The 288,358-nt window shown below is 37.6% G+C and overlaps 2 protein-coding genes, 1 long non-coding RNA gene and 2 pseudogenes across 4 annotated transcripts; 1 reads left to right on the top strand and 4 right to left on the bottom strand.

The window, feature by feature from the left end:
- Positions 1-2,015: 2,015 nt before the first annotated feature.
- NECTIN3 (nectin cell adhesion molecule 3) lies at positions 2,016-137,463 on the bottom strand. The gene is made up of 9 exons (XM_058731477.1): positions 137,280-137,463; positions 97,411-97,752; positions 89,744-90,040; positions 86,730-86,847; positions 82,885-83,036; positions 63,484-63,622; positions 61,111-61,195; positions 11,162-11,224; positions 2,016-10,152 (listed from the first exon to the last, which is right to left on the bottom strand). Exons 1-9 carry the CDS (start codon positions 137,437-137,439, stop codon positions 9,973-9,975), a joined length of 1,536 nt encoding a protein of 511 aa, XP_058587460.1. The 5' UTR covers positions 137,440-137,463; the 3' UTR covers positions 2,016-9,972.
- A 59,245-nt stretch (positions 137,464-196,708) lies between these two features.
- LOC131511406 (high mobility group protein B1-like) lies at positions 196,709-197,349 on the bottom strand (annotated as a pseudogene).
- A 111-nt stretch (positions 197,350-197,460) lies between these two features.
- LOC131513163 (putative cytosolic acyl coenzyme A thioester hydrolase-like) lies at positions 197,461-227,085 on the bottom strand (annotated as a pseudogene).
- Positions 205,391-267,695, top strand: LOC131512583 (uncharacterized). 2 transcript variants are annotated; one of them, XM_058731478.1, is made up of 3 exons: positions 205,391-205,533; positions 264,489-265,194; positions 265,424-267,695. In XM_058731478.1, exons 2-3 carry the CDS (start codon positions 264,958-264,960, stop codon positions 265,736-265,738), a joined length of 552 nt encoding a protein of 183 aa, XP_058587461.1. In that variant the 5' UTR covers positions 205,391-205,533; positions 264,489-264,957; the 3' UTR covers positions 265,739-267,695. The 2 variants fall into 2 exon arrangements, with proteins under 2 accessions (XP_058587461.1, XP_058587462.1); XM_058731479.1 differs by lacking the exon at positions 205,391-205,533 and adding an exon at positions 261,519-261,727.
- On the bottom strand, positions 246,528-268,231 carry LOC131512584 (uncharacterized). The gene is made up of 3 exons (XR_009262190.1): positions 268,088-268,231; positions 257,034-257,155; positions 246,528-246,825 (listed from the first exon to the last, which is right to left on the bottom strand). It is a non-coding gene; the product is annotated as an uncharacterized LOC131512584 (long non-coding RNA).
- Between the last annotated feature and the right edge of the window lie 20,127 nt (positions 268,232-288,358).

A 288,358-nucleotide genomic window follows, 5' to 3' on the forward strand; every position in this document is an offset into this window, starting at 1 on the left:
TAGCTTTAGGCAACAGAAGCACAGGAGTTTACAAAAAGTCATAGATTCTTCAAGTCCCTTTGCCCCCACATTTCTACTTAGGAAATATCATATTTGGGTAATCAACAATTGTGAGTTCTAATGAATAGCTCCACCCTTTGCTATACTGAGCAAGATAACATAATGCCCACTGCTGCTTTCCTCTGATTTGAGCTGACAAATATAGGTCAAAAGCACCAATCCCACACTGTAACTTTGGGTTTTACCATCAGTAGGAAAGAAAGTGTTTAGAAAAGGCAAAGGAAGACCCAGGAGATTGTGGACAAGGCTGGGCTATTCTTATACACAGTTCATGAACTGATGTCCATGTGGAAATGTGTTCAAAGCCTATTTAAAGTCTGACATATGAACTAATAAATGTCTGGATGATTCGCCATCTAATTCCTCTAGCTCTTTTTTAAAGTAATTTCAGAGCATTTAGATGGAACTCATTTCCCCTTATATTGTGCTTTTTGTAAAAGGATAAATCTAAAGTTGAGGCTTTTCCCAGAACCTCTGGGAAGAAGAAACATGCAGGGAAAATATCTGATCACAGGAGTTCACAATTGCATATCTAACCACCAAGACAAAGCTTCTCCAAGTTTTTGTCCTACTCCCACATTTGCACTCTTGCACAAACCAGCTATATGTGTGGAATATGTCTGCTCTTTTATTTACCAGGCCATTCCCTGTCTATTCAACAGCATTTTCTGGGAAGACTTCTGGATGGATCAGAATGTGTTCCCCTTTCTTGCTTTGTCGTTTGTTGCACACTGAGGAGTGTACATGTGTATGCACTTATCTGCCTTGTGGAAATGTGGCTGTGATCCCAGAGTAATGAAGGCTGGCATGAAGACTATTTGGGAATCCAGTAACATAATGGGAGGGTAGAAATTCTCCCTCCTATGGGCTGGCTATAGGACTAGGAGTAGGAGACCAATGACAGCTTCGAGTGTCCAGTCAGAAATGGTTTATGTCAGTGATATGTTTGCAGGTGCCAATCCTGCATGTCCCTTTCAAACTTCAGTGATGTTTTGTCAGTAGCTTAAAATTGACCATGATGGGATGTTTACACCGTGGGAATCAGCAAATGTTGTAAACCAAGTTGTTGTTGTTTTAATCCACCCTTTTATCAGCACCCTTACCACTTGTATTCTTTTTAACATTCCACATCTCCTTTTAAGAGGCTCATGCTTTCCTCTACGTTCTTGAACATAAAGAATGTATTCATAATACCTATTTTTATGTGTGTATCTACTAATCCTATCTTCTAGATCAGAAAGATTGGCAAACTATGGGTCAAATCCAGCCTGCAGCCTGTTTCTATATGACCCATGAGCTAAGAATGGTTTCATATTTTTAAAGGGCTGTAGAAAACAGACAACATGAGCCATCAGGGAAATTCAAATAAAAAACACAATGAGGTAGCACTTCACACTGACTAGGAAAACTATAACCAAAAGACAGATAACAAGTGTTGGCAAGGTTGTGGAAAAACCAGAACCTGTACCTATGGTTGATGGGAATGTAAAACACGCAGCAGCTTCGGAAAAGCAGTTTGGCAATTCCTCAAAAGGTTAAGCCATATAACCCAGCAATTCCACTCTTAAGTATATATGTAAGAAAAATAAACACTTGTTAAAAAACTGGTACATGAATGTTCCTAGCAGCATTGTTCATATTTCATAATTCCTTCCTCAAAGTGGCAACAACCCAAATGTCTATCAACCAATGTGGGGCTTGATCCCATAACCCTGGGATCATGACCTGAGCCAAAAACAGAGAGTCAGACACTCAACAGACTGAGCCACTCAGGCGCCCCTTCTGTTGCTATTTTTAAAATCTTTTTTTTTTAAATGGATGCCAGTACAGAAATTCACTATTTCTACAAAAGATGTTCTTCAAATCTTGAATTTTACAGTCATGTAATTAGGTTATCCATTTTTACATGCATTTCAGACATAACTGATTTGCCGATAATAAAGTAAATGAAAAACTTTAGTTGATAAAAACTTTATTCAAAACATGTCAAGAACCATAGAGTTCAAAAATAAAAGATAATTTCTGGTAACTTAAAAATAAAGAGTATCTATAACAACCACATTAACCCTACTACTTATAATACAATCTTGAAAATCAAAGCTAATCTTTGTATTTTGATATTTTGCCACATTTCAGCTAAAATCCTCCTCCTTACATCACTACACTGTTAGGCAACCCTTTTAGTTTTAACACTTAAAAGACAATTTGAGCATTTTCTGGCAAGCAAGTATACTATTGGTTCCTTCCTATACATAGTTCAAACAACTAGAAAACTGATTTTTACTAAAAGTATTTTTTAAAAGAAAAAAAAGGGAAGAAACAGGTTAGTAAAATATTTTATTTGAAAACAATGGGTGGATTAGTATTTTGAATTGAGCTGCACAAGAATACATTTCTACTTGAAGACTCTCCAGATTATTCGCCACACGTTTATATAGCACAGGACATTTGCAAAATGCTTTCCACCATTTATTAGTCAGAATTCACAACACCCAGGTGCCGTGAAATAGAAGAATTAACCTCAGTTTAAGTGGGGAAGCCAAGGCATAAGGTCAAATCTTCTCAGGGCCAGAGTGAGTCTCATTAGCTTCTGATTTCTTGTGTGCAAGGCCAAGTGCTTGTTTATGGAGTAATTTGTTCAGTGATGGGAGGAAGAGTAGGTAGGATTTGCTGTGGGAAAATTAGCTTTGGCTCTATAAGTAAAACGTTCAGAGCACGGATAAGGTAGAGAGGACAATTTCAGTGTGAAAAGGGTTAATGGGAAGAAAGTTAAAACCGGAGTAAAGACTATTCAGACAGAGATCACTTTTCAGAAATAAAAATAGCAAAACAAGAATAGGAAAAGAATTAGAGCTCTAGAGTTTCTCATTTCTAAGCCAAGGGGCTTTTATAAAATCACTTTAAAAGTAGGACCTCTCTTGAAGACAACCCTTAAGCATCTTATTTTTGCCTCCACAAAGCCCCATGAGGTACAGAGTACTAATGTACAGAGTGAGACTGAGTACAGAAGTTAAGAGGTTAAGGCCACGTGGAGACAGAATAGGCCGGAACAGATGTTATGTCTTAAAGCATTGGCTTAGAAATAGAAACAGAAGGTAGAGGATAAACAGGAACTTTTCTGGATGGACAAATGGAATAATCCAGGGATCCAGTAGCAACACCAGCTACTTAACATTTTTTTTACAAAAGACTTGGAACTTCCAGTACACAACGAAACCTAAGAAGACAAATGCTCTTCTGGGTATTGAAATACGCAACGTCTCATAAGACCATGCGAGAAAGCAGAGGCATAAATGAGCCACAGTATGGGGAAGTGCAAACTAATGCGTTTAGGACAAAATACTGCTGCCTCTAGTTAAAATATGATAAACACCGAGCCATCAACATGACTTGTGAGGGGAATTTAATTTTGCCTCATTCAGTGTGTTAGGGTGGATTAAGAAAAAATACTGGTCATTATCGGCAGACCAAAACAGTGGTGCCCATTCGCTTGGAAAAGCATGTGGAACCCTGGGCTTCATAGATCCACTGTGAGTTATTATGGGACATTAGGAATGTTTGAAGTATATTCCTAACCTTTGGAGGAGACACATGAAACATCTCTTCATGGCTGTCAGACAGATTTGTAGCAGAATGGGTCACAGTTCTAAGCCGCTGTAGCAAATCTGATGTTCTGGAAGCCTCCCAGGGAGGCTTTCCCTCTGGGTGTCCCTCTAACCCGCTGTCACAGTCCAATCCCATGTCATGATGATAAATACAACCAGTTTAGGTCATGATACCAAGGATCCTCTGGGCCATAGGGGCCCTGATAGTGAAAACTGGAAATGACAAGTGCTGGAAAAGACCTCAAGAGGGCAACTTTTCGTAAAGAATATAGAATATAGCTAGTTCTTTTTTGTGCAGGGAGGTATGTAACTTGATACATATATATCATGGCCATAGCCCCCAAACACTGATTAGAATATTCTTGGGAAGGGACCGATGGAAGAGATTTATTCCCAAGCATTGGCATGAAGAGTCCTTTTATTTATCGGTGGTGGTTTCCCTCCTCCCTGAGATACAGAAAGAACTTCCACATCAGGGTCTCAGTGGATAATGTATGATAAAAAGATATTGTCATCTGAATTTTTGATATGCTCTTTTATCCTAGTGCACTCAGCTCCAAACTTCCAAAATCAAACTGAAACTTGAGAATAACTTAGTAATGAAAATGCAGTAGAAATCAACCTGATATTTTATGTATTTTGACTGTCAAGGTAAACATGGCCTTTCTTTTCCCACCTCTAACCTTTTTGCAGAGATAATTTTAAAGTAAATATAACCTAGGCTTGAAATAGTGAAATGTTTGCAGACGTGAGGGTTCCTTTTGCATTTGTGAATGGAAAAATTTTTTTCAGCTGCAAATTTTAAGCGGACCCCTCTCCCCTCTGCCCATCTGTCTCTCCAGAATCCGCCCCCCCCACCCCCCTGCAAGAAAGGAAAGATTGCCACTAAGGAGAAATGCCAACAGGTACGATAACGTGAGGAATCCTTAACAAATCCTGTTACACTCTATGTAATTTACATTATTTAGGCATATGTTTATTAGCCTTACTATACACACTAGGAATGGTTAGTTAACATTTGAAGAATTTTACTTGAGGAACAACATCCTCCAAAGGTTTGTCAGCATTTGAAAAACTCCAGTCTCTTCAGAGGCTTCTACCACAAGAGCTTTATCAGTAATTAAACACCAGAGACCTTGTTAATAAGTAATTCTTTTCAATGGTCAAATTAGTAGAGGCCAAATAGTGCAGGGAACTTCACCCAGCCTTTCCATCGGCAGGTGTGAGGCTCCAGCAGCCCACGGACCCTGGATTCCTAGATTACTAACCTGTTCTGTCACTAGCAGTTAAAACAGAATTGGGTCGCCTGACAGTAAATACACTGGAGTATTGCTGGATTTGCTTCTAGTAGAACCTTTGCATCAGATATTGTTGGGTTGCCCAAAAGAACAGAGTTGGGACATTTTCAAGCTTACAGCTTAACAGGCTGACTGGTACAGGATACCTGCTCGCTTATAAACACGAATGAGGCAGACATTGGTCTAAAAGCTGATTCCAGTGTAAAGTATCATCTGGTGAGGTTGGGGGGAGGGTGGGGGAGAAGAGCTACAGGCCTCACCCACCTCTACCTACCGAAGGCTACTAAAACAACCTAACAATTGCAAGTGGCCAAACCAGCCAAGTCCAGTGGCCAACAATTTTCTTTAATGGAGGAGACACAAATACCCTTATAGGTACAGTAAAATTAACCCAGGCACAGTCTATAGTTGAATAGGCTTGTAAATAGCAGCTTCTAGTTTATGAGAAGAACTCGAAGTCCCTGGTCCTCCTCCAAGATCTACAAACAGTACAAGGATGAAGAACCTTGTCAGTTAAGCACAGAGCTGAGTCACTGCCAGCCTACTTGGCATTTCTACTTCATACCCTTCCTCCTCTTCTTCTTCTCCTTCTTTCTTCTTCTTCTTCTTCTTCTTCTTCTTCTTCTTCTTCTTCTTCTTCTTCTTCTTCGCCGTCTTCTTCTTCTTCCTTTTTTTTTTTTTTACCAAAGGTAGCTAGTTTTCCCTCTATCCACTGTAAGAGTGCCACTACTTCCTGGGAGTTCAATAAAGGCGGGACGCATTAAATAGAGCAATCAGTGTATCAGAGAACAAAGTTAAGGAAGAGGTGTTAAAGTTGGTGCCCACTAAAACCGAACCAGCTGGGATGGAGTGGCCTTAACTGTTTGGTTGATTGTTTTTGCAGCTATGGTTAATCTAATGGAGATGAGCCTTTCTGAGCATCTTGAGAAGTTCAGAAACTAAGTAAAAATGAGCATAGTCACTTCCTTTCATCTTAATAAACATTTCGTATATATATTTTCCCCAGTGTATTTCCTTACACGTCTATTAAACAATCAAGAAAATGTATTCCCTAGCATCACTCCCCCAAAGCAGATTTTTAAAGAAGTAACAGCCGGCTGGTGGTTAGCATGACCTGTGGGTGTGCCTCATAGGAGTGTGAGCCTTTCCATCCCCTGGAAGGGGGACAAAACAAGAGTTTGGTCCTCATCCGTGAGGGGATTCATGTAAGATTCTTGTCCGGGAGCCCTGACCGTGCTACAAACTCAATAATGTCACTGTTATGTGTAGTGATCTGTAAACCATGAGCAGCCACCGGTTTTACAGCAACATGCGCTTGCAATTTTAGACAAGGCCTAAAAGGTTAAGGCCCAGATATCAAGCTTTCCATAAGACAAAATAGTTATTATAGTGAAAGAAAGTACAAGTCCCACTTGCACTTGGCTATACTCAAATTGGGTCAAAATGAAATTTGCCTGTTACCACCTGGTTCTCCCCAGTGCTGGTGAGGGCACTAGAAGTTTAGGTTCAACATAGAAGAATAATAGAAGGCGCTTTCAGTTTGAAGGGAGCTTACAGTTTCCTATCTCACATTCCTGAGAGGCTGACAGGGAAGGTATAACCTTTATGGATAGAGCAACTGATGCCCTAGAGAGATTAAGTGGCTTGTCTAAGTTTCCATGGCTAGAAAGGGTGAAGTTGGGAGAATCTGTTCTTTTGGTTCCTGGTGTAATAGTCTGTCCTCTACACCCCAGGGAATAAGAGGCTTGAAGGGGGCTCTGTTATATATAAAGAATAGTACAAGGACACCAGCCCAGTGCAGGGCAAGACTGTACAACAAAAAATAAAAGTCAATTTTCGATGACTATGAAAGAGAATTTAGGAAATCATCCTCAGAAGACAGACAAAGAAACTGTACTCTCCTTATGAGTAAATAAGGCCATAAAAAATTAACGAGGTAACCAGTTCATTTAGTTTCTAGGGCATGTCGCTAGTATCCACTATGTGTGTGTTACAGGGCGGTCTATCACAGGTTAAGAGTTTTGTTACAAGTCCAAAGAGCATAGACTTCTTCAAACTTAGAAAACAGAAGAAGGCCAGGAGAACCCTCATAGAAGAGAATCAATCTAAACTCACATCCCATTACATCAGACCGATCCTAGATGGTACAGATGCTTTACTCTGGAGTGGTGTGCAAAGAACCTGGGGACCCACTCCTGTGGCCACAGTGCACACTCCCGGAGCTGGGCTGCCTACAAAACAGGCGGCAAAGGCTGCGTGTCTGGGATGCAGCACACGCCCCCCCTTGAAATGTTAAGCTGCGGCCCTAAGTGGATAAGCGCTCTGGGGATTTATTTCTGTTTCATTGTGTTTTAGTAAACCAGTTATGGGAAGAGTATCTCCTATCAGCTGTGGATTTTAACACTCACTGACCTTTAAGAGTCTAACTTCCAAATTTAAATGGGGATCAACAAGTAGTCTAAGCTCCAAATTGAGAGATCGACAGACTAATTTTGGATGGCGTTTTTTGGTTGAGGGACTGGCTGATCCAACCCTTTTAAAGCTCCTTTCTGCTGCACTCAGTATTCAGAGAGGACAGACAGGAGACACCAGGACAAGCAATTATACAGCTTATCTGACCCATGGAAAAGGCCAACAGCTATAGAATCTACCAGTTTGTTAAAAACTACTACAGCTGACAGAGAAGCAAAGAGGATACTGAACAAGCTGGCTGTAAGAGGGGTGTCTATACCCTGAAATTTCTTTTCTGGAACTGCACCAAGAATGTTAAAAATTATATAGAGGGTTCTTCTTGGTAGGGACGGCTCTGAAGACAGGCCAAATGGCTCCGAAAACCCAGCTCTTCCATATCTAGTGCAAACAGACACCTTACTTTACTGCCTTCAAGGTTCAATATAAACTTCTGTGATGCTAATTCAACAAGCTGCTTCTCAGCAGGACCTTAGAAACCATCCCTAACGTGGAAGACATTTTTAAAGCTTTTTAAAGGAAGTACATCCCACTGAATCTCCTCCTCTGTAACATCTAGTATTTATAAAAACACTTCACTCGCCAGGAGAACTCTGACCAGACTCATCTTTCTGTTGGAAAACAGTTGCAAGGATTCATGAACCTTCAGCCACACTAATTCACTGATGGGATTCCATGGAAATGAAGTCAAATATGTTTTGTGTCAGCTTGCTACAAAGGGCAGTAAACTCTGAGGTAGGACAGTGATAGAGCAATGCGGTCCTTGGAATTTACCCTTTAATTCCATAGAACTATGGCCTTTTAAATTGCCACAGCATTGAGTTAGAATTTAAGTGTCTTTACTGCCAGAATTGTCGCTCACCAAGACAACAGGGGCAGAATGTGTGACGACGGTAGAATGACCTGGAAAAGTTGTCCGAAAAAGGACAGCAACTAAAAAAAGGAAACCAACATACAAACAAGAACGAGAGCCAGCACAACGTGAATCACAAGGTGTCTTTGGTATCTCATTAGAAATCTGTGTTAATATTCTCCCGTCCTCCTGAAACTTAGGTTGGAAATGTGTACTATTTTATTAGTCCTTATGTCACTCTTTCCTAATATGTGACAAGTCGGTAGTGTTTTTAATATCTGTGACATACCTCTCATCTTCCAGAACACACAGTAAAACAATGCTTTCCTTAAGATGTGAAAAGAGTGATTGACATTTACGCATGTACCTGGGCCCCCCTCCTCTGCTCCCTCCATTCATTATAATTACTACCTTCAATCTCAGTGAGGATACATTGGCAAAGGGAAGTGAGAAAACTCAAGACAGACATTTGCAGGCACCAAAGTGTTGTACCGGTAAGTCTGTCACTATACTATTTGCTTTTTAGCATCTCTTCACCCTTGTTGACTGGGTAAACTTGGGGCTGGGGGAGGACAAATGATAACATGGGGGTTTAGCACATAGGCCATATTGCCCTTTTTTTTTTTTTTTTTTTTTTTTAATTTTCAAATTTTCTACCTGGCTCTTAAGAGCAGGAGTTATTTCACGGTGATTTTGCAGCAGGCTTTTCTGAGGTAGATAAAACATGGATGAGAAGTAGTCTGAAGAAGCAGAGGGTAGCTGAAGCCTGTGTGGAGAGGATTAGCTTGAAAGGAATTTCAGAAGTGAAAGCTGAGCTTGTCATATACAATACTACAGCAAAGAGGGACAGGGCTCAAGGCTGTCTACCATTTAGACGAGGCTTTTAGAATTTAATAGGTGGGAAATAGGCTAATCTGGCTAGGAAAGAACAGAACTGTGGGAACAACAACAGGGCAAGAGAAGAGTCTTAGCACACAGCTAATCGAGACTGGTCAGAGAACGGTGCGAAATAAGTATCCCTCAGGACCTTAGTGATCAAGAAGGAACATATATTCCAATTATCACAAGACTTTAAAAGCAACCAACAGGCTTGAAGCTTTAAACTGCTTTCTGTTGTTGTTTTTTGGGATAAAGAGCCAATTCTGCCTCTTTCCTCAGGCCTCCTGTTTGTACACAGGTATTGTAATTGCATTAAGCACCTCAGGGAAAGCCAAATCCCAGTGAAATAATTAGTGAAATGGATTTTGAACTCCCCCCACCCTTTTTTTTTTTTTTCCTGCTCACTTGAGTTACAGATAAATGGGCTGGCCTTCCTGAAACCCTGCAAGGTTAACACTCCCAGCTGGGGCCTTCCTTTCTGGAGAATCACTGTTGCCATCACAGGCAGATATTCTATGTTTCAATGAACGTGCCACTGTAGGCCAAATGTTAGTAGTTAAACACTATCATCACAGAAACACACAAAGCTAGAGTCAAGTTCACAAACACAGCTGGTGGCTAAGAAACTCTTAATGAAGGAAACCAAGTTGCTATTGGCTGGAAGCCATTCATCATGACTTCTGATACACATAAACTGGGATTGTTTTACACGAGGGAGAATAAGATAAGAACCGCTGTCCTCAGTTTCTCTCCCCAGTCGAAGATCGAACATTTCGTTAGGAGGTCCACTGGGAAAAAAAGAGTGAAATCACACATAATGTTCTCGCGGGTTGATGTACACTCTCTCAGGGTCATTGTTTTGACGATGCTTGCCCGGGCTCCGGTCTTTCTGGCATATCTGATTGTAAAGGGGGCACATCTGCTGGATCCCATCTTCCCCCACAGGATTCTCATCTTCATAGTCCACTCTCCTGCGACTTAGCCCATTCTAAAAATTCAAATATTGCTTATGTTAGCAGAGCAGATATTTGCATCTTTCTAGCACTTTGGTCAAAACAGGCAAGAACTCGATTCATTAGAGTCTGTCTCTGATTCATTATCCCACAGGCTACTGAATGGCAAGGTAAAGTTCAACTTCTTATCATTTTCCAGTCATTTGTTGCTTACGATACCCGGATAAGAGTCACAACATCTGCTAAACAGAAAATTATGACTAACGGGGATGATAGTCAGTTTCAGGTTTCGAGATTTGGAACTGGTATCAGTTAAACTAGGGAAGAACAAGGTTGTAAACTCTTGGGAGTCCCTCAGCAAGGCTCAAGCTTGGAAAGCATGCATGAAATATGCAGAGAATAGGGCGCCTGGGTGGCGCAGTCGGTTAAGCGTCCGACTTCAGCCAGGTCACAATCTCGCGGTCCGTGAGTTCGAGCCCCGCGTCAGGCTCTGGGCTGATGGCTCGGAGCCTGGAGCCTGTTTCCGATTCTGTGCCTCCCTCTCTCTCTGCCCCTCCCCCGTTCATGCTCTGTCTCTCTCTGTCCAAAAATAAATTAAAAAAAAAAAAAATTTTTTAAAAATAAAAAAAAAAGAAATATGCAGAGAATTAAATCAAACAGGCAAAACAAAACCAAATGAAGCCTCAAGATTCAGAGTTGGGGAATTAGGGAAAAGACATAATGAAATGAACTGGTATTTGACCACATGTCCAACATAAGTGAGAGTCAGAAATGCTGTCACAGCTGACACCATAAAATGAACCCCCGTGATGCTCTGTGATGTCTCTGGTACTGACCCCTCCACCCAGTTACTGGTTTCTTAAACTCTGACTACTTCTAAATGGCCAAGCAAGCTCAAGGACTTGACAAGATCATACTATAGATGCTCAGATGGCAGAGAGGTGAATACAATAAACTTTCGTGGAAATCAAATGATATTTCAGTCGGCATGGGAGCCACCAGTTCCACCTGGGCAGACCCCCACGGCAGGACCCCGTTACTTACAGAGTGCTGGAGGCCGCCCACCTCTCTTTCTCGGAACTGAGTCTGCAGAGGCAAGTGTTCGGTCTGGAGGAAGAAGACAGAACAAGACACACACTTTAAAGCTCCAAGCACATGGGTGAAACCCAGACCATGAAGAAGCCTATTTTTAAAAGAGCCAATCATGTCTTGTCACATATGTGCCAGGTAAGCAAATGTTCCTTCGGAGGGGATGAGCAACGACATTTCCTGAGAGCTGTCTCTCTCCTGACTCTAGACTTCTTCTGGAAGGAAGAAAACATACAGAAGATCTGCTGCAAGAGGTCTCATGCAAAGTTACTCATATCTTACCCGAGGGAGGCCTCAGCACAGAAGAATCTGATACTTGGAATCGGCTTTAAAAGTGGTCTGGGGTGGTAAGGAAAGGTTATTTTTTGTCCTTCTCTATAGAGGTATATATACGGCCACCCTTCTGGTCCCTTCTGGTCCTGCCAGCTACTCTCTGCCCCCAACCCTGCCCAGATCATAAAGGGGATTCCTCATTTTCAAAACCCACCCTAGGAAGAATCTCTCTGCTTCCCCTTGGCCTATAAATGCATCCTTACCCTTGGCCTCCAGGTCATATATTACCTCTTCCAGGAAGCCTTGCCCAAAGCGTATATTATTGCCATTATTTGTTTATATTTGCTTGTCTCCTTCACTACATTGAGGGTGCTAGTTGGAGTATTTTACAAACATTATCTCATTTATAATTTCTCGAAAACTTCTATAAAACTGATGCTTTTATTTTACAGGAGACTGAAACGGAGGCTCAGAGTGGTTCAGTAAGGTGTCTCCGGTCACACAGCTGAAAGTGGAGGATTGTGATTCACACGTGGCTCTGTCTGAATCCTAAGCCTATATTCCTATATCCCCTACTTCTAACCCAGTGTCTGGAAAATAGATGTTTCATAAATATAACAGAAGAATGCCTGAAAGTCCCAGCATGTGGGTGTATCTATCAAAATGCTCTCCCTTCACTGCCTTTCCTTATGCTGTCCTTTCGGCATAGAAGGTCTGTCCCTTTGCCTCTGACAGCTGAAATACTACCCATCCATCTTGGCCTGACTGAAGTCACCTTTTTTTCCCTAGGGTCCATCAAAGTTCATTTCTTTGCTCCAATGTTCCTATTGTTCGTGTGTTTCATAGCACAAATCATTGCTCTATCTGATATCTGTACCTTTCAACCCCAGTAAAGAATGAGCCTTCCTGGCCATCCTCTTCCACCTCCACACCCCGGCCTGTGGTTCGGCAACAGTAGGAAGTTAACAGTTAACTGATGAATTTACTAAACTCTAAACTATCTATTCTTGATATCCCATGTTAAGGTTATCTGAATTATAAATCATGTCCACCAAGTATGTTTCTCCTGTCATATTCTGCTCGATTCTAGGGTGCTTCCCACATGCGTGACCATGTGATAATTGACCGCACATCCTGGTAAATATCCAGTTTCATGGATGTGTGACCAGTCACACAGGGCCTTGCGTTCAGGACCCATTTGGGGGCTTAATGCTCTGTGGTTGCCATCTTAAGATTTCTTAATATCTTATTGTGAATCCATGTTTTATAAGCAGTCTAATGAAACAATGGAGCATGACTCAGTGACCTGTGGCCTCAACCCAAGGTTGTCCTCTCCTGATGCTTGTGTTTGATTTGGTTCTCGGCTGCCACTTCCTTACTGTAATGTTCCAGATCCCCCTTGCTTTCCTCTCCCTGTCCCTGTCCAGTGACTCTGCCATTCTCTGATCCGGCAGGGGCCTGAGTGCTGCTCCAGGGAAGGCTGGGGTCAGGAGTGCATGCCCCCTGCTTGTATCACGGTACTTCTGGCATGTGGCTGGAGGATCCGTCTCAGTAAGGGCAAGCCTCTGACCCCCTTGGTTATCACCATCTTGACATTGTATAGTTTTCAACAAGAGGCTCTGCATTTTCACTTTGCACTGTGCCTCATAAATTATGTACCTGGTCCTGGTCCAAGAAAAATAGATTTTTTGGGGAAAAAAAACCTCCTAAAATTAAAACTAGCGTCTTGTTTGTTTGTTGTTTTAGATGATCCCAGTTGCTATTCCCCTTGTATCAATACTGGTAATTGAGGGTGCCTGGGTGGCTCAGTCGGTTAGACACTTCAGCTCAGATCATGATCTCGCACTGCGTGGGTTCGAGCCCCGTGTTGGGCTCTGTGCTGACACCTCAGAGACTGGATGGAGCCTGCTTCAGATTCTGTGTCTCCCTCCTTCTCTGCCCCTCCCCTACTCGTGCTCTGTCTCTCTCTCAAAAATAAAATAAACATCAAAAAACGGTACTGGTCATTGAGAAATTATTCTACATCAGTGCTGTATCTAATTGGAAAGAGACAGGGCAGTTGGAAGCTTCCCTATAGAAGGGGCGAGCGCCTTTCTTCCTGCTGGTGCAGGGTGTAAAAATCAAGGATGCAGTCGATACTGAAGGAGTCCACAATCTAGAAATACAGAGATCAGAGCCTCAAGAGTTCAAGAAAGGTTTGGTTGGAATATGAGCTGTTCCATGTTTATGCTATAAAATTCCAACTGGCGAATTTAGTATGACCAGATAATAAATAATCGTTCACATTTTCCTGAACACTCAGGGTATACTTGTATCTGATCATTGTCGGTGAAACACAGTAACAAACTTTAAGTCCCTGGAAGCCAGTGTTCATGGAGGGCACAATGAACGATGCAGCATCAATAGTAACACTATAACCAGTGTTAATTAATAGTATTAGGGAATTACAGAGGCAAGAAAATCTGTTTTGTTTCAATATAAAGAGATTTCAAAGAGCCATGGCTCGCGTTAGGAGTTATAATAGCACTGTTAACATTTTTTTTTTTAATAGTAGGAGACATAAAATTAGCCAGAAGTGGTACATTTGAAAATAAAAACAAGAGAGTTTCTAGACCTGAACAGGAAGAAATGGTGCCTGGACACTATAAATAATCTTCACTTTTACAGAAGGGATGACAAGCATATGTGTAAGTTCCTTTTTTTCTATCCAGTGCTGTGAACATTCACTACCAAACCACTATCCCTCCTGTGAGCCCATGAATTGTGTAATATGATATTTAACCAAATTCTATGAACAGAAGCCCCACACATCGTAGGGATCAGGGATCAGGGTTGTAGAGAGCCTCTGCATGGTACCGCTGTCCAATTTCTGACAAGAGACATAAAGGATTTAATTTAATCTAATGGTGGGTGGGTACATGCGTTCTATTTCTGCCACTCCCTGAACTACCTGAAATGTTGAAAATCTGACTTTAAAAAAAAAAGGTTAATCACTAGTATATTGAAAACTGTCTGGCACAATACCTTACTTATGTTTGGTGCTTAATATACAGGTATGAATTAACTCATAATATTTTAACTAATGGAATCATAGCATATATCATTCTATTACTCTTCCAGTTTTTCCTAGAAAGCCTTGGGCTACTCTGAATCTCTAACACATATTTTGATTTCTCTACTGGCATGTACTACCTTGTAACAACTTCTATTGAGCTACAATCCACAGGCACCTTCCTCACTTACTAAAGTCATGTAGACTTTCTGGCTCCAATGCTTCTTCCTTATAATGGCAAATGATACATTTTTAGTTCTGCTTCCAGTCATGATGGAGAACTAATACCAGACTAGCCCTTCTGCCACAAGGCACTAGAAAACTGGGCAAAATGTATGAAACAACAGTTTTCAGACTTTGCAGTTTTCAGTTTGCAGACCTGTTTGCAACTGTTTGAAAACAACAGTTTTCAGTTTGCAGACAAGATAACTGTGCTGCACAGGACTGGGAACTCAGATAATAGAAACACACACACACACACACACACACACACACACACACGCGGTGATCCTCTAACAGTCCTGGAGACTATCTGATTTTTCTGCTCATTTGGGAAGAGAAAAACCCAAGAAAAGCACTGCTGAGCTGAGGGAACAGACTTCAGCACTCAGGCAAGCTGAGGTACTGTAATCTGTGGGACAGGGTATTGAAGAGAAGGAGAATCCTCACTGGACATGTGAGACATTCAGTAGAGAACCCAAGGTCATGCTTTAAAAGAAAGGCTAAAATAGCTCTAGGACACAGAGTGTTCCAGAACCACCCTAACAAAACTTAAAAACAAGCTTCCAGAAGATCAAGTTGATCTTAAAGTCAATTAACTGACTGCCAGAAAATAACCCAATTCTTATTAAGGAATGATAGCAAAATTCAAATAATTGATAATATAACATTCACAATGTCCAGCATCCAATTAAAACATACTGAACATGAAAAAAAAAAAAAAGGAGAAAAAATAAGTCAGTAGAAACAAAACCCAATATGACACATATGGATTTAATAGACAATAACTTTTAAACACTTATTATAGATATGTGTAAGGAGGGATGCCTGGGTGACCCAATCGGTTAAGCATCTGACTTGAGCTCAGGTCATGATCTCATGGTTCATGAGTTTAGGCCCTGCATTGGCCATGGGTCCCTGGGTCAAGCTCCACCCTGACAGTGCAGAGCCTGCTTGGGATTCTCTCTCCCATTCTGTCTGCCCCTCCCCTCTTCATGCTTTCTCTCTCTCTCTCTCTCTCTCTCTCTCTCAAAATAAATAAACATAAAAAATAAATATGTATAAGGATATTTAAAAATATGAACATAATATGAGAATCAAAAACTATGAAAAGAACTGAAAAGAACTTCTAGAACTGAAAAAATACAGTATCTAAATTGAAAAAAGTCACTGCATGGCCTTAATAGACATTGCAAAAGAAAAGATTAATGCATTTGAAGATAGAAATTATCCATACAAGGAGATGGGGGAAACAGCTGAAAAAGAACATAGCTTTGGTGGATCTGTGGAATAATATCAAGAAATCTATCATTTGTGTAACTGGAATTACAGAAGGAAGGAAAGACAGGAAAACGGTATTTGAAGAGCTGTTAAAATGTTCTAAATTAGATGAAAAATACATCTATGGTTCTAAGAAGCTCAATGAATTCCAATAAAGGTAAACATAAAGAAAACTACTCTAATACATTTCAAACTCAAATTGCTGAAAACAATGACAAAGAAAATCTAAGATATTGTCGGAGGAAAAAGTAAGAAATAAAAGATAAGAATTATCACTGGCTATTCACCAGAAAAAAGTGAAGGTCAGGAGACATGAAGCTAAAATACTAAAGCACTGAGTAAAAAACCAAACCAAATCAAACAAACAAAGTCAAACTACAATTCCATATCCCACAAAAATATTTTAAAACAAAGATTAAATAAAGAAATTTTCGGACAAGCAAAAGCTAAGAAAAGTTGTTATCAGCAGACTTGTACCATAAATAATGTTATGGGAAAGTACTTTGAGTTGAATAAAACCGATTCCAAAAAAAAAAAAACTTCATCAATTCTTAAATTTTTAAAAAAGATACATTATAGTGTAAACCAAAAATAGTAAGAATATATTGTCAGGTTCGTAACAAATGGAGAAATAAAATATGCAAGAATACGAAGGAAGGGAAGGCGGAAATTGAAGTACAGGTTGTGTTCAAGTTGTTACAGGATACATGAGGTAGCATTTATATTAAGGTAGATAGTGACAGATTAAAAATGCATATGCTGGGGTGTCTGGGTGGCTCAGTCAGTTAAGCATCCAACTATTGCTTAGGTCATGATCTCATGATTCACGGGTTCGAGCCCTGTGTTGGGGTCTGTGCTGACAGCTCAGAGCCTGGAGCCTGCTTCAGATACTGTGTCTCCCTCTCTCTCTCTGCCCCTACCCCACTCATGCGCTCTCTCTCTCTCTCTCTCTCAAAAATAAAAACATTAAAAATTTTTTAAATAAAAAATTTTAAAAAAGGCATATGCCAAAACCCAGAGAGATCACTAAAAAAGTAAAACAAAGAGGTACAGCTAATAATTCAATAGAAGAGATAAAAAAAATGCTAAAAACTCTCAGTTAATTTAAAAGAAGATAGGAAAAGAAAAGAAAAGGAACAAAGAACTGATGGGACAAATAAAAAGCAAATAATAAGGTGGTAAACTTAAGCCCAACTATGGCAATAAATATATTTAATAAGAATAGACTAAACATTGCTATCCAAGTCAGGGATTTTCAGACTAGGTAAAGCAGCAACTCAACTAGATGTTAGCTTTGTGAAATGAATTTTAATTTTGTTTTTATTTATTTTCGAGAGACAGAGACAGAGCACAAGTTGGGGAGGGGCAGAGAGCAAATAAGGCACAGAATCCAACGCAGCCTCCAGGCTCTGAGTGTCAGCACAGAACCTGATGCGGGGCTCGAACTCACAAACCGTGAGATCATCACCTGAGCCGAAGTTGGACCCTTAACTGACTGAGCCACCCAGGTCCCCCTGAAATGCGTTTTAAATATAAAGACATAGTCAGGTTAAAGTAAGAGAATAGAAAAACACATACCATGAAAACATGATTCATTAAAGAAAAGTTTAAACTTCAGTGGCTATAATAATATCAAAGTGACTGCAATACAAAAATACCAAAGACAAAGAAGAATCTTTCATAATGATAACAGCATCAACTTATCAGGACAACATAGTATAACAATCTTAAATGTGTGTATACCCAATAAAAACACATGAATAACAGAACTGAAAGGGGAAACAGACACATCCACAAATATAGTTGGAAATACCACTCCACTCTCAATAACTGATAAAAATGTAAACTGAAAATCATTACATATAAAGAATACTTGAATGACATGACCAGTGTGACTTAATTGACATTTTAAAATACTACACTCAACTACAGTAGAATATGTATTTGTTTTAGTGCACGCGGAACATTCAGTAAGATAGACCATAGCTGTGCAATAAAAGTCTCAAATATTTACAGGTTTTGAAATCCTACACACACACACACACACACACACACACACACATAATATATATATATATATATATATGTTATGTATATATATATATATGATATATATATATATTAAATAACAGAACTTAGTGAGCAATCAGTAACAAAGACATAGTTGGAAAACTCAAAAATATTCAGAAACTAAACAACATGCTTCTAAATAACTCAATGGCCAAAGAAGAAATAGTAAGGGAAGCTAGAAAGTATTTTCAATTGAATGAAAATAAAATTATAACATACCAAACTTCTGGGATTTTGAAAAAAGAATTGGTTAAAGAAAAGTTTATAGCTTTAAATCCTTGTATTAGAAAAGAAGAGAGGTCTTAAATTAATGATCTAAACTTCAAGCAGCTGGATAAAAAAAGAGCAAATTAAATCCAATGGAAGTTGAAAGAAAGAAATAACAAATAGTAAAAAATCAATAAAAAATGGGCAAACATTGAACAAAATTAATGAAACCCAAAAAGCTGGTTCTTTAAAAAGATTAAAAAAATTGGAAAACCCCTAGTAAGAAAAAAAGAGAAAACACAAACCAGTATCAAGATGAAAAAGATAACAGTACAAATGACCTCATATAAGTTAAAAGAATAAAAAAGATGTGTTACGAATAATTTGATGACAATTTCAAAAACCTAGATGAAATGGATAAATGTTTTGAAAGACACAATTAAAATCCTTATCATAGAGAAACTCCAGGCCCAGATGGAATCACTGGTAAATTCTAGCAAACAATTAAAGGCATCTTAAATTCCTTCTACAAATGAGGGGGAAAAACCAAAAACCAAAAAAAACAAAAAAAAAACAAACCCAAAAACAAAAAAAAAAACCCTGCTTTGTAACTCCTTTTATAAGATCAGCATAATCCTGGTGCTGAAACCAAAAATATTGTTTAAAAAAAGAAACTGAAGATTTTTATTCATAAATCCCAAAACCTGAAATGAAAATAGCCCTCGAAAGTTGAGCGAATACCTTATCAGGGAAATACAAATCAAAACCACACTCAGATATCACCTCACGCCAGTCAGAGTGGCCAAAATGAACAAATCAGGAGACTATAGATGCTGGAGAGGATGTGGAGAAACGGGAACCCTCTTGCACTGTTGGTGGGAATGCAAATTGGTGCAGCCGCTCTGGAAAGCAGTGTGGAGGTTCCTCAGAAAATTAAAACTAGACCTACCCTGTGACCCAGCAATAGCACTGCTAGGAATTTATCCAAGGGATACAGGAGTACTGATGCATAGGGGCACTTGTACCCCAATGTTTATAGCAGCACTCTCAACAATAGCCAAATTATGGAAAGAGCCTAAATGTCCATCAACTGATGAATGGATAAAGAAATTGTGGTTTATATACACAATGGAATACTACGTGGCAATGAAAAAAAATGAAATATGGCCTTTTGTAGCAACGTGGATGGAACTGGAGAGTGTGATGCTAAGTGAAATAAGCCATACAGAGAAAGACAGATACCATATGGTTTCACTCTTATGTGGATCCTGAGAAACGTAACAGAAACCCATGGGGGAGGGGAAGGAAAAAAAAAAAAAAAGAGGTTAGAGTGGGAGAGAGCCAAAGCATAAGAGACTGTTAAAAACTGAGAACAAACTGAGGGTTGATGGGGGGTGGGAGGGAGGGCAGGGTGGGTGATGGGTATTGAGGAGGGCACCTTTTGGGATGAGCACTGGGTGTTGTATGGAAACCAATTTGACAGTAAATTTCATATATTAAAAAAAAAAATTAAATTCATTAACATTCATGAATATAGAAATAAAGAGATAGATATAAACCCCCCCCCCCCCCAAAAAAAAGAAAGTTGAGCGAATAAACAAATCAAGGTATATTTATAAAATGGGATACTACACAGCCATGAAAGGAAATTTATACATGCAACAACATGGATCTCAAGAATATTATGCTGAGCAAAAGAAATTGGGCACAGAAGGAGCACACTCTTATTCTCTTTATGTGAAGTTCTTTTTTATTTTTATTTTTTTAAAGCATAACTAACGTACTGTGATAGAAATCACAGTAATGGCTGGGGCGCCTGGGTGGCTCAGTCTGTTAAGCGTCCCACTTCCGCTGAGGTCAGATCTCACCCTTCGTGGGTTCGACCCCGCGTCAGGCTCTATGCTGACAGCTCAGAGCCTGGAGCCTGTTTCAGATTCTGTGTCTCCCTCTCTCTCTACCCCTCCCCTGTTTGCACTCTGTCTCTGTCTCAAGAATAAATAAACATTAAAAAAAAAAAAAAAAAAAAAAAGAAATCACAGTAATGACTGCCTGAGGCAGGAGGCGTTAGGAGGATGGAGGTGGAGGGTGTGTATGACAAATTATTTGGGTCACAGAAATGTTCTTGATTGCGGTAGTGTTTACATGAATGTATACATTTGGCAAAGCATTTCAAACTGTATACTTAAACTGGAGCACAGTATTATATAAGTTATATCTTAGTGAAGTTGAATATTAAAAAAACAAACACTGTACCTTCCATTTTATCATAATTACTCTATTTTGGAGAAATGTGTAGGGAGGTAAAGTAGAATGAGAAGTCATTGACACAATCTGGAATCTGGCATTATACTAGTACCTAGTAAGTGCTCAATAAATACTTCATCACAGATGGCCGCCAATACCAGAGTTTCACGGCTATAATATCCAATTGCTTACTTTGTTCTAGTGACTGAGTCCAATTCCATAGAGAAGATTTCACTATACTAAAGGAGTAACACATGAAGAAATGGCTACCATACATAATTCACCAAATATGGATTTCTTAAGGCATAAAGTATATTACATTCCTATCTATTTAATACCTTTCTGAAAGAAAATTGTAAAATATTACTAGAAGTGTGAACCAAAAGTCGATTTTCCCTTTCCCTTCATTTTTAATAACTCTGAGAGTGCTGACGTGCTACATGAGCAACAACTCTAAAGACTGTGTTGTAATCAAGCAAAATTTACAACATTAATTAGGCACTTGTTTAATGAGATACATAATTGTTACTGTTCTCTGTGATAATTACCCATAAGGGTAAGCTATTCACATGAATGTCTCTTATTACAGTAGACCCTTGGCATTCACAGATTTAACATTGCTGGTTTTAACCATTCATGAGTGAATCTTAAAAGGTTATGATAGGTTGTAAGGTTGTAATTTGTAATTTTGTTGAGACACAAATTTGAATCAAGACCTGGGAGGTTTCTGTGATGGGATAATCATTTAGCTAGTTAATGAGCTTAGCAACCGCTCGATATCCACTTTTCAATGTGTCTTTGTTATTCTCAACTCATATATATGAGTTTTATAAAAGAGGTATTTAAGAATGTAGGATTTTTCAAAAGCCTGTGAAGTATCCTGTGTGAATGTCAATGAGGAGTGCTGTGTTATTAATCCAACTTTTCCTTTTAAATTTAGAAATGTTTCCTCATTTTTTAGTTAATTCTTATTTCTGCTGTATCTACAATCAGTCATGACCAATACAGATTGCCACTACACATTATACAGGTTAAATGTATAAAGTCTGTCTGGATCTTAGTCCCCAAGACATGAGATTTATTTACTTACAACTCCTCTTTTCCAATGTCTGGGAAGTAAGCTTCATCTCTATGTTCTGTCTGAACATGCCATCCTATAAATCCTTTCCTGTTAACCCTGAGAGACAGCGAGGTTTTCACATGGTGCTATCACACAGTAGATGATCAATAAACACTTGTTGATGTATGATCCATGTACAGGACCTGCTGTGACTCCCACTCTTAGTGGTCCCCACAGAGGTCTTGGGTGCTGGCACATGTTGGGAAACCTGTGACAGTTGGGATTGGAAACCCTGGAAACCCTAACTGCAAGGAACAGGGCAGAGTTATATCTGAATTGGTTCGTGAGAAGGGAGTGAACTCCATGGAATTAGGTTCTAGATCCTTTATACTCAGCAATCTATAAAGAAAGATAGAAGGAGAAGGTCTAGAAAGAAGTTGGCTCAATATTGCCAACATGATGAAAAACAGATACCACTCCATTCAGCTTAGACAAAAGAACAATTATAACTTGTAAGGACTGACAAAAGATTCTTCCCCTACTCCCTGCTGCTTACAGGAGGTATTGTACGCGATGCTTTAGAGGTGCTCATATTCTTAGACTACCGCCTTGAAGTAATTCTATCATTGTTCCCGTAATAGAGATGAGGGAGCTGAGGCTTAGAGGGAAGAAGCCATGTTTCCATGTTTGTAGAGCTAAGATTCAAATTCATCTTAATAGAATTCCAAAGTCTGTGTCTGAAACCATTACACAAAATTGCCCATTTTCCTATCTTGGGTATATCACGTTTCTTCCTAACTCAACTGGAGAAAGGGAGACGGAAAAGCAGGAAGACACTGAGCATCTGAAAGGGGAGAGGACATAAACTAGAGGAAAGAGTGGCGGTGCTCAGTACTTGCTAGCTCTGACACCTGCTCTGGGTTATCTTCATCTCGACTGTCGAATAAAAGCTACAGCCTAAGTTACTTCACCTCCTGCTTGGGCTCCGGCCTCAATTAAAGGAAAACAAAGACAAGGCTTTTCTTGAGACTCTCAGAGTTTTTTTTATCTGCTCCAGCCCAGGGCTGAACACAGAACAGTCATTCACTATAGGATAATACTCTTCAAAATTAATTCAGAGGGCATTTTCCCTCCAGTTTTATTGTTTGCCTGTACTCTTCAGTAATATACTTAGCACCTTAAAATGCAACGTCCACTTCGTTAATATCTCAGATTAAAGACTTCAGTGAGGCAGGTACAAGAAGAAATGACTACAGAATGCCCTTACCTCAAATGTCCTTACTCTCCAAATGTATGCTTCAGTCATGAGGTTTATTTATAAGAGGGAAGAATATTAGATAATTTATCTCACAAGGTAACATTGGATTTTGCTCAAGTCACCAGAGAATTATCACAGCCTGGTGGCTGTTGAAAACGTTGTATTGTCCAGAAGGAAGACAGCGTTCCTTCTTATCATTGGCAAATAAATTTCATTACCTCTACTGAGTATACATTCTAGATTCTAATTTTTCAAGGTGAAATTTGATATGACACATTTTAATGAAAAGTCTTATCTTGGCTTTGGTCTCACTTAATCCTTACATTAAAATATACAAGAAAGTGATACTTCACCTAAATTATAATATGGTTGCCCAGCCAAGTGTCTAATTAAAGCAGACAGATGACAAAGGTGAGGGGAAATTATTTGTGGGCAAACTAGGCACCCACGCATAATGCTAACATGTCCCCAATCATAAATCCTATCTATTTCCAGGACACAAATCAAATGATTATGCATTCATGTGCACTACTTTCCATAAGTAAATATTTTAACATCAGAATCCTATGCTGTCCTGATCACAATGAGCATCTTTGCTCTTCAGACCCTTGTCCTCGTGCTGTACCATATTACCCACTCATACCACTTCATTTCCAAATTTTCCCACAAGGTAATCCTTCTTCAATTTAGGGCTATTCGTGTAATTTCATCCACACCCAAATACTCTCAAAGAAGATATTAATTGTTTCTTCTGCATCAAAGTATGCACCCCAAGCCGTTCTGTGCAAAAATATTGTCCATCATCCTGTTATATGCTACCTTGTGAAAACATGTATTCTCAGGGAAAACATGACAAAGAGCATCCCATTAGTTGCTGTGACGGTCAAAATTTTACATGCTAAAATAAAAAACAAACTCTAATTCCTCTCTAGAAACTATTAATATGGCCCTCCCCAAATCTCATATTTAATCCAATATCTAAGTAGAACTGAAAAAAGATAACCGGTAAGATTTTCTTTGTAGTTAATAATTATGCTATTCTTAGCAAAAAAGGATTAAAAAAACCTAACAAGAGTCTCCTAAAATCTTCAATAGTGAACTTATTTTAGATTGTGACACAAAAGGCAACATACTAAATATAGAACATCACTATTCTCTTATCCCTTCCTATTGAAAGGTGAGATAATATAGGAATCATTTCCCTTACCAATAATCTACTTTTGCCATTGAGAGTGTAATTAAAAACTAGAAAATAAAATATGGAAAGGTCTTATCTGTTTGTTTAATGGTTACTATCCCACAAACCATCTAAGGGATCTCTTAAACATATTTAGTTGAAAATTGCATGTATTTTTCTTTGGGGTATTAAATTTCATGGAATGGTATTTTGTACCATTTTCCTGAAAGGAAAATAGAAAATATAGATAGCCTGCCCTATTTCTTCTTCTGAAGGAAGATAACCTAATAACAGTAAAGAAGATGAGACAGAAAGAGAAATCATCTGCTATGGAAAACTAATATTAACCTTCAGGGACAGCAATTTTGTAAATATAAAACCCAGAGTAGGCAGTTTTGTTTGAATTAGAGAAGTAACTGTAATCCCGGCTTGGCATTTCCCTGCACGCAGGCACTAAAGTCTTGAGCGAGATGCACAAAGGCACCTTGGGCTAGAATTCAGCTCATGAATTAAGCACGACCAGAACACATCAGTGACTGGGATGAAGGTTCACAGAGCCAGTGCTGTGAGAAGGAAAGTGAAGCGGGTGATACAGAAGGAGGGGGAATCCTTCCAGTGGAGATACGTTGCTTAGCTAATAAAATGCATCAAGGGTCTTTTTTAGGTCTTCAATTTACCCTACACTTGCAGTACTGAACGTTTACACAGTGATATGCTCTTATTAGATACTACTCTTCTTTGAGGCAAGAAACACTGCTTGTAACAGTGAACAACGGTTAAAGTAACATTTTGCCTTTGTGCACATGTAATTTAAATGGCCAGAGTTTGGATGTTTTCTATTAGCCCACTAGCAACCACAAGTAACAGGTCATCTACTTGGTTACTTGTCTATGGCATTGTGGAATTCATAGATGCCACTGCAAGGTGATGTTCCTTCACTTGAGAGTGAAAGGACTCAGTCACTCCTTTAAGACGTGAACATTTCCATTATTTAAGACTAAGAAATAACTGTGTACTTTTGGAGAAACAATGGAGGGAGTGAAACAAATTTTTAAAATATCGACTCAAAAAATATTGAAATTAACTAAATCTCAACAGTACTTAAGGTGATATAAGTTATCTACTCCTTGCCCAAGCTTGATTGGCCCCAGGCTGTGGATGGCCCTGGCTGGACCCTCTTCCTCAAGAGCCATCGGAAGGTGTCCCCAGCAGCAACAGCTCTTTCCCCAGTCCTGTGCAGTCAGTCAGCTCAGACACAGTGTTTTCAAGGAGTGCCATTGTGTTTGCCATCTGCCCCGCAGTGTGATGGGAATTTTGGTTCCGCTGTTGATGACAACTGAGCTCTACAAAGGTGAACTCCAGCCTTCTCCTAGATGGACTGGAGATAGTCTGTCCTCTGAAATAACCTCGTCATTAGGAATACTCTACTAATAGGGGTGCAAAGCATTTATGGGCCACTGCCCTCCAGGAATTTACAATCTTGCTTCATGCCGCTTGTCTTCCAGGTAAACAACAAACCAAGGCAATTTCAATGCAAGCACCTTAAAAATGCAAAAACCTTTCTTATGCTTTTCCTTTTCCTTTTCCACCACAGGACCCAGTGCATGTAGGTATAAGACCACCTGCTGATCTGATCTGATTTTAATTTCAAATAGCTACTGGTCCACAATTTCTTATCTGAAACTTTTAGGAACAGATATATTTAGGAATTCTGAATTTTTCAGATATTTAGAAAATTGACAGTTATTTATCCCATATTTATAAAACATCTCCACCAGGGCCTGGTACAGAATGCCATAAGCAAGTATATACATATTTTGTAGAGTGGAAATTATGAGTATTCACATTAAGCGAAGAAAGAAATGACTATATTTAATTTCATGAGAGTCAGCAGGCCAGGTCAAATTTGGGTGCAAAATGAAGAAAAACTTTAGATGTTTAGAGATTTTTGGAAATGTAAGATAACGGTCTATACACCTGCAATACACATCACAGGAAAGACATGAGTTAAGAGGCCAGAAATCAAGATAAGCTCTGCAGAGGTGGAGGTTAAACAGCATTAGGGAGGACCCAGACTTTACTGGTGGAGTGGGAGGACTCATGTGACTGGGTCAGGTATGGTGGGTCCGATCACAGGGCACCAGACTGAGAATCCCACGCGCCTGGAGCCAGCCAGATCCTGGGTTACGGAGCAACGTGGTGAAAGCAAGGCCTGAGAAACAGTGACGCGGCTCACGATAATGATTATGATGATGATGGGGAGTGTGGCTGCGTCATTTAGGTTCTTCTTCCGGAGCACAGGAGAGCTTCAAGAGCGCTAGGTTCTTCTAGAGCACAGGAGAATCCAGGATTTGGATACCAAGAGGAGGGAGCAGAGAAGGGCAAAAGAGACGGCAGAGAACACCAACAGGCCTACAGAACTAAGTCAAGTCTGCAGATGCTACAAGCACGTACAGAGACAGAAAATAAGAGGAAAAGAATAAATGTAGGCCATATACTTCATTACAGGTTTATGGGACAGAGGGTGTATTTGTCTGTGAAAAGGATAACTGTGGATAACAGCAGAGATGACTGCCACAGATTGAGTCAAATTGTGAGAATGATCACATTTCATCCAGGAAAACAGAACATACATTTTTCAAAAGCACAGTGAAAGGAGAAAAATACCCGCTGAATTGTAGGACGGAGTATATCATAGGGGCCAGCTATGGGGACTAATGATAGTTTTTGAAGAGAAGACAAAGACTGTCAAATCCCCAGGGAGTGAACAGCTCATGTTACCGACACTGAACCAATTGTGAGGCTGGGGCGGAGGAGAAAGGACGAGGCTGCTGTGAACCCAGAGGGGTGGGTAAGGCTTTATAGGCTCCAGTGAAAGATTAAGGTGAGTCAGAGTTGAATCAAAGGATTCTGATTAAAAGGATCATGCATCATGCATGATTGCAGGGGAAAGATCTAGAAGAGGTGAAAGCCAATCAAGGCCTGAAAGTGACAAGATGCAACAAACGGGAGGGGCTAAATGTTCTCACGTGGAGGAAAACAATGCTGTTCACATGAAGGTGAGGAGCAGATGTGGGTTCAGAAACAGGTCTCCCTCGTTCAGAGATGAAGCGTGTGGTGTTAAGGAAGGGTGGCATGCACTTGGAGGAGGGGTCGTGTTCTTCCAACAGGCCCAGAATGGGTAACACACCAAAGACTGTAAGCACATCTGTGTGTTAAAGGAAAAGGCGTCATGTGTGCTTTTGACTGTAGCCTTTTTTTTTTTTTGAGTTGCATTTTTCTATGCAAGTTGCTTGGAGGAGAGGAGGGAAAGAATATCCTCGTTGGAAATAGCTTCAAAGCTGCACAAATATTTTATCACTTTTCCTCCAAAGCAGCTCACAGTGCTTTGCTAGAATTTCATTTTAGTTCCAAAGGATTTGGGGAAACTCAGAGATGTAGGTAGAAATAGACAAACGTTCTTAGATAGACTTGTGTGAGATTTCACAGTAAGTCTAGGTGCTCTACTGTGTTCACAGAACAAATGAGCCTCCAGCCAGTGTGCATGGTCTGTGACAAATCACAGAAACAGCCAACAGGAAAAATAGCCCTCCGATAAGTTTGTGTGTGGAGAATTCTCTAACAGAAGTCATGGCCCCATTAAGGATGAAAGTTTTACTTCTGTGTTCAATAATTGAACCTAAAGACCAACTTTATTTTTCTCCTGCTAAAATCAAGTTTGAATACCATATCATATATTTAGTATGCTCTGGGGAAATATAAAATTTTTAAAAATACTTACATGAAGAAGCTAGATAGTTGAAAGTTCTTTTCTGTGAAATAGAACCCAGGCTAACTTTAGACCCTTTAAATGTATCAAAGTGGATAGAAAGGATCTTGTTTTTATTTCCATCCTTCCTCTTTTATTTTTCATTTTAAAAATTTTATTTAAATCCAAGTTAGTTAACATATAGTGTAATAATGGGTTCAGGAGTAGAATTAGTGATTCATTGCTTACATGTAACACCCGGTGCTCATCCCAACAGGTGCCCTAATGCCTAGCACCCATTTAGCCCATCCCCTCCAGCAACCCTCAGTTTGTTCTCTGTATTTCAGAGTTAAGAGTCTCTTAAGGTTTGTCTCCCTGTTTTTAACTTATTTTTCCTTTCCTTCTCCTATGTTCATCTGTTTTGTTTCTTAAATTCCACATGAGTGAAATAATTTATCTTTCTCTGACTTATTTCGCTTAACATAATACATTCTAGTTCCATCCACATGTCTGTGGTAGTTCAAGTTCATTATAAATATATATTTTAGCTTAGCATCATTTTGGTTTCTGCACCAAGCAAAAGGGCCCATAAGGACATGTGATGTGTGTACATTCTGAGTGTATGCGTGTCTGGGTGTGGGTGTGGAACATTAGAGAGGCAGGAAAGGAGGGGAAGGGAGGGGAAGGGAGGGGAAAGGAGGGAAGGGAAGAGAAAGGGAGAGGAGGGGGAGGAAGGCGCAAAGAAAGAAGCACTGCCACACACATAGGCAAAAAGAAAAGCACCAAGGCCAGAGGACTTAAAATCTCCATATAGAACTCATGGAGAAAAGTCATAAAGTATGACACGTATCCAAAAGAAAAAGGGGTGCAACAGTACAAAGCCTTCAAGTTATTTATTTTAGAATATCACTGCGGTTGAATCTGCATTCATTTCAAAACAAGAAAAGGCTCAGAATATTTAGATGAGTAATACCAGCGAGATGCCTGTGTTTCCCTATTTTCTGAACCATTAACAAAAAATACCTACCTTAAGTACCTGGCTACAATCTGTGCCACAGACTTTTAACAGAGCAAGCTGGATGACGAAGTGAGGGGTTCTAAGAAAATACATGCATTTCAGCGTCGCTAAACTTTTCTTTTTAACTTAACAGGACATGAGATAAATAAATAAACAAACAAATAAATAATTCATATTTATATTTAATGATATATTATAAATCTATATTTCAATAAATAATATATACATTTATATTATTATATAATATAAAATATCAATATATATATAACTATATATATATATATATATATATATTTCAACTTTTTAATTTAAGATGGTATTTTCCTTATGAAGTTCCACTCATCTATGCAGTGGGGTCATATGATACCTCCTTTTAAATAGCTTTCGAATGGCAATATGCACTGGAGTACAGAGCTCTGTCCCATACAGATGCAGTCACCTGATGCATAGGGAAAGGATGACATATTCAATTGCAGGAGCTGAGCATCTTCTGGGTACAGTCCCAGAGGCTGTGGGATAACCTAGCTACTAAAGTCTGATCGTCCTTAATAAGTGATGAATCAGAAGCAGCAGACTTGCTTGGCCCTTCCCATCTGAGGATTTCTAAAATGTTAGTGCAAGAGCCTCAGGAATTATCCAGAAACAAATGCCCTCCTTTCACATATGAGGGAACAGAGTTCCAAAGAGGTAAAGCTATTTCTGCAAGAATTCACTCCTGGCAGAGACGGGACACAAATCTAGATCCATACTTTTTGACATCCAGGTCGGTGATCTTTCCAGTATCTGTTTGCAATCCAATGTGAACTCTCAAGCTAGACTGCCTGGGTTCTATTCTGGCTCTCATAGCTACACTGGTGAAGTTACTTAATGCTCTGAGCTTCAGTCTGCTCATGTGAAAGAGGAGAATAATCCTTGCATATGTCTCACAAGGTTGTTATGAGTGTACTACATGAGTTCATACATATAAAGACTTAGGGGAGCCTGGGTGGCTTAGCCGGTTAAGTGTCCAACTTTGGCTCAGGTCATGATCTCATGGTTCGTGGGTTCGAGGCCTGCATCAGGCTCTGTGCTGACAGCTCTGAGCCTGGAGCCTGCTTTGGATTCTGTGTCTCCCTCTCTTTCTGGCCCTCCCCTGCTTGCACTCAGGGTCTCTCTCTCTCAAAAAAAAATTTAAAAAAAACGAAAAAATTAAAAAAAAATAAAGCACTTAGGGTAATGCTTTGCATTTAACAAATGCTAAATGAATGTAAGCTCTAGGGGCGCCTGGGTGGCTCAGTCGGTTAAGTGTCTTGACTCTTGGTTTTGGCTCAGGTCAAGATCTCACAGTTCTGTGGGTTCAAGCCCATTGTGTTGGCAGTGTGGAACCTGCTTGGGATCCTCTCTCTCCCTCCCATTCTCTCTTCCCTCCTCCCTCCCACTTGCACTGTCTCTCTCTGAAAATAAACAAATAAACTTAAAGAAAATAAATGTAAACTCTATGTCATGTTAACATATGTTCTCTCAAAATAGCCTAGGAGAGCTCAGGAGTCCATTTAATAAATTTCAGCAACAGTGGGACAGAAAACCTGAGAATAACCACACACAAACAGAAGAACAGCTTTATTTTGCCTGCATCATCCCATCCCCTAGGCCAGCTCTGCTCATTCAGTGCTAGAAAGGAGGGGAACAACCAGCTTTCCCAGGGTTTTGGAGCACCACAGGAAAGATCTGCCTGAATTTCACCCCATCCAGAGACAGACAAAACTGAGAGGCAGAGCCGGCTAGGAACAAGGAAGAGGAAGGAGCAGGGGCTCAAAACGGCCACGCAGTGGGAGCAACCACAGTTTTAGTGACCTGCTCTGTAGAGAACCCCAGCAGCTTTTGTCACTGAAAAAACTAATAGCATATTTGTATTAAGTTGTATACGTTTTTGATATATTTTGGATACTAACCCTTAATCAGATTTGTCATTTCCAAATATTTTTGCCCACTCAATAGGTTGCCTTTTAGTTTTGTTGGTTGTTTCCTTTGCTGTGCAGAAGAAGGTTTTTATTTTTATGTAGTCCCAATAGTTTATTTTTGCTTTAGTTTCCCTTGCCTCAGGAGAAGTATCTAGAAAGATATTGCTATGGCTGATGTCAGAGAAATTACTGCCTGTGATCTCTTCTAGGATTTTTATGGTTCCAGGTCTCACAGTTAGGTCCTTAATCCACGTTGAGTTTATTTTTGTGTTTGGTGTAAGAAAGTGGTCCAGTTTCATTCTCAACACCCAAAAGCCATGTAATACAATTAAAAATGGGCAGAAGAGCCAAGCAGACATTTCTTCAAAGAAAACATACAAACACATGAAAAGATGCTCCATATCACTTCACTAGGGAAATGCAAATCAAAACCATACTGAGATTATCACCTTACATCTGTCATATTGGCTAAAATAAAAAACACAAGAAACAACAAGTGTTGGTGAGGATGTAGAGGAAAAAACCCTCATGCACTGTTGGTGGGAACACAAATTGGTGCAGTCACTGTTAAAAAGTATGAACTTTTTAACAAAAAGTTAAAAACGGAACTATTCTAGGCACCTGGGTGACTCAGTCGGTTAAACATTTGACTCTTGGGGCACCTGAGTGGCTCAGTTGGTTAAGCATCCGACTTTGGCTCAGGTCATGATCTCACAGTTCATGGTTCAAGCCCTGCGTCGGGCTCTGTGCTGACAGCATGGAACCTGCTTGGGATTCTTTCTCTTCCTCTCTCTCTGCCCCTCCCCTACTCTTGCACATGCTCTCTCACAAAATAAATAAATAAACTTTATAAAAAAAAACAGAACTACCCTATGATCTAGTCATTGCACTACAAGTACATAAACACTAGTTCAAAGGGATATGTGCACCCTGATGTTTACTGTAGCATCATGGACAACAGCCAAGAAATGGAAGCAGCTCAAGTATCTATCGATAGATGGATGTATAAAGAGGATGTGGTGTGTGTGTGTGTGTGTGTGTGTGTGTGTGTGTGTATACAATAGAATATTATTCAGTAAAAAAAAAAAAGAAAATCTTTCCATTTGCAACAATATGGATGGAACTAGAGAGTATAATGCTAAGCAAGATAAGTTAGAGAAAAACAAATACCGTATGATCTTGCTCATGTGGAATTTAAGACCCAAAACAAACAAAGGAAAAAAAAAAGACTAACCAAAGAAAAAAAAAAAACAAAAACAAAAACCAGACTCTTAACCATAGACAAGAAACAGATGGTTACCAGATGGGAGGTAGGTAGGGGAATGGATGGGTGAAAGAGGTGATGGGGCTTAAGAGTACACATATCATACAGAACACTGGGTAATGTATAGATTTGTTGAATCACTATATTGTACACTTGCAACTAACATAACATGGCATGTTAACCATACTGAAATTAAAATAAAAATCTAAAAATAAAAACAATGGCCCAAACAGCCACCTGCAGAACCCCTGCAGATGTTACCAGGTACCAAAGTATTTGCATTTGCAGACCACCAGCCCCCTGAGTCCTTCTCCATTCCCTCCCACGCCTGTCCCACTGCAGCCCAGACTCCTCACCAACAGCCAGCCCAGGCCTCTGTGGCTGCATAAGTGTAAGACATCAGTTTCAATCTCTGTGATCGACTCCCATCAATGCACATTTGCTTGGGGCTAGCCCCTCCAGCTGTGCACTTGCAATTTGCCAGCCTATACCCATCACTGGCCTCCACTGTTTCGTGTTTGACTGCGGCAAGATCCCGCAGTCACGGAAGTACATACTGAGAGCCAAAGTCCCCACAGGTGCTTGTAGGCCCAGGTTCAGCTCTATCACTAGTCACTTGCCTGTATCACGGGGCTCACCTGCAGCTAGCTCCTAGCCTCTGCTAAGCACGTGAAACCCCCAACCTGACTCCAATCACTGACCTCCACTGCCATGCACATGCCTGTGGGGATCCCTGCAACCACAGCTATGTAAGATGACAGCCAGGGTCCCTGTGGACACAGGGGCTGAGCCCAGCCTTGTCTCCTGTCCCTGGCCTGTACTACTGGCTCACCTGCAGCTAGCCTCTTTAGCTGTGCACCTGCTCACCCCAGCTTAATCTCCGTCACGATGCCTCCACTGTCACGTACCTGTGGTGAGAGCCAGTGGCCACAGTAGTACCCACTGATGGCCAGGGCCCCCACAACTGCCACAGCACTCACAGTTGGCTCCCAACAGTAAGTGTCTGTCTATAATTGGCTCCTAACCCTACATAGGCACCGCCAGCTGGCCACACAGGCTAGTGAGTACACACTATTGTCTCTGGCCACCACTGCTGCCTGCCCTAGTCCCTGGATATTGGACCTGGCGGTGCCACTGAGTACCTGAACAATCCCTGCAGCCACTGCAGTCCCCCGATAGCACTTGCCAAGGATCACACAGTTGTCAATGCTGTAGACCTGAGTGGCCTGAACCAAAGAGACATCATGCCCTGCCACATGCCCCCACACTTTGCACCCTGCACCAAAATATTCAGGGTACCCATGTTTACACCCATAGCTGAAAACATTCTCTGACCAAAGTCAGTCCATAAAGTATGGAAGAGGTGACTGCTTCTTCAAAGGTGCAGACACCCATGCAAGGCTACAAGGATCACAAAGAATCAGGAAAACATGACTCCACCAAGAAATACATTAAACCTTCAGTAACTCCCCCCAAAATGGAACTCCCTGACAAAGAATTCAAAATAATTTTTTCTAAAGATGCTCAGACAGCTAGAGAGAATACAGATAAACAATTTAACGATGTCAGAAAAACAACACAAGAACAAAGTGAAAAGTTTAATAAAGATATAGAAAACATAAAAAAGAACTAAAGTTTTGGAGCTGAAGACTACAATGACTTAAATGAAGAATTTAACAGAGACCTTTAGCAGACAGGGCCAAGCAGAAGAAAGAATCAATGATCTTGAAGGCAGATCATTTTAAATTATCTACTCAGAGGAGCAAGAAAAGAAATGGAGAAATCTTATAAAACTTATGGGACACCATTAAGAAAAATAATCTGTGCATCATTGGAGTCCCAGAAGGGAAAGAAAGGGAGGAAGAGGAAGAAAGATTACTTAAAGAAATAATGGCTGAGAACATCTAAAATCTAGGTAGAGATTTGGACATCCAAGTTCATGAAGGTGATAGGTCACCCCATGATTTCAATCAAAAACCATTTTCACCAAGGGGTGCCTGGGTGGCTCAGTCAGTTAAGTGGCCAACTCTTGATTTTGGCTCAGGTCGTGAATCACCATTGTGGGATCAAGCCCCACATTGGTCTCTGCACTGAGCATGGAACCTGCTTGGGGTTCTCTCTCTCTCTCTCTCTCTCTCTCTCTCTCTGTCCTGCTCACACGTACACTCTATCAAAATAAATAAACAAAAAAATCCACAATTTTCTCCAAGACACATTATAATAAAACTACCTGGATCCAAAAAGAATTTTAAAAGCAGCAAAAGAAAAGAATTCTCTCATACAAGGGAGTCCCTTAACACAATAAGCAGATTTAAGTTGTCCATCAGAAATGAAGGTGAGACAAAGACTTTCACAAACAAAACTTTGTGTCAATAGAAATACTGCCTGGGGCGCCTGGGTGGCTCAGCCGGTTGAGCATCCGGCTTCGGCTCAGGTCATGATCTCACAGTTTGTGGGTTCAAGGCCCACATCGGGCTCTGTGCTGACAGCTCAGAGCCTGGAGCCTGCTTCGGATTCTGTGTCTCCCTCTCTCTCTGCTCTGCCCCCGCTCATGCTCTCTCTCCTTCAAAAATAAATTAAAAAAAATTTAAAAAAAAATTAAAAAAAATACTGCCTTACAAAAAAGACTGAAAGGAGTTCCTCAAGCCAAAATGAAGGATGCTAACTAGTAAAATGAAGACATGAAAATATACAACACTGGGAATGGTAAGTATATAGTCAGATTCAGAATACTCTGCTACTGAATATAGTGCTGTGTTAACTACTTAACTCCAGTACTAACGTTAAAGGACAAAAATATTAAAAACAGTTGAGCTAGGGACACCTGGGTGGTTCAGTCGGTTAAGTGTCTGACTTCAGCTCAGGTCATGATCTCACGGTTTGTGGGTTTGAGCCCTTCATCAGGCTCTGTGCTGAATACTTGCTCAGAGCCTGGAGCCTGCTTCAGATTCTGTGTCTCCTCTCTCTGCCCCTACTCCACTCATGCTCTGTCTCATTCTGTCTCTCAAAAATAAATAAGTGTAAGTTAAAAAATTAATTAAAAAATAAACACAGTTGAGCTGTAATAATTTCTTTATGGATATATAACCTAAAAAGATGAATATTATGACATCAAAAACATAAAATCTTGTAACATCAGGAACAAGAGTAGGAACCCACTATCACCACTCCTACTGCTGTTATAATAAAGGAATTCAGTAAATTTTCAGAATACAAAACCAATAAATAACAGTAATTTGCATTTCTATACAATAATAATAAACTGAGAAAAAAATAAAACAGTTCCATATATATTCAAAATAATAAATCAATAAATATAATCAAAAATAATAAAATACTTAGGAATAAAATTAACTCAGGAAGTGGAAGATTTATACACTGAAAACTGTAGGATACTGATAAAAGAAACTGAAGAAAACACAAATTAATGGAAAACTATCCCATGTTCACACCTCCCAAATTGATCTACAGTCAATGCAATCCCTATCAAAATTTCAGTGGCATTTTTCACAAAAATAGAAAAGAACAATTCTAAAATGTTTACCAGACTAAAAAGACCCAACGCAATCCTGAGAAACAACAAAGCTGGAGGCATCACACTTCTTGGTTTCACACTATGTTATAAAACTACAGTAATCAAAACACTATGGTGTTGATATAAAAACAGACACATACATCAATGGAATAGAAGCGAGAGCGCAGGCATAAATCCATGAACATATGGCCAATTAATTTTGACAAAGAAGTCAAGAATATGAAACGGGACAAGGACAGTCTCTGCAATAAATGGTTTTGGGAAAACTGGATAATCACCTGCCAAAGAATGAAACTGGACAGCTCTCTTACACCACACACAAAAATCAACTCAAAATGGATTAAGGACTTGAATGGAAGACTTACAATCACAAAATTCCTAGAAGAAAACATAGGGTAGGCTCCTTGACATCATTCCTGGCATTGATTTTTTAGATTTGACACCAAAAGCAAAGGAAAAAAAGCAAAACTCAACAACTAGAGTTTTACAGAAACTCTAGAAAGCTTCTACACCGTAAAGTGTAGAAACCAGAAAGCTTCTACACTGTAAAGGAAACCATCAACAGAATGAAGAGGCAACTCACAGAATGGAGGAAAATAGTGGCAAACGGCGTATCAGCTAAAAGGGAAATATCCAAAATCTACAAGGAATTCATAATTCAATAGCAGAAAACAGGTAATACCTCTTAGGATGGCTACTATGAAAAAGACAAGAGATAGCAGGTGCTGATGAGGATATAGAGAAAAAAGAACTCTTTTTGTCCACTGTTGGGAGGGAATGTAAACTGGCATGGGAAACAGTATGGAGGGTCCTCAAGAAATTGAAAATAAAATGATTAGCATGTGATCCAGCAATCCCATTTCTGGGAAAACTGGATAATCACGTGCAAAAGAATGAAACTGGACTGCTCTCTTACACCACACACAAAAATCAACTCCAAATGGATTAAGGACTTGAATGTAAAGTCATAACAAAGAGAAACGAAGGAAACAAAGTCATCTCAAAGAGATATGTGCATTCCCAGGTTCACTGCAGCATTATTCACAATGCCAAGATACAGAAGCAATATAAGTGTCTGTCAACTGATTAATGGACAAAAGCAAGTGTAGTACATTTATATACAGTGGAACATTATTCAGCCTTAAAAAAGGAAATCTTGCCATTTGTAACACAGATGATGCTAAAGGGCATCATGCTAAGTAAAATAAGCCAGACAGACAAATATTGCATGGTGTCACTTGTATGTGGAATTTAAAAATATGTAATTAAAAAAAAAGTCAAATTCCTAAAAACACCCAGTAGAATGGTAGTGGTTGCCAGAGGCTGGGAAAAATAGAGAGAGGCTGGTAAAAAAGTACAAACTCAGTTAGAAGATCAATAAAATCTAAGGATCTAATGTATAACATGGTGACTATAGTTGGTAATATTGTATTGAAGAGTTCAAGTTTGCTAAAAGACTAGAACCTAATGTTCACACCAAAAAAGAGAAAAGGTAAATATGTGAGGTGATGGATATGTTAATCATCTCAATGGTGGTAACCCTTTCACAACGTATATCAAATCATCATGTTGTATACTTGAAATATACAATAATTTTGTCAATTATAGCTCATAAAGCTTTAAGTACAAATAAATTAAAGCCATGAAAGTAAAAAAAAAAAAAAAGACCACTTAGGAAATTGTACCTGAAGATTAAATATATATTATATACTTATATATATGACATAAAATTACATATACAGACATAAATGTAATTTCACTATCAGAAGAGCTTTTAAAATTATTTTATTTAACACATTTGTCTAGACCTCAGACCATGTAATTTCCCAAATATTGTTCTTAGAAATACAGTATCTAAATCATTACTGAATCATTACTTCATAATTTTAGTCTCTCATTATGAAGCTAATAAGCTTATGAGGTAGTGATGATTGTTCAAAGTAGCTAATTTACTTATTTGTGCAAGTGTTTTTATTTCATGAGCATGTACCAAGCACCCAAATTAGCCCTTTGGGAAAACCAGAATGTCAAAGGGCTTCTTCTTCTCTCTGCCAATAGCTAGTCAGTCAATTCTTCATAATAAATAGGCAGTATGGGACAGTTCCAAACATTTTATCCATTGGATGTTATTCTGGTTCTTTTAGGAAAACAATTCTGAAGAAATCCCTCCCATTCTCTAAGAAGTAGAGATCTATCAAATTATGTGAACAACTCCTTTCAGTCGAAAAACAAAATTGGTAGATAGCACAATATCTATATTGTGGCATTTTTGCCAATGAATAATGATTTAAAAGAATTACATGCTTCCTGATTAAAGTTTTAGTCGTCAAAATTTTTGCCAATAATAGATGAAACAGGTAGGAAATGTCCTGTCATTTAAATATGCCTTTGCCATAACTCCAGTGCAGGAGCTACATGGTATTATAGGTTGAACTGTGTCTTCCAAAAAAGAGATGTTCAAGTCCCGGTCCCTAGTACCTCTGGATGTGACCTTATTTGGGAATAGGGCCTTTGCTGATGTCATCAAGATGAGGACAAATCGTATCAGGATGGACCCTGAATCTAATCGCAGAGAGGGAGAACATCATGTGAAGAAGACAACAAAGACTGCCGGCAACAACAGCAGCCAGAAGTGAGGTATGGGATGGATTGTCTTCAGAGCCTCCGGATACCGTACAGATACCTTGATTTGGTATTACCCAGTTTGTGGTAATTTGTTAGGGCAGCCCTAGGACACTAACATATATACGGTCAGATACTTACACTTCAGTCACAGTATTTGTCAATGTCGGGAATATGGGGTAAAACTCCCTTGGCGGACTGTGCAAAACTCAGGGAAGTACCTGACAGACAACTGCTCAGAAAAATATAGCCAAAGGATTCCACATGGGAGATGGTTTCAAGGCACAGCCTCTCAATGTTTAGTTAACATAACCTTAGTTGTTTAAGTTAAGTATTTAAATTTTACATAAATAATGTCATGGTAACCAGACTTTCAAAATTACAAATGACAAAAAAAAAAATAATCCAATTAAAAATGGTCAGAAGACATGAACAGACATTTCTCCAAAAAAGACATACAGAGAGCCAACAGATACGTGAAAAGATACTCAACATCACTTATCATCAGGGAAATGCAAATCAAAACTGTAATGAGACCTCACCTTACACGTGTCAGAATGGCTAAAATCAAAAAGGCAAGGAATAACAAGTGCTGGTGAGGATATAGAGAAAAAGAAACCCTCATGCACTGTTCAGGGAATATAAACTGGTGCAGCCACTGTGGAAAACAGTATGCAGATTCCTCAAAAAATTAAAAATAGAACTACCCTGTGATCCAGGAATCACACTACTAGGTATTTACCTCAAAAACAAACAAAGGAAAAACAAACCACTAATTGAAAGGTCCATCACACCCAGGGTGTGGAACTCAACATGGGGCTTGAAGTCATAATCCTGAGATACACACACCCCTATTTTTACTGCAGCATTATCTACAACAGCCAAGATATGGAAGCAGCCCAAGTATACATGGACTGATGAATGGGTATATATATACCACATCTTCTTATATATATACACACACACACAGCCCCACACACATATGCATACAATGGAATATTATTCAGCCATAAAAAAGAATGAAATCCTACCATTTGCAACAACATGGATAGAGTTAGAGAGTATAATATAATGCTAAGTGAAATAAGTTAGAGAAAGACATATACCGTATGACCTCACTCATGTGGAATTTAAGAAACAAAACAAACGAGCAAAGGAAAAAAGAGAGAGAGAAAGACAAACCGAGAAACAGCTTGTAACTATAGAGAATAAACTGATGGTTACCAGAAGGGAGGTAGGTTGGGGAATGGGGGAAAAGGGAATGGGGATTAAGGAGTACACTTACCATGATGGAAAAAATAAATAAATAAAATGACTTTAAAAATTATAAATGAATACAAACTTCAGAATTTTAAAAATAGGTAAAAGGGACAACAGATTTTCAGATGCCTTTTTGGAACTACAATACCTTGGTTATCTTCTAATACTCATTCTAGTTAAGTTTGACTAATCTTTGATATCAAGTACAATCACTTCTGAAATATAACTACTTTTAATATTTTATACTTTTGTAATTAACCTTCCTTTTTGTTTTACAGATAGTAATTCTTTATTTTTACTGGACTTTTTTTTTAAAGATAACTGACAGCATTCCTAGCTCTTAATTGTTCCAATCTCTCCCATTGGGCAATCTTTTCCTCATTTTGAATTGTCCATTTACTTTATAGATCCCTTCTACCCATTATGTGAAAGAGAGGCAATCCTCTTTTTCAAAATATTATCCAAGTAACTGATCATGACATAGCACACAGGATTTGAAAAAGTCATTGTGACATGACAATATTCATTAATGAAACGACCACCTATAAAATGAAGTTCCACTCAAACATCTTTCCCTACTTAATTCCTTTTCATCAGAATTAAAATCTTTGCCTTTAGTCTTTCATTGGTCATGAAATGTTGTGACCATGCAAAAGTGTATGGCAAATACAATGCAAATATAATGTAAATAGACTACGGAGTGGTATTACAAGTCTTGCAAAGATTTACTTTCCTATATTGTTATCTACTTGACTTTTAAGTTACTACTCACCTGTTTCAAAAGGCTACGGATACAAGAAAACACATAGAGCACATTTTTATTTTCCAAAAATAGCTGCAACATTATTTCCAATCACACATGCTTTTCCAAAACAAAGCCACACCCCAGTAAGAAGTGGAGTCTGTGTCACCATCTTGTCTTGTATCCCTGAATCTTGAGCTGCCATGTAAGACGTGCTGCCCTGTATTTGCCATGCTGGAGAGCCCACACAGGGAAAGTAAAGGAGAGGAGGAATCTCAGGAGACAGGACTGCAAACTGTTCCAGCCCCCATGAACCAGACAAGTGAATGAGCCTTCAGAGGTCTACAGTTCTAGCCACCACTGACTGAAGCTTTGTGAGAAAACCTGGGCAAGAATCACCTAATGGCACCTCATCAATCCCAGAACATGATAGCAATAAATGACTCCTGCTCATTTAAGCCATTAAGTTTGGGTGAGTTATTATGCAGCAATACAGAACCGATAGATTTTGGTACTTAGAAGTAGGGTGTTGCTATAACAAAATCTGGCATGGCAGTAGCTTTAGGAGCAAGACACAGGCAACTGCTCGCTCTGTAGAGAGCTAATAAGGAAGCTTAATGGCCTTCAAGGCTTTTGGCACACATTTAAAGGAAGCTTAGGAAAATGCTACTGAAGCTGAAGGAAAGGGAATCCTATTATATAGTGGGATAGAGTTTAGCAGCACTGTTGCCTGTGATCATGTGGAAAAAATTATACACATAATGAAATGGTATATTTGCCTAAGGAGATTTCTAGGCAGAAGGCTCTAAGTGTCTAAGAAGTTTTCTTTTAGCTGCATATGACAGAGAGAGAGGTTATTTTTTTAAAAGGAATTGTTTAATATTCTATATCAATGTACCCTAGGATAAACTACAAAGCGTGTCCCCTCCTCCAAATTTCAAGATTTTGCCAGTTTATAGAGACAAAAACCTGCGGAACCTACCTGGAAATAGACCCTAAGGGTTTGGGTCAGGTGGAAGGAATATAAGGAACCAAATAAAATTTGCCTGTACAGGTGTACTGAGTCAAAATTCTCGATTCAATATATTAATTTGAGTGGCCACTAGTAGCTCTAAGAGCTCAGATGACTGAAAACCAAATCCAAAGGTGGACTTACACTAAATGAAGGTGAAATTCTAAAGTTCCTTGAGATACCAAAGAGGAAATAGGATCCAGAGGCTAAAGGAGACCAGTGTCAAAGTAGATTTATCACATAAGGCCTATTTAACCACCCCTCAACTGTACCCTCCAGGAGGGTCCTGAGAATGAATGAATACACACACACACACACACACACACACACACACACACACACACACCCCACTTCATGGGCTTCACACCCAGTGTGGAGCCCAACACAGGGCTTGAACTCATGACCCTGAGATCGAGACCTTGCTGAAATCAAGAGTCAGACACTTAACCGACTGAGCCACCCAGGCGCCCCATGAGAACATTTTCTTGACCAATTTCTGCATGAAATGTATTCAAGAGGGGAGCTCTGGCATCCTTGAAGAGTTCTGTGGTGGCTATTCTCTGCAAGCCAAGAGTGACAGTGGATTTGGCTGCCAGTGAACTGGGCTCTCTGGGTTAAATGGAAGAAATGACATCCAAGTGACAGCACTTCACCACTAGAAAAAAGGTCGATGTGGTTCCAGACCAACAACCCTTGGACACCAATTTGGTTGGAAACTCTAATTACTTCATAAATATAACACATCCTATGTCACCGGATTGTGTTTGAAAAGCTTTAGAATCCATACATATTTTACATTTCTCCCTACTCCACTTTTTACTCCACACCCTTCCAAGGTTACTAGAGATACATGTTCATTCTTTCTCTACCTCTCTTCTCAACAACTGCTCCTCCCTGTAGCCCAATCTAATTTTTTTCTATTAGTTCCAATTTCTTAATTAGAAATAACTTTCATAATATGTGCCCACTATCTGAAAATCTACACAGTGTAAAGTATATAAGGTAAAAATCACACACACACAAAAGCTGATGTGACACATAAGGAAAATAGTAGGAGATTGTCTTCAATTATGGAAACATGGATGTTACAATCACTGACTTTGATAATCCAACTAAGTCTTGACATCTCCTTTTACTTATTTTGAGCCATATCACTTTGACTACCTACTTCTCACATCAGTTCAGGGTATTAAGGAATCCCAATTTCTGAATTTTGACTGTATTCTCAGAGGAGAGGGACCAGGGAGGGAAGACAAACTATATCCTAAAAGGAACAGCTGCAAATACTGGGAAATATTCAAATCGGTTTTAGAAAACAGAGAGAGCAAATCAGAGAACTTTAAATATTGGAAAAGCTATAAAACAATTCCTGGAAGGGCTGTTGTAAACATTTGAGGTACATATGAAAAGCATCTGGATTAAAAGAAATATGTTCTTAATAGATGTAGCTTTAAATGCTGACGAGTTTTAAGAATTATAGAAATCAGAATCAGGACCAATTAAGTTGAAAGGAGGCTAGATTTCTAATTTTCTAGCAATTTTAGCTATCAAAAGTGAACTACTTAGTACCTTGTGAGGTAGTGAATTTGTTAATCAAGTGTTTTAAGTTGAGGCTGGATGACTACCTTCTTAGATATTGTTAAAGGAAATTTTGTCTTGAGTGGGAGTTCCAGCTACGAGACCTCAAATGGTGTTTTCAACTCCAGGGCAATGACTCATAATTGCCTTATGATACCCTGACAACTCTCCTCCTTGGTAACTTAGGTAACGCTTAATGTCACATTCCTCATTTGTGGTTTTGTTTTTTTTTTTAAATTAAGTACCATGTAGATCATAGGCAGTTATGGGGAAAAAAAAAAAAAACTACCTTCAAGAATAGGATTACTCAATTATGGAGAACTTTAAAATAAAAATATATACGTGAATCACTTCTTGTGGAGCTAAGAACCATATCACATATTCATTATAAATCCTTTGCATATAAGAATTTTAATGGGGATGGGGTGACAGAATATGGTCCAAGAACAATTTTGGGGATTTGGACCTTTAATTACATTTAGTACTTTGAGACATAAGAACAGAAAATAGTGAAAATTAACTAGCAAAGCAAAAATGGAAAATAATTTAAGTATAAATTGCTTTTATATAATTAAATATAAAAGACTTATAAAAGTAGGAATTATTAATTATAACGGCAACACTTAGTACAGTCTTTTTAATTTTGGCCAATTTAATGGGAGTATAATGACATTTTACTGTGTTTTAATCTGTATTTCTCTGAGTACTAATGATGCTGAGCATCTTTTCCTATGTTAATTGTCCATTAGCATATCTTTTTGATGAAAAGTCTATACAAATCTTCTGTCCATTTTTTTTTTTTTAAATTGGGTTGTTGTCTTCCTGTTATTGAATTGTGACTTCTTTATTCTGGATACAATTCCTTTGTCTCATATATGTGTCGTAAATATTTTCCCCCAGTCTGTGGTTTTCCTTTGTCTTCTTAATGGTATCTTTAGAAGATCAAACATTTTTAACTTTAATGAGTTTTAACTGATCACTTTTTATTCTTTTATGTTCCATGTTTTTGTGTTCTAGTACCATTCATATGTTTGGTACGTGTGTGTGCACATGCACATATGGTTGATTATACAGTTTTATATGCAGTTCATATCTCAGCAGTATATAACCACAGTAAAATTTTCAACTTTGTAGCTACCTTTCCTTGAATAGAGCCTGCAGTTTCTAACATTCTACTTAAAAGTAAAGCCACTATTTTATATCACTTTTCTAAAGGGATATTTGTGGTTTCCATGGGAACACATACCTCAGTAATAAGGCATTTAAAATGTTTCAAACAAATACATTTACATGGCATTTCTTTTAATAAACAGGATTGATAACCTAAATAATTACTGCCCGCCAAACGTTTGAAACTGAGATTATTACCTTTTGTAAGTGCCAATGAATTTAGAATAGGAATCATTATAAAGCTAAGTATTTCCTTTTAAAGACCTTTAACAATTCTCATTCTTCCAAAGTTACTTATATGCATGAAATATTCTGCAGTTAGCAAGTTTTAGATCTCATCTAATTTTCATTGTAGTTACAGCTGCTGTAGAGATATCATTCAAAGTGTATTTCAAGCTTTAGTATCTATGCGAACAGTTATAATTATAAACCAACCATAAAACAATGTATAATTTGCATTTACAGAAGAAACACGTTTTTCTTCTTTAAAAAACAAAAGGTAAAAGAAACATTTTAAAGTAATTTTTGCTTGTGTCAAACTGCTTTTCACAAAGACTCAATAATATCTGGAAATACCAATAGACCTTGTAATTATACTCGAAAACATGTATAGAAGAGAGTTGGTTACCTCTAACATGTGTGCTTTTAATAACTCATTAGCTAACTAATCAATTATATATTTAAATATTGTACTCAGAATCACATTAAGATACCTATGTAGAACATTGGTCCCAAGGAACAGCAATGTTAGTTTTTAATCTACCACCTGTATTATTTTTTTAGGGGTAAAAAGAGTAAAGAGAAAAGACTAGAAGAGGTGTTAAAATTAAACTTTATTCACAGTGCAGAAATGTATCTTATAACATAACAATAAAAGACAATAGCTGAGTCCTTTAGACAAGGCCAGTTAGGAAATATATATGGCATCTTGAGGTATCAGCCCATTATCAGATAGACCTAATTATTGGAAAGATCTTCTTTACACTGAGTATTCAAATCTATGTTCCTATCACCTTCTGGTCCTAGCTCTGTTTTCTAAAACTACAAAGAGAAATTACACTCCCCAAATCAATTGAACAATAGGAGATAATCATGGAGGTTAGCTCTGTGGAAAAAAAAAAAACAAAACCAGAAAAGCAATATGCAATCATAGAAATGCTAAATGAACTTGGGGCCAAGGGTAGTCTGCCCAAAAATGTGCCATTTTGGATGCAGATTATTTTGAACTGAAAACAATCAAGGCCCAGAAGATGCAGGAAGAAAACTTTACTGTCCTAGTCACTCCCAGCTGCCTGAAAAGAACTGAGATAGAGAACCTACTCCAGGAAGAGAGCTGTCACCATATATTCCTACATTAGAATAGGAACTAGGTGTGGTAGACAGGGAGGAACCTAGCAAGGCCTGTTTGATCCAAGTCCTCTATGTCCCATGGTTTCTGAGTGGCCCAACACACATGTGTTTACCAAACTCTTTTTCATCTTCCTATGAATTGCTTTCCTTCCCTCTTAAGTTCCAAACCCCTCCCTGCTTCTCCTTAGTTGAGAATGACCCATACACCTCATGTTGGCTGACTATCTTTGTAATTTCATGTCGGTATGGATTCCCTGTACATACAAAATTAAATTTGATTTTCTCCTGTGAATCTGTCTCAAGTCAATTTAATTCTTAGTTCAACTAGAAGAATCTTGAAGGTAAGAAAAATTTTCTCTCCTGAACAAACTCAAGCTGGGTCTCAAAACAACAAGTAGACCTAAAAGAATTCATCATAAGGTACGATCCTGTGCTACACATGTATGTGCTAGTAATCAGCACACAAAGATAAGGAAAGTGAGTTGTCTGTAAATATGGAAATGACTTTCATAGGACTAATTATTTAAAAAAAAAATATTTGTAAGGCATCAATGATTCAAACTAAAGTGCCACTCCAGATAAGTTCCCCATCACTTTCCCAACAACAACGAGTCTTATTAATTCCTCAATAATAAAATGCTGCTTAGCCTGAAATAGAAGATTAAACTTTTCATGTGCCCAATGAAACACATGCCACTTTGGGGCTTATTTCTTCTTAGAATTAGATTCTCCAATAGCAGCAAACAATTTATTAAAAAAAAAAAAAAAAAACAAAACATATGAAGTCAACAATAGGCTAATTGCTTGCCTTGCACATATTTCTAATTATGCAAAATCAGTAAAGCAAACAAAGGAAGATTATTGTACATGAAACTGAGGGAACAGATATCTCGGTCGAAAATATGTGCCAAAGAATCAACAAAAAAGAATTAGAATCATGCCACAACCAAACTAAACCAAACCAGTGGTGAAAACGTGTCTCTGGGGAAAGAAAGTGGTAATTCTGTTTATTATAATGCCTGGGAACAGGAAATTTGCACTATGGTAGCTTGTAACTATGGAAAGTTATCTGACAAGTTGCCAAGACAGACTGGGTGAAAGATTCCCATACTCATATATAAGAAAATAGAGTAATTTAGTGGCTGTAGGTCAAATGACTAAAGTTAACTCAATCAAGGATAAACTGTGATCCTGACTACCCAAACTCTTCTGAATGTTTTTCCACCAGGTTTTTTAAAATTTCTTAATTTTTGGCATTTTAAAGACGTCTAAAACAATAAGCATGTTGAACTGAAGTTAGTTTTTCTGATTTCTAGCTTGTTGCATTTAAAAAAAATATATATGGCCTGTGTTTTATCCAGAAGTTCTTTTTTTTTAACCAATCAACTCTTTAGAAACATTTAGTTTGTTGAAACATGCATTCTTCAAATTGAAGAGGTTTCAAACATAAATTTATATTTTAATGAAAATTTTCTTTCTAATTGTATCTAAGATATCTGGCTAGATTCAAAAGCAATCAAAATTATGTTAAATATTCAGTAAACCTGTCATGAAATGAACTGGTTTTAAATGAAGTGATCAATTACTCATTTTTAGTTTTTCCTAAAAATATCTTATGCTGTTTTCTAGCGTAGGGGTGGAGAGGAGGCTGTCCTGAGATGGGCCATTTTGGCATGTGGGTTACTATGAGCTGAAGGCAATCACGACCCCGTGAGCTCATGAGAAACTTTTGCCCCTCCCTTAACTACATAATAAAAGAATCTAAATTGCACAGTTTTTCCAGAATAGGAGTTACTACCAGAGATACATGTTGTATGGTTAACCCATCTATACGGCAGGGCAAATATTTGTTTACCAAACATTAACTCTTTCTCAACTTCCTGTAAATTGCATTTCTTCCCTTTCAAGTCACAGATCCCTATCCCCTTCTCTCCTTAGTTCAGATGATATATATACCTCATTTTGCCTATCTTTGGAATTTCCATGTCTGTGTAGACTCCTCACATGTATGCTATTAAATTTTATTTTCTCCTGTTAATCTGTCTCATGTCAATTTGATTCTTAGTCCAGCTACAAGGACCTTTGAGGGGACAGGAATTCTTGCTCCCTGCATGACACTACTCTACCATTTTATGAAACAGAATAAAAAAATATTAAATAAGTAATTCATAGCAAATCACAAAATTAGAACCTGGGTTACCCTCCATTTCTTAGAGTTCTCCAAATAAGATTACTGTCTCCAATTATACTTTGGAAAGTGACTATCACAATACAAGTACTTTTACTGTAGTTCACATTGGTATATTTTATTCTAAATTAAATATTCTTATTAGCTCAGGAAGAATTTTTAGAGGAGGTTAAGATGTAAAAGCCATTTTGATTATGGGAAGAAAGCACTTTGAATTGTAATGATCAGGAATGGAGAAGAAGGCTATTAAAGAACTGGAGAAAAGGCCGGGAATAACAGAGCTGTCACATGTACTAGGGAAATCTCTCAGACCAACAGCAGCCTCAAAATTGGAACAGGTGCACTTACATACTGACATTAGGGCACATATGTGTGAAATCAAGATCATCCTGGAAATTCTGGTATATACTGCTATGCCAATACATAGTTTTGATAATAATCAATAGGCTGAGAGAGTCTCCCCATAGTTTTTTCATGTCAAATGGGTAGTAACAGATATTAGTAAATTAGCCTCTATTATTAATCTCCATTATTATTCTCTGCTGGGAAGTCAAGAAGGTGGCAGGCATCGAGGCCTCACTGGCATTGCACACATCACAATATGAAGGTAGCTGCCTAAAGCAACTTTCCATTTAAGTCAGCTTAATTTAACCAAGGACTCCCATAATTGAATCTACTTTAAAGGAAGAGTCTAAAAAACAGGAAAAAAAAATCACTCAGTAGTGCTTACCATAATTCACTGAATGAATGAATGAACATTGTAAGCTTAGGCATAGGGGTAACATTTAACTTAAATAATATAGCATTTACATTATTCTCTCCAAAGTCCATATGGAGCTTTTGCCAATTTTTTATGTGCAACGTATCAAAAGTACTTCAAAAAAAAATTGGGCAGCACTAAAATCAAGACTAAGTAGCCAAATTCAAAGTAAAATTAGATTGATAATGTCCATATAAAATTTAATTCACAAGTAATGAAAAAGTCTAGTCTCTGAAAATAACTTAGTTGCTTTGCTCTGAATATTTAAATAACACACTTCTGGGGTGCCTAGAAGGCTCAGCTGGTTGAACAACCACCTCTTGATTTTGGGTCAGGTCATGATCCCAGGGTCATGGGATGAGCCCTACATAGTGCTCGATGCTGAGCACGGAGCCTGCTTGGGATTCTCTCTCCCTCTGCCCCTCTCCCCTGCTCCCTATTAGAAGTGCTTTTTCTTGCTCTCTTTAAAGAAAAAAAAAATGAGTGAATAAAAAACTAAACTAAGCTAAACTGAAATAACTTAGGTCTCTATCCTGACTTCTATATTTAAAAACGAATCACTTCCAATAAAGGAAATCATGAGCTTTTAAATAAAGGTAACTATTAGGTCCTCTAAACTTTGGGAGGAAATTTCACAGTACTCAGATTAATGCATTTAACTTCAACAGTTCTTTTACTTCTACTTAACTCATGAGTCAATCAAGAGTCACCCCTAATTAAGACTTATAGTTCCCTGATGGCAGTATGAATTTAACACAGGTCTCAAATAAACCACTCAAGATTTCATGTTCTGATTATATCTCAAGTACAAATAGTCTAAAGTTAATTCTTTATAAACCAAGAAAAAAAATTAAGTAAATTAATGGTTAGGATAATACCTTTTTGCCTGAGTTCCCAAGTAGCACTGAGCCATTAAGAGTTTTTCCCCCCAAAGTTTAGCATTACATCTGAGTTAATGCTTCAGACTTCAACATGGTTTATTAGGTGCTTTAAAAATATTTTGGTGGTAACATTAAAAAGTTAAAGCTCATTTCTAATTACTATGAATTAATAGTGATACTTTTTTGGAAATGCTAAGATACTACAGATTGGTACCTTGTTACATATTTTGCTCAAAAATAATGATGAACTGGGTATAAAATTTTTAAGCTGTTTAAAATAAATTTTCTAGGTGTTCTACAGGCGAAAGGATGAGGTGACACTGTATATAGATTATGGTATCTTCCCTGTTTCCCCCCAGATTCCTGCAATTGTCCTCAGCTAGCCTGGGAAACTGATTTCATAAACAAGTTCACTATCACAACTCAACAATTACTGAATAGCCCCTGTACAGAGTTTATTAGATCTCAAGAAAGGTTACAAAGACAACAGTAATCATGGTTTTCAATTCTCAAGAGCTTATAATTAGGAAAGTAAAATAATGGGAGAACCACAAATACACGTATTTAAGCACAGATAGTGAGCATATAATTTTTATAAGGAATCAGTTCTTAAAACTCAGCGCTAAGGATTCAAAAGGAAGAAAGAAGATGAGATGTTTATAACATAGAAAGAACCAAGTGGAATTATACTATAAAGTTTTATGAAAAGGTGTGAATTAGATGTTCTCCCCTCCTGGATTGCTCAGAATATCTTAAAAGGCCAACATTTTAATTCTTTTATTTTAACCATCTACTTTTTTTTCCTTTTTTTTTTTTTTTTTTTTTGGTATTGAATATTGGTGACTAGAATGAAGCCAGTTCTTTTTGATCATTTAAACTGCATAAAGTAATTCAGTCTGTATTAGAAATAGCTCTGAGGGTACTACTACATACCTCAGTTTTTTGTTTTTGTTTTCCTTTCTTAAATACAGTCCTAACTCAGGCAGTTCAGCTACAAATCAGAAACAGACAGCAATGAGAATCAAGGTCAGAAGTTTTCAAGTCCTTTCTGAAAAATCGCATAATTAATACACTGATAGCTAGTGATGCCATTAAAAATGCCAAAATGTAATTAAACTCAGAATCTTTATCACTTAGAAATCCTCAATCCAGGTTTTCCAGATCAGTGCCGGTTTACATGTATATAGTAATTCTAAAATAAACAGTATTTCTACAATTTACAGCAAGTCAAAGTAACTGCATCACAACCTTCTTAATTATAATATTGTTAGGTCCCATTTGATTCTACTAAAAATAAGTTAACAGCAAGCATGACTCTCAAGTATTTTTCTTTCATGGACCACTTATGCCCCATTTAAAAATTTTTATCAAGCATCTGTGATAATTACTGTTTAATACAGAGATGAAGAGAATATATAAGACGATAATGGCTACTTAGGTGCTATGGGCCATGAAATACTATTAGAGGAGCCAAGTCTTCCTAGTTTCCACATTCCTGAGATGAGAATTGCATACTATGTATGTATCCTGAAGATACTAGCTACTGAAGGAACTCTAGTGACCAAGGAAAACTACTATCTTTAAATTAATTCAATAAATTTTCTAATTGATGATGAAGTTTATACAGGAAAAATAATGTATCATAAAAATATTTTAACTATCTTAATAACAACTAAAAAAAAAAAGGAAGTATTACCTCCTCTACCCCATTGCAGAGAGAAAGCATGGTATCACATTGTCATTGCATAAATATTGACTTGATCAAAATTAAGAACTTTTATCTTCAAAAATCAGTTAAGAGAATACCAAGCGAGAGAATGGTGGAAAATATTTCCAAATCACATATCTGACAAAAGACTTGTAAAACTGTCTTATGCCACTCAGGCTGCTGTAACAACTTACCATGTTTATTAAGTGGTTTAAAGAACATTTCTTTCACACAGTTCTAGGCTGTGTGAGATTTTAGTTCTTGGTGAAGGCTCTCTTCCTAGTTTGCAGATGACTGTCTTTTATCCTCACATACCAGAGAGCAGAGAAAGAAATAAGCTCTCCTCTTATCTCCTCCTATGAGGCACTAACCCCATCATGAGGGTTCTCATTACCTAAAACCTCCCCAAGGCCGCACCTCCAAATACCATCACACTGGGGGTTAGGGTTTCAACATATGAATTTTAGGGGGACAAAAACATGCAGTCCGTAATACAAAATATAGAAAGAACTCTCAAAATTCAATAAGAAAATGATCCAATAAAAAAATGAGCAAATATTTGAAGAGAGATTTCACCAAAGAAGCTAAATGGATGACAAATCAGCAATTAAAAAAAAAAAAAAAAGTTCCACATACGAATAACTAGGGAGGAAATACAAATTAAAATCATAATGAAATACAACACACACCTATTAGAACATCTAACATTTTTAAAGTCTGATCATAACATATGGTGGTGAGGGTATGGAGGAACTCATACACTGCTTGTGGGAACACAAATGGTAAAACTACTTAGGATGACAATTTGGCATTTTCTTAAATTATACTTTTTAAGCTACAATTACCATATGACCCATCTGTTCCACACCTAGATGTTTACTCAAGAGAAATGAGAACGTGTATTTACACAAAGACTTATACGTAAGTATTCATAGAGGCATTGCTTATAAGAGTCAAAAAATGGAAACAATGCAAATGCCCATCAATAGGTAAACATAAATAAAATGTAGTATGCCTATAAGGTATACCTGTTTAAAAGGAATAAACTACTGATCAACACATGAAGGAACCAGAAATCAAAATCATTGTGGGGAGTGAAAGAAGTGACACCAAACATACAAACAAACATACCATATGATTCTATTACATAAAATTCAAGAACATGTAAATTAATACATAGAGACAGAAAGTAGATGAGTGGTTGGGTCCTTGGGGAGGTGGAAAGGCAACAGGGGAATGACGAGAGGGAAAGATTATAAAGGGGCATCAGGAAACTTTTGAAAATGATGGATAAATCCATTTTCTTGATTGTGGTGACGTTTTCCCAGTCTGTGTATATGTATGCATATTTGTGTACTGTGTTTATGTATTATATGTAAAATGTATCAAACTCACACTTTAAATATATGCAGTCTGTTTTATACCAATTATAAAGCTAATAAATTTTAATAAAGTTCTTTTGAAAAAAGGGAAAAAAGAAGGGTGCCTGGGTGGCTCAGTCAGTTAAGCCTCTGACTTCAGCTCAGGTCATGATCTCGCGATTCTTAAGTTTGAGCCCTGCATGGGGCTCTGTGCTGACAGCTCAGAGCCTGGAACTTGCTTAGGATTCTGCGTCTCCCTTTCTCTGCCTCTCCCCTGCTCACAGTCTGTCTCTACCTCAAAAATAAATAAACATTAAAAAAATGTTTTTTTAATAAATAAATAAGGGAAAAAATACGTCATCATAGGCTTTGTCTATTTGTCACTAAAATATAAGCTCCATAAAGGCAATAATTGTTTCATCTGTCTTATTAACTAGTATTCCCAGTACTGGCACATAAGAAGTACTCAAGAAATACTGGTTTGATAAATGAGTGACAGAGAAAAAATAAAATAGAACTATGAGTCAAAACATATAGACACCATACTTTTTAATTTCACTTTAAGTCTACTAAATTTATAATAAAAGTATAATAATTTCCAAAAGAAAAATATGCTGAATTTTCATGAATCAGGTACTATTAGTTTTATTCTTCTGAAATAATTTCACTGCTTGATCTCTTTAATATTTTTACACTTGATCTTAGCCAAAAGGCTGAGAAGCAATATCTCTTTAATATTTTTATTAAGAATTACAGTTTCCTTCTTTGGGGGCGCCTGGGTGGCTCAGTCAATTAAGTGGCCGACTTCAGCTCAGGTCATGATCTCGTGGCTCATGAGTTCGAGCCCTGCATTAGGCTCTGTGCTGACAGCTCAGAGCCTGGAGCCTGCTTCAGATTCTGTGTCTCCCTCTCTCTCTCTGCCCCTCCCCTACTCCTGCTCTGTCTCTCCCTCTCTCTCAAAATTAAATAAACTTTAAAAAAATTAAAAAAAAAGAATTACATTTTCTTCTTTAATAACAGCAAACACATAGTACTTACTATGTGTCAGGCATGTTCTAAGGTTCTATGGTCTAAGGATGCAGCATATGGTAATTTATTAATCCCCATAAAATCTTAAAAGTAGGTTTATCTTTTTCTCATTTATAAGAGTGATTAGTAAGAGTTTTTAGTAAAAATATCAATCCTTTATACTTCAAATGTTGCACCTATATTTCCTTTGAATATATTATTTCAATATGATTAGTTTATGTCATTATTTCATCTGAGCTTTGTTGATCACAAAACTTTGTGCCTTCACAGACGAGAACACGGCCCTACAATTCTTTGACTACTTGTCTCAATAACTGCCACTATCTATTAACTGGAGGCAATATGCAAGATGTAAACATTTTGCTACCCAAGGGCAAAACAATGCTAGGAAATACTCAGTATTCATTTACTTGAAGCAGTCCACTCCATCATATAGTTTTCTCTAATTTGGATGAAAAATGTTAATTCTTCTGTCATCTTTCTCCCTTCCTTTTCCCTGACTCCAAAGCCTATAGCTATTGGTAGCATCTGAATATATGTTAAAATATTGAGATCCCGGGAGAAAATCAGACCATCGATGATAATTAACAAAAGCAGCTTATTAAAAATTATTATTGCAAAATGGCAGTTATGTATCAGAAAGATGAGTTTTGAAAGGAAGTAATGAAAATGTCTAAAACTATACAGTAGTAGTAGGTGGACAGGTTCAAAAAAGCCTTAAATGAAATATGGCATGATTGGTAGCAATTAAGATACCTGGAGGACATATCCAACTCTAGAACTTGCTAACAAGTAGGACCACCATGTTTCTAAAACCACAGTTTGATAACATTTGCTCTAGTCGGAACAACTTTTCATTTTTATCCCATTTTATAATATAAATCAATGGAAATATAAGATTCATCTTCCTAAACTTTCTGTACCACAAATTTAGATATCAAGAAGCAATGTATATATACTACTCATCCTGGAATTAAAAGAAAAAAGTTTCATATCTACTTACAAAATGTTTAAATGGTCATAATTTTGTTCAATAAGCACACAAAAGAATGAGAGTTTGCAGGAAAAAAATGGCTTTTTTGACACTTGAAAAGATGATAAAACTCACTAATAATGAGAGTGCAAAATTATAATTTTACATGCACACACATTTTTTTACCTATCAGATCACCGATACTCAAGTGGAATACATATGCTGTTGGTAAGGATGTGGAGAAACAGGCACTTTCAAGCATTACTGATTGGAGTACAAAATAGTATAATATTTATAGAGGATAATTTGACAGTATCTATCAAAAGTATAAACACATTTACTATTTGATACAGCAAGACCAATTCTAAAAAATCTATACCGAGGATTATACTTGGGTAGATACAAATATCATATATATAAAGCTATTCATTACAGCATTATTGGTTTATTAAAATATTTTGACACTACAAACTGTGTAATATATGCAAATTAGAATCTTCTGTAGACATAAAAAAGAATGAGAATGCTCTGCAACCCAATAAAAAAGATCTTCAGTATATCTTAGGAGGAATGGCAAAATATTTAACAGTACATACAGCTACCTTTTATACAAGAAAAAAAAAATGTGTGCATGTATGTTTCCCTGTCTATGCTTAAACAAACCTTATTAAGTCAAACAAGAAATGTATAAAAGTGATTTTCTGTAGGAGGTGTAGGGTAAACAGGAATGGGAATGGGAGGGAGACTTTAGAAAATACCCTTTTACATTTTTTTGTATGCATTATGTACTCGAAAAATAAATAGGAACACTCTTTCCTACCAACACTCTGCCATGAGCATTTATAAAAATTTACTAAAGAATGTGATACATCATAGTGAATTATTGGGGGAAAAATCTTAATTTCCCAAGACAGTAAATTCTGCTGAAGTATTACCATAACTGGTTTGACTGATTAACAATATTCCAGGTTAGTAATTCAGGTTTCAACAGATCTCTATTTTTTTATGCTAAAAGGTCACTGACAGAGGGGAGAAAAAGCACTGCAGAAAAATTAGAAACTACAGAAAAGTATAACATAAGACATAATATTCATGGAGAAGTCTAATACATAATCATTGTTAATATTTTAGAATATTGCTATAGAGTCTCTTGTTCCTCTGTTATTTTTCATACATGCTATATTGATATCTGGTACACTGATATTAGATATACTGACATTAAATATACTGGAACATAATTATGTCTCTGGGATAGGGTTATTCTAGAATTTGTAACACAAACATGATCACAGACTGAGAAGAGTATAAAGAGGTGTTTGATTCTTCCATTTATTCATTCAAAAAGATTTTGTTCAGTAACTACAACGTGCCAAACAAGGTGTTATGCACTGGGACTATAGTACTAAGCAAGGGAGACATGATCCCTGCCTTTACATCGCTTAAGGTCTACAGTAGAGGTTCTCAAATTTGGGGCCTCAGGATCCCTCTATACTTTAAAATTTTGAGAACCCAAAGTACTTTCATTTACATGGGTAAGAGCTAACTATATTTATCATCTTAAACATTAAAACTATGAAATTAAAAAAAACATTTTAATGTTTACTTATGTTTGAGAGAGAAAGAGAGAGAGAGACAAAGAATGCATGGGAGGGGCAGAAAGAGAGGGAGACACAGAGTCCAAAGCAGGCTCCAGGCTCCGAGCTATCAGCACAGAGCCTGACACGGAGCTCGAACTCACAAACTGTGAGATCATGACCTGAGCTGAAGTCGGCTGCTTAATCCACTGAGCCACCCAGGTGCCCCAAACTATGAAATTTAAAAAAAAAAAAATTTTTATTAACATTTATTTATTTTTGAGACAGAGAGAGACACAGCATGAATGGGGGAGGGTCAGAGAGAGAGGGAGAGACAGAATCTGAAACAGGCTCCAGGCTCTGAGCTGTCAACACAGAGCCCGACGCGGGGCTCGAACTCACAAACCGCGAGATCATGACCTGAGCCGAATTTGGACGCTCAACCGACTGAGCCACCCAGGGGTCCCCCAAACTATGAAATTTTTAAAAATATTTAATTCATTTAAACAGAATAATAATATGATACAAATAGCATCTTTTACGTGAGCAAATAACCATGTTTTCCAGAACAAAGATAAGCGAGAAGAGTGGCATTTTATTATACTTTTTTACATTTTGCAAATCTTTTTCATATCTGAGTCAAAAGAAGAAAGCTTGATTTTCATATCTGTTATAGCATTTAATCTGTTGCAATAGGTTGTTTGGTTGAAATGCATGAAGAAAAAATGGCCTCACACAGATACACTGCTAGAAAGGGGAGAGACACTTCAATATTTCTTTCAGATAATTGAGAAAATTCTGCTTTGATACTATACCAAAACTCAACAACTAGAAGTTTCTTAAGGTTAGTTGCTAGTTGCTATCTGAAACTTTTCATACTCTCCTATATGAAAATCCATACGTTTATCTTATACTTTGGATATTTTATGCATGCATGATTATAACAGCATACATTGGTCATTTGGAAACTATTAGTTCACTAAGTTACACAGATATTCCAAACATTGGTACTTTTCATTTTTCAGTATAAAAAACAACATTCATTAATTTGCCCACTAATATCAATCCCATGGTTACAGATATAAGTTTTATAAAAATTATAATTTTTACTTGGAACCTCAAATTCTTCATTGGCAACAAATACTGTTAGTTGTTTGCCTTGAGCGACAGGTTCAGTTCATTGATTTGTGAGAAAATATCTGCAAAATTACTCAAGCCTAAATGACCATGGTTTGTTAGCCATTCTTTTAAGTCAAAATGGTGTTCCACAATAAAGGCAGCTAAGTTCAGCCTAAAATTCAGTTACACAAGTACTTATGCATATATACCATTTAATAACACAGAATATTAAGACACTTACACACATATTTATATGTGTATATAAGACGAATTTCTTAAATCATGAAAATTGATCTGTGTATTCCAACACCTGAAATACTGTTCATAAAACATTTTCAAGGTTGCTAAAATTAAAAATTCACCAAAGTAATCTGACAGATGGTTAGTTCTGCCAATGTGGCTATCAAGGGGTAAAAAAAAAATCTCATGATATTTCAAGAGATTAAAAGCTTTCAATAATATGTCAGCATTGTGAAAATAACTTCAAGAGCCACATTTCCTATAATATTCTTGCTTGAATGAAATCCTGTTATGATCTTCAGTAAAGTCAAGTAATAGTATCTATTTCACACAATCTACTAGACCTAACTTTCCAAGAATAAATGTTATTTTAGGCTGAACCACAGAGCATTCTAAAAGATTTACATTTACATCCAGATTTTTTCCATGTCAGAAATCAAACTGTATTAGTTACATATTTCTTCCTGAAAATGATCCCTTGATCATTTTAGTTGGTTTGGGAAATATTTTTTCACATCAGAGTATACAACTCTCCCAAAACAAGGCTAAAATACAGCATTATTCATAGAACACTAAGTGTTGTCCAAAATTCTTTAATACAAAGAAATTTTATATCAGTGTTCAGTGTTTCATGCTGGATTTGAAGCTGAATGAGATAAAGGAGCCCCCTACAACTATAAACAACACTGGCCACTCTGAAAAATACTGGTCTATAATAGAGTGGGAAAGCAATTTCTAGACCACTATGTATTCTATGATCACATTTGTGTTTAAAAAAAAAAAGGCAAAACAAACCTAGCTATAGATGTAAATATGGATGATACACCCATGAAAATAAATTTATGGAAAAAAGTCTGGGAGAATATTTAAATTCGTAACAATGGTGATAGCTGGAGAAGGAAATTATATACTTGGTGATGGAGTAATAAAAAAGAACTTTCACAGCTGACTATAAATTTCTGTAGTATTTGTTTTTGTTGTTCTAAGAACATACTTATGGATTACCTGTATAATGTTCATAAAACATAATGAAAAGGTAAAATATACTTTAAAGCCATTAATTAATATTTCTTTCCCAAATGAAGACTCAACTTCTGCAGGATTATTACCTAATACATGACAAGCTGGTGATATTTCTCAATTCCTCCTTGCCTCAGGCAAGACATTCTTTTTTATTTCCCTCATACTTATGCATGCCTCCATGCATCTTCTCTGCAGTAATGGTTCCCACCCAAGGACACTGCCTCTTCACAATACCAGGCCTCATTCTCCTAACATACATTGAAAGGAAACCTTCCCCAGGATGAGTGGTGGTACTATTACCACAAAAGCAACACAAGGTGTACAAATGTGGGTACCAAGGAGGTGTCTCTTTCTGTGGTTTCCCAAGAGTAGAACACTGATGGGTAGAATAAATGAGACTGTCTTCCTTTAAGCCATGGAGGCATTTGGGAGCCTGGCCTAGGTGACTAGGTCACTAGGCCTGTTTGGGAAGGCTGGGGGCTAATGACTTCAAGCAGGAATTACCTCATCACCTTGAAGCAGACAAGACACCCAGAGAAGTGGAACATTCGCAAGGCATTTAGTATTGCAACATGCTATCACTGTATGAAACTGATCAGATAGTAATTACACACTTACAGATTTCTTGGTAACCAGGACACGGCTCTGTGTATTTTACATTTTGATATCACAGCATTAATTAAAACACAAACAGCCACATAAATTAACATACAGACATTATAATGCGTGAATCATAACAAGTTATCTGATGGATAATGAGTTTAGCCTAAATTATTTTTTTTTAAAGATTTTTGTTTTGTTTTGAGAGAGAGCGCATGCGCATGAGTGGGGTAAGGGCAGAGAGAGAGAGGGAGAATCTTTTAAGCAGGCTCCACCTTAGCTCAGAGCTCGACGCAGGGCTCAGTCTCATGACTGTGAGATCATGACCTACGCCCAAATCAAGAGTCAGATGCTTAATGACTGAGCCACTCAGGTGCCCCAGCCTAAATTATTCTTAAAAGCTTTATAGAATTGGGAGTTATTTCATCTCCAATTCAAGTTCTAACTCTCTTAAGCAAAATTACAGCAACCAGTTCACCCTCGGCAATAGTTTGTAGAATCAGTTTTATAGCTAGAAGACGGAAACAAACAGTCACATTTTTTACCTGCTCAATTTCACAGATGAGGAAAAAGTCACAATGTTACCACATAGTATCCGACTCCCAAAGTCCAATGTTTGTCATTCATTGCAGGTGCTTTCCCATCAATCTTCTTTCTAAACTTCCCATTACTTTTCCACTATAACTTCATTTCCACCTAGGTTTATGCTTTTGAGTATGCAATTTACTACAAATCAAATTATTCTAATCACCAAGTGAGTAATTTCATCACCTGCTTCATAACTTCTACCTCAAAAAGCCAGGAAGCATTCCCTAATTCCAAGGACACTAAAAACTATAGTTTCTAGCACTGTCAACTCAAATCATCCAAGAAAAATCTTCCTTTTGTGTTTATTTGGAAACAACTACAGATATAAAAGTCATATTTTTTAAACTAAAACCCGGGACCCATGATGACCTAAACCCAATATTTTTTTTCCAATTTATAAGCTTTTGTAAATATTTAATTTGAAGATATTAAATAATAACAACTTATATAATCAACTGGTATTACAGACAAAAATTAAATTATGCGTAGTGTTGTCCTAGAAAATTACTAACCATGTTCTTAAAAAATTCCCAAAACTTAATCTGGAAATCTTCTGGTTAATTACTAGGTTTGTGAAGGGAAGAAGACAGCTGCCTTTCTGTAGCAGTTAGCAAGAGCTCTAGCTAAATATTTTGTTGACATTTCACAGTACTTGTCAAGTTCATTTCTTTGCCAAAAGAGATGTGCGCTTACATTCTACATGGAAACAAGAGGTCTGGGAAGATAGCACGTCTTCACCCAAAGACCCCACACTTGTGTGAGACAACAAACCTGGTGCCCACTGGCAATGAGCCAGCACATGCCAGGGAATGCTCCTCCCTGCCCCCATGCTCAGGCAGTAGACTGAACATGTGGTCAACTAAGACACAGAAGATAAGAACATCTTAGTACCTGTGCTGAAGTGAGCACGGAAAGCTGAGAACATCTTAACAGATACATTCCCTTGGAATTTTTCCACCAAATTAAATTAATTGGTGGGCAAACAATTTGCTTTATTCCAGCTGAAGACAAAAACATATTTTAGGGGAAAAATATTATAGAATGTTTCCACAGGGAATAAAACCCCAATATAGGGTCAGGGCCCCAATCGGTTACTTGGATGCCAGATGGAAATAAACAAAACCAGAACAGCTAACAGTAAGAATAAAAATATTCAAATACCCGATGATTTCAACTTTCCCAAGGACAGCCTATTAATCTAGGTAGAGAATATGAGATAGACGCATTTAATTAATACTTTCACATGAATTATTGTAAACTGATCCCAAAAGAAAATTTAAAATGATCATAAACGTAATATGGGGACCAATATTCATATCCAGAACTTTAAACTGGAATATAAACCTTTTGTTGCTAAATAAAGGAATGCTAAAATTTAGATTTTGAGTATACTGAAACAAAAATGAAATACATACTCCAAGGATTAAAAGCTCTTCATCATATCCTAGCAAAGACGTTCGATTTTTCTTTTATTTTATGTAAATATGCATACTTTACAATGAATAGGCATGTCAATAAACTATTAACAATAAATCTTTGGGCATAAGCTTTTAGTAAAAATCTGTACTCCTAATAAAGTGTTGATTTGTCTTATCTACACTGGCTATACCATCGTTTCTTACCAATTTGTAGGCAAAATTTGATGCTTTAAATGTTGTAGAGAAATGATTATGTATTACTATGCTACATTTAACGTATAATGACTAAATAATATCAAATAATATACATTGCTTAGTGTTTTTTATTTCATTTTATTTTAAGTGTAATCAGGAACACATACCTGATATAGAAGGTCTTTTTGAGGCAAAGGGGGAGATCGTTCTTCATACATAAGAGGTGGTTTATGTGTGGGTGGAAGGTCGATCCTGCATTAAAAATGTTAAAACATGTGATTGCAACATTTAGCAAAAACAAAACAAACCAACAAACAAAAACAAGGGAGGGGGAGGAAAAAACCAGGTTTTAAAGGTTCCAATGTTTAAAACTAATCTGATTGATTCGTTTGAAGAAGCAAACTCAAATGGAAGCATTTTTTGAAAATTATTACTAAGCAAGTGACCTAATCCATGACCAATTTACTTAAGTATTGCATGTTTTTCCATCTCACTATATTATTATATTACTACACCTACCATCGTATTAAACATAGTCAAACGTGCAACGGAAGGCAAAATGTCATAAAATTTAAAAAATTATATCTTAAAATGATAATGAAAACACTTTTACATTTTTGAAATACTTTCAAAACTAATTTTTTAAGTGTGTGTCTGTTGGTTGGTTTATTTTAGAGAGAAAGAGAGAAAGGGAGGGGCAGAGAGAATCCCAGGCAGGCTCCACACGGTCAGTGCAGAGCCCAACGTGGGGCTCGAACCTACAAACTGTGAGATCACAATCACAGCCGAAATCAAAAGTTGGTCACTTAACTGACTGAGCCACCAAGGTTCCCCATCAAAACTAATTTTCAAAAGCCATGGTCACTCTTAGAATATTCATCATGTAAATTAGGATTCTGAATCTAAAGACCATTATAAATCTTGTCACCTGAAATAAACCAAGGTGCCATTACATCCCTAGGGAATGTATTTTTGCCAAAATAACCCATTTTTAAAAACCTGTATTTTCATGTATTTAAACACTGTTGTCACAATACAAATAGAATATATCTTGTAGCTCTCTGCATTTTAGGAAATAATTTTTTTTATCTATTCTCATACTTTTAAAGTTCACAGATAACTAATGTACAGTAATTATGATTATTAAATCAAACAAAAATGTTACCTATAGTAAAAAATAAAGAGAATGAAATCTATAGAAGCCAAAGTAATTACAAATTCTCTGTGGTCTAATAGCTTCTCAATGTGGACATGAAATAACATTTTAAATGAACAGAATTCAAACAACAAATAAAGATTATGTTTTGAAATTACACAAAAGCCTGAGATAACTTGGGAGCTAAAATAAAGTTAACCAAATGCTAGTTACTCTTGAAATATTAAAGAACTATAAAAGTTATTGGAACTATAAATTATTATAACTATGAACATTAAAGAACCAGTGATATAGGTGTTGCACTAAAAAGGTACTTTACAGTCCTTTAAAAGTAATTATTTCTTTTCATGTCATGAAAATCACAGCAAAGTCATAGCTCCAAGGAACCATCAACCATTTGGGTGAGAAAACTGAGGCTCATGGAGGTGATGTGACTTGTCCTTGATCATACCACTACTTTAATCATGACAGAGCTGAGACTAACACTCAGATGTCTCTAATCCAAGAAGATCTATGCTATAACTGTGCCAGATTAGAAAGGCACGCACGCACGCACACACACACACACACACACACACGCATGCACACACACACACACACACACACAGCATTTATGAAGACAGAAGAAATATATTCTTTGAGAGACAGACTTATTTCCTAATATAAAAATATTAATAAGCACATCATACTACCACTTATATAAAACTTCATGATTCATAAACATTATTATATTCTACTCATCACAACTATAGGTAAGGAGGAAAAATATGAAAATATTATTCACATTCCATAGATGAAGCAACAAAGCTGTTGATGGAATTAAATGAATTGGGACATTTGTCTTTTGATTCTACAGCAAAGTGTAATATCTGCTTTATAATTCTATCTCAATGATTGGCCCAAAACATTGCTTACTCTTTAAGTGAACAAACTGCACACTTTGTAATTCACCAAAACCAAAATTGTTTAAGAAAAAAAAGCTTTAAAACTCAATGTATTTGATAGCTCTTGGCGGCTGAAGGTTAAGATCTATCCATACATAAGACTGGCATATACAATCTGGAGATGCAATTAAACGTCTAAGATTTTTTTGAATCTCTCTTTCAAGCGCAGTTCTTCAAAGACCTGCATTTTTATTCAGAAGACAGGACAAAATAATTTATCATTGTTATCATTTGGAATGATGTCTAATATATTTGTCTCCAACAGCCTCTTGACACTATACACCAAAACAGTACATTCTGATTAAACCATGGTCAGCTCACAAAGATCTAACAGTATCTTTACTCTCATCCCTCAGACATTTTACATACGAGTAGCAGTAAAGATAGATACAAAGACTGACTCATACTGAATGTTGAACACAAGCAAAAAAGTTACCTACACTTTGTCAAGATAGGATGGTCTCTTTTTTCGAGGAGTCAGCAGCACAGTCACAAAGATAGCAATGATGAAAAGGGCAAGGACGGCTCCAATTACGGCGCCAGCTACGGCTATGGAGGAGGTCTGCTTAAATGGAACATCTGTAAAGTAACAAAAATCAGGCTTTTCAAACAATTTTAAAAAGAGTTCTTGAATTTGCACACCCTAATTTCTATAATGTGCAAAGACTGATTGAACTTTGTTAGAGGACCTCAAATTTGATTCAGTACTTTTTGTAGGATTATGCTAACACCCTCCTTCCTTACGTCACCTTAGCACTCCAGCTTTCCTTTTTTTCAAGTTATGAAAATAATATCCCCAGTCAGATAGCAACGAGTGAATCTATTTTCTATGGTCAAAGAATGTCTGGAGAAGAAACAATAGAGAAAAGGATGAAAGCTCTTTTAAGTTCTTACTCTAAGAGATAAAACATTTTTTCATTATTCTTTGAGTTAACCAACAATATATACATTTACCATTTTTTATTCGAGTAAAATATAAAAGAAGTTCTACTAAAGAAACTAAAACCTTCAAGAAGGGGCAAACCAAAGACACACACACACAAAATCCCAGATCTAACAAATATGGCAAAAAATGACACTGTATAAGTTTTTAAATAGAGGTATTATAAAAACAGCACTTGTTGCAGATAATTTCCCTTAATTCACGAACATTTAATACAAAGTACACTTAAGACAGTGTCTCTACCACAAAATTAGATGGAGAATCTTCCCTATCCCCTGGATATAAACACACTACATAATTTCTAAATACCAATTTCTCTTTCCCAGTCTGCACCATAAATTTTATAAAAAAGGATTTTAAAAACATATTTAGTAATTACCATGTCATACAATACTGAAAAATTAAGTCACCCTATTTTATGAACATCCAAATAAGGGAATGTACTAAAACTATTGCAACTATATATTTTCAAATGTAAGTACTATGGATATGACAAAACAATCCTTATGTGCATTATTTTGACAATTTCAGCAACATTAATTTTGAGTAATTACAAAGTACCTTCAATATACACAATTTTGTCTTATCTTTCTAACCAGTAAGAAAGATGTTTAAGATAAACTTCTATATTGCAGCTCTAAAGTTAAATATTCTGCCCAAGGTCATTCCATCAACTAGTAGTAGAGAACAGAAAGTGAAATAAAGCTAGCTGGGTTAGGCTTGAAGCCCTCATTATGCCCTTGTTGGGAGAAAACGTTGTTATACAACTGCACATCTAACGTAGACTCTCCTTTCGGGTCCCCTATGAAGAACTCTTAGCTTTCACTTAAATAGGCGTTCACATAGAGTTCTAAATAATTGCAATTACCATTGGGACCAGACATGGCAAGTTTAGAAGACATTAAAGCAGTTATCAGTTTTGAAATATGTTTCACGGACTTACCATCATAGTATTCCCATATAAATACATATTTAGAAGTATTTTCCAATTCTGTATCTATTAAAATGTGAGTTGCATGTTGTTTTAGATTGCTAAAAAAATATATTTCCTTCCTTCCCAATTATAAAAATTTCTTTAGCAAACTAACAATTCTTTATTAATGAGTCATTTTATTAGTCTCATTCTAGACTAAAAACTTTACATCAATGAGTAGCAAGTAACTCATTTCAATAACTTTCAAACTTTCAATTAGGATTTAAAAATAGTAAAATATACAATTATTTTAAACAATATAACCAGTTTAGTCATTCAGGATCTTACTCTCATTTGCTAATACACCTAGTTTATCTTCCTATGGTTGCTCATTTCTCTAATCCCTACTACCTCCATTTGAATACGTGCTACGTGAGAGAAAAAGTTTGAAATCCAAGCCAGTCAAATAATACTCTGCTCTTGTCAATGTTTAAAGATTTGGAATGACCTAGGAGTAATTTCTACTCTACACGATCACTTTTCCAACCATATACATTATAGCTTTGTATTCAGTCTTTAAAAGTCCAACTGAAATCTATTAAGATTACATACCCAAGGTTATGTGACCAAGGTCATATATATTTTCAGTGGCATAAATAAAAAATCCTTAAGTGTCAAATACGCTACCTATTCCACTAGTTTTCTAAAGGTTTTTCTTCAAAGGAAATCTTTCTTTTGCTGAGGGATCAAAAGCATCCCTATCAGTTTTGCCCAAGTGTACTGAATTCAAATTTGAGTGTTCTTATCTTGATGGTAAGACAAAGTTAATACCATATTTATAAAAATACTTTTAAATACTTCTGAAATTATTTTTGAAAAACTCAGGTTACTCTTTGAATGTAAGATTTTCAATGTACAGACCATTACATCAAACCTCATCATTCATCAAACCTCACACCTCCAAGAAAACCTCTCATTTAATCTTAATAAAGATATTAAATTTGGTAGTGTTTTGTAATAAGATATAATAATCACAGACTTTTCACATCCTAAGGTAATTTCCAACTCTGTACTATTTTTAATACCCTTAAGTAATTCTCAAGTCCAAATAGACACTATTTTCTGAACATTTAAATTATGGTCTATTTATCCACTTCTGTCCCATTAGTCTTATAAATCCTAGCTCTGGGACTCTTAGTTGACTTTGTATAGACTATGATGACTCTTCCTTCTATCTTAAATTGGGCATATTTATTTCACCCAGTTCCATTCATTCTTTATTCATATTTTTCCTTTCTTTTTCGTACACCTCTTCTTAGTATCAAACCAGGCTAGTAAGTACTGAAAAGAGCAAATCAAAGAAAAACTACATATGAATCCATTTACCAACTGGATATTCTACAGAAGCAAATTGATTATGTTAAATACATAAATGGGATAGGTTTCATGTTTCCTTTTCCAATTCTTCTACTAACTGAGAAAAAACAAAGAAGAATATATTTGCGATATTAACCGGTGATGAACACTAGTATGAAAAGCAAAGAGCAAGCTGAAATTTCTTGTATTCAAGTCAAAGAATTTTAATGAAAATTGAGAATTTAGCTACAACACTGCCTCCTCCACATCTCTGCCCACATAATCTACTCTATATTACAATCAAACTACAAGGAGGAAATAAGTAAGCAAATGTATAAACATTTGGCATTTTTAAACATTCAGCTAATTTACTGAATGACTGACATGACATTACCATCACCTAAGGAGACAGACTACTAAATCTTAACTATCTGCTTACAATCAGCAGAAAACAAAAGTGCTTTCCCCAATACAACAAAAGCTTACTGCCCATAATAGATATCATGCATATGTCTTCTAGGGAAAATGTTCAAAAATCTAACACATCATACCAAAAGAAACTTAATACAGACATAAAAATTTTCATTATTTTTGAAAAAAATATACATATAACTACTAAACTGAATTTAAGTTTGTCTTTATTACTCTGATACATACAAATAAAAAATATGTTGAAGCTATTCAAATATGCTTACCTAATTCACATCTGACAAGATTTGAAAAAAATAAATACTATTCTACACAGCAAAACATAGCAACTTGCTAAAAACCACTTGAAACGGGTGAGTATAGAAATCTACAGGCCCTTTTCACACACGCAAACACCAAGACCTAACAATTAATGGAAATATTTTCCTTTATTACACCAAAACTTCAGTGGTTCTACTACCTGATTCACACATTAATGTGATACCCTACAAATTTATCTTCTCAACTTTTATTTGCTCTTATAATACATATCACTGTATCACCAATTTTTCCCCATAAATATATCTCACTTTTATTTTTCAATAGTCACTTTAAATTTTTTTTTTTTTACATTTATTTATTTTTGAGAGACAGAGAGACAGAGCACAAGTAGGGGAGGGGCGGAGAGAGAAGGAGACACAGAATCTGAAGTAGGCTCCAGGTTCTGAGCTGTCGGCACAGAGCCCGAGTGGGGCTCGAACTCACAAACTTCGAGATCATGACCTGAGCTGAAGTCGGAGGCTTAACCCTCTGAGACACCCAGGTGCCCCTCAATTGCCACTTTTAATGTTTACTTTTCCAATACACCTTCTACTTCATTATATCCATCGAAATATTTATCTCACTACTTTTTAATAAATGTCCTTTCTTTGGGTCGGGATGGTGTTGTCACCTCTCGTTCAACAAATTACCAATAGTAACCTAACGTGTCAGGCACATGCTAAGTGCCAAGAATGTAAGGATGAATTTTACATAGTCCCTATCGTCACAGTAGAGAGCAAAATCCCTGAAGTGGGATCACAGAATCCATAAAAATATTTTTTTCCAATGTAGAAAGAGATTATTATCACTTATCCCCTTTTTTAGGATAAATGATAATTACAAAATAAATGTGGTGCTAGTATATCATACACGGACTGGCACTGGTAGCTTCACTTAGTCCAAACGTCAGGTGTTCACTTGCTACACAAGGAATCTACAAAATCCCATGGATAGTATGGAATGGGATAGTTCCAGAATGAAATCAAACAATTACACATCCACTTTGTTGTCCCCTCTCAGCAGAGCCAGCATCTTGTGACACACTACGGATGTATGAGAGCTCAGCTGAGTGAACTAGTAACTACCCTAGATTTAACGAACAGTCAAGAATTTAAAGGAGGCCGACATGGACACCCCGGGTGACAGAGGAACATGAGAGGATCTGTGCTAATCCATGTTACATACTAGGAAGCATTTATTCTTAATAGGTGTCATTCCTGCAAAGAATTGGCAGAATGAAGAGAACACCAACTATGAAGGCACAAATAATGACAAAATCCCTTAAAACAGCAATGCAATTATCTTACTCTTAATACACAAATTTTATCAGTTACATTATGAAGCAAAACCATGGCCATATAATCAGTGATGAGTCAACCAAAAAACTGAAGCACATTAGGAGACCAAATAAAATAAAGATTTACATTCACTCTTATTAACCATAAACCTCACACTAAACCCATACTGTGCTGAAATAATAGCTAATATGAGGGGTGAAGTTATTGTGATTAGCAAGACATCGAAAAAGCAAACATTCTGAACAGGAGACTAGCTCTAAAAACAGTAGTTGGGATGAAAACTGTTAAGGCTCCCAACAATGTACTTCTTCCATTTAAATCTACTTGTTTTTGAGAAGTTGCATTTTAGCTACCAAATATCAAAATAAAAACCAAGTATCGAAATATCTGAACATGGAATCAAACCTTTGAATCACTGAATCAAAAATACAAAATCATGATTAAAAAAACAAATGAAGCACACTCCCATCACATGGTTTGAGCTGGATCTTGAATGCAGTGAAGTGTAGAAAGGAAATTTCAGGTAAAAGCAGTATGGTCATATGGTCATAATTATTCAGACATCAAAGCACACGGTATGGTAAAAGAAGAGGGTTAATAAACCTAGACATCAAGCAGGTTCCCTGTTAGATCTAGGCTTTGAGCATCTAATGACTGCTAATATCAAAAGAAAAGCAGGTATTATATGCCTTCTGATAGAAGATATCACCACTTAGGAAGTAATTTTGCCCCCCACCTCCAAATTACACCTTAATCTTATCAAGGTTCTAGATCTGACAATTTACAGAAATTACAGAGGTACAACTGGCACAATCCAAACTGGGAAGCTGCAGGACACAAATGAAGCCATTTCTTCAACAAATAAATTGCAAGGGAAAAATCAAGAGAGTGGGGAATGCCTCATGGAGAACACATAGATTAAAAATATTAAAAATATCACAATGTATGGGTCACATTTAGAAACTAATTAAAACTACAAAAAAAGTGATTAGAATTTGAACACTCATTGGATTCTTAATATTAAAGCATTTTTAATTTTTGGTACAAGAAATCTGTGGTTAGTTTTCCTAAATGTTTCTACTCTTAGAGCTGTATGCTGATACATTTACAGATGAACTAAGGGCAGGAGGGATTATGTGAATAGGAATTTAAATGGAACAAGACTGACCATGAATTGATTATAAACAGAAGCAGGTACACTGAGGTTCATTTCATTATGCTGTCCTATTTTCATATAATTTCTCATAAGAAAATGTTTTTTAAAAAGAGAGGCCAGTCTTCTAGATCTAGTTACCTCTGGCTTTTAGACCAAACTGTCCCTTCAAGACTAGGTGTTTCCTGAGATATTTCTCATTAACTGAGACTGAAATTAGTTATCATGTCTATGTAGAAATATCATACATGTAAGGAAATAGGCCTTGAATTATTTTCTCAAGTTTTAAAGATATTTTAAAGTTATCTTATTAAACTCACTTTCACTCTGCTTCACCCACAGTACCTAGCCAGAACAGCAGCAAAAAAGGTAAGTAATCTAGGATAAATCAAAATTGAATCAAGTTTTATCCTCATAAATTGAAATGAAAATGACAAAACAACTATTATCAAGGTTCAAGAAATGACCCCTAAGGATATATACAGCAAAGGCAAACCTATCCCTACTCAACTCAAAGTAGATAGGTACAAAAATCAAAACAAAAATAAAAAAAATAAAACTGCAGCTAACTGGAATAGAGACAACAAATACTAAACAGAAAGCATTTTTAAAAACAGAATAGTTGATACGCTGCGTACACTGTTACAGAGATTCTTTCATGCATAAATTTTCATTAGAATAACAAGAGGGAAACCAAACTTAATCCACACTGTATGCTATTTAAAAATAAAAACAAAACAACTGCTGCTTGCCTTAAATAATTTAAAGTTTAGGAAAACAAGTATTATTTTAAACATAAGAGATATGAAACAGGGAGGTGATTACAATCAGAAACAATGGCATTTACAATGAAAGCAGTAATAAGTGAAAAGCCCTAAATGCCAACTTACAAAACATCTCATGAAATGTTCATTCCAAATAGAAAGCCAGTATGTAAAATTTAATTTATGTTAAAGTTGCAGCAAAAATATTCAAAATTTGTTTTAACTGCTAAGCCTGGAGAAACAGATAATTCGTGATTGTGGAGAATGTTATTCACAATGTGTATAGGAAATAGGAATTAAGTAGTCAATTAAAAATAAATCCTATAATGGCTAACCTACCAACTTAGATGCTCCCTCAAATTTTAATTGTGTCCTTTAACCTTATATAATCTTGTTTGGGAAGAGGAATAAAAATAGGTTTTGAATTCCCACAAAAACTTCATTAGTTAAATATAAGAAATTGGGTTATACACACAACACACACACACACACGCACACACTCTTCAGCAGATAATATAACAAGGAGAAAGGTAATACAGAGATATAGGCTTGTTATAGAAATATGCCTCTAAAGAATTTTTAAAAAACTTTTATTTAAAGATTTGTTGCATGGCTATTAGGGGCTACCACCTGATAAATAACTTGGTAAAAAAAACAAAAACAAAAACAAAAACAAAAAAACCACTGATACAAATCAAATTAAAATTAAATCCAAACTCCATATACCAGAAATTTGAGAAAGGAGCATATTCTTATGGATGATACATTTCCAATTAACAAGCAAACAGAAAAGAACAATTAAATCTGTAAATCATTCCTCTATTTGAATTAAAAATTCAATATGCGTACCATTTCTTCCTTTCTTATATTTTACACAATACTCCCACACATTCACAACTTCTTATTCATATATCTTTAGTATTTACCAAAAGCAATTATCAAACTCAAATCAGATGTTTTCACATATGAAAGTGTTACATTTATCTCAATTTTTGCACTCATACATTGTACTTCCTACAAGCCCTTCTGCTAAACATTTAGCTAGGGTTATCTCTAGAAAACGTTCCTATATATGGCTATCAGAAGTAATACTTACTACTGAAAAACCTTAATGGTTTCTTTAATGTCAGACTTATCAAATAGAAACCTTTTAGGCACATGGTAAAGTACTAAATATTTCAACTATAATGTACTTCTCAAATGTAACTTTTAAAGTTAACCCCTAGCCTATTAAAGTTTTAATATATTTTAATAAAAATGGCAGGACAAAATAAAAGTTGCATTCATCATCCCTGCATTACTGAAATATTTTAACCAGTGTGAAGGAAAACCCTAAAGTGAATACAAAAATGAAAAGCCAGTTCAAAGAATAAAAAAAACAAACATAAACATCGTCAAAATAAAGTAAAACATTCTATCTTTTCCAAAAAAAATAAAAGGATTTTCCTATGTACCTATCAATTAGCTGTGTACATCACTGATATCCAAAAATTAATTTAACAAAAGTTTATTTGATATGACTATTCATGTTCACAAATAAGTCTCTATGTACAGTAAATAAACATAAAGTTCTAATAAACAGCAGTGCAATGCTTCAGAAAGTCTTAACTAGTACCAGCTTCTTAAAATTTTGAAATCTTAGTTTGTCAAATGATTTATATCAAGGATACAGAAGGTATCAAACATTCACTTGCCGTTTTCCATGTCATCCTCTCCCATCATAAAACAAAACAGAAAAAAATAACAACCCTAAACACACAATGGCCACAATATAAAAGGAAGGTCATAATCACTAAGCGGATATTTATATTTTTGTAATACAGTTCTTAAAATATAATATTTCCTTCAGATTATACTCAAGAACCACTGAGATTTATACAGTGATTATTCTGCTCAGATTCATATAGCATTTCAAACCATTGTTCTAAAGATGAAATTGTGAACAAAAAGCCACAAATTCCTATCTTCTATGGCAAGAAATTTTAGATCCATCTTTCTTGTGGCCATATGAGTGCTGGTATTTAAATTAAAAAATAAAGTCCACTTTAATCACAGGGTATTATCAATAAAATTTTGCTTCCAATGACTTGGACCAAAGAGTCTTAATATTTGTATACCAGTGGCTGATTATATTAAAACCACATGTTTTTTAACAAGATATCAGTGAGCTTACCTGTGTCCTCTGCTGATATTACAGTCTTATACTACATGTGTAAGTGGGAAGAGAAATAAAAGAGGTTTCTAATTTCCACAAAATACTGATAGCCAAAAGAGAGGAAATTATGTTACAATTGTTTAGAATAAGGCCTTGACTACTCGCAAAATTCTATGAACATGTTAGAATTTTGTCTTATAAAACATTCCTTTAGATTCGACGAGGATCATCAGGAGTGGAGCGGTTGGGGGATTAAAAAAAAAAAGTACCTACTTTGCCTTTTTATTAACAAAATAATTTATTTATGATTCTCCTACTAACCACTTCGATTCCTGGCAAAATACCTAAGGCAATTCTACACAGTTCTTTTTTTCAAATGAATCATCAACAGAAAACAACATCTTCTTTGGGCTTCAAAATAGTTGTCATCATGACAATTTTATAGGACTCCACCGTAGAAGCAATTTAATTACCTCACAAAGAAGATCCATCCACATTTGAAGATTTAGGTAACATTTCGTTTTCAAAAGATACATGATTTTTGGAAAGAATAGACTTAATGAATTATGCAAAAAACAAAAACAAAACAAAAAACCTTATGATGTTTCCAGTTTTAATTGGAAAAGCAAAAATCTTGAAACAAATACATACATTTAGGAGGAAGAGGGGGATGATTTGCCAATATACATCAGCAAGTGCTAGTGACTGGTTCTATAATTCATATTTTTCTCATTAAACCTCAAATTTACAAGTTTATTCTAATTTTTCTGTATATTTACCCGTCTGAACAACATTCACTAGTAGATAACTAAAACAAGATGGGCTAGAAAATTCTTTGTATGGATTTTTGGCTGACGTATCTCATTTCTAAAAACGGTACTCCAATACTAATTTGCCCACATTTTTCCATATACTGAAATGCCCTTTCTGAACTACATTTAACTGCGTACCATCTTTTCATTATTATTCTTATATTTAGGACATAAAGCATTCAAACAGAACTATGTATGCCACTTAATGTACCCAAATCCATGTTCGTATGACATCATAAGAACTGTCCTCCAGAGATGAAAAAAAAATGTAATAATTACGTTTAAAAGGCATGTTTTTATTATAACTCTTGTATGTATTTTGGACAAAAATACTGACCAGCTAATTAGGCTCTTCCACACAGCATGTTCACTGAGTTTACTACCACAGTTTTAGTGCAACAAAATATCTTTGAAAAGCCACTCTACAGTAATTATGGCAAGGCTCATTAAAATGCAGAGGTAAAGATTCCATTTATATAGAAACTTAGAAAACAATGTTTGAAAAGGAAAGATGTTTTATCAGGCTGAATATTTTGTTTTGTATACTAAAAATATATATAAACATTTCTTGAATTAGTTTTATAGTCAATTTTCATGTAGTATCATTTAGTGGTGATAAATTTTGAGAGGTATATGTTTAACAAACATTATACTTGAGATTATAGTCTTAGGTAAACATTTAATACACAATGCCAAGGTAGTTTCCTTTTTTTTTTCCTTTTTAATTTTTGTACCAAAAAAGTCATACATTTAATGTTGACATTTCTTCTTACCTGTGTGCCTCAGACCAATAAAGTACTCTGCATTAAAATTTAAATCTTGAGACAGTAGTACAGCATTGAAAAAAAATTGTAAAGCAGCTCAGATACATTGAACCCAGATTTTACATTTTCATTTGTCAAATTAGAATATAAAAAGTAAGCTTGAAAATCAAGTTGAAAAAGCTTATTCTTCCTCAAGAAAAAGTATGAACAATCTGAAAATGATCAACTAGTATGAATGAAACATTGTACATAGGTAAGTCACGTTTAGTGGTTGCTAAACATACCACTCCCTCCTGGAAATTACGGAACCATCTACATGTGAAACTAAGTCATCTTCATTGTCGTCATAATGTTCATCGCTGACGAACTTCATTCCCATTTTTAGATCTTCATAATAATCCATTGGTCTTTCAAACCTACTGAGATTTTCTACATTGTTCCACTGCGTTTTTTCAGGCTCTTCTAAATAGTCTTTCCGTATTAGATTGTTCACTGGATTTTTGTTTTCTTTTTTCACACTGTCTGGGTAAGAATCAAGCTCATCTTGTTGGAGAACATCTATTTGTGATTCTTTTTGCATATCTGATGGTGGAATGTAGTTCTTGGCAAAGTAGTCTCCACGAAACGTCCGTCTTCTCCTATAGCAGAATATTCCAGCCAAAACACTCACAAGTACTATGAAGAGAGCCCCACCCACTACACTAGCAATGATTGTGCCAATTGTGTCATCCTTAATTGTTGCCAAAGTTGACAATGGGAAGGGCAATTTTTTTGGTTCTGTTGCTAGATCCTCGATGTCAGCAGTTGAGGGATGCCACTGAATTGTAGGCTGAAGGGTGGTAGTGGTAGGAGGATCTAATGGAAACAGTAAAGATAGACAAGACACAGAAAGGCAAAGAATGTCAATGCAGGCTGATTTGGCAGCAAGTTGAAAAGACAGCACAGTTAATGAATATATATTCATAGTAATAATAGTTTTTCATTCTTAAGATCAGAATGTGGTGGTACTTACATATTTTTAAAAAATAAGGAAACTGGCATTTAGTCAGTTACCAATGAGGTAAAAGGAATATAAAATGGTCTATGATGTAAATCCTGAATTATTCTATTCAAAGCTTTAGCATGATCTTGTACTCCAAGGAATACTTTTTTTTTTTAAATAAAGAATATTACTTAAATGTCCTATATACAGCTGGCTTAAGAATTACGATACCAAAAAATTAAGTAATCCAAATGTACATTTTCTTAGCCAGAAGAACAAAGAAATAAAATGAAAGAATAAAAAAATTAAAGTATGTTTCTTAATATCCATATTGACCTAATTTTACTTTTGTAAGATCTGAACTTATCTTTAAAAGAATGAAAAACTATAGATTCTTGTTAAGTGGCCATAGTATAAGCTGCTGGCTTAATAATTCTCTCAAAAATATTTTCCTTAAGTAAAGAGAACTTTTAATTTTTAGGAAGGACATATGTAGTACATATCATTCTTTAGTAATTTGAAAATAAAAAGCATACATTTAAACTGTGTTAGCCAAATGGGCTATATCATCAAATGAAACTAACAGACAAAAACAAAGTAAAAACATGTTATAAAATGTTATAAAAATGTCATCGCCATGTCTATATCCCATGGGTAAGATATCTGAACATTTAGGAAATTGAAGAATTTCAACCGTATCTGTAAAATTTATTGTCACATCACTTTAGTATGAAGTATCAAAGAGCAGCTAATATTTTAGAGAGAACATTCTAATAATACTTAAATATTAGATGCAAATGATCCTGTGTATTGCCATTAGATTATAGAGTAAATAGCCATTAATATTAAAAAGCAACTAAACATAAATAATAAAAATTAAAGATTGGTTAATTCTCAATTAAGTGGTATTTGTAGGTCATGTTATATAAAACTCTAGAGTTTGAAGAAAGGATGAGTTAAAAAATCTTGAATTTCTTCTTTGATAAAAAACAAATGACCCGAATGATAATCTCCTACAATTAATTTTTAAATGAGTGGTACTGATAGAGCTTTTAAAAAAAATGATTGTTAGAAAAATACTAAATCTACATGGGGTAAGTTATTCTAAAATTACAAGCTAAAGAAAAATACTTACTGAAACAGGTTTCATCACGGAATGCCGTATGTATAGAATGTGGTAAAAATTTAGCAAGTACAATATAAAATTTAACAAGTACAGTATAACTAATTTCCTATGAGTGTAAACCAATATAACAGGCAATCCTGTCAAGTACTTTGAAGTGAGTATTAGTCATCATATTATATGTAAGTGAATCAAGAGGAGTTTTAATTTCTAAGACCATATTATTCACTAGCTGAACAAACTCAATCCTAAAAAAAATTGTGGAATTGTAGAATCATTTGTAGTATAAAAGTAGTAAAAAGTAAAGCCTCCTATCATATAATGCAACCTCACAGAACCAGGATATTAAAAAATTAAGTTAATTAATTAAAAATTAATCATTTGTAAGGCAACTCATGAGAAAAAGAAAAAAGTACAATAAACTGGCATCACCAGGTTTAAACAGAAGTACAAATCACTGAAATAATTATTTGTAATTCACACATTTTTGTGCACACAGATTTTAAGTTTTTGATAGGTCTTAATGAAATGCCACTTTTCTCAGAACAATGCATATACCTGAGCTCTCACCAAGCACAAATATATATAACTCATTATTTTTACTAAGTATCCTTAAAAAAAAAAATCACTGACATTTATTTCTACTTGCAACATTCTTTGTGTAAACACAGATGGATGACTACTACTTCACTCAGATTTAACAAAATACAGCTTTCAGAAAATCTAACTACCAAAAAAAAAAAAAAAAAGTAACAACAACAACAACAACAACCTATTTAAAAATTTTATTTAATTTTGTCAGTGGTTCTAAAAATTTTTTAACCTGCCATCCCCTCCTCAAACACTGCTAAAAATAGCATAGCCTCACTATTATGATTCCATGAAAGAGGGACTGTTGCTAATACTTATTTTGTATTTTAAGCAATGGACATATGACAAGTACCCAAAACATTTATTCATGCTTTCTAATTCTTGCCCTGCTCCAAGATAATTACAATGAGAGTTAGAATTTGCGTAAAGAAACAAAAGGACTATTGTGTAATCACTAACAGCTACTTATTTATCATAATTTAAAATCCCTTCCAACAGCATTCCTTATTTTTTCAAACATTGTTTTTTGATATTATTTGTAGAATGTGTGATAAATGAGCATATAACAAAAGTAATCAACTAGTAGAGACTCAGTTCTCTACAGTCACATGAAGAAATTCGTTTTTCAAATTAATGAGTTCTGCCAAATAGGAAAACAAATTAGTGCAGTAAGGCCTCTGTAGCTACAAAGCATATTTTAGCCTAATAATTACTGTGCTAAAATAATTAGTTGATTTCTTATTTCTTTTACACTTATATGAATTGTTTAAACAAAATCTAGGAATTCTAAAGTTTAAAGATTGCTAGTTAGGTGTGGATTCTTATGCCAGATATTATGCCTAGGTCCTAAAATCAACAGGATTCAAAAGTCAAGATTTGTATACCAATATACTTTGAGTTTATGGCATGGGGGAATGTATGTGATACATAAAAATTTGCTTCTCTAAGTATAGACGCTGGCGAGGATGTGGGGAAACGGGAACCCTCTTGCACTGTTGGTGGGAATGCAAACTGGTGCAGCCGCTCTGGAAAACAGTATGGAGGTTCCTCAAAAAATTAAAAATAGAACTACCCTATGACCCAGTAATAGCACTACTAGTAATTTACCCAAGGGATACAGGAGTGCTGGTGCACAGGTGCACATGTACCCCAATGTTTATAGCAGCACTTTCAAGAATAGCCAAATTATGGAAAGAGCCTAAATGTCTATCAACTGACAAATGGATAAAGAAGATATGGTTTATGTATGCAATGGAATACTACTTGGCAATGAGAAATAATGAAATCTGGCCATTTGCAACAACATGGATGGAACTGGACGGTATTATGCTAAGTGAAATAAGTCACTCAGAGAAAGACAGATACCATACGTTTTCACTCATATGTGGACCTTGAGAAACTTAACAGAAGGCCATGGGGGAGAGGAAAGAGAAAAAAAAGTTACAAACAGAGAGGGAGGCAAACCATTAAGAGACTCTAAAATACAGAGAACAAACTAAGGTTTGATGAGGGGGCAGGTGAGAGGGGAAAGTGGGTGATGGGCATTGAGGAGGACACTTGTTGGGATGAGCACTGGGTGTTGTATGGAAACTAATCTGACAATAAAGTATGTTAAAAAAAAAATTGCTCCTCTAGTCTCAAAGAGAAGTAAGAAGTATCAGGGAAAAACACACACCAAAAACAACTAGAAAAACACAATTTCCAGCAGTCATTTAGTACTGTATAAAGATTCACTGTACCTCCATGAGGAATAACTTAAATTGAATATTGCAATCTTGGATCAATCACATCTTCCAAAATCTTACACTTAGCAATGTGGATGAACTGTATTAGAAAATTACAACTTCCTTCAAACAGAGTGGCTAACTCTACTCTGGTCTGACTAGATCTTTTAGTCTCCAGTCATAAGATATGTTCCTTTTATAAATATTTTAAAAAATCATTTCTGAAATTGTAAAATACCAATTTTAATACTGAGGTAAATATTTTTTTTCCCTAGAGGGAAAAGGATTTATTTATGTAACTTACAATAAAAAAGATCAATAACTTGATTGTTTGCTCTTAGTGAATTACGGCTTTTTATTCTGATAAAAGCCTACTAGGCTTTATTAGTCATTTTGGAAAGGCAGTAGTATATCTAGGATACTTAATATCCTCCAAGAAGTTCTCAGCAAAATTAACTAAACTCAACATAGTATACTGTATTAAATATTAAAGACTCTGGATAGAAAGGCAAAGTCTAATTCTTGATGATAGCTTAAAGAAAAGCATCTTATAATGCTATCTTTCTGAAGTACTTAGCAATAATTAACTGATTTTTCATATTTACCCAATATTCTATTCCCCCTCTTATGAGACTTAGTAGAGGATGATCAAAAAATGTGCACAGTTTATCACCAGTGTTATGTTCTTTACCTTGTCAAAGAAAATAAAGATACATAAAAAGCACATTCTGGAGTTTTAATTTTTTCCTGATGGTTTTCTTCCTGATGTTTCTTCTCAAACAAATATTTTCATACATGCAAGAAAAGTTTACTAAACACCTATCACATGCCAAAAATTATTGCAGATGGTGGGGACATAGTAGTGATTAAAACAGATGAAAGGACTTATGTTCTAATAGAAGTAAAAACAGCATATAAATAAAATATGAACATTTATGTGGCCATAAATACTGTAGAGAAAAATAAGGCAGAGAAGGAGATAGAAAATAGTAAAGGGGTGAGAAAAAAGTTTCAATTTTCAGTTTTAAATATAGTTATGAAGGTGATACTTGAGCAAAGACCTAAAGGAAGTGAGGGAAAGAGGTGTAAGGATATCTAAAAAGCTTTCCAGCAGGAGCAACAGCATGTCAAAGACTCTTGAGGTAGCAATGTGCCTGTTATGGTCAAAGAATAGCAAGGAAGCTAGCAACAAGGCCGAGGGAGCAAGAGATATAATAAAAGATGAAGTCAGAGAGATAATCTAGGACCAGAGCATGTACAGACCCTTATAATAGTCATTGAAAGATTTGGTTTAATTGAGGGTAAAATGAGAAGTCCACAAAAGGTTTGCAGGAGAGAAATGACATGATCTGACATGTCCTTTATAAGGATCACTCTGGCTGCTCTTCTAAGGATAAATTAAAAGTAGAAAGAATAAATGGCTGTTTTAATTGTGAAGTAAGGGTTGGGGCACCTGGGTGGCTCAGTCGGTTAAGTATCTGACTCTTGATTTCAGGTCAGGTCATGATCTCAGGGTTCATGGGAGCAAGCCCTTCATTGGGCTCTATACTGACTGCACAAAGCCTGCTTGGAATTCTCTCTCCCTCTCTCTTCCTCCCCTGCTCCACACACACACATTCTTTCTCTCTCCGTCTCTCTCAAAATAATAAACAAACAAACAAACAAAAAATAGTGAAGTAAGGGTTGCTGATGGTTTGGGTCAGAATACTCACAACAAAAGTGGAGACATAGTAAGGTTCTGCATACAACATAATGGAAGATCTGTTGATGGACTGGGTGAGATATGAGAGAACAACTGAAATCAAGAATAAGCATCAAGGTGCTGGTGAGGATGTGGAGAAACAGGAATCCTCTTGCACTGTTGGGACTGCAAACTGGTGCAGCTGCTCTGGAAAACAGTGTGGAGGTTCCTCAAAATATTAAAAATAAGAGCTACTCTATGGCCCAGCAATAGCACTACTAGGAATTTACCTAAGGAATTTACCGTATGCTGATGCATAGGGGCACATGTACCCCAATGTTTATAGCAGCACTATCAACAATAGTCAAATTATGGAAAGAGGCTAAATGTCCATCAACTGATGAATGCATAAAGAAGATGTGATTTATATATTCAATGGAATACTACTTCGCAATGAAAAAGAATGAAATCATGCCATTTGTGGCAACGCACATGGAACTGGAAGGTATTATGCTGAGTGAAATAAGTCAGTCAGAGAAGGACAGATATTATATGTTTTTACTCATATGTGGATCTTGAGAAACTGAACAGAAGACCATGGGGAAAGGGAAGGGGGAAAAAACAGTTACAAACAGAGAGGGAGGGAGGCAAACCACAGGAGACTCTTAAATACAGAGAACAAAGTAAGGGTGGATGTGGGGCTGGAGGAGAGGGGAAAGTGGGTGATGGGCATTGAGGATGGCACTTGTTGGGATGAGCACTGGCTGTTGTATGTAAGCTAATTTGACAACAAATTCTATTCATAAAAAAAAAGAATAAGCATCAAGGATTAAACTCTGAGTAAATGTAAGGATGGAGTTACCAATGACAGAAGAAAGGAGGGAGACTGTTAGAGGAAGAGGGCAAGGGGCAGAAGATCAGGACCTCAGTTTTGAATGTTAAGCCATAAATGCCTATTATATTTCTTTTTTTTTTTTTTTTTTTTTTTTTTTTTTTTTTTTTTTTATTTATTTTTGGGACAGAGAGACACAGAGCATGAACGGGGGAGGGGCAGAGAGAGAGGGAGACACAGAATTGGAAACAGGCTCCAGGCTCCGAGCTGTCAGCACAGAGCCCGACGCGGGGCTCGAACTCACAGACGCGAGATCGTGACCTGGCTGAAGTCGGCCGCTTAACCGACTGCGCCACCCAGGCGCCCCTACCTATTATATTTCTACAAAGAGTTAGTGATCTTTAATAGGCAGTTGGACACGTAAGTCAAAAGTACTGGGAAATGGACCCACAATGCCAAAAGATATAAATTTAGGATATCATCAACAGAATCAGTATATATAAGAATGCCCAAATTGAGCCTCAGTATTTAAATGATTACATATAATACACTGAGCCTGAGATTTACAAATAATATCCCATACCAAACTATACAACAGAAACACAAACAAAAAGTAAGCCTTCCTCAGGTAACTACGTTTTAAATATACATTCCCTGTGGCATTAAGATCCTTTAAAAAAAACAAAAACAAAAACAAAAACAAAAACAAAAACCTTTAAGGAAAGAAAGGGAGACTAATAAACTAATATTTAATCTCAATCTGATTTCCACCAAAGCACTGCTGCTGGCAGAAAGGGCTAGCAAGGGATGTACACAGCTCTAAGCTTCCTGTGAGATTCATGCAAAAATATATTTGCATCATGCCTATCATGTGCCAGGCACTAAGTGCTGAGTATTCAATGGTAAATGAAGCAAATGCAAAATGCTTAAATGTGAGGATGAATAATAAGTACACAAGTTAAGCATAAAACTAAAAATTGTGGGAAATGCTAAGAGAAAATAATATGAGGGATTGTTTCTAGATTGAGGGATCAAAGATGGAGAATATAACATTGAAGTAAGTTTAAAATTTCTCTAAAAATCGAACTTACTTAGTTTTAGATCAGAACAGAGATAAAAACCTTAGCTATATCCATTACGTAATTACCATACAAACCTGCTTTTCTCAAGGTTCTCTTCCTTTTTCCTTTAATTTTCCATTTTTTAGACATGAAGATTGCTATATTCTTATAGCCAATAAGGAGATGCTCGAAATATTTTATATAATTTTTACAACTGAGCATTCCATTAATAATTTGTTATAGCCACACCCATGAATAAATGTATTTTTAGCTCTAACAGTATTTTGTGAGTATCCAAATTTATATATTCAGTCAAATGAACAGAAATGTTCCTTGTAAAATAAATGGGATGTGAAAAATCTAAGTTCTTAGTTGCTTAAGGCCTGGTAATAAGAAACATCTTAAATTTTATTTCATTAGCACATTTTCAATAGCATTCCTACTTAACCTCTCAGTATTCCAATATGATAGAGTTCCATATTGAGTGACAAAGTATGTTCTTTAATAAGCCAGGTCATCAAAGTCAATATCCCATTTTATTTATGAGACACTTGTGTTGAGTGACAACCAAAAACAAATAAACAAACAAACCCAGTGTAAAGATGTTCTCGGTGTAAAGATGTTCTCGGTGTAAAGATGAGAGAACCTAGAAAGGTACACACTATCTATAAAAGGAATACTTAATACTATGTAACTGAAAAATTAACTATATGCAAAGGTCTTAAAATGTATATAAGCTTATTGCATAGACTCTTTGACATTTCTTTAAGTAATGGCACTTTACATATGTGTTTCAGGCAGGGCTACTTTATTATATCTCTTTTAGATTATTTGGAAAACCTCACACTGAGGAATCTGTACCTTAGCAAATATAAATTGCCAATGAGAACACAGTGTTATTATTACTGCTGTTACAGGAATAATTTCGTTAACTCATTTCACCAGTAGATAGTAACTTACCTGAAATGTAGATGACCTTTTGATCACTCCTTTGACCAAGGGAATTGGTCACTTTACAGACATAAACACCAGAATAATTGAAAGTCAATGGATGGACAAAATGAAGAGTATTGTCTGAAGCCAATAAACCATCAGGCCACTGTCCATCTAACCTAGATTTTAAAAAGCATGAAATTATTTTATGTATCGTCAGACTTTATTCACAGACAGCTATTTAAATAAGATACCACACTTTTGAGATATTAGTAAAAGAACTGGCATTCTTTAGGTAAAATTCACTATGAAATGAAAGCATATAAGATGTGAATTGTCAATAAAAATGAACAGACAAAAATCCACGAAGAATACCCACTCTTTCAGGAAAAAAAAAAAGTAAATAAATAACCATTCTTTCAAAATACTAAATGACAGAGGTGGAAGTAGGCCAACATATTAGAATGGGAAAGAAGGAGAGAAAAAATTATGTGATTTTAAGACTCAAATTCAGAAAATTGGAAAATTAGAAAAATGTATTATTTGAAGACATACAGTATCAAAGGAATTACAAATAATTCTCAGTGAATACATCAATTCATGATATATCTATAAATTCCTTGATGAAAAGTCAACTCATTTAAGTACATAGTAATGTTTTAGCACCTTCTGTAACATATTTAAACAGCATTATTTCATACTGAGCAAATTTATACAATGCCCCATCCAAAGAGGATTAGTTTCTAAAGCATCAAAAAGGGTCTTCTTATAAAATAATCTCAATTTTAAGGTGGGCATCTGGGACAGTAAAAACCAAGACACCATTTTGGCATCAATAAAAACTTTTTAAAAATAGATGTCTATACTAATTTGGCTCTAAGACGTCCTGTTACACATTAGCATAAACCACAATAAGAATAAAATCCCACTGCAACTCTAAAGCCATTCACTGCAATGGAACTAAGTATACTGTTATACATCATATCGCCAAATTTAGGGTACCAAAAAATACACCAATTTATTTTGAAATTATTTCTAAAGTCCATGAGTAATTTTTTTAAGAGGACAAAAAGTCAAGCAAACCCAGGCACTCAAGTATTATGGTTTGAACTAAGATTTTCAAAAAGTCCATTCATTCATTCACTTGGCTATCCATTACTTAGTTACCAGTAGCTTACTACTAATCATACTCTACTCTGTTAGTGTTGCTGAGATTCACAAGTAAATAAGATCAGGTTCTTGCTTTCAATGATCTAAGTATATAGTAGAAGACCAACAACTAATTACAAAGGGAATAAGAATAAAAAAAAAAAACAACAATAAAAAGGTAGAAAGAAACAAAACCAACACTGGACCATAAGAGGAATGATTTTGTTCTTCAAATCCCAGGGTAGTAGATAAAAGAACAATCAAAATCTTTTACAGTGCTGGAACTTCAATTTAGCACTGAAGAAAAAAGATAATATTCTCACATGGCTTAAAAAACAGAAACACCCAGCCTTCTTCTAAGAAGACTTTGAAAAGAACACTAGTACAAGCACACGCTTTCAAAAGGTGAACATTTTCTAGGAGGGTGAGAATGAATATGGAGTGTATAAATCTTACCAATTATCTCTCTGCACTTTGAGGCCCAAATTCTAATCCCTTTAATTCTGAGAAATAGAAAAATGGCTTATAATCCTTTAAAGTTGCTTATTCAAATAAGCCATAGTCATAAAAATCTAAATATCACATTAAACTCACAGCAAATGACATGCTAAGCACTTTCTATGCTATTTCACTTATGCTACTTCGTTTATATTCATTGTCTCTACTCTCACAACTCTATGACACACTTTTATCAGTGAGGAAACAAAATTAGAGAGATTAGGCATCATACTCAAAAAGACATCTAGGAATGGAACTCAGAATTGTATAACTTTTAAAAATAACCTATCACACATCTTAACCAAAGACTGTTTCTCACTTTTAGGAAAATGTAAATGAAAAAAACCTTCTCTACTTTAAAAACTATATCTTTGCTTAAAGACAACAGATGTATCAAATATACTGTTTCCTTGCTCCCACAAAATCCCACCTAAAACAAGGGTAAAGGAATTGAAAGCTATTAAAAACCCACAAAGAAAAACAAAACAGGAGACACAATTCATCAGACAAGATGTTTCAACAAACTTTCAGAAGACGGAAAAGAGATGGCAAAAACAATACATGCTTTAAGCCATTCAATCAAGATTGATTTTTATCTCTAGGGGACAACTGGCATGTCTGGAGACTACAGGGTTGGGGGAGGAGGGGCATAGTTTGAGGCCAGGGATGCTGCTAAACATACTGCAATTCACAGGACTGCCTCCCACAACAAAGATTTATCCAGCCCAAAATGTCAATAGTGCCAAGGCTGAAAAACTCCACTCTGGGCTGAAGAAGTGCTTCCAGAAGGCATATGAATGGGAAGGCAGCCAATGTGCTCCAAAGAACCCAAGATTTGGAGTTTGACTCACTGTACTACAGAAAGCCAGAGTGAAGCAGAGGGCTAAGAATTAATGAGATTAGTTGAAAGTTGAAAAAAAATAATGGACTCCTCTCAACTCTGTACAGATACTAGACACTTTTGATTTAGAAATAAGAATGAATTAAAAAAAAAAAAAGAAAGAAGAATGAATTAATATATACTCAATTAAAAACAAAAAAAAAACTGGCCATGAAAAAAAAGACTTTCACTCTTCCTAAGTGACATCTGAAGCTTCTCCAGGCAAAGAATCCTCTCTACCTGATCACTCTAAATGGAATCTACTAATGAGTAATTCCCACTCTAAAGACAGAGTTTCCATTCAGCATTTTATTTTAATACATCACTGTGAAACGACTGGACAACTGAGAAAATTAAGGAATATCTACAAAATGAAAGACCAAACAAAAAACAAAAGAACTTGAAGCAGAAAAAAACTCTGAGGAAATAATGTTAGTACTGTATTCTTGGGAAAAAACAAAAAGACATTATATCCATAAAATAAGAAAAAAATGCTATGAAAAGAACAGAGAAATAAGAAAATGCTCTTAGAAATTAAATACACCCCCAAAATGTTTTAAATCAGTAAGTCAATTAGGGAAAAAAAAAATCAAGGAAATCTAGGAGAAACAAAAAATTGTTTGAAAAATAAGAAAGGATATTTAGTATACAAAAAATAGGTCTGGTAAACCAAAAAAAAAAAAAGGAGGGAAATGACCAAAAAGATGAGAAAATTATACACAGTTGACAGATACAAGTCTCAAGACTAAAGGGGAGCCCTAAATACTGAGAAAAATGAGTGAAAATCTTAGTATAACAGTTTGAAATTTCACAGATAAAGAGAATTAAGGATATTCTTTGAGGCTACGAATTCTTAGCCTCAAGGAAAACAAAGATCTTAGACAAAAGAAAACAATTCCAGTATACTACTTAGTTCTCAGTAAATAGTATTTACTTGTCATAGGGAGGCAAACACTGACTACAGAGTTTAACTAAAAGTAGCTGAATTTCACTGGGACTCATAAAGGTAGGAATATGTGTATGGGTATGTTTGTGTGTGAAGGGGTAGATATAAAATTAAATTTTCATCTGCCACAATAGTCAATAAATAGTATTAAGAAGTAGCAATTTAAGACCTATGATGGTAACTACCAGAAGGAACTGCTAAAAAGGAGCCTCTGAGAAACAGAACTGCAGGGATAGAAAGGTAGGGGAGAGGTGGGACAAGAGAACACTCAGAAATGCTTAATTTAATTTTCAACTGTTACTATGATCATGTATTACACAGATAAAAAAAATTAATTATGCATTTAAGAATACTTTTCACTTTATATAATTTCTCTTTAGAAGTATCTGACATTATTACCTGCTCCACACAGATTTGAAGGGTGGTGGATTTGCATCAGCATTACACTTGAGATTAACACCTTTTCTTCCTACAAACCAATTCCCATCATAGCCTGTTACTGAAACCTCAGGAGCATCTATAAAATAAATGCATAACAGGACAAATTATCTTTTGTTAGTGATAAATGCAATATATAATGACAAAGCATTAAGATAATAGACTGGAAAACAGTAGTTAATATATTAGTTGACTGAAACTGCACGAATGTACAATGAGTACCCAAACCCTAGGCAGCTGTAAGCATGTACAGTTCTAGTTATTATGGGCACTGAATGTAACAATATTCACAAACCTATAATCACCAAGAACAAAATATAAGAGTTTTATTATAAGAAACACAGATATATAAACAAAGGAAATACATTACACTGCTTACTTGGATGAGACGTGGCATTTAAATACCAAGTCGCCATATAAAACTGTCTTAAAAAATGTTTAATCTGGGGGCGCCTGGGTGGCGCAGTCGGTTAAGCGTCCGACTTCAGCCAGGTCACGATCTCGTGGTCCGTGAGTTCGAGCCCCGCGTCAGGCTCTGGGCCGATGGCTCGGAGCCTGGAGCCTGTTTCCGATTCTGTGTCTCCCTCTCTCTCTGCCCCTCCCCCATTCATGCTCTGTCTCTCTCTGTCCCAAAAATAAATAAAAAACATTGAAAAAAAAAAATTAAAAAAAAAAAATGTTTAATCTGAAAGAAAATATCCCCTAAGAGATACAAAATCAATTACAGAGATTAGACTCTCTGTATTATAATTAATATTCTACGGGTAAGTAGAGATGGAATGTGACATAAACTTTCTAAGGCTAAAATTAAAACTAAAGTAAGTTATCTATGGCCTCAACTGTTCTAAAACATGAAATTTTATCCATTGCACCCAAACATCCTTTGGTATATGTGCAACATAACATAATTAGTTAAATGAGCAATTATCCATACCTACTAGCAATACAAATTTATGCCTTCCAACTACACAATCCAATACTAACCATTCATTCAACCATCATATTGTCTAACTCCTAATAAGTGGCAGGCACTATTGTAGGCATTTGGTATACATACAGACTCTGTATTCATAAAACGTATTTTCTAATAGCTTTTAATAAAGAAGGGAATAATTTAAAAGTATGTGACAAAAACCTATTATGAGAGCCAAGAAAGAAAAGAACAGGATGATACAGAGAAGATAAGAAGGGCTTAATTTAGATTGGGGATGGGGCTGAGGAAGGTCATGAAAGGCTTCCTAAGGCAATGTCACTTTATGCATGGTACAGGGGCCCTGCTGTGAGTTATACAGTAAACTAGATAAATAGTACATGACCAGGTGGGAAGTTACAGAGGGACCAGGTCAGTTTAATTCTGGCAGGGAAGCTTGATCTACTGTCAAGCAAGGTTTACAAAACAGTGGTAAAAAATTAAACTTTTACTAAGGAATAATTAACTACCTCAATAATTTTAAGAAAGAAATGCCTGCCTCATAAATGCAAAAATTAACAATCATTTTTATAACTTAAAATTGGTACCATAAAATGTTACTGAAAGAACAGTACAGATATCTGTGTGTTTACCTTCTTTTACTAAGAGGAAGGAACAAGTACTAAGTAAGGTATTCCCAAAGAATACCTCCAAATTTTGATATGAATTCTGGATATAGGATTTTATCTCTTTAAACTTTGTTCACATGTTTTACAGGTGCCAATTAAAGAAAAAAAAGTCATGAGTATTCTAACATTTAAAGAACAAGTCAATAAATCTAAGCCATAATTATATGTCTTACATTAAAAGAAATATTTTTATATATTTAGGATTGCATTCAAGCAAACACCAACCAAAAAAGAATAACATACATAATACAAATTGAAGAAAATGTCAGTCATTACTAAATACAAGGAAGGACAAAATATATATGAGGAAAATATTAATAGTACTTACAATTGGGATCTGAATTTTACAAGAAAAAGGAAAAAGTTAAGTCTGTGAAAGTAAGGTAGGAAAAGGAAAAAGAGAAATTTTAATTGGATTCTCCAAAGAAGTGAAAAGAAGGTATCTGCACTCCAGAATAAAATGGTAATAACATTCACATAAGATTAAGTTCCCAAGTTCAACCCTATAAATGTTGAAAAAGATTCTCAGAATTAGCTTTAGAAATCATTACACCAAGTGCAATGAATATGTGCAATTTAAAATTCCATGCATGTCATATCAAAAACAAAACACTAGGAATGAAAACTATAACACCACCTATTCATTTTCATTATCCTTGTTATAAGCTAGCTGCATTACCACTTTTTCTTCTCAAAATTTTTAAGTGCTACATAAAGAACATAACAACTGAGAAAATGTACAGGAAAAAGTACACACACATACATATATACATATACAAACTTCACACACAAGGGAGCATCCCTTAACCAAAAAAAAAAAAATATAAGACGGGCCAAGCTTTGAACTTATCTACAATGGTTATGATCCCAATGATATCTTTAAAATACTGTCTTACTCTATAACATGATCAAGAAAATCAGAGGAGAAACAATAATAAAAAACATAGGTTTTCACTCTAATTAAAATGCATCTAGGCAGTGAAAGATTTTTGCTGAAAACATCATGGGTGGTATCAATAAAACTGAGTAACAGCTATATTAATTGGATCAGAGAAGTTTGTCTCAAAGTATTGCACATTTTGAGGTGTAAATATTTCCATAATTTGCTTAAGTCCAGTCTAAAAAGGATAAGATTAAATAATTTTAAGTTGGCGCTCTCCATCTTTACAAACTAAGAAAAAATGTTCTGGTTAAATGAAATTTCCATGAAAATATTTTTAAAAATTAAGAAAGAAAAGGTCAACAAGGAAAAGCTGTAAGAATATCTGAATACTAAATATTCAAATTAAAAAGTCTGACATAGAATTATGTCAAAGGAAGAAAATTAAAATAAAATGCATGATATGTTTCAAAAGCAGATGTTATCATTTACTTACACTGTATATCTAATATGAAAGAATATCGGATGTCCTTTTCCAAGGCTGGATGTTTTACAACACAAGTAATTCGCCTTCCTCTAGCAAATCTGGTTGGAAACAGCTTATACTGACTGACAATTGTTGCCGTTTCATTTGGAAAAGAAGTTGTAGTGGATTCCATTTCACCAAGATCACCTTCCCAGTCAATGTGTGCAACTGGTTTTCCAGTGGCTGCGATACAAATGGCTGCTACCGTTTCATTTCCTCCATCAATTAAAGAATCTGGCCCTTTTATCAGGCTCACAGTGGGTTCAACTGTTTAAATTAAAAAAAAAAAAAGTAGTTACATTTCAATTAAGAATATATTTACATCCTTCCAAGCCATATCTAACCATATTTCATAAACTTAGAAGCAAAGGCCTATAAAATCTACACACACACTTTTAAGTAATACCAACATCAACTGGATTCTTGGAACAAGAGAGGATCATAAGCCAAGGCAAACAAGAAGCTAAGGAAGACTTTATAATCTTGAAGACGGTTCTCCCTAGCAGAGATACGTTTTTCTTTACAGGGACCGATGAGTTCTCCCCAGTTAGTATATGAAAATGTCCTGTAAGTTGGATCATAATTTCCATTATGAGATTGTAAGTACTATCACTCTGCAAGGGGGAAGAATGTAGTTTTTAGACATACAGCTTCATTTTGCAGCAAAAATGTTTACAGAAAATATAAATTAAGTTACCAGTATGGAACCTACATTGTTAAAGTATAATGTCAATAATAGTTATGCTTAGAAGGTAGATGACATTACCTTTTTCTAGTATAAGAAAGCTCCTCAGCAGGTGAAAAGTAACCTTAATGCTTAGGCCCTTTCAATCTACCTTCCATTATACTAACTATCTCTTCACATTTTCCAGCAAATTTTATGTGCTTCTTTCTGTATAAATTCCTCAGTCTCACTTCAGGAATTATTTGGCTCAAGCCTATAGCTTATTCTGTATATTAAATTTTTATCCCAATAACTTTTATTCATTTCCAAAATTTCCAACTAGTTCTTTCAGTGCCATCTGTTCTTGATTTGTATCTATTTTTTTTTGTTTCATAATTACCTCAAGGCGTATTGATATTTTCCTTATGTATTTCCCTATGTATTTTACAAGATGTACTGCTGTAAAATAGCAATGGGAAAAGTACATACAACACATGTAATGAACACTTTATAGTAAACATCTATGTAACCACCATACATCTTAATAAAAAAAAAAAAAAATAGCACCTCCCAAGTTCCTCAACATGCCTCTTCCTGACCTTGACACCTACCGGCCCAAGTATGAATCCATTATTGGAAATATATTTTTGCTTATTTTTCATGATAGGTCTACAAGCAACACATGCAAACCTAAAAACAGTTGCATTTTACCTATTTCTGAACTTTACACAAATAGTATTGGACTATATGCATTTTTGTAACAGTTTTTCTTTGACTCAACTTTGTGTTCCTGAGATTAATTTATTTGAGAACAATTAGCCTTAGTTTATTATTTTGGAATTCATTTTTTTAACTTTTAATTTTTAGATCATTTAAATTTACATGCAATTGTATAAATTATTAATTTTAACCGCTGTACGGTTTATTTACCATTGGACATTGGCGCAGTTTCCTGTTTGGAGTAAACAATTTTATAAGAAACATTCTCATTCATGTACCTTGGCATATTTGTGCAGATGCCTCTCTAGTCTGTCCCTTATAGTGGAATTAGTACTATTTTTATTTTCAATTTTACCAGATAATGCCAAAAAAGCTTTTTAAGGTAACAAATTACTCCCAATATTAGAGCTCCTCTTGGTCCAAAGACTCACAAGTTGATACTGTCTGACTTCCCAATGTTTGTGAATCTTGTATGTATATAATCATATTATCATCGAGACTGTATTTTTAATTTCTTACATTATGAATGAGGTTAAGGATCTTTTCATGTTATAGGCCATTTGGAATTTCTTCTGCAAAATGCCTATTAAAACCAATTGCTTTTACTTACTGATTTGGGAAAAGAGCCCTTTTTTGATGATATATGCTAAAAAAAATACCCTTTACTGGTTTAGGATCTTTTTGCTCTACGATGTGTTTTGGTAAGCAGAAATTTTTAATTCAAATGTACCAAAATTTATCAGTTTTCAGTTACCTTTTATGGTTAACTGCTTTTATATGCTAAAAATTACTTCCCTACTTCTAGGCAAATTATTATGTATTTTTTTAAATAATTTCTTCTCTGCAGAAATTTTATAGACTGACTTATCTCTTCAAATGTTAAGTGATGCTGTTTGATAGTCTGTGTCTGATAACTCCAACATCTTGTATCTTTGCAGGTCTGTTTCTATTGTCTGATTTGTGCTGGCTGCTGCTTGTGGGGTCTTCTTTACTTGTATGCCTGCCTACTCAAGGAAACTATATGCCTGTGTCTGAATAATTAAGAGAGAAATAATCCGGGGTCTAAAATAAGATAGTTTTCTTCCAGACCAGAAAAGATTGGACTTTTCTTCTACCAATCTCCTGAAATCTCTAAGCAGTCTAGGATCTCCTGAACTTATTAAGATCAGACCATTCAGGGGCGCCTGGGTGGCGACCAGTTGAGTGTGGGTTCAAGCCCTGTGTCAGGCTCCATGTTGACAGCTTGGATTCTGTGTGTGTGTGTCTCTCTCTCCCTGCCCTTTCCCCGCTTGCGTGCTCTCTCTTTCAAAAATAAAAACATTAAAAAAAAATTTTTTTTTAAATCAGACCACTCAGGTAATCATAAACCTAGAAGTCTGTAAGAAGGCTGGTTTACTTCTAGTTTACTACTATTCTGAAAAATGTAAGCTTTGGATACCAAGTGAATAAAAGAAGGGTTACTAGACATCCCATCTTGAGCAAAACTACACTTAGAAGTTTGTCTCTGTTTTCTCAAGGCTCTCAAAATCTCAAAATCTCAGGTGTTTCTTCTGAATTCTCAAAAGCCCTCAGGTGGAATGCAGCTTCCAGTACTAGGCTTATTTCTGTTTTTACCTTCTCCTAGATTTTGGTCTAGTTAGATTTCTCACTATATTCTTACCTCTTTGAAGCTTTCAGTGGTATTTTATACTGCATCCCTCCTATGGGAGAGTTGGTCTGAATAACTTATGCCATCATTAATAGAAGCTTTTATCTTTGAGGAGCTTTAAAAAATTATTTTAAAGTCAATTTTAAACTGCTATTTTTGTCTCCTATGAAGGGAATAAATCTCCTAGTTGCAGATTGTATTGGCTTTCTGAAGTTACTTTTCTCATATACCTCAATATTTTAGTTAACTTCTCTGTACCCTTCCCTGTCCAGCACTTTTGCTGTTGCTTCCTCTTAAGATTCTATCAATGCCCTTCTGTACTCTGAATGGGGAGAATATGAAGTTTTCCCAGCCCTGTGTGAACACCAGAATTGTTGGTTAGATCTACTGCTTTCTGCTGGTTCTTTCCTCCACCTCAAAAGTTTCCTCTCACACATACACAGATCAGTACTAAACCAAAAAGACTTGAGAGTGCCCTTCTGTAGATCTCTGAAGCACGCACACTCTCTCTCTCTCTGATGCTCTCTGCTTTCCAGTATTCTCCTCCACAAATTCTAATCACCTGTCCTCCCTGAATTCCAACGTCTCTTTTACTCTCCCTGAAACCATCGTTCTTTGCTTCAAATCCTTGTCAATGAGCTGTAGCCTGGAAACTGCCTAAAGAGGAAGCTAGAACACTGTAGGGACTCGCTTTGTTTTCCTTCTTTCAGGGATCATAATCCTACACTGCCTATTGTCCAATGACTAAGAACTTTCTTATTTGCCTGGTTTCTTGTTCTTAGAGAGAGGGTAAATCCAGTCCCTGTCATTCCATCATGCACAGCAATGGAATTTTTTTTACTGCAGAAGCAATATTTCTAAAAATTGGAAAAACGGGAAAATTATCCACAACTACAATATCCTAATGCAGTCATTTTCACCTTCTTCCACTTCTCTTTATTTCTTTTTCTAGTTTCTATCTGGATATATATTTTTTTGCTTCCCCCCCCCCCCCCCTCAAGCAGCAACACTTTTCTTAACCATAATTCCAACAACTATGTAATATCCCATCAAGACAAGTAATCAACTAGGTACATAGTAATCAACTATGGGACACTTGTTAAATTTTCCCAAAGGTTTTTTGTTATATCACATTCCCTTAATTTGGGTTCTATTACTACCACTGCACTGAGACTCTAAGGTCACCACGTAAACTATAGGCTCAATATTTTTGTATGCCTATTTTCTTTGACTAACTTCACAGAATTTAATATTTTGATGCAGTTCTTCACATTCATTTCCCAAAGAACTAAGTACTAATGCCTTAAAGTATCTGCTGTAAGTAATGAATTACTTTCTGGGCTATGCATTTAGAATGATACTAGCTGTGCACCATCCTTAGGAAAACTGAAAAAAAAAATGGCTATTCAAATCATGTCTGTAGGGCTTAATTCTCCCTGTGGTAAAAGCTGCTAGAGAAATCTTAAAAATTTTATCTTGTCATCATGTAAGTAGTATTACTTTGCCTGAGTTTTTCTCAAAGCTCTCTTTATTTGTTTCTTCTAACCTCTGCCTTAATAAATACTGGGTCCTGGGGGCCTTCAGTTACTTTTTGCATCTGCCTTAATTAAAAACTTTTATCTGATATACACTATTATCCAGATGATCTCTAATTCAATTTTGATACAGGGCTTGACTCCACAGTTTCTAACTACCAACTAGTATTTTTTGCCTATATATCCTCAAACTCAATAAAACAAATGCTGAACTCATTATCTTAGCCTCCCAACCTCAACACCTGGTTTTCATTCAGACACGCCCACTGGAGTTAATAGTAACATAACTTATTCAATCACCAGGGTTCAAAACCTGTTATGCTCAAAGCTCCCTTGTTTCTTATATCCAATCAGTTAGAAAGTCCTGACAGTTATTCCTATATAATAGCTTCCTTCTTTCCTCAAGTGGCAGAAATTAGAAAATTAATTTCAAGTCTTCATGTCCTCATGGCTGAAGGATTATGATTTTGGGACTTCTTCATTTCAATCCATCAAAAACACCAGACCGATCTTCATAAATCACAATTTTCACCACATTACTCCCTAAATCAAGTCTACTATGAATTAAGTATCCCTATAAGCACAGTGAAAGCTGTGCTTCTCAAACTTTACTCTGCATATGAATCATTTAGCTATTCTGCTAAAATGTAGACTTACCATTCATTAAGTCTGGGAGGGGCCTGAAATTCTGTATTTCTAACAAACTCCCAAGTGATACCAATGCTGCTGGTTCAGGAACCATACTTTACACAACAAGAGTCTGAGAGTAGAAAAAGGGAGGCAAACACAGTACCTTACACTAACTTGGCATTTCCAGTAATACAAAGCTCAAATTGCCCATCCTAACCTTCAAGTTACTTTAATGCAGTCCTACTCAACTCTCTAGACTTTAATTCTTGTGCTTTATATAAATCCTATAAGCAATCAACAAATTATTCAGTGGTTCCACTAATGAGGGTTCTCAACAGTTAAGTGATCTCTCCTCTCTTCTCCTCTCCCAGAGGACACCCGGCAATGTCTAGAGACATTCTCAGTTGTCATAACTGAAGGACTGCTACTAGCCATCTGGTGCACAGAGGTCATGGATGCTGCCAAACAGTCTACAATGGACAGGACAGCTCACTACAACAAAGAATTTCAGCCCAAAATGTCACCAATCCTGATACTAAAAAACTCTGCCCAAATGTGTATTGTTTTCTGCCTCCCTACACTGGCTCACTTGTTCTCCCTACACTTATTTCCCTTCTTCTTACCCAAAACCTACCCAAAATTCAAAGCTGACTCAACTATTTTTTTTTCTACACCACCTCTGTAGACTAAAAAGCTCACCAATCCATCCCTATCCTCTACTTAAATAACATTTAAAAGGGCATGACTGCTATATACTAGGAACCCTTGTAGGCTTTAGATAAAGTTAAATTTTAAAGTACATAGCTACAGTCCACCATGTGTTTCTAATGGAGAAAACACACAGTAAGCAGTGTGGAAACTGCTGCAATAGACAAGCTCAAGATACAATGGCAAAAGAGCCAAAAAAGAAAAACATCAAATTGCAAGGGGTTATATATTTCAACAATGGCTTCTAAAAGGATGTGGTCTGACGAATAGCAGTTAAATAGAAGAACGTAGGAGGAGAGAGACAGGAAGAAAAAGGCAATCCAACCAGAAAGAAAAACACAGGTAAAACATAAACAGGTATTACCAGAACTGCAAATAGTTTATCATGATTATTAAATTTGGGTTGTAGGAAAAGTGAAGAAAGGGATGGAACAGAAGAAGCTAGAGATATAGGCATGGGTAAAATCGTGACTAGTCTTGTCCTATAAACAGTCTTGAGTTTTAAACCACTGAATATTGTATTAATTCAGGGGAAATTACTAAAATTTAGAGCAAAAAAAAGTTTATTCACATGAGCTCCCTCTTCCACACATAAACGATTACTTTCTAGATACTGAACTTTTGTTGGGACCTTTTTTACCCTGATGGCCTGCACTTGATTTTTCAGATATTTATGCCTTGCCTCCTAATCAAACATTCCTCAAAAGTATCAATTTCATTAATGTGAGTTACATATCCCCACAGCTGTTAGGGCAGTATTACAAACATATCAAGTCTTCAAGAAGTTAGTTTCATTTCTATTTTTAAATAGTATCTCTAAACATGAAAAAATATCTACCAAAGTTGGACAAAACCAGTTTCCTGCATTTCAGAGACCCTGAAATTATGCCTTTAAATACCAGGGGCTAGTTACTTTTTTTTGTCTCTCTGAAAGCTGGAACTAAGACCAACTAAGGAGTACAAAGAGTTTTTATGAGCATTTAACATCTGGAAGGAAAGTGAAGGAGGAAGGAGGAGGGGAGCTATCAGCAGGTGGGCAAACAGGTAGATGCAGAGAAAAAATCTCCTGTTAAAGGAGTACTATTCTGGGTGGAAATGGCTCAGGTTGCTATTACTCTTTAATCCTTATTCTGTTATTCCAAAAGTATAAACCAGTATTTCCAAACTAGTGTCCTTTCACTGTAAGTGGTTAATAAGCTCATTTTAAATTCCACCATAGATTCTAACAGTTATCAGAAAAAGGCAGAAGATTGTTCATTACAATCAACAGCCCAAGATTCCAACAGCTATGAAATCCACAGGAGCAGAAATAAAATTTGATTTCAGAAACAAACATGAGGTGTATCAATGAGCTCTAAGACAATGGACATTTAAATAAATGGAAAAGCTTATTTAAAGATGGTAATTTAAAGTTTGAAAATTTGAGAACACTGAAAATATCAAAAACACTCAACACTTAGTATCATACATAAAAAATAATCTTTCATGAAGAAAGGAAAATAGCTAAGAACCACACAGAATCACATAAATGGGTAGGGTAGATACAGACAAAATTTTGTTTAAATTGAGAGGCTAGAATTACAGAATTTTAAGACAGAACTTGAAAAATCATATTTGAATTATTTAGAAACTATATATACATATATATTTTTTCAATCATTTTAAATTCTTGAAATATTTTTATTATAATCCTTGCCACTACCACCAAAATATGTAATTCAAGCATACCTACCTAATACAGTTACGGTTGTAGAGGACTGAGCATTTCCAAGCGGGAATGTAACAGCTTTGCATATGTACTTTCCAGAATCAGAGAATCCTATGTTATGTAGAGTAATTGTAGCATCATTAAGTGAATAGTTTTTAAACAAGACTCTTCCCTGATATTCTCCTTGAACAGAGAATCCATACTGAGGATGATGAACTGCAACAGTCTGTGAACTTTTGCCATGGATCTTCTCCCATGAAATTTGTGTTATAGTTTCATTTACTTCAATTAAACACTTCAATGAAACATTCTTTCCCCATACTGCTGTGACATGTGGCTCCACAATAATTGGCCCAGCTAAGGCACCTATGGGGGAAAAAAATAGTTCTTAAAATGGAAATAAGTTATACTACCATCTGATCATTCTCCTCCCACCTCCTTCCTGTTTCCCTCTGTCTCTCCCACTTCCCCTTCTACAGGTGCTCACATGCCCATGAGCACGTGCACGCGCACACACGTGTTTATGAATAAATAACAGGAAAGACTCAAAAGAGGTAGATGTTTTCAGGGCTGAATGTTAAATCCAAAGAGTGACTCTCAAATAAATCAAATACCCGCCAGTATGGCTGTAGTGGAAGGAAAAAGTGCTAGATTGGGCCAAGAATAAGTTTGGAAGATCAGTTCCCAGGCAAGCCTTCGGATGAGATCCCAGCCCTATTTGTTAGTTAGCAATAGATAACTACTACATGCAGGATCTGTTGAACCAAATATAATACCAAAGTGTCTTCCTCTAGAGGGTCCCTCTATCAAAAATATCTATAAAAAACTTAAGGTAAACTACCAGAAAACATTCGTTAAAACAACATTTATATAAATATGAAATCAATTTTTTCCATTTCATGAAGAAAAAAAATTCCACAAGCAAAAGTTAAAAAAAAACACATCAAACTTTTCCCCTATAATGCTGATTTCCTTCCTGAAAGCAATGAACCAAATCTAAATTATTTTAAGAGAAATAAGACTAATATTTATGAAAACGAAACTCAAGCAAGATGCTGCTTGTTGACAAGTATATTTGAACATATATACAAGCCCTTGGAGAGCTTATAACTCACATGTCTCCTGACAAAATAAATATTCAAATTCAGAAGTAAACCAATGTAAACACTCAAACATGGAAACTGGATAAACAATATATTATATAAATAGTATCTTTAAAATGTAGAGCTATGTCCAATTAATATTTTTAAATGAATCTAAAAATGTAGAGGGTATCACCTAAAATATAACCACAAAAAATGTGTTTTAAACATGTTCAAACAGTTCTAAACAACAACAAAAACTTTACACAATATTATTTCCATGAGCCCTTTAAGGGAGGAAAAAAAACCCCATAAATAAATAAGTAAAATATAAGTAAAGAGACAGGCAAGCTGTATCATCCAAACCTAAATGAATAAAAAACAAATAATAAAGAAACAAGAGAGCAAACTGTGTCACCCAAGAGATGACTGAAGGTATTAAAAAAAAGGACTGACATTTCTCAGTGACTATACGTAACAGCTATAGAAGAAAAAGGTTTTATTTAACCACTGCCCCCAAAAAGTATCAAGTCTCCCAAATTTATTGTGCTCTATCATGCTTTCAAGTATAGATAATTTCCAAGCTTTTAAAATTAAGCCAAGACATATAAAGTATTATAATGTATTTCAGCAAGCTATCATTAGCCTAGTACTAAACCAGAGATTATATAAATAAAAGAGCAATTTATGAATATTAAAAATTTCACATAATATTATGAAATAATACCCATCTTTCTATTAAAAAAAAAAGACACAATGACCAAGTAGGATATTCCAAGAATGTAAGGATATTTTAAAACTATTTACAACACTGAAAGCTCACATTGACTTTCTCATTTGATGCTGAAAAGGCATTCGATAAAATTTAACGTTCATTATCTGATTAAAAAAAGAATCTAACAACCAAGAAAAGGATTAATAATAAAATGGATTTTTCTTAAATCAGTGGCCATCATTACACTAAAATAGAAGAAGGCCTGCTACTAAAAAAAGATGAAGACAAAATGGCACAGTATCATTACCACTATTCATTGGAAATCCCAGTGCAATGAGGTAAAAAAAAAAGAAGAAGAAGAAGAAGAAGAAGAAGAAGAAGAAGAAGACCAAATAAAGGGCTAGTAGAATCATATGGGTGCATATAAACACGCAAAATGTATAAAAATTATACAACATGGTATAAGAGGTGATAACCATTACAAATTTATTGTAGAAAATGACAATATTTGCAAACATTAACATTCCAAACACCCATGAATAAAGGTATAAAGAACCTATAAATCTGAGCAAATGATATGAATAAATGTAATATATGTCATCTTCCTATAGGAAAACAATACTACTTGGACATCCTATCTCCCCATACTAACAAACAAATTCAATGCAATTAGTGAAAACTAATAAAAATTCTTGAAACTGGACTAGGGAACAGCTAAGAAGTATTTCAAAAACAACGGCCCAGTAGGAGGGAGGAGAAATACTAAAGTAAAATAATAAAAATACTAAATAAACACTAGATAAAAATACTAAAGTAAAAATAAAAAATACTATTAGTATCTGAAAATAATTTAAAGTACACAAATGCATATACATACCTATACTGAATATATATATATATACACACATATATACATATATACAACTTAAAATACAGAAACTGCATACACACACACACACACACACACACACACACACACACACATATATATATAACGGTATTGGTATATAACCAAGTATTTTCTATGAGTAGATAAAGAATGAGTCAAGATGCTAATAAGAGCTAATTACTAGGAAACAGAACCCTGCTTCACACTAAACACAAACACACATGCACGTGCCACCACACACACACACACACACACACACACACACGGAGTATCTAAATGTAAGAAACAGCTACATATAACTTCATATATACTGACAATAACTGTATATTTTGGCACATGTTAGTTACTCTTAGGAAGTGGGATACTGAGGATTAAGGAAAGAACTATCAGTTTTTACTTTTTGTTCCTCTTTGATGTCAAAATCATGTATAATAAGCAATGCTCATAATAAAAGCAAATTAAAAATAAAAATAAACAGAATTATATCCTCCTGAGGTGAAAGTAAAGAAGAGATAGGGTAAGGGAAATGTTACAGACTGAGTATTTGCACTTTTCAAAGTTTTTATATTACAGTCCTAATCTCTAAAGTGATAATATCTGTAGATGGGGCCCTTGTGTGGTAATCAAGTTTATAGGAGGTCATGAAGGTATAGCTCCTATGGTGACATTAATGTCCTTATAAGAAAAAGAAGAGAGTTCTCTCTCTTTCCACCATGTGAGCACAAATCAAGAAGGTGGCTGTCTACATACAAGTCAGGAAAGAGTCCTCACCAAGAACGGAATCTGCACCTTGGTCTTGTACTTCTCAGCCTCCAAAACTGTGAAAAATAAGTATTTACTGTTTAAGCCACCCAGTCCATAGTGTTTTCTTATAGCAATCTGACCTAAGACATCAAGTATCAGAACAACCTGGGAAGGACAGTGCTAATCATATCTCCTTACAACCTGTAAGAACTATGGCCTAATTGAGCCATCATTACTAAAGGGAGTATTTGGAGACAGGAAAAAGAAAAAATGAATCCACCGAATCAAAAACATATTTTCAATATTTAAGTATATTCTACAATATTTAAATAGGGAAAGCCACTCTCAGAATAAAAGAATGAAAAACCATCTAGAAAAAAGGATGATAGATTTGATCAGAAAAACTAACCCCCTAGGGAACAAAGAGCTTGGTACATTAAACAAAAAACAAAAAACAAACAAAAAAACCCACTACAAATGGCTATTTTAGTAAGTGCTTAATTTTTTTAAGTTTGTTTGTTTGTTTGTTTAGAGAACACCAGCAGGGAAGGGCAGAGAGAGCAAGGCAGGCAGAGGATCCAAAGCAGATTCCGTGCTAACAGCAAAGAGCCTGTTGTGGGGCTTGAACTCATGAACCGTGAGATCATGACCTGAGCTGAAGTCGTCAGATGCTTAACCAACTGAGCCACCCAGGAGCCCACAGTAAGTGTTTAATTTTACTCTAAGTATTAATATAACTACCAGGTTTTTATTTTTCACCTTTTGTTTTAATATCTAGGAGAAAATGACCAATTCTTACTTTCCAATTTTTCTGCAAAATTTTTCTGAGTAGTTTTTGCTTGCTATAAAAAAGTAAACTTTGGCACAGTTTTCTGTTGCTTCAACTCTTAAACCTCTGAGCAAGGCTTTATATTACCCTGTAAGTATTGGTAATTTGGCTCTCCCCTAGATTCCACAAGCTTCTAATGATATATCTCCTTTTTTGTGTTTGAGTTAGCCAGAGTTAGTTTCTATTGCCTGCAAACAAGTATCTAATATATTTCCAATCCTAGACTAAACCCAAAAGTTAAAAACCACTTCTAAGTAAGATTTTCCTCCACAGAATCTTAAAACTGTAGAGAAACAGATTCTCCACTATGGTTCTTATACCAAAGTCACTGAATGCCTCACTTCTCAAGGTCTCCCAAACATTAAACCTCCCTCCTCCCCCACTTTCCCACATGAAGTGGAGTTTGACAAGAAAGCAGAGGTGTGTCCTAGAGATATACAAATGTTGATTTCTAAAGACCTAAATTATTTGAAGTTTTTTAATAAAGTTCTTTATTAAGAGTGATGTAAGTCTGGAATATAAAGAGGCTAAGGAACAGCAAAGAATTGAACCTTTCATATCTGGCAAGACCCTGCCTGACACTGTCGTACGGTGTTCCTGATTACTGCACACTCTAGAGGCCAAAGAAAAACAAAATACCATTTGTAGCATTGACTAATTAATTAAATTGGATTTATTGATCTTTCAGAGAGAAAAAGAGAGAAATCGGTGTTTTCCTCCTACCTGTAGCTCCCATGAAAACACTAGAACCATGAAAATAAAACTGGATTTTTCATGTATATTTGAATAGTCAGTCAAGATTTAGAGTGTAATGAGGATACAAATCATTTGGAAATATTTTTTAAAAAGTCTGTGACAGAAAAAGAAAATATGATTCATGTCCTATAACTTCTATGGGTTATTTAAAAGCAAAAAGTGACTTGATGTTCATATTAGAGATCATATTAAAGTATCTGAAACAGAAATATAAAGTGACCACAGTTCACTTTCCTACCTCTCCCACTCCCAACAATGAACCAAAAAGTAATAGAAGTTATCACAAATCTATCTTTAATACTACCTTTAAAAAATGTTTTTAATTAAGTTTTTATTTTGAGAGAGAGAAAGAGAGAGAACAAGTGGGGGAGGAACACAGAGAGAGAGAGAGAGAGAGAGAGAGAGAGAGAATCCCTCTGTCAGTGCAGTCTGCAGGGCTCAAACTCATGAACCAGAGATCATGACCTAAGCAGAAATCCAGTCAGATGCCTAACTGAGCCACCTAGATGCCCCAATACTACCTTTTTTAATACTGTGATACTATTTTTTGTTATCACATCTCATTTCTCAACCTATGGAAATGGCAGGTATCTTGTCCATTTTAGGTCCCAGGATCTTCTAAATGTTACTTATCATCTACAAAATAGGTATATGCAAATATTCTCTAAATCAATTGTTTATTATACTCTATGTTCAACTACAAACAATACTTCCAAAAAGGTATGGATCCTTTCAGACTCCTCAGAATTTAGAATAATTTTTTTAAAGCAACAACTGAAGTACACATTTTTAAGAAACTAACAGAGGTATTCTCAACAATTTCAGCATACTTAAAGTTTAGATGAATGAGATTTATCACTACTACATTCAATAATTAATCTGAATTGTTTTAAAGTAATAAATGTTTAAGCCACATCAGCCTTGAAAATGTAACAAAAAATTATTTTCTATAAAATACCCAAACAACACTCAAAACAGTAATAAGCATAGAAAAATGAAGTTAATTAAATAATAGAATGTAAAATCTATGAATAACTGCAAATTCTAATACTATTAGAATATGAAAGAATCTCTAGCTTCGTGTCATGTTTTAACTAGAAAGAGTAACTCTGGGGTCATGGGAGGTCCTATATCCTAAGGACAAACCGGATGAGAAAACCCAGGACATGTATTTATCAGTATGAATTAGGTATGTACTTTTGTGCCAGGCACTGTTCTAAGTACTGGAAATAGTAGTGAAGAGATGTCCCTGTCTTTATGAAGTTTAAATTCTAATTGGAGAAAAAGAATTAAAATAAGATATCAGATAATAAGAACCAAGGAGGAAAATAAAGGAAAGTAACAGCGATTACTTTAGGGTACCATCATTGCCTTTTCTTGATGCAGGAGAGAAGATGGGGTTTGAATCAGGATAATCAAAGTGGTAGTGTTAAGCAGAGTTAAGCACAATTCTGGATATACTGTATTGTGAAAGAAAAACAAACAGGATTCCTGGTGAAAAAAAACACTGGGCCTAAGAGAAATAGAAAGGCCAAAAGTAGTCTATAGTTATGGCCTGAGCAAGTGAAATGATAGAGCTGACATTTACCAAAATGAGATTAGCAAGTGTAGCATTTTTAAGGGTCTGAGGTAGAGAGGAGTTCAGAACTGCAGTTTTGGACTTGCCTATTTCACCCATGGTGCATTCAAACACTTAAACGTTTGGAAGTTGAGTAGAATTCAAAAAAGAAGATGACAGAGTGCAGTCAGGGAAGAAGAAAAAGCACCTCGAAGAATCTTGCACCATAAGTAAACCAAGTACCTAGAAAAGGGAGAGTGATCAATTATTCCAAATACTACCAGTCAGCCAAACAAGAAGGACTAGTAAGTAACCAATGAATTTAGCAACTGTCTTAGTGAGTGGGGAGGAGAAAAGCCTGACTGGTATAGATTTATAAGAGCATAGAGACTTCTGCCTATAACCAAGGAAAAGTAAGAAGATTTACCCTCTTGCTTGAAACAACCATTTCGACAATGATCAACAGGCAACAAAGAATATTGATCCTGAGAGACAGTAAACATACAAGGTAAGCCCAATAACTGGTCTCGTTTTACCACCTGGAGTGAATCTCAAGGCCTCAACGCCTTGAGAGAATCTAACAACCAATCTCCCTGAGTTCTATCCAACACTGTACAATCAAGGAAGAAAAAGAAACAAAAGGCATCCAGATTAGAAAAGAATAAAATAAAAATGTATTTGCAGAAAACAATCATCTGTGTGGAAAATTTGATAGATTCTCTACAAGAAAGCTACTATAACAAGGGCATTAAGCAGGGACAGTAGTCCTTACATAGCACTTAATATCAATATACAAAAATCCATTTTATTTCCATGTATTAGCATTGAAAAAATTGGGCATGGGGTGGGGAGGGATTTAAAACACTGCTGTTTAAAATAACATCAAGGGGCGCCTGGGTGGCGCAGTCGGTTGAGCGTCCGACTTCAGCCAGGTCACGATCTCGCGGTCCGTGAGTTCGAGCCCCGCGTCAGGCTCTGGGCTGATGGCTCGGAGCCTGGAGCCTGTTTCCGATTCTGTGTCTCCCTCTCTCTCTGCCCCTCCCCCGTTCATGCTCTGTCTCTCTCTGTCCCAAAAATAAATAAAAAACGTTGAAAAAAAATTTAAAAAAAAAAAAAATAAAATAACATCAAGAAAAAACAAGAAATGGGGATAAATCTGACAGAAGTTATGAAAAACCCACAGTTAAAACTACAGAATTTGCTAAGAGAAATTAAAGACCTAAATAAATGGAAAGATAAACTTTTCTCACAGAAGACTTAATATTCTTATAACATTAATTCTTTCCAAATTGAGCTACAGATTAAACACAATCCCAATCAAAATACAATCAGATTTTTTTAAACTTGACAAGTTCTTTTTCTTAAAATTCACATGGACATGCACATGTAATTTTTGTACTTTAGATTGGCAAATATTTCTCAGGTATGTTACCAAAAGCACAATTAGTGAGTTTCATCAAAAATTTTCTACTCTTCAAAATATACTCTTAAGACAAGCCACTTAATGCAGAAAAAAACTTTGCAAAACATATTTGATAAAGGATTTATATCTGACAAAGAACCTGAATTCAAAACACTTATAAAGACCTCTGAAAACTTCATAAAAAGAAAACAAGCCAATTTAAAAAATGAGGCAAAGGTCTGAAGAGACACATCACCGAACAGCATATGAATAAGTACTCAACATCATTAGGGACATGCAAGTTAAGACCACAGTAAGATACCACTACCCATCCATTAGAGTGGCAAAAATTAAAAAGACTGAGAATGTGGAAGAAGTGGAACCCTCCCTCATTGCTGGTTGAACTGCAAAATGGTACAACCACACTGGAAGACACCAGCAGTTTCTTAAAGTTCAACAGACAAGCACCATATCATCCACCCATTTCACTCCTATGTCTATACTCACTAGATAAAAAACCGTGTCTGTACATAGACTTGTACACAAATGTTCACAGCAACTTCATTCATAAGAGCCAAAAACTGGAACCAACCCAAATGTCCACCAACAAGAGAATGAATAACCAAATTGTGGTATAGTCATATGCATGTATGTATATATTAATAGATATGTATGTACTAACACATATGTATATACTAATACATATGTATTAGTATACACATACTATTCAGCAATAAAAAGAAATACCCACAACTAGGAAGAGAAGGGATCGTCCTCAACTTGATAAAGAACAATTATTTTTAAAAACCCTACAGCTAGGGGCGCCTGAGTGGCTCAGTCGGTTAAGCATGTGACTTCGGCTCAGGTCATAATCTCACAGTCCATGAGTTCGAGCCCCGCGTCGGGCTCTGTGCTGACAGCTCAGAGCCTGGAGCCTGCTTCGGATTCTGTGTCTCCCTTTCTCTAACCCTCCCCTGTTCATGCTCTATCTCTCTCTGTCTCAAAAATAAACATTAAAAAAAGTTAAAGAAAATAAAAAATAAAAATAAAAACCCTACAGCTAATATCATACTTACGTTGAGAAACTAAAAGCTTTCCCAATAAGATCAGGAACAAGGCAAGGATGCCTCTCTGTTGTACCTTTACAACATTATACTAGAAATTCCAGCTAATGTAAGAAGAAAAGGAAATAAACGTATCCTGATTGGGAAAGAAGAAATAAAACTTTGTTCACAGATATGATTTTGTACTGTAGAAAATCAGAACTGACCAAAAACTCTTCAAGAGTAAGTGGTTACAGCAAAGGTGCAGGATACAATCACTTTCCTATATGCCAGCAATGAAAAGTAAAATTTCACATTAAAAACACAGTATCATTTACATTAGCACCCCAAAAATGAAACATTTGGGTATAAATGTTAACAAAATATGTACAAGATCCATGTGAGGAAAATTGCAAAACTAATCAAGGGTATCAAAGAAGAACTACTAAACGTAAACATATTCCATGTTAATGGGTAGGAAGACTCAATATTGTCAAGATGTCAGTTCTTCCCAACATTACCTATAGATTCAACATAATCCCAGGCAAAATCCCAGCAAGTTACTTTGTAGATATTAAACTGATCCTAACACTATATGGAGAAACAAAAGACCCAGAATAGCCAACAAAATATCGAAAAAGAAGAACAAAGTCACAGGACGAACACCACATGACTTCAAGACTTAGTATAAAACTACACTAACCGAGACAGTGTGGCACTGGTGAAAGAATAGACAAATAGATCAACAGAACAGAGACCCCAGAAATAAATTCATATGACTCTAATCAATAGATTCTGACAAATGAGCAAAGGCAATATACCAGAGCAAAGAGAATTATTTTCAACAAATGGTATTGGAACACCTGGACATCCACATGCAAAAATAAGAATCTAGACCAACTTTATACACTTCACAAAAATTAACTCAAAATGGATCACAAACCTAAATGTCAAATGCAAAACTATAAAATTTCTAGAAGATAACACAGGCAAAAACCTAGATTATGTTGGGGATGGTGATGACTTTTTAGACACAACACCAAAGACATGATCCAAGAAAGATAATGGAGACAAGCTAGACATGATCAAAATTAAAATTTCTGCTCTGCAAAAGACACTATCAAGAGAATGAGAAGACAAGCCACAGACTAGAAGAAAGTGTTGGTAAAAGACATTTATACTAAGGGGCCAATATCCAAAACACCCAAAGAACGTTTAAAACTCAATAATAAGAAAAAAAACAACCCAACTGAAAAATGGGAAAAAGACCTTAACAGACATCTTACCAAAGAAGATATACAGATGGCAAAAAAGCATATGAAAAGATGCTCAATATCATGTCATTAAAGAACTGCAAATTAAAACAGTTAGATACCATTACACACCTATTAGAATGGCTAAACTCCAAACACTGGCAATACCAAATGCTCACAAGGATATGGAGCAACAGGAACTACCATTCCTCACTGGTGGAAATGAAAACTGATACAGCCACTATGGAAGACAGTTTGGCAGTTTCTTACAAAACTAGATACACTCTTACATTACAAACCATCAATTGTGTTCCATTGTATTTACCCAAACAAACAGAAAACTTACATCTACACAGAAATCTACACGTGGGTGTTTATGGCAGTTTTATTGAGAATTGCCAAAAACTTGTCAACACAACCACTGTGTCCTTCAGTAGGTGAATGAATCAACTGTGGTACAAACAATGGAGTACCATTCAGTGCTAAAGAGAAATGAGGTATAAGCCATGAAAAGACATGGAGGAACCTTAAATGTATTATTGTCAGGTTGAAAAAGCCAATCTGTAAAAGCTACATACTGAATAATTACAATTATATGATATTTTGGAAAAGGCTAAATTATGGAGACAGTAAAAAGATTAGTGGTTGCCAAGGGTTGGGAGAGGAGGGGGATATGAACAGGTATAATATTGAGAATTTTAAGGGCAGTGAAACTAACTCTGCATAATACTATGATGGTGGATCCATGTCATACATTTGCCAAAACCCACAGAACGTACAATACTAAGAGTGAACCCTAATGAAAACTATGGCCTTTGGGTGATGATGATGCAGTGTCAATGTAGGTTCATCAACTGTAACAAATGTATCACTCTGGTAGAAGATGCTGGTAGGGACTACTGGGGGGAAGGGTGATGAGAGTACACATGGGAACTCTCTGTACAATCCACTCAATTTTGCTATGAACTAAAACTGCTCTAAAAAAGTGAAGTCCCGGGGTGCCTGGGTGGCTCAGTCGGTCAAGCGCCCAACTCTTGATTTCAGTTCAGGTCAGGTCATGATCTCATGGTGCATGGATTCGAGCCCCGCAACAGGCTCTGTGCTGACAGCGTGGAGGCTGCTTGGGATTCTGTGTCTCCCTCTCTCTCTGTTCTTCCCCCACACTCACTCATTCTCTCTCTTAAAAGTAAATAATACATTAAAAATAAATAAAGTCTATTAAAAATTTTATTTTTTAACGTTTATTCATTTTTGAGACAGAATGAGAGCGGGGGAGAGGCAGAGAGAGACAGGGAGAGAGACACAGAATCTGAAGCAGGATCCAGGCTCTGAGCTGTCAGCATAGAGCCTGACATAGGGCTCAAATTCACAAACCGTGAGATTATGACCTGGGCCAAAGTCAGACATTTAACCGACTTAGCACCCAGGTGCCCCTATTAAAAAATTTTAAAAGGAATATTTATATAACCAAATACAATAAAAGGAAATAAACTGATAACATGCAAAACATGGATAAATTTCAAAACAATTATGCTGAAAGAAGATAGAAAAAATACATAAAGTATAATTCCATTTATATAAAACTCTAGAAAATGCAAACTACAGTGACAGAAAGCAGATAGGTGCTGGCTTAGGGGAAGGGGGACAGGAAGAGATGAGATGGATGATTTATAGATGACACAATATAACATTTCACTATCTTCACTGTAGTGACGATTCAACAGGCATACATCTTTGTTAAAACTTACCAAATTGTACACCTCAAGTAGGTGCAGCGTATTATAGGTCACTTATACCCTATGAAGCTGTTTTATATAAAAATGAGAATAGAAGACAAACTGGAGAACATTTAGTATATAAAGAACTCTTGAGATGATTTTTACTATAAAGAGAGACAACAGCTCAAGACAGATTATATATCAGGGAGAGTCTTTTTTAAATGAGAGCTATTATAGCATATATTTATGCTGACTGAAATGACTGAAAAACAAAATCTATGAGACAAAAGAGACCGGTTAAAGTGATATCTTTGAGGAAAAGGGACTGTGGGACAGGACTGAGGGATATCAGTAGGCATCCATCGTGCATCAGTTGTAGCTGCCAGAGTCTACCCTTACAGATTGGTAGGTATGGTGGTTAAAGTTCTTTTCTGACTTCTTACGTTTGTTCTTTAAAAAGAAAGGATTGCATGTGAGGATAAGAGATGATGTCTAGAGACTTAAGAAGATAGAAGTGTGAAAACAGCTATGGGAAAGAGCAGATGGAATGAAGCAAAAGTACTCAAAGTGTGACCCTTGAGAGTCTCCCAAGTCTTTTCCAGGGAGTTAATACAATCAAAACTATGTTCACACTCATTCTATAATGTTATCTTTTTCATTCTATTCTGCCATGAGTATACAATGGATATTCTAGAGGCTACATATGATATTCAGCAGGTTAAATGCAGAAGCAGGTATGAAAATCCAGTTGTTATTAAGATAGATGTTAAAGACATTTGCAAAATAACAAACTATACCACTCTTACCACTAATTTTTTACAGAAAATACTTACTTTTGGGGGTGGCTAAGGGGCTCAGTCAGTTAAAAGTCCAACTCTTGACTTCAGCTCAGGTGATGGTATCAGCTCTGTGCTGACAGCGTGGAGCCTTTTGGGATTCTCTCACTCTTTCTCTCTCAAAATAAATAAATTTTAAAAATACTAATTTTTCATAAAAATATTTGTTGACATGTAGTGACTATTTTTTAAAGTTTTAAAATGTTTGTTTATTTTTGAGAGAGAGAAAGACACAGAATCCGAAGCAGGCTCCAGGCTCTGAGCTGTCAGCACAGAGCCCGACACAAAGCTTGTGTCACAAACCACAAGATGATGACCCGAGCCAGTCGGAGGCTTGAATGACTGAACCACCCAGGCATTCCTGTAATGACTATTTTTGAAGGAATTAAAGCATTTAAAAATTACTCAGTTTTAATATTTAACCAAGTAAGTATTGACAGATAAGATCCACACTAACAAAAGCTTGCGATAGTCATCAATAATTTTTTAAGAGTATAAAAAAGAGGGGCGCCTGGGTGGCTCAGTCGGTTGGGCGTCCGACTTCAGCTCAGGTCACGATCTCACAGTTCGTGAGTTCGAGCCCCGCGTCGGGCTCTGTGCTGACAGCTCAGAGCCTGGAGCCTGCTTCACATTCTGTGTCTCCCTCTCTCTCTGCCCCTTCCCTGCTCATGCTGTGTCTCTCTCTGTCTCAAAAATAAATAAACATTAAAAAAAAAAAAAAAAAGAGAGTATAAAAAAGAACCACTCATTAGGAAAATGTGGTAGTTCCAAGAACTACCTGCAGTTACTACCTTTGAATTATGATGACATTAATCAGCATTCACTTGCCTGAGTAGAGGCATGGAATGGGCAAACTGTAAGATTTAACCCAGGTTGAGAGTTTTACCAGGCTAGCACAAATAAAAGATGAGCAAGGGTTTGATGGCAAAGAAGTGATTTCAATGATAGACTACAGACTTCAGCTGGTCAAGAAGGGAAGAAAAAGAATAGAATGAAAGGATTATAGAAACCAATGTAGCTAAAGAATTACTGGAACTGAAGTACTAAATAAAGTGAGGTGGATAATGTTAGGCAGTGGGGAAGTCAATTTCTCTGACCTCAGTTTTCACATTTATGAAATGTCTCATCCCTTTACAGTTGTATAGTCCTAAAAATTGTCTGTTTTTACATACCATTTTATTGGACTTTTAATTTTATTGCTTCATTTGATCCCCACACTCCATCCCTCCCCCCTAAAAAGCATACTATGAGGTAAGATAGGTAATTTTTGTTTCCATATGACAAATCAAGAATCAAAAGGGTTATTAAAAAAACTTAACCTGGGTCATACAAATAGTAAGAGACAGTGCCATCTGCCATAGCGGAATCAGGGAAAGCTCTGCAATAGGTAGAATTTAAGCTCTGCCTTGAAGACTTAAAGATTTTCATAGGCTGGGAAGACCAATGCAAGCTAATCAAAGATCCAGCATGAGGCCAAAATACAGAACGTAAGACTGGAGGGAAGGTTGAATTCAAAATGAGTAAAGGGCAGTAATCAGAAATGACACAGTAGAGAAATAGAACTAATAATGCTTTGGCACAATGTTTAACAATTCCTAGAATCACACCGTCCCAGCCACTACCCACAAGTGGCTATTTAAATTTAAATTAATTGAAATTAAATAAAAGTTTAAATTCTGGTTTTCATTTACACTAGCCATATTTCAAATGCTCAATTGCCATACATGGCTAGTAACTATGCTACTCAAGAGTACAGCTGAATAACATTTGTTTCACGGCAGAAAAGTCCTAGATAGTGCAGTTCCAGAATGGAAGTTTAATATAAGTTAACTTCTAACTAGTTAGATTACTGTAATAATGATATACACATAATCAAACATAGGGAATAACAGGTGCAAGAGATAGCAAACTTCTACTCTACTATTTCTATATATTAACACTAAATATAAATTTTATCCCACTGTATCATATCATCTTATCTTCACATAGTAACTTCAGCCTTTACAAAATGCTGTAAAATGTTGTTTCCACCATCTATTCTCAATCACTACCTTTAAATTTCAAATAAAGAAAATATCTTGATTTAACCAATCAACATAAATACAGCTTCTCTTTAGTTTATGCTTAAAAGCACAAATTCCTTTGTATTTTGAGAACAGAAGCACAAAATCTTAGATCAGGAAGAAAACGTATAGGAATCTGATCTAATCTCATTTTTATAGAGACATTTGAGGTGATCTGCCCTTAAATAGCTAGTGGCAAAAGACAAACAAGAAGAAAGCTTCTGGCTTCAAAAAGTAATCCTGGCAACTCTACCATGCTGAGGCACATTATAAATAAATTTTAGTATCTATAAGGATATTAGTGAAGACATTCAAAAGCTCAGTGATTTTCAAATTAAAAGGTGGGGGGGCCGGGCCAGGCGCTGGAGTTTTAAGTCAGCACTACTCTGACCAGAAGTGGAGTAGTGGGAGAATGGATTTTCATAACAATTACTAAAAATTTGCTCTTTCAATCCCATTACAACCTGTGAAATTGTGGCAACTTTTAAAAACTAATGAAATTATGAGTTTTAATCCTAATAACATTTATTACCCCAAATACTATAGTAATTATCTTAGGTTTTACTGTTATTCGAGCAGTAAAATCTATAATCAATAACTAGCAATTTTCAAATGAAAGAATTGTTTAACCATACTAATGAATTTATTTCCGATCCTTTAATTTACTTTAAGCTTATTATAAGTGATACACAAAAAACAGAAGCCCTATGAATATGTACTCTCAGATTTTTTCACATTGTAAAAAAACAGGTGCTTCAAAGATAGTGATTATCAATTCTCATAAATGACAGCCTTCTATAATGACCCATGTAAAAATTTATACACATTCATATGACATGCATTAATAATCCAAAAATCTCAAATTTACTGTTGTAAATAAAAGAGGCATCTCTAAACAAGTACATGGAGTTTATGGTTTAGTAGTACACTACTTCTGAGACTTAAGAATGAGACTTAAATTGTGAATGATAACAGGGTGGAATGAAAAAGCAAGAACTTTGGAGTCAGACTAACCTAGATTCAAGACAGGCATCTAAATTTTACCAGTGTGACCCTGAGTACTCAACCTGTTTTAACACCTATAAAATGGGACTATCATCACCTAATTAACAAGGTTTCAGTAATTTTTTTAAAAAAATTCAAACATGGGAGTGTGCACTAACCCCCAAAGGAAGAACGACTAGAATTGTTTGAGGTCCAGTTAGAGCTAACACCTAATTCTATAGCAGCACCAATCTGCATGGTTATATGATTTTTTTTCTCTCCAAGCATCACTAGTAGCTGAAAGGTAAGAATAAAAAATCTCTAGAGCTGTACTTGAATTAGAGTTAAGATTTTACAAGGTGAAAGTTAGGTAAGGGAAAGAAAGGTAAGTGAAAAACACTGCAGCAAAGGATTAGATATTACAAGACAAGTCTAGGTTGAAAAAATGAGTGAGCTAATATGGACCAAAATACAGCAGGTATGGCACATAGTAAGAACTCAAGTATTTACTGAGTTTCATTCACTGAATACTAAGTTCTGGTACTATCATGTATAGCCTGAGATTTCCAAGAGCTGAGAATCTAGAAGAGAAAATAATGCTTCTGAGGCAATGGATGGTACGGGTAGAGTGACCATATAATTTGTTAGCCAAGCCAAAACACATTTTTTTGAGTGAAAAGGAAGTGAAGGAGCATTATTGATAATTATGTCAGAATAACAGTTGCCTAGACATTCTGAGACAAAATGGGATACATCCGCTTTTAAGAGTGCCAAAGTATGTTGACTTGGGAGAAGGAATGAGTAATGTTTGTACAGTGAGAAAACCCCCTCTAAAAAGTAAAATTTTCAGGGCACCTGGGTGGCTCAGTTAGTTGAGCGTCAAATTCTTGATTTTGGCTCAGGTCATGAGCCCAGAGTCATGGGATCAAGTACCAAGATGGGCTACATCATTGAGTGTGGACCTGCTTAAGTTATTCTCATTCTCTCTCCCCCCACCCCCCCATCTACCCCTCTCCCCAACTCTGCTCATGCTCTCTAAAATTAAAAAAAAAAAAGACTGCTAAGTCTGAACTAGTGATTCTGATTTTATTTCTGTAAATTTGTATAGGAGTAATGGAATAAGCTGGATTTTAGGCAAGATAAGTTTTTCCAATCAGAGAAAAAAGCACTACAGAAAAGAGAACAACAGTAAAGAGATTCACAGAAACATAAAATGAAAGGAGAGTTTAGAGAAATCAGAAAAACCCAAGTATTGGTAATTTAGTAACAGAGATGAAGCCAGAAAGGCAAATTCTTAATTCAGTTTCTTTGTACATCCATTTTGTTCACTAACGCTTATTTAACACCTACCTCCATTGATCAGGCTTTATGCTGAGGAAGGACAAGGAGAAACATTCCTTACCCGTCAGGAGCTAAAAGCCAAATCAGGGAAAATATAAACAAGCAGGAGAAAAAAGAAGTAATATTGTAGAGTGAATATTTAGGAAGCCAAAAAATTGTGGGGGAAAAAAACCACAGATACAGAAAGAGCAATTAGGAGTGTAAAGCTGTGATTATGATCTTATTTGGAAAAAGGTACTTTGAAGATATAATTAAAAATCTCAGGATGAGAACATCCTGGATTATCCAAGTGGGCCCTAAATTCAATAACAAGAGTCCTTATAAGTAACAAACAACAAGGGAAAGACAGACTGTGGCAACGGCCATGTAAAAACGGAGGCAGAGTGAGTTATGCAGCCAAGGAATGTCTGTGGCCACCAGAAGCTAGGAGCAGCAAGGAAAAGAATCTGCCCTAGAGAGCTTTCTGGAGGCAATGTTGCACTGTGGACATCTGGATTTTGGACTCAGGTACTCCAGAACTGCAAGAGAATACATTTGTTGTTTTAAGCCACCAAGTTTTTTAATAATTTGTTACAGTGGTCCTAGGAAACTAACAGGAGGTTACTGCAACTAAAGTAAGCATGAGACAATAAACGTCCAGAACCCCAGAACGAAGAGTAGTGACCATACACATGGAAACAGAGATGTTTAGACTTACTGGGGGGGGGGGGGTACAATAAGAATATTTCAAAGGACAGTGCTTAGAATTTCTATCAGAGCAGTTCACTTTTATACATATAAAACTGTTGAAAGGGAAAGAAAATGGAAAAAGGGGGCTGAGTATTCTCAAACTAGATGTCTACAGTCATTTTCAGCACTGTTTGCAATTTGGCCTTTCTTCTGCATTCTGGACAAAAGACGGACAACACTAGACCACCCCCCCAATTTATTTTTTTTTTTTTTAAATTTTTTTTTTCAACGTTTTTTATTTATTTTTGGGACAGAGAGAGACAGAGCATGAACGGGGACGGGGCAGAGAGAGAGGGAGACACACAGAATTGGAAACAGGCTCCAGGCTCCGAGCCATCAGCCCAGAGCCCGACGCGGGGCTCAAACTCACAGACCGCGAGATCGTGACCTGGCTGAAGTCGGACGCTTAACCGACTGCGCCACCCAGGCGCCCCGACCACCCCCCCAATTTATACTATAATCCTATCACCCTACTCTCTTCTATCCTAATTTCCATCAAAATAATCTCAGCTGCAAATACTCACTATCCTTTGAATCTCCAGTTAAGCTCTTTAATTTAGCATTCAATATAGCAAACAATCTCAAAAAAAAAAAAAAAAAAAAAAGCAGGTTTTAGTTACTTTTTTCCACTGTCTCCAAGATGCAGATCTTTTCCATCTCTGAAATTGGCCTGTATATATGCAAACTTGGTTATTATTCCTATTAGCCTGATTGATGACAGGCAACTCTATGACCTATGACCTTTAAGCAATAAGAATTATATGTTCCACTAATTTCTTCTAGTAAGATCAGGATAGCACCAGAATAAAAACTTCTAGAATGGATATTAGAGGCTGGTAAGAAAAATCTCAGAGACAATGGTTTTGTGCAATGAAGAGTTAACACAGTGAGCCTAAACTGCTATCCATAAAAAGGCCTTCATGCAAGGATGACCTTTGGCTAGTGATGAGGAATCACTATTTGGGAAAGTTCCCACCTTAATTGATAATAGCGGCTCACTGTGCCTAAACTGTTTTGTACAAACAGTTGATGAACACCTACTTTCCTTCTAAGAATCTGAAATTTGGGTATATGCTAGGCAAGGAGTGCCAACATGATCAGTCTCCAATAAAAATTCTGTTCATGGAATCCTTAATGAGATTCCATGGTTGGAAACACTTCACCCATGTCATCACAAGTCATTCCTGTTTGACTCCAGTGGGAGAGAGCTCTGGAAGCTTATGCCCAGTTTTCCCCAGACTCTACCTCATGATCTTTGCTTATTGTGGGAGCTTTTACCTTAATAAATCATAGCCTTGAGTACAAATATAGGCTGGGTCCTAAGAGTCTTCTTAGAGAATTACTGAATCTAAGGGTGGTCTTGGAAACTATAATACATCTTTTTTTTTTTTTAATTTAAGTATAATTGACATATAATATTAGTTTCAGTTGTACAACATAGTCATTTGACAATTATATACTACAAAATGTTCATCACAGTAAGTGTTGTTACCAGCTGTAATCGTATAAAGTTATCATAACTATATTAACTATATTCCCTCTGTTATAAAGACGTCTATCTTTTAAGAAAGAAAGCATCAAAGAGCTCTTCCAAGCATTGAGGCAAAAAACAATAAAAGAAGGACCCTGAATACGAGGAAGAAGTAGGAATACCTTAACCATTTTTCCACTTATATTTTGCTTTTCATGGATGCACACAAGTTATGATGATTTTTAAAAATCCATGAATATAATATTGGTAAGTATGAAATAAATGTCCAACAAATATAAAATAAGTCAATACACATAAAGTAAAAATTCTAGGTGATAGGAAAGTACTGTCATAGTTTTTTTCTCTTCCTTAATGGCATATAAAATTATAGTGTATCTCTTAATCAATGACCTCTTATATTTGATGAAATATGGTAACTGTCAAAATTTGATATCCTAGGGGCATCTGGGTGGCTCAGTTGGTTGAGCGTCCAACTTTAGCTCAGGTCATGATCTCAAGGTTCATGAGTTCAAGCCCTGCATAGGGCTCACTGCTATCAGACCAGAGCCTGCTTCAGATCCTCTCGTCCCTCATTCTCTGCCCCAGGCCTGCTTGCTAACGCTCTCTCAAAAATGAATAACCATTAAAAAAAATTTGGTATCCTAAAGCAGTAAATCAGCATTTGCAGAGTATCGCACCTAAGTCAAAAGCTAGTGCAAGCTGTAACATTCAAAAATCAGACTAGTAAAAATTTAAAAAGAATTACACGTAATGTTTCTACATTCCATATACTTTCTAAATATTTAAATTAAAATGTTTTATTTATGTGAATCTATAGTTCTCAAAGTTTCTAGAAAAGCATTAATATAGACATGTTTCATTTCATTTGGCTTAAGAGATACAAAAAACATATAATACTTAGCTTCTAATCTTATGTACCTTTAAAGTACCTTTACAGTATGGAGATGCATGTGTGATCAACTTATTGACAGTCAACTCCAAATGTACCACCATTTTCCTCTCTGAAAAATGGAATTCCTTTAAGTACTTCTCCTTTCATATAAATATGGCATTAAGCTTTCTCAGAAGATGGCACTATAAGAATTCTGCAGGAGGAAGAGACTCTCTTGCCATGTCCAATGCAGACTAGGAGTCAGCAGCATGGGTATGAGAATACTGGGTAGAGCCAGTCCCAGCCATGTGTCCAGAACTCAGTCCCCCTACAACCTTGAAGCGTCAGCCAGGCAATAACTCTCCCTCTGTTCTCATAACACAGAAACCAGAGACTCCATGCTGCCCAAAGGTTCTCAAAAGTCTACTTCCCCACCAGCACCAGAACTCCCACTACACACTCACACCACCACCTGCACTCCCAGAAAATAGCTTATTCCTTGTAATAACTCCAAACCAGCTCCAGCCTTCTCTACTATCAGGTGGCCTGAACCATATACCTTCTCAAAGTCTGAACCTCTTCCAACTCTGTCCTTCTTTGGGTATACTCCCTCACAGAACCAGTGGTTCACACTCCTGGGGTGGCTGGCCCACAGAGATCTGTGGTAAGGGGTAAGACAGAGTCAGTATCTACCTTTCACATTCACAGCCAAAGACTGGCTTCTCAGAAGGGCCTACACATCTTTCTGTACAATCGTGTGCACAGATTAGAAGCTAGTAAGTGTTCATTCTAATGTGCTGCAGCCCTGAGTACAGATCAGGACAGAATTTTTCACCACAGGGGAACTGCCCCACAAGTTTTTGGTGGAATGGTTTGGGCACAAGAAAAGAGCTGCTTTTCCTAAAACTAATAGAGACCATGTAGGAAATGGCAGAATTCAAAATTCTAAGGAAACATTTTGACCTTGGATTTGAACAATAAGTCTGCCTTTGTTTCTAAGAGTGGGGACAAAAGAATAAAATACAAAATCTGGGTCACCAGGACTTTAAGCTTCCAGAAATGCTGCCAAACACCTGCCCAAACTCCCCACAGCACATAGCTCCTTTCCTAATTCCTGGTTCTCACCTAATTCCAGGTGTGATGCTCACCTTCCTGGGACTGTGTTATTCTTTTGCCCTTCTGGTTCCTACTTTTGATGCTATTACTTACTTCTCTTTTCTTCTTCCAAGACATAAAATTCAGGTCACTCCCAGACAAACCTAGCCCCCGTCACCCACAACTGACCCATCAACCAAACTACACAACATCTACAGATCTGGAGTGGCCTGTGCTGCTAGTAAGAATATTTAACAGTATAGCCACGTTGCAAAACAAACCGGCAATTCCTCAAAAGGTTACGGTTACACTGGTTCCACTCCAAGCTAAATACTCAAGTGAAATAAAAATATATGTCCACACAAAAAGTCATACATGAATGTATAAAGCAACATTACTCATAATAGCCAAAGAGTGGTAATAATGCAAATGTTCATCAACTGATGGAAGAAATAAAATGTGATATAGCCACACAATAGATACGATTTGGCAATAAAAAAGAATGAAGTTCCAATATATACAAAATATGGATGAACCTTATAATCATTATGCTAAATGAAATATATCAGACATAGAACACACATTGTATAACATTTATATGAAATGTACAGAATAGGTAAATCAATAAAAACATAAATTATATTAATGATTGCCTAGTACTGGGAGAGGTGAGGGAAAATGGGAGAATGATTGCTTTTAGGGGAGCAGAGAGTGATGAAAATGTTCTAATATTGACTGTGGTTATGGTTGCACAACTCTGAATATACTATAAACCGTGAATTATTGCACTTTCAGGGGCACCTAGATGGCTCAGTTGGTTAAGTGGCCAACTTTGGTTCGGGTCATGATCCTGCAGTTCATGAGTTCGAGCCCAACGTTGGGTTCGGTGCTGACAGCTTGGAGCCTTGGAGTCTGCTTTGGATTCTGTGTTTCTCTCTCTCTCTGTCCCTCCCCCTGCTCATGCTCCGCCTCTCTCTCTCTCAAAAATAAATATTTAAAAAAAAATTTTTAATTATGCGCTTTAAGTCAGTAAAGCATATGATATGTGAATTACATCAGTAAAGCTGTTATATATTTATATAAAGAAATTTCAGGCAAAATAAATTAGCAGATTCACACTAAAGAAAACACAGGGATGTTTTTCAGGCAGAAGTTAAGAGAATTCCAGATGGAAACTACAAGATGCAGAAAGAAAGAACTATAGAAAGAGTAAGCATATTGGAAAAACTAAATAAACGATTGTTGTATGGGATACACATACACAGACACTAGCACTAACAGCAAAATAAGGATAGAGTTAAAGAGTTTGATGGTCCCTGTATTGTCTAAAAAGGAGTAATATTCATAGTAATTTATACTGCACTTTAATAAAGTCAAGGATGTATTTTGTAATATCTAAAGTAGCCACTGAAATTTAGCAAGGGGGGAAAAGGAATGAAAAATAACTAGTACAAAGGAAAGCAATGAATATATGAATAAAACAAAAAACATATGCACAAGTAGAAAACCAAGATGTAACATAGATTTACGCCCAAATATATAAGGGACTAATTAATCAGAGATAAATAGATATGTCAAATAAAAGACAAAGCTTAGCAGACTGGATTTAAAAATTACATGCTGCTTACAAGGGGCACACTTAAATTTAAGAGTACAAAAAGGATGAAAGTAAAAGTTGGGGAAAAGATACAATGCAAACACTAACCAAAATAAACGTAATGTGGCCATACTAAAAATCAGAAAAAGTAGACTTTAAAAGGACTATTTAATAATGATAAAAGAGTCAAGTGCCAGAGATAGAAAAATTCCAATTTAACTGTACCTCATAACTCAGCCTCAAACCATATAGCACAAAACTTCACAGAATTAAAAAAAAAAAAGACAAATCCACATCATGGAATATGATTTTAATACCCCTCACAGTAATTAACTGAAAAAGCAGGGAAAAAAATTAGAAAGGATAAAGACTTATTACTTGTACAATGCAACCAACTTGACCTACTTGATATATACAAGGTAAGAAAACAATTACCCAACAAAAGCAATATACATTCTGTGTAAGTATACATGGAATTATCAACATTGACCTAATGCTATTTCCAAAGACTGAAATCAGACACAAGTTCTTTAACACAATGTAATTATGCTAAAAATCAAAAACTAAGGTAACTAAAATATCTTCATGTATCTAGTTAAGTAATAATTTTCAAAATAATCCAAGACTCAAAAAAAAAACATGGAAATTTTTTAATGTTTTAAACATTTATTTGCATACAATGCAGATAAAGTCATAATTAAAGGGAAAAATAGGCTCAAATGCATATATAAGAAAAAGAGAAAGGCTGCAAATCAATAATCTAACTATTCATCTCAAGAAATAGAAAAGAGATACGAAATAAACTCTCCAAAAAAAGTCAAAGGAAATATGGACCAGGAAAATAATGAAATAGAAAACGAACATAAAATAGAGAGGATCAACAATGAATCAAAGGTGGGTTCTTTGGTAAGTCCTTATAATAAAACTGATAAACTCCTGGCAAGACTGATCCAGAAACCAAGACAACACAAATTACAAAAAAAAGAAATGAAAAGGGGGGGGAGGCGGCATTGCTACAGATCCTTCAGGTATTAAAAAAAGAAAAAATAAAGGTAGTAAGAGGACATTAAGAAAAACTTCATGTCATTAGAATTGAAAGCAAGAAACTGACAAATCCCTAGAAAAACAGAATGAGTCAAAAGTGACACAGAAGATAGAAAATCTAAGTACCATAATTATTAAAAAACGGAATCTACAAATAAAAATCCTTCCCACAAAAAAATATTCCAGGCCCAGATGGCTTTACCTATGAATTCTACCCAACACTTAAAGAGAAAAATAATACCAATCTTAAACTCATACACAGGACAATAAAGGTGTAATACTTCTCAGTTTTTTTGAACACACCATAACTTTGATACCAAAGTTTGGCAAGATCATATGAAAGGAATATTCCAGGACAACTGATAAATATTGATGAAGAAAAAAAAATAAAGAAAATAATAGTCAATTGAATCCAGTGATATAATAAGATATATAATTCATCAAAACTAAACCGTGATTATTCCAGAAACACAAAGATGGTTTAACATTTTTTAAATGTAATTCACCATATTAAAAAAAGGAAAAAAAATCCTCTAATCATCTCAAAATTAAGATATAGTATTTGATAAAAGTAAACACCATTTATGACAAAAATTCTTAGCAAACTAGGAATAGAAACTTTCCTAATCTGATAAAGATTCTATTAAAAAAAAAAAAACTACAAGAATCATACTTAATTTTGAAATGTTGAACACTGTTTTACCTCTGAGATTAGGAACCAGACAATGATGCCTGCAATCACCACTTTAATTTAACATCATAGTGGAGCTATGATGCTCCAGAACATATAAGCAAAGGAAAAGAAAAAAAAAAAAAGTGTAAGGAATGAAAAAAAACAGGCTTTCACTTTTTACAGATGGCATGACTCTGTAGATGGAAGATCCAAAAGTTTGACTAAGTATTAGAAATAAATGAAGTTAGCACAGTCTCTGGATGTAAGATCACGATACCTAAACTAAAGCATTAGATTTTATATGCCTGCAATTAGTAATATTTTAAAATATCATTTATAGTAATATCAAAAAACAAGTAACTTGAATCTTTGAGTAGATTAAATGTAATAAAAAATTTATAGTGATGCAAGACCTCGACACAGAAAAAAAACAGAAAGTTTTATGGGAAATGTAGAGAAAACCTAGGTAAATAGCGAGATAAACCAGATTCACAGGTTGAAAGATTCAGTATAAAGACGTCTATTTAGCCCTACATTAATTCATACAGATTTAATGTACTCACAATAAAAAATCCCTATAGGTTTTTTGTGGCAATTGATAAGCTGCTACTAAAATTTATACAGAAAAGAAATGGACCAAGACTAGCCACATTAAACTTGAATAAATAGGTGGACTTACTCTACCCAACATCAAGATGATCTCACAGCTTGTGGGTTCAAGCCTTGCATCAGGGTCTGTGCTGACAGCTCAGAGCCTGGAGCCTGCTTCGGATTCTGTGTCCCTCCCTCCCTCTCTCTGCACCTCCCCCCGCTCCTACTCTATCTCGCTCTTTCTCTCAAAAATAAATAAATGTTAAATTCAAATAAATAAACAAATAATAAAGCTATAATGAGATATTATGACTTTTTTTTAAATTTTTTTTTTAACGTTTATTTATTTTTGAGACAGAGAGAGACAGAGCATGAACGGGGGAGGGTCAGAGAGAGGGAGACACAGAATCTGAAACAGGCTCCAGGCTCTGAGCTGTCAGCACAGAGCCCGACGCGGGGCTCGAACTCACGGACCGCGAGATCATGACCTAAGCCCAAGTCAGCCGCTTAACCCACTGAGCCACCCAGGCGTCCCAAGATATTATGACATTTGTGCCAAGATAGCAAAGTGGACAAATGGAATGAAGAAGAGAGCCCCAAAATAAACGCTGGCATGGACAGCTGCTTGATTTATTATAAAGGCAGCACTGCACAATAGTTTCTTTCCAAAAACCGTGATGGTCAACTGGATAGTAAATGAAGAAAAAATATGGATCCTACCTAATAATCACAAAAAACAAATTCTAGATGAATCACAGTAAAGGCAAAATGATAAAACTCCTAGGGAAAATGTTTTCATGATAATGCACTAGAGAAAGATATTGTAAATAAGGCAAAGAATTAATTATAAAGACAAAGATTGGTTTTGACTACCTGGATAATTATTAAAGAACTTCTGTTCATCTATAGACACCATCAATAGAGTGAAAAGACCAAAGTAGGAGAAGATATTTGTAATACACATTAGGGTTCATACGTAGCATACATTAACAAATCCAACAGATCCGTAAAAAGACAAAAGACAACTGAATAAAACGGGATAAAAACCAACGGGCATTTCACAAGAGGATATTCAAAATGGTGCAAATCCTTAGATCCCAACCATCAAGGAAATACAAACTACAATCACAATGTTATACCACTGCATACTGCTCAGAATGGTTAAGAAAAAGCACTGACATTACAAAGGGCTGGTGAAGATGTGGAGCAAATGAGTCTTACAAGCTACTGATTGGAAGTATAAATTGTTACTGTTTAGTAAACTTATTCAACAAAAACATGCATAAAATGAACCAGCAATTCTACCACCAAAAGAGAAATAAAATGATGTTCATGGTAGTACCATGCATAAAAGCCTCAAACTGAAAACATCCCAAATTTCTGTCCAACATTAAAACTGATAAATTATGGATGGTGACAGGACAGAATACTGCACAGTAGTGTTAAAAAAAAATGTTACACGCAACAACATGAATTTCACAACATCAGCAAAAAAATATTATATAAAGTTAAAAAAACAAAACAAATTTATGGAGTTAAAAGTCAGAATTGTGGTTATTGCTCAGGGAGACAGATGTGTGACTGGAAAGAGTGTGAGGGAGCTTCTAGAGTGCCAGTAAATTTATTTCTTGACCAGGGTGATGGTTTCACAGAGTTGCTAATCACAGTTCACCCAACTGCACACTTACCATTAATACTTTTCTGTAAAAGTATGTCAATAAAAAGTTTTAATATTTCATCAATCAGTATCTCCAGCCTTGTTCAAACAAGCTCATACCTCACATCGTCTAATGCTGTGTTCACCTTTCACTCAAATCAAGGACAAATTACCATATGATTTCACTTATATGTGAAATCTAAAAAACAGAACAAATGAACTAACAGAAATAGAATCATGAATACAGAAAACAAAGTGGTGGTTGCCAAACATTAGGGGGTTGGAGGGAAGGGCAAAATTGGTGAAGGGGTTAAGAGGTATAAACTTCCAGTTATAAAACAAGTCATGAGGATGATAAGTATAGCACAGGGAACAAAAAAGCCAGTAATATTATAATAACATTGCATGGTGACAGATGGTAACTATACTTATGGCGGTAAGCACAGCCTAATGTATAGAACTGTCGAATCACTATGTTGTACACCTGAAACTAACAGAACACTGTCGACTATATGTCAATTTTTTTTATAAAGCTTTCCTTCAACTTTCTGTAATGGACACCCATGGAAAGTATAGTCCCTTGTGCTATGGTAATAACAATATCCAATCTCTAAGAGCAGCAATGCCAGTCTAAGAGGCAAAGCTGTATATAACCTCCAGTGTCTCAAGAAGCAAAAAGCAATGACCTTGATAGACTGTCCCTTGACATTATCTTGGCTGTGGTTCTGGGTATGGTTCTAGATGTCTAGCCTCCCTTGGGTCTTGATTTCCATACGTGAACCACCTGGTATCTAACTGGCTCCCAAAGAACCCTTCCTAATGCCATCACATTGGGAGTTAGGGCTTCAATATCTCAATTTGGGGATGACAAACATTCAGCCCATAACAACTGATACATTATTCTTCCCCCATCAAATTACTCTTTCTCTTTCCTAAGAGTGGGCCATACCTTACTACTTCTTCACCGTCCCCTCATTTGTTAACTTTTTGGAATTTGACCTCTCCTAACCACTTTTACTAAATTACTGGGTCATCCATGCAGTCCTCTTAACTACTAAATATATTGGTCTATTTATCAAGTAAGTTTTTTTTCCAGATGATTTCCCCTCTCCCTCCTTCTTATCCAATTAAAATACCTCAACCTTGAAAATTTTTCCCAGTCCCCTGCCCACTTCTCTTTCCTTTCTTCCTTCTCTTCTCTCTCCTTCTCTCCTCCCCCTCTGCCTTCTATCTAAAAATTCATCTATTCCCAATATCTCAATCCTGGTAATTCCCAACTCCACATATTATCTCCACCATCTTATAATAAATTTCCAACTACAGCTCTAAAATATTTCCCTAAGGCACTTGTACCCCAATGTTTATAGCAGCACTCTCAACAATAGCCAAATTGTGGAAAAAGCCTAAATGTCCATCAACTGATGAATGGATAAAGAAACTGTGGTTTATATATACAATGGAGTACTACGTGGCAATGAGAAAGAATGAAATATGGCCCTTTGTAGCAACATGGATGGAACTGGAGAGTGTTATGCTAAGTGAAATAAGCCATACAGAGAAAGACAGATACCATATGTTTTCACTCTTATGTGGATCCTGAGAAACTGAACAGAAACCCATGGGGGAGGGGAAAGAAAAAAAAAATGAGGTTAGAGTAGGAGAGAGCCAAAGCATAAGAGACTCTTAAAAACTGAGAACTGAGGGTTGATGGGGGTGTGGGAGGGAGGGAAGGGTAGGTGATGGGCATTGAAGAGGGCATCTTTTGGGATGAGCACTGGGTGTTGTATGGAAACCAACTTGACAATAAATTTCATATATTAAAAAAATTAAAAAATAAAAAAAATAAAATATGTCCCAAAGACACCGCAATTTAAATGCCTCCAAAATGCTACTGGACTAAAACTAATCAATACCTTTACCATACTTTTCTAGCCATCCAAAAGAGAAGCATTAAGTTCAGATCCAACTCTTCCTTTCTCACCCACTATGATATCCAAACACTAGGTAATCTACTCAGATCCATCTCTCCATTCAAGCCTTCTACCAAAATGCTATTTGTCTTCACAACCTTCTCTTCCATGAACGATTATAATGGCTATTCCTTTTTGTCTCTCATATCTCCAATATATCTTATACACTGCGATCAGAGCAATACAACATCCTCAAATCAGACAGATTCAGTAGTTACTTGCCTTCAAAAGCTCCTCACTGCCTACCACACACATTCTCCTCAGCATCAGTAAAGTATTTAAAAATCCATGACTTCCCTACAAAAAGCTCATGCTTGAACCACACGGGAACATTCCTTCCACAGAATTCTCAGTCCAGTGATCTTTTCAGCCTGGAATGCCCTCTTTCTCTTTGAATTTCCCTCACAAATGGAAATCTAAATTCTTCCCTCAAGGTTCAGCTACAAAATTAGGCCTTCTATTAAGTCTTCTTCCATTGCCAGTAAAACTGCTCCTTCTTCTATAATCCCACAATACTTTTATATTTCTAATATAAGACAATTCACTTTCCCTTGCATTATTGTTAGTTGTATTTATAAGGCACTATGTTGTGCAGTTTAAGGAGTTCATTTAATTTTCACAGCAACTCTGTAAATGAAGTACTTAGCCAATTTTTTAGGGATGAAACAGGCAGAAAGGCTAAGTAACTGGACTTAACATACACACACACACACACACACACTACTAATTCCAAATCTCCTAACAATTAAAATTTACATTCATTAAGTGCAAAGACTCTAAGGCCCCTTGCATAGCCCTTTCTGTGTAACAGATCCTTTGTGTTTTAATATAACCCTATTTTACTTGTCTGAATTTAATCCATTCTTGAAGACACAACTCAAAAGTTTCGTCTCCTCTACTTAGCTTTCCTTGACTCTTCCAGGTCTTACTGATCTTTCTTTTAGGCTGTACCATACTACTTGCAACGTTTTTACAAACACCTTTTTTGTATATATTTTAACATACAGTTAGTCTTACCAATAGGTCCATAAACTTGGGACCAACCACCATGTCTTATTTCACTGTGATATCTTCTAACCACCTAGCTCTCAGTTGGTGTTGTTTTACCTATTTTCTGATTGACGCTCAACAGTTCCCAATTTATCCCCTGCTCCAATTCTAAGTCCTTTAGTTTTTGCATTATAGGTATGGGTCAACTGTTGTGACTAACTAAAAAATATATTTTAACAGTAAATATTACTCAACTGACTCACAGGTCAAGTAAGTATTTTAATCATCTGATGGAAGAAAAATCAAGAGCGATTATTTTAGATGACTGTAGAGGGCAGCAAAGCAATAGTAGTATACTCAAATATCTGCATTTTTCTTAGGCAATTTCAGAGTTGTTTTTATATTTTAGCAGATGTTGTTAGGATTCAAACTTTTACAAGGCAAGAGACTTTTTTTGCATGCTCTATACAAATTTCACCAACTACTTATATATTTAAACATTTTCACAATCAATATAACAAAACTGTGCCAATGTCCAGATCCTTTTATACACATACGGAAAAATAAGTTTGATAAGCAATGCATGGCTTCAAAATAGCCACCAAAAATTGCTAACTCTTACGAATCTAAAACTTGAAATGGTTTTCACAATCTTAAATATGGAAAAGAATGTCAATAGTTAACCAGTCTTATTTCTTCCTAAGAATAGGTGTCTTCATTAGTGTTATTAATTCTGGCCTTGATATGCCTTCTTTTATTATTCAAAATCAGTCCGGTAACCACAGAAGCTATACCAGCTTTAAAAGAAAAAAATAAATAAATCTTTGACATTGTACTAGTGCACAACAAACAGAAGTAACAATTTGAAAGAGAATAGGAATTCCTTACCATTATACTTCAATATTAAAGTTCATTCTGGTTTTCAGATGAACTAGCCAAAGCTGTATAAAATAATCATAGATTTATAATCATATACTTACAATGCTTATAGGAATGGAGAAGCTACTATAAAAGTTGACAGTCAATACAAGCGGATTATTTGAACATGTTACTCAAGGTTTTTGTTCGTGGTAATTTTTTATCTCTTAACTTTAACAAGCAGAGAAATCTGAGGTTCAGAACAGCTGCTAGAGCCATTAACATATGCAGACTCATGGTTTAGTGAAAAATGCTATGAGGTTCTAGCCCTATGTCCGTAATGAGAAGGATAAAACTGTAGTTAAGTACCTTCTCCCACTTGAATCTCTTCAATAAAAAATAAATAAAATAGAGAAGCTTTTAAAAATTTTGCACTTAAAATAAAGTAACCAGGGTATCCCTAAGCACATTTAAAAACTAGACAGTTTAATGGTGTGACTTAGCCAATATTTAAATTGAACTTCTAGCCATGAATGATTATCTCTAATCTGAATCAAATTAGAAGGGAATTTGGAGTTCATAATGACAGGACACTTATGAAATGAATCTTAATCTAGCCCACAGTAGCTAAGACTAAATTAGAAATCATATTAATAAGTTTCAAAACAGCCTAAGATAATCTAGTAATAATGACAATCATGTCTATCATGGATAACACATAGAAATAGTTACTATATGAATATGATTGTGAACCACAGTTCACCAATACTACTATTTCATTAACATTTTTGGTTTTCCTCTAAAGTGAAGACATTAGAAGGGTCAAGCACAGGGTCATGTGGGTGGCTCAGTTGGTTGAGTATCAGACTTCAGCTCAGGTCATGATCTCATGGCTCATGAGCTCAAGTCCCAAGTCAGGCTCTGTGCTGACAGTTCAAAGCCTGGAGCCTGATTCAGATTCTGTGACTCCCTCTCTCTCTCTCTGCCCCTCCTCTGCTTGCACTCTGTCTCTCTCAAAAATAAATAAACATTAAAAAAAAAAAAAAAGGCATCAAGCACACTGTTAATTGTATACAATGTTCTCAACACTGAGTTGGAGTCTTAGCTGTATGCACCTATATTTATAATTGCCTCTTGGTTTTTTCAGGTCCTTCCCAGTAACAACACTGACATATTTCCATTACAAAACAGATTAGGTATCTTAATCTTACACTTTATTTTGAAAATTCAAATTCAGGGTGAGATGTGATATACATAAAGTGAGGCATGTCACACATAAGCTGTTTAAACTACAAATGCCCTGAGATAAATAATGCACAGCTGATTTTACAATACCAAAGGAAAAAAAAACTGTATTCCTCCTAGAAGATCAATTTTGCAAACATCTCAGATTCAAAATGGGTAAGACAATGGGGAATAAAGACACAAACCTAAAGATAGCAAAAAAGAATTTTTAGAAAAAAAGAAAAGCCAATGAAGAACTATCTCATCAAGCAACATCTTTAAAACCTACCAACCTCTTCTAGTTTATTAGACAATATGTATGTATTCACTCCCCCCCATCTAGGAAAGTAGGAATAGGACTGTCAAAATAGGAATAATATCAAATATACAAATCCCTCTAGGGGTATACTTCTGAGTGTGTTCTGTACAACATAGCTTCTGCAATGTAACAGGTATTACACAAAAAAGATTTTTTTTAATTAGTTTGTAAAACAGTATATTTTACGGAATAATTTTTTAAGCTATTAGTATATTAATGCATATAGTGGCTTTACATAAGTGGGTTATATAGCTATTTTTTCCATTCCCAAGTCTATTTAACCACAGTACTTTATCCCAGAAACATATCTTCTGAGACTTGAATTCAACAGAAACACTTTGGCAAACGTTGCTCTAAACCTAAAAACATGAAGGGAAAAAAAAAAGTGAATAGAATGTGTGTGCTTTTTCCTCTAATGACCACATGTCACATTATTAAACACAAAAGAGGGTAGGCGTCCAGGGACTAAGGAATGAAAGATATCTAGGATCAGATAAGAAATAAAATCAAGTTCACAAAAGTTTCATAGTTATTTATTATAGCTATTATTCTATTTTATTTCATTATTTTACTTCAATATGGAAGATGAAATCCTAAACCAAGTATTCTCTTCATGCCATTTATGTTATAGCAAATTTGGTCAATTCCTTAAACAGTTATTAATGGGCAAAAAAGCAAATGTTAATAAAATCTATATAGTTTGAAAAATAATCTTTGTTTATTACAATACTTGTTATGATACATACAATGAAGCATGAGGCAAGATCTCTACTGCAAAGAGCACACATTACAAAACAACTTATAATTAAATACTACATAACAAATGTAAGAGTAACTAGAAAGAAGAAAAGCTCTCTTTAGTCAAGAAGTGGTGAGGGAAGGCTTCACAGAGAAAACTGATCTTAAACCAGCTATTTCAGAATTTCACTAGGTAGGCAGGAAGAGTAATATTATTTTAGGCCTTATGAGTAAGGACCAGAGTAGGTAATAGGCATTACCTACTTCAGAGACACATATAGTTTAGGCCTGCACTGTCCAATATGGTAGCCTCCAGCCACACGTGACTACTGAGCACATCAAATACAGCTAGTTTAAATAACAATCTGTAAGTTAAAATACACACCAAATTTCAAAGACTTAACTAGGAAGGAAAATGTAAAATATCTCAATTTTTTAGTATCAAATGCACAGTGAAATGATATTTTGGTTATACTGTGTTAAATAAAATACATGATTAAGGTTAATTTCACCTGTTCCTTTTACTATTTCTAATGTGGCATAAGGATAACTTAAAATTCTGTGTATGGCTCATATTATATTTCCACTGGACAGTGCTAGTTTAAATTTGACTTTGCTGTTAAACTCCTGAAATAAAGAAATTTGAGTGCCTACTATATGCCAAGCACTTCTGATACATTAGTGAACAGAAGAGTGGAATATTTCTTTCAGAAGAAGAACCACGTCTGGTCAAATCATAAATTTAAATGTTGTAATAAAGAGCACTCATCAAGGGAAGAAAGAATCATCTAAAGATGTCTCTCAAACTACAAATGTCCCAATCCCCAGGCTCCACTCCCCACCCCTCTTGCAAAAATTGTCAATCCAGTAAATCCACAGTGGAGCCTGTTTGAATGTTACTTGAAAAAGATTCCCTAGTAACTAAGATTTGAACCCAACTGCACACCCTACTTCTGCAGACCCTGACTAGCTGAGAACAGTGATTTATAGCACCGCCTTTCCTTTTAACTTTATTTCTTCTGAATAACCCTAAGCTGAGAGCTTAAAAAGCCTCCACTCAGTGCAAAGCTAACCTATTTAAAATAAGAACAAGTTTGATTTCTCTAAGCCATTAAAGTTCAAGGAAATCAAAGTTTTTTAAAAAATACTTTCCTATCTATAGATCCACAGGTATAATTTACTATCTTACACCTACAAAATAATCATCTGAAGTGCTGAAAGACATACTGCCAATTCTTAGCCACTTAATCCAGTTATGAGATGGCATATTTTTACACATGCCTCAAATTCCAGTTTATGAATATCTACACAATGCAACAGGTAGTTCTTTCCTACTCATCTTAATTAGCAGAATGAATGTTGGGCAGTAAATAGGACTACAAGAAAAACAATCACTCTGAATACTATACGAAAGAGAATATGTAAAATTGAGATTAAGTATGCAATACAAGATCGTTTCTAAAACAGTGTAGTACTATTATAAAATAGTACTAAAAATAGTATAGCATGAGTATAAAATAGACTACAGTACCTGCAATATGGCTGTTTCCAAAGTCATAAGGGGAAGCTCTCACTAAAGTTTTAAATGAATTATCTATAGTATAATAATTGAGTCATTTAGGAAAAAAATTAAAGCTCACCCTTGATAAAGAGTCAGGATAAATTTTATTTAAATAAATTATTAAATGTCAGAACCTAGTATAAAAATAGAAATCTTGGGGTGCCTGGGTGGCTCAGTCCATTAGGCATCCGACTCTCGATTTCAGTTCAGGTCATTATCTCATGGTTCCTGGGCCTCCTTGGGATTCTCTTTCTGTCCCTCCCCCATAAGTGCTCGCTCTTTCACTCTCTCAAAATAAATAAAGTTAAAAAAAAAATAGAAATCTTAAGTTTTATGAAATTCAGGAAAGGATACATAGTCAAGACTTTAAAAAATTTTAGATAAAAATACAAAAGATAATCAAAAGTATGACATTTATGGTACTTACATTTTTGGACCTGAATGCTTGGAACATAAAATCATCTTTAATAATCATTCTATTACTAACTTAAGGATTGATTTTATCCTAAATTTATATATTAATAGCCATTATTAATTAAATGCCACATCTTTCAGAAACTAGTTAGTCCTTACTATGAACTGTCATAAGGACTTTAATGGATTATAGAATATGCTATAAAAATATGTTATTTACTCTAATTTTAAAGGGGCAAATCACAAAATGTCAAAATACTCTATTTTTTAACAAAGGTATCCTAGCCAGCTTCTCTTCAGTAATTTTCAAATAATAGGCAAGAAGTCATAAGTTTAACTTCTTAACTATACAAATGCAAAATGCCCATTAGAGTTCCTGAATCACTAAATTAAATATATTTAAGCATAATGAAATAAACAAGACAATAAATACACACATGCACACACAAATATAAAGTTGCCCAGCTTTTTCCAGTTCCTATTTCTGATGCTATGGCTAAATACAAGAAAGGAAGATCTGGGGTTTTTTGCTTACTTTTAAATTTGGTTCACTTTCCAATTATATCTGCTAAGAATGCGGAAAGATTTATATGGGCAGTACATATTATAGGCTCCAACCTGATACTATCAGTAACTTGATAAGGTAGAAGCTTACTTGTGACACTTTTCTCCAACTCTACATTTTCAATACATTCCAAGTGACCTTAGGGAACTGCCAAATCTTAAAATGCATTCCACATCATTAAGGGAAGATTCAACTTGGTTCCATACAATTACAAAAGTTAATTTCACTGTGTCCTCATATTCTTTTTTTTTTTTTTTTTAATTTTTTTTTTTTTCAACGTTTATTTATTTTTGGGACAGAGAGAGACAGAGCATGAACGGGGGAGGGACAGAGAGAGGGAGACACAGAATCGGAAACAGGCTCCAGGCTCTGAGCCATCAGCCCAGAGCCTGACGCGGGGCTCGAACTCACGGACCGTGAGATCGTGACCTGGCTGAAGCCGGACGCTTAACCGACTGCGCCACCCAGGCGCCCCAAGTGTCCTCATATTCTAAGAATTGGTCTTCTGAATATTTATCTGAAACAAATTTAACGAATATTTAAAGAGCACTGACTGCGCTACACATTCAAAAAAAAAAAAAAAAGCTGTAAAGTGCAAATAGATTAAGTTAATTACCCTGAAAACTCAATTATTCAAGACATTAGGGTAGAAGTGAAGAATGGCAAATACCAGGCAAGTTAGTTTATAATGTGCAATGCTACTAACACTTGAATGTTTACCATATTCCATGCACTGTTTTATTATTTTATTCTTTGACTTAATTCTCTCAACAACTCTACACACAAGGTGATGATGTCTTTTTTTTTTTTTAAGATGAGGTTAAATAGCTTGCCAACAATTCACAAAGCTGTTAAGTGGCAGCCTGTTTTTCAGAATCAAACTGCCCATTTAGTATTTAAACAATAAAGATCAGAAAGAGACAGGAACAAACTTCTACCACCTACCACAATGTCTAATCTCACTAAGATCTGCCTCACTGATTTTAAAAAGTAATTTTACTTCTCACAATTCACATTTATCTTTACCTAACGCGTTTGGAATCCCTCTTCTGGGCAACCCCACAGTACCTCATGCAGATCTCTATCATAAACACTTGACTGTCCTATAATCAACAATTGTCTTCATGTCTATCACAATGCTGTAAGCTCCTTGAAGCCAGAACTCTGCCTTATTCATGCTTTATGTCCCCAAGTGCCTATCAAGTGCCAGGAATACAGAAAGTACTGAAAGTGCTGTTCAAGATTCAATTTAATAATACATCTTCTTTATCGTCGTTTATCATTAAATAAAACCTTGATGAAAATGTAAAGTCATGGAATCCTAGATTCAAATAGGAATGGACAAAGACCAAACAGGTTTTATTATCTCCTTCATTGATACCATACCCCTGCTAACAGTCTCTACCTTTCAAGAAGAATGTTGGAAGGAATGTGAGATAAATCTGATCACATATGAACTGAATATTGCTATCATAAAGAAATATAGCTGAAACTAATTTAACACTGTGTGTTAACTACACTTCAATTAAAAAAAAAAAGAAATATGGAATTCTAGAAAAATGGGATTTAAATAAATGGGACTTATCAAGTCACTTGATGTTGTAAATCTAGCCCCCTTGACCTTTATACCTAAGAATTTCTCAGGCTTAAAAAACAAAACAAACAAACAAAAAAAAAACCCAGAGTTTGTAAACCTGTAAAATTCTCACTTTAAAAGTTCAGTTCTTCAAATAAGACAGATAGTATACACCCTCAAAACAGCAAATAATATGTAATTTTTTACACCTTTCAGAATATCAAATCTACCAGTTGCAAGGGTTTTGTTTTAGCACATGAACAGGATATAAAAATTATCTTGTACTAATAGATGACATTGCAGATGTTGAGCATAGTTAAGGTCATGCTACATGTGAGCAGCATATCCAAAAAAGCAGCAAAAAGAAAAAAAACTGTACGTGTCAAACAAGTAAAATATTCTGATTAAGAAATCATCAGATAATCACCTTTTTAAAGCCTAAAAATCTTTTCAATTCTAAAACTGACTACTCAAACATTAGTACACGCAAAACCTTGTAAGTAGTGCTACGAATGTCAAATCAACAAACAGGTTACATGAAGACAATTCTACTTCCATACTTACTAAGCACCCATAAGTCAGGACAACTGTGCCCTACTCAAAAACTGAATTCTAAAATAGAGAGAGGTTGATGGAAAAAAAAACAAAAAACAAAAAACTTGTCATAAGGGTTCACAAATTAGGGTGTTATTAACACTACAAGCCAGAAAAGGAAGCTCTTTAAAAGAACAGTGCACAGAAACACAAAGCTAGTGCCTGTCTCTACAACTACCAGCAAAATTGACTCTAAAAACTTGAATTTACACCTGCTCTAAATCACAGTCCATTTGCCTATACTGCTTGAATTTTTAGGACCTTAAATAAAAATATCAACCCCTCCATTAGCACATCACCAAAAAGGATTTAAAGAAAAAACACACCTTTCTTCTGCATGAAAACCGTGTGTTCCTTCAAAAGTAATCAGCCCTTGTACAAGCCCTTGTACAAGCACTATGAAATTATTCAAATTCAGTATCTTTGATTATACGCACATGTCACCTAGTTTCAGTCTTCTATAAGGCTTTGCTTAGCAAGATAAGCCTTTATTAGAGGTACAAATAATAGTCACTTAGTCCTTAACACAATCTAAATCAGGATAGTAAACCCCCTCCAACTTTTCTCCCACTCAACTGTAATCCACCATCTTCCCTAATGGCAAAGAACAGTATACAAATTCAACGTAGAATCTTGCATCAATTTACAGAGGTAGCAGCATTAAGAATTGTGTTGTGGAACCAAACAGCTGGGGAGTGGAGATACAGAAACAATGCAGATTAGATAACAAGCCACTTATCAGGCTATACCCTGTAAATCAGAAACTTTCATTACCGTGCTTGAAACGTGGTGGTGAATTGGTAGAGGAGATTCTCAGCCTATAAGGGGCACTCAATCTCTTGAAACTCTGCCTCCCCTCATAACCAACTACCCTGACACACCTCCCGGAACAGGACTCTCTTTCTTCTAAATCACACCATCCCAGAAATCCGCACACATCTCTCCTTTTAATAAACACTAATGAAACTTCTGGTTTCATTTACAATCCCACTAAACACAGATCCAACAGAAGCCTTATGTACCAATAAAAATGTCTTAGCTACACTAATCTTTGCGCAAGCGTTAAGTTTTGCTTCACCTTCCTCACCAAGTTGAGTGTTCGAATGAATAACTTCCTGCAGTATTCCGGTATTACCAAAAGCCAAAGCTAATCCCCCCAAACTGGTGTGGCCTCACGTTCCCAAATCACCGCCTTCCATTAATGATCACTTAGTCCATCTCTCTTGCATGAGGCACCAGATTTTTTTTTTTTTTTACAGGATCCTTATAACAAGTGGATTTCTAGTCTCGGATACCTAGGAACAGAATTTACAGAGACTCGCCCCCAAAATGTGATAGGAAAACTGTAACATAAAATGAGGGGACGAGGCGTGGGGTCTGTTTTAATCCGAACAGCCAGAGCACAATCGATGCAATCAGGTATTTAACACACAAATCGAAGTCCTGAGGACAAACAGCGTTCGCTATAATAAACATGGACAGTGTGAGAGACGTCCCATAAACTGGAAGGCAGCGACGGGCTCAATGCAAAGCGATCCAGAGGCTGCCGGGGCAGAACCGGGCCGGAGGACGGAAGAGAACTGTAAGGAATGCTGCAGGGTGGGCTAACATGGTGCCTTCTCCAGAGCGGGAGGCCAGGAGGGGTTGGGAGCCTACGGCTTCATCCCGTCGGGCTCTGGTCCCTGGAGGTATCTGGACTCACAGCTCAAGTTTCACCAGGGAAAAAAGGAGGCGGCAAACGTGCAGCCCGGCACCTTCGCCCCAGCCCAGAAGTCCGCGCTCTCGACTTCCTCCGCGAATGAGCGAGGAGTTAACGGTTCCCGGAGCAAACACGAAGGAGCTCCCCGCGCACCCAGCACTCGGCATCGGGCAGCGGCGAGCGGGGGAGGGGAGCGGCCGGCCGGCCGCCCGGCGCAGCACTCGCCGGCCCCGGCCCTTCCCGGGCCTCGCCCCGGGCGCGGCGAAAAGTTTCCAGCCAAAGTCCGCGGCACCCTCTCGCGCAGTCAACCGCCGAGCACAACCGCCTTACCGCCCCGGAGGGCGGCCCGCGCCGGCCGGCGGTGGAGCCGGGACCCTCGGTCGCGCCTCCCTCAGCCCGCGCCGGCCGCCGAGGTTCACCTACCACAGAGCCGGGAGAAGAGCAGCAGCGGGAAGAGCAGCAGCAGTAGCGGCGGCGGCGTCGGGGGTGGCAGCAAGAGCCCGGCCCCGGGGGGAGAAGCGGAGGAAAGTTGTGCTTTGCCGCCTCCGGGACACAGCGGAGCCGGCCCCGGGGTCCGCGCCATCCCCCACCCTCCCCCCGGCCCTCTCGCTCGCCCGCCCCCCCTGCTCCCCCGGCCCCGGCGCCTTAGGCTCTGGGCGGCGGCAGCAGCGGCCGCGGCGGCAACGGCGGCGGCGGAAGGTCCGGCGCGCGCGTCCCCAACTCCCAGTTCTTGAGCCGTCGCCACCGGCTGACACTCAGCCGAGCGCTCGCGGCTGCCTCGACTCTGCCTTCGCCGACGCCACTGCTGAGGCTGAGGCGGGAGCCGCCCGCCGCTGCCGCCGCCGCCACTCCCCTCCCCCCGGCACCCGCCCGCCTCGAACTCCTGGGAACTCGGAACGCACCACCCCGCCCCGCACAGGAGGGGGAGAGGAAGCCGACCCTCAGAGCCGGCGCTGGGACTCTCCCGCCCTCCCTGCACAACTCCAGCTCCCGTCTGATCGCTGACTGCAAGCCGCGTCTCCTCCCACCCCGCCCTCCTACACACGCTCCTCCCCCTTAAAAAAAAAAAAAAAAAAATCTCTTCTCTCCACTTTGATAACGGGTTTCTCCCAAAGCAGGGCTTTCAAGAGGACAGGAAAATCTGGAATAGGTTAGTAGGCCCCGCCCCTCGTTCCTGCCTCGTCCCCGCCTCGTCCCCCCTTCCAAATGTTTCCAATGGTCTCGCCCACTCCGCCCCTCGCGGGTCCACCGCTGCCCCGGCGCTGACGGAGGCGGAGGGCGGTGGGACAATCGTGCTGGCTGCTCGCCTCGCCCCGGCCGCGCTCTCCCTCTGGCGGGGTGCCGGGACAGGAGGAGGGGGAGTGGTGAGGAGGGAATGGCAGGATGGGCTGCCCTTCCGTTGCCCACGCTAAAGGTCCCTGTCTAGGAAGCTGAACACAGCCTGGAGAACTAGTCATCTCCCTCCTCGCCGGGGACGCAGGGGGCTGAAAGGAGAGACTTTCTCCTTCCTGCTTCCCGGGACAGCGGCGCTCTCCGAATCCCTTCTGTCTTCCCAGCCCCACTTGCCCCAGCCTTCCGAGGCTTGTTTGCACAGGCGATTTTCTTGCTCCTTTCCCTTGGGAGGGCGGTTTGGTGGAGGGGTCAACGGAGCCGAGCGAGGAGAGGGGCCCCCAGAAGGTTTGCTTTCTCGCTCTTGCTTCTCCGGCCGCCGGGCTGTCCGCTGTCCTCGCCGGGCGACTGGCAACAGGAGGCCATGGATTCCCCCATCGGAGCGCCTAGAGTGCGGTGGTGTTTTTCTTTGGTTTTGTTTCATTTGCATGTTCGCACGTGTAATTTTATTTTCATTGCTTGTTTTCCTTTGAGCTGACCGCGGTAAAGGGACCTGGGGAAGTGTTAAGCATTTGGCCCTAAGAGGTCTGGGATCCACCAGGACCCTCCCTCACCCCAGATGGCTGCGCGCTCTGCCCTCTTCATCCACCCGCCACGCACAGCCCTGGTGGCCTGACCTTGAAGCCACAGCCCCTGGCGGTTCTGCAGGGGCGGTGGACAGTTTGGACTGTCCCGAGGGGTACTGGAGGCAGAAGACACACGTCCTCAGTTCTGATACCATTAACTAATTGTATGTAGGTCCTGCCATCTCCACCAGATAGTCGTAAATGTGGCTTCAATAAGAAAAGTCGAACAAGGATTTAGCCGCCTATCGCAGCTAAAACTAATGCTTGCCTGCCGCCAAGAGCACGCCCCTTCCATCACTAGGGTTCCCCCACCCTCCACCCACTGATTTGCAATGTTTTACTCACCTCCAAAGCTACACACCATTCTACCCCTGCCTACCTCTCTTTTTTTTCTTAACTTCCGCCTCCCATCCTGTCTCCCAACGCTCTGGTTTAGTGCCTTCTCTTCTTCCACCCCCTTTCTCTTCTCTTTCTCTCTGCCTGTCTCTGTCGTCCCTTGTAAGGCTGTCTCCTCCAGCCACTCCTTTCCATCGCCTATCCTCAGGATGCGCTTGTGAATAAACCTTGTCCTGCGTCTCTACTGGAGAACCCCTGATGATGATCGTAATTGACGAAATGTAGCTATTGTGACATTCCTCAGCTGTGCTGACACCACCGTTTCCCTTGAGAAAATTTCTTTTCCTATTTTCTCATTCTCTAAACCTAATTTCACTGCTAAATTTAGATAAAGCCCACTGTGCAGCGACTAGCTAATTATCTGTTTAGATAACACTTAGACACGTTGTTGAGAGTCAGTTAAATGTTAAACAACCAAAATTTTAATATCGCTAGCCAATTTCATTCCACTGGCCTTACCATGGTCGGTCCAGTTTCCAGGAGAAGTAATTTAGCCAACATTTGAAAAGATGCCAAAGGCTTAATGTGGGGGGCCATTGTGCAATTGCTACAGAGACCATGAGGGATTAGCAGGTTTAGTGCTTCTCATAAGGATGATACGGAGCTTTAAAAAATACATTTCCTCCATATTTTGAGAAATTGGATTAGTGACATGTTATGATTATATTCTCCTCTGACCTAAAGTGAAGAAAGAGCATGGAAGAGCAGTATTTATAGATGTTATATAAGCATTAAAAGAGCACCATGCTGGTGTTTTATGTGCATACATGCATTATGTTCTAATATTAATCGCTTGTGTTGATATAACATCTTCAGCCAGGATGTCAAAGCACAGGCTTCCCATGAAAGGCAACAATGACTGTTATCCCTTCCCAAAGAGGAACCTAGGCACAGAGGTTAATTGAAAATGTAAGCTGTATGGGGTGATTTTTCAGCCAGAACCAAGTTCTTGCCTTCCAGTTGGCACACTGACCCCTCAAGATTCCTTTTAAAGTTAAAAACAAATTTACTGAGGTACCTCAAATTTCTACTTTCTAAGTGTCCAGTCTTAAATTACATTGTCCTCAAATGAAGACATACTCACCCCAAACCTTCCTATTGGAAATTATTACTAGCTGCAAAAAGAGATTTTATATTGTACGGTACAGTTCATTTTCTCTCAAGGGCCAGAATTGCTGTTGACTTTAAAAACAAAACCTTTGTCATGAGAATATTACTGGGTTTTATATCCTTTTAGTTGCCTAACTTTACAGATAAGTTCACCTTTATTGTTTGAGTGACAAACTGGTTCAGAAATAATTATAGCTAACTTATTAATATTTCTGGCACCATTAAATCCAAAGTATGCATGTATTTTCCAAGAAGAAAATTATCTGAACAAAAGGCAACATGATCCTACTGCCAACAATGATTTCATTGTTTTGGGTTAAGCGTATTGATGGTGTCCATCCCACTTTCTGCCTCAAAGACTGTTGGCCAATTATCGAGGTTCATTAATTCTTAACTAAAAAACAAAGGTTGACATCTTAACAAAGAAGTAATTATGTACAGTGCTGGGCATTTTACATTTACTCAGATAATCCAAATTAAAGGTTTGAGACTATTATTGGAATTTCATAGCTGACTCTGAAACAAAGAAAGTATTTTATAGGGAGGTGGGCCATTATGTACTCAGCTTATTCCCCTCACCATCAGCAAATTTTTTTATAACCTGCTGCGTGAAGAAGTATAGCTTCTCCCTCAGCGGAAGAGATGAGCAATGCTTTGTGGAATGTTTGAACTTGGTACGATATTTGATAATAAGTTGATGTCACTCTACTAGAATCGCAGTCTTCTAAAGCAGAACTATGCAAATAGTTAAACTGTAAACCCACAAAAAAGTCCACCTACTTACAAAATCTTCACCAATCTTGCATTTATCAAATGCAACTGTTTTCCACTGAAAGGATCCCCCCCACACACCTATATATTCATACTGCTTTCTCCCTCATATTTCCTTTGGATCTTTGCTCAAATTTCACTTTATCATTGAGATCTTCTATCACCACCCTATATGAAAGAGGTGTCCCTACCCCCAGTTCGTATCCCCCTTAACTTGCTTTACTTCCTTCATTGCACTCACAATCTGACATGTTATATTGAAACACAAACATCTAAAACAATATCTGCCATCTAAGTCCCAGACTTATGTCATCCCAGACGACTAAATGATAAATGTAGTGACATAACATATTCTAATGCATGTTTAATTGTAGACAAACTCAACAGAAGAATATTAATTTATTAATTTTTAAGGTCTTGGAGTATATGATCATGTTGAAGTTTTTAAGCTGGAAGATGATTAATGACCATTACTTATGACTCTATTTAATTACTCCTAATGCTATGTATTAAGCTATCATCTCTCTACTCCCTATTGACCCTTCCACACTCTGGGTTTGTAATACTGGGGCTGGGGCTCTCCAAACTATACGTCTCCCTTGCCAACTGGCTTCCTGGTGGGTTCTATCAATAGAAGTCCCTGGAGGGAGGGTGGAAGGCAGAGGGGAAAAGAGATGTTCCTTTCTGTTTGCTTCCTGCTTCTACCAGCATCCCGTCAGGAGTAACAGCCCTTTTCACTGTCATCACCTGTTGGTTCCAGCCTTATACTTGTATACTCTAAGAACCAGCACTGGCCAGTGCCCACCGCTCAGAAGTTTGAGCCCTCACTCAACAGAAACCCTCCTCTGAGCTTTAATAACCCAACCTTTTCCTTTTGTTTACCCTGCTCTAAAGGTAACAATGACTCCTTAAAATTTACATCACTGGATTACCTCAATGTCCCTCTTTAGGGTGTGGAGACCCTCTCCAACCCCTGGGTAACAATACCCTATTATTAAATTCCCTCAGTACCATAGTATGGTTCCTGTGTTCCTGATTGGATTTTGATTGGTGCTTTACTTTTTCAGTGACTATTTTCCAAAACTTTCCCTTGTAACAGTTTTCTCTAAGTCAAACTGTTTAAAATAACAGAACCAAATGCCAATCTGCCAATGTAAATAAAAACAACAGGCAAAATGTGTTCTATTTCATTGGCAATAATCCAGGTTAAACAGAGGTGGGTTTGAAATAAGTAAATTTGGTGGTAATTGTGTTAATGTTTTAGTTGTATATGCATATGATTTGTTTTTGTTGATGCTGACGTTCTTTATCTAGATCATGGTAAAAAACAAATAGAAATTGCTCATTTTAGGTGATTTAGGTGATTTATTTCTTTTACAGAACTTGCTTGCCCTTGAGAGTCATTACGGAACTAAAGATAAGAGACTGTCAGGGAAAAGAAAAAATGAACTTCTTTCCTAAAACTACAATGAAAACAAAATGTACATTTCACATAGCTCTCTAAAGCCTAACTGTATAATATACAAGTCTTTTGTAGGGGCACTAGAGTTCCATAGAATACATTTGAGGAACTGGTATTGAGGCAGAAAGAAGAGTTATGCCATGGCATTATGGGAGGTTAGGTAAAACGGTAGGCTAACTTAGCAAAGATGATTGGGCTACAATGTGCTGGATTCGATGTTAAGTGTCGGGGATGAAAACAATCCAAGTCCTGACCCCAAATAACAATAACAGTATTCTTACAAGCAAGGGAAGGATGTACACTGTAGGAAAGAGCAGGGGGGTCCCACATCTGCCTACAAGAGACAGGGAAGGTCTAAGATCAACGATAACATTTGAACAGTCTGAAAGAATGACCAGGAATTTTCCATATGGATGGGGTAAAAGCAGCAGAGGGAATAGGAGAATGACAAATAGAAGTATACAGAGGCATGACAGAGTATGACATGTTTTGGAAACCACAAGTATTACGTTGCTGCTAGAGGGTGACCTGAAGAGCGGAATTAGCAAGCAAGGTAAAAATGAAGTTAGGTAGGCAGGGAGCTTTCAAATCTTACAAAGACGTTTAGATTTTATCTTGTAGATCATGGGAACAACTGAAGATCTTAGAGTAAGACAATGACAACATTAGGTTTCTACAAAAGTCAAGCATGTGAAAGTGAGGGTGGATGGATTGTCAGGGGGCCTAGGAAAAATAAGCAAAAATTCAGTGAGGAAGTTGTGATGGGCAGAGCAAATGAAGGTCTAAACCTGAGCAGCGGTAAGTGAATGGAAAGGAGAAAATGAATTCAGGAGAACTGTAGTATGTTAAGACAAAATAGTTTATTCCCACAGCAGTTTGAATATATGTGGCTAGCTAAGAGGTAGATGATTATGGAGGAGGCCGCTGAGGAGGCCAAAGGCACATCAGCAAAATGATGAAAAAGAAGGAAAGGAGGGGCACCTGGGTGGCTCAGTCGGTTAAGCGTCTGTCTTCAGCTCAGGTCTTGGTCTCACAGTTTGTGAGTTCGAGCCCCGCATTGGGCTCTGTGCTGACAGCTCAGAGCCTGGAGCCTGTTTCTGATTCTGTGTCTCCCGCTCTCTCTGCCCCTCCCTCACTCTCTGTCTCTCTCTCAAAAATAAACTTTTTTTCATTAAAAAAAAGAAAAAGAATGAAAGGGGAAGCACTCAAAAGAAGGTAATAAACATATGAGTAGAGGCAAAGGGATATTAAGGAAAAAGAATGGGGAGAAGAAAATGAGGGCAGGGGAATCAAATGACAAAGCCTGATATAATATAATTGATGGTCTTATAACTTAATTGGGCAAATTTTATAATTTACTTCCACTTTATATTATTCCTTTAATTCCTACGGGCATAACTCAGATTCATGTAATGGCCTGTACAGTTTCTTTTACATCATCATTAATAAATATTTGTTAAATGAAAGGGAGAGAAAAGAAAATAGTTTTGTGGCTGGTTTCGTATTTAGACTGAAGTGAACGAAAGAAATCTGATGTCTGTGTACCTTCAGTACAATGAAGAGCCACTTTTCCCCTCATGGGTGTTTCAACAAATCCTGCCCTAATTAATTACCTGAAGCTTTATCTCTAACTTGTACCCTTTGGTATCTAAACCACAACAGATAATCATCAACCACTCCATGTCTCCTGACTCGGAGAGATGCACTTAAGGAGGCTGTGTGATGTAATATTAAGAGCTCCACTGCCTGGGTTTCAGTTCAAATCCTCTGCTTTGTGACCTTGGGCAAGTTACTAATTCTGTTTAAAGGAAAGGTTTATTCCTTCTTCACAGTATTATCTAAGGGTAAAATTAGCTCATACGATGCCTATAGAACAGGTCTGATACACAGAGCCAAGAGGTGTTAGTTTTTGTTATTGTTATTATTTGTAGTAGGAGTAGTGTTAGTATTTTTAAATCTAGATTCAGGAATCGCAGATTGATCATCAGCAACCTGGGAATGGAATTCTGATAAGGCTCAAGTTTCCAAAGTGTAATTGGAATCTCGAAGCCAGTTCTGATAGATTCTGCCTACCATTAACCAGATCGTGCTAATTCAGCATTTCTTCCTTTTACAGACTTCTGCAGTGGACCTTCTGTGCTAGGCAGAAGAAAGGTTTCCCAAGGACGTCCACATGCCAATCCCCAAAACCTGTGGCTGTGTTAGGTTGCATGGCAAAGGCAAATTAAGTTTGCAAATGGTTATTGTTGCTAATTAGCTGACTTTGAAACTAGGGAGAGTGTCCTGGATTATTCAGGTGGGCCCAATGAAATCAGTCACCAGGATCCTTGAAAGTCAGAGAAAGGCTGAAAAGTCAGAGGGAGATGAGACTATGGAAAATGGTCAAGGGATGCAATATTATTGGCTTCGAAGACAGAAGAAAGGGACAATAAACCAAGGAATATATCAAAGTTTGGAAGATGCGGAAGGCCAAGACCTGGATTCTCTCCTGGAGCTTGACTCCAGAAAGGAATGCAGCTCTGACCATGTCTTGATTTTAGCCAAGTGAGACCAGTGTTGGACTCCTGACCTACAAAACCAAAAGGTAACAAGCCATTGAGGAGTCTGAGTTGTAAGCCATTGAGGAGTCTGTGGCAATTTGTTACAGCATCAGTAGTAAACTAATTATGATGTAATGAGAAATATATACTTAATCTTTGTCTCTCGGGTTCCTGGCACAGAGCTCCTAGAACCCTTGGAATTTCCTGAATGATAGGAGTGTCTTTTGTTATTTAATAAACTCCTTTCAACTGGATCTGCATTTAGGTTAGTGAGGTGACTCTTGGAGGATGGAAGCTAGTTGCTAGAGAAACCAACTGCATGATTAGAGGGTTGGAACTTTCAGCCTCACTACCCCTTCCAACCTCTAGAGTGGGGACAAGGGCTAGAGCTTGACTTAATCATCAACGGTCAATGATTTGATCAATCATGCCTACTTAATGAAGCCTCCATTAAACGCTCTAACCAAAGTGATTTGGAGAGCTTCCAGGCTGGTGAGTGAACACATGGAGTTGGGAAGGGGCTGCACTCAGGTAAGGCATGGCGGCTCTATTCCCCTTCCACATATGTTGCCCTGTGCATCTTTTTTCCTTTGGCTATTCCCAAGTCGTGTTATAACAAACCAGTAAATGTTAGTGTTTCCCTGAGTTCTGAGAACCATTCCAGCAAATTATTAAACCTCAGAGAGGAGAGTCATAGAAACCCTCAATTTTTGGCCAGTGGTCAGAAGTACAGGTGACAATTAGGGACATATGCTTGGCGTCTGAAGTGCGTTGGGTCTGTGCTAACTCCAGGTTGTTGGTGTCATAATTGAATTGTAGGACACCTAGTTGACATAAAGAGTCAGATAATTGTTTAGGGGTGGGAATACCCCTCACCACATTTTGTGTGAGTAACGAGGAAACTTGAGTTTTCTTTTACTAGTACACTTCTCAACCCTACCACTTTAATTTCTTTGACCAACACTCAAGGACCTTCACATAAAATGCAGCATTATTTCTAACCACCCTGTCTAGCTTATCTTGAACTCCACTGTAAGCCAACTCCATTCCTAACCAGTCTATTTGTTTTTTTCCTGAGACTCCTTAAGACACCTGTTCCATCATGAACAAACATCCCCATATCCTTGTCTTTAACATTCCTGCCTTCTCAAACTAAATGAAAAAAAAAAAAAGGATTTTCTCTTAAAATTTATTATGTTTTTGTATTATCTTCTATAGAAAGCTTCTGCTTTTTTCCATTTCAGCCCATGCCACCTAACACAGAACTTTGTGTATCTACTTCCAGATCATTGTTCTGTAGCCCTCATTCAATAACCCATCTTCATACACTTTCTTATTCTACTTCTGCTTGAAGTCCTTGACAGTATCATTACTTTGCAACTTCCTGTGGACATTTGGTGTCAGTGGGAAGTTCTCCTTGAAGACCTTTTCTAACTAGCCTGTTTTCCTACCAGTTTACCCATCACTGTTGAATTTACTCTTCATCGTCCCAATTTTGTCTTCTAACACTTGTCTCCAAATCCATTATTCCCATTCTGGCTTTTCTGCCTTCCTATCCAGACTGGATTCCATGTCAATAATGTGCTCATTAGTCCTTAACTGCTTTGCTGATCCTCACTAACAACATTCAGCATTCCTGCCACACATCAGAGCTGACTGGTAAAATCTCAAAGGGGCAGCAGTTCGAATTCCTGAAATTTCATGGTATCAAATTTCCCCTCAGGTTCTCAAAGTTACTCAACAATCCTTAAAATCATCCTTGTTGAAACCTTTATGGTGACTGCTTCCAATTTTTTTCTTTCTCTTCAAGCTTCCATTCCTATCCTTAGCCCTTGAACTTTTTGGATAAAATTGTTTCTTATTTCTCTGAAAAATCTTAAAGCTCTCTCTCCAAGATAAATTACATCAGTCACCTCATTTAACTTATCTTGTCACCCTTTCCTCTCCCATAGCATTAATTTTAAAAGTTTTCTGACAAAGGGCACCTTGGTGGGTCAGTTGGTTAAGCATCTGACTTTTGGTTTCGGCTCAGCTCATGATCTCACAGTTTGTGAGATTGAGCCCTGCATCGGGCTCTGCTCTGACAGTGCAGGGCCTGCTTGTTGATTCTCTCTCTCTCTATCTCTCTGTCCATCTCTCTCTTTCTCTCTCTCTCTCTCAAAATAAATAAATAAACCTAAGAAAATTTGTTGACAATAACCTCATCTCCACAACACCACCCCAAATCAGAACCTATGGATTGTTCTCTTCTAAGCAGCGATGGAAGATAGATTTAGCATAGATTTACTCACTTATTAGAAACAGATCAAATACTTTGAGTATTAGAATTCCTTTTCTTTAAGTTTATTTTTTTATTTGTTTGAGAGAGAGTGTGTGCAAGCAGGGGCGGGGCAGAGAGAGAGGGAGAAAGAGAATCCCAAGCAGGCTTTACACTGTCACAGAGCCTGATGCAGGGCTTGATCTCACAAACTGTGGGATCATGATCTGAGCCAAGATCAAGAGTCAGACTCTTAACTAAGAGAGCTACCCCAGGAACCCCGAGTATTAGAATTCTTAAAATCCAACTTTGAATCAGGAACTCAACTTTAAAGATAACACATGGCTAATAGCTCTGTTGCCCTCTGGTACCACAGTCTTTCTCTTATGGGAATAAAAAGTCAGACAAAGGAGTTGCCCAAATACATAGAAATAAATAGGGGAGCTATAAGCCAGTCTGTCAAGAGAATGAGTTCCATCCCTTTCATAATAAAAAAAAAATGTAATGCTTAGCTGTTGCCATTCACTGAAAACATTACTTTGGTATAAATGTATGTGAATATTTGGGTAAATAACCAGGTTGTGTTGTTTTCATGTGTGATTCTATAACTAGGTGGCTAGGGCCTGAGGATCGGAGACAGTCTTTGGTTTCTAATTTTCTTTGTCCTTTTTACACTGCCCTTTATACATTTCATAAGCATTCTATCTATTTAATTCCTTGAATTTGTCTTCTCCTACCTATTTCCTTAACTATCTCCATGGTTACTTAAATTACTGTGAAATACACTATGTTATTGAAAAAGATCTAGGCATTCATGCTTCCAATATGGCTCACCTGGAGAAACTAATATGTCATTTCTGCCAATCTCTGTGTTTATAACAGCATGAGAGAAATTCCTGAGGAACTAACCCTTTCCCTAATGATAAAATAACCTTTCAGAACTATTAAATATTTTGACCCTGTAGGGATTATTGACAATAAATGAACTATGCTTTTGAATGCTATAATAGAAGATACATTTCATTTATTCAGTAAGTGTTCCAGATCATCCATGCTCCATGGAGTGGAAATATAGCAATAAAGAACACATAGAGATCTTTCTCTTTGATGGCTTTTCAGTTTAGCAGGGGAGGTAGATGTTAAATAATTATGCAATTTTTAGTCACAATTTTATTAATGGCATTTGGAAAGGCACAGGATACCAGAGAGTATATATTAAGCATTCTGAATTTATACATGGGCTCAAAAATAGGTTTATTGAGGTATCCAAAAGAAATAACTGGTACAACTTAACACCCAAATAACAAATAATCCAATTAAAAAATGGGTGGAAGACATGAACAGACATTTCTCCAAAGAAGACATATGGATGGCCAACAGACATGTGAAAAGGTGTTTAACATCACTCATCATCAGTGAAATGCAAATCAAAACTACAATGAGATATCACCTTATACCTGCCCGAATGGCTAAAGTCAAAAGCACAAGAAATGACAAGTGTTGGCAAAGATGTAGAGACAAAGTAACCCTCTCACACTGTTGGTAGGAGCACAAACAGGCGCAGCCACTCTGGAAAACAGCATGGAAGTTCCTCAAAAAGTTAAAAATAGAACTATACTCGGGCGCCTGGGTAGCTCAGTCGGTTAAGCGTCTGACTTCAGCTCAGGTCATGATCTCACAGTTCGTGAGTTTGAGCCCTGCTTTGGGGTCTGTGCTTACAGCTTAGAGCCTGGAGCCTGCTTCAAATTCTGTCTCCCTCTCTCTCTGCTCTTCCCTCGCTAATGCTCTGTCTCTCCTTCAAAAATAAATAAAAACATTAAAAAAAATAGAACTATACTATGATCCAGTAATAGGGCTACTGAGTATTTACTCCCAAAAGACAAAAACATTATTTCAAAGGGGTACAGGCACCCCTGTATTTATAGGAGCATTATTTACAATAGTCAAACTATGGAACCAGCTCAAGTGTCTGTCTATCTATCTATCTATCTATATGTGTGTGTGTGTGTGTATATATATATATATATATATATATATATATATTATTCAGCCAAAAAAAGGAATTAAATCCTGCCATTTGCAATGACATGGATGGAACTAGAGAGTATAATGCTAAGTGAAATAAGTCAGTCAGAGAAAGACAAATACCATTCGATTTCACTCATTTAAGAAACAAAACAAAATGATCAAAGGAAAAAAGAGAGAGAGAAACAGAACAAACTGATGGTTACCAGAGGGGTGATGGTTGGGGGGGGGTGGGTTAAATAGGTGATGAGGATTAAGGAGTGCACTTGTCATGTTGAACCCTGGGTAATACATGGAATTGTGGAATCATTATATTGTATACCTGAAGCTAATATAACACTGTACGTTAACTACACTGAAATTAAAATAAATAACTTTATTGACTAACAGTTATTTAAGACCTAGAAAACAAATTGGTATTAACGCTCTGAAAACTGTATGAGTGTGTGTGTGTGTGTGTGTGTGTGTGTGTGTGTGTTTCTTGCAAGGGTTTTGAAGTTAGAGTGGGAACACGTGTCACTTACTTGTGTGTAGCTTTTGGCTCCATCCCTGACCTTCCTTCCATGTTCTCTGAATCACAGGACTGGAAGCTAGCAAACTACACTTTGTAGACTCCTTTGTCAGCATACTTCCTGTTAATTTCTGGCACCATGCAGAACTGGCAGGACATTTCAAACAGGAGAAATGAAGAAGCCATTTTTTTTCTGCTTTTGGTGGAAGCTCTGGTAGAGCAACAAAAGTGGTGGAGACTCTGGGCTCCAGGAGTCAGTAAAGATTTTTAATAGCATTTATAGAACAAGTGCCTATTTAGTTTCAACAGCAATAGGAAGAGGTACTATGTCACCAGCATATGAATAAGAAGTGAAGGCTAGTGGGCTCTAGCTCAGGGTGGGAAGCAGTATCCTGATTTTCAGGGCAATCTCTCACTCATTGAAATAGTCATTTGTGTTTTTCCGGCTGCATATACTATGACAATGCAAAATAGGAGAATGTCATAAGAGACTAGAGAGGTAGAAAGGGTCCAGATAAAGGAGATTCTTATAAGTCATGCTAAGTATTTTGGACTTCTTCCTGATAGTGAAGGGAAGCCATTGAAAGAGTCTCAGTAGAGACGTGACTTGATCAACTTTCCAGTTTTAAAAATAGCAATCTGACTACCAAAGAGAGAATGTATTGGTAAGAATAAGAGCAAATTCAAGTTAGGTAGATATAGGAAATCAAGCAAGAATTAATGATAGTTAGAGCCAAAGTGATGAAAACAGAGAAGTTGACAGACTTGAAAAGGAATTGGTAAGACTTGGGGATTGGTTGGATTTTGAGGATACGAGGAACAAAGTCCAGGATGATTTTAAAGTTTCTCAGATGAACACCGGGTAGGTGCCTTTGCCATTCACTGAGAAAAGACAAAAAATGAAAGAGTAGGTAACATTTTAAGGACAAATGTTATAATCTTGAATTTGAGGTGCATATGAGACCTCCAAGCAGATATAATAATTATGCTGTTAGATATCCAGATACAGAACTCATAGCATGGGTCTATGTTAACCAGTGTAGGAATGAATACAAGAGGACATGAGAAGGACAAGTACAGAAAACTTTTTCAAGTCACATGTCTATGAAAGAAAAGTAAGGGAGCGGTAGCTGGAGTGCAGTGTGGTATCCACAGAGAGTTTTTCTAGGTTAGAAGGATCTAAGAGACAGGGAGAAGCTGATGATATTAGGGAATTAGAAGATAATCTACCATGTAAGATAACCCAAGTAACAAGACAAGAATAAGTATGATCACATTATTATCTAACAGTATTCTGGGAGTAGTAAATGACGAAAATGAAAAAGAGAAATTTGAGGTTTAAACATTAGAAAGGGAGAAGTTGAATGATCACTGTTTGTAGGTAATATAATTGTACACCTGAAAATCCCAAGACAATGAACTAAAAACCTATTACTGTTAGAGAATTCAATAAGGTGACTGATTAGAAAATTAACATATAGAAGTTAGTACCCTTTATATATTGAAATGAGTTAAGAGAACTAATAAAAAATAAGATCTACTTACAATAGCAATAAAAATGATAAAATATATAGAAGTGATTTTAACAAGAAATCTGTGAAATTTGAATGAAGAAAACTTTAAAACAGAAATCATAAAAGTTGTGGAGGGAACCATAAGAATTTTTTCCCCATAAACCTGGAGTAGGAAAGGGCTCTCTAAGTATACCACAAAAGCCAAAAGCCATAAAAGTAAAACTAATAAATCTGACTATAAAAAAATGTTCTGCATGGCCAAAAAAAAAAAAATTATAACTCACATTACAAAAGCTGTCTTTATACATAAAAAAACTTCCATAAATCAATTTTTTAAAACCCAGCAACATGGGAAAATAGAGAAAGGATATGAGCAGTTCCTTGGAAAGGAATTACAAATAGCTTCTAATTATTGGAAAATATTGTCAATCTTTCCCATAATAAACAAAATGTTCATTAAATTTGTTGTATGAGATCAGTAAAAAACTTTGTGATGCCCTTTTCTTGGGGAAATATTATCACTCTCATGCTTTTTTTGGTGAGACTACAGTTTGGCTTGATACCTATGGAAGATAATTTGGCAATATCTGTCAAAATTTCCATCGTGCTTACCCTTTAACTCTGCAGTCCCATGAATAGGAATTTAACCTAAAGGATATCTTCTTTTCTTTTTTCTTTTTTTAAAGCTTATTTATTTATTTGAGAGAGAGAAAGGGAGGGTAGAGAGGGAGGGAGATAGAGAGAATCCCAAGCGGGCTTCCCACGATCAGCACAGAGCCCGATGCAGGGCTCGAACTCACAAACCGTGAGACCATGACTTGAGCTGAAAGTAAGAGTCAGATGCTTAACCGAGGCCACCCAGGCACCCTGTAACCAAGAGGGTATTTTCAATGTACAAAATTATTTGTTGCAACGTTGCTTATAGTAATAAAAGTTTGGAGACAAGTTATAAATGCCTGTCAATGAGGTTGGATTCAATACTTTATGGAATATCCATACTCAATTCTATGTACTTAAAAAAGAATGAACCAATATATGTATGTTTTTAAGTAGGCTTCATGCCCAGCACAGAGCCCAATGTGGAGCCCAACATGGAGCCTGAACCTATGACCCTGAGATCAAGACCGGTGTGGAGGTCAAGAGTTGAATGCTCAACTGACTGAGACACCCAGGCACCCCTGAACCACTACTTTTTTAACTGAACCACATAAGACTTTGTCTATCTGATGTGCAGCAAGTCAAGAAAAACTGACACTGAGACTTTGCAGTGAAGAAAAATAGGTGATTGATTGTTATGGAACCACCCAGGAGAACAAAGAGTTAATGCTCAAAAGTTCCAAACTCCCTTATGACTTGCAAGTGAGGGGAAAATTTGTGTGTGTGTGTGTGGGGTGGGGGGGGGGGGGGGAGGGCAGAGTGGATACTGGTGATTAAAGGCCCATGAGGTCACTTAGCAGATGTTCTGTGGGAACTTCCTCAGGTTCCCCAGGGGGTCTTTCCCTTCTTAAGAGACTTGGAATCTGGGGGCACCTGGGTGGCTCAGTTGGTAAGGGCCAGCTATTGGTTTCAGCTGGTCATGATCTTAGGGTTCCATGAGTTTGAGCCCCATGTCAGGCCTGCTTGGGATTCTTTCTCTCTGCCCCTCCCCTGCTCTCACTCTCTCTCTCTCTCAAAATAAATAAAGAAACTTTTTTTAAAAAAGAGAGAGACTTGGAATCTGAAAAAAATATCTTTATTCTTTAAGATTCTGCTCACTGGAATTGTTTTCTTAAGATCTTAACTTTTATGATTGAAAATAATGTATTTTCTGAGGAACTCAATCTCCAGATGTAGCTAAAACCCTTCTCTCATTTAACACTCTTAAAATTACATGTGAGAAGACACAATAGTTTTTGTTATGATAACATAGTATCCTATTGAAAATGAAGAGAATTCATTAGGTATATCTGGAGATTCTATCTCTAGGTGAATGCAGGTTAACCCCTTGTCTCACAGGTTCCTTTGAGTGATAAACTAACATTCCTATCCCTTGAGTCTAGGCCTACGTGCTCCTTGGTCAGTCCAGCAATGCCTGGGGCGACATGACTTGTAGTGTTCCTTCTTCTACCTGAACTGAACAGAGATGCACACTGCCTTCACCTTATGAATTAATATTGTCTCCAAGGTACATTTTTCTAATGAAAAAACCCAGATATGTAACAGTATATAAATAATATTCCTTCTTTTTAAGACTTAAAAAAAATATGTTTGTATGAAGACCAAGGGCAGACCACCCCAAGATGGGCCACTTTGGCATGAACATTATTTTGAGTTCAAAGCAATCGGAACCCAGAAGATTCAAGAAAAGTTCTTTCCTGTCCCTTGAACTGTCTGCCAGTACCCGGAAGGGAGCCATTAACAAAAGATTCCACTTTACTGAAGAAACTTACCTGCATAACAGGGTAATCTTTGTTTTCCAAACATCTCTCACCTTCCTGCTAATGGTCTTCCCTTTTGTATCCCTAGACCCCTCTGTTCTCCTTAGCTCCATAAGCATCATGTTTCCTGGCTCCTTTTGTAATTTCAGGTCTATGTAGATTCCCTGTACTAGGAAATTAAATTTGGTTTTCTCTTGTTAATCTGTTTTACATCAGTTTGATTCTTTGTCCAGGTGGAGGGATCTTGAAGGGCAGAGGAAACTCTTCCTCCCTGACATTTGCATACATTTACTTGTGTGTGTATAGAATATCTCTGGCAGAACATTTGTCCCAAGGAGAAGATAGGTACCTAGCACTAGGAATGAAAAAGAGACTCTTCATCATATTCCCTGTTATAATTTTTGAACCACTTATATATATATCCTCATCAAAACAATTAAAATCTGAGAACAAAAAGCCTATGGATTTCCTAGAAATACAGAAGGAAACATAATCCACAGAATGTGTGGAGAGATTGGCCTTAAATAATGAGAGGAAACATTTCCTCCATTTTTAAGGATCAGAAAGAGAGAGAAGAAGTAGTATTGGTTTGGTGGTAGGAGATTGAAGGGTTGAAGAAATTATCTGTTTAAGGCTTCAAGAAACAAAATTAAAAAAATTTTTTTAAAGACGAATGAAAAGTCCTGAGAATATTAGGAGTGCAGAAGGGCATGGAACCAGAGAAGATAGAACTTGGAAGTGATTGTTGTGGAGAATAGGAGAAGGAACAAACAGACCACGGGAAGGTGGTCAAATCCGAGGCCATACTGAAGGCCAAGTTGTCATTGCTTATCAGAGATCCAAACTGGTTCACAGTTGCTCAGTTGTCCAATTTGACTCTAACTGTTAGCTGGTTGGAATGAGAGTTTAATGAAAGTGAAATGTTTAACTTTTGCATTCTTACTAATAGGAAGACTGGGGAAGAGATGGTCTCTGAATTGGAGGACAGACACCTTAAAAATTGGTGATTAAACTGACTGGACATGCCATCCACTTAGGGAAAAATACCTAAGTCTTGCTCTTTGCCATCGTGTGTCACAAAGAAACAAGAACAAATTTGCATGGATTTGCTTACACAGAAGCGACACATATTCTATTTGATTTTCTTAAGTTCTCAGAAATTTGTTGAGATTCTGACTAGTTTAAGCTCCATCTATAAAACTATAAACAAGTTGTCAGCTTACTTACTTATTCTTCATCCTAATCCAGTATCATAAGAATCTGTTTTGAGAGGTTTTCAAAAGGAACTTTGAAAAGTATACTACACTGAATTTTTAAAATATTCCACCATTTAAACCAAACCTAGAGGTAGAACTATATCGTGCTGATTTATAATTATTAAAATGTGAAGAGCAGAGAGCTGGTTGCTTATGTATTAACCTAACCATTAAAAAATTGAAGCACAAAAAAGTAATAACACGTTATTTTTTTAGGCTTTTCACTGCAAATATTACACTCTGAAAGATTCTGCTCACTAGAATTGCTTTTTTAAGATCCTAGTTTTTATGATTGAAAATAAGTGTATTTTCTCAGGAACTTAATCTCCAGATGTAGCCAAAACCCTTCTCTCATTTAAAACTCTTAAAATTATATGTGAGAAGACACAATAGTTTTTGTTATGATAACATAGTATCCTATTGAAAATGAAGGTAATACTCATTCCCTGTAAGTCTGTTGTTGCAAATCGACTTGGGAAGTGCTTTAAAAATCCCTTACTTTCGTTCTTTTGCCTATGGAGATAGTTCCTTTTCATTGACCAAGCATTACCTCCCATAGTGATCTTTAAATAGCAACAATAAAAAGATGTTTTCTTTGAAGTTGTCATTTGGAAAAGGTATTTTCCTTGTGCTAGGCTCAGAGTAAAGACTGGATTGACAGACCTTTTGTGATTAAGTCTTAGTCCTCTTAAAATAGATACTCTTCAGTGTTAGGCCAATAGTTCTGTATTTGTATGGGAAAATACAAATTGTGCATTTTGGCTTTTTGTATAAATCCAGTGGAATATTACCATTACAGTGACTAGGACTCACACTTTTGAAGAATTATGAAAACACAAAACACTTTGCATTAAAGTGATATAGCCATTTTAATAGTAAACAAGTAACAGCAAAATAGGTTTAAAATATGTACTGTTTCATATCCCCGTGGCACTAAAAAGGTAAGGCTATTTATAAAATTGAAAGTAGAAGCTTGAAATGTGTACAGTATCTTTTTAAAAAATAATTTCTGAATACAGTAGGGTGAAGGTACTTTTTGAATCAGAGAATTCTTAGATCTAACAGGGTTCAACCTTATTTTATACACAAAGAAACTTAATTTCAAAGTCTTTAAGTAACTAGTGCGAAACTACACAGTGTTATCAACGGATTTCCTTCAGCTGTACATTACAAATAATCTCAGGAATAGTAGTTTAAACAAAGAGAGATTTACTTTCTTATATAATGGAAAGGCTAGAAGTCACCAAATGCTAGTGTTAGTTCAGCTGATAAACATCATTTAAGGCCTAGGCAATTTCAATCCTTCTGCCATGGTGTCTATAGATTTCTGGCTTTTTGTCTTCATGACCTTCAGCGTTCCTGGTAACAAAAGGCTACATCAGCTCCAGGCACTGTGGCCAAGTTAAAGGCGAAAAGATGGGAGAACTGGAAGTCAATAACATCTCTTCAACAGTAAAGTGAAACTCCCCCGAAGCTTCTAAGAGACCTCCCTCAAGTTTCTTTGGCTAGGACTCATTCACATGGCTACTCCTAGCATGGGCCTTTCTAGCCTTTTGCACAAATCATTTTAGGAATGATTGCAGGATTGGCCAACCAACAATATCAGTCATGCACAGCTATTGTGATTTTAGAAAACGATTTTCTTTGTAATTAGAAATTAGCCATGTTGGACCTAAATACTCTGAGATGGAAAATAATTCAAGAATGCCTAATTGCCCAGAGTAGAATTATTTCAGAATAATGGAGACATAATTAGTAAATGTGTACCCTTCTCTGCACTGCAGAAGAATCTTCTCCACTAAATATTGTTCTAGAAGGAGATGGTCTGGCATGCTTACAGATTCTCACCTAATTCAAGAACCTCCACATCCCTTACTTGTTTCTTTATGAAAGGCATGCATAGCAGAAATGCGCTACGAGACTGTGCATCTCACCTAAGCCATGTTTTCTCCTGCAGGTGTCAGTCACAAGGTGTCTCACAACCATATTAAAAGTTAAGATTTATCTCCCTGCTGCTTTTGACTGTGAGATCCTATAATGAGTCTCCGTAGAAAACTAGAATGAGATCAGGTTGTGTCCCCTCGGTCTTCATGAAGTGACACAGCAGAAAGTATGGTTGTCCAACTAACTTTTTGCTCTGTGAGATCTGCCACTCCACTCAGAACAGATCGCTGACTTACAGCATGGCTTAGCAGTGCACTATAGTAGCAAGACCACAGGCACTGGTGTCAGAAAACCAAGCCTTTGTTTATTTGTTTGATTTTAGAGAGTATGCACAAGTGGGGGAGGGGCAGAGGGAAAGAGAAGGGCAGAGGGTGAGAGGCAGAGCTGGATGTGAGCTTGATCCCATGATTCTGGGATCATGACCTGAGCTGCAATCAGCTCAGGGATGTGCAACCCACTGAGCAACCCAGGTGCCCCAGAAAACCAGGTTTGAAAGCTCGGTTTCCCCACTCACCAATACACGGTGAACATATATGAACTCTATTTCTCTCTTAAAATGGGGATAATAATAATAATACCTACTTCAGCTGTCTGTTTTGAGAGTCAAGTGGGGTGTTACTTAAGCATTTTATAAATGAGAAAGCCAGTAACAGATGCATTATCTTGTTAATTCAATAATTTCATTGGGGGCAGGTCCAATGTGAACCTACTCTGGGGTAGACAGCATTTCATGGATTTATAACAAAGTTCTAAAATCTAAACAAAATCGCGTCTAGAAAAAATTTTCCTTTATCTTTCTGTGTTCTTTGTCCTCTTTGCATTGCTTGCAATAACAACCAAGGAGTGATCAAAAAAGTGTTTGAATGTGTTCATAATCTTAAGCAGACTCCTTTTCTTATTCATACTGAAATTTAAAATTTTAACACCTATAAGGAAAATGTATCTGGTCCACCACTTTTGTCTTAACTCTATCACTTTATTTAGTAAGTCCCACCGACATCAAATAATGAAGCATTTTTTTTTTCTGGGGTCTTCTCTCATAGTACTGCAAGTCTGCTGCATGAAACTGTTTTACTGGTGGAAAAATGAATAGACCTCTACTTACAAATAACTGTTTATACCTTTCTATTACATTTAATCTGCAGGCATGTAGATATATTCAGAGATTTTTATACCAGAAGAATTAGAAGAACAATAAGATGTTTTTCAGATGTTCATTCATATATGTGACCCTCTCAGAGAAGCCTTTTCTGGCCCTCCAGTCTAAATCAGGGACCCCTGGTTATTTTTTTTTCACATAGCAAATACTTTTTTGATTTAATGTTTAACTCAGAAGAGGGTAATCTTCACTAAGACCTTGTCTATTTTTTAATGTTTATTTATTCATTTTGAGAGAGAGAGAGAGAGAGAGCAGGGAAAGGGAAGAGAGAGAAGGAGAGAGAGAATCTCCGCATCTCTGTGCTGACAGCACAGAGCCTGATGTAGGGCTTGATCTCACGAACTGAGAGATCATGACCTGAGCCAAAATCAAGAGTCAGATGCCCAACTGACTGAGTCATCCAGGTGCCCCAGGACCTTGTCTATTTTGTTGACTGCTACATACATACCCAGGACTTAGCTAACACATAGATGCATTCAAAGAATATTTGTTAAATGAACAAATGAATACAAGTAAAGAACACATAATGTTTTTCAATGAATATATTCCATATTTATCCACATATTTACTCCTTCCATAAATTCAAAGTAGAAAATAGGTAGGGAGAGAAAAGGAAAAGAGAGGGGGAAAGAGTGATTTAAAAGGCATTCTTGCATTGAGATTTTCTTTTATTTTCGTTTCCGATCCCAAACCCAAAAACCTGGGCCAGAGGAAGTAACGTCAGGCAGTTGTCGAAAGCCCAGTTTGATTGTCCGGTATTTGTGGCAAGGTCAGAGGCACCTTTTTGCCTATCTATGCAAACAGTCCAAATTTAAAGGAAAAAGACTAAGGCAAAAACAGTAAGAGGCATCTGGGAAGCAGGTGGAAGAGTGAGTGCTGCTGACTAATTCTCCCCTTCCCTGCCCTTCATGGAGAACAGACAGGCTTGCTCTCACCCTTTCGAGTCAGCTCCCTTCGTCTGCCCTGACGAGAACAGGGGCACATTCTACTTTATACAAAGTGCTCCCCAAAGAAAGGTGATTGCTAACCTTTCTTTGCTGCTAACTATGAAATTGATTGATGCCACTGAAGCTCCCAAACAGCCTGTCCTAGTGGCTGTGGTTGTTATCTTGAAATATAAAAAATAAGTGTATGTAAAACAATATTTTCTGGACTTTTTTTCTCTTAAAAAATGTGCATGTGTGTGGGGGTATATTGAACATTGTGGAGCGAGAAGAATTGGCAACATTTTTGCAAATGTGATTACTAATTGTATAAACCATAACTCTGAGCTTCTCCCCTAGGTTTGTAAAAGGAATAATCTCAGATGTGTTCATTGTTGGTAGGATCCTATTTAAAGAATGGCTTCTAGATATTCAAGGATTGTACCTCTAATTTTATTCTTTCCCCAGGATACTAGATTTCTTATTATACTATACAAAGATTATAATACTTGATGTTTGAAGCGTACCTTTGTTCTTAAGAATTCCTGCTGGGTGCAGTCTTTGACTCAGGGCATATATAGTGAGGTTCCTGTACCCAAAGGCCTTCTTACAAGTCAAGACAGCCCGCAGTGACCTACTGTGTCACTAACCTTCACAATTCAAGACGCACACGGAGAAGTTAGAGCCAGAAGCCAGGAATTGCCTATTGGCCACAGGACAGCAATTCAGCTCTTGGCAGTTTTTCTCAAAATTGGAGAGTATATTGAAAAGAGGAAAGCAATTCCTTGCTTGCAAGGAAATTCTTCCTTGCTTGATGGAGAATTTAAGGCATTGAATTGAAGAAGGACAAAAGGAAGAGTAATTTACCAGTTTTAAAGCTTCTCTCAGACCTTTCTCCCAAGGAGAAAGGAAGATGAGATCTTATTCCAGTCGAGAGATGAAAGACAGCCATAAAGAAGGTAATTATGTATAACTAAATTCACATGAAGTAAGAATGATGGCTTAACAGCCATTTATAGCTTGAATGCTCTGGAAACAAGTAGAAATTTAAGACTGAGTGGTTATGCCTATGTGTGTATTTTGTGAACTAAAACCCTACTTCTAGAGGAGTAGTTGGCTGGAATGTGGAAAGCAGAAGGTTAGTCTACCTGCAAAAGCTGAGACCTGGTGAGAGCCCCCTGGTGCCCACTTTTCAGACCAGCTACAGTCTAACTTCCATAAATATGCTGGATTTAATATATTTTATTTCCTTACTTTCTTTATAGTTAAGGGAAAGGGAGAAAAGAATCAAAGCTGAATATTACCCTCTCCTCCCCACACCCACATACCCACAGACAGTTAAGTAACTGATAGAATTGTAGAACTGTAAGGGACTGGAGAGATCATCCCATTTTAACATACTTGTTTTGTGTTGACATGTGCCAGAGATACACAGAACTGAATCCACTGACCCATGGTAACACCACGTGAAAGGAAGGATACTGTACAGGAAAGGAGAAATACATTCAAGTCCAGGGGACTTATCACTGAAGAGCTTGGGCAAATCAACCAATTTCTTGGAACCCTAGTTTCCTCCTCTAAAAATGAAGAGTTCGAATTATAATAATGGCTTTCAGGTGGGTAGGTGGGTGCAGGCCTCCCAGTTGAGACCCCTGGGAATAAAATAATTAAGTCAATCCCTTGAAGCTCTAACACTACAATATGCTAAATCTGTGGCATCACAAAGCCAGTGTGTATGTATGTTCTCATTCATTTCCTTGTTGTTATGCAGTAACTTCTTTCAAAAATATAAATAATAAACAGGAGGAGGAAGAGAAAATAAACTTTTAGAACCTCCTTGGAGAGCAAACACGAATGACAAGTCACTTTTTACCTGTTTTAAAGTCATGAAAATGTGATTACATGATTATGTGAACAACCCTGGATTGATTTAATTGCTCTGAAGATAATGACCCAAGTGAACAGAGATCAGGATTTATTTCCAAGGCAGGTTGACACATTTGGGTTGGTGATGCCGTGGTTCATTTTGGCAATCTTGTATGTATATTTTCCAACCATTTGCCATAGAATCAACGAGTGTGTATTACAATCTACATTATAGTGCAAAACCTCTGTTTTATTTTTTACTGATTTTTAAATTGATCTCTAAAATATTCTCACATTTTTTTTTCAGAAGCAAAAAATAATATTCACTCTAAATCTGGGTTGGCATTTAGTCATTTGTATCTTTTCTTGAGGATGTGTTTGCCAGTGGAGATCTACTGAGGGAACAAATTGGCAATTTTGATTTTGTAGCCTCAGAAGAGGTTATATTTCCACCAATATAATTTTTTTTTTAATTTTTTTTTCAACGTTTTTTATTTATTTTTGGGACAGAGAGAGACAGAGCATGAACGGGGAAGGGGCAGAGAGAGAGGGAGACACAGAATTGGAAACAGGCTCCAGGCTCCGAGCCATCAGCCCAGAGCCTGACACGGGGCTCGAACTCACGGACCGCGAGATCGTGACCTGGCTGAAGTCGGACGCTTAACCGACTGCGCCACCCAGGCGCCCCTCCACCAATATAATTTTTAAAATTAATAGACTTTATTGTTTTGAGTTGTTTACAGAAAAGTTGGATGGACAGTACAGAGAATGCCCATGTGAATTTTCATGTGCCTGCCCTCCATCCCCCCCCCCCCCCCGCCATTTTCCTCTGCTGTTAACATATTGAATTAGTGTGGTACATTTGTTACAATGGATGAGTGAATATTGATACACTGTTTTTTACTTTATGTTGTATAATCTAAGTGTTTTGACAAGAGTACAATGACAATTCTCTTTTTTGTTATACCAGACTCAGCACACTAAATAAACTGATGTTATCTTATAGTAGCAATAGACAGAGAAATAAGTAAAAAGTGCCTATTTGTAAAGATTTTCAACTGCTTACTAGAATCACCAATTACATGTTTCACTTTACCCACCATGTCTAAAACTCAAATTTACTATCTTCTCAAAAAAAAAAAAAGTACTATCTTCTCCCCAAGAAAAATTCTCTCTGCCCACCTCTACTTCTGTCAGTGATGCAACTTTGCCATCAGCCAGAATAGCAGCTGCTTTATACGCTAGGGACACCGTGGTACAATTAGTGCTTATGTGGTTATAAGCGTTATAAAGTTCTTTTTTTTTTTTTTAATTTTTTTTTTAACGTTTTATTTATTTTTGAGACAGAGAGAGACAGAGCATGAACGGGGGAGGGGCAGAGAGAGAGGGAGACACAGAATCTGAAGCAGGCTCCAGGCTCTGAGCCGTCAGCCCAGAGCCTGACGCGGGGCTCGAACTCACAGACCGCGAGATCGTGACCTGAGCCGAAGTCGGACGCCCAACCGACTGAGCCACCCAGGCGCCCCTAAGCGTTATAAAGTTCTTTAACTAGTTTTGGCTATCTGAGTCAGCAGCAACCCCAAAATAATAAAATTCCGTGGCAATTATGTTAGGACTTGAAAACTGTAGATGGTTTTGATGTTAACCGGATGTGAAATTTCAAATACAATCTTTTACCACTCTGGGCTCCGGTTTCCTATAAGAGAGAGGTGTGTGATTAAATGATCTCTCAGGTCCTTTTCAGCTCTAACGTAATTCCTCGTTCTTTCTGATTCCCTGTCCTGATGGCTTTTGCTTTACTTTCTCTCCATTCTGCAGCCGTCATCCATGTGGGTCAATTTATCTCATGCCTATGTTAGCATAACCAAGTCTGGATTCTCTGGAATCAGGCTCTTCCCTACTCCAGATCATTACTCATAACACTGGCAGGTTAATCTCCCTGAAATACTACTTTTATCGTTGCATATTTGTGCTCAAAATACTGCATAGTTTCCTATTACTGCCCTATGAGGCATCAAGTGTTAATCCATTTGCCTCTCCTGGGGCAGAAGTTACCAACTTAATGTCCACACAGGCCAGGCAGGCAAGGAAAGGTGAAACCAATAGAGTGAGTCCTGTAGCAAAATCAGAGAATCTACGTCTTACTGAAAAGGAAGTTGTTCAAATGTGGCTTCCTCAGACAGCTAGCTGCCAAGTGGGTAAGTAGACTCGGTGATGCCCATCACATCTTTCAATATTTCAAGAGAAACGACATTTTAGATTTCTTTAAAAAAAATCCCAATTTTTAAATGTTGACCACTAAATCAGTATTTTCTCTTGTGATTTCATTTTATTTGTTAATTATGTCAAAAATATATTCCAAAGTCAAAACACTATTACAAGTTACATTCACAGAAATATTGTTTCCACTTCTGTGCATTCCACCCTGTTTCATCTCTTCCCTTGTAAGTAGCTGCTGTAAGTAGTTGGCTTATCCTTTCGTCATTTCTTTTTGAAAATATAAACGTTTCACATATATACTGTTTGCTTCATTTTTTTACACAAATGATGGCATGCTATAAATGTCAATCTGCCCCTTTTTTTAAAATTTTTTTTTAACGTTTATTTATTTTTGAGACAATGCGAGAGACAGAGTGCAAGCAGCGGAGGGGCAGACAGAGGGAGACACAGAATCCGAAGTAGGCTCCAGGCTCTGAGCTGTCAGCACAGAGCCCAAGGTGGGGATCGAACTCACGGACCGTGAGATGGTGACCTGAGCCGAAGTCGGGTGCTTGACCGACTGAGCCACTCAGGTGCCCCTGTTTTTTTTTTTTTTCCTTTGTTTGTTTTTGTTTTTGTTTTTTGCTTACTATGTTCTGGCTCCAGAGCAGCAAACAAATATCTTCCTCATTTCTTTAGGCAATTATATAGGATTCCATTGTGGGGGATGTACCATAGTTAATTCCAGAGGTCGACAAAAGTACAGCCCGAGAGCCAAATCTAGCCTGTGGTTTGTTTTTGTGTAGACTTAAAACTAAGAATGAGTTTTAAGTTTTTAAATGGCCGAAAATAAAATCAAAAGAAGAATAATATTTTGTAACATGGAAGTTATATAAAACTCAAACTTCAGTGTGCACAAATAAAGTTTTGTTGAACATAGCCACAGACATTTATGTTTTATGGCTGCTTTTATGCTCTGAAGGTAGAGCTGAGTATTGCAATAGAGACTACATCACTGCAAAGCCTAAAATATTTACTATTTGGCCATCTATAGAAAGTTTGGCACTCTTGGTTGGTTTTGTCAGTCTACTATTCATAGATGTTTTGGTTGTTTCCAATTTCCAGCTATTCTAAATGATGCCTTAAAGGGCAGCCTTGGACATAAATCACTTTGTACTTTTGCCAATATATCTTTATAACAGATGCCTAGAGTTGGAATGGCTGTATCAAAGGGGTAAGTGCATATGGGATTGCACTAGATTTTGTCGAATTCCTCCCTGTGGGGATTCTATGATTTTTGCTCTCCTGCAAGCAACAAGAGCACCTGTTTAGCCACAGCCTCACCAACAGAGCATATCATCAAATGTTAGTTTAAGCCATTTTAACACACTGGAACATTCCAGAAAAATAGATCTAAACATAAGATGAGCATCCACCCATTTCGGATCTGCAATGTATTATTAGGGTGCACTGTACATGAGGGTGTCTGGTCCTGGGGGTGCAAATGGAGACTGAAAGCCACCCTGTCCACTTGTTTCTGCCCTAGTGTGGGCCTGCCTGCCTCCTTGGGGAAGAGACTCACCTAAATGGTGACTAATTGGTCAAGCCTAAATGGTCCAGCCAGAGAGAGTCACCATTTTCTAGTCTATTCATTGGAGGTGACTTGTAATTTATTGCTATGGGGACTGGGTGGCAGGACATCGGTGGTGGAGGGCAGGAAACTGGGGACGGGAGGCGCCTCTACAAGTTGTGAACCTGGTTGTAGGCTGTTCAGATGCAGAACTCATTTCACCTACCTATTTGTTTTCTTGCTCTCCTCCAGTAGGGCCCACTTCAAATCCATACCGTCCTTTGAGGCCCAACTAACTCAGATCCTATCTTGTCAGCAAAGTCTCAATCATTCCCATTAATCCCTCAGTCATTCAGTCAGTCAGTGAGACATTCTGTGCCTTCCAGTTTGTCAACAAACTGTTTCATTTTCTTGATTGTTTTATCTTATCACCTTTGCTCTTTCCATCTTCCCTAACTCAGCTTTCTCTCCATTTTCTCCATCTCTCTCTAACATAGCAGGATGTTAGGTATATAGCTGATGTTTAACATCCCTAGTGGACAAGAGTGAAAAGACACACTGTGGAAAAATGCACCAAAGCTTCCAAAATCGCATCCAGAAAACACTTGAAGGCTCTTACTGGATTAGCTGCTGGGGTGGACATCTGCATCTGAATGGAATCTGCCGGTCTCCTCTCAGATCAGCACAGAGGGGATATCCTATCAGCGATAAGTTGTGGTTAAGACAAGAAGCTGAGGTCAGAGCCATCAAAGTAGCAGCAGGTATGAGGACACGGGTGAGGGATAAGGAGCTGAGAAGTCAGGATGATTTGACCGGTGGAATAGTAGGTGCTGCAGGGTGACTCTTTGCAGACAGAGAGCCAGAATGTAAGGGGACTGGGTTGGTTGGTCTCACTGCATCGTGGCTGTGTCCTGAGAAGTCAGGACTGATGGTCTGGGGATCAGCAAACCTTTAAGATCTAGATGGGAAATATTTTAGGCTCCACGGGCCATGGGGCCTCTGTTGCAGCCACTGCCCAACTACTCAACTGCTGTTCGGTGCAAAAGCAGCCACAGACAATAGGCAAATGAATGAATGGGGCCGTGGGACGATAAAGCTATGGACGCGGAAATTTACATTTTATATAACTTCAGACGTCACAAAATGTTATTTTATTTTTACAGCCACTTAAGAGTACACTATATACAACACATCTGCATTATAAGCTTTGCCCTTGCTGAGGGACTAGATCTTAACTGTTCCCAGCACTGGAGGAAATGATAGTGGCACCCCGTACGGGGGGTAGCTAATGCTATGGTGGCAACCATATTGCAGTATAGATGTATCAAACCAACCCTAAACTTACCCAGTGTTGTGTGTCAAATTTATCTCAATAAAAGAAAAGCAAAAGTGTAAAAATCATTCCGGGTTCACAAGCTGTACAAAAACAGTCCAGTGGGCTCTCATTTCTGGACCTCTGGTCTAAAGGTTCGGTGCTGATCTAGGGAGAGGCTGAGCAGTCATTTCTGTCCACGAGACTAAACATTAGTATGTTTGAATTGGGCTGTTTTTGGAATAATTTTCTTGTACGAAGATTGATATGCTTGGTCATTTGAAAGAGAAAATTATTATTCCTGTTCTTCCTTGTAAGATAGTAATGATAGTTGTAACCATTTGCTGAGCACCTACTATGTGTCTGAAATGTTGCATACCTTAGCTCATCCCCACAATAGCCCTATAAGGCTCAACAGATTCTGTAATTTACTTGATATATAGCTTGTTAGTAACTAATCCAGGATTCAAACAGCAAAACAGTGCCATCTGCACATGTACAAATGAAAATAGCTTGAAATTGCGTAAAGGCCTATTATTTTAACAGGGCCACCAGATAAAACTCAGGACAGAATAACGATAAACCACACTCTCGGTTACTGCTGCGACTCTAAAATGTTATTTGTAAGGTGAAGTTAGTGGAACATGTCAATAAAAAACTCTTATGTTAGACCTTCATCAATATGATGTGATGGTCAACAGTGAGTTGTAGCTTCTCTTATAGAAAACTCTAGCGTTGGAGTGGCTCTAACATATGTATTTGAAAACATGAAATATCTATACATCAGTTATCTATGCATAAAAGAGGAGACAATGACACACACACCAACCTAACGCTTTTTATCAATGAATGATAAAGGAAAATATTCCATAAATGCTTACTCCTCTTTACACTTCTATGATTTACATAGGGCTTACACAAACATTATTTTTACCATGACATATATAACTCACCGCAACCCTTGATGGTTGGAAGGATAGATATTGTTATTCCTATATTATAAATGAGACCCCAAGGCTCAGTGAAATGACGTGAGTGATTGAAGATGAAGGAGATGGTCTACACAGACAGATCTTAGACCAGGGCCAGCCTCACACGAGTGCTACCCGTGCAGGTGCATAGGACCCTGCACTTTCTATATTTTAAATTTTTAATAATTTATTAATTAAGGAACCCACATTTTTATTTTGTACTGGGTCCCTCAAATTATGTGGCCAGTTCTGCCTTAAACTCAAATCTTTTTACCATGTCATCTGTACTCTTCTTTCATTCTGTAAGAATTCTTGAGATGTTTGCATATCGCGACACCAAAGTAGACCATGACACGTTCAATCCATTAGCTTTGGAGTTTATTCGTGATCATTTAGTGTCTTTAGAAGACAACAGAGAGATCCTTTCAAAATCCTGATGAAAAATGATTTTCTACCTAAAGTTCTAAGCCTATGCAAATTATCTATCAAGTTTGGGATAGAAGTAGAAGAAAAACATTTTCAACCAGCAAAGATTCGATTTTGCCTCCCTCAATACAGGGAGTAAACTAAGAGATAGAAGGTCACGGAATCCAGGAAATGGTGGCTACAACCCAGGACAGTAGTCAAGGGTAGTCTCAAGACAGTGATGCTGGAGAGCAGTAGCCCTAAATGAAGCAGAAAGTTGATATGGAAACTTTATATAGTGGGGTAGGAAAGAGAGGAAGGACTCATTTGATAAGTACTTAATAGGATGGGACTCCAGAAAAAAAAAAAAAAAGATGGTTAAGAAGAACTTGCAAGAGCACAGCAAAATAATCAGGAATTCCCGGCACAAAACTGAAAAGCTGTGTAAGAAAGGAAATGAAAATATAGTGCTACTGTTTGACAGTAAACTTGACTCTGCAGTGAAACTTTATGTATACTCAAATACTCCAAATGCTGTTATGTTGTTTAATTACAACCGATGTGATCACAGCAGGAGGAATGGGGGAGGGGTGGTGGTCGTTGTGCTGTAATCGCTAAATCCTCATTTATCATAAAAGGGCATAAATAGTAGCTAACATTGGTAAATCAAGTAGCAATATAAGCATACTATTTATAAATGCAAAAGCTAGTAGTTAGAGATGTTGTCTCTAGGGAACAGGACCTAGAGGTATGGAGAAAGATATTATTGATATTCATTATAACCCTCTCAGTCCTGCGTGATTTCTGTAAGCATATGCGTGCATTACTTTTATGTAAATATGATATTTAAAACAGAAACTCATTTCAAAGTTGGAGTTCCACATCAGACATTAAAACAATAGGAATGAGGGGACTGGCTGAGCTGTAATCTTTTCAGGTCACTCTGATAGATACAGTATGAGCCTCTGTTTCTTAAACTACCCTATGTGGGTCTAGTCCATGTGTTCTAATTCTGACTTTTCTGATGGAGGTGTTTTAAAACTCAATTTGCTAATGCCTATAAAGGGATTTCATGTGCTTAGATGAAAGGCTTAGTCAATGTTGAAGCTATTTTTTTAAATGAGAAATTTTAGGGTACACTTAGCTATGACTTTTATTTGACATCAAATGACAAGGAAATATAGGAAACTGAACATTAGAACTACCACTGTAACATTCTATTATAGTGTGCTTTACTTTAAAAATTCTAGGTATTTTTACAAATCAAAGGAAAATAAAATTTTTGTACTTCTTAGAGGTCACCAAACTGAAGAAGGAATAAAATATAGATAATAAAGGTAAATCAGTTTTTAAATGGAACTAAATGCACTCTGAAGACATATACAAGATTAAAAGTTTAATGATTTTAACATATCTCATGTCATTACCTGGTATCAGACGGCATTTTAAAAAGACATAAATTTAAATAACATTTATTGAGCACCTGCTATGCGCCAGACCATTTTGCTAACTTCTTTCAAGTGCATAATGTCTTTCAATCCATCCTGTCTCCATTGTGCAGGTAAGGAAATAAGTTTCAGAAATGGTAAGTGATTTGTTGAAAATTATACAGGTAACGTGGTAAATTTATAGTTTAACTTGTGGAATCTAATTCTAACTTCTGCTCAGTCCAACATACCATGAGATTTTCAGTTTAAAGCACACGAAACAAAAATAAAGACCATGAGAGTAATCATAAGAATAGGGTACAGTGGCAGCTGTTCTCCAATTGCCCCTGAATTTAAAAAACTGTGAGTTGGCACAGTTGAACCTGAAACATTCAGAGTAAAATTGGGTTTGGTTTGATCAAAGCAGAGGTTAAAGCTGAAAAATAATTTGGGGAGATTTAGACTCATGCTTTTGTCAGGTAACAGGAATAGTAATTTGAACTTCTAGACCAAATCTTAAGGTGTGGCCCCTGGACCTGTAGCATCAATATTACCTGAAAACTTGTTAGAAATGTTGGGACGCCTGGGTGGTTCAGTCCGTTAAGCATCCGACTTCAGCTCAGGTCATGATCTCATGGTTCACGACTTCGAGCCTCATGTCAGGCTCTGTGCTGACAGCTCAGAGCCTGGAGCCTGCTTCATATTCTGTGTCTCCCTCTCTCTTTGCCCCTTTCCTGCTTGCACTCTGTCTCTCTTTCAAAAATAAATAAACATTAGAAAAAAAACCCCAGAAATACAGTTTATTGGGTTCCAATCTAGGCCAAGAGTGGTGCTTCTTAATTTTTAGATATACCTGGACAGGTAGATACAACATAGATTCTGGGTCCCTCCCCTGGCATTCTGATTCAGTTGGTCTGTGGTGGGAACCAAGAATTTACATTTCTTTCTTTCTTTTTTTTAAATGTTTATTTAATTTTGAGAGACAGAGAGACAGAGCACAAGCAGGGAAAGGGCAGAAGGAGAGGGAGACCCAGAATCTGAAACAGGCTCCAGGTTCTGAGCTGTCAGCACAGAGCCAGATGTGGGGCTCAAACCCACAGATGTGGAGCCAGATGTGGAGCCAGATGTGGGCCATGAGATCATGACTTGAGCTGACGTTGGACGCTTAACCGACTGAGCCACCCAGGCGCCCCAAGAATTTACATTTCTAATGGAATCCTAGGTGATGTTGATACTGCCACATTCGGCCCATTTGTGCTTGAATTACAGTTCACTGAATCCCACCGTAGGTTGCCAACTAATATTTGTTCAAAGAATGAATGAATGAATGAATGAGTGAATGAATGCACTTTTCCCTTAAGACAAGCATTTGGGACAGTAAAGTGGATGGATATATAGAGATATAGATATAAAGATAGTTAAAACTGAGAATCAGGGGAGATAGGTCAAGCAGATAGCTCTAAGTCAACAGGCTTGGTTTCAGGGTTATACCTAGAGAAGATAAGGTCCTCATAAAGTACTTATGTTGGGGGATGATTGGGAATTTCCCTTAGCAGTCCTAGTTTGGTTTCATCCATCCTGCATCTACTATATCTGAGGCATGGCAAGGGAGGGGACTCTTTTCTTTTCTTTTTCCTTTTTTTTTTGGAAGGGGGGACTCTTTTCTTTTTTTTTTTTTTGTAAATTTTTTTTTTTTAACGTTTATTTATTTTTGAGACAGAGAGAGACAGAGCATGAACGGGGGAGGGGCAGAGAGAGAGGGAGGACACAGAATCCGAAGCAGGCTCCAGGCTCTGGGCCGTCAGCCCAGAGCCCGACGCGGGGCTCGAACTCACGGACCGTGAGATCGTGACCTGAGCTGAAGTCGGACGCTTAACCGACTGAGCCATCCAGGCGCCCCTATCGACTGCAACTAGTTTTATCCAAGACTCCAAGAATCACTGGAGGAAACAGGGAGCACGTGGAAATTAATTTCTAATTTTTAGGATATTCTTTTTTTCCTCAAAGGCATTCTCAAAATGGGAGGTTTGACTGAAACCTTGACAGCTCTTCTCCAAACTCTCTTGCTTTCATGTTAGCATAGAGCAGCAGTGCTGGAGGACATATAATAATAATAATAATAATAATAATAATAATAAAATCAAGTTTCATGGTACAAAAAACAAAATTCTAAAGTTAAGATTTAAAACTTAGAAATAGTTAAGCATAAAACTTATTTTGTTCTTAAAATAAGTCTCATACCCCAACACCTTTGCACTATTCCCAATTTCTTTCCCAAATTTGGAAAGGAATGCTGAAGTCACATTTTCAGATTCAGTTGAAAATATGTTTCCCAGAAAAAATGATCAGACAGACATGTGTAGGTTCTTTGTAATTTGAAGGTCATATTTAATAAAAACAAATACCTCCATAGCAGAATTCAGAAATCGACAGAAAATTATTGTATCCTGTGGTAATAGGTATAGAGAACAATGTTTCCTTTTCTTTCAGAAAGAGGCTTGGAGATTCATAGAATTATAGAGTGGGGTGGGACCCCTGGGGAGCTCAAACCCTTTGCATTCAAATCAGAGAAGGAAGGAATAAACAACAGGGAAATGACTAAGTTTGGTTATGCATCCTAAATAGTAAAAAGCAAAGGGAAATACAAACCCCAAAGCCTCTGAATCCTGTGGAAGAAAGGACTCTTCTCTACAGGAGATACTTTTCAATTAGTCAAGGATATTAGAAATGTCTCACATGTTGGCTTATGAATCTGTCTTATTTTGGGTTACTCCAAACACAAGAAATCAAATTGAAGTGATTTATTTGAAAGACGATCTCAGGATCACCAGTGGAAAGATGATCACTTCAGTGGGGAAGTAAGGGAGACAGTTCTGGGAAGGTAGCCTGTAAGGGCACCTTATCAAGCAAGTTACTGCACGCTAACAGGAGTTGAATCCTGCTGGAGAACTCTGGAGCCAACATAAAACACATGCTTCATCATTCTTCCCCTGATGGCAGCAATCAGTGGTTAGTTAAGGGTAGAATGAGGTAGGTGGGGTAGGGACTCATTCTTTAGCACTACTGGTCTGCCATGCCTATGGGCAGAGAGGGTTCCACTCAGAGTCAACTGCTAGATTTGCATGGCCCAGAGCAAAATGCGAATGTAAAGCCCATTGCTCAAAAAGCCTGAAAAGGTGCCTCTTTTTCTCTCTCATTCTCTGTCTCTGTCATGATTTGTACGTGCATGTCGCATGTACATACGCACGGGTGTGCGTGCGCATGTGCATGTGTGTGTTTGCTATTTATTTAATGTCACACTCCCTCTGGCACAGGTGCTCACAGAGCAACTGCAGATGTTCACAGTTGCCTGGTTGGTGCCCCATCCCACCCCCCTGGGTACATGGGACGTGTGGTATGCATGTGCCTGACCCTGACTCTCACCCCAACTTGGGCCCAGGCCCCTGCCATGGGCAGAATGTCAGAATCACTGGGTCAGGGTAGGGGAGAGGCAGATAGGTAGCAAGAAGAGAGTGCTGAGTAGGAGCGAGGCTCCGAGCCTCCTGTACATGTTCTATATATCACACCGGAATTCGCTTACAGAACACGAGAGTTCAAGACATGGTAAGAATTTCAATATAGGAACTGTGGAGAATTGAACCTATGAATGGAACTGCCTTCTGAGTGGAGGAACTTGTCTGACTGCACTGGTCACACACTTGAAGAAGCCAGCCCTGATTCTGCCAGCCAGGTGAGCCCTCTGGCAAAGAAATGAAGATGCTGGTAGACTGGAGAACAATGGCAGAACCCAAGGTGTTATTATGGATGGGAGGCCAACAGTGTGTGCTACAGATCCAAAGATTTAAACTATAGACACCCTTTCCTGTAATTAATTTTACCTTTCCAATGAGATCACAGAAAATTCTTTAATTGTCCGTGGACAGAATTACCGTCAACACTTCCAGATAATCTTTCCTTTTGGCTCAGTCCCATATATTAGGGATTGACATTGTCACATCTTGCATTAGAAGCCATGCTAACATGTACGGTTTTCCTAGATAGGTTCAATCATGTATTGAATATATTTCTTGGGCTCCTATTATGTGCCAGACCCTGTGGTAGGTGCTAAGAATATAGTGATGAACATGACCAACAGGCTCCTTGTAATGGAGATCATGTTTCAAGTTTCTTCCACTCAAGGCAACTTCTGCTTGTATCTCACTGAAGGTCTTTCTACATCTTGGAAGCAGTGCTAGTATTCACAAAGGGGAAGTGATATCCTTATTTCATGTCCATTGTAGCCCTTGAGAGTTATTCATGAAAATGCAATAGCTACATTTTCCTACTGTTTAAATCCACTTAGAATCCTTGCTAAGCTATAAATTCAGTGAAGTCCCTTGGGTTAATTACAGATTTTGTAAAAATAGTTCTTTCTATTTTACTTTACATAATGACAAGCTCACCAGCATATCATCCAGGAAAACCCATGAGCAGTTGTTTTTAATATACTGTGGTTTCTAATTGTTTGGTATAAAGAGCAAAGCTTCATATTAAATCATCTGTAGTCCCTTACCAAATTCTTAGGGTTCACTCTTACTTATCCAAGTGAATTAAGTCAGAAACTTAGTTTTCCATTTGGGACTCCATTATGATAATCTTAAAACTGGTCTTGAACATTTAGATTGTAATTTCACTCCGGTGCTCCTTTAAAGTATGAAAATAGCACTATATTGATGGCTTCTCTCTCTTTCTCTCTTTTTACTCTATCTTTGGTGTGAAAAGATTTTAAGAAATAACTCCTCCACACCAACAAGGCTTTCAGAACTGTGAAAGAAAAATCACATCTTGAAACAAAAATAATTCTCACTTTGTTCCTAGAAGAAAATGGTCATTGTTTCTTATCTCTGGGGTAGTTCTTGGTATGACGGGTGAAATGGCAAGAATAATTGAGAAAAATAGCTGTGTGTATCACAAAAGCCAAAATGCATCTTTTCTACTACATAAATAATCATCAGCTCTTACTGACAGTTGTTATTGTATATTCAGAGAAGAGGTGTTTATATTCCTAGATATGATATGAAAAGCCTCTTATCTCTGCTTCACCATATTTGTAGTGATTTAAAATACCATTTGTAGCATTCACTATGTATACTCTACGTATAAAGGTGTAATATATCTTAGAACACACCTATCTCAAATGAGGCTGTTAGTAGACTACACATCTGATTGTGGCAGATCACAAATAGCCTGCCTGAGAAGTATCAAAAGCAAAATCACATAGAAATCTGATTTATATCTACAGCTGTATGTATATTTCATTGATAAAATTGTGTGAAAAGAAAGGTTTTAGACATCGTAAACGCCATTTTGTGCCACTTTAGAACTTTTATTTTCAGCAGCATAATACAGAAAACTAATTGCAAAACATTGCACTGGTGAAAAATGGCAGTGAGGGAAGCAATTGGCCATTTCTCATTTATGAAATCTCTAGAACCAAAGGAACATGGAGGAATCCTAGACTGGCCAGTCTATTTGAACAACATAAATACTAAACTACCCTTGACCTATGTGTTGGTGTCTCTTTCTTCACACGTGGTATTGCAGAGCCTCCAGCCCCTGCGAAATTTCCCACAGTTACTTCTGTAGTTTCCCCCGGGTGTTTTATCATCATGCCCAAGTCTTATCAGCTGTTATCACATGGCATCTTCCATTTTCTTTATCTCCAGCTTCCCTATCTCCAACGGAGACTTGCATCTGAAGATGCCTGATGCTGAGGGCTCTGTTGTCTACAGGCCACATGAAGGTGGCCCACGAGTGTCAGGCTCCCATGGATGTCCTGCTCACCTCATACAGGCTGCTGTCCTGGGGGTGGGGACTTCATTCTTTCCAGATATTCTTCTCTTTGGCTAGTTATATCCTTCTCCTACTGAGTTCTTCTTTTCGATTGATATGATGGAATTCCCCAAAAAGTCAACATTTCCGCTGATAATAAAGTATCTTCTCTCCCGCCTGCCGTTAAGTATATTCTCTGATGGGCTTTCATTTTCCTAGAGTCCAAAACTCTGAATCCTCCTAATTCCTCCTTTCCATTCACACCCCATATCTAATCCGTAAGTAAACCCTCAGGAATCTGCCTTGAAATGAATCCCAAATCTGACCAGGTTTCACCCCATCCATCTCTACAACCTTAATCAAGTCTATTACGTCTTGCCTGGGCTATTAGAATAGTTTCGAAGTGGTGGGGCGCCTGGGTGGCTCGGTGGGTTAAGCGTCCGACTTCGGCTCAGGTCACGATCTCGCGGTCCGTGAGTTCCGGCCCCGCGTCCGGCTCTGTGCTGACAGCTCAGAGCCCGGAGCCTGTTTCGGATTCTGTGTCTCCCTCTCTCTCTGCCCCTCCCCCATTCATGCTTTGTCTCTCTCTGTCTCAAAAATAAACAAACGTTAAAAAAAAAAAAAATAGTTTCGAAGTGGTGTCCTTATTCCAACTTTGCCACTCACACAGCAGCTGAAGTAATTGTTGAAAAACTCGCGTCACACGTCTTCTCTGAACCCCTTTAATGTTTTCTGTCTCACTCAGAATGGGCCCAAAGGATTTCCTTTGCCCTTGGTGTTCTGGTTCCTGGCTACTAATATTTTATCATCTTCATCTCCCCCTCACTTACTCACGCCTCAGCCCCAACCCCCAAGTTCATGAAACTTCTTCCCTCCCTTCATTTTCTGCTTTCTGCAACTGTTAACTCCTCCCTCCCTAACCTGGCCATCTTATAAAAATGGAATACCTTTCCCTGTCCACTTATATTCCACTCTTGCTAGTCCCTTAACTGGGTTTTTCATACCAGCACTTCCTGTCATCTGATGCATGAAATATTTCTTTGATACATTTGGCTATGATCCGTCTCTCCAAATAGAAGGTCAGTTCTGTGAAAGTAGAAACGTGCTTTGTTTTGTTCATTACCGTATCCCCAGCATCTGGCCAATAGTAGGTGCTCAATAAATGTGTTGCTTAAATAAATGGATAGGTCACCCTCCTATAGTGATGGGTGACTACTGGGACAAAATTCTGATATTTCTGGATCTTTGATAAAATATTATAATAATAAAATTGCACCCTACTATTACTCTAAGCTGTTTTAATGAACAATAATACTACCACCCGTGAATGAAAAGTATGTATTTGAATGAATGAACAGCTTCAAATATTTGGCTGTCTTTTAGGGAAAATCTGGCTACAAGTCTGGGTAGCTGTAATAAGAATATCTTGAGATATGTGATATCTAATTTATATTCACCATTAAATTCATGTAGAGGAGAATATTTAGCTATTAATTTTTAATTCAATCATATCTAAGGTTTTTGTCAAAAGTTGTATTTTATATAGCTTTCCTTTCAAAGTTAAATAACTAAGAATTATGTTAAAGGGGGGCAGAAATCTTAAAAAATAAAATTTCTTACTCTGTTTGTAAGCCTAGAAAAGAAGAAAATTTTATAAATAAAAAGGACTTCTTGTCGTTTTACACGGCTTACACAGTTTTATAGCAAGGGTGGATGTGTTTCCCTGCCTTTGTCTTCAGTGCCTTTATCCTTTCTAATCAAAGTAATAATTTATCTTCTGTATAAATGACAGTGCATTTAAAATCTTCTTCAGAATAATGTAATTTAAATGAGTCTATTTTAAAATGGGCCCTTTGTCTGCAGGAAAGCTTGATTAGGTCTAAAAATCTATACAAACACAGATTTTTTTTTGAAATTCTTATAAAAGTGTTGTTCACACCCTTACTAACTCAAAATGGTTTTCTAACCTAAAATTAGCTTCATTAATCCCTGGACAATATTACTAGCCTCTAAGGACTCTTGTAGATCAACGAGGGGACCTGAGAAGCATGGGGAGGGATGTAGGAAAAAAGAAACAGAGCAAGTAGGCCATAAAATACATAGTGATCAATTCCCTATGTTAACCAGCATTTATAACATCCTTTGAAGTCCTCAGAAGTTCCATTTCTGGGAAAAATCTGAAGGTAAGAAAAATGAGATATAAATGAAAGATGATCTTCTGGAACATAGAATACCAGTCTAAAAATCTTTAGGCCGGGGAAAAACTTAACTCTGAAAATTTTAATTCTGGTTTTTGAATTAGGCAACCTCATTAAACAAGCATTTTCTGTCATTACTAGAGTATCATTTCTGCAGTGCTGATTACAAGGAATTCTATAATTAGAATCTTCAGTCGCAAAAGAAAAATTATTGTAATACTATTGTAATACTTTTCACCTGAAAAATGGAAACTGCCTTCTTTTATCAAAGAATAAGGTAATGCTTAAAGGCTGCTAAACTGTAATTATTTTGGTTAATTTTTATATCCCAGGCTGAATGATTAATCCATCAAGTTTCAAAAGTACTTTCGCAAGTGTTTTGATGGGGAATTTATTTCTATCAATGGCCTAGATTTTTTTCCTGTTTTCAACAAAGGTCCTCAGACTACAATGGTTTAAAGCTGTGATTCTCAAACTGTAGTGTGCTTGTGAATCGTTTGGAAGGCTTGTTAAAATTGCTGGGCCCACCCTCAGAGTTTCTGATTCAGTAGGTCTGGAGTGGGGCTTCAAAATTTATAGTCCAGTAAGTTTCTAGGTGGTGTTTATGCTACTGGTCTGTGGACTGTATTTTGAGAGTAGTGAGCCACTAATTTAAGTTAAAGCAAGTGGTTATCCCACAGTATTTCGTTTGAATGTATGCTCTGGTCTTTAATTGAAGAGATGTTATTTATCATCCAGGGAAATATGTTTGAATAGACTTCTCAGACATGATTTTTGTGAAATGTACCAAGCTCTCTGATGCATCTTACTTAATCTCATTTGGATCTAACCAACAGTGTATGTTTTCAAGATTGCAGGCCTATGCAGTTTGAAGTCATAGAGGAACATCTATAAGTTTAAACAGCTGTTGGCCCATGGACTGTAAATTGGTACAGGCATTGTGGAAAAGTTCCTCAAAAAATTAAAAATAGAAATATTATGCCATCTAGTAATTCCACTACTGGGTATTTATCCAAAGAAAATGAAAATACTAATTCCAAAAGATACATACAACCCTATTTTTATTTTGGCATAATTTACAATAGCCAAGATATGGATAAGTGTCCATGTATAGATAAATGGATAAAGAAGATGTGGGGTGTGTGTGTGTGTGTGTGTGTGTGCGTGTGTGCATGTCCGTATATCTTTACATAGAATAAAAAAGAATGAAATCCTGCCATTTGCAACAACACGGAGGCTACTATGCTAGATGAAATAAGTCAGAGAAAGGAAAAGTACCACAGCATTTCATTATATGTGGAATATGAAAAACAAACAAATAGCAATAGACTCATAAGCACAGACAAGTGGTGGTTGCCTGAAGGGAGAGGAGTGGGAGGATGGGTGAAATAGCTGAAGGGGATTAAGAGGTACAGACTTGAGTTAGAAAATACATAAATCATGGGGATGAAGTTATAGCATAGGGAATATGGTCAATAACATTGTAATAATGTTGTGGCAGATGGTAACTACACTAACCATGGTGAGCGTTGCCTAATGTATAGAATTGTTGAATCACTATGCTGCACACCTGCAATTAATAGAATATTGTATGTCAACTACACTTCAATCAAAAGAAATGGATCAAGTAAAAAAAAAAAGGTACTGGGTCATGTCTTCTATCTCCTAATACCTATCAAATTAATTAGCTCGAGAAGTATAGGTAATATCAAATGATAATCTTCTAGTTTGAACTATTTTCATTGATTGCTTAATACTTTATTTACACTGAACTAATTTATGGAACTCTTTATTAATGCATTGAACCTAGATTACTTTGGAAGAGTCCTTGATCTAGTCTGAACTTTTACTTATCTCCCTTGTCTAAAAAAAAAAAAAAAAAAAAAAAAAAAAAAGAAAGAAAAGAAAAGAAAAATTGTATGATCAGATGTACAATGCCAAGCTATTAAGATATGATTCACTATGGGTAGATTCTCATTTAAATAAATTTCTCACATTTTAACTATCTTTTGTTCAATTAAGTATCTAGTTTGAATGAAGGTACTGTTGAAATAAAGATGAGAAATCAAAGAGTAGAAAATCCACTTCCAGGGGCATGGCATTAAAAAGGAAATTATCTTCTCAAAAGAGGTTTTCCTTAATTTGACCTAACTTCAATTGTCTCTCTACACATAACATTAGAATTCTTTAGTTCTACATTAGAAAATGGTTTCTGTTGCTCACTTTGCACTCAGTTTCTTCACGAATATACCTAATGTGAAGACTTCTGCTCTCAGCCTGTCTCTCTCCACCTCAGACATTTAGCAAAACGCCAGAAACAGCCAGTCTTGTGTAGAGGAGACTGGCAGCCTCTCCATGGACATACTACCATTAAGGTTACCTGAAATTGATGAGCTGCCATCGTCGTCTCTCGTCCCAGGGTGACTTTTGTTATTTTCACTTTTCCTGATGGCACAGATATTTTATGTTCACTGGGGTTCTCCCAGGCTTTAGAGTTTGCATAGATGCTTCTGATTTATAAAGCAACCCAGATTTTTCAAAAAAAAATTTTAACATTTATTTATTATTGAGAGACAGAGAAGGAGCATGGGAGGGGCAGAGAGAGGGGGGACACAGAATCTGAAGCAGGCTCCAGGCTCTGAGCTGTCAGCCCAGAGACTGACTTGGGGCTCGAACTCACAAACCGCGAGATCATGACCTGTGCTGACGTCGGACACTTAACTGACTGAGCCACCCAGGTACCCGAGCAACCCAGATTTTTTAAAGCATATCTTTTCTGAATAACCTGGATAGAAATTTCCATGGATAAAATAGCCTGATGAAAATTCAAATGTGATATTACTAAAAACAAAATATATGAATATTAAAATACTTATTACATTGAACTTTGGAACATATGGAGTGGACAGCATATTTTCAAAAGTCAAGCCTTAGCAGGCTCTTATGATGGTTTAAGACCCTTTAGAAAAGAGGCTATTCTTCCCTTCCTGGCCCACATTCCATCTTAGAGAAACTGCCCATTTCCCACTCTCAGACCTCTCTCTCAGTCCCTCTGAACTGGAAAAAAAAAATGTATGTAAACCTAACACTCTGGTACAAATGACTGACTTCAGGGAGACAATCCGGGATTTGAAAATGTGACTCAGAATATTAGTTGGTTGTAGAAGCTAGTCTTAGAATATAAGGTCATCTCTTGTGAACAGAAAAACAGAGGAAAACTGTTGATGCATAGAAAAAGAGAAGAGTTAAGCAAATATACACAGAGGAGTAAGGAAAAGAGAGCAATTGGGCTGGGCAGTTCCTGCCAGCTTTCCATTTCCTGGCTATCCCAGATGCACTTCCTATCCTCTGAAATGCCCTTGCCTCAGCCAGTTCAAGTGAACATCTCTTTCTTGCAACTAAACAAACAATGCTCAGCTAAGACAATGCTTATGGCTAACAGTTCTTTATTTCTAACTGGAGGAATAATAGAATAACAGGGATAACAGACTCAATATGAGAGCCACCACGCTGTCCCACCAAATATTTCCTATTACTTTTTTCTTTATTAATAATTTGAATTAAAAAAGTGAAAAGTAACATATGCTTATTATAAAAAATCAAATAATACAGAATTAAAGAAAGTTGAAAATACATACCCCAGGTTTCACTTTCTCCAGATTCCATTCCTCAAGCAAATTCCTGTTAATTCGTTGCATAGCTTTCTAGATTTATATATATTTATATATATTTATTTATAGATATTAAAAATACATATTTTTAAAATTTTGTATATTTAAAAATAATATCTATCTATCATCTATCTCTTAGTCCTGATTCAACTTAAATATGATGTCTCTTGTTTATTCTTTTCAGACACAGGAAACATGTGCTCAGGACCCTCTCATATGAACGCTTCCTGGGTCTGAGTTTGGCCATCAATTAATTGCTTCTGAGTTTTCCTTTCTCCAAGTTAGGCAATCCCAAATTCATGATTTTTTCCTTGGTAGATCTATTTCCAAATATTTTTTTTTTCTCTTTCTCACTATAAAAGAATAATCAGGCTCTGAATTAAGGGCTCTAATAAAATGTTTACAAATATTTAATATTATAATTTTAATACTGGCCATCTCTGGATCAGTCTCATCATCTGTATATTGGGGTCACTGACTTATCTAGTCAGTTCTGAGGCTTAATTTTGTTTGACATTCAGTTGATTACTCGCAGCTCATAGACACTACTGTCATGTATAGTGGCCGTCATCTCAGTTAATTCATCGTCTTCTTTCAAATTGATACTGAACAGAAACACAGGTTTCTTATTTAACAAAATGTGACCATTTTAAGGCCAAAGATGGAGAATGGATTTTCTTTAGAGATACACTCCCCGTTTCTCCACATTTCCTGCACACTGGTGATCATCTAAATTACCCACTGTACATCAATATCTGAATACTTAAAAAGTTAGAGAAAGGTCTTTTTAAAAAAATTTTTAATGATGTTTATTTTTGAGAGAGAGACAGAGTAAAAGAGGGGGAGGGGCAAAGAGAGAGAGAGAGAGAGATACAGAATCTGAAGCAGGCTTAGAGCCTGACATGGAGCTCTACACCACCAACTGTGAGATCATGACTTGAGCTGAAGTCAGACTCCCAACCAACTGAGCCACCCAAAAGCCCCATAGAGAAAGGTCTTTTTAAGTAAAGTAGCTAATTAAAATTTGTTTTACAGTTTTGGTATTTCTGAGATATCCAACCAGAAAAAAATAACAGCTGGTGTTTTCCTTTTCAATTATCTTTTTAAACCTCTGTTGTTAAAATAATTTTTGAAACATATGATACATACATAAAGTATATAAGACCTACCTGTGAAGTTATAATAATAGTAAAAAAAAAAAAAATCTCTGTAGTCACCACCCAGTGTTGGAGACAGGACATTGCCAGCAGGTTGGAGGCACCTTGCCTAAAGTATTCCTTATGCTCTCTCCCAGAAGTAACTTCTACACTAAATTTTTATTCCTCTTGCTTTCCTTTGTAGTTTTGCCACCTAGATATCTCCTTAAGCATTATTGTATTACTTAGTTTCCCCAAATCTTAAATTTTACACAAAGTGAACTACATGAATTTGTCTGGGATTATGTCAAGATAAATTCATTCATGTTGGTGAGTGTAGGCTGAGTTCAATCATTTCATTGATGAGTAATAAATATTTCATTGTATGAATATTGCACAATTTATTTATCCATTGTATTAGTGATGAGCTTTGGGCTTACTTCCAGTTTCTGCTACTATGGACAATACCTATGGGCATCCTTAGGTAGTTGCCTGGCAGAGGGATTTCTGGATTCCATTAAAATGTGTTTAAACACAAAGCAAAGGTCCTTACACATAGTAGGCCCTGAGAAATACTTGAGTCAATTAATTTCAATAATCTGCTAGTTGGTGTAAAGTCTTTTTAATATTTCCTAGCAAATATGTATCAAAGAACAAATATGAAGAACATATTTGCAGATGGAATGTAAAGTGAAGACTTGGTAATTGTTTAATTTGATTTACCCATTCCAAAAGGAACTATACCCTCGCTCAAAAAAACCTGGCACAACTCGAAAGGGATAATGTTTCCATCATGTGTGTTCCTTGCTGGGCCACCAAGCAAGAGCACATTTGCCCAGCTAAGCCCTCTTAAAACTTTCTAGGACAAGGACAGATGGAAACAAATACAGTAAGTCAAATATTTGCCCAGCTGACTTTTTCTGTCAAATTGGTGTCTATTTGGGTGGCAGTCAACTTTCCCTTCAAGTCTCCTTCTGGTCCTTTTATTACCATTCAAAACATTCCTATTCCAATTCCCATCAAAAAGCATTTATTAACCACTTAGTTATTCATTGTATTGCAAATGAAATCATGGTTGCAAAGTGGACTAGTGCAAAAGGGCTGTATCCTTTGTTAGTGAAGAAAGCTTAATAACTTTGCTTAACCTATATCTCATGTTAAGACTTTACTTGTAATATCTATTCTTTCCATACAATTTGATGGATTTATATGCCAACAAAGGCCTAGATATCAGGAACTCAAAGGTAACTTATGATAATGTCCTTGTCATCACATGTAATGCCAGGAAAGCCTGAGTTTGTCTATCTTCCCCCTCTGGCAGGAAATATTAGGAGGTAGGTACTTCCTGCCTTGGGATTAGGCCCTCCCGTGTTCTCAGAAAGGGTATTGATCATAACGCAGCGTTCAGGAATCCAGATTTTCTTGCCCTGACATCAGTGACCAATCTTTCTCTCTCTTTTCTTACCTGAATTCCTGGCTTCCAAATGCTTAGCTTATTTCTTTTGTTTCTTAATAGTCATTATTAATGACAGCCATTATTGATTAATCATCATTAATGATCGCTGTAGATGTAATTGGGGTGGCCCGATTTCCAGCTGAGATGTGGGTAACTGCCCCAGGTAGTGAACCACATTTCCAAATAGTGTATTTGACTTTACTCGCTTAGATAAGCAGTTTAGCAAGAAATCAATCTCTTTTTCTCTGACGCTCATCTCCTACCAAATGCCTTTTCATATTCCAAGGGCCAGTTCTGCTTGTTCTTGTCATGTTGCCAGCTTTATTGTCTTTATATTTCTTACAATTAAACAATGCCTGAAACACTTCTTATGGCTGAAATGTCTTTAAATCTAATCTATAGATTTCTAGCTCAAGGGTGATAAGACCACTCTTATTAGATGAGTGTCTGAGGTCAGCTGTCTTTGGGCCATCTTTTCTCTTTGGAATAGTTACCTGCTAAGGAATTAGAGCTGCTATGAGGTCTTACACAAATGTCTCCCACAGTAATATTTTATTTGGTAACATTTTGAGTTGGAAGAATGAGAAGTAACGTATGCTTATCTTGTAAAAATGGGGATTGGACTCATTACCTTGATAGAATTGCCAGATAAATACAGGATTTCCAATTAAACATGAATTTCAGATAAATGATACATTTTTTTTTAGTCTGAGTAGGTCCCATGCAATATTTGGGACACATTTATACTAAAATATTATTCATTGTTTATCTGAAATTCAAATTTAACTGGTCATCTTGCATTTTAGCCTGGCAACTCTACCCCTTGAGCTGGCAGACGTCACAACGGCCAGCAGATGTTGGTTGCTCATTAAAAAAGTCACTACCTCCTCCAATACAGGGCCACTACCTTATAGCTGGTGTTGCAGCCAAAGCTGGAGGGAACCAGAAGTCCCGTAATCATTTAGAATGACTAATGTCCAAGAGAATGACGATTAGAATTGACTTTAAGATCCAGGAGCTTTTGCATCCGCCAGTGCAGATCATTGTCTGGTGATTGACTCTTCAAGATTTCAAAGAATGGTCTTTCTCCCCACCACCTTCCTCAGTGCTCTACTAGGACAATGGTGTTCCATAGTAAAATTACCCTGAGGTCATCATATTCTAGCTTTTTAGATTCATGCACAGAACCTCCCTTCTATCTGTCATGCCACTTGGTTCTAGCTTTTTCTGCTCTCATGGTGACTTTATTTCTGTGGCTTTTTTTTTTTTTTTTTTTTTTTTTTTTTTACTTTTCTTGTCACTGTTGGGGTTATCCTAATCTATTCTAACAAATTTCAATAATCTTGACTCTTGGGGTAAAGTGTTTTGAGCTCCTATATTGTTATATCTTAGGAAGCCACTAATCTTACGCAAATATGGTTCCCTCAAGCAATTTCAAAGATTACCTATAATAGCAGTAGCTTCTCTTGAAAGAGAAAGAAGAAAGGAAAGAAGGAAAGGAAGGAAGGAAAGGCAAGAGAAGGGAGATGGAGGGATAAAGAAAGAGAAGGAGGGAGGAAGAGAGAGGAAGAAAAAGAGCAGAAAAAAATTAGAAAGTTCCACTTCTTTGCTGGGCATTAAAAAAAGGAATAAAGAAAGGAAAAAAAAAGTTTATTTGACATAGATCCTAAAATGTATTATATGTTAAAATTAAGGGAAAATGAAGCAGGAATGATTCCAAAATCTAGTGATCACCCCTGTACACATCTTTGGCCCTCCAAAGATTTTCCTGTGTGTGTGTGTGTGTTTCTATGGGAATGTATACATAATCATACATACAAATGGGTTCATACTCAACAACCTATTTTTAAATATCCTTTTTTTCACTTAATAGAATTTTATAAATATTTTCCATATGTTAGGGGTGGAGGAGAAACAGTAAAGTATCCCCCAAACCAAGAGAGCTCTTTGAGACCAAGAAACAAAGCAGGCCACTCCATACGGTTTACACAGAGTTTTATTCAGAGTATTTCACTACAGCGGGGAATCAGACAGAGGATGCTCCATGGCAGCCACATAGTTATTCTCTGCAAAATCCAGACCTTCATCCACAGATTTTACAGAGTGAGGGAACATGCAGAAGGGGATCGTAGTGAGACCAAAGCGTTCCCATGCCCCTAAAAGGGCTTGCAGGGACCTAATTGACAGCTAATTTTTAATTAGATCTTGTGGCACCACCTGTCCGTCAAGAAGGAAAAGCTCATGCTGTCTCTAACAGATTCATAGGAGGTCAAAACAAGCCTCCTCCCATCCTGGCTTTGGTGGGCATTTCTAAAGTATATATTAACCTCGAGGGAACCAGAACATGTAGCTCCATGAGAGGTAACTGAGCAAACTTGAACAAGATGGAGAGCCAAAGATGAAGTCAGTATCTTCAGCACTCCTACACCATGTCATTGAAAATACTTGTAAAATATCATTTTAGAAAATGTAGAATATGCCACCGATTGTAATGCTTAATTATACTCAATCAGTCATCTATTTTGTACATGTAAATTTTTCCGTACTAACATCTTATGGCTAGATCTTTGCCTACATCCTAAGTTATGTCCTTGGAACAAATTATCAGCAGAATTTCTGAAGCCGGGTAAAGGGTATTTTACCCATACCCTTAGTTTGTTTTTAATTTGAATAATTTTAGATTTACAGAGGAGTTGCCAAGGTAGCACAAAATGTTCTTATATCCTCTTCGGCCAGCTTCCTCTGATGCTACCATCTTGCATAACTCTGGTACATTTACTATGACCAAGTTAACAGTGGTACATATTAAATCGAGGTACAGCATCAATGTCTTTTTTTCTAGTCCAGATTCCAATCCATACAATTATGTTGCATTTTAATCTTTTCCAAATTGTTTTTCGTGACCATGACACTTTTGAAAAATACCAGATAGCTATCTTATAGACAGTTTGCATTTGTCTGATGCTTTCTCATTATTAGACTGGTAATGTGACCATGTGGCTTTAAGATTTTTTTTTTTTTTTGGTAACATTTTTGACATACACTTTAGAAGCCCTTTTGCCCAATGTAAGTGATAGGATAACTGAAAGAAGTTGTTTAAAACAGGAAAAATTTTAAATGATACATACATATCTCACCCACCTCTTTTCTTTTCTTTCTTTTCTCTTTCTTTCTTTTTTTTTTTTTTTTTTTGCCTTATGTACCTTCACTTGTCAATATCTTAAGGTTGGGCCAAAGGTTTGAATGTTTGCTTGTATTGTTTTCTGTTTTTAGGACATTCTAATTACTGGATTTCTGAATCATTTTTCTTTCATAAATCATCACTGTAATTAATAAGTCACTTATGATTATAGTTACACTTTGCTTACAATGGAGAGAGAACTTAAGCACCTGAAAAGCAGCTCTTCAAGATTTTTACAATTTTCTTTTGTATTTGACTCACCACATCTAATTTGACAGCAATTTTCTTTTTCATTTTCAAAAATCTATATTCATCGAGTCTTTGTAATGCACTTGGTTTCCACTGAAAAAACAAATCACTTTCCATTTACAGATTATATAATGTTAATTAAATAACAATTATCATAATGAATGGAACTGATGTAAGTGTAGGAAAAACATACCTAATTCTTGGTGATAAGTCCCTTTGATTTTAAACCAAATACTAAACATTGAAAAAGCAGCACTGCTTAGGTGAACTTGAGAGCCCTCTGGGCTCAAGCATTCCGTGTGCAGAGGGAACTAGTCAATGTGCTTTGTAAAGAGAATGGTGAGTGCTGGTTCATCCAGAAAACTGATGAAGAAGACAGCAGTAGAGGGAGCTGCCAAATTGGTCTCCACTAAAGTTGTCATCTATGTGAATTTCCCATTCTATTCCCATTGCCATTCTACCTTTGACAGCATTAGATTGTAGTAGAAAACTTGTATATCAAACTAGATTATATAGAAGTCATCTTTGTGGATAATAGAAAATTCCATGTGAGTGATTACTAATAAGATTGAATTTTCTTTATCATTTTGCTTATTGATCATCTGTATTTCTTTGTTTTATTATTTAAAAAACTTTTTTTTAATGTTTATTTATTTTTGAGAGAGAGAGAGAGAGAGAGAGAGAGACAGAGCATGAGCAGGAGAGGGGCAGAGAGAAAGGGAGTCACAGATCTGAAGCAGGCTCCAGGCTCTGAGCTGTTAGCACAGAGCCCGACGGGGGCTCAAACCCACGAACCGTGCATGAGATCATGACCTGAGCTGAAGTCGGACACTTAATCGACTGAGTCACCCAGGCGTCCTGATCACCTGTATTTCTTTGTTTATGATAGTAATGTATTTTTACAAAATTAGCAGCTCAATTCAATGATAAGCCTTTATTTCAAGGTCTCTAGACCAGGAACTGCTTCAGTTATCGGGTAACAATCATTCTAGTAACTACTGTGTTACTAATGGGGAACTGAACTACTTACTGCCTGTCTCTCCCAAGTTGATCTCTGTCTGGTGACTCCCAGGAGGAACATTATAAGGGTCTTCTTCTTTTAAAAAGCTAGATACAATAAGAGAGGGCTCATTCACCAAGAGAAAGGCAATTCAGCATGGGGATTAGAAATATGCCTAGATAAGCCTCGCTCCTTGTACTTACATGATCTGCCACGTCTGTCCGTTGCCTCTCTAACGTCCACTCTTACTGCTCTCCCCTTTGCTGGCCTTTGTACTATTCTTGGAACACATTGAGCTTGTTCCTACCCAGGGCCGTTCTGCCCGCTGTTCCCTCTGCCAGAAACAGACCTTCCCCAGTTATCTGCATGGTTCACTCCCTTACCTCCTTCAAGTCTTTGCTCAAATGTCACCTTTCCACTGGAGCAGCAATCGTTGACTACCATACTTAAAATTGTAACTTACTACCCCCACCACTTCTAACTCCATTTACTTTTTCTTTTGTTCTGTAACATCTACAAATTCCCTTATTCTATCTCATGTACTAATTTATCACGTACGTTGCTTACTTCTGACTCCCATTGCTAGAATGAAAACTCCACTCTATAGGTGAGGATTTTTGTCTGTTTTGTGTTCTGACATCCCAGGACACTGCCTGGCATTTAATAAAAATTTGCTAAATGAGTGAATGAATCAGTTTTACAAAAAAAAGTCCTTCAGGTATGCAAAAGAGAGACACAGGAAAGAGAAGTCCCTACTAGGGTACTCTATCTGGGAAAATAGAAGTGTAATTTTAATCAGGGCCTTTTGAAGATATTTCTGCTCTCTTTGTTACCATCCCACAAGAGTGACTTTGGATCTTCAAGCCACATAGATCCATCCTTTGCAGCCCTTTTAGATGGTCTGGTTCACCCACATAAGCCTATGTGGGTGTTATGCCAAAAGCCACCCCATCACTAAAACCTCTGTAGATTAGAGATTTCCACACTCTAGTGCCAAACCATAATAGTTTTCAATGGACTTTCTCTCAGATGATTCTTGAAAGCTCAGTACTAGATGATTCAGCTCAGAATATTATAACAAAATATGATAGACTCTGTAGTTTAAACAACAGACATTTATTTCTCCTAGTTCTGGGCTGGAAAATGTAAGATCAAGGTGCTGGTGAGGTAGGTTTCATTCTAAATCCTTTTCTCTTGGGTTGCAGGTGGTTGCCATCTAGCTGTGCACTCGTAGGACCTCTTCGTTGTGTGCTTGAAGTGGAGGGAGCAAGCCCTCTGGCATTTCTTCTTATAACTGTGCTAATCCCATCGTCAGAGTCCTACCTATAAGACCCCATCTAACCCCAATTACCTCCCAAAGGACCCATTTGTAAATACTATCACATTGAGGTTAGAGCTTCAACACATGAATTTCAGGGGGACAAAAACATTCAGTCCATAACACTGAGACATCAGGACCCTGAGATCTACAGCCCTGAGTACGGAAAGCGTCAGGGAACATTTTCTATACCCTTCTCTCCTAGCTCACCAGCCAGATTATCTGGCCTAAAATAATAATCTCTCCCCCCACCCAACCCTTGGAGGAGAAAGCCAGAAGAACTGCTGTAGGTAAAGGCACTGTTGGTCCTCATTTTCTTTCCACTCACTGAGACTATTACTTTTTTTTTTTTTAATTTAAGAAAGTTTTAAGGATTTTTTTTTTGTTTTTTTGGTTTTTTTTTGTTTAGGCAATAATGAGAAACTGGAGTTTCCACTTTTGTTTAGGACATAGAAAACCATACAAAATGTCACCCCCCCCCCCCAACTAACAACAGGAATAACCCGGACAGTCTTAAAAAGTATATCTTTTCTTAAATTTAAACTTCAGACAACTGAAGTTGCAAGGCAGCTGGCTGCCCTGAACTGAATCTCAAAGAGCAACAAACCCTTCCAAGGAGAGATAGGACACACAAACTCCTTCACCTTTAGCAGAGCCTGGGATGAAGACATGGACTTTGTGTAAGCAGGTGAGAAGAAATTAGTTAAAATGTCAACAAATTCCCATGGGCCAAGGGTGGGCTATGATGGCAGTTTAGGACAATTGAAAGCCCCATTCACAAGGGAAGTTCTCGCTGATTTGCACACTCTTTTCCATGACCTTACCCTGGATGCTCACAAGAAAGACTGGTCAGGGCAGAAGACCAGAGAGAGCTGTCCTTGGATCCTCAGAAATAAGGAGATGTTTGGTTGTCATGGGGATAGAGGCAGGAACAGGGAAAGGGCCCACCCCAAGGTCCAGGTGCACAGACTCTGCCTGACACTGGGGCTGGACTAAGAGAATCAAGAACCACCTCCAGTCTCCAGTGGGAGCCTAGCATCAAATAATAAACAGCAATAGTCTACTGCTGACAGAGAGGTAAGAAAGAGCTTAGAGAGAAATGCTCTTGGAGGCACAGGCACGCAGGGACTGATGAAACCTGAGGGATGGAACAGGAACACTGAGAAAAGCCAACACGCCTCCCTGGCCCTGAAGGCCTCACATCAAAGCATAAACCCACCACTGGAAGAATATGAAGACATGTGCCTTGAGATGATAAAAATGAAGCTCAAATAGGACTTTGACATGGGTTGTAAAAGGGTTGAGAAAGCATATACTTGACAGTCTACCTTTTCAATCTTTCTTGCCTTACACCTGGCTCAACACTTTGATCTTAGAAGAATGAGTGTTTGAGATTTTCCATGGCTCCATTGTTGGCAGCCACAGAGCAGTGAGAGCCTTCCCAAAGAGTGGCTCAAGTGGTGCAGGTGACTAGGAGGTGCAGGACTGTCCTTGGTCCTCAGTGCTATCATAAACTGTGACGTTCTAGAATCCCAAATCAAACTTTGTGAGTGGTTATTTGTTCTGCCCACATGAGGAGAAGAATCTAATATTGGGAGTCCTGTGTCTGCTCCTGCTCGTTGCTGTGACTGTTGTGGTTTGATTTTGGATCCACCTGTTGGTCCTTGCACCACTATTCATGCCAGCGCAGCCAGACTAAGTGGCTATAGCCAGGGTGAATTATAGGAAAATTCATTTACCATTGTTCTCAGTGGAATATTTTTTTTCAACTATCACACGCTGGAAAACATGTACAGGCAATTTGGCTTTATGAAACTTCTGCTAGGAAAATCAATGCAACATCGATGATGTTAAATGTTAAGGTTAGTTTTTAAAAATAATATTTCCCTAGATTCTCCAGCACATTCTCTAGGAATTCTTCTATGAGTTCTGTAAACATTCACAAGAGGCTATAGAATAGTTGAAGATACAATTCATTTTCCAAGGTCAAATTTACTTCTTGGAAGGCCTTCTATATTCTGCATGTGAACATAATTGCACAATTAGGAAACAGCCTCAAATATGTTGATTACAATATAATTTCCATCACTTCACACATGAATTGCTCAAGATTTAAACTTCAAATTTAAATACAACACATATTCAGAAGAGACAAAAAAGTAACATTTACTCATACTGTTCCTCAAAATTTCAAATAATATGTAGATGACTGAATCAAACTTGGAATTCACGATTACCTCGAATGTGTACAGATATAATTTTTCTTAAAAAAGCAACAAATACCTAAAAACAACAACTGTTTTCTACCTAAATAATGAGTTAAAATAATTTAACAATTTGGTTTGTTTAGAAACTATAACATATGCCTGTAATATGAAAAGTAGAAAAAAAAGCACCTTAATCTCATCTCAATTCCCTTCATATTCTGGAGGAGCTGAAAAAAAAGATAATATAAGCCAGTTATAACATTTCTTTTGTTTGTAGGTGATGATGATCCTAAAAATAAAGGCAATTGCTACCTATGTTAGAACTGTAGTGTAGGAATCTGAGGATATGTCAGTATTCCAGTAAACAGTAAGAGGGATAAAAGAGAGAAAAGCCCATGGCATGGGTTCCTGCTATCTGTCTTCCTATCTTCAGATATAAGCTTTTGCAAAACAAAAGTGGGTGGGATTATGTCTTTTTCATGTCCTCCAGAGGGCACAGAAGATCTTTTTAATGTCATTTTGGTTTTTTTCTTTTTAAGATGGTCCTGGATCTTCTTTTTATTGTATTAATTTGTGGAAGAATGTAGCAGGCACTTGGATCAATTTGCTGGGGGCCCACGTAGTAGTTTAGAGCTAGCCCTTGTGACAAAGACTGTTTGCTTTAAGAATTAGTTTGTTACACACTTTCTGAATTGGGAGAATTCAATTTTATTCCAATGTATTTCGAACATCTACCAAATTCTGCTTACAGTTTTTCTTAGGTCTCTTTTTTTGCATTTTTATTGAGCTTTCTTTCTTTTTTTTTTTTTTTCTGAGCATGAGTTATACATGTTCATTATAGAAAATCTAAATATCACAGAAATATGTCTCCTATAAGCTTTCCCAAAGACGTTAGTTTAGACCAATAGACTTTTCATTCTGTAACCTAACACGGTCTAATGATAGTCTGTGTTATGGAGAAAAAAAATACTTTAGAAAATTAGAATGTAGTTAGGTTCTTCAGAAATTGCCACAAGATATGTGGACCTAAAGTTTAATAAATCTCCTATGTTCCTTCTTAGACCTCATTCCGAGTCTATTCTCTTCTTATAAATTATGATACCACCATTTTCAATACAGTGTAAAAAATACCTCCAAGCTCAACTCAAAGATCTAATGACATTGTCAGTAGTTCCCCCAAAGAAATTCACTTTGTTTGAATTTAGATTTAGATTTTGGATTTTGAAAGATATTTTAGGTTGCCTTCCAAATAATGAACAAATATAGAGACCAAAAAGAAGGCCTCAGAATTGAAAATGTTTGGCTAAATATCATTAGTTTACAACTTACTAAGGTTGGTTAAATAATGTTTAAATAAATTGCATTTAGTAGTTTTATTATACTGCTAATGTTCAGTAACACATTACCTATCTGGCATTTAGTTAACCAGCAACCTTAACCCTTCAGAACATAGCTTGAAACCAAAAATAAAACCAAAATAGATCACAAGAACAAAAGTTCTCATTCCTCATGTAGAAGGTCTCCCAGGTCCTCCTTCAAAGTCAATTTGCTCTTATGTAGGACATAATTTTATTAAGTTTTATATATGATTTTAATAAGCTTGGCTATCAGGTTTATGACCATCTTCAAGTTTAGAAGAATCACATTAGGAGAAGGGAGAGTTGCTTCTCCATTCAAAGACATCAGCAACCATGAGAAGTAGGAACTATGAACTTGAAGACAAAGGGAAAAGAATTAAAAAAAAATCTATAAATAAAAGACCTAATTTTTCAAAAATTTCAGTTTAGGTTTGGAATAACAGCTCCTTAAATGGTCTATTGTATGCCCTATGAATCACAAAAATCTCCCTTACACACCCAATGTCTTTAAAGAACATTTCATCAACCTAGTTAACAATACTTTGCTCTTCTTTGAGGATAGAAGGTCTCTTCAGACCTCTTTCAGTGGTAGGTAGTATGGTCCTACTCTGGTCTCCTATGGGTTAGAAGTGGATTGTCCACATTTTTGACCATCTAACCTCCTTATAACCAGCACCACCACTCCTTCACATTCCTTCTCACTTAGAGCCTAGGCTATCTAGCTATTAGCATGATGTGGTATAAAGGACACTAACTCTGTAGTCAAAGAGACACAGTTTTGAATCCAGCCCTGCCATTGACAAATTCTATAACCTGGGATGAATTACTTAGGTTCTATGATTTCAGTTTAATCATCTGTGAATGATTTTGATCATCTGTGAATGAGGATGAGGGAATACTATCATAGGGGTATTGTGAAAACTGAATATGAAAATGCCTAACAATGCATACTATATAATAAGTGTCCATTATTGCTGTTACCAACTAGCTACCCTCACTCTTCTCTAGTAATCCTCAACTGCTGAATTTCTGATGATTGCACAATCATAGAAAGCTTTGGTACCTGGCTCGTTGGCTCTTTGTCAGTGCTTGACATCGTCCATTCAATATCCCTACCTCATTATTACTTTGCTACTTTTCAGCAGCCCCTTGTCAGGGGCTGACTTGTGCCTTGGTAGTGGATCTATATCATCTCATTGTTTCCCAGATCTGCTGTATATCTGAGATGTTAAATTCTAAGGTGTGCTTTGTTTTGTTATTGTCTTCTTTTCCTCTTCTTCTTTTTCTTCTTGCATCTATATTTGCTTCTATAAATAGAGTACAAAAACTTTAGCCCAATAACTGCTTAATTGTCTTCTATTATATAAAGTCCACTTTCTTACTTTCTTCTCCTATCCAGTCTACACCTGGTGACTCAAGGCTTCAAGCATTCATATAGTACTCTCTTCTCTCTTGCCCCTTGTCCTTCCAATGTACCCCTCTCAAATTTCCTTATCTATGTGCAACCTAGCTTTTCTGTTCATACAAGTCCTTTATCAGATATATTTGTTGAAAATATTTTCTCAATCTATGTTCTGCTTAATCATTTTCTTAAATTGTGTCTTTGGATGAACAGAAGGTTTTAATTATGAAGTCCAATCACCAAAATTTCTTGTATGGCTGGTGCTTTCTGTGTCCTGAGAAATTGTTGCTTACTTCATAGTCATGAAGAATTTCTCATATATTTTCATTGGAAGTTTAGCTTTTACATTTAGGTCAGAAATCCATCTCCAATTAATCATTGTGTATTGTGCGACATAGGCGAAAAGGTCCATTTATTTTTTTCATATAGTTACCCAGATCTGTTGGAAGACTTTTCTGCCCCCACTGAATTGTTTGGTACCTTTATGGAAAGCAGTTGCTCAAACGTGTGTATCTCTTTATTGATGGCATATTCTATTACATTAATTTATTTGCCTTTCTTTATGCCAATACTATTGTTAAAAAACACATCTCTGTAGATCTCTTGTAAATTCTCATGTCTTGTGAGCAGAGGTACTAATGATCTTTGCTCTGGATTACTTTTTCAAAGATATTTATGTAGAAAATAGTCTTAAAAAACAGAAATAATGTCTCCCTCCAGAATAAAGGGAGGCTCGTTTATTGCCTATTATTATAAATATAATAAATATCATGTTTCCCTCATAGGCAAAGGTCAGGCAGGCTCACTGTCTAATATTAAAATATTTGGGTTCCCTAAAGTCGGGATTCCTCTCCTGTACTGGACTCTATTGTGTGTTCAGTTAGCATCTGACACTTTTTGTGTCATTCTGTGGGAACTGGTGCTCAGTGAACTGACACTAATGCTGAAAATCTGGCTATAACTATTGCCATGAGTAATAAGGTCCTTTATCTCTGATCCTGGAGTGTTAGGTCTTCTGCCAGCATCCTTGAAAACTGGCAGGCTACAGGTCCAGCATATGCTCTGTCTTGGTGAACTTTCTATGTGGATTTGTAAAGAATGTATATTTTCCCATTGTTGGATGCAGTATTTTATAAAATCAATTAATTTAAGTTGGTAACTACTGTTTAAATCTTGCACATGCTTATTTTCTTTCCAACTATTTGTTCTATCAAAGACTTAAGGAGAAATTTTAAGGATCTCATTCTCTACTCTATTTCTATTTCATTCAGTTTTTGCTTTGTGTATTTTGAACCTATGTTAATAGGTGCATACGCATTAATGACTGTTGTGTTTTTTTAACAAATTGATTTGTTTTTAAACTATGACATGTCCATCTATACCTGTGGTAATATTTCTTTTTTTAATGTTTATTTTTGAGAGATAAAGATAGAGATAAAGAGAGAGAGAGAGAGAGAGAGAGTATAAGCAAGGGAGGGGAAGAGAGCAAGATGATAAAGGATATGAAGCAGGCCCTGTATTGACAGCAGACATCCTGATGTGGGGCTTGAACTCACGAACCATGAGATCATGACCTGAGCCAAAGTCAGGCGCCTAACTGACTGAGCCAACCAGGTGCCCCAATATTTCTTGTCCTCATGTCTATTTTGTCTGCTAATTACATAGTCACTTAAACTTAAAATCTCCAATGGCTCCAAATAACCTTCATAATAAATGTCAAACTCTTAATCTTGGCATTCAAAATTCTTATTATCTGGTTTATGTCTACCTCTCCATCATTAAATGTCTTACAGTTCTGCCACCTTAACCCAGTGTAGTGACAAAACAACTTCTTTGAGTTCTTAAAATTCTCCATGCTCTTCCCTTTCCTCTAGCTGGCTAACTTCTCTTTATCTTTAGAAATCACCTGTTTTGGGGAAACTTCTCCCATCCCCTCTCCCAAAGCACACATCCTGGCTTTGAATTAGGTGCTCCATTTCTGAGCTCTTACAATACCTTGTGGCTATCTATGACTATGGCATAGTTATTATAAAGTTGCTTTATAAGTTTTAATTCTCTTGTCTATCTCTCATATCATAGTGTAAGTTCATCAAGAAAAGGAGTTTTCCTCTCATCGAGGTACCCAATAAATGCTTATTGAAAGAACGAATAGAGCATGATCCATTACTCACAGAGAGGACCATAGATCATTAAAAATATTTTATTTTTTAGGGGCGCCTGGGTGGCGCAGTCGGTTAAGCGTCCGACTTCAGCCAGGTCACGATCTCACGGTCCATGAGTTCGAGCCCCGCGTCAGGCTCTGGGCTGATGGCTCGGAGCCTGGAGCCTGTTTCCGATTCTGTGTCTCCCTCTCTCTCTGCCCCTCCCCCGTTCATGCTCTGTCTCTCTCTGTCCCAAAAATAAATTAAAAATGTTGAAAAAAAAATTAAAAAAAAAAAATTTTATTTTTTAATTAAAAATTGTATTTACTTAGAAGCATTCAGAATGTCAACAAAACAGCTACAACTTTTTTTTTTGCCATTACATAGTAGTATTCAGTTAACAGAACAACAATTATTTCACATAAGCTGCATCAGAGACAACTGAAGATGAAAAAACTACCATCCCCATATATAACTAATTTGTGCTGTGCACTAACAAGAACCTGCTTTAAATTCCCATGCTAATTTACAACCTGCATACTGTACCAGGCAAGGTTAGTGACTTTTGACAATACTATCAGGACAGGGCTATCTAAAGACACATTCCACAGTGTGTTAGTTATACAAAAAAACAAAAAAACAAAAAAACAAAAAAAAAACAAAAAAAAAACACGGTACAACTTAAAAAACAAATCTTACATAGCCTTACATTTTAATTTTTTTTTATTCTTTAAAAGGAGCTGTGCACAGGGGGGGTTAAATGCTTTATAGACAAGAAAAAAAAACCGCTCTAGAACCAACTTATTCACCATCATTGTCTTCATCTTCCTGGTCCTCCTCCTTTTTCTTCTTTTTTTTTTTTGCTTTTTTTGGCTTGACAACTCCCTTTGTAGCCTCAGGCTTTTCTTTAGCTCAGTATGCAGCAATATCCTTAGCCTTCTTTTCATAAGGCTGCTCATCATCTGTGGCAGAGTTATTCCACATCTCTCCCAGTTTCTTTGCAACAGCACCAATGGATAGGCCAGAATGTTCTCCTTTGATTTGGGGGCAATACTCAGAACAAAACAAGAAAAAGGCTGAAGGAAATCTCTTGGGAGCAATGGGATCCTTAAACTTCTTTTTTGTTTCCCCTTTAGGGGGGATATAAGTTTTCATTTTTTCTTTCATAATGGGCCTTGTCCGCCTTTGCCATGTCTTCAAATTTTCCTTTCTCTTTAGCAGACCTGGTCTTGCACCTCTCTGAGCACTTCTCAGAAAACTCTCAGAAGCCAACTGGAGCATCTGGGTGCTTCTTGTGCTCCTCTAGGCAAGTTTGCACAAAGAATGCATACGATGACATTTTGCCTGTTGGCTTCTTAGGATCTCCTTTGCCCATATTAAGTTATTTTCCTTAGGGAGGCACAGAGTCACCTAGTGCTGGTCTGGTTCTCACTTGTCCCATTGCTGTCTCTGTGGAGTTAAATGTACTGCAATAGGTGTAAGAGTGGGAGCTAAATGCAACCTCCAAAAAGATTTTAAATTATATTTCATGTGCTCTATTTAAGAAGGCATGAAAGTACATAATATGGCTTAAAAATGCTATCATAGAGGTATATCATGTCCAAAATGCTTAACATTTTTTACATGATGCGCATCCTCAGAAAGGCAGAAAACTTGTTACTTGAAGTAAAACAAGTTTGAAGGTTTGTTATGATTTATTATTAGCTCCGTATTTTTAATAACAATGCAAACAGCCATTTGTTCCCCCCGGCCAAACAGCAGGTTTATTAGTGATGCTGGATTCTGTACACATTGTGCATCGTGCATGCAAGCATTCCCTCGGGAGTCTCTCCGGCGGGAGGGATGACACTGGAGTGGTATAAATGAAGCTTTGGTGTGCAGGTTTTCAGGAGAGAGCACAGGTTAACAGTGCAAGACGAACGCTTCACACAACACCAGCTCACAATGTGGATTGGGTTTTTGGCCAAGGGGGTAAATTTGAAGTGACTAGACACTGGGGCCACCGCAGACCCGACTTGGGACCAGGCGCCTAGGGCTGGGGCTCTGCCGGGCCCTGTCGTTTTGCCTTCATCTGCAGGTACTGCCCTTTGCCTTGCTCAAAACGCTTCTTCTCGTCCCTGGTCTCGGGCACGAGCTGGGGTACCAGCAGTGACTTGTTCCCCTGGCTCAGGCACATGTAGGTGAAGAAGGCACTGGCAGCCCGGTAGTGCTTCTGTGAGTTGTCCATCACGGGGTTGGCGTCCACCAACACCTCGATTTTCACGGACCTGTTGCTCGTGAATGTCATGTGCCCAGAGATGGTAATGATGCACTCTTTTCTGAGCTTGTCGTGTAAGTTAATGGCGTCCACAGACGCAGTGACTATGTTGGTCTTGCAGTGATGTGTGGCCACAATCCTGGCCATCTCGTCCACGAGCTTCATGGTGACATCTCCATGCATAAAGTCGTGCAGGGTGCAGTCGGAAGGCCCCACCGGGTGGATCAAGCTGGACTGGCTGTAGCTGACCGTGTCCGGCTCTGGGTTCAGGACAGGCTGGACGACATCTCCCTTCCTCTATTTGGTCTGCATGCGCTCCAGCTTCTGGGTCTTGTACCGCTTCCGGCCCTCCTACTCCTGCTCCAGTCGGGGATACATGACTGGAGGCACCTCCAGGACCTCCAGGACCTTGTCCATGTTCTTCAGTGACAGGGGCACGTACCACAGGGTGGCCTTGTTGGTCAGCTTTTTAGTACCTGTGAGGATGTTTTCAGACATCACGTTGACCTGGACTTTCATGGAATGCTTGGGGGTGGAGGTGATACCTGCGCATAAGTGCACCATCTCGCGGATGCACAAGGGCGACAGGAAGTCGGTGTGCTCCATCCGGGCCAGGGCGGCCACGCGGCTGTTACAGTCCCGGGTGCTGACAATGGCCCCTGCCTCCTCCCTCACCTTCAGGATGGTTCCATTGTGGACACTGCCAGCCACACTGACACCATCCGGCCGCGTGATGGGGCAGACCTAGATGGAGGACTAGATGGTCTCCGCGGCAGGACCCGACCTGCTGGCCCCGTTGGCGAACAGCTGAAGGAGAACCCAGGTGTCTGGCAGGCCTGGCGCGGAATGAATGACCCCGGGCGGCGCCCTGGAGGGGGAGGGCCAAAAACGCCATTTTTTAATATACAGAATAAAAGAAAACAAGATAAGCTATCAGACACAATTCCAAAATACTGGCTACGTTTCTCCTGAAGAAGTCTGTCAAAATGTCTCTTCACCTAAATGTACCCCTTAAAGACAGGCAGGTTCCTGGCTTTTTGACCAGGGACTAGCAAGTCCTGACCCACTGACTGCTACTTCTGTTGTAGAAGTTAGTAATAGTCTCCATTTGTTACTTGCCATGATCTGGTGCCTTTACTCCTGTCAACAAATGAAGAAGTAAACTGCTTCTTCGGTAGAACTGCTTAGAGGTAGCAGACCAGTATTTAACCTCCGGCCCGTGTGACTAAAGTCTGAAAGTAAACGACCTGGATACCAGACTCTTTCTGTTTTCATGCTGTAGACTGTGGTTAACCTCGACACTAGCCTACTTTTGGTGATAACCATGGATCATAAACACAGAACTTAATGTCAGTATTGTTGCTAGCTGTTTTAGAACAAAGCCTTCTGAATGGCGAATAAAACCTCCATATATATTTCTGTTTTCTTATCGGTAACATTTTATTGATAATCATTCCTTACGGGAAGAGTAAAAATTCTCTGTAATAAAAGGAATGTCTGGCATTTGTAAAATATCATAAGACATTTAGAACAAAAACAAATGTCTTATAAATTCGTTTGAGTTGCTTGAAGAAATGTGTAATATTAAGGCAAATTATTAGTGGTTGAAATGTATTTTTCACAAATCCCACCAGTTGTTTTAAGTGCAATCTCACGGTAACAGTTTGTTCAGCCAAGATTAACATAAGCCAATATACACATTTGTAGAAAAATTCAACCCAATTACTTTGAGAAACACTGACATATTTTAGATTAAAATGCCAAAAACTGGAAATTTCTTAATAATTAGTTTCAAAAATGACATTTTTTGGAGAAAAACTGTCCTTAAAAACACCTCCATGCACTTATGTTACATCTACTATGCCACATATTGAGTTACATAAGTCGGCAAAATAAGAAAAGCAACTAATCTCAATAGTTATGGCTCATGTTTTTTTCTAGTTGACATATGAGGCGAGTTGCCTTAAAGGTCATTAGTCATGTGCTCTTGCAGATAAATCTCACAACTGATGCTGTTTAACTTGGCAGGACTATAAAATATTAGAAAGCTGTTATTGAAATTCTGGAAGTTTTTGTCAAGTCCTAAAACTTCAAAAATTGAAACTATTACAAAGATTGTTCATGCTTTTATTTTGTAAAATCAAACTATAGCATCTCCTGGCTTTTTTTTTTTTTTTTTTTTACCTCCTCAAATACAGCTACAAGCATATCTTTCCTGGTTTAGGGAAACACATGTATCCATATGTACCAATTCAATGGGTTTATGTGATTTTTACTGGGACTTTGGGAGAATGGGGAGAAAGCCATCAGAAATACACCTATTATATTATTTTGTATACAGAAAATTAAGGAAAATATAAGACACTGTAGAGCTGAATGAGCAAGTGTTAACAGAACACTTCAGATAAGAATACTAGGCAGGGACTAGCTAAAATTATTATAATTTCTGATGCTGTCTGCATGAAAAATGTAAACCAGTTATTACAGTAAATCAATTAGAGCATTTCAGGAGTTATGTATGCTGATGAGTAGGAGAAGGAACTTTAGGAGTAGATCAACAGAGCAAATAGACTTTAACCATCAGTGTAAAACATGTACTGGAATTTGGACTTCTTATTCCATCACAACTTGGTATAATCTTTAAGACATGTAGCTCTTAAGTTCCCTTAGCCTGTGACACAATCTCTCTTCTTCTTAAATACTCAGGAGAAGGGTATTCTGTTGATCAAGATCAAGGTCACATATCCACTTAATCCTTCATCTAAATGACCACATTACTTCTTGTCTATACCATTAATTTTTACTGCCTTGTGGCTATTGCTGAACTATTACCTCAAAATGCAATTGAATTCTTACAATTTTTAGGGCAGACACCAAATCCTTTACTGCTTGATATACTCCCCTATGACTAGCATTGTAGATGCACTTTAAAATTCACTGAAACCTGTCAGGTAAACATGGCTGATTGAACAAATGTGTTCATCTCTCCACTTTCTCCCAAATTTCCAGCAAAATTACAGGAAGGAATAAAAAAGGTACTGATTTATACAATACAAGATAATGAGAATGGGAGAGAAGACAGCAGTGGACTAGAAAGATAAAAATTGGGGAAATATAGCAAGTGCATGGAAGAAACATTTAATAGTGTAGGGGAGGATGAATCTTAAAAGCAAGCAAAGGGAGGTAACAAAGTGCAAACCTATTCATTTGTCAAACAGTGGAAAGGCTCAGGCATTAGAGGTAACAATTAATCAGAGGAGGGGTATTATGGTCTGAATGTCCATGTCCCCACTCCCCAAATTCATCTGTTGAAATCCTAACCCCCAAGGTCATGGTATTAGGAGGCAGGGCCTCTGGGAGGTGATCAAATCATGAGGGTGAAATTGTAATGAATGGGATTAGTGCCCTTATGAAAAAGGCCCTAGAAATTCCTTTGTCTCTTCCACCATGTGAGGATACAATGAGAAGTCTGCAACCTGCATCCTGCAATCTGGAAGAGGACTGTTACCAGAATCCAACCATGCTGGTACTCGGCCTCCAGAACCCATGCTGGTGCCCAGCCTCCGGAACTGTGAGCAATACATTTCTGCTGTTAATAAGCCACTCAGTCTATGGTATTTTGTTATATAGCCTGAGTGATGAGGAGTAATGGAGACTAAAAACTAATGAATTGGGTTAAGATACAAATTAGGATTAGACAGTCATCTAGGTACCCCCCTTACCCCATGCAGCATATGCCCACCCTGATGCCACCTCCAGAGGAAATGAAAGGTACTATACATAAGGTACTCTACATAAGGTACTCTATACATCCTGACAAATGTCTTCCTTGTTATCCCTGACCCATTTGGCTCATCCCCCCACCCACAACTCCTCCAGCAACTCTCAGTTGGTGCTCTGCATTTAACTCTCCTATGTTTTGTCCCCCTCCTTGTTTTTTATATTATTTTTGCTTCCCTTCCCTGTGTTCATCTTTTTTGTGTCTGAAAGTCCTCATATGAGTGAAGTCATGTGATATCTGTCTTTCTCTAACTAATTTTGCTTAGCATAATACCCTCTAGTTCCATCCACATAGTTGCAAAGGGCAAGATTTCATTCTTTTTGATTGCCAAGCAATACTCCATTGTGTATATATATATATATATATATATATATATATATATATATATATACCACTTCTTTATCCATTCATCCATTGATGGACATTTGGGCTCTTTCCATACTTTGGCTCTTGTTGATAGCACTACTGTAAATATTGGGGTCCATGTGCCCCTTTGAAACAGCACACCTGTATCCCTTGGATAAATACCTAGTAGTGCAATTGCTGGGTCATAGGGTAGTTCACTTTTTAATTTTTTGAGGAACTTCCATACTGTTTTCCAGAGTGGCTGCACCAGTTTGCATTCCCACCAGCAGTGCAAAAGAGATCCTCTTTCTCCGCATCCTCGCCGACATCTGTTGTTGCTTGAGTTGTTAACGTTAGCCATTCTGACTGGTGTGAGATAGTATCTCATTGTGGTTTTAATTTGTGTTTGCCTGATGATGACTGATGTTGAGCATTTTTTCATGTGTCTTTTAGTCATCTGGATGTCTTCTTTGGAGAAGTGTCTGTTCATGTCTTTTGCCCATTTTTTCAGTGGATTATTTGTTTTTTGGGTGTTGAGTTTGATAAGTTCTTCATAGATTTTGGATATTAACCCTTTATCTGATATGTCATTTGCAAATATCTTCTCCCATTCCTTTGGTTTGCTGATTGTTTCCTTTGGTGTGCAGAAGCTTTTATTTTGATGAGGTCCCAATAGTTCATTTTTGCTTTTGTTTCCCTTGCCTCTGGAGACATATGGAGTAAGAAGTTGCTGTGGCTGAGGTCAAATAGGTTTTTGTCTGCTTTCTCCTCTGGGATTTTGATGGCTTCCTGTCTTACATTTAGGTTTTTCATCCATTTAAGTTTATTTTTGTATGGTGTAAGAAAGTGGTCCAGGTTCATTTTTCTGCATGTTGCTGTCCAGTTTTCCCAGCACCACTTGCTGAAGAGACTACCTTTATTCCATTGGATATTCTTTCCTGCTTTGTCAAAGATTAGTTGGCCACATGTATTTGTGGGTCCATTTCTGGGTTCTCTATTCTGTTTCATTGATCTGAGTGTCTGGTTTTGTGCCAATACCACACTGTTGTGATGATTACAGCTTTGTAATACATCTTAAGTCTGGGATTGTGATGCCTCCATCTTTTGTTTTCTTTTTCAAGATTGCTTTGGCTATTTGGGGTCTTTTCTGGTTCCATACAAATTTTAGGATTGATTGTCTGTGAAGAATGCTAGTGTTATTTTGATAGAGATTGCATTGAATGTGTAGATTGCTTTGCATAGTATCAACACTTTAATAATATTTGTTCTTCCAATCCATGAGCATGGAATATTTTTCCTTTTTTTGTGTGTGTCATCTTCAATTTCTTTCATAAGCTTTCTATAGTTTTCAGTGTCCAGATTTTTCACCTCTTTTGTTAGGTTTATTCCTAGGTTGTATGGTTTTTGGTACACAGTAGTTTTAATGTTTAAATAATAAATGATCCCAAACGAAAGTATACAAAAGTAAAAGAAAATGGGAAGAAAAATTCATAACAAAATAATACAAGACCATGTCCATGAATGAAGGCTATGAATCTCCAGATTGAAAGTGACTTTCAAGAGACCTGGATAATTAGCTAAAAGAAAAATAAGATAGTTAACAAGTAAGATACACTCAGACCAAAGTATTGCCTCATGAAATTCAGATCACCAAGATCATGAGAAAATTCTAAAAGTCTCCACAAAAGAAAACAAACAGGTAACTTACAAATTATTGGGAGTAAGAATAACATCAGATTTTCAACAGCCATCTGAAGGAGGAATATCTTGAAAACTGTGATGAAAATGATTTTCAACCCTCACGGTTTGTCCATAAACAAATTATAAAGAAGTTGAGAGAACAATAGGGTGTCACTTTCAAGCAAGTAAGGTCTAAAAACGTTTCCTTCCCATTCTCTAAGTTTTAGGTAGTTACTCTAAAATGAGGAGTTAATTCTAGCAAAAGAGGAAGCCATGGAATCTGGAAAGAGCAGATCTAACACTAGAGAGAGTTGAAGGCGGTTCCCCAGATGATGGCCAATGCAAGTGCCAGGATCAGAGGCGTACAGCGAGCTTGGAGAGCAACAAGTTAAGACGGGTTAGAGTGACTTCAGGAAAAGCAGAGACCTGACAGGTATCTTGAAAAAAAGAGGCGTAAGCATGTGGACAAGTGAAATAGCAGCTGTTGGAAGCGGTGGGAAAAATTAGCAATGGGTAATAAAGAAAACTTAGAAGTGTTTAAAAAAAAGAAATTGTTAATTCTAGGGGAAAATGAAATTTGATTTTGTTTCTAAGGTGTATACACACTGTAGGCAAATGAAATTTGGTTAAAAAAGGTAATAGCACGTGGTCTGCCGAAAACATTAATGGAGATACTAAATACTGACTTAATAAAAAGTTTTTGATATTTTTTTATTTTGTGGGATGGGGAAAGAAAAAGCAGGGTAAGACTGCCAGTGTCTCCATATATGAGGAAGTTAAGAACTAATGTCTAAAGTGATAAATCAATACATAACATATTAGAAAAAGAGCGCCAATGTTGTAAGTGACTGGTTTTGGTAGCAGGATAGGTTGGAAACAGGGAGTCGTTTCCATTTCAAGACTTTAAACTCTTTGTACATTACTGCAATAAATATGAAAATTAACAGTTGCTTTTTGGATATTGGGAGTTACCTTATTTCCACTGAGAAGGGTCAGTTGATTTTACCTTGGTGCCTAAAGAGTCCAAAATGTATGTACCTACCCCTCCTGGTACACCAAAGGACGGGTGAGAGAAAATGAGAGCAACCTTTCTCCCTTCATCCTGAAATGTTGCCTAGAGTGGAAACTGGAGGCTTCCGTAGTACCTGCTACTGTGATTGGAAAGATAGGGCCAGAGGCCCCAACTTCCGCCAGATACTCTCGGTAAAGGCAGCGCTGATATTACCAGAAGTAAGGCTTAGGACTCTTGTGGGGAGGAATCCTTACATCCTGGTCCTCTAATTTCTCAGAGGAAGTGTTTCTTCTTAATACTTCCGTTATTCTGTACCCGCCCTCCTCATTGGCTCCTCCCCCAGAAAGAAGGAAGGAATTCATTTTATTGGTGGATTTGAGGGAGGGGAGGAACCGGACATGCCCTGTTCTGCTCCATTTTCATCTTGAGAGTGCTGGCTCCCGAGGGTGTGCGGAGGGAGGCTTGCTCCTCCAGGCTTTGCCAGGTAGAGTGTCTTTCACTGGGAGGCTCTTGAATATTGAAGTCTGGCTGGTTATCCAGTGCTGCTGGTAACTGTGTGGGGTTAGTCTGCCCAAGCCTGCAGTTCACAGTTAGGAAGTCCGTTGTTGCCCTGTACCTTCACTCAAGCTTTCAGTAGTAGTAAAGGTAATGCTTTGGTTCCATTAGCCAACTATCTTGTCCTTAGTTGTTATTTATGGGGCTGAATCTAACTCACCATTAACTCTGTCAGGTATCTATCTGGCTATTGTTCCTTTGGTTTCTTAGTTCTGTAGGATTTTCTGTGGTCAACTTAGTGGCAGTGTATAAATACAATTTACATAAATTATAAATTTATTAACCTTATATCAAATTATTCTTTGCATTATTGGTGTAAAGTCAATTACATAATGAGCAAATGAAGATATTAAGTTAAATTTCCTTTATTTGCAAGTTACCCACATTGAAAATATAAAAGTTATCAACTGAAATACAGAATAACATTTTGTTTCTCTCCTGGGAAAACATGGAAGTTAGGAATATGAGGACGCATTAAAGTGAAATGTTGATGAAAATGATGTATACTTTCCTATTGTATCCCAAGAGAGTGAGTTCAACTCACATTAGGAAATCGCCTTTTATAACATATGTGCTTTGTAACATAAAATCATTGAGTATTTTCTATGTGCCAGGCAATATTTTAATGCTAGGGATACAATAGTCAACAAAACAGGCAAAACCCCTACCCTTTTGGAAACTTCCTCCTTTCCTCTCTCCCTTCCTTCCTTTCCTTCTTCTTTCTATCCTTCCTTCTTGCCTGCCTTTCTCTGTTTTTTTCTTTCTCTCTTTTCCTTCCTTCCTTCCTTCCTTCCTTCCTTCCTTCTTCCTCCCCTTCCCCCCTCTCTCCCTTTTCCTTTCCTTGCCTTTCCTTGCCTTTCCTTTCCTTTCCTTTCCTTTCCTTTCCTTTCCTTTCCTTTCCTCTCCTCTCTTCTCCTCCCCTTCCTTCCTTCCTTCCTTTCCTTTCTTTATTTGCTTTATTGAGGTATAATTGCCAAATGAAATTACTTTCTCACGGGCAAGACAGATAATGAACCATAAATAGGTCAAACATATAGTATGTTAGAAAGCAATAAGTGTTATGGAGAAAAAATAAATAGGATGTTTGAATATGGAGTGTTGAGGCTGCACATTAGAATTGCAGTTTTAAAATAGTGCATCATTTAGTAAGGACCTGAAGGCAGTTGAGGCAACAAATTATATTCTTGTCATCTTCCAACATGCTATTTATATTACTAAGGGAGAAGAGGTCAAAGATCTGAGCTGCTGGATACTCCCAACAGTAAGTATGGGAGATAAAGTGAAGGAAGGTGAAGAAGAAACAGCAAAGCAGTTTGCAGGAAATGATTTGAGAGGCCTGTTACTTATCTGAGCAAGAGCAAATAGAGGGAGGCTCAGGAAGACTTAAGGTGTTAACTGAACTTGGCATTAGAGAATAAGCAGCACATTGATGGGCAGAGTATTTTAGATGGGTAAAAATGAACATAAAGGCAGTGACAGGCATATGAAAGAAAATCATATTTGGAGTTTGATGAGTATTTTATTTGAGTGTTCCTGGAAAGAGGGTTGGCTGGGGTATGGGCTGGGAGCAAGGTTTGTTGGGGGGAGTTAAAAGATGAAAATTGGAAGTTGAAAAGATGGCTGTCTTTAAAGAGCTGGGTATGATTACAGATCATAAGTGATTACAGATTATGAACAGATTAATATGAAATATTTCAGATTAATATGAAATCATATTACATATGATTACAGATTATAAGTGAACTTTATAATGGAGACAACAATTACCAAATGCCAAAGTCAAGTAATGATGTTTTAGTAATATTACTCTGGCGACCTTCTCATTTTCAATGGGGTAAGGTTGGAGGTAAGAAATTGACTTTGTGCATGACTATATCCAAATTTGTTGTAGTTTGGGATAGGCACTTAACCTCCTAATTCCTTGACCTCTAATTCCTCTCCTCAGTTTATCTAAATTCCATTCACTTTTTAAGGCCTAGTTTGAATTCCATGTGTTCTGTGTGGTTTTTAAAAGGTTGTTCATTCCAATTTCTACTGATCTCTCCTCTCTATGATTTATATTATTGAAAAGAAACCTTTTCTTTTTTAATTTTCACTATGGTTGCACTTTTTCTCATTGTTGTTATTGAAGAATTTTAAAGCCAGGGACATGTATTTTCATTTCTTTATATTGCTTTCCAACATGTTGTAGTATGCTTGACAGTCTATTTTATTAATGATTTATCCTCATGATGTTCATAAAGTCAGGTCACATGCTCGCTAGAACTTTTTCATGGGCTCTATACCACATAGATAATAATGTCAAGCCTGTTGAGTGCCCTCAACCTGCATTTATAGTTTTCTCTCTTATCATTCTGTACCATTTCCATGGTTTAAATAGTTAGGCTTTGGAAAGATAAACATTCAACCAGACGGGTCATGCCCCCATCTCCTAAGCTGTAAGCCTCTTCCTTCGAATGTTATCATTTTGGTTCTGATATCTGAGATACTCGGATTTTTTTTAAAACACTTTAATTGATATATAATTTTCAGATCATAAAATTCATCCTTTTAAAGTGTGCAGTTCAAGGAATTTTAGCATATTCACAGAATTGTGTCACCATACAATATTTGCTTGCAGAATACTTGTATTGCACTAAAAGAAACCCTGTGTCTTTAGTTACTACCCACTCCTTCCCCCTCTAATTCCTGGCAGTTAACTAGTCTACTTTTGTCTCTATGGATTAGCTATTCTGGACACTTCATATAAATGAAATAATACAGTATGTGGTATTTTCTGTGTGGCTTCCTTCACATGGCATAGTCTTTTTAAGATTTATTCCTGTGGCAGTACTTATCAGTCACTTTAATGGCTGAATAGTATTCCATTGTATGGATATACCACATTTGTTTGTCTGTTTATTAACTGATAAACATTTGGATTGTTTCAACTTTGTGATGATTTTGAATAATGCTGTTTGTGAACATTTGTGTATAAGTTATTTCATGGACATATGTTATCATTTTTCTTTGTTATGTAACTTGGAGTGGAATTGCTGGGTTCTAGGGCAACCATATCTTTAACCTTTTGAGGAACAGTTCTCCAAAATGACTGTACCCTTTTATAATTCTACCAGCAATGTATGAGGGTTACAATTTCTCCACATTCTTGATAACACTTGTTATGATCTGTTTTTTTAATTTTATTATTTTAGGCATCTTCGTGGCTATGAGGTGGTATTGTTGCAGTTTTGATTTGACTTTCCCTGGTGGCTAATGATACTGGGTATTTTCTCATGTATTTATTGGTTATTTACATATACATATATGTGTATATTTAAAGACATGTCTATTCAGATCCTTTGCCTATTTTTCAATTGAGTTGTTTGTATTTTCATTACTGAGTTGTAAGATTTCTTTTTGTATTTTAATACAAATCCCTTATTAGATATATGATCTACAAATATTTTCTCTAATTCTTTGGGTTGTGTTATCATTTTTTTGATGCTGTCATTTGAAATATAAGAGTTTTTAATTTTGATGAAGTCTAATTTATTTAGTTTTTCTTTGTTGTTCATGTTTTTGTTGTCAGTATTTAAGAAATGCTTCCTTAGCCAAGATCACAAAGTTTTATTTCCATTTTCTTCTAAGAGTCTTACAGTTTTAGCTCATATATTTAGGTCTATGCTCAATTTCAAGTTAATTTTTGTATATGGTGCGAGATAGAGATCCAAGTTAATTTCCTTTATGTGGATATCCAGCTGTCCTAGCACCATTTGTTGAAAAGATTGTTCTTTTCCTATTACATTGTCTTAGCACCGTTTTCCAAAATCAATTGATCACATAAACATATGGTTTTGTTTTGTTTGGCTTATATGTCTGTCTTGAAGCTAGTATGACAGTCTTGATCACTATAGCTTGGTAGTACGTTCTGAAATCTGGGACTTTCAAGTTGGTTTTTCTCCAAGATTGTTTTGGCTATTCCAGGTCCCTTGACTTTCTATATAAAGTTTAAGATCAACTCATCAATTTTTACAAAAAAGCCAGTTGTGGGGCATATAGGTGGCTCAGTAGGTTAAGCATCAACTTTGACTCAGGTCATGATTTCATGGTTTGTGAGTTCAAGCCCAATCTGGCTCAGAGCCTGGAGCCTGCTTTGGATTCTGTGTCTCCCTCTCTGCCCATGCCCCACTCATGCCCCCATTCAAAAATAAATGAATTTAAAAACTTTTTTTTTTTTTTTTTTTCAAAAAAGCCACTTGGGATTTGACTAAGGATTCTATTGAATCTGTAGATCGATTAGGGACATATTCATTCCTATCTTACTAATTGTCTCCTAATCCACGAAAATGAGATGTCTTCCACTTCTTTCAATAGTGTGTTATAGTTCTCAGAGTATATGTATTTAATTTCTTTTGTTAAATCTATTCTTATTTTGTGTGTGTGATGCTATTGTCAATGGAATAGTTTACTCAATTTTGTTTTTGCATTGTTCATTGCTAGTGTATAGAATTCCAAATGATTAAAAAAATTTTTTTTTAATATTTATTTTTGAGAGAGTGAGTGAGAGAGAGACAGAGACAGACTGTGAGTAGAGGAGGGACAGAGAGAAAGGTAGACATGGAATTCAAAGCAGGCTTCAGGCTCTGAGCTGTCAGCACAGAGCCCAATGTGGGGCTTGAACTCACAAACCGTGAGATCATGACCTGAGCTGAAGTCGGACTTTTTTTTTTTTTTTTTTTTTTAATTTTTTTTTCAACATTTTTTATTTATTTTTGGGACAGAGAGAGACAGAGCATGAATGGGGGAGGGGCAGAGAGAGAGGGAGACACAGAATCGGAAACAGGCTCCAGGCTCCGAGCCATCAGCCCAGAGCCTGACGCGGGGCTCGAACTCACGGACCGCGAGATCGTGACCTGGCTGAAGTCGGACGCTTAACCGACTGCGCCACCCAGGCGCCCCTGAAGTCGGACTTTTAACTGTCTCTGCCACCCAGGCACCCCCCAAATGACTTTTTAATATTGATCTTGTATTCTCCAATTTTGCTCAACTTGTTTATTAATCCTATTTTTGTGTGTGTGTGGATTCTTCATGATTATAATACAAGGTCATATGATTTGCAGAACAGAGATGGCTTTGCTGCTTCTGTTCACATCTGAAAGTTGGTTTTTTTGTTTGTTTGTTTTACTTGTCTGTTCATCCTGAATAAAACTTCCAATGTTAGATAGAAGTTGTAAGAGCAGATATCCTTTGTATTGTTTCTTATTTTAGGGGGGAAAGCATTCAGTTTTTCACTATTAAGTATGATGTTAGCTATGCGTTTTCCATAGATGACCCTCAAAAGGTTCACAAAATTTCATTTATTCCTAGTTTGTTAAGTGTTTTTTCTCAGGAGAGTAGTTGGGTTTTATCAATTGTTTTTCCTCTCTCTATTGTGGTGATCACGTGGTTTTGTTCTTCATTTTATTAATTAATCTCATGTATTACATTGATTTTTGGATGTTAAACCAACTTTGCAGTCCTGGAATAAATCTTTCTTGGCCATATTGTGTAGTTTTTTTTTTTGTTTTTTTTTTTGTTTTTTTTTACATATTGCTAGTTTTTACATTTGCTAGTATTTTGTTGAAGATTTTTGCATCTGTATTCATCAATAATATTGGTCTGTAGTTTTCTTTTATTGTGACACTGTAATCTAGTTTTCACATTATAAGGCAAGTTCTCTTGTTGGGATATGCTGCCTGTGTTCTCCTCAAGGATTTTGATGTTTTTTCGTGTCACATTTAAGTCTTCATCCATTTTGAATTTATCTTTGTGTATGGTGTAAGAAAGTCGTCCAGTTTCATTCTGCATGTCACTGTCCAGTTTTCCCAATACCATTAGTTGAATAGAATGTCTTTTTTCCATTAGATATTATTTCTCATTTTGTTGAAGATTAGTTAGTTGAACATACAGTTGTTGGTCCATAATCTGAGTTCTCTATTCTGTTCCATTGATATATGTGTCTGTTTTTGTGCCAGTACTATACTTTCTTGATTACAGTACAGCTTTGTAATACCGCTTAAGGACTGGAATAATGATGCCTCCCACTTTACTTTTCTTTTTTAACATTACTTTGGATATTCAGGATCTTCTCTGGTTCCATACAGATTTTAGAATTGTTCATTCTAGCTCTGTGAAAAATGCTGGTGTTGCTTTGATAGGTATTACACTGAATGTATAGATTGCCTTGAGTAATATCAACATTTTAACAATATTTGTTCTTCCAATCCATGAGGAAGGAATGTTTTTCCATTTCTTTGTGTCTTATTCAGTTTCTTTCATAAGCTTTTTGTAATTTTCAGCATATAGGTATTTTCCATCTTTGGTTGGTGCAATTATAAATGGGATTAATTTCTTGATTTCTCTTTTTGCTGCTTCATTATTGGTGTGTAACAATGCAATCAATTTCTGTACATTGGTTTATATCCTGTGAATTTGCTGAATTTATGTATCAGTTGTAGTAATTTTTTGGTGCAACCCTCTGGGTTTTCTACATAGAGTATCATGTCATCTGCAAAGAGTGAAATTTTGACTTCTTCCTTGCCAGTTTGTAGGTCTTTTATTTCTTTTCATTGTCTGATTGCTAAGGCTAATATTTCCAGCACTATGTTGAACAGCAGTGGTTAAGAGTGGACATCACTGTCATGTTCCTGACCTTAGGGGAAAAGCTCTCAGTTTTTCCCCATTGAGGATGATATTAGTTGTGGCTCTTTCATGTATGACCTTTATGGTGTTGAGGTATGTTCCTTCTATCCCTGCTTGATACGGTTTTTATCAAGGAAGGATGCTGTATTTTGTCAAATGCTTTTTCTGCATCTATTGAGAGGATGAAATGGTTCTTATCCTTTCTTTTATTAATGTGGTGTGGTGTATTTTGTTGATTGATTTGTGAATATTGAACAAACCCTACAGCCTAGGAATAAATCCCACTTGATTGTGGTGAATAATTCTTTAAAAATTTTTTAATGCTTATTTATTTTTGACAGAGAGAGAGACAGAGCATGAGTGGGGGAGGAGCAGAGAGAGAGGGAGACACAGAATCCGAAGCAGACTTCAGGCTCTGAGCTGTCAGCACAGAGCCTGATGTGGGGCTCGAACTCACAGACTGCGAGATCATGACCTGAGCCGAAGTCGGACACTCAACCGACTGAGCCACCCAGGCGCCCCTATGGTGAATAATTCTTTTAATGCATTGTTGGATTTTATTTGCTAGTATCTTGTTGAGAATTTTTGCACCCATGTTCATCAGAGATACTGGTCTGTAATTCTCATTTTTAGTGGAGTCTTTGTCCGGTTTTGGAATCAAAGTAATGCTGGCCTTGTAGAATGAGTTTTGAAGTTTTCGTACTCATTTTTTATTCTTTGGAATAGTTTCAGAAGAACAGTTATTATCTCTTTTTTAAATGTTTGGTAGAATTCCCCTGGGAAGCCATTTAGCCCTGGACTCTTGTTGGGAGATTTTTGATTACTGATTCAATTTCTTTGCTGGTTATGGGTCTGTTTAAATTTTCTATTTTTTCCTATTTCACTTTTGGTAATTTATATATTTCTAGGAATTTGTCCATTTCTTCCAGTTTGCCTAATTTGTTGGCATATAATTTCTCATAATATTTTCTCATAATTGTATTTCTGCAGTATTGGTTGTGATCTCTCCTCTTTGATTCATGATTTTATTTATTCACGTCCTTTCTTGTTTCTTTTTGATCAGTCTGGCTAGGGGTTTATCAATTTTGTTAATTCTTTCAAAGAACCAGCTCCTCGTTTCATTGATTCTGTTCTACTATTTTTTTTCTTCTTATTTCTATATCATTTATTTCTTCTGCAATCATTATTATTTCCTTTCTTCTCCTGGTTTTAGGCTTTGTTTGCCGTTCTTTTTCCAGCTGCTTTAGGTGTAAGGTTAGATTGTGTATTTGAGATTTTTCTTGCCTCTTGAGGAAGTTCTGTATTGCAATATATTTCCCTCTTATGACTGCCTTTGCTACATCCCAACGGTTTTGGACTGTAGTGTTTTCATTTTCAGTTGCTTCCGTGTATTTTTTATTTCTTCTTTAATTTCCTGATCAACCCATTCCTTCTTAAGTAGGATGTTCTTTAATCTCCATGTATTAGTGGTTTTCCTAAAATTTTTCTTGTGGTTGATTTCAAGTTTCATAGTGTTGTGGTCTGAAAATATGCATGGTATGATGTCAGTTGTTTTTTTACTGGTTGAGCCCTGATTTGTGACCCAGTATGTGATCCATTCTGGAGAATGTTCCATGTGCACTCCAAAGAATATGTATGCTGATGCTTTAGGATGAAATGCTCTGAATATATCTATTAAGTCCACATTGTTCATTTTGTCATTTAAAACCATTGTTTCCTTGTTGATCTTCTACTAAAATGATCTGTTCATTGTTGTAAGTGAAGTGTTAAAGTCTCCTACTATTATTGTATTATTATTAATGAGTTTCTTTAAGTTTGTTGCTCATTAGTTTATATATTTGGCTTCTTTTATGTTGGAGGCATAAATATTTACAATTGTTAGATGTTCTTGTTGGATAGACCCCTTTATTATCATATAGTGCCCTTTTTCATCTCTTATTATAGTTTTTGGCTTAAAATCTAGTTTGTATGATATAAGTATGGCTATCCCAGCTTTCTTTTGATGTCCATTGGCATGATAAATCATTTCCCACCCCCTCACTTTCAGTCTGGAGGTGTCTTTGGGTCTAAAATAGGTCTCATGTAAGCAGCATATTGATGGCTCTTTTTTTTTTTTTTTTTTAATCCATTCTGATACCCAGTGTCTTTTGATTGGAGCATTTAGTCCATTTAGATTTATAGTTATTATTGATAGATATGAATTTAGTGCCATTGTACTATCTGTAAAGTCACTGTTCCTGTAGATTGCCTCTATTCCTTTCTAGTCTTTGTTGCTTTTGGTCTGTCTCTTTCCCACTCAAAGTGTACCCTTTAATAATTCTTGGAGAACTGGTTTGGTATTCATAAACTGCTTTAGTTTTTCCTTGTCTTGTAGACTCTATATCTCACTCTATTCTGAATTAAAGCCTTGTTGGATAAAGTATTCTTGGTTGAGTTATTCCTCCCCCCTCCCCCCCCATTAGCACGATGAATATATCATAACACTCCTTTCTGGCCTGCCAAGTTTCTGTGGATGGGTCTGCTACTAACCTTATGTGTCTACCCTTGTAGGTTAAGAACTTCTTGTCCCTAACTGCTTTCAAAATTCTCTCTTTATCTTTGTATTTTGCAATTTTCACTCTGTTTTGTTGTTGGCCTGTTTTTGTTGATTTTTAGGGGAGTTTTCTGTGCCTCTTGGACTTGAATGCCCATTTACTTCCCCAGATTAGGGAAGTTCTCAGCTATAATTTGTTCAAATAAACCTTCTGTCCTCTTTTCTCACTCTTCTTCTGGGACTCCTGTGATATGGTTATTATTGCACTTTATGGAATCACTGAGTTTCCTAAGTCTATATTTGTGATCTAATAGCTTTTTTTTCCCTCTTCTTTTAAGCTTCAATATTTTCCATAATTTTATATTGTTATCAGATAGGTTCCCCTTCTCTCATCATCATTGTGATTAACCCCACTCAGTTTCACATCTCTGTTATAGCATTTTTTATTTTGGCCTGACTACTTTTTAGGTCTTTTATCTCTGCAGCAAGGGTTTCTCTGGTGTCATCTATGCTTTTTTCAAGCCCAGCTAGTATTCTTATGACTGTTGTTCTAAATTCTCGTTCAAGTTATATTGCTTATATCTTTTGAACAAATCCCTGGCTATGATTTGTTCTTGATCTTTCTTTAGGAGAGAATTCCTCTGTCTTGTCATTTTGTCTGTCTTTGTCATTTTATTCGATTCCTCTGTCTTTGTCATTTTGTTCAATTTCTCCTGCTCTTCATTTGTTTCTGTAGATCCAAGTTTCTGATTGGTATCATATGCCTTCTGTCTGAAGAACTTTCTTAACATTTGGTATGTTCAGGTTTGCAGGCCATGAATTTTCTCTGAGATTGTTCATCTGAGGAAAGTTTTATTTCTTCTTTGTTTGACAGGAATTTCACTGGGTATAAAATTGTGGCTTAACAATTTTTCTTTCAGTGTCTTCAGGATGCCACTCAAGTTTTTTTTTTCTTTGTATTGTTTCTGATGAGAAGTTTGCTATAATTCTTATCTTTGTTCTTCTGTATATATTTTTTGTTACTGCCTGTGGCTGTGTTTAACTTTCTCTTTCTGTCTTTGGTTTTCAACAGTTTTGATATATGTGTAGATATTTTCTTTTGTGTTTTTGTATTTATCCTCCTTGATAATTTCTGAACTTCTTGGATCTATAGTTTGATATCTGTTATTAATTTGGGAAGATTCTCAACCATTGTTTCTTTACATTTTTTTCCTTCCCTCTTCTCTCTCCTTCTTCTGGAATTTTAATTACATATATGTTGGGTTATTTGCTATTGTTCCATGGCTCTTGGATGCACTGTTCATTTTCTTTAACTCATTTTTCTTTTTGTGTTTTATTTTGTTAATTTCTTTTGACTTATCTTAAATTTCATGTATTTTGTGTTCTGCTAAGTCTTATCTAATGTTGAACCCACTGCAGCCATTTTTCATCTGTGTTATTTTAACTTCTAGCATTTTCATTTAATTTTTTTTTTTTTGTTATGGGTTCAGTGTCTCCACTGAAATTACTATCTGAATTTGCATGTTTGTCTGCCTTTTCCACTAGAGCTTTTTATATATTAATCATAGTTATTTTTAATTCCTAGTGTGTTATTTCCAACGTCTGTATCATATCTGAGATTGAGATATATTTATTGCTTTGTTTTTGACAATGCATTGTTTCTTCTTTGCTTTTTTTGGATGCTTCTTAACTTTTTCTTGGTACATGGACATCTTGTGTGGGGTATCAAAGACTGAGATAACTAATTTTTGTGCTTGAAGACGATGCAACAACTTTTTTTTTTTCTTGTCTGATAGGACTTTAGTATAGAGGGAGGTTGGGTCAATTAAAGTCAGGAGTTGAGCTCCATCTGCATTTGTTTTGCTATGGTTACCTTGCAGTAATACCAACTTAAAATCCTTTAGCATTACCTTATGCTCAGGGTGGAGACTGGTTTGCCAGAAGGTTTTTCTGATGTCTGCTTCCCCACTCTGTTTTATTTATTTATTTATTTATTCATTTATTTTATTTTATTTATTTATTTTTAACGTTTATTTATTTTTGAGACAGAGAGAGACAAAGCATGAACGGGGGAGGGTCAGAGAGAGGGAGACACAGACTCTGAAACAGGCTCCAGGCTCTGAGCTGTCAGCACAGAGCCTGACGCGGGGCTCGAACTCATGGACTGCGAGATCATGACCTGAGCCGAAGTCGGCTGCCCAACCGACTGAGCCACCCAGGCGCACCAACTCCCACTCTGTTTTAAATCTTACTTTGAGAGGGTCTCCCTCCATGATCTTGCTCCTTTCCCCCAAACGGACTGCTATTCGTTGCTACTCATCTTTAGTTGCATCATGGTAAGTGTGTATATGTGTGTGGTGGTGGTGGTGATGTTTCTGTTGTTCTTATTAAGATTTAGTTTAACAGGCATTGTGTCCTGGTCATTGGAGTCTCATAAGTCATCTCATGATGTGTCTCATCCAGCCAGAGAAGACCTTTATTGGTCTGGGATGAGCACTTATTCCTGCCCCTACCATAAGGGTAGGGAGTTTTTTCCTATTCCAATCTCTTAGCTAGAATGGGTTTTCAAGAGTGCTCTAAAGGAAGGGGAACAAGGATTCCCACATCTCCCTTCTTCAGTAGTTTTAAGCCCTTTGATTCTAGGAGAGATAGGAGAGAAGGATCCAAGTGGAGTTTTGTGCTTTTCCAGCAGACTGTTCTCTTCCCACATCTCAAGGGAGGCTTTCTTTTTTTTTTTTTAATTTTTTTTTTCAACGTTTTTTATTTATTTTTGGGACAGAGAGAGACATAGCATGAACAGGGGAGGGGCAGAGAGAGAGGGAGACACAGAATCGGAAACAGGCTCCAGGCTCCGAGCCATCAGCCCAGAGCCTGACGCGGGGCTCGAACTCACGGACCGCGAGATCGTGACCTGGCTGAAGTCGGACGCTTAACCGACTGCGCCACCCAGGCGCCCCAAGGGAGGCTTTCTTAGTATAGGACTCTAACCAGTGTTTCTGTAAGCATTTGGCAAGGTCTGTAGAGACAGGGCTGGCAAGTGGGTGCAAGTTCCCCTTATGTTTGCAGCCCCCAGGCATTCTATATTCCTTGGCTAGCCCGTACTCAGCGTGTAGTAATCCTTTAAATATTTTATCCTAATTTTTATTACATGTGTCCAGCAGCATCTGCCCCAGGTCAGTAAGTTCTTGCTTTCTATAGTTTCCTTAGATTTGAGGTTAGTTTGTTGCTCTGCAACCTCAACTAAATGATAGGTTCAAGTATTAGAGATTTTTCTAGCATTGTATTTTTGTGTACTCAGTGTGAGATTACATGGAGTTTAAATATTGAGCCACCACACCTTGAGTATAGAATTGAAGAAGATATTCAAGTCATAAGGACCCAAGCTGGATAGCCAATCTGTCCAGTTGTTCTTTTCATAGCACTTGGCTTTTAAGGTGCTTCCAAACTGAAAAGTCTTGTGCCTTTTCCAGCAGAGGAGACACATCTGTTTAAGGTTTTACATGGAAGAAGTTGGAAGAATGATTCCGGATCTTTATAGAATAGCAACAATGTAGTAAAAAGAGTTGGATTGGTAATAATTCTTGTTTTCAAGTGCCCTTGATGGGTGATTTTAAAAAAGGAAGAAGAAAAAATAGAAGAAAAATGATAAAAAGACAGCTGAGCTCAGAATAGTGTGGAGCAGTGCTGGAAAACCTTCTGGGCAGCCTAGCTATCTCTTACCAGAGCATCCATTTACCTATAATCTTAACAGATATTTGATCAATTCAACGTTGTTAACATGTAGTAAGACTGCTAACTTTTTGGCATGTACATTTATGCCATCTGGTTACACAAGCACGGAGCCCTGTTGTTCAGATGATGGTACAGCTATTATTGTAAATTTAGCCATCTCATTATAGGTGAATGAAATTCAAATCGTCAGAGTATCGGGTACAATAAAAGCTTTATCTACTTTCCTGTCCTTCCTGCCAAATACACACGACAAACACATTTTACTTTAGGAAAAGACTTAAAAGTACCCTGAAGTGAAAAGTATTCAGAGGTCTCCAGTTTCTGCAGAAGAGCACACAACAGCAAGGCAATTGCAAATCGGCCTAATCTTCAAGGTAATAGGATACTCTTTAAATCTCTTGGACTATGTCTCTTTTGTATCTAACACTGCAGAATTGTCAGAGAAGAGAAAAGAGAATCCCATAGTACCTTTGAAATTTAAGTTTTAAAAATCTAATTCATTTTATATTCAGTCATTTTAAAATGTAGGTCCCTAAATCCTGATCTGTAGAGTTTTCTTGATGGGATTGTATTGCCACAGAACACTGCCAATGACACTGCTTAAATAGTAGTCTTCTTTGTTCTACCTGCCCTCTTACCCTTTTCTGTCATGCCAAGGCCCTCCCTCTGTGCCTTAAAAATTCTATACAAACCCATCATTTTTATACAGCTTTCACAGACATATGGCTCCAGGGCCTGGTCTCTCAGCAACAGTACGGCCCTCAAGTCTGATTCTTTGCATAGCTGAAACTAGCTGTGTGTTTCAGTGTGTGTTTTTATATACTTACATATTTCTATTCATCCTGTCTGACAATGAGTGTTCTGCTTTTCAAATACAGAAAACATATCTCTCCCCTCACATCTCTCTACAATATGCTGTATACTGCTCTTCTTTGTAGTTCCTTCAAATTAGGTATAAAATCAAGCTCTGAAAGTACTGACATTTTGAAAAATCTTACTAGCCCACTAAAATTATAAACTGGCTGGGGCATAATATGCAAAGGAAGAATGCTAATTGTTTTGAGCTCAGGATTAGGGAAAAGCAACAATTTAGTCTATATATTTCTCCTCAAATCTTCATTTATTATCTGTCATCTGTCTACCTATCTATCCATCCAGCATCTGTGTGTATGTGTGGTAATGGAGTAAACTCACCAGTAATTATCTTGACATCCAGATGGAACCCCCATGCAGTGAATAACTCATTGACTACCCCCAAGGTGAGACCTTGGCATCCTTTTTTAAGTACCAATTTTATAAAGAGCCCATATCAGGGTACGAATTATAGAGTGATCTCCTATTGGTCTTATTATTGAGACCTGATGGGTGAAAAATTCCGCCTGGGTTTAGCAATATCTGCTAAAGCTAATATTTAAAGGAATTACAGTATTGAATCTTGGGAATAAAAGTATTAGTTGACAATCATTAGTACTGATTTACTAAATAGTTGCCTAAGACATACATACAATATCCTTTAACTGGGATAGAAAAGGCTGTTTAAAATAGGAGCCAACTGCAGAAGCTTTTGCATATAAGGGGAGCAGCCAGATTCCTATTAGAGAGATGGCTTTTGGTTTGGAAATGGGAGAGATGACAGATACGACAGACTCACTCTTCATGTATTCATGGTCTAAACCAGAGATATGGAAACACTTGAGAAACTTTAAAAATTCTGATGTCTGGGACTAGGACCCAGGCATCAGTTTTTAAAACTCCCCAGGTGATTCTAGTGTTGAGGAAATTTGGAAACCTAGTCTAGAATCTTGCTACTCAAAGTGTGGTACTGGGTGCTTATTAGAAATGCAGAATCTTGGGCCCCACCTCAAGTCAACTGAATCAGAATCTGTATCTTGACGAGATCCCCCAGTGGTTTCTATGCACATTAAACCACAAGAAGCACCGGGCTAGAAAAGTTTTCAACTCTAGCTGTGCATTAGAATTACCTGGGGAGCTGTTAAAATATAATGATATTCTGGCCTCACTCAGAGAGATTATATATAGCCCATTTGGTGTAGGGTGGGGACTGGATATTGGTATGCTGTATGCTTCTCAGGCGATTCCAGGGTGCAGTTGCAATTATGAAATATAAGGCAAAGCTGAATAACTTTCACTGAATAACTTTATATAAAAGAGAATCTGGAGGTTACTTAGGTAGCCTGGAAGATAGAGATTAGGGACACTGAAAAAAGGCAAAGTTTGAGGATGCCTATGGTAGGTAATACTCCAATGTGCTAGGAAGCTAGGCTTTGAGAGGAAAGGTTTCCCAGTGAGAAATTTTCATGGTGGTGGGGGAGGAGAGAGTAGAGGTTGGCTACAGTACTTTAAAAACAGAAATGTGTAATATTCAATTTTAGGTTGTTGGCTTTTTTTATGAAGCAGGGTAAGAGGTGACTATGAGAGAATTTGACTCTAGTAATTCACACAATTCTTGTGATGTCATAAAATCCTCATAGGATTATGAAGGATGGAGGCTTGAGCTACTTAAAATATAAACTACAGGAAGAGTAACCCCAGAAAGTTGGAGGATTAAGTTTGAGGCATCTTCTGATCAGTCATGTGGGAAACAAATACATCATAGAAGGACATTTTGTCCTTTGACCAGCTGCTGCTTCTCCTACTTCAGGAATGAGTAGTATCTCTCTAGCTTGAGTCTAGGTCAGTCAGTATCTCATTCTTGCTTTTTGGTTATCTAGCCTTCTCTTTAATCATTCATGCCTCCTTCTTGAGATCCATAATGTCCTTTTACTCCTTTCTCATGGCTAGTTATTAATGCATTAAGACTTTTCATCTAACTCTTTGTCTCTGGTTCTTTGTCATTATGTCCAGACACTCTAAGCAAGGAAGAAACTTTTCTGACTGCAGGATAGATCCCCTTTAAATAAGGATACAGAAACAGAACAAAGTCAGATAATAAGCCCAGAACTCTCTTTCCTTCTGAAATTAGAGGAGTCATTTACACCTACTAATTTCAGAGGGAAGTGTGAAAAACTCCCCTTGAAACATCCAGGTCATCTGTGTTAAGCTTGGGTACACATCCACACTCAGTGTGGCTGTATCGTGTACCTAAGACATTTAAACCACAGGGAGTATTTATTAGGCATGTAGCAAGAGCTTAAGTTGTTGAGCAAGTCGCTTCTCAAGGGAGGAAATGCTTTACCTCATTTCATCTAACCTCTCTGGCCTCCCTCCTGAAAGAAGGAAAGATGGTCAAGAAGTAGTTGCGGAAGATTTGTATCTAAAGTGGTAACATATTTTATAAAAGTGCTATTTTTGTGTACATCCTATCTTGGACTGCAAAACAAGCAGGGCTTCTGTGGAGCTTTTGCTCCAGCATAGAAGTAGGTGTGAAAAGTTGAAAAATGATCAAGGCTGAGTGTGGGCAGTCTAAACAAGGGCAAGTTATGAAGGGAAAGTCAGAATTGAGAGAAGGTAAGGTGATAATACCAAGGTACCCCATTGCCTTATCTATCAGGTAGAATATAAGTGTCACTATTTAATATTTATCAGAAAGGATCTTTGAATAAGAATACAGCCTGTGCATGAATCTTCTACATTTTGCTGGTTAGCAGAGTAGAACCACATTTTCCTTTTGTGTGTCAAGATGCCATTGAATGACTAAAATTAATTTTCCCCCATTAATTTTACTTCATGTTAGGTTACAGACAAAAAGTGAGCAAAGATGTCTAGGAAAACAGCCCAGGAATGAAGGAAGAAACTGATTAAGTAATTGGAGCAGTACAGTGTGAGGTCACGTAGTGTAGAAGCTCCCCTCCGAACCACTGGACTTAACCACATGGGGACGAGATACTAAAAACTGGCAATTACAATAGACCAGTAGGTGGGAGGAATTCAGTGAATCGGTCTGAAGTCCAAAGTCCTCAACGGCCTTGGGACATTCAGAACACCAGCATGATGCTCATGATAAGGACTCTGTGTTACCAAGAAAAGGGTAAATGCTATCCCTGTTTACCGGAGCAGGGAGGAGTATTATACATCTCAGCCAGACTTTCAACAAAATAATTGCATTTTTTGCAATGGGATTTAAAGGGTTAAGCTTTCAATATCCTAGATATTCCTTTACTTGGAAGACCTTCGTGGGACACCAATTGGGTAACTAAAGTGTCATGATACTAACATATAGTTTTCTCTTAGTTACCAAATAGCATTCTTCTTCCTTATCTAATCTGCTGCTTACATCTGTACTTTTAACCTTGTATTAATGTCACCGTTGAAAGTTAACTTAAAATCACCTTTATTTGGTTGCTTATTAAAGTATGTTGGTATATTCCCTTTCCCTAGTCGTGCACTGAGCCCGCTTTCCTCTCCCAACACACTTCTCAAACCTTGATCAAACATAATTTGATCAGAATGTTCCCCTACCTTCTCTCTAGCCTCTCTGCTCTGTTTCTTATCTTTTTTATTGAAACTAACACCTAGACAGTTTGTTTCTCGGTCATTGTCATTGCTCACCTCCAATTTTAGCTCTTCAGATGGTATCACACTTCTCTCTCAACACATGCAACTAATTCAGCCACTCGACATGTTTATTCCTCACATTTATACAAAACACATTTAAACATTCACTTTTCATTTGCATCTGCATTTCATACTCTTTAGGAAACACACACACACACACACACACACTCACACACACGAGAAGCATCTGCCAGAGCACCAGTTCTTGTTTCAATTTCATTGTGCTTCTTTTTTTCTTTCCTTTTTCTTTTCTCTTTCTTTCTTTCTTTCTTTCTTTCACTCATTTGGTAATGAGGGGAACTATGACATGATTAGGTAATACTTGGCTTTTACCATGTCAAACAAGGTGCCAGTATTGCCTTAAATTTATGCCTACGTAAGTATATTTGAGAATGATAGTTCTCTGTGTGTGTGTATTCCACATGGATGAATGCACATGGTCATGTATATAATATGTATTTATAGCAAGGTTAGAAGATTGGCAGCTTAACCGTCAATTTCTATCAGACAGGAAACAAACCAGTCTCTTCTTTAGCACAAAACCACCAAAGAGACAGTGCTGTCTGGCGGTTGCTTTCAGGTGAATGATCAATTGTTCCTTTGCTTCCAGTTTTACTTGCAAAATTTCTACCACGGACCAGAAATACTCTAAAGCCACAATTTACCCTTTCAGTCCTTTCACACTTTAGCCCAGGCAGTAGGTTTTATCTTAAGCACTCAAGAGTTTTTCTTTCAGTTAATCATAGCCATATAATAATTTCTTGGTCTCTAACTTCGGCATTTGCTCAAGTGTATTTAAGTAACAGCAGATGATGCTTGCAGGCAGTGTAAGGGTAAGAAGACAGGCTGGTTTGGTAGCTAAGCAACAAGCCTAGAAGTGATAATTTATAATCTGCATTGCTTTGTGACCCTCAGCCACTTTTTGCCTAGTTTCATTTCTGGTAAGATGGGGCTAGTGGGCTGATGGTAGGTATTGACATGACTTATATGAGATAAATAGACAAAAAAATATTATGTACTTCTTAAATCACAGAATCCCATTTTACCTCTAACCTGCAGTGAAACTTTCTTAGGCTGTGAGATTTTGTATTTAAGCCTCCCTTTGTGCCTGAAGAATATCTAAAAGCTGCTCGGTGTGTCATTGTTTTTTCCCTTCAGATGCAGGGTTATCCGTTGATTCTATATGTTACTAACCTCATCATATGTGACCTCAGGAAATTGATTAACCTGTCCACTTCTTCAGGCTACTGTAGCCCCTACACAATAAAATAAACAAATCAATCTTTTAAACTGTACTTTCTCGTATTCATTTGTCTTTCAGAGCTCCTCAATTTCTCTTTTCCCAGCTCTACAATTATTCAGAGCCGGTGTAACCTGTTAGGTGGGAGCTTGAACTCCACTCCCTTTCCTGAGATATGAAAAACTTCCCTTGCTTGGTAAACAAAACCTATTAGTAAGATTCTGTGTTACAAGTAACTATTATACTAAAAAGCAAAAACAAAAACAAAAACAAACCAACCAACCCCAAAACCAAAAAACAACCACCACCCCCCCCCCCCCCGACCAAGTATCTATTCTACTATATATCTTGGCTTAGAAGACAATTTACCTTTTAGAAATGCAGGCGCCTGATGAACAAAAATTTTAGTGAGGGATTTTTAACATTTCACACTAATGGCATTAATAGAGCTAGGACACACCGCCTTGGTCAGAAGGGAATACAGGCCTCCCTAGTGCGTGCTGCGCTTTCCTCCTCAGGAAATTCTTGTCTTGTAGCTCACGGTGCCTGGCAAACATGGTAATGTGTCTGTAAATTTCAGCTGACGGAAACACATCAGGTAATCAGCCACCTCAGAAAGTAAACAAAGCTGAGCCACTGAGAGCGATTGCTGAGCAGCCAGAGGGGTTCTTGGAGGTGGTGTTAGGAAAAGCACAGTGAGACTAGAAGGAACACCGAAGATAATTCTCCTGATCCTGGGTGGGAAACTGCCCTCCGGTCACTCCCAGAATGCTGAGACATTAAATACTTGCCTGCCTCCTTTGGCTGGTAATTAGCTGGTCGACCATGCACCTTGATGCTTTGTACTTTGTCATCAAAACTCTTTTCATCTCCCTGTCTCTCATTTCTCTACTTTCAAGAGTTAAAAAGACACCAGAAAACTGTGGAGAATAATATAGCACCAATGAACCCTCCTGGAATTTAAAAACGGAGCCATTTTCACACAATGCTCTGGACTTAAAGCATCGATAACACTGGTTCCCTTTTCTTCACCTGGTCCTGTTCTTCTCCCTGCTTCTCTCACAGAGGGAACCATTTAATGAACTTAAGGTGCCCTTTCCAGTTAGTTGTTAAAGAACTACTTATAAATTTATCCATGAATCAGCATATAGTTTTGTTGGTATGCATAAAAACTTAACATTAAATAATCGTTTCATTACACCACCTAACCAATTATTTCCTCATTCTCCACCTTTATACTTTTGTTGCCCTGTCTTTCCTTTCATTATTTTTCCTTGCCTATTTTTTCTCTCCTTTACACTCAGATCTGGCTCATTTTATTCCCTTCACTTTTTTCTTTCCTCATTTGTGTTCTCTTTCCTTACTTTTGAGTTGCGAATGTGCACGGGCGTGCGGGGCAGCCATCTAACTCGTGCACTGGCAATAACCTCACACAGCAAACTGCAGCCGTCGTCTTGTGGGTGGACCTTCCCAGAGATGGCTTGCCGTGATGTGATCCTCACTACCACAGAAAGAACAGTTAAGTCCACACCAACAAAGGAGGGGTACATAGAAGAGCGTGAAGTCTCTGATCTCTACATTAACTCAAATGTCTAATAATCAATCCTCTTATGGAAAATGACCCCTATTGTGGGTGATATATAAGCCTTGTGAACGAACAGTGCATTGAAATGAACGTGGCTGCCTCAGTCTTATTTTGCCTCTTTCCTGTCCATGGAAGCAGCTGTAGTTTCTGGCTACAACTTGTATGGTGTTAGGAGAGATTTGGCATTTAAAAGGATCTTGGGACCCACTTTTACCCTGATAGTTTTGTAATTAGGTCTTAGAATTTCCCTAGAGAATAGTAAAATTATTCTCTTCACTATATATACCTCCTGTTGCAATTTTCTGGTCCACTTACTGAACTCCCCACTCAGATCAAAGGGCCACATGCTTGACTCACCAGATTCTTGACCAGCTGCCGCCCTCTCCTAGGTTACCTGATGCTTTTGCCATGTGGCTTCTTGACCGCAGGCTCCTGCCCTCAGTTAAATACTGACACTCACTCGTATTTCCTTGTGCACTTTTGATTTACCGCTTCCTTTTGTGAGAGATCCAGAGAGCATCCTCATACTCCGACAAATGCTAAACCTCTTCCAAAGGACTTGAGTAATTATGGGTATCCTGCTCTTCATTTTCATAAAATTTTCATGGTACAAAAGGGGTGCTGAAGAGAGAAGGCAGAGAGGTGATGGATCATTTGCCCCAGTGATTTGATCTTCTTTGCACACTTTTTGCCCCATGTAATTAGCCCTTGCTTTATTCAGTTTAGTTTTGTCTGCCCAAATGGATTTAACTTCTTTGAGGGTAAAGCTCATGACTGTGTCATTCAATCTATTTGTATGAAGCAAATGCTATCTATGGGGAGCTCTGTGCCACAGGCATAGTGAAGTTCTTTTGGTTTCTTGAATATAATCTCAATATACCATAGTCCCTTGAACACAACTGTTACCGTTGCCTGAAACATCCCCAGTAAACCCTTTCCCCACTCCAACTCCCATCCCAGTCCATCCCAGGTCTTCATCCAGATAACTCACCCCATATGGTATGTCTCAGCGTAGACATTACTATCTCCAGGAAATCTTTGATATTTCAAGTCTGAGAGCAGTCTCCTCCTCTCTCAGCAGCAGGTTCTGTCCTTACCGCTGACGCTGACGTACCTGTACATCTCCCTGACTAGACTGCAAGCCGCGGCTGTGGTGTTCAGGGTGCTCCTGGAATGCCTGGAGTAGAGTCTGGTATGCGATATAACTCTTCATATGCGCCAGTATTGTAGGTTGAGGGGGCTTTTATTTTACTCTGTGCAACAACCTTGTAAAAACATCTGACTTTTTTTAAACCTCTCTATTTTTCTTTTAATAGACTGTTTTCTTCAATTACAGAGGAAAGAAACTTGTTTTGCTCTTAACCTGTTTGTGAGTGAATGCACTTGAACCAAGTGAGGAGCTACTTATGCATTTGTAGCTACTTGAGTTCACCTGGCTAAAACCTTGAATTTAATGAATATAAAACTTACCTTGCTAAAATCCTCATCTTAAAGAGTATGAAGCACCTTAAGCAGAATCCATATTTCAGTTTGCTTCTGATGACACATTCACCAACATCTCATATGAATAGTATATAGCCTTTTTATCTTAGGATTTCACATGGCTTTACCAACACTAATTAACCAGTGGAAACAAGGTCCCGTGTGTAGAGGTAAAGAGATGGCTTCAATAACCCCTTTTATCATTGTGAACTAAGAATCTCCTAGATTCTTATCCACTAATGAGAAGGTATACATTAAAAGTTGTATCAGTCCCAGACGTTGCTTAATCCAGGAGACTCTCCTGCCCTTTGGCAGTTAGTCGTTCTTATATAGGCTATCCGTTTCAACTTTTGAAACGTTGACCCCGGAGTGTAGCCAAGCTGAGCAACTTCAAGAAGGAGTTAAATGATTATTTTCCCCATCCTTTCTTGTATGATTCTTTCTGTGTGAAAGGAAAAAAAAAAAAAAATCTGGTGAGTCATGTCAAGCAAGTAGAGAAAAATGGCCCTGGAAAATGGCAGTATACTGACTCATCACATTTACACTTACATTATAGCTTATTTTAATATAAATTCAAGCTGCTAAAAATTACTCCCACAGACAGCTGTATAAAGTCACTTCCCCCCCACCCCACATTTTCTTGTAACCAAAGCCTTAGAGTAACTCTTTCAAATGTCTGTAGAGGAGAAAATGAAGCTTTTGTGTCAGTCAATTTCCAAATGAGGAAACCACCTCGGTGTGGTGACCATTTCCTGAAGAGGTACTCCAGAGAGCTGAGGTTCCTCTTGCTCAGGAGATCTTGCTCCTTTCCAGCTCTAAGGCCTGGACCGCTGCTGGACAGGTCTCCTTACTGTGGCACAGAAGTAGGCTGTGGATTCAGAGAATCTCTGCTCAGGTATTCTCTCTGCTGCCTTCCAGCTCTGTGACTTTGATGGTTTATCTGTCACTTATACTTGCTGCCCAGGTTTGCCATGAGGGTCACATTGGGTGATGTAAGGTGTCGGGTACTCTAACTAGCACACACATAGTAGTTACTCAATAAATGTTAGCTCCTTCCTCTCTCTCCTGTGGCCTTGCACACTCTCTTTCTCCCTTGGCAGATTCTCTTCTATCTTGTCACCTTCCAGGAGCAGTACTTAGAACACTCACTGTGAGAGTGATTTCATCATTCAAATCCACACTGATTGGCATCTGGCTTTAAGTTACTCTTAATTTTTGTTGGGGTCACCAACAAAGGTTGGTTTGTTATTACCTTTCTAGTTATATGGGTACGTAGATCCTGAATACCCAACAAAAATGTCTGTAGACATGTTTTATTTTTATATAGCTGCCTTAGTACCTAACATTGCAGGTAGCTAATCAAGAGGTTCCAAACTATGTAATTGATTATTATTAGCTACCACTCAGGCAGATATGTAAGATGTTGGTAAGGCTAATCTCTAAAAAGACAAACACAGTGGGGTTTTTTGGGGGTTTCAAGCTTCTAGTTAATTAAACAGTCATCCTTTCATTCTGTGAACTGACCTACTTTTTAAGATAAACTATCAGCTGGTTGAGGCTTTTTTTTCCCTTACATTCTTTTTCTTGCAAAAATCAAAACAAAATTAAAATTTCTCACTCTGGTGTGGCATTTGAATATCAGTGACTTTGGATAGCTAAATACTTATTAGACAGTCCGTTATTCTATTCTTAAGGATTTAGATGATGGGTTTAATTTTGGTGGCACCAGAAAACACGATTCAGGGAAGATAACCAGTAACATTCCTGCCAGATGTGATCAAATATACTGAGGAAAGATAACATAGGGACCGTTCTTTGGGAGCTGCTAGCCAACATAAGTTGAAGATGAAATTCAGAATTGAAGGTAGCTAAATCTTTCTATTTATAAGTGCACGAAAAACATTCACAGCAAAAAACAGTCCCAGATTATTAGATAAAAACACCCTAATGCTTACAAATAATTTCTTTCAATAAATTAATGTCACTCTAAAGAAGTTATTATCCATCATTAAATACATAAATCCCTGCAGTGCCTCACCCTAGAGCACCTTACATGGAGTTGCCCATTTGAGAAGCAACTCAAATGTGAAATAATACTTTCAATTCAAGAGCCTAATATTGTGACTTTTCCCTTTAGGGCTAGGGTAAACATACATTTGACTTTCTTCAGGATTTGTGCTGGTTTATGCCTGTTGTCCTGGCATAATTCCTTATTGCAAAACTTTCATTATCAAAAGTATCTTAGTTTGACCATAATTTTTTCTTCATCCTTTTTAGGGTCCAACTTGAAGCCCTATTTGTCTTCTGTGTTCATAGCATCTTATAGCTGGGGCCTACTCTCCAGACTGGTATTTAGTGCCTGGCATAATGTGGGCTCTCCACCCATGTTGGCTAAATTGTCTCTATTGTTTGTTCATATCAAAAGATATGTTAAAGTTCGAACCTCTGTCACCTTATTTGGACATAAGACCTTTTGGGGGAATTCGGTATTTGCAGATGTAGTCAAGTTAAATGAGGTCATACTGGATTAGGGTGGGTCTTAAATCCAGTGACTGGTGTCTCCGTAATCTCTCTGAAGATTGGAAGACACACAGAGAGCACACAAAGAACAAGGAAAGTGAAGATTGTGGCAGAGACTGCATTTATGCTGCCACAGACTAAGGAATGGGAAGCATTGCCAGCAAAGCACCAGAAGCTAGAAGAGGCAAGGGAGGAGTCCTCTCTAGGGCCTTCAGAGGGAACATGAACCTGCCAACAGCCTGATTTCAGATTTCTAGTCTCCAAGTTGTGAAAGAATACACTTCTGTCATTTTAAGCCACTCGGTGGTAATTTGTCACAGGAGCCCTAGGAAACTAGCACATTGCCTCACTTTACCTGTTCCGGAAGAGGATTGGGCTCAAAAAGTGAAGTCTCTATAACCCAAGTTTTAAATCAGACCAGCCCAAATGTACTTCATTTGTACTTCAAATGAGGTAAAATATAGCCTCAGTTTTGGCTACCTTAGAAAGGCTCCCAGACTGAATTTTGCATTTGACATAGAGTCTATATTTTAAGTCAGATCATCCCAAACATATTCTTCAAAGTTGGTGAAAATCTTATGTAGTATGGCAACTACAGGTAAGCTGACAAAGTGTCAAAAACTCCTTTAAAATTTTGATATAGGTAGATGAATACAGATACAGATTTATCTAACATATAACATTTCAAACAGGTTATCTATCCAGTTGTTAGTTAAAAAATTATGTCTGAATCTATACAGAGGTAGCTATAGATATGGATATTTATATATCCTATATGTATCTCTTTATGTCTGTATCTCTATCTATATGTGTATTTTTCAGTATCTGTCCATCTGTCAGTCTGATATATCTACCTGTCAATTGATGGGTGAATCTATAGATATTGATAGATACAGATATACAAAGCCCATGTACCTATGCAGGAAATGCCACGAATACAAACTAACTCTTGGAAGACTTCACAATTGGACCTTGCTCATTTACAGAGATAGTGTATGCTTTCTGAAGCTGTCTTCCTTCTATTGCTGAGTCTATGGGAGTAAAATCTACTAAGCTGCTGTTAGGATTTAAGGAAACCTTTCAAGGCCTGATGGCACTAATGGCAGAGCAACCAGGAAGGGGTGGATGCTGCTGAAACCCTGCTGGGGAATAAGGAATGAGCCATCTGGACCTCCAGCTGAGGCCAATTGGATGCAGACAAGAGCTGCCAGCAGGAATGGTCTGGATCTGGATGAGGGCCATCCCTCCCGAAGGAAGTGGGTTGGCCCTGGAGCAGAGGGAGTGGGGATGTTCTTCTCAGGAGAAAGGATCGGAGGACGTGTCCTCTCAGAGGTCACAGCAGGGACAGACATGTTATAATTATTAACCTTGATGCAAGGCCAGCAAGATGATGAGTACTGATGAGAACATGGAAGCATTCCTCGTATTTGTCCAGAAAATCATTTATTCTGGTAAAGAGGTCAACTCTTTGGTGTTCTTGTCCCTTAAAGCGTAACTTTGCAGAAGATTACTAGAACCAAAGACACCAACCGCTTTCTCCTATCAATCCCATCCCAGATGTTAGGTTTCTATTGAAAATTTCTCGTGGTGCTGCTGCTCACATCCCTTCACTCTCCATTACTTCTGCATTGCCTCTAGAAGAAAAGAAACATCCCCTGGTTCATCACAACTTTTCTAGTAGTATCTACAGTATTTTAAAATGATATGGTTCAATAGCATTGCTGCTTCACAGTGATTAGTGATTATCTAGTCACTAGATTTGTATCAGCACGTCTTTAATTCTAGAGTAGACAAAGGGGAACACCGAACGAACTCTCATTATCCACTATAGTTTATTCATTGGGCTTAAAAATAAGCTCTTGGTGTAATTTTGTCTAATGATGTGATTTTGGGGGGTCTAGTTTAGATAAAGCCTGATTCAGGGTGATCACTATACTTATTGACTTTCGCTTCTCTGTGCATCGGTATCATCAAAAGCATAGTAATGTTGTTGCCGTGAGCGCCATGACAGAGAATCTGAACAAGTTTTGTCTTTAACTACCCTAAGCCATTTTATTTATTTTTTTCCCATCAAATTATTTGTTTTTGGCATTTTGTCTCAGAAGCAGTTAAGAAATGGTTTATTATTATCAGAAATGTGCACCAGACCTAGAAATGCGCATCAGACCTAGAAATGCGCATCAGACCTGAGAGTTTGATTGTTTTTAAAATGCTTGTGTCAAGGTTACCTCTGGGGTTTTTGATTCATTTATTCTAGGGTAGATACCTACTGTGTGTAATTTTGCAAAATCATCTCAAGCCAACCTGTTGGGTATCGTAAGTGTCATTATTTTAAAGAATGTTCTGTTGTGTATCATACACTCAGCAATCCAAGGGTTTCAGTACTACCCTAATTTTTGTCTCATTTCTGCCTTCCTCAAAATGCTAACATTGTACTTTGTCCATGGTAAGGTGCTCAGTTGTCTCTATACACATAGACCTGCAAACTCAAGGCCATCGGATTCTATATTCCTAGCAGTCAGACTTTTCCACAGCTTTGTACACCAAAGACTTTCATTAACCTGAGAGTCTTAACCTTGTCCCCAATTTGACCTATTGATAATAAGCAGGGTGGACTAACCTAATCTAGAGTTAGCCATTTACCCAATACTGAGTAGTAAAGGGGCCAAGAGGAAGGTTGGCAATAGTGAACTGAAGCAAGGGTCCTCATCAATCAGATAATTAGTTATCACACATCCATCTTCTGGGTGATGGAGAGCAGACTGAGAAAGGCTGAGACAGAGGCAGCAAAATAAAAAGTGAGGTGGCTAACTCAGTCTGCTGTGACTGTAAACACAAAACCAAATAAAACAGCGACAAAGGATTAACAAAATAAGAGAGGGTTAAATAGTACTGTAATAGACTATATTTCATTTGAGACTGTTTCTACTGGAACATATCACAAGTCTAAATTGGAAATAAAAGCTATTAAGTTCCAGTCAACCCATGAAATTATTACTGCAAACATTCATTATTTTTCGAAGCTGCCTATTGACAGCCCCTTGCCTGAAGAAAGAATTATATACCCAAGTCACAGTGGAACACAATCACTGAATTTCAGATTATAAATTCATCACTGTGCTCATAAGCCCGTGCCATTGTTTCAAGTAATATTTAGGTAAAATATGTGTATATATATATATATATATATATATATATATATATATATATCTTTTTTACACTTTTGGTGCGATATGTTGCTTGATGGAAATCACAGTGCTGAAAGTCAAAATGTGCCAGATTATTCACAGAGGCCAAAATTAGAATGTCTTTGTATATTAAAATATAGGACAGAGAATAAATAGAAAAGTCTGAAGATGCAATTTTGGACACATGTGCAAAATGATCTTCTTCTTATATGAATAGATACATTTTTCATTTGTCATTTATTTATTCGAAGAAGCGTACTGGGCAACTACTCTGTCCCAGATATCGATTGAGGCAATGGGAAAACAAAGTTGAATAAGTCATCCTCTTGTTCCGAAGGACAAGCAGACTTGTCGATCAAAGACTGCCGGGTAGAGTGAGGAACTGTGGCTGTCGCGTTGTGCATGAGGGGCTCTGGGAGCACAGAGGAAAGATGGTTAAGTGGAACTGGGTAGTTAAAGGAGGACTTGCCAGAGATGTGACATTTGACCTGAGTTTTAAAGGGGCATCGGCAGAGCAAAGGGCAAGAGGAAGTGAAAGAAAGTTATTCTGGAAGAATGCTAAGTGAAAAATCAGGTTTCCAATACCTTTTTGGGTTTTGTACAAGGTCACACAGTCTTGATAGAGTTACTAATCTTAGAGTATGAAGGCCCACAATGCCTTCAGATTCTTGATCACCTGGGCTGCAAGATGGTACAAAATCATTGTGAAAGTTGTGTGTTATTTTTATTTCTGAGGAATGTATTTTTGAGAATGGCAACTTCAACAAATTATCTTTTTGTTATGATCTGTCTTCAGAGAGATTTATTGAGTTTTGTAGGGTTAAAAGAATTCTACTTTCCTTATTCATTTTGAGTTCAGTGGAGTACCACATGCTGCAGTATAGACAAGCTGCAGAATGGGTGACTCTCCAGTGTAACAAGGACATCATCAAGTGATCTGATACATCAGTTCTGATTAGAACAAAGTAAACTTCAGTTGGAACTGAGATATCCATTTACACAGGGCTCCTGTTTACCAGAGCAAGACAAATACTTTTTATAGGTCAGTGTACTTTCAGAATAGAATTTGATACATTTTCAGCATAAATAATGTTAAGAGCCTTTAGATTTCAGTCTTGCATTTACTGGGTCAATAGAAACCCAGTAAATTTCTGGATTTCTCTCCACTTAGGGAAATATGCAAAGTGCTTTTGTTTGATGTTTTATAAAGATAATGAAGCATATAAACAAGAACATCTATATTCTGGAAGTAATGAAGTAGTACTAAGGAAAAATATATTCAGATTTAATTCTCTGAATAAGAAACATGGTCTTCGAAAAGGAAAAATTGGACATTTGCCGAGTTAATTTGATTATCATGAATAGAAGGGTTTTATCACGTAGTGTGGCTATGGTTGACTACAATGATTACATTATACTAAGTGTACATCTTGTAGACCACATATTTGGTGTAGTCATAGCCTGAGAATAAATTGAGTCATGAGATAAAGTATTTTGAGAAGCCTAGGGATTAGGCTGAACTTTGACGGTTCCATACAAAAGTCAATTTCTGGCAGCAGCCAAAGAGAGATTCATTTTCTGATATTTTTTTGTACAAATTACGTACACAAAATGCCTTTCTTCCTCCTGCCCCATTTTCTGAAGCTTTGGCAATAGGTTAACATGTGCCAGTGATAGAATTTCAAGTGCGTTAAGGACCCTGTAAGTAAGTACATGGTGGATTTAGGATAATCTGTGGACTTGATTTCTCAAGGCTATGTGGTACCATTCCTATCTTTCCCCGTCCCCCCTTTCTTACTCTATCTTCAAGTCATATAATAAGCCGGACTTTAAATATTCCATTCATCCCTCATCTGATTGTTAAAAGAATACAGTCACAATTGTCATCCAGTGAGAATTGAATACTTAATAAGTATGTATGTCCCCAGTGCAGTGGCGTTTTCTAAAAGCAAGATTGATCTGAGGGAGGGGAGACATAGATAAGCAACTGGAAGAGTGACCTGTGATTTCTGTTTTTCTAAGATTTGAACTTTTTGTATCCATTTGTCACTTTAAAATGTTTCCAACCTCATCTTCTATATATACTTCTATGATTTCTTGAAGTTCACCAAGTTTACAATGCGCTTTCATGCCCTGTGTATTTACTCATGTTGTTCTTTCTGTCTCCAGCTACTAAAACCCTTCACTCTTGATGGCTCCATTCAGTGGTCACAGCCTAGGTCTGATGGAAGGGTGTGGCAGAGGTAAAGAGGCCTGGGCACAATTTCTGTCTCTTACAGCGTAGCTATCTTGGGAGAGTTATTCAATTCCTTTGAGCTTTAATTTCCTCGTCTGCAAACTGGGGATAATATAAGATTATTAAGTAAGGAAAAATATATTTTCCTCTTCCTCAACCTCCTCCTTTTATGAAGCTTTCTCTGCTGACCCTAAATAGTCTCTCATAGTTGTCTTTCTGTCTGTGTGTTACTATGCTTTTTTGCCTCAGTAATTAAAGTATTTTCTTATTATTTGTACTCTTGTTATTAAAATTTCTCTCTTATTATGATTGGATATTTAAATGAACATTTTCTCTTGTAAGCTGAAAGCCCTATGAGGGAAGGGACAATATCTTGTTTAGTGCATACTAAAACATTCAGTAAAAATGTGATGGCATTCAATAAAATAGGAATTACATGCTTCCTCCTCCCGCCACCCCCTGCCTTGACTTTCCCTGAATCATCTTTTGACATTTTCTTTTATTCTTTCTCCTTCCTTCCTTCCTTCCTCTTTCTTTCTTTCTTTCTTTCTTTCTTTCTTTCTTTCTTTCTTTCTTTCTTTCTTTCTTTCTCCCTTCCACCCTTCCTCCCTTTTCTCCTCCTCCTCCTCCTCCTCCTCCCCCTCCCCCTCCTTCTTCTCCTTTTATCTTTTGGCATTTTCTCAGATTTGAAGTTATAAAACATATATGGCATTAAAGTTGCAATAGATAGTAAAATAATCTCAGCTCAGTTAATCTACTTGGTAGTTTATTTTGTTTTTGTTTGTATTTACTGTCAAAGAATTGCATCATTCCTGAGTGAACACATTCTTATCTTGTTATCACATTTCAGGATGCCTTGGTTTCTTGGGTAGGTTTCTGTCCGTGACTTCCTACAGATAAATAAAAATTGGGTACATTGTCTGGGCAATGATGAGCTAAAAAACATGGTCGGTGTCTTCTCTGGGCTCTGCCTTATGGAGAGAGACCTATAAGACTGTACCGTACTAAAGCCTTCTTCTTCACAGAAGTACAGGGCAGGAGAAAATGTGTGTTGGTGAGTGTGTGTGTATGTGGTAGGTGGGGGATGTGCGAGCACGCTGGGTGATGTTGGTGACAGAACATTTGGCATGCTTCTTCTACATCTGTTGGAAAGAGCCAGCCAAGCCACCTGTTGTATTTCAATTCCCCATTCCTCAGGGACCTGACTGCTTGCTGCAAAAGGTTTAAGATAGCAGAAATCCACAAAAATAGAGAAGTTATAGGTCACCCAGTTCTTTACACTGGGGATCCCCATCAGACCATTCTCTGCAGTAGGCTCTTTAATACAATACAGAACATTTCTCAAACAGTGTGCTCTTTGTCTATCTCAGTTTAAAACATTCTAAGGGACAAAGGTTTCACTCTCCTCTAAAGGAGATGAATCCAAAAATCCCATTGTTTACAAGGTCAGGAAATGTGTCCCTGATTGTCTGGCGACAGAGTCACTTTCAGAACTTCCTAGTATTCTCCACCTCATTCCTTTTGTACTTTGGGTCTTGAATGGAGAAGGCTCTGACTTATTTTGGCCCATAAAATACCCTGCAGGATGTCTCAACACATTGAAGAAAGGTTTAATCTATTTCTGTTAAAGCCGGGAGAAAACCTTTCACCTCTCTCTAGGAGCTACTAACCCTGGGATACCTTCTTTCTCTCTCTCTTATTTTCTGTTACCTGTTCTATCTTTCTTATGGTGACCACAGTTTCTAAGTGTGATCTCCATTGGCTTATTTTTGAAATTTCTTTTTCTTTTCTTTCTTTCTTTCTTTCTTTCTTTCTTTCTTTCTTTCATCCTACAGTTTATAGTAAAAATGTAAAAGCAGCTTTCTTAATTTTCTAATTTTGAGTCTTAGTCCAACAGAGAAATTCAGAGGTGATCTGTTCCAACGCCCTCATTTTATAACACAGGTGACTAATACTCAGAGTGAGGAAGTGCTTTTCTGGGAAATATTACAGTCCCCCAAAGCCTAGCCCAAAAAAGTACCAATAATAAGTCTTCTCAGCATGTAGAGTAGGACACTGTCTTAGTCCCCCTCTGTCCACATCACAGGAATAAGAACTCCACAAATGTGCTAACCTCTGTGAGCACTTACCATGAAGTCTCAAAGACATTGTGACAGCAAGCACAAGAATCCCACACCTGCCTGAGCTGGTCAGGCTGCCTGCTCTGGAATGTCCCTTTACTAGCTTTTGGAGATTCTGTGGCTCATTTTGGAGAGTGGGGTCCTGAACCCCAACCAGCTGTAGTGGATCCTCAACTAATGTTAAACGCCTGCACCAATTCTGGTCTTTGTTGGAACAAAGAACTTATATTTAACTGTCACAAGAACAAGTCCACTTAGCTGCTTCTGTAAGACAGGAAAGTAGCCTCTATACCCTGGTAGTTACCCATCAGGCTCAGGAACCTCACAGCATTTGGATAGGCTGAATGCCCAGGCTATCACTGATTAGTTCCTGGCCTTGGGACCAATTACCTAATCTCTTTAAGAGTCAGGTCTCTTATCTATAAAATGAAAAAAATATATATATTAGTACCTACTCCCTAGAGTTGACTTCAGGATCACATAAACTAGTAAGTGAAAAACACTGCATGTTCAAAACACTCAGTAAACATTAGCTTTACAGATCTTCCTCGATTTACATGGAATTATGGCCTGATAAATGGATCATAAATTGAAAATACCATAAGTTGAGGGGCGCCTGGGTGGCTCAGTTGGTTGAGTGTCTGACTTCGGCTCAGGTTATGATCTTGAGGTTTGTGGGTTTGAGCCCCACATCAGGCTCTGGGCTGACAGCTCAGAGTCTGGAGCCTGCTTTGGATTCTGTGTCTCCCTCTCTCTCTGCCTCTCCCCTGCTCACACTCTGTGTCTCTTAAAAATAAATAAACATTAAAAAAAAAAAAGAGAAAATACCGTAAGTTGAAAATGCATGTAATATACCTAACCTACCCAACATCATAGCTTAGCCTACCCTACCTTAAAAGTGCTCAGAACACTTACATTAGGCTACAGTTGGGCAAATCATCCCATGCAAAGCCTATTTGATGATATAGTGTGTGGAATATCTCTTGTAATTTACTGACTACTGGACTGAAAGTGAAAAACAGAATGTTTGTAGCGGTACAGAATGGTGGTTAAATGTATCTGTTGTTCACCCTCGTGATTGCCAGGCTGACTGGGAGCTGCGGCTCTCTGCCACTGCCCAGAGTCACGAGAGAGTATCCCACCACACAAGGCTAGCCTGGAAAAATATCAAAATTGAAAATTCATGTTACAGTTTTACTGAATGGGTACCGTTTTCACTCCATTGTAAAGTCAAAAAATCGAAAGTGGAACTATTTATTCTAAGTTGGGGACCGTCTCTGTTTTTTTCTCTTCAAGGTTCCCTGAGTGAAAGTGGGGTCACTCTGAGAGATCTTCCATATTTCATTGGCTGTCCCTGGCCACTGCTGGACTCTAGCCCTCTAAACAGCATTACTGTCCTCGCTCAAGTATTTCTGAGTGGCCAACAGGGGTGTTGTGTTTCTCAGGGACTCATGTGCAACACTGATTGTTTCCCACACGGTGCATTTGCACGGCACCGTTGCCTCTTTTTCGGGGGGCTGCTGTGACCACTGAAATGGGGGGCAATCCTGTAGTGAATTGGGGTGGAGGGAATGCTCCTCTTCCATTTTTGGTATTGTCCTTTATTAGAAGTCCTCCCAAAGTAGTAGTAACTTGCCCTTCATTGTCTTTTGGTTTCTGCTTATGGCTTCTGTCTCCTTAGGACCCAAATATGAGTGCCCGAACATAAGGCCAGAATGGCAGGAACCAAACTGGCTCATCAGCTGAGTCTTGGGGTCTGATTCCCTCTTTGGAAGAATTATCTTCCAAGATGTTCCACAGTTCCCTGGATTAATATACTTTAGCAGCCAGGTCCCTAGTTCACAAGATCTCCCCAAGTGGGTTTGAATTTCAGTTGTGGGGCCCCTGCCAATGTTCATTTAACCCAAAATGGCAGAATTCATATCGATAATGCTCATCTGAGTGAAGTTAAGGAAGATGTTAACTCATTTAAGAGGAGGAAAGTAAGGCACAATGTATGTGACCAGTCACCATTCAAGTCACAGTTCAGACTTCCCCCAGGCATTAAGACCTGCCACACGGGAAAGCTATGGGACTTAACTTTTTGATCTTAACAGCAAAATCCTATATCTGTCTTAGAATGGCTAACTTAAAAATCGAGTCTGCCCAAGGCCTGTCAGTATTTAAATGCCTAGTATTGGTCCTCATTTTTTTTTTTTTTTTTGCCTCAACTTTCAACATCTCTTAAAGCTGCCACTTTCTAATGGGCTAGGTGTGGGAGATGCCAGAGATAACAAGGAAGTGATTTGTCAGCTTAAGAGATGTCACTGGTCATCAAAGAGTCCTTGTTCTTTGTGTGAGCTGTAAAATCCATCTGAGTCACAAAGTCAGATAGATGATGCCTGGTACATCTACAGAAACTGAACATTTATGCCAATTACAGACTCTGTACATGAGGAAGAACAGAACTGATTTAGCCACTAGACAGGTAACTCACCTTAGGGCTCTGAAAAAAAAAATGTGTAATGTTAAGTAACAACCAAAATAGAAGCTGAAATTTACCTAATTATAATTTGCTGCCATCACTATTTATTCCTTAAGGGTCATGGAGACAAATCCTCATGAAGGGGTGGATTACCTAAAATAAGTTAATTGGAATTTTGTGAGGCAGACATATGAATATTTATGTGCAATATAAAATACATAGTATTATGAGTATAAATATTTAACAAGAAGTTCTGTAAAGGATTAATAACATACATGATGTAGTTCCTACTTGCAAATTTCTACAGTCTAGTTCAAATAAAGATGTACACATGGAAAAGACACTGGTAATTCCATGAAATAATTTTGTGCCAAATAAGTAGAACAGACACTTGACACTTAGAGTGGACTATTCCTTTTATTTGGGATGGTGGGTGGGGGGAGGGGGGGTTCTGGTAAGAAATGGGATCTACCTGGACTTTGAAAGATGGGGAAAGTGAATATAGGTTGATTATTAAGAAGGAAGGAATTCTTTTGTTAGAGAAATAAAGTAAAAACAAAAAAGGGGGATAATCCAAGTTGTTTTGGGAGGACTGCGAGTAGACACTTAAAGCTGGAGCAAAGGGATGAGCTTGGGGGAACATCAGTGGAAGGAAAGCTGGAAATGCAGGTTGGGCTCTGTTGTGCATTCTCTTGAGTGGTAGGTTAAGGTTTTAACATACTCTTTTTTTTTTTTTTTAGTACTTTCTATGTTTATTTTTATTTTTGAGAGAGAGAGAGAGAGAGATGGAGCACGAGCAGGGGAGGGGCAGACAGAGAAGGAGACACAGAATCCCAAGCAGGCTCCAGGCTCTGAGCTGTCAGCACAGAGCCCGATGCAAGGCTCAAACCCATGGAATGCGAGATCATGAGCTGAGCTGAAGTCAGACACTCAACCGACTGAGCCACCTAGGCGCCCCAGGTTTTAACATATTCTTGACTCGCCAAAAAGAGCACCATTGAAACTGTACAAAGTAGTGTTCTGGGGACTCAGCCTTGGAATTGTATGGGATAGGTCAGGGAGGTGAGACTAAATAAAAACAGGCACGTCAATGTAGAGGCTTAGAATACTGTATGGGGTGATTTGGGTGGAATTTGTGATGACCAGTGGTTGATCTGGAAAGAAAAAACCTCCTCAAGGATATGGGAATAAAAAAATAAATAAATGAAAAGTGACAGACCTTGGTGACTTACTGACTTTACAGGTGAAGGAAGAGGGAGAATGAAAAGTGACCTGAAGGTTTTTATCTCAGCTGACTGGGAAAATTGTGGGACCAGAATCAGAAGTGGGGAAAGGGGGGAAGTAGTTTTTGCTTGATTGTTGTTAAGGCTTCCTGAATATCTGTACTGTTTTTTTTTAATGTTTATTTATTTTTGAAAGAGAGATAAAGAGAGCACATGAAAGTCAGAGGGGGGCGCAGAGAGAGGGGGCAGAGGATCTGAAGTGCTGTGCTGTCAGCAGCGAGCCTGACATAGGACTCAAACTCACAAACCATGAGGTCATGACCTGAGCCGAAGTCTGACACTTAACCGACTGAGCCACCCGGACACCCCGTTAAATGTCTATTTTAGAAATAAGCCTCTTCAAGTTGGAAAATTAAACTTTAGCTCCATTTGTACCTCAAGGCCTGTACAGGCCATCTGTTGAGGACAAGTAAAGGTAGGTATGAGAGGGAGGATTGTGCAGCATAAAACAGGTAGATAGGTAATGCACTAAGTGCATTGACAACATCTTTGACTATCCCTGGAATTTATTAGAAATTATTCTTTGAAAATGCAACTTTTATGTGGACCTGCATTCATTTATTTTTTCATAAGTCAACACTATCTCTAGGGGATTTAGTTTAAAAGATTAAGTCGCTAACCCTTTAAATGAACAGGGCTTCAGCTAATTATTATTTTCTTTACTGAGAGATGTTCATACTAGCTTTTGAAATTTGAGCTTGGTAATGCTAGCAGAATTCTTCTGTGTTGCTAAACTGTTACTGAGTCAGATGAGACTGAGTTTGAATCCTTGCTCTCCACTTAATAAATGTGCGATCTTTTGTCAAAGCAGGTTCTTTTGTAGAATAAGACATGGTGAAGATTAAGGTAATATGTGTGAAGTGCTTGCTGCAGTAGCTAGCATAATACGCTTTGCATAAATGCTAGGTGATGGGTGCATGCGTGCGTCCGTGTGTGTGTGTGTGTGTGTGTGTGTGTGTGTTGACACTCACCAGCAATTATGAACTCTAAAGCAAAATAATTCTTTAAATATTCTGTTCAACATGGCCTGGAACAGGCAGCTTGGCATTGTAAGAACATCTCTGTCCTTGCAGAGCCCAGGAACCCAGAGGCTATCTTAGATCCCAGGGTTAATTGGGATTATAATCAAATCCCATCAAGAGAAAGTCAGTTGTCTGGTTGACTGTCTGCAGCCTCTGGCCTCACTGGGCAGGTGCTGGCTGTTAAAAATGTATTGTCTTCCCGCTGCATCATCAGGGTGCAGGTCCACATTGAGAGAGGAACTTTCCTAGCCAGGATCACCCCAGCCATGGTCACCCCGGGGCCAACAGACAGCTGGACCTCAAATATCACTCAGCTCTTAGGTCTATATACACACATTCAAACATACGTGTGTTTCACACAGCTTTTTTTTTTTTTTTTTTTTTTTTCCCTCTCCTGTGGTAAACCCACTGGACCAGGGTGGCTGGTTCAGGCAAGTTTTCCACCGAAGTAATCCATGTCTGAGACAACCCAGACCTAGTCTGGAGTCTGGCTCTCTATTTTAGAATCTGTTTCTCATGGTGAGATTTCTCTGAGCAGCTCCTAAGCTCCTAAACCACCAGCTAACCTCAGCCATGTCAGTTCAAGGTGTTTGAAGAATCTGCAACCTTAAAGGGAACAGGGGTGCAGTTTTCCATCCCTTTCTTTCCAGAAACACTTCAGAAATGTGCCCATTCCCATTTCAGCATCCCTAGAGCTCCCTATGGTAAGGGATTTGGGGAGAGCATCTTCAGTTGTGGAGGAAAAATAAAAAGGAAACCTGTAATACCTTTGCCCCATAACAATGGCTGCCTGTTTGTCTTATACCACTTAATTAAAAGTGGTTCTTTCCACAGCTAATTGATGTCTCCACTTGTAGAAGCTGAAGGGATTGGCAGGTTTTGAAATGCATATTCTCTCATTAGAAGACTTGAAGTTCTGCCTCACCAGTCATCCCTCTCCACTATTATTTTTCTTCTTATTATTATCATTTCAGAATTGAGGAGCTAAAAAAGTCCCTTGAGAAGACAACCTGAGAGAAAGAGGCAAGTCTGATTCTTTTAAAAATCCTGTACTCAAGTCAATTACCATTCTAGCTTTGGTCTGAATATACAAGAAGGTACCCTAGCTTTCTAATGAGGTTTTCCCCATATGATATATTGAATTTTAGGTCCATTTCAGATGACCACGATTGTCATTTTTTTTCAATTAAAAATTTCTTAGCAATTTGTGCCTTTAAAAAAGCCTCAGGAAATTCTTATTGCTCATAGTTCACATGAAAACCAGATAACCACCTCTTCTACCTGTGGCTTTAATAAAAAGGGAGAAAAAGTCTCATTGTTACAGTGTGATCACTGTTAGTTTGACATCCCCATCAAAGAAAACAGCTCTCCAAGCAAGGCTGTCCTTAAACCCGGAGACAGACTTGTCAGTAACTTAGAGCCAGAAAAACTAGATTTCCAGAACTGTGATCAAACTGTCAGGGCAATGCTGCTTCCATGGGGACCAAGACAAGCCCACCTGTCTGAATTTTTCCCAGACATAACTAAGAACTCTGAAGATGAGCCCCAAGTAAAAGACATCAAACAATTGCATCACTGTTTCCCTTGAGGGAGTTGGTCCTGAAGACTAAGAAAACCCTCTTAAATTAGCTCTAATTAAATGCTGTGAATCTGCTGTCCCACCATTCGGAAAATGGATTGCCTCATTGTGTTTTTTTCGTGTTACTCATAGAGTAGGAGAATTGAGATTCTTTAAAAGAAGATGAAAAACATGGAGGGGACCCAAAAAACATTTTAAAAAATAAAAGAAAAATTGACAAGGCTATTCTGGATGCCCCGCGGATAAATGGTGGCCCTAGATAATCATTCAGTATGTGTTGACAGAATTTGTTGATGGGATCACTCAGGTGGTACGCTCGCCATATTGATTACAGAGTGATACATATAGATTATTAAGATGACTACCAGTGCCTTTCACACCACATTGGCTCACTGTGTATACAGACAAGAGCAAATTATTTTATACAGACTGTTCCTTGGGGGGGGGGTGTGGCAGGGTAGTGAGAGGTGGTGTGGGGGGTTCACTGGACACTCTGCTTTAAGTTATCCTGACAACACAGGGTTATTTGAAGATTTACCGTAAAGTGTTTCTGCACAAAGGAAATGTTTTGTGGAAGGAATTCCTGACACCGCACAAGCATGTTTCTTTAATTGGAAACTGGATACACTCTAGTAAACATTTTATTGGAGAATTTATTTCACACTTTATGAAGGATCCTGAGAGAAATGCTTTGTGATTAACTGTGATTGTCCACATATGAAAAATGAGTAAAGGGACAAGAATAAATATGCAATTAGTAGGGCAGGCGTCCAATCCTTTATTTATTTTCTGCCATTTCCAGTAGTGCCCTTTCTCTCAAAGATAGCAGTGTTAGGCTGGACATCTAACACCAAACCTGGTCAGTTTGGTACCCTGTAATCTTTTGTTGTTATTTTAATTTTTAATACTAGTCGGGTGTAAATCAAAAGCTAAAGATACCACTATAATCCTGCAAGCAGTTTCCTTTGAACAGAGGGAAACATGAGAGCCAAGACCTGCGCTGTTTTTAAGCTCTTAGATAACACTCCTGACTCACTTATAGACTAGTGACTTTTTGTTTCGTTTTTGTTTTTGTAATGGATGGATCCCTAGTTTATGTAAGCAGCATCAACATCACCCTGACACTTGTGAGAAATGCAGATTCTCAGGTCAATCCCAGACCCGCCACATCAGAAATTCTGCAGTGGGAGTCCAGTAATCTCTGTTTAACAAGCCCCCCATGGTATTTCTGAAGCCCACTAAAGTTTGAGAACCACTGAACCACACTATTAACTCCTTCCTCTCCTTGCTTTGCATCCCCAAGCATGCTCTGCGGAGAGCACAGTCATGACTTAGCACAAAGTATAGTTCAGTCTAACTAAACCTGCTGGCTCTGTGGTTTCATAAACACAGTGCTCCCAACAATTGAGCTGAGCAGACACACATAAAGGAAATATGTGAGTTTCCCCTCAATCTTTCTTTTTTGGGGAGGAAGTGTGGTATTTAAAGGTCGCATTTTTCTAAAACTTTTTTTTTTTTTAACGTTTATTTATTTTTGAGACAGAGAGAGACAGAGCATGAACGGGGGAGGGGCAGAGAGAGAGGGAGACACAGAATCTGAAACAGGCTCCAGGCTCTGAGCTGTCAGCACAGAGCCCGACGCGGGGCTCGAACTCACAGATCAAGACCTGAGTCGAAGTCGGACGCTTTAACCAACTGAGCCACCCAGGCACCCCAAGGTCGCATTTTTCTCAAGTGTCTTAGTAGTTGTGGGGCTTGAAGCAAGTAATTTAATTCCTCTCACCTTTGTGGTCTTCACCTATATGCATACACTCTTTCTTTCTTTTTTTTTTTTTTCAACGTTTTTTATTTTATTTTTGGGACAGAGAGAGACAGAGCATGAACGGGGGAGGGGCAGAGAGAGAGGGAGACACAGAATCGGAAACAGGCTCCAGGCTCCGAGCCATCAGCCCAGAGCCTGACGCGGGGCTCGAACTCACGGACCGCGAGATCGTGACCTGGCTGAAGTCGGACGCTTAACCGACTGCGCCACCCAGGCGCCCCTACATACACTCTTTCTGGAGTTGTGCCGAGTATGAAAGGAGCCCTGGCTAACACTAGCACATTGCCTTTCTGGGAATTAGAAACAGGTGTTCCTCTTGGGGGGACCAATTAGTAGAAAGCATCATCGGTTAAGGATAACACTGTGTTGTCCTAGATTTGGCCAGGAGAGATTGGGCTGGATTTCAGCCCTGCCTTCTGCCTCCTCCTCTGGACACCTTTGTGTAAGTGTATGCAGAAGTGTTGATTGAGACAATGTATGTTGCTTTTCATGTGGTATGCTACATACATGACACATATTACATACACATAAACATACTTTTCTGAGATGTGTCTATCACAGTTCATGGAGAGGAGCGTGTGTGGTCATCATTTGGTAATCAGTAAAGATGCTTAAACTGCTCAGTAAAAGTTTAAAACGAATCATGAATCATCATATTTCTCAACGCTGTGATGCATGGACCAAATTAAGAGGTTAATTGAAAGCATTTCATTTTACCCTTAGTGCAATGTAGATATATCTTCTCTGGACCATTGAAAAACGAGATCTGGAAAGAAAACTGGTTTCACATTCGCTGCTCAGATGCCATCCATGACTTATCTACTGACTGATGGAATAATTGAAATAGGGGACTGACATTCCAAAATAATAAATAGCACTTAGGTATACATGAAACATAGAGAAGATATTTCTGATATGATACCACCCAGGTGCTGAGGATTGGTTTCAAATCCTTTTATTAAAAATATTTTTTAATGTTTATTTATTTTTGAGAGAGAGAGACAGAGTGTGTGCAGGAGAGGGGCAGAGAGAGAGAGGGAGACTCAGAATCCAAAGCACGCTCCAGGCTCTGAGCTGTCAGCATAGAGCCTGATGCGGGCTCTGACTCATGGACCTCGAGATCATGACCTGAGCTGAAGTCAGATGCTCAACAGACTGAGCCACCTAGGTGTCCCTCAAATCCTTTTTTAAGGGCAATGTCAACAAGGAGGAAAGCCTGGGCTCCTGCAAAAAGAGGCTGCAGAAGGAGACACAAGAAGGGGAAGAGTGAAGTGTTTGGCTTCTTCACAAGTTCACTTAAGGTTGACCCCTCCTGTTTTTCTATCTAAGAACTTGAGTGTCATCACCTTAGGAAAGACCTACAACCCACTGTCATCTTTGGCTATCTTAGATTTTGGTATTTACTTTTAGCACAGCTCATTATTACTTACTATCAGTTCCCTGGTGCAAGGAGCAAGGATCCTGCCTAACAGTCATCATTACATATGAAATTGGCACAGTGAAAATGATGGAACAAAGCACTGGCTTAAAAGCCATAAATTCTTTAAAGACTACACTAAATCCTTGTGCATCTATACAATGCTAGGTTACAGCTTTGCTACCGTAATTAAATGCTATATGAGGAAATGTAACAAGATATGTGGCCAAAGTAAAATGCTAACCTAAATAGGATCGTTAAAATGTAACCCAGGAAATAAAATTGGAAATCACTATTAGAACACTGCTCGTGTTACAAGATGTCAGAATCATGCATAATGCAAGAGTGGAACTGCTTACAGAGACTTTACACAAGAGAATTTAAACTTGCTTCTGTGGACATGAGGAACTGCTCTTTGAAGCATGGGCTCTGATGAGATTCTGCCCGGCTGTAACGACATTCCAAGGGAATGTTCTGTTTCCATCAGATGCATATTTATTTATAGGGTGCTGAATGAAGGCACATTCATACTACGTGGCAGATTGTACCTCCACCATATTTTTCATTAATCACCTTTTCTTTGGCATCTTCACCATTGCTTCATTATTGATCTGTTTTTTGAACCCTCTATGTGAATAAACCTACAATCGCAAAATTACCCATTGATCAATGTCAGCAAACACATTCCTGCAAACACAACCTTTAACTCTTTTTTCTCCGAACCCTCATTCCATTTCATCTCTTGGGCAAAGGCCTGAAAAAACAGATGATCCTTGTATTATTCCCTGAAGGTCAACAAATCCAGACTTTGCTTGGTTTACAAGGCTGAACATAAAGCCCATCTCAAAGAGAGTACTTTTCCTCCGTTGCTCAGATTTTAAGTCAAAAGGCCTTTCTTGCACGCTCTAACATTCTCCCTGTACTCTGTGTTGAAGACTGTCGATCACATGTTGGTCTCTGTTGCCCCATACTGAGAAATCACCTTCTTTGAATACTTGTGCCAAATACAAACATATTTATCCACACACTAACCTCTCTAATTTGGTCATAATTAGAGAAAGGGCTATTTAATTAGTGAAAAGTCTTAAATTATAGATGGCTGATTGCTTTCGAGTATATAAAGTAATAGCAGGAAATGACTAACAAAGTGTTGCCAAGTACAGGACCTGCCAGGCCTGTTTTAATGAATAGCTAAAGATCACTGAAATTAGCACATTAATTGTATGCATGTAAATTGCTTCTGCTAAGTGTATTAAAATGTTGTTCTCTTTGTAATCATGTTGAAATTACTTATTTGGTTAGTACGCTCTTTTCACAATTGTTCATGAAAGACAAGAAAGCGAACTTCAACATAGTCCCTGCGTAAATCGGAACACCACCAATTACATGCCTCCACATTTTATCATGCATACCAATGACTCATGACCTATTTTTTTAAAATTTTTTAATGTTTTATTTTATTTTTTGAGAAACAGAGAAAGAGCGCGAGCAGAGGAGGGGCAGAGAGAGAAACACAGAATCCAAAGCAGGCTCCAGGCTCTGAGCTGTCAGCACAGAGCCCGACACAGGGCTGGAACCCAAAATGTGAGATCATGACCTGAGCCGAAGTCGGTCGCTCAACCGACTGAACCACCTGGGCACCCCATGACCTATATTTTAAAAACCCCAAATGCATATCTAATAAAACCCATCTTCATTTCCTTGTCTTGTATCTCTCTTTCAGAATCTCATGGAGGGTAGGTAAGATACCACCAGGCTCCAGACTAACCTCCCTGAGTGTGAATCCCTGCACAGCTGTGTAACTTTGGGCGCATTGCTCAATAACTCTGAGCGTTAGTTTCTCATCTGCCCTCCAAGATTGTTGTGAGAATTGAATGGATAAAATGATGTTTTGAAAACTTTTCTCAAACTTCCACAAGGACAGCAATCACCCCGGGGCACGTGTAAAACCGGCAGTTCCCAGGCTCCTTCTCTGAGGTCTCCGTGGCTTCTGATTCATGGGGAGCTGCCAGCCACCCCCGGAGATTCTAATCAGCTGAGAAACATAGCTGGGAAGCACCTGGTTCATCGTAGCTTCTCTTCGCTCACGTGCTGTGCACTGTGTATTTCATTAGTGAGCCAAGAAAAACAAAGGACAAGTAGACTGAAGGTGCAGGAACCAAAAAAGTCATCAGAATATCCCTGACAGCTTTTTCTTCAGTGCCTCCTGGTGCAGAGGAGTTCACCGTCTTAGAGGGAGAGCAGTTTTCTCCACAGTTAAACAGTTCCATTGGTCCAAAAGACAAATCTCTCATTGTGCAGAAATCTGTTTCTTTTGAAATTCTGTCCATTGTTCTTGTCCAATATTTGGAGCAACATGGAACAAGTCTGCTCATCTTCCCCTTAGGACAGCCTTTGTAACACTGAAAGAGCCGTCTTATCTCCTTCTGATTTTCTTTTTCCAAGCTAAATATACCAAGTTCCTTCATCCATTATTGGAACATGGAACATGGCTTCTATAGTTTTCACAGTCTTGGTCACCTTCCTCTGGAGCCAACTTGAGACTGTCAGTTTTCCTCATAAAGTGTGTTGTGTGGTAGCATTGGGTAGAGTGCTATACATTTCTGAACAGAATAGAGATAAACCGTATTTCTATAAAAGATGCTCAAAATAGATTATCTGAAAAGAAGGGTGCACTGAGTTAAAAGAAAATTTCTAACTCCAGTTCTTTGACTTCCTGTGTGACCTTGGATGAGTCATTTAACATTTCCAGATTCTGAGTGACCTGATCTGTGAAGCCAGCATAGCAATATTCCTCTGCCTACTCGCTCACCTCATAGGGTCATTCAGAGGATAAAATACAAAAGAAAGAGGTTGGAATGATTATGGGATACTTTTAGGATCAAATCAACAAAGCTATGTTCAAAATAATAGTTACTTAAAAATTAAGATATATTTTAAAATTAAGCAAGAGAAAATGATATATCACTTGCAAGCTCCATATAAAATAAAACGTATTAGATTTTTAACATTTTTTTCTCTTTTATAGAAAGTATATCACACATTGGTTCATATCAAGTTCATGTCAATTTAATAAAAATCCTTGATTTTTTTTTTTTTTTTTTGAGAGTAGCCAAGCCGGGTTATCTCAAGCTTGAAAACTGGAATTCTGAACTTTACTTAAAAAAAAAAAAATGCCTTTCATGCTTCTAGGATGAGGGTCAACAGCCAGGAGACTGGACTGTAACGTGAAATCTTAAAAACCTACCTGTTAGGTCTGAAGAGAGAATTGGACACCACCTTCACGTCTCTCAAGTTTGCTGGAATTCTCTTTAGAGAGGAAGGTGTGGTTTGCAGAGTTTCCTCAATTCATTTAAGAGATTTTATTATCAATACTTTTCTACTCCTTTTTTTTCTTTTTTCTTTGGTGTGATCTCAAGGTCAAGTTTAGACTAAATGAGAAGTAGGTCTCTCACACAGTAGATTGGGACTTCGATTAATGGGAGAAATAAACTCATTATAAGAATGAAGATTTAGCCTTGCTGATGTTTTCAAATAATAATTACACAAGGACATTTTTTTTTTGTCTAATGGTGAGAATAAAAAGTAGAATACAAAATTACATACATATGGCATGATCAAAAGTATGCAAAATGTGTGTGAACACTTACATGAATAGAAAAATAAAGAACACTGGGAGGAAATAAACCAACATATCAAAAGTGATTATTGCTTGTCAGTGAGATTGCAGGTGTTGTCTTCTCTTTATACTTGTTTATATTTTCCAAATTTCCTATAATAAGCATGTATTGCTTTTTTTTTTTTTTCAACATTTTTAATTTATTTTTGGGACAGAGAGAGACAGAGCATGAACGGGGGAGGGGCAGAGAGAGAGGGAGACACAGAATCAGAAACAGGCTCCAGGCTCCGAGCCATCAGCCCAGAGCCTGACGCGGGGCTCGAACTCACGGACCGCGAGATCGTGACCTGGCTGAAGTCGGACGCTTAACCGACTGCGCCACCCAGGCGCCCCTAAGCATGTATTGCTTTTATAATCAGAAACAAGTTAGCAAGAAAGTGCAAAAAAGAACTTTGCTGCTAGGTGAAAAGTTGATGTTTGTATTAGAAACAAAATTTCACGAATACATTTTTTTTTACTGATGCCAACTCCGGAAGGTGGGAAAAGGACCTTCTTTTATTCTTCTCCCCATTTAATCTGACATGTAGGATCCTCTTTTAATGATAGATTTCAATGAGGGAAAGGCACCTGGGGCAACAATCAAGGGAGATTGCGTTACACTGTGACAAAATCTTTAGAAACGCTTTTCTGTCTGGGTCATCAAACAGACTGCAACAGGTGTAAGTCCTTTTTCTTTTTTAAAGTAATTTTCAAGCAGACTTCTCACACGCTGAGATACACGTTGATTATATTAATAAAAAAAAACCCCTCTGACCTATTTCCAAATAGGATTCTCACTTCACATTAATTTTCTGGTTTGTTATCCAAATTTAGGAAGTCAGGTCAGTGGCACCTGACCATTAGAATTAAAGCTCCATAAAAGTAGGAACTATGCTTATTGTTTATTTTTAAAATTTATTTATTTATTTTGAGAGAGAGAGAGAGAGAGAGAATAAGTGGGGGAGGAGCAGAGAGATGGAGAGACAGAATTCCAAAAAGGCTCTGTGCTCCTGCACCCCTTACTTGGGGCTCGATCTCACTAACCGTGAGATCCTGCATGACCTGAGCTGAGATCAAGAGCTGCTTAACTGACTCAGCCACCCAGGCACCTCTATTTGTTTATTTTTAAATCATCTCCATGTCCTCAGCATCTAGCCCATCGCCTGACACTTAGTAAATGCCAGCCAAACAAAGAAGCGAGCCCTTAAACCCGCTGACCCAGATACAGAATAGAACTCTCTTCCTTCCTTCCTGGGGCATCAGTTCTTGGGTAAAGGTCAGAGAAACCTTAACCTGGGTAGAGAGGAGTGAGTAAGACTTTGCTGTTACCTGAGCAAACTGGGGAGGAGCAGATAGAGGAGGGCTAGGGAGTCTGCCTGGAATCACTTCCACATGGAACCATGGAGCTCTGGAACTGTGGAAGATTTGGACTTTGGACAATAAATAGCAAAGACCGCTGTTTCAGGGGTTTGGGCTTGTTGCTTGTTTTTGGAAAGAGGTGGGTGAATTATGGATAGTTGTAAATTCACTCAGGAATGTTTAAGAAAGGGTTGGGATAGGACCTGGACTGACAAAGTGACAAGGACAAGTCGGTGGGCCCCATGTCCACAAGAAGTAGAGATAGAGACTTTGGCCTAAGTAGTGATTTAGCAGACTGTTTGAGCAGAGCAAGGAGGGCCAGGTCTTGGGGAAAAGAAGCTCAGTGTGACTTCACATAGACTCCCCTTTTATTGAGCTTAAACTCTGTAACCATCTGACTGAGGTTAGGAATGCCCTGTGGCTTTGAGGTGTGGGAAAGGGCAGATGGGAGTCAAGTAGCTACCTCTGTTGGGCCATTTGGCCTGGGGAGGCTGAAAAAAAGAGGTGGATGGTGTGGGGTGGGCGCTAAGTGGCCTTGGCTGGCTAATCTGAGACAGTAAAGCAAACACACTTTGAAGGGAAGCGAGAAAGGCAGCTTGGTAACCACCGCATACCTGCAATTTGCTGACAGGCATATAACTCCTGTTCCAAAATTCCTCTCCATGTAGCTTCTTATGTCTTAAATTACTGGCTGGAATGTGTGAGGATCCAAATGACTCACTGTGAAAGAGAGCTGAGTTCCCAAAGTTGGGGTTTCAAGAGAAAAACCACTTTGGTCCCCTGGGAGTGACAGAGGCGCAAGAGTTTCTAATTGAGGTGTGGGATGATACACAATAATTTTAAGAGGCTTTAGGGTGTCAGCACCTTAATCTAAAGTAGTGATTCGAATGGTGGGATTTCAAGTACTGTGAGAAACTTGAGAGAAATAGGAATAGAGGCTTCTGAAATTCTCATGCCTGGGCAATCTGGACAGCTCCAGAGTAAGGCTAGATGTGGTTTCCAAGGGATTCTTTACCATGCCTGCAGTGATGAGGACACAGCATTGCTAAATTATCCCCATTCAGTGTTCCATTCTGTGAATCAGGAATCCTTTTGAACTAAAGTCACCAAATAGCCAATATGCTAGTCAAGTCAATTTTGTGCTGGTCAAGCTGATTCTTCTTTGAAATCCAAGTCCTCTGGCCTTGACCGTTGCCCTCCCTGGGGCCTGTTGTAAATCTATTGACCTCCTTTTAGTGGTCCTACCTGTTATCTCTAGATTAACCATCTCCAAACACTGCTTCCATCATGGTTTTCTCCTGTGCAGTCAACTTTGATGGCTTCCCATGGAGCACTGGGTCTCGAGGTGTGGTTCTTGTACCAGCAACATTAGCATTACTTGAAAAGTTGTGTGAAATGCAAATTTGGGGCCCAACTCCAGACCTACTGAATTAGAAACTCTGGTGGTAGGGCCCACTGATCTCTGATGCATGCTGGAGTTTGAGAACCACTGTCACAGAGTTCCTCAACCTGGCATTCAAAGCACTGTCTCCTCTATGGTCTTATAACACCTGTCTCTTATATTTGGCATTTATTGATCCTGCCTTGTATTAGGATTTTTTCTTTGTGTAATCTAATCTCACCTTCAGAGATGTAAACTCTTTGAAGTCGTGGTCTGTGTTTTCTAGATTTGCTAACTTGTAAAATCATGAAGCTGGAAGAATCTGGAAAAATACTATCTAATCTCTTCATTTTGCAAACCTTTCAATGGTACCATGTGCCTGGTGGACATTCAATTAACAATTGCTGAATGAAGTAACATGCCCACGGGGAACATGGAGTTCGTGAATTAAGACTGCTGAGACTTCAGTGTCATCGCCTTAATTTAAATTGTCCCTTCTGGTACTCTCTAAGGGTTTGTGAATGCCTGGGGAAAGTCTTGGATGCCTTTGCCAGTTTCCCCCCATGACCCCCCTGAATGGGCTTTGGAGTTTGCTCACTGAATACAAGGCAACAGTGTTTTGAGATACAAATGGCAGCACAGTTGAATTAAGAAAATAAAAACAAAAACAAATTTGATGTTGTTTTTCTTATTGCTGCTTTGAGAGTCAGCATGAAATATGAATCTGCCATACACAAGAAATAATATCTTGCTGAATATTTAAGGCATAAATACAAATTAATTGCAGTGCACAGCTGTTAATTATCAGGCTTTGGAGCATTCCAGGAGCAGTTGCTCATGAATACCTATTCAGCTAAAGATCCCTCACTTAATAGGACCTGATGACATTGACCATGAAGTTGTTGATTGGTTGCTTCTGCATAGTCTAGAGGTCCAGGCTGCCAGGGGTCATTGCACTTGTAAGGGATAGGCTGCCATAGCAGAAACGGGGCATGTTTGGCTTAGGAAAGTACTCTTTCTCCATCTCAGGAATGTTCACACCCCAAAGAGGAGACCCTTGACTTCCACAAATGGTTTTGTGGTGACTCTTCTAAATGAATTGGGCTATGGCTATGGCAGACATCTGTGTGTATGTCACCATACCAAATTAATATGGCTGACTACATTCCCCATGCTGTACATTGCATCCCCATGGCTTACTGATTTTATAACTGGAAGTTTGTACTTCTTGATACCCTTTATCTATTTTGTTCCACCACCCAAACCCCATCCCTCTAGCAAGCACCTATCTGTTCTCTGTATCTATAAGTCTGGGTTTTGCTTTTTGTTTGTTTGTTTGTTTTGCTTTTTAGATTCCACGTTAAGTGAAGTCATGCTCTATTTGCCTTTTTCTGACTTATTTTACTTGGCATAATACTTTTAAGGTCCTTCCATGTTGTCACAAGTGGTAAGATTTCATTCTTTTTTATGGCTGAGTGATATTCCACATACCACATATCATATATACTGCATCTTCTTCTTCAATTCTTCCATTGATGGATACTGAGGTTGTTTCCATTTCTTGGCTTTCATAAATAATGCTGAGTAGACAGACAAAGGGGTGCACATATCTTTTTAAATTCATCATTTTCATTTTCTCCAGGTACGTATCCAGTAGTGAAATTGCTGGGTCATATGGCGTTTCTATGTTTAAGGTTTTGAGGAACCTTCATACTTTTTCCAAAGCGGCTGCACTAATTTACATTACCACAGTACACGAGGGTTCCCTTTTCTCCACATGCCAACACTTGTTATTCCTTGTCTTCTTGATACTAGCCATTCTGACAGGTGTGAGGAGATAGCTCACTGTGGTTCTGATTTGCATTTCCCTGATGATGAGTGGCTTATCTTTTTACTATAGGTCAAGTTCATTAAAACAAACTCACATGGACTTTCCTAATTATGTTTGTGGTGGTTGTGCCGGGATTTGGTTTAAATAAGAGTGCTGCTATTTGTTTGTGAAGTTTCAGGGTAATTATAGTGATTGCAGTTTTGGGACTGCTGGCCTGGTTTTGCCAGTCTTATGATTGTCTGGTCCTTTCTGCTCTCCAGTTTCCAATGCACCCGCACCCACCATCATGAGCACAGATTGTTCCCTGAGCCTTCTAGGCTCTCTGTGGCCAGAATTTGAGACCTGGGATGGGGGGCATTTAAGGAACTCTAACTCAACACATTTGTTCCTCAGCATCAAGTTAGGCGTCTAGTCTGCCTTTGCCTTCTGCCATATTTCCAGAATCATCTATGTCTCTTTTTCTTTTGGGTTCAGTGCACTTCTTGTACTGGTTCCTGTCTCAGGAATTTGCCAAGCTTTCCCAGGTCCTCCCAGAACTTGCCATCCCTCCTCCCTCTCGGCCACCAGGGCGCAACCCTGGCACCATTGGCTGACTGAAGCTCCACCGTCACAGATTAGGCTGTCTGATGCTGCCTGCCTGAGTCTTGGGACATGTTTTGCTTCTGAATTCCTTGGCACCATGCTGTGCTTTCATATTGAGTGAACTTCCGCTATTTCATGTTTGCCTCCTGATGCCAATTTCCTAGCTGCATTATCGGCTCTTATGTACTGCCATATTTTTTAGCTACTTTGTTCTGCCTGCCAGACTGGACATTCTCCCAGCACCTGCAGCTGGGCCATACTCCCTGGTGGCTGGTCTAGTGTCAGGTCCCAGCATCTTCCATCATGACCTGCCCAGACCCAGTTTAACAAATCAACAACTATGAAGTATGTCCTTCAAAATGTTTATGTTTCAAATACATTGTTTAATCATTTTTACTCCAATTAGGTTGTGCTACCTTTAAATAATTATTCCCACACTTTTTTAGTACTCTATGTGAATTGTGAAAATGGTTGCCTTTCCCCATTTGCGGGTGTTTTAAGTAAAATGCAAATCAACTTTGCTTTTAACGGAAATTCTGAGCAAAATTCTTTTGTGAAGAATTAAAAAAATTTTTTATACATTTTCATTTTTGAGAGACAGAGACAGAGTATGAGTGGGGGAGAGGCAGAGAGAGAGGAGACACAGGATCTGACGCAGGCTCCAGGCTCAGAGCTCTCAGCCCAGAGCCTGACGTGGGGCCAAACCCATGAACCATGAGATCATGATCCGAGCCAAAGTCGGACACTCAATCAACTGAGCCACACAGGCACCCCGCAAGAAATTTTATATTTAACGCAACTATAATCTGATAAAATTGTTCCCATTTCTGCCCTGATATCCAAGACAGGAACTCTGGGCCTAATTATTGTGTTATCATCCTCGGTGTTAAGCTATGTATGAGGAGCTGAAGAATGGGCAAAAGCAAAGAAAATATATGTGTGCGTGAATGTGCACGTGTGCGTGTGTTGTATTGGGAGAGTGAATGGGAGTGAGGTAAGGACAGGGGAAAGCAGATATATCTGTTTGACAAGTGTTATGGGCTTCCTGTTAATGTAATAGTTATTGATGATGTGAACACTTGTTATGGTGTTCTAATGTGTGCTGGTGTGCTAGTAAGTACTTGGATTAGCTCACTGAAACCCTCTTAAGTAGGTACTAATTTTGTTTCCACTTAGCACGAGAGAAGGTTGAGGTTTAGAGAGGTAAATTAACTTACCTGAGTCCACACAGGAAATAATTGCTAGATTAGAGAGTTGAACTCCAGCAGTGGAACTTCAAATTTGTATCATCCTGATTCTATTGTTTTCATGTTCTACACTATGGTGCTTCCAGATTATTCTTATAGGACCAGAGAATAGAGAATATAGGAGGAAAATAATTAACATTTATTAGTTATAATTTTAAAAGGGTTTTTACATTAATCTTCAGAAACAGATGATTCTTGTCTCCATTTAAGAGGGCAAAAGAGAGATTCAGAAACAATGACTCTATATTATCAAATGTAGCTGTAGTTTACTATTGCATTATGGGAGTCTACCACATCATCCTGACCGTGGACGTTGGATTTTTTCAGGCTTTTTGTATTGTATATAGCGTCTCTGTAAATATACACATATTTCTCTCTCTCTCTTTTTTAAATGTTTGTTTATTTTTGAGAGACAGATACAGAGTGTGAGAGGGGAAGGGGCAGAGAGAGAGGGAGACACAGAATCTGAAGCAGGCTCCAGGCTCTGAGCTGTCAGCACAGAGCCCGATGCGGGGCTTGAACTCATGAACGGTGAGATCATGACCTGAGCCGAAGTCAGACGCCCAACCGACTGAGCCCCCCCTGCCGGTGCCCATACATACACATATTTCTAATGCACATTTTGCATGACCTTTTCTCAGGTATACACCTAAGAGTATATATGTTAAAAGTGAACACTGAAGACAACGAATAAAAAAGAAGGCCACGAATGGAGCAATGATGACAGTTGTGGACAACGATGAGTGTCATGAGCCAGTAATTTTTATTAAACGAATTCTGTGAACCTGGGCTAAAAAATTTTTCGGTAAACCTGAGGTCTCACCTTTCCCCCCAGAACAATTACCTAACTTGGTGACTTGTCTAGGACGACGGAGTGGTGGAACTGGGACTAAATCGAAGTTCTGTAGTTATAGACAGTTCTTAGTCCCATCCAATTTCTACACATGAACATTATCCTCATCATTCCACCTGGGTGAGCTGACAACTACAGACTTCACAGGTTCAGGGGGGAGATAATACACCACTGATTTGCAGCCCTGTTTTTGCAGAAGAGATTTGGTTTTGAGAAATTACTCAAGTGTTGATATTGCTTCACCCATGGGCCTGTGTGCTGTTAAGCTTGAAATGAAAAGAATGGCTTCGTGGTTTAGTTTTATGAGGGAACCACAGCCATAGAGTTATGATCCAGTGCATATAACATTGAAGGATAACAATTTAAACTCCAATAACTCTTGCCATATATCTTCACCAGAAGGTCTCAAAGAGTTTTATGAGAAATTATAGACTAAGAATTTGGAAGAGTTATGTGCAATTTATGGTTAAAAAAGGAAGTGCTAAAGTTTTCTGGAATGTTCCAAGGCTTTCATTAGAGAAGGCATGAAGAGAGCCCAGGACCATTGACTCTTTGGCTAGGAACCCTGGCAGGAATAGATGTGACCAAACAATTTAGTGATTCTGAATGGCTTCAGCTTGCTTTGAGTGGCAATATTACTTTTCCAGGGGCCTTGCTGAATTGAAGAAGGACATAGAGGAGCCAGCATGAGTTGATTCCCCAGAAACTTTAATAAACAGTGATACTGTTGCAGTCATATTAATACAGCTTCTGTAATATACTCTCTGATTAGTGTTTCTCCCACTTTAATTGGGATTCTAAGCACCATAATGATGTGAGCCAGCTGAAGTTTTTAAACAGTACAGATATAAATGGTCATCCTAAATTATATTTAGGAGAAACTCTACTTGAACTATTTAGGTTAATAAATAAAGACACCAAATTAATATAGGCTATTTTAAGACCAAGCATGTAATACTATAAAACTTTGGTGATCTGTATGCTTTCTGTTGGCTGGCCATGGGATTTTTAATTGAATTACTACAGAAAATTCAGCTCAAAATATTATCAGATTTAACCACCCACTGAGTGTGTTGTTATTGTTTTATTAGACTAAATCAAAGGTTACCACAGCTCATTTCTGCACTGACTTTCAGCCCAGAGGGGTAAAGTCTTAAAACGAGATGATGAAATTTTAGAAAAGAGCAAGAACTTAATGTGGGGATAATAGTCACATATTTTCTTGAGAAAAATGAAACTGCTTCATGGCTACTTTATATAATTACATTCCTAGCTTTTTAATAGTTAGTGTCTATGACATTCATGTTCTGAAGTTTGTAACTGGTCTGAGGTTGAGACTGAAAGAAATTGTCAGGGGACAGAGGTGCCCCTGGAGAAGAAACCCATTGGCAAACCCAGTGTCAACAGTATCCACATTGCAAGCACACTGCTTTCTGGCCATATCATCCCCAAAGCTCAAAGTGTAGGTGGGATGGCAGCATGGCTGGAGGAATCAACTCAGCAGATAATCATTTCAGAGCCTATACATCTTTATTGGCTTGCATGTGGTTAGGAATGCACCTCCCCCACTTTTTAATCTGTTCCAAGACTGTGTGTGTGTCTCATCTTTCAGTGGATCTCAAAGCACAGTTCTCCAAACCAGCAGCACTACCCAGGACCTTGTCAGAAATGTATATATATGTGGTATGTGGTATACACACACACACACACACACACACACACACACACTCAATGGAATAGTACTTGGTGATGAAAAAGAATGAAATCTTCTCATTTGAAACAACGTGGATGGAACTAGAGTGTATTATCTTAAGCAAAATAAGTCAGTTAGAGAAAGACAAATACCATATGATTTCACTCCTATGTGGAATTTAAGAAACACAACAGATAAACACAGGGGAAGGGAAGGAAAAATAAGATAAAAACAGAGAAGGAGGAAAACCATAAGAGACTCTTAAATACAGAGAACAAACGGAGGGTTGATGGAGGGGAGGTGGGTGGGCAGATGGGCTAAATGGGTGATGGGCATTAAGGAGGGCACTTGTTGGGATGAGCACTGGGTATTATATATAAGTAATGAATCACTGGGTTCTACTCCTGAAACCAATACTACACTGTATGTTAACTAACTTGAATTAAAATTAAGAAAAAAAGAAATGTATACTCTAATGTGCTCATCCAGACATACTAAAGCAAAAACATCGGGAGTGGACCCCAACAATCTGTGTTTTAAAGGCCCTTCATGCTTCATGTAATTCTCATGTCTGCTAATGTGAGAAAACACCTGATTTAAATTCTGTTGATCGGGTTTTTTTTGTTTTGTTTTGTTTTTAATCAAAGAGCAGGTTTCCCATTGTTGGATTCATAGTAGGCTCTCAATAAATGTTGCCATGAAAATGAAAATACACTTAATTGGTCATGCAACATTCTGCAGTGTTTACCATCATATTTTAGTCTCTTTGTTATTGTATACTCAGGAATGAGCACTTGCCCTCACAGATTATTCATTTTCTTTCCCTTTGAGACTAGCTCTTCAGCTATTCATTTAATATGAAAGGTCATCTTCAAAGAAAATTGTTGTCTGAGGCTTCCGTTTTTAATTCTCCAGAGACTCACTGAGAAGCAAAGTTAGTTCGTGCCAATCATTTCTTTCCCATTTTTAAAGAGGGCCAGTCAGTTCACTGTCAATGATGATTAGTGAGATTTTTCTCTAGTCTCTTCTGCAGGACTATCCAGAAGTTCAGTGGCCTAGAGTTTGTTGTTTTAGGACTTCTAAGTTGGCTTCATCTCTGCTTAGGCAGCAAATTCATCCAAGGGCTTTAATACTCTCAGCTTTGCTTCAAGTAATATGTGAAAATGGGGGAAAAATCAATCACAAAGAAAGCTGAAATGCAACAGGTTTACGAAGACAGAGGGACTCAGAGTGAAACATGTGAATTCACTTGTATTATGTACCCAATAATTTCTGATGTGGGAAATCCAGGGGATCATGGGCCCCAGATGCAGTGAGATTGATGTGGTATAAATCTCTTACCTCTTGTCAGGCAATTGACTTCTGTGGGTTGAACAACATCCCTGCCTATGAGCACATCTAGCCCTCGGGGCAGGTTCCCAGGTAGGGACACTAAAAGAAAGAGTCAAGGCCTGGAGCTGGGTGTATGTTCTATGGGAACGAGAATGCTGACTGTGGGTAAAAACTTAGGATGCAGGCATCACTTAGAGTTTGGGGAGGCTCCTCATGGAGCAGGGGTGGGGGAGGGGGAGTGATGGGCAAGGAGTGCTGAGAGTCTACCAGCAAGACAGAGAAGTATGGTATAGTCTGGAGGAAAGTGTGTTTGCAGGAAGCCAGGGATCTGAGTAGGACCTCCTCCTCTAGCTTTCCTTGTAATTCTCATGGGGATATGGGTGGGCGAATGCTTCTAGAATTATGCTGGGTGGTGCTAATCATTGCCTGAGGAGCTCTTTCTTTCCTGAGTGAAACTTGCTACTCTGGTCACAGGCTTTGAATTGGTAACTGGATTTATTAATTCTGAGCCCTGGCTATAGCTTCTTAATTTTTGTCTCCCAAACTCCAATTGCTTGTTCATTCAGAGATGGAAGGGGGTGAATTGGCCTCTAGAACCCCTGCTCTGGGGGGCAGACCAAACAACTGCATTGTGAAGTCCACAACCACTGACCACCTTCCAAGCGCCAGGCACCACAGAGACACTAGAAATCATGTGAGAAGCGAGAGTTTCTGCGTTCAGGGAGCACCGAGTCTAGTGAAGGACATAGATATCTAAACAGCCTACAGTTTGATGGGATAATTTTTGTAAGTATAGAATGTTACCTAAATGGAATTAAATGTGTTTTCTTTCTGCTTGAGGAAGTCAGCTAAGTCTTCTAAGAAGAGGTAATACTTATAGCTAGGCCAGGTAGTGAAGAGGGGAAGGGACATTGTAGGCAAAAGGAGGAGTGTTTGAGAAAGTCTGATGCCTTCAAGAAATGGCAAGTGATCTGTGAGTGGTAGACGTGAAGCGAGACAGAAGACAGGGAGTCAGATACCAAGGGCCAGCATCTTGCTGGGGGACTGGGGAGCACAGCTTTAAGTAGGAGCATGACAGGTTAGGTTTGTTTTAGAAAGATCATTCTAGCTCCTTTGTGGAGGGTGGGTCAGAGGGAGTAGAGCCTTGTCAAAATACAGTTGAAGCATGATGAACACCCGGCCCATGGCCATTGCCAAGGCAGTGAAGAAGCCAGGTTGACTTTTAGAAGCTTGAATTTGTCTCGGTGACTTCTCTTCTATAGTCCTGGCCCCACCTCTTCGGGGGCATCTAGGGCTGCTGCTTCTGTAGATGCTGCCTGCATAGTTGTTTCTGAGAGAAGGTGCAAATTAAACCTGTGCCTGAGTTCTCTCATTTGTTAACAGCAGCTTTCTTCTTTCAAGGATTTTACCAATCTCTCCTAACAGTATGGAACTGAAGCTAATTACAAAAAATTCCATGCTAGTGTATTGGTAAATAAATTCTGTACTTGGATACCATTTTTTTGTGTGTGTGACAAGCAATATGATTTTGTACTTTGACATGTAATTTAAATGGCTTACATCGAATGCTTTAATTCATTTGTGAAACTTATTGACATTTACTATGTGAAGGCACTATTAGTTGCACTGAGGGGTAACTTAAAAAAGTATTAGACTTCCTCTTGCAGAATGTGCCAATTCTGGTTTATTTTTACAACCACAAACCAAGGAACTTTCTAATAGCATTTGGTTCTTTCATTCATTTATTTACTCATTCATCTATTAATCCGTCAGTCAACAAATATTTGTTAATCATCTACTTTGCGAAGGCAAAGTAATGACATGAGGAACACCTTAGGGGTGGAAGTAAAAAATAGAACAGAGAGTTCTGGATGGACCTCACAGTTCTCAGAAAGCCCAGAATATGAAATAACCTCAGGGCTTTGGTTACTTAATCTTTAATACTAGGGCCACTTTCATTATTAAAGAGCATCTTGGATTAGGAAGTGAGGTTTTAACTTCTTAGATAACCTATCCTATCTCTGCCCCCATTTTCCTCTGGTAATTACTTGAAACTTTTAGTCACTGGACTGTGCACTGTGGAACTGTATTCACAAGGCCACAATAATTTCAAGAAATGAATCATGGAAGTATTTTCCATTACCTATCTATAGGATTTTCTCCTCAGTCAAAAGGGGACCAAATCGTATGCTTTCCTAGGCAGGTGTGTAGAAAATATTCAGTCTACTCCATACCCTTACCAATTGATGGGTCTGCTTGAAATTGGCCAGTTTCAGAATTCAGCTCCCAGTTGTTTGTGTGAATGACTAAGGGTCATCAGAAACCATCTTAGAAGTACAACATACCCAGGCATATTTTGATCTCTTCCTCGTTTCAACCCCCTTTTTAATTGAAAAAGCTCTTTCTCATTCTATAGTTTTCTACTCCTCTGTGGAAAGAGCACTTGCTAGGAATTAAGTGACTTGATTTCTAATCCTAGCTATACTGCTAACTCATTATATGACTTTAGCCAGGGCTTGGCATACTATATATAGCCTGCTGCTAAATCTGACCTACCACCTATTTTTGTAAATAAAGTTTTATTGGAGCACAGCCATGATTATTTGTCCACTTACTCTTTTGTGCTACCATGCAGCAATGAATGTTCATGATAGGACCATTAGACCACAGAGCCTAAATAAAATGTTTACTGTGTGGCCCTTTATGGAAAAAGTCTGTCACCCTCAACTTTAGGCAGGGTCATTATTTTACTTGAGGTTCCCCATCTGTAAGTTTGGGGAATTGGATTAGGTTGTCCCCGAGGCCTATGTCATTTTTAGCGTTCTGTTGCTCTATCATTCTTCCTACAGAGCAGCCTCGTATCAATCTTTGTACGCTGGGATATAAACCTATCCATATTTACTTCACTTATTCAATTTATGAAGCACTAATCCTAGCAAGCCACCGTAGAAAACTAACAAGTATGAGTCTCTGCCTTTGAGAAGCTTATAATCTGGTTAGAAGATATAGTTATTACAAGGATTAGAAGTTAAATTATGACAGAAGGTAGTAAAGGATAACATACCAGAATAAGTGATGATAATTAAATGAATTCAAAGGAGAGAGATGATTATGGAGTGAGATGACTAGGGAAAACCTATAGGGGAAAGTGGGCTGTTTTTAAGAATAGTTACCTCCATGGTCCCATAAAATTTTGGATCAAGTGTCCTTCTAAAGTAGTAGTTTTCAGATTTTAGAGTGCAGGTTCCTGGGGAAAAAAATGCAAATTCCTGCAAGGAAGCATTAGAAGTTCTGATGTTAGGTCTGGGATACATCCCAGAAATCTGCTTTTTCAAAGAGCACCCCTGGTGATTCTGATATACACGGAGAATTTTCTTACTTTTAAAAATACTGCTTTGGAAATTTGGTTAAGTTGCTAAATACTGTTTCTGTAGAGGAATTCATGCTAGGCTTGGCAGAGTCTTATTAAACCATAGATTTTATGTGACTAGGAGGGGCTCCACTGTCCATGGAGCAATTATTTCAATGATTTTCTCTCTCCTTTTAGGAAATCTGTGATCTCCCAGGCCAAGAAGAACAAACTGAGGACTATCTCTGAAAGCCATTGAATTCCTTAGTTAAATCCAGAGGGAAAGTCTGAGATCAATATGGCTGTTGTGTCCGTGATAGTTGAGGATAAATTATTGGAAAGAGACAGGTACTAACTACTTCTTTTGCATTTGACTCTTGGTCCTTTTTTTGTGAGCTTTTTGTTCCTGCAAAGCTGGCTTGGGTCAACGTAGTAAGTCAAAAAAAAAAAAAAAAAAAAAACCCTCAATGAAAGAAGCTGGGAATCTCCAATCTCCATCCCAAAACATGTCGCTGATGACTTGAACATATCACCAGATACTAAAGATACAGACGGCAGCTTCCACCTATGGGAGAATGACCCTCTGAAGAGAAACTTGGAATCATCATCAGAGCCATTGGAGGGGACATCTGAGAGTCATGTGGGTGAAATTTTACAAGACCCTGTCATGCCTCCAGTCCAGGATAGAAAGTTAGATCCACTTCCAAAAACGCATAGACGTCTTAAGAAGGCTGTAAGGACAAAGAGAATGAGGAAGAGCAGGAGGAAGGAGAGGGTGGAGACCCACCATGCCCCCATCCTTCCAACACCTTTTGTGCCACCACAAAGTGAAGAAGATGAGGTGGTAGACACAAAGCCGGCTGTATTCAGTGCTCCGGAAGATGATCCTGACCTTCCCAGTGAGGTAGGGATGAGGCGTGGGGTGGCGAAAGTCTGGGCTTGCCGCGTTTTCCTAGGAAAAATAATGACAGCCCTTCATCTGGAATGGAAGGAGGTGGGGGATGAAGAGCTAGGGGAACAAACTGGGATCCCTGGGCCCAGATAAAGCATGAAAGAACTGGCTCAGGGGGTGATGTCCTTTCTGCGCATGTGTGTTGGCGTTGAAGGCTTTAACTTCTCTCTTCTACTTGCAGGACAGGTTACAGAGTCAGCGGGATAAGGGCGCATGTGCGATGCATCAGGAGTGTCAGATACAGCCCTGTGAGCTCTCAGTGTCCCAGGAGCCGGGGCCGTCTTCTCCGGCAGTGACATCCTTGGCATCACCACCACGCTGCTTTGGTCGCTTCCTAAGCTGCGTCTGCCAGACCTTCTCGAGGTCTAGGAAGCAGAAGGCCCCCAGAAGAGAGGACACCAAGCAGGCTGGGGCAGGAGGTGATGCTAAGGCCCTAAGACCTGCCCTGCTGAGGGGTCTGGGCAGAAACAGAGTGCAACCTCATGAAAGCCTGTAGCAAGTTGATGCCGATATGGCTTCTCCCTGTGTTTCATTTTGTAATTTTCCCCGTGTTGTTGTTCCTGTTGGTCGATTCTTGTTTATCAAAGATAAACGTTTTTGCTCTGCTTTTTTGGTGAGATCCTTAAGCCTGAGGAAGAGGTAAAAGCAAAGTAACTTTGAAGATTTTAACACTTTACCCAGTAGTGGGATTGCTTCCTACTTCCTCCCATTAGGCTGAAGTGGAATTCACTACAGAGCAGCGGTTCCCAAAATCCATGCGGGTGTCACTCATGTCTTCAGTTAGCTTAATTCTCACTACCTTCTCTGAGGATGGAAGCCATTCCATCTCATCATTTTGAGTAATGTCTCCAGAAATCAACCACCGAGTGGAGACTTCTCATGTCCAGCCGCTCTCATTGTCTTTTACCTTTGGCTAAGAGATTCATTTTGCATTCCTCATCCTCAGTACTTTGTTGATATTCTGACACTCCCTACCTGATTTAGAAATGTCTCAGGGAGTGGTCGTTGCTCCTTTGCTCGCATAAGGTAGCGCTACAATCTCCTGTATCTCTCACCGTCCTTTGGTTTTCTTTCTGTCACTTGTTAGTAAGATATCTGGCCCTTACTTCTCAAGTGTTCTGTATTAAGAACCTCGTCACATAAGGTAATGGGCTCCTTTCCTTGTTATTCTTTAGCCAGATTCACAGAATCCCGAGTTCTGAGAACCGTAAAGAAAATAAGTACTTAGAAAAAAGTTCAAGATTATTTCATTTCCTGTTGTTGTCCCAGCATACTAGGTTACTCCTCTTCCCAGGACATAAACTAAGAGTTTAAATTAATTTTACACCCTCCTTTGAGAGAGTAGGTTTAAGGTGAATTTGAGAGTTTTCCCGTAGCTTTAATGACCTGTTGTTATTTCCTACATGTCCCGGTTTTTCCGATTCATATAAGAATAATCAATAAAAGTACAAATAGAAATAAATGTGTAAAGTATCTGCATTGGAAGGAAATTGTACAATTTCTTCCTTCTTTAGGACTGACCCCAATGGTTACTGCACTAGAATTGGAGAAGATAACCAATGTGTTTGTTTTGTTCTTTCTTGCCTGGAATCGGGCCTGGTGCTGTTGGGAGAATGAAGTTGGGAAGGGAATAGAATGAGGTGCAGGAGCAGTGGCGAAAGATCCCAAAGGCTGCCTTGCGAGTAATTGGTAAAAACCACCCTGGAGGGAGGCTTGTGATGTGATGAGGATCTCAAGTTAGAATGAGAAATTTTATGAAATGTCATACTCCATGTTTGGAGTAAAATGGGACAGCTTTCTAAAGTCAGTCATGCTTTGATACCTTTAGTTGTCTAAAGAGTGGTTGATTGTTTAGAGAGTATGGCATTTTAATAGAGCTAGTTGAGCATTATAAATGGGCTCAAGCTATTACATGAAATTTCAAATTATTCAACTGTATTTATGCACATATTTTCTCAGTGTTATATAAGAAATGTGTTCCCAGGCAAGGCATAGTGTACGTAAAGTCCTGAGTCATGGAGCCTATTATTAAAAGCTCAAAAGAAGGTAGATATTAGTGTTGTCATTAAGGCTTTGTTATTGTTATTGTTTCTTATTATAAGATATTTTAGGATGAGCTGTTCTATCATAGAAAAACTATTAGTTTCAACCTGGTTAGCCATATGCCCACTCCCATTTACAATGGTGATTTTCACACAAAGTTTACTTATTCCAAATTTAAGATACATATTACAGATAAGGGAAGATCTGTATAAGCACTTAGTTTTGAAACTCTTTTGCGCATGTGTCTTGACCGCCCGCTCACAAACAGGGGAAAGGGTGTCCAATACTCCTCAGCTGCATTTGTAAAGAAAAAAGGATATGTTCTCAGGTTTCAGACTTTGTGTTGCTATCTTCAGAGTCTGAATTATTAAACATGGTTTCTGTCTTAATAAAGTTGTTTTTTCAAAATATATTTAGAAAAGTAGTACGGCTGTGTCAAAGTAAAAACAAATTAAAAATAAAACTTGCTACTATTGATGAGAGATAAAGCATGGGTCTCATTTAAAAAAAGTTGTTCCCACCCCCCCCCCACCCCAGCAGATAAACAGATACTGTAAATATGTTGTAAACGGCAGTACTTGACAAGTATAACGATGACCACATTTAATGTATTTAGCTCCTTGTCTTTCTCATGGGAACTCCCAGAACTAGGTAGGTGGCAGGTACCCTCAGTGCTGCAAGTTGAGTAAGCTGAGATTAGGCAAGCTGATTAAACTTTTCCAGTGATTTTTCTAAGAACACTCACTAAAGCTGATAGGGAATCATAATACAAATTCTTTAAACAGATTATTTAATCACTCACCTGTGGTTTTATCTTCTAAATGTGATTGTTTTTGCTCTGGTTCTTATCCCAACGTTCCATCCTGAAACACTTCTTGCTGACCATTTTGTTTTTGTCACCTTGTCCTCACACTACTGTCCAAATTCCAGCTAATGTCATCTTTACTCACCTGGAAAATGTTAGCATGAAAAAAAAAATCTGGTTAATGTAAAATTACAGAGAACCCTTAGAGAGGGTTTACTTATTAACCGAACTTTAACGGAAAACGTTGAAATTATCTAGTCCTTATTATCAGAGGAACCTGAAACAAAGAAATTAAGTCGTTCTCTCAAGGTAGCATAGCTGGTTAGTGGCAAAGCTAAAACAATAGCTAACATTAGATTCAATATTGTACATTGTATCTATCTTCTGTGATCTTCAAGCAGTCTGCATGGGGTTGATATTAATATTTTAATTTTACAAATTAGACCATTTGTAAAATGGTGGCTCTGTTGAGCGTCCAACTCTTGATTTCAGCTCAGATCATGATCCTAGTGTTGTGAGATCAAGCCCCTTATTGGGCTCTGCACAAAGCATGGAACCTTCTTGGGATTTTCTCTCTCTCTCTCTGTCTCTCTCCCCCGCCCCTTTCCCTTATATGCTCTCTCTCTCTCAAAAAAACAAAAACAAAAAACAAAACAACAACAACAAAACAAACAAAAAACCCCCAAAAAACAAAAAATCCCCCAAACCAAAAAACCCAAATGAAACCATTTAAGTTCAGAAATGTCCTGGTAAGTCCAGATGCAGAATTCAAACCCAGAATTGTTAGTCTCTGAAACCCACAGTCATTACATTCTACCTCTCAGTATTAATTACAATCTTATAAAATCTCTTTGTTTCCAGTCTAACTCTGTAATGTCAAAAACATGCAATTTCTCATATTTGCCAAAATTTATATTTCAGCTTTAATGTGTTTACAATAAATATAGTTCAATTAAAAAAAAAAGTCTAGTTAAAAAGATTGTTTCTTCCAGGTAAAATTTTTGTACTGGACAGTAAATAATAAAATAGTTAGCCTACGTGTCATTGATAAATAAAATTGCAGTGTAATATAAACACAGTTTTAATCATTACAACCAATTAAACCAAGACAATTACTTAACTGAATAGTGATTAAGAGAAAAAGGAATAGCACATAAAGCAGGGCCCTCGACTTGACAGGGTCACAAGACAAAGTACAGCAAAGATGAATTAGGCCCCATAGAAAGCTAATGGACATGAGTGCTTCTAAACTGTTTTCAGGTGAATGGTTTGGGACTCGGGTAGCAGAGAAGCGCTTCTGTGTAACGCAGTGACCCTTGAAATAAGTGACTTTATTTCTGCTAATGAACTCCAGGCTTTAAATAAGAAATTTGAATTTTCTCACGTTTCAGAACATTCTTTTCATTCTTATTTGACAAGGCCTCTTCAAGACAAAATAAAAGAACAGCAAAACTAGTAGATTTGAGCCACTGGACTGCGTGGTCAAGGAATGTTCTTCATTTTTTTTCAAACTCAAGATGCGAGGACAGCCGTTGTATGTGGGAAACTGGAGGGGTGCGGATTTCCTGGGCTGGAAAGAATTGCAGCACTGCTCCCATCATGGAACCTTCATGAGGAACTATCTCAGACACATGGTTATGACCCTGATTCCTAATGCTAGAGGAAGTCTTTGAGTATCATCCTTGTTTCCCTCCCTTCTTCCCCACCTTGGGGATTTGAGTCAGTCCTGCAAAATTGGTGAAAGGCCAGAAAGGCGATTTTAATAAGAAGTTTAAACAGGCTACAGGAACGGGAAACCTCAAAACAGATTAAAATAACTTTTACACAAGTTCCATAATTTTAGATGAATTCAAAATTCTGAAATTTTATTACAATTGATTTCTAATGTGAACTTGACTTCTTTCCCAGTTATAATTACCATTTGATTCCAGGATGCCTGTGAAAGTGCTGGATCATTACAATGGTAGCCTTCTGGTGAGCAGGATAGTAGATCCATTCACAGGAAGGGATGAAGCGGTAACTTGGATTTTTTATAACTACCATGTGAAATATCCCCTAAATATCTGTCTCTTTACATGGAAAAAAGCGGAATTACAAAGAGTGTAAAACTAAAACAAAAGAATACATTTCAATCAGCATGTAGTATCCAGACTCCTACTTGGTCTGTGATGCTCAATAAAAATCTCTGACTAAATTTATGTATATTGAAGATAATAGATGAAATAGAAACTAATCATCCCATGATCCCTTTTCAAGAGCTACCATTCATCCTAATTTAAAATTTGGTTTTATTTTAAGGTTAAAATTATGAAGCAAAGTTCTGTGTCTAATTCAATGTGTTATGTAATTACACATTGTAATTATACAATTACTTATTATTAGTACTTGGGAAGTATCCATCTGGGCTTGGACTTAAAAGTTAAAACACTTAAATACTGAATTCAAGTTTTGTCATGTGCTGTTGTGCAACTTTGACTATTTTATTGGTTAATCTTTGATCTCCTCATCTAAAAAAAGAGGATGCTAAGGTGGTTTTGAGAATTTCATGAGGTTATGCCTCTGAAAAAACTTAGTGGCTATTTTGTAGTAGAAAGCTTTTGACATTGTAATGCCTATTGAATTCTTAGAAAACAAAAGAAAACATTAACTTGACTAAGTGCTATGCCAGGGTAAGCACTCATGTCAATTTTTATTTTGAAGAGAATTGAATTTATTTCTGGGAGCATCATGTTGGGGCAAAAAGGTTTAATATTTGTTGGTTCCCAATTTGAGTGCCTCTAGAGAAAATGTTTACCCTGGAACTTGACAAGCCAAAGCCCTGTATTGTTACAACCTGTGAAATCAATATTAGTTGGCCATTTATTCTTGATTTGTAAGGCTGAACAGACACTCATTTGGTCCTAAACTGTCGTGGTTTAATGCAACATCTTTTTTTAAGTTATTAGAATTTTCTAAGAAAACTTCATTATAAAGGCGTTTTATTCAATGACTGTAATAGAGTAGTAGTGGCTTTTAACTTTTTCTGCTTAAATCCTTCTGAATGATAGGAGATATCCTAATGCGTCACTATGGGTGGTTCAGTTAGTTAAGTGTCCGACTTCACATCAGGTCATGATCTCATGGTTCATGAGGTCAAACCTGGCATTGGGCTCACTGCTGTCGTGCAGAGTCTGCTTTGGATTCTCTGTCCTCCTCTCTCTCTGCCCCTCCCTTGCTTGCACTCTCTCTCTCTCAAAAATAAACAAACAAAAAAGAATTTTGGAGAAATTGTCATTGGGTAACCCTCCCTCCCTGCATCTTAATGTCCTCCCCTTTCCATTTGCCCTACCTACATGTAAATATTACACCAAGATTTACTATGTAAAGGGTCAAAGAATTCTAGTTTTCTGTGATCTGGAATTTTATTTTGTTGTATTCACTAAGCATGTGTGGAATATCTGTGCCTAAAAGAAAGTGAAACAAAGAAAGCACACATAAAATGTAGAAGAACCTCTCTGTGCTATCAAATAATTTACAGACTGTTCCGAGAAAATATGGCACTCACATAGTGACTACTGGACAATATCAAAAGTATTCGAAGGAGCTCCAAAGAGTAACAGTGTAAGTGAGCACAAATAGAATGTCTTGTAAAGGAAAGATTTTTGCAAAATGGAATGTAGGAGATGCCTTCCCTGAATAGGTAAATTTTGAGCTGAAACTTGAAGGAAAAATATGGTCTAGGTTTGTCCAATCCCATGGTCAAACAGGTTAAAGTTGTTTTACTGGATGGAGTCCTGGAGACTGGACAGAGCCAGAGCACAAGAGTAACCAGATACAATAGAAAGTTGGCAGAAATGCTGCAGCCCTTATGGATGAGTCCTTGTGCCCAAGGGTACCAGTTCAAGAGAAGAGTCAGGAACAGAAGACAGAGATAGAAAGTTAGGTGCCGAATACAGGCAGAGATGGTGCAGAGACAATCATAAGGGAAAGAATAAAGAGTGGGGGTAGGACTTTATCTGAACAGCAGAAAGGCCTGTGGGGTGTTGGCCATCTAGTGTTCTGGGGGGAGATCCCCTCCAAGGGAAAATGGTGGACAACATTGAAGGACTGAAATCAGATGATTCTGATGAAGAATATCATGAAGAAAGGTACAGATGTGACAATATTAGGTTATATGATGTGGGGAGTAGTGAGAAATAGGCTGGGGTCAGTTGAACTTGATATTTGTATTTTGTACTTGGATTTGATTCATAGTTGAAAGGGAGCCATTGCAAATTCTTGATCTTCTCTAAGCAGATAACATTGCCCAAGTTAGTGAACTCCAAAAGGAAAAAGTATAGGAACAGAGATGCACATGGGCATCGGCTCAGATTCAGTAATGATCTTTAAGAATATGCTGTTTGTGAATAGACACTTCTCTAAAGAAGACATCCGGATGGCCAATAGGCACATGAAAAGATGCTCAACGTCGCGCCTCATCAGGGAAATACAAATCAAAACCACACTCAGATATCACTTCATGCCAGTCAGAGTGGCCAAAATGAACAAATCGGGAGACTATAGATGCTGGAGAGGATATGGAGAAATGGGAACCCTCTTGCACTGTTGGTGGGAATGCAAATTGGTGCAGCCACTCTGGAAAGCAGTGTGGAGGTTCCTCAGAAAATTAAAAATAGACCTACCCTATGACCCAGCAATAGCACTGCTAGGAATTTACCCAAGGGATACAGGAGTACTGATGCATAGGGGCACTTGTACCCCAATGTTTATAGCAGCACTCTCAACAATAGCCAAATTATGGAAAGAGCCTAAATGTCCATCAACTGATGAATGGATAAAGAAATTGTGGTTTATATACACAATGGAGTACTACATGGAAATGAGAAAGAACGAAATATGGCCCTTTGTAGCAATGTGGATGGAACTGGAGAGTGTGATGCTAAGTAAAATAAGCCATACAGAGAAAGACAGATACCATATGTTTTCACTCTTATGTGGATCCTGAGAAACTTAACAGAAACCCATGGGGGAGGGGAAGGAAAAAAAAAAAAAAGAGGTTAGAGTGGGAGAGAGCCAAAACATAAGAGACTGTTAAAAACTGAGAACACACTGAGGGTTGATGGGGGGTGGGAGGGAGGAGAGGGTGGGGGATGGGTATTGAGGAGGGCACATTTGGGATGAGCACTGGGTGTTGTATGGAAACCAATTTGACAATAAATTTCATATATTGAAAAAAAAAAGAATATGCTGTTTGGTTCACTGCCTATGTATCACTGCCTATGCCTATGTATCTGGGGTAGATGATTGCCTTTTTTTTTTTTTACCACTTGCTTACAAATAATATATTTTTGTAAGAATTGTGGATAGAATTAAAGGAACAACTGCAAAGAAACCCTTATGCGAAAACACACACTATTTTGTACTATAAAGAACGTAGAAAGTCCTGATCTGACTTATGGTCTCACATTCTACCTTAGTCAAAAATTAAACACAAAAGTTGAACATAATAAATTTGCCAGGAACTTCTAAATGCTTATCTGTTCTTAGGGCAACAGAGATGTACACACTAGCATTTAAGAATATTCCTGCAGACAGTGTCTGGGTTCAATTCTTGGCTTTACTACTTCATAACTTCGTGCCTCAAACAAATTACTTTCTTTGTGTCCCGGTTTGCTCATCTGAGAAGTAGGAGGAGTTACAGCTACCACATAGGGCTTCGGTGAGAATCAAGGAAGGTAATGACACATTTAGGGAACCTAGGCTAGAACTTGACACATGGAGTGCAAGTACAACAGATGTGCATCTGTCATCATCAGGTAGGCTGGACACTTTTCTGAAATACTGATTTGTGTGGGAAGAGGTCGTAAGGTCTCAAACGGGAAGACTGTATGAGGCACCTGAGGAGTCTGACCCTATGTGTAGGGGCTTCCGGCCTCTCTAAATATCCTGAGCAAGGCTGAAAGATAGTGGGATTACCATACCCAATGAGATTCTTTGTGGTAGGACAGCGATTATATCCATTGACAGAACCAACTTATTACGTGACTACAGGGCGAGTTTCTTAGCAGCTGATTGTGAAGGAGTCCAATTCATCTTTTATGTCCAGTGCTAGCACAGGGCCAAGTACAATAAGCACATAATAACTTCTCAGTAAATGTCAAGTAAATGAGTCAACAATTCAGTGAAGAACAGAATTCCTGTACAAGTAAAGTGAAATGTACCATTCACAGAAACATTTTGTTTCATTCTCTTCTGGCTTTGGCAGTGCTTTGACACTGAAGACATCTTTCAGATCATGGCACATAGGAGGAGGACTGACTACGAAGTTTTCATCAGTTAAGTAGGATGAGGCATGGGATCAGCATTAGGCTGATTTTATAAAGGTAGATTCAGAACTGCTCTTTTCAGTGATTAAGAAGCAATATATTCCCTCGTTGAGCAGCCTCAGTACTCTGCTTTGAAACGTGCATGTGTGCACACACATACACACACATACAGGCACAAATACACAAATATATCACAGTTACTATAGTGCTTTATTCATTTTGGGTAAGTGCTGCCTAACAGTCTCCCTGAAAACTTAGTAGCCTAAAACAATGACAACCATTCATTTAGCTCATGGATCTGCGGTTTGGTTGGGGTTTGGCAGAGAAGGCTCATCTGTATTGCATGCAGCATAGCTGAGACAGCTCTATTTTTGACTGAAGGTTTCATTCAAGATGGCACATTCACATAATTGACAAGTTAGTACTGACTGTCATCTGGTTGCTCAGTCATGCTGTGTGCAAGGGGACACAGGTCCTTTCCACATGGGGCCTTTTCATTGACTATAAACCATTCACACATGGTGGCTGTGTTCCAAGAGTGAGCTTCCTAGAAAACCTGGTAGAAGCTAGGTTTTATGATCTTGTCTCAGAAAGCACGTAGTGTCAATTCTGCTGTAGTCACAGGTCACCCAAACCCAAGGGGAAGACATGTGGACCCTTTCCTGCCCCAGGGCAGGGAGTGTCAATATCACAGTGTAGTGTGTGCAGTGGGAGAGCTTGTGACCGTCTTGGAAAATCCAAACTGTATTTAGAGCAATGCTAATTCAAGTACCTCTGAAGTTCCCCAAAGTGACAAGCCTATTCTGGTATGCAGGAAATATTTTCTGGAAGAAGCATATTCAAAGGGAGGAGATATTTTTGTGGAAATTTGGAAAAGATGGTTCTAATTGCATGTAAGAGGTGTCACGATACTTGTCTTTGAAGAAAGTTACAAACAATACAAATAGGACAAAGGGGTGAATGGGGGCATTAGCTGATTGAGATTGAAGTAATTTAACATGAAGAGCTGACTGTCAACAATTAAAAAAAAATAAAAGGAATCTTCACTTTGTCCTGTTGATATCAGTAGAAGGGGATATTCTGAATAACCATGGACCTTTGGCAATGGCACCTTTGATATAGTATAGACTGTGCACAGCTAAATCTAGTTTTTCTCTGCCTGAGTAAAATTTTCCATTATGACTAGAGGCTCAGAAACATCTTACCCACCAAATTTAAAGTAGACAGGAAAATCGTAGGGAAATCTATATCTGAAGTATGTATCAACATTCTTTGTTAGTAAATATTTATTTAGCTCTCACAGGTGAAATATAAATAATGACTGCAGTTTCCTTCAAGGCAGACTCAAGTTCAGCTGAGAACAGTATTCAGCAAATCAAATGTCAGCAGCTTTGACCTGTCTGCCAGAAGAGACACATTTAAATCGTTTTAAAAATTATCTATTTTAGGACTTTGCATGAAAACCCAGGAAAATCATTTTGCTAAAATATATACCAGCTGACCCAGGTAACTTCATAGTCTCTGCCCGCATCTGTTTTATTCACAAATGAACTGCAGCTGATTTGTATGAGGAAGCAATATCACACCAGTGATCACTTCCCCCAAAGCCATGGTCTTTGTCTGTTTAGGATTTGGAGTGGGAAAGAGAGATCATAAACAATAAATTTTCGTCTTCAAAATATATTTGTTACTATCAGCTTGCTTCCGTCCATCCAAAGGAGACTGTAAAAGCCCAGTTAGGATTGAACATGGCAGTTTTTTTCCTTATGGAATGTTAATCGGGCCAACTGAATCTGCACTGGCAAAGGAGAGGATAACGGTGGTACTCCATCATTCATTTTCCAAAATTTATTATTTTAACTGATCCCCTATGCTTCAGTAATTTTCTTTTGTTTAATAATTTAGCCTTCTGTTAAAGAATCAGGAGTAGCTAAATGATGATGCATTTATTTCAACTATGTGTACCTTATGCCTGATTGTCAGGATAGGGAATCTTTGGTAGTTCGATTAGAATGGAAAATACTAGACCTAAAGAACTGAGAACACAGAATGAAAGCAATGTTTTTATCTCCTTACCTGGGCCCTTCCATGAATGGGGCCGTGGGTTCCTTTACCTAGGAGAATTGAGGCAGAGCTCTAGGAGTAGGATCATATGAATGTCAATGTCATTTAAGACTTCTTGCCATTCACTGGTTAGTATCTGATAACTTATTGAGATTAAACAACTTCACGTGCAGGATTAAAAGCATTGCCTTGATCACAGCACCTCAGTTTCAATACCTTCTAATGCTGCCAGGGCATAGAAATCATGTGACCATTTCTACAGCTGGGGTTACTTTCCTTGACACTAGGCAGAATTTGAAAACAAACTTGTAGCTTTTATTTCATCTCCTTCGAGTGAGGACAATCCATGGGGTTGAGAATTGTACATTTTCTATGGGCTCCACAAGTTCTTTAACCTATGACCCGGAACTGACTGAAGGCATCTAATACTGTGTTAGGAAGCATTGTTCTGAAAGGCATTATTCTGAAGCTTGATACTCTGTCTTCCTTCTTCCAGTTTAATTCTCTTTATATGCTAGGTTTCATTTCTGGTTTTGGATGACTACCATTGCTTTCAGAAAATTCATTGTAACATGTCTTGAGATCCTAATATGACATGCACCATAAAAACAGCTTAGTTTTGCATTGTATAAGCCCTTCTTTCTGAAGAAATGTTAAATGAACCTGTTACATTTTACTTTAAGGAGTTAAGCTTAGAAGAACCCTTCAAACAGCACGACTTCTTTAGACAGGTGGTAATTTATTGTTAGGCATTCTGAAATGGTTTGTCTTGCAGAAATAAACATACAATAAAATTACCCAGAAAGCATTCAGGTGAGTGTTTTGATTCAACAAATGACAGGAAAGTTTGGAATTTGAATATTTTGTGAATTGTAGTAGTAACTTTAGCAACTGAAGGGATATGAAGACAAATCAAATGGAAAGCAATTTTGATTTTAATATGGAAAATGTGCAGTTATGTAGAAGATACTAATGGTACTAGAAAAAGACTTCAACAAGGAACTAGAAATTATATTTAAATAAGCAAGATCAAGAACACATGGTGATTGACAAGTATTAACAGAGCTATTAAAGATGTTTTTGAAGCAAATGCTCATGACATATTTTAGCATTTTTCCAGTGATTTCAACATCATTTTATTTGTTGTTACTTGCTTGTTGAGGTTTAGCAGATGATACGTAAAAACGCCAAAAGGCTACATGTAAAGAAAAACTTTTTAATTGTCTAGCTGCCAAGCTTTTAAAATGCCTTGTATATTCAAATATATATATATATATATATATAAATTCAAATATATATATATATATTCAAATATATATATATATATATAAATTCAAATATATATATATATTCAAATATATATATATATATATAAATTCAAATATATATATATATATTCAAATATATATATATATTCAAATATATATATAAATTCAAATATATATATATATAAATTCAAATATATATATATATATATATATATATAAACACCCACACATCAGAAAATAAATTGACAAGAAAAGTTGTAAATTACACAGCAAATAAATCAATGAATAAATAGAATGGAGTAGCACATTTATCTATATCAGAGAGGGCCAGACTCTTTAAGTCATAATTACACCTTTATTTGCTATGTGCAAAAAAAACACAAAAAAACCCCAAAGCACATTTTTATATTGGGGAGCCAATATTAGACTTTTCTACAAAGATATATTTAAGTAGTATAATATTAAGAAAGACATCAGCACGAAGGTCAATATGAGCTAATTTTGGAGTAGAGATGTTATCAAGACTAGTTACCTGAAAAATTTTTAGTGTCTACCTATCCCTGTATCTTTCAGTCCTGAAAGCCAAATATATATCAGTGTTTCTTAAACTTTGTGGCCATCAGAATCATTGGAGAAGCCCCTTCAAAATATTTTTGCCTGGGATCCATCTTCAAAAATTCTTGAGGCTAGGCCTCAGGAACCAGTATTTTTAACATCATTCTCTGCCCCACTCCCCAGATGTGATTCTTATGTACACAAAAATCTGAGAACTATTGTAGCATATAACATACATACAATAAGATAGGAGACTATGGCACTTGAATAGTAGAGCATTTATACCTTTAAAAATGTCAGAGTTCATCTAGAGTCTATGATCCATATGAAACAGTTTAAAAACGATTTTGCTTCTGGATTATTTGTTTCACATTTTATTTTTTTCATAATTATTCTAAGAAATATTCCAAACTGACTTATATTATACAGGTATTAGTTTTTGAAACAACCAAATTATTAGGATTGGGAATTCTATTAATCGTTTCATTTTAAGCTGTTACATCTTTTTTGGACTTTGGGGGTAGGGGAAAAGAATCATAGCTTTTTGTTAATGACATAAAAAGTTTATACATATACAGATATTTAAGTCAAAAGAAATAGTATTGAAGAATGAAAGGCATTATATTTAAGGTGTTGTAACTTCTTTATTGCTACATGTTATTATTCCCTTTCAACTGGCTATTTGCTCCCAGTTTACTATATCCTATTCTTAATTGGTAAGACCTAAAGATACAAAGGATCTTTAATAGCAGGGCTGGTAATGATGGGAGGGGGGTAGGCTAATCCTTAGAGGTGAAGGCTAATGGTATGTGGAAGAAAGTGCTGGGTATGGTTGTGAAGCCCTGAGTGGTGGAAGTATGGCGAAGGATGTCCACCTCAACTGATGTGGACAGGCCAGGTTTCGAGGTATGCATATGTTGGAGGAAACAAGGGAAAGAGAGGTTGACGGTAAGCCTAGGACTAAGCCACACATGAATAAAGTGTTGGTGAGGGCTACATAAGGTCTGCCTTGAGATATGGTCTGTTGTGTTCAAAATAGTTACTGACTTTAGAGTCAAGCTCTCATAGTTTGAATCACTGATCTGTCACTTATGGGCTTTATAACCACTGAGAAGTCATTTATTCTCTTTGCTCATAGCTTTTTTCTTATTTGTAAAATGTGGATAATAATACCTCAAAGGAGTTTCATGTGGATTAAGTGAATTGGCATGGTGTGCAGAAGATTTAAATAGAATCCAGAGTTTCATAATACAGTATTCAAAATGTCCAGGATACAACCCCAAACTACTCAGCATACAAAGAAGTAGGAAAATCTGAACAACTATTAAGGGTAAAGGAAAACAACAGACACCAACCACAAGATGACCAAAGTGTTGAAATTATCAGAATAATCTCTGAAGTAGCCATTATAATCATGCTCCACGAAGTAAGGCAAAACACTCTTGAAAGGAATAGATATATAGAAGCAAAGACATAGAAACTAATAAAAAAATCAAAGAAAAATTTTAAAGCAGAAATATACAATAATGGAAATTAAAAAAAAATCACCAAAGGGGCTTAATAGCAGAATGTAGATGAGAAAGGAAGAAGTCAGTAGAGTTAGTGAAAATGAAATTAGAGGAATAAAAATTATCCATTCTAAACAATGAGAGAGAGAAAGAGAGATAGAGACAGAGAGACACACACAGAGGAGCTTTGGGAGAATATTCATGTTATGGGAGGAGAAAAGAAAGTGTGTGAAAAAAACAAGCATACAAAACCTAAAAGCATAGACTTGAACAACACCATTAGCCAACTTTATTTAATTGACATTTACATAACACTCCAGGTTACAACAGTAGAATACACATTCTTTTCTTTTCTTTTTTCTTTTTTTTTATTATATGAAATTTATTGTCGACTACACATTCTTTTCAAGCATGGATGGAACATTCACCAAGTCCATATTGTGAGTCATAAAGGAAACCTCATTACATTTCAAGGAGCTGGAATTATTGAAAGTATGTTCTCTGACCATAACAAAATTAAACTAGAAAGCAATAACAAATCTGTAAAACTCTTAGATATTAGAAAATTAAACAAAACATCACTAAACAATAGATTAAAGAGGAAATCTCAAGACAAATAGAAATGATTTTGAACTGGATAAAAATGGAAATATAACCACCCCAAATTTACGTGATACAGCTAAAGCAGTGCTGCAGAGAAAAGTGATAGCATTAAAAATTTATATGAGAAAAGAAAGTTCTCAAATCAATAATTTAATATTTAGGAATACCTATGGTCAATACTCATTTGTATGAAGTTGACTAGTTAAAAAAGAGCAAAATATACTCAATATAAACAGAAAAGCAGAGGTCGATGAAACTGAAAACATAAAAATTAGTGTAACTAAAATCTGGTTCTGTAGAAAAACAAACAATATCCTGAGAAACTTAACAAAAGACCATGGGGCAGGGGAAGAAAAAAAAGAAAAGTTAGAGAAGGAGGGAGCCAAACCATAAGAGACACTTAAAAACTGAGAATAGGGGCACGTGGGTGGCTCAGTCGGTTGAGTATCCACTTTGGCTCAGGTCATGATCTCGCGGTCTGTGAGTTCAAGCCCCGCATCGGACTCTGTGCTGGAAGCTCAGAGCCTGGAGCCTGCTTTAGATTCTGTGTCTCCCTCTCTCTCTGCCCCTCCCCTGCTCATGCTCTGTCTGTCTCTCTGTCAAAAATAAATATTAAAAAAAAATAAAAAAAAATGAGAATAAACTGAAGGTTGATGGGGGGATGGGAGGGAGGGGAAAGTGGGTGATGGGCATTGAGGAGGGCACCTGTTGGGATGAGCACTGGGTGTTGTATGGAAACCAATTTGACAATAAATTTTATATTAAAAAAAAAGAAAAACAAACAATAAAATTGATAAACCTCTAGTGCAATTGACCAAGAAAATAAGGCACAAATGGTCAAAGTAATGATCACAAATGATCAGGAATAATTTGTGGAATCACAATTGTGGGATCAAGAAGAAATATCACTAACAAACCAACAGACATTCAAAGGATAATAAGGAGATATTATGGGGCACCCGGGTGGCTCAGTCTGTTGAGCATCCAACTCTTGGTTTCAGTTCAGGTTATGATGTGACAGTTTGTGAGTTCGAGCCCCACATCAGTCTCTTCACTGACAGTGAGGGGCCTGCTTGGGATTCTCTCTCTCTCTCTCTCTCTCTCTCTCTCTCTCTGCCCCTCCCCCCTCTAAATAAATAAATAAATAAATAAGTAAACAACTAAAACTTATAAAAAAGGAAATATTGTGAACAACTTTATTCACATAATTTACAATTTAGATGAAATAAATTCTTTTTAAGACACGAATATGAAAACTAAGTGAAAAACAGAGATAACATGAGCCTTCCTTTGCCTATTGAAAAAAATCTAATTCATAGTTAAACACTTTCAAAAAATATTTTCAAGCCCAGATGGTTTCACTGGTGAACTTTCCTAAATATCTAAGGAGGAAAAAAATCAACTCTTCAAATTTCTCATTGAGTTGGGGTCATAGTTTATATATATATATATATATATATATATATATATATATATATATATTGGGATTATAGTAATGCTAACTCTATAACCCTAACCTATATAACCTATATAACTTATGTATAACCTATATATAACCATATATATATAACCATATATATATATAACCATATATATATATATATATTAGGTTTATAGGGTTAGCATTACTGTAACCCCAAATCCAGACAAAGACAACATGAGAAATGAAAACTACAGACCAATATCTCTCTTGAACATAGAAAAATCCTTAAAAAAATATTAGCAAGTCAAATCCAGCAATGTATAAAAAGAATAATAAATCACAGCCATGTGAGGTTTATCTTGGGAAAACTCTCAAATAATTAGAAATGACAGATCATTCCACCAGCTCTGGCTTCACAGGACTATATGTAACAACTAAACTCAGTTGTTATATATAACCACATTAACAGACTTAATGACAAAAGAGAACACATGATTATATCAGTAGACTCAGAAAAAACATTTGACAAAATTCTACACCTCATTTTTGATAAAAGCTCTCAGCACACTTGGAATGAAAGAGAACATTAGCAATCTGATAAAGGGCATTTATGAGAAACCTACAGTTAACATTGTACTTAATCGTAGAATGCTAATTGTTTTCTCCCTCACATCAAAAACTAGACAAAGACGTTTAGTCTCACTAGAATTCTAGCAAATTCAATATGTATAAAAAATGAAACAAAAGGCATTTTCTTTTTTTTTCATCCCAAATTATTGGACAGGAAAAAATAAAACAGTTTTTGTCTATGTAGATGATCTCAAGGAATCTATTAAAAATTTTTTCTAGAACTAATAATTGAGTTTGGCCAGTTTATAGGGTAAAAAAGCAATAAACAAAATTCAATTATGTTTTTATGTACTAATAATGAACAGTTTGAAATTGAAATTAAAAAAATCAGCAACTGGCACAAAAACAGACACTCAGATCAATGGAACAGAATAGAGAACCCAGAAATGGACCCACAAACGTATGACCAACTAATCTTTGACAAAGCAGGAAAGAATATCCAATGGAATAAAGACACTCCCTTCAGCAAGTGGTGCTGGGAAAACTGGACAGCAACATGCAGAAAAATGGACCTGGACCACTTTCTTACACCATACACAAAAATAAACTCAAATGGATGAAAGACCTCAATGTAAGACAGGAAACCATCAAAATCCTTGAGGAGAAAGCAGGCAAAAACCTCTTTGATACTGGCTGCAGCAACTTCTTACTAAATATGTCTCCAGAGGCAAGGGAAACAAAAGCAAAAATGAACTATTGGGACCTCATCAAAATAAAAACTTCTGCACACCAAAGGAAACAATCAGCAAATCAGTGGAATGGGAGAAGATATTTGCAAATGACATATCAGATAAAGGGTTAGTATCCAAAATCTATGAAGAACTTATCAAACTCAACACCCAAAAAACAAATAATCCACTGAAGAAATGGGCAAAAGACATGAATAGACACTTCTCCAAAGAAGACATCCAGATGGCTAAAAGACACGTGAAAAAATGCTCAACATCAGTCATCAGCAGGGAAATACAAATCAAAACCACAATGAGATACTACCTCACACCTGTCAGAATGGCTAACATTAACAACTCAGGCAACAACAAATGTTGACTGGGATGCGGAGAAAGAGGATCTCTTTTGCAATGCTGGTAGGAATGCAAACTGGTGCAGCCACTCTAGAAAACAGTATGGAGGTTCCTCAAATGATTAAAAATATAACTACCCTACTACCCAGCAATTGCACTATTTTTATTTAAGGGATACAGGTATGCTGTTTCAAAGTGGCACATTCACCCCCATGTTTATAGCAACACTATCAACAATAGCCAAAGTATGGAAAGAGCCCAAATGTTCATTGATGGTTTAATGGATAAATAAGATGTAATATATATACAATGGAATATTACTCAGAAATCAAAAAGAATGAAATCTTGTCATTTGTAACTACATGGATGGAGCTAGAGGGTATTATGCTAAGAGAAAGTAGTCAGAGAAAGACAAATATCATATTACTTCACTCATATGAGGACTTTAAGACACAGAACAGATGAACACAAGGGAAGGGAAGCAAAAATAATATAAAAACAAGGAGGGGGACAAAACATGAGACTCTTAAATATGGAGAACAAACAGAGGGTTACTGGAGGGGTTGTGGGAGGGGGATGGGCTAAAATGGATAATGGGAATTAAGGAATCTACTCCTGAAATCATTGTTGCGCTATATGCTAACAATTTGGATGTAAATTTAAAAAAATCAGCATTTATGGTTGTTCCAAAAAGAAATACTTTGTAATAAAGATAAATACTGATGATATTAAATGGAGAAATGTTCATGGATTGGAAGACTCATAGTTAAAATGTCAGTTTGTCTCCATTATTATTTATAAATTTAATGTAATCCAAGTCAATATCTCAACAGGATTTCTTTTGTAGATATCAACAAGATGATCATAAAAGTGAATACAGGAACTCAAGAACTAGAGGAGCCAAACTATTTTTTAAAAGAACAGAGTTGAAGAAATACACTATTGAATTTTAAGCCATGTTATAAAACTATAGTAGTCAGAGTAGTGTGGTAGAAATATAGATACATAGAACATTGGAACAGAAGGGGAAACCTAGAAATAGACCCATACATAAGGGGTTGAGTTTTGACAAAGGTGCAATGGATAAAGGACAGTCTTTTCAGTAGTCTAGAACACCAGGAAATTCACACGTGGAACAATGAACCTTCTTCAACACTTTACTCCATAAACAGAACTCAAATGCATCAGAGATGTAAATGAAAATGTGAAAATATAAAACACTTAGAAGAAACCATAGGGGAAGATATATATTTTTTTTAATTTTAAAAAAAAATTTGAATTCCAGTGTCATTAACATACAGTGTTATATTAGTTTCAGGTGTACAATACAGTGATTCAACACTTCCGTATGTTATAGGGACAATCTTCTTGACCTTCGGTTACAAAGGAGTTCTTAAATACAATACCAAATGTGCAACCCATAAGGAGTAACTGATAAATTGGACTTTACCAATAGTAAAAATTTTTGTTCTATATAGGACATTATCAAAAAAATAGTACAGGTAGAGAGAGAGAGAGAAAATAGAAAGACAATCCGCAGACTGGGAAAAAATATTTGCAAATTACATATCGGACAAAGGATTATATCAGCATATACAAGAACTCTCCAAGTTAAAACATTAAAGAATATGCAACCCAGTTTTGAAAATGGGCAAAAGATTTAAACAGGCACTTTACCAAGAAAGATAAACAGATGGAAAACAAACACATGAAGATATATTTTGCATCATTAGTCATTAGGGAAATGAAAATTAAAACCATGAGATAGCATTTACACCTATTAGCTTCGTGAAAATAAAAAATACTGATGAAACCTCATACTGATGAGGATGCTGGAGCAAAAGGAACTCTCATACATTGCTGATAGGAATGCAAAAATGGTCCCACACTGGGAAACAGTTGGGCGGTTTTTCAGAATTATGCATACACTTACTATCTGACCCAGCAATCCCACCTTTAGGTATATTTATTCAAAAAAGAAAAGTTTATGTTCACATGAAAACCTGTGCATAAATGCTTATAGCAGCATTATTACTGATCACCTAGAACCAGAAGCATTACAAACATTCTTCAGTGGTTGAATGCATAAGCAAACTATGGTAATCTAAGTATGCAATACTTAGATAGGTTTATAAATAGGTTTACCAATAATAAAAAAAATGGAATGAGCTGATGTGCACTAAAAAAAAAAAGAACTAGAGAACAGATCAATGTTTGCTAGGGCTCTGGAGTAAGGAGGATCAGAACACAAGAGACAGTCCGAGGGAACTTTTTTGGGGTTGCTGGCATTGCTTTGCGTCATCTCTGTAGTCATAGTTAAAGAATTTATGCATGTTAAAATATCACAGAAGTGCACATCAAAGTATTACTGTTTGAAAATAAAATAAAACAAAACAAAATAAAACAAAATAAGACAAAATAAAAATTCATCTGGGTCATTATCACTGTTTCATGTAGATTGGAGAAACAGCACAGTGTATTCTCAGCTCTACAATCTGTAGTTATTCACTAAATGAAGGGATTCAATAGTTTTGTTTTTAAGTAATATATTTTAATATTCAGCTAGGAACTTAATAGGTGGCTCACACAACAATATGAAAACCAATAGCTTTAAATTTTGATGTTTTCAAGGATTTAAAACCCCCAGAGTTCCCTCTTCATATACAAAGTTGTCTTGTCTGCATTTAAATTAATGGTAATTTCTATAAAATATTTAATCATTTATCTTCAGTAATGCTTTTTTAAAAATAGAGTAAGACGAAATGCTGATCTATGCTCAATGCCCATTTCTGCATCTTTCTCAATGTATTTTGACACATAAACTTTTATTTCGACTAGAGGAGGCTTGAATTGGGAGCTTTATTTAAATTGAGTGACTATATTAATTTTGCCTTGAAAAGAAAGAGTACTAGACGTTCTGCCCAAAAATGTAATGCTTTTGAAAAACTAGAGATCAGTACGGTGGTTTTTTTTTTCTTTTTTTACAAACTTCTAATAAGAGGATTCAAGATCAATCAGAGGTCATAGTCCGTGAAGGGCCTAAAATTTTACTCCCCTTGCAAGCTAACAAGATAGCCTGCCACGATTTCATAGATACCCTTTGCCAGAAGCTCAGCAAAAGCATCAGTCACAGAGAATTGTAGCTCAAAGAGGTCATGATGATTTGGGGGCCCCCAAAACAGAAAATGGGCTCCAGTTTGATGTGCATTTCCAATTCAGCATATTGGTTGCTCCGCATTCAAAGGATACTTGCTTGCAGATGGGCAGATAAAACAGAGTGAGTGAGGTATATACTGTCTCCAGTGTTCAGAGTGTAATAAAGTGTAGAGCTTTTTTTCGTGTGGGGAGAGGAGAGGCAAAGAGACAGCAGTTTTCCTTGACTACCGGAGAGATTGAATGTTGAGAATCTATCCACACAGTCCTAAGAAAGTTTACTCAGTGACTAAGCCCTTGAATTTCATTGTGGTTTATCAGCTACTCTTACTGGTGGAGGTAAGATAACAGGGCAGTCAGGGACATTCAGATAGACTTTTGTTTTGCTAACCCACAGGACATCAACTATAGACAGAAAGCTTTGGCCACCGTGGGATAGAGGTACTTGGACTAAATCCTGACCTACTCCCTGGTGGCAAATAACAGTGGAGTTTAGGTAGCTCTGGCAAATTTATATTGGAAACCTTGCCACATGAATGAGAATTGGTAATCAGGCACCAGCGGCTAGGAAATAAGGCACTGGCAACATCCAAGGCAGCATACCAGGTACCATCAGTGTATGCAACGGATTCAGGTCCAGTCACAATCTGCAATAGCCAGGGCTATGGGAGCAACTACTGAATTCACTGATGGTGAAGCCACTCTAAACCTCCAAACCCCTCTTGTCTCTTTCCAGTAGGCACCCAGGGCTATAGCATTTTTCACTACCCCTGCTGTCTTTAAGTCCTTACAGGACTGTAATTTCTTTCTCCTGGGAATGTATTCTGTTTCTGTTGGACCACCTGGGAGGGAATGTGGATTAGAGAGTGACTTGCATGTCCCTCTAGCATTTCTCTACAAGCAGTAGTTCCTGAATGGGAGAACCCCTTCCAGCACTTAAACGCGTTCACGATACAGGCATGTCCAATATCAATACCAATTATACATTCATCAGTGTAAACCACAGTGACAGTACACTAATTGTCCCAAAGAGCCCCACCTACAAGGTCAGGTCAGTTTCCCTTCCTCCCTGTGGATCTTGCCCAAGCCCCATGAACTGAATCCAGGCATTACCTCCCTCTTGGGATGGAGTAGAGTGGTGACTTGTCCTCTTGTATTCAACAGAGCCTGAAAAGTCTGTGTCCTCTCTGCACAGTTTCTCAGCATACTTGGGCACATGCATATCGCATTTGGTGCCCCTTGGGGACAGCAAGACTTTGGATCCATCCCCAGTTGACTTTTTCTTTAAAACAGCTAAGCTTAGCACCTGGGTGGCTCAGTCGGTTAAGCGCCGACTTCGGCTCAGGTCATGATCTCTGGACTCATGAGTTCGAGCCCCGCGTCGGGCTCTGTTCTGACAGCTCAGAGCCTGGAGCCTGCTTTGGGATTCTGTGTCTCCCTCTCTGTCCGCCCCTTCCCTCACACTCTGTAAAATAAGCAAACATTAAAAAATAAAAAAAAAAAATTAAAACAGCTAAGCTTAGGGGCGCCAGGGTGGCTCAGTCGGTTAAGTGTCCGACTTTGGCTCAGGTCATGATCTCACGGTTCGTGGGTTCGAGCCCGGAGTCGGGCTCTGTGCTGACAGTTCAGAGCCTGGAGCCTACTTCGGATTCTGTGTCTCCCTCTCTCTCTGCTCCTCTCCTGCTCATGTTCTTTCTCTCTCTTGAAAATAAATAAACATTAAAAAAGAAAAAAAAA

Source organism: Neofelis nebulosa, chromosome 5 (genome assembly GCF_028018385.1).
Source record: "Neofelis nebulosa isolate mNeoNeb1 chromosome 5, mNeoNeb1.pri, whole genome shotgun sequence".
In the NCBI taxonomy this organism is placed as follows: Eukaryota; Metazoa; Chordata; class Mammalia; order Carnivora; family Felidae; genus Neofelis; species Neofelis nebulosa.

Bases quoted from the DNA above. Each gene is read 5' to 3' on its own strand.
- LOC131512583 (XM_058731478.1), top strand. From the start codon at position 264,958: ATGCCTCCAGTCCAGGATAGAAAGTTAGATCCACTTCCAAAAACGCAT. The intron at 265,195-265,423 runs GTAGGGATGAGG...TTCTACTTGCAG, and splicing joins ATCCTGACCTTCCCAGTGAG to GACAGGTTACAGAGTCAGCG.
- NECTIN3 (XM_058731477.1), bottom strand. From the start codon at position 137,439: ATGGCGCGGACCCCGGGGCCGGCTCCGCTGTGTCCCGGAGGCGGCAAA. The intron at 97,753-137,279 runs GTAGGTGAACCT...TTTCCCCCATAG, and splicing joins GCTCTTCTCCCGGCTCTGTG to GTGCCTTAGCTGGGCCAATT. The intron at 11,225-61,110 runs GTATGTGTTCCT...TTCTTCCTCCAG, and splicing joins AAAAAGACCTTCTATATCAG to ACCGAACACTTGCCTCTGCA.